Source organism: Tinamus guttatus, unplaced genomic scaffold (assembly GCF_059628265.1).
Source record: "Tinamus guttatus ecotype Peru unplaced genomic scaffold, ASM5962826v1 Tinamus_guttatus_pri_ptg000307l, whole genome shotgun sequence".
Taxonomy (NCBI): domain Eukaryota; kingdom Metazoa; phylum Chordata; class Aves; order Tinamiformes; family Tinamidae; genus Tinamus; species Tinamus guttatus.
Window position 1 is genome coordinate 3566351 of NW_028288841.1, and position 288358 is coordinate 3854708.

The following is a 288358-nucleotide window of genomic DNA, read 5'->3' on the forward strand; positions in this document are numbered from 1 at the left end:
TGGAAGGTGAGGGAAAAGCGAGGAACTAGAAGGGAATTTTTGCACTTTCTGCATTAGAAGCTTCACTGATTGTGAGGACATTTCCTTGCGTGCTTTTGTCTTTTTAATTTGTACCTTCATACAGGCCCAGGATACTGACTGAAAAGCTGTCCACTACTTCTGCTGCAGATAGGAGGAAAATGTGATGAGCAAACTGAGAAAACCAATCTAAAATGTATGCACGTTAAGAAGTTTTTGAAGTGATTTTGTACACTCCTATTATTTTCCCTTTGAAATGCTCCCGTTTTAAAATTCAAATACATAAAAGTATTCTATTTTTAAAAACTGACATATGGCACAAATTGATACCAGTAAATAGAAGCACATAAACCTAAGCTGAGCCACAGTAAATGTTAGTTAAAAATGACAAAATAAAATACTAGCTACATAAACTGCGCACAGGTGTGTAGCATATTACAAGCAAAAAACATATCTTGCAATTATAAGTCTACAGTATTTATTTCACTTGTCTGTAATTACATTTTATACATGTTTGTTTAGTAATATCAATCCAAAACATCATTTTGAGGATGTAATTAACTGCATGTTAGAACAGAATGTGTTTGACTGTTTTTGCATGTTGCAATATTTAAGTCCTCGTTAGCTGTGTTTAAGTGCCACCTAGTGTTGCAATTTACCAACTCCTCTTGTAACACCCCTTTATCCCAAGTTTTCAAAGATCGAATTGCGGGGACAAGAAAAATCTGGGGCCGGAGCATCCTCATTTCAGTGCGAACAGCAAATTCTTAATGCACATTTAGTTTTCTTTCTATGAAAACTTTAAAGCTTATATTGTCAACAAGTTGAGCAGGGAACTAGGTTAGATTGCACTTCTAATGAGAAAGAACATTAATACTGAAAAATTAAATACAGATGAAAAATACTGAATTCAAAAGCCAATGGTCATTAGCTATTGAGTGTTTCATCCACTGTCACATAAAGTATTCATTAGGAAATTATGGTTTCAATCCCATCCCTGCTGCTGCAGCACTGAGCAATCGATAGTATCTGTAGCTTGAGTCTGTCCTTGCATTCTCACTAAAAACAACTTATATCATGGCTTATGTAAACCAAACTTCAGTTTGTCTGTATGCCTTCTGAAATTACTAAAACCTACAAAAAAAAAGAGAGGATAACTACCACTAAAGACAATTGGCAGGGCTGAAAGTAGAGCATGCAAAGCGCTTACGTTTTCCATTCCAGCCTGTAACCATTAGCTTTCCACACCATTAGAAATGAGGACACTCTTATTCCCCCCCTATCACTTATTGAAAAGTCTTCAAATCACAGAGGTAACATTTTAAGTTAAGTAGTCTTTAGCCTGAATGTGGCAATAAGGAGCAGGTTGACAAGTACATTAAAGAATTCCTACTTATGTCACAGAGTGAATTCATGTAAGTTTATTGCAGAAATATAAAATCAGAGAATGATAAAAACAGAAGAGAGATAAAGACCTGAAGAATCACAAGAAAGAGGCTCTTCTGATCTACAGTAAGAAGAGCTTGTTATGGGATGCCTTAACCACTAGGATAAGAGAATGTTTTAAGAGGATGTTAAAAGGAAAATGTAGGGGATGAGCTTTTCAACTGCATTTGACTTACGGTCTTTTAAGGTTTTTGTGAAAGCAAAATATATACAGGGAAAGAAATAATAGGATGAAGCTATGCCTTTTAAAAAGCACCTTTTGATAAATATTTGCACACAAGCACTTTGAGTCAACCTCGGTAGTTCTTCCACTTTAAAAGCCTGGAGGAGACGCTGCTGTCACAGAGGACTAAATCGCACCACCCTAACTCGCAGTAACGCTTGCTGGGCCGAAGAACACGAATACGCCGCGATTCTCTCCAGATCCAGCTCGGCCTCCCCGAGGCCCGCGCGCCGCCGCCTCACGCCCCCGCCCCGCCCCCGCGGCCAACGGTCACCGCGAGCCCGCCCCCGCGGCCCGCCCTCCCGCGCTGATTGGGCCCCGCCGCCTCTCGCTCCTCCAATCCCGGCGGCTAAGGCGGATCCCGACGCGGCCTGGTTCCGCCTCCTGAGGCGAAACGGGACCAATCAGGGGCTACGACTGAGCGCTACCTTTACGGCCGTCTCCATGGCAGCGGGGGGGAGGAAGGGAGATTGACGTGGAGGTTATGGCGGGTGGTTGCCTCGCTTTTCTAAAGCAAAGAGAATGAAGGTAAAGTTTTATTATTTTTATTACTATTAATTCTTATGTTCTATTCTATACTTTCTCTGCGGCACGGAGTGGTTCCACGGAATGGCACATTCCTTGATCCCCCCCACCCTTGGCAATGGTAGGGCTAAGGGCGGCTCCGCGTGCGCCCCAGGCGGCAGGCACGTGCTCACGCCTCCCCCGACAATGGCCGCCCCTTTCCTGCCGTTTCGAGGGGGGCGTCTCGTGCCGCCGCCGCCTCCTGAGGGGAGAGGGGTGGCCCCGGCCGCCTCCCCGCGTTGGTTTGAGGCTTCCTGGACAACACACTTTCCTTTTGCCGCTGTTACCTCCTCGGAGGGCAGAGCCCAGAGGTGATGGCTCCGATTTGGGCAATGTTAGGTGGGGTCTGGCTGGGGAGAATTCTTCACAATTTGGTGAAAAACACACCCCTGGTTAAGCAAGTGTGCTTAGCCGTGCTGCATGTACAAGTAACCCGCTCCAAAGATGCCTGTGGAGCCCCTTTTGGATGGGTAAAGCACTTTATCTCTCCCATTCTTCAACATCATGAAAGTGTTGTAGCTTATTTAATTTAGCTTGATTCTGCCTATGTGGTAATAATGCAGTCACTTCTGAGACAGAGAAAGTTAACTGACTGAAAAAAATTCAAGCTTCTTGGAAGGCACTGTAGAATTTCAGTACACACGTAGAGTCTGCAGTTGATTTGTTAAAAATAGTTAAATATAAGTAAAACTGTATTAATTAAGTACTCAACAGTTGAGCTCAATAAATTTTCACTTAGTTTTTTCAAGTGCTCAGAAAATAGGAAACTGCCTTAATAACTTCAGCTATTTAGTATAATTGGATGTGTGTTTAAGCATGGATCCCTAAGAGTGGGGCCCTGCATCTGCAGAAAGTAACTACAGGTGGTTGGTGTTTTGAGTGCCATGATGTGAGGCAAAAGCACTGATGAAAATGGTACTGCACAAGTTCTGCAAGTGCATAATTTACTTGTGCAGCTCGTAAGTAACTGAGACATGAAGTTACATCAGATCTGAAACTTGTAAATCAAATTTTGGTTCCCTCAAATTATTAGCAAGGTTTTCCTAAAACTCGCTGTGTTAGTAGCACCTTTGTATTCAAAGTATAATGCAACAGTATCTATCAGAGAGTGTTAAAATTCACAAGCAGATTGTTAAGGAGGTAGCTAGCAAATTATATAAATATGATACATGTGAACTTTTAACATACGAATTTCTTTAAGATTGAAAACTAGATGTTTGTAAATGTGCTCAGAAGATTTTAATTTCACTTGATTTCCCTTTTGCAGAGTGGCAAAACTGGTGAACAGCTGAAAATGACATCGTATCTGGCCCGAGAGGTTTGCCTTGCTAGGCGACATGAAGAGATGTAAGTCCCTGTTTCAGTGCTGAGGAACCTCACAGCACTTTGTGTCGTGGTGTCATCTCCCAAGATGTGCCTGCCAGACCCGAAAAACAGTGAAACTGGGGATTTTGGAGAGCCCTGTGGTACTTGAGCTAGGGGCTGGTTCCAGGAGGTGGCACTCTTTCTTCGTGAACTGTTGGACTTATCACCCTCAACTGCCTTGTAGGGGCAGTTAGTTTGATGGGCTTTTTTAGACTTCGGGTAGTGGGATGTGCTTAATGTCTTTTATTGTTAACCTGCTATCACTCCTGAATTCCTATTTGGGGAAGATAATTGGATTCTGCCACTCTAAACTCAGTTACGGAATCGCTTCTGTGTTGCCCTGTAAACTCAGACTGTGGAGCATATACAATAATGACTCAGAAAAATCTGCTTTTCTGGTAACAAATAGTACTTGCCAGTGAGCAAGAGGAGCGCTGATCAAGTCACCCCTACCCACCCTATCTTTCCTGTTCTGGGGTATTACGTACTTCCAAGCACCTTAGCATATGAGGGCTGCTGGCTGCAACACTAGAACTCATAGGAGCTCAGCAGGTGGTGTCTGCCTGTACCTTTTCCCTCCCCCAGCACACCCACCCTGCAGCCGGCTTAATTAGCCCCCTAGTTTTGAAGAGAACGGGGTAAGGTAAAAAGGTTATTTTCTAGCTCCTGAGCAAAATGTTCTACCCACTTAGCGAAATGTTTTCTTTTGTAGACTCTCTCAGAGATCAGTGCTGCTACAGCAGATGGAGACTTATCTGGGAGACAAAAAGACTAAAAAGACATGGCAAACTCAAGCAGCTGATGCAGCTCATAAAAGGAATGCAGCACTTCTAAATGTAAGTTTCTGCAACTAGAGGAACCTCACTGAAATGTCATGGTTATGTAGCTTAGATTTTTTCCCCCCCCTAAGTGTTTGCTCTCTAGTTACTGTTTGAATTCCACTATATCCAATTCATGCTTCTGGAACTTGACACACAGTATTAAATGACAAGTCTTTATTATCTGATGGCATCACTACCTTTTTTACATGCCCTTCTTTCATGAGCCTCGTGGTGGCAGCTGCTACTATCTTTTTTTCTTTTCTCAAAGTACATGCAGAGCTGTAACACATGCCATTGCATGTCTGCTTGAGAGAACTTCAGAGTCTGACAAGGCTCAAAGAACCTTTACCCTTTGATTCAAGACAGGAGGATATGGCTGGGAATAGCGGCTGACCAATCTCTAATGCTTTTAATCCATGGTGGGAATTATTTTCCGTCTGTCGTCATGTGAAGTTTTGGAAGAACTTTTCAATTTGATATTTTTCCTTAAGGAGGTGTAGAGTGACTTTGAGACCCTTTCTTGCAAGTCTGCAAAAGCAGCGTTTGGCGTTCCTTGTTCTTCCTAAAATGTGAGACAGTTATGATAATCGCTGTACTAGATATCTGTTGTCATATTCAGGTATAATTTGTGTTTCCTGGGTAAATTCAACAGAAATTTGAGGGCTGGTAATGGAAAAAAAAATCTAGGTTTGTCTGCAGGGAACAATAAAACCTCTTTGAGGACACCTATCTTAGGCATCTGATTTTGAAGTGATTGCACTTGACCACTAAAGTCAATGCATGTCTTAAAAAAAGGTGGTCTGTTCAGGAAACAGCAGAAAACAGCACCTTTTGTAAGCACTGTCTTAAACTCTTACTTAAGGTTTTGTATAGCTTCTAATACGTTTCCTTGAAGCCATCATTTTTACTCTAGAAAATGTAAAGATTAATGTGTATTGTTAAGAAGTTTTGTCTCTAGGTTAAGCTTGGCCAAGATTAAAAGCATTCACGTTTTGGGTGTATATAAATCTGATGTGTGTCCTCACTGTATTTGTATAGAAGCCGTTTAGGGAACAGCGGAGAAGACAGAACAGTTGATTAGAGGTGCCTTCTTAATCGTTATGTGGCATAGAAGATTTCTCCAACTTGAACTCCTGGAAATTGTATACAAGTATAGTTGTTTACTGGGAGATTAGAGAGGAGTGGGGGCCTGTTTACTTATTTTTTTTTCCGTAGTTTGTGCTCTACTCATTTAGTAATTTCACGTATTATGACTCACACTTTTCCATATTCCTTTTTCAAAATTATACTAAAATTGTATTTCATAAATACGCATTTTATAAATAATATGTATTTTATAAAGTGTATTTTATAGATGCATTCTAAGTTAACACAGGCAAATTTAATAAATGCAGGATAGAGTCCTGCATGCTGAAAGCTTCTTGTATTGGGAATGTTAACAATAGCTCAGACATATACAGAGAGTGTAAATATTTTTGCAGTTACACAGATATTTGCCATCTACTGTCACATCCTCAAAATTGTTCTTTTCAAGTGTCAAAAATGTTGGTGTTTGTAGAAAAAAACCAAAAACATATGTATCAAAACAAATTCTGTTGCAGGATAAAGCAGCATAAATCAGTTTAAATCTATTAATTTTATACTAGTTTTAACAGGCAGGCACTCCTGCAGATGCTTTCTGATAGCAGAATAAAGCAGGGAAAAAAATCTTTGTGGAATAATATATGAGAAGCATGAAAACAAGACTGATTAATGTGCCAGCTTCAGAATATTGTTACTGATACCAGACACTGTACATTTCACAGTTACCATGTGGAGAGTTGTTGATTTGGCCTACTCAAAAATACATGGACATGATGAAGTGTTATTTTTTTATTTGCATTTCTGTTTTCCAGCATTTAAGCAAAATCAGTTGATTTCAGTATGTGCTTGTAGAAAAAGACATTTATTTTATCTGTTATAGTTGGTGTTTATGCAAAGCTTTTTTGGGGAGTATTTTCAAATCGATAGGAAGACAGGAAACACACTTTTAAAAATTGAAATTATAGCATTATAAGAAGCACTTACTCCACATTTTCATAAAATTATGAGAGTATTTTCCATGATATTTTTAGTGAAATATTGCAGATTAGAGAAAGCTGTTTTTAAAAGAATATATTATTTGGCAGTTATATAATGTTCTGACCATGAAACAAGAATTAGCTTGGTATGTGCAATCTAATTTGGTGAATTTGCTCATAATAATTCTTGTATCTTGTGCAACAGCTTATAACAGACATAGAATATAAAGAATATGGTATATAGTTCTTTAGTATTTGCTAGTTAATTCAGACCAGATCTGCTTCCCTTTATACGGATGTAATTCTAAAAGAAGGGCTTTGCCAAACTGATAGCAATGTAAGTGACAGTTGAATTTGGTCCCCAATAAGTGATGCATGTGTCCTGAATTCCGTTTTACCTCTGGTAAAGGATCTTGAATTGTTTCTCTTCTTGAACTTGTAGTTTTAGAGGAAGTGATACTTTTATTTTTCAATACTGTGACATATTAGCTTTATTGGTTTATTTACTTATTTATTTTTCTGAAGAAGTTTACACTGGTGACACTTATTTCTATATAGACGACAGGATTTTTTTTCCTAAAGTTAAGTAGTTGTATAGACATGCAAGAGGTGCCATCTAACCTTTCAGCAGCTTCAGTTATTTTCTAAAGCATACTGCACCTTCCAGCTAAAATTTCTTTCACTGTCTGTCATTAAATCAGTATTCTGAATGACAATAGACTGCACAACATAAAAACCAGAGTGAGCAACAAAAAGACACATCCAATATCTAGGCTATGCCAAAGTGACCTTCTCTGCTAAACATATATGCACAACTGCTGTCTCTTCTTGCCCAAAAGACATTCATTTCCTGTCATCGTAAACATCCCAGTGACTTGAGTGAGTATATACTGTGAAAATTCCTACAGGAATTAGGAAAAAGGAGTCAGGAAAGTGGAATATCCCATGAAAGAAAATGGGAGAAACATTAGTGATTGATCCCTCATTTTCTGTATGGTGATATCTTCTCCAAATTCGTTCTGAACCATACTGATGATGAGCTTCATGTGGTGCTATTTATGGCATATCTGTTCTAAAGACATATGCAGAAAACTTTGTTGCTTAGTCTGTTGTTGTCTGCATTATGTCCTCTGTTACTTTGACATTGTGTCTTCAAATGGCTTCAATTTTTGCTCTTATTCTCCCCAGAACTTATCCCTTGTGACTTTTTTTTCTTCTTTCTTCTTAAATAGGCAACCACTTGCTGCTTCCTGGGATCTGGATAAATCTGAGAATTAGTTGGCTCTTTCTCCTACAACACTATGCATTTTACTGCAGAAAAGGGAGAAATGTTTTTTCTTAGATAAAGTTTGTAATTATGTGCAAGAGAATAGTCATACTGTAAAAGAAATTAATGGATAGTTAAAATGAACGTGGTAGTCTGTGTGAACCAATGGTATCTCTATTGGAGTTGAATCTCCAGCTAATAGTTAGGCTGGGTTCTGCTTTTATTAATCATACTCTACTAATTTTGAGCTGTATTTTTTGAACTGAAGTTGAGCTGAGCGTTGCTTACTTATCGATGTGTGTTCAGATTGGCTATTATTCAATACGAGTAATCATGTTTGGTCTCTCTTGTGGATATGCTCCTACAGAATCTCACTCTTCAGCAGCAGTGGTGGTGAATATTTGGGAAGTCCCTTTGGGGAATTTCCTCTCTCATTTAGTTTTTCTGTTGTACTCTTCACACCCGCTCTCTGCTCCCAACTCTGCCATCTGCTATACTTTCTTTCCCCCTCCACTCTGTTCAGCTTTGGCTTCTTCACACCCCACTCCCACGTCCCTTTCTGTCTCTCTTCATCTGCCCACCACTCAATCTCTTCAATGTTTGGGTATGGAACTAAGCCCACAAGAATGGGTCAGAACTTTAAAGCGGGGGGGCAGCTGATTTGGGGAGATGTTTTGGTTTGGCTTTTTTTTGTTCATTTGTTTTGGGAAGGGGAAAAAAAAAAAAGAGTGTATTTAGGCCTCTGTGCCTCCAGCATATATCTACATATCTACTGGACAAGTAGAACCCAAATACTGATTTCTATAAGAAAGCTATGTGAGATGCATTGTCATCCAAGTTTGTCTGGTGAACAGCTTGCTGCAGCTCTACATTTTTGTGCACATGTTATGCATGCATATTAGCAAGTCATCTTTGTCTTGAGGAGTAAAGATCTTGCACATAATTTGCCTAGTTACTTTACAGTTACAGTATCTAGAATACATACTTCAGTTTGCATGCAGCACAGAGAAAACCATTCTATTCCCCCCACCTTATTTTCATAAATCATAGAGAGCAGAGTCTGAATGTAATTTACCCTAGTGCCCACAGAGGATAGTGTTGTGTTGCAGCAGCAGTATTACATGACAATGAAATTTATTCTTACATCAAAAATATACACAAAACATCTCTAGAAACAGTAGCATATTACTAAACAGAAAGATGCAAACTTCCAGTGTTACTATTCGAATGCTTTTTAGGCCTACTGAATTCATTTAAATACCTTGATGCGACTGTGTATTTTCCTTTTCTTATTGCTTATGTTTGTTTTTATATTGTGTGTTTTAGGATATAGAAGCAGCAGAAAAAAAGCTGCAGGAAAGAGTGTATTTACTTCCACATCCTGATACTGTTAAGTTAGAAGTAAGTCCTAGAACTCTATCTTTTCATTTACTGTTTACCAAATATTTTGCTTTTTTTTCCCTTGAAGCATGTTCTTAAAGTGAAAATAATTGATTTTAAAATCCAGTGACTGGTATAGCCAAAGGCTTATGTACTGCAAGCTGAACCTAAATTCTGGGGCAAGGTCCCTAGATTCTGGAGCACTCAGGTGGAAATATTTAGCAGCTTTCAAATCTATACCAACTTCTATTTAAAAATAGAATAAAATATAAAAATATTGTAAAAAAATCAAGATTACTGGGCTTGTTCTTCCATGGCCATTTGGTTTATTTTGTATGGCCATCCTCTTTGAAGTTTGCCATAGATTGTCATCTCTGCATTTCAGAGTCAACGGTTTATCAGTATGAATGGAGAAGTTCTCACTTCTCAGAGTTCTTTTATCAGGTTGTATGGGAACTTGGGAAAAGTACTGCTACAGCAGTAGCACTTGATTTACTTCTCAACCCGTGCTTTCTAAAGCATTATTTAAAGATACAATTTTTGTACAAGTTAGGTTGGGAATTAAGGATTGTCCTAGTACAACACACCCTACAGTCCCAATCTCAGCACTGTTGTCCAAAGATATTTGGAGATAAATGAATGATGAATACAGGAAAAAAAAAAAAAAAAAAAAAAAAACGAAAGAGAAAAGGAAAAAGAAAAAGGCAGTTGTAGGAGCAGGAATTGGGCTACAGTAGTCTTGTTTTCATGGGTAAAGCAGTGTCCCATGCTGGTCTGGGCGTTAGGGTGATGCCAAAGGAGGAGAAAGATATGGGATTCAGCCTTGCCAAGCTGTGAAGAGAGAGGTGCTGCACATTACTTCCATACCTACAGAGCAAATGTCCTAATCCTTAGGCTGTTACTTACATGAAAGGCATCACTTTTTTAGTTACTGTTAAAAGATTTTGGCCACGATTACATTTTTAAGTAGCCTATTCCTATCTGTGACAGAATGCTTGCTGAGAATGCCAATTCAGTGGGTTTATAGAGGTTTTTTTAGGCAAAAGGGTACATTTTTTTCTAGATACCCATACATCTTGGATGATACTGAGAAGTATGCCAAGCTACGAAGGTTGAATCTATTTTCACTGTGTTAAGAAGTAGAGTTTTAGGCTCCTGGAATGCTTTGAAGATACCTTGAGAGTTTTTTGGATCAGTTTTGGACTTAGGAATTTTGATTCTTTTCTCTGTCCTGTGTTACATGTCTAAACTGCTTAAGGGATGTAGACTGAAGTCCATACAAACTGGAGAATATGGAGCAAGTGCTTGTAGGTGGAGACCTGTTAGACCCTGCAGCAGTAGTGGAGTTTTAGAGAGAATGGAGTTACTATTTGAAGATCCTATTTCAGGCTTTTTTATATTTTTAAGAGAGTACTGTAAATAGTGGAAGAAGAAAAATGTTCCTTCATGGTACAAAATTCTTGTGCATACTTTGTTCCAAAACACTTCTGAGCATATTTCACTCAACCCTGTATGTATCTGTATTAATATAGTTTGAAAGTTAAGCCTATAATGGATCCCCAGCTTGCTAAGTCAGAGTAGTTTTGTATGACAGCACATATGCTTGTCAAAAAAGATTCTTTGAGTAAATCTGTTGAAGAAAATATTTTTGTAAAACTGTAAGAGCCATAGATATATCTGAGTTACAAGTGAGGATCAAAATGCTTAGCCAGGAATCTTATACTCTCGGATGAAATGTTCAGTTTGTGATATGCTTCTGTATTATGTACTTAAAACAAGTATACAAAAAAACCTTAATGCATATGTAATGCTACAACTGTACAACTGAAGTTTCCTGCTACAAAAATGTTTTGTTTTGTTATTTTCTGAATAAATGCTTTATTTTCCCCAATATCTAAAGATATTTAGGCTGCTGGATGGATTTAACTGTTGGTTTAATCCAGCTCTCTGTCACAGCATTTTGTGGAAGAAAAAAAAATACATGAGTATCTGTTTCTCAAAGTCCTATGAAAAATGTTATCCTCAAAATACTAGCACAAAAATGATGACTAGCTGTCCATTCTACAGATAAAACAGAAGTTAAATCTATTGCTCAAAGATATGGAGCAATCAAGAGAAAGGATTAGGTAGCCCAGAATGTATTTCTTAGACCATGAGGTAAGTTTATAGATAGGTTTGGGTCTTCTTTTTTTTTGACCCTTCCTGACACCAAAATTAAAATCAATTATTTTGTCAGCAATAAAAGGAAAAAAAAAAAAAAAAGGAAGGAAAAAAAAAAGACTTGTAAAATGTCACAAATGTTTTGAACCGTATTAATGCTTTTCTAGGAAAAAAAATACAAAACATTTTTAAACATTAAGCAAACTATTTTTTTTCATTGCAAAATTAAATTCCACTGAAGGAAGTGTGTTTTTTTTTTTGTTTGTTTGTTTGGTTGGTTGGTTTTTTTTAAGTATAAAGGCTGGTTTGGGAAAATTTTATCATTATAAACTATCCTGTTAAAGGCACTGTCTAACGAATCTGTTGCTTACCACAAGAGGGCACATTCAGTCACTTCACAGCATAGAATGAAATGCTTCCAGTCTGCTTTTCTGTAAGATATGAGAGATTTGAAATTTCTTATGCAAGTGCTTAGATCTTTTCTGAATTGCTTCACTCATAAAGCAAGATTAATAACACATTACATAACTGTATTGTTCTGATAACAAGCTGATGAGAATTTTGAAATTAAATTTAAAATGATTTTTTTTTTGTGCTTTCTCAGACTCTTTACTGGGCGTCAGTAGAAGAATCTCTTCCCAAGTGGGAACATTTTCTTTTAGGAAGAGCAGAGTCTCCTATTGGTTTTAAGAAAATGAAATCTACAAAACAGAACATAAGCTCCCCAGAAGAAGAGTCACAAAAATAAACATTCTGGGTTTGTTTCCTCTTTTCTGACTTAAGCAAGCCATATCATGCAAATCAGGCAACAGAATATCATGTTGTTAAATTGTAATGTAAATCATTAAATGAAAATTATCCATACTAGATAGTTTGCTTTCACTCTGGTTCAAACGGGCTTTTAGGATCAGAAGTGGAGTTCTGGTGCATGGCAACCCAACAAGGCAATTGCTTCTTCAGTATGAGAAGAGTTTCAGGGGTTTCTTTTTTGAATCTTCTGCTTTTACATGTTAGTAGATTCATGTGCTCTCTTTCCTCGTTGTCATGAATGCTGCAAATGTCTTTGTGGATGAGGGAGAAGGGAAGAATTTATCCTTAACAGGAAAGGCAAGCAGATTACATCAGACAGAGTAGCTTTGTCTTAGAACTGAGAACCTGTGCACGAACCTTAGTGATAGCAGCAATACAATAAGCACCTCGAATGTCCACCTCTTGCTTTCCCTGATTTGTCATTGCTACTTGCTTTGCTTCTACCCTTTGCTCCAGGAACTACTGCTGCCTTTCCCCGCCGTGCTGCCTGCTTTGTATTTCCTGTCTAATGGACTGGAAAAGACAAAAAAAAAGTAAACAAGTCTCTAGGGTTTTTCTTTTTTTTTCTTTTTTATTTCTTTTAGGCTGTCCTTAGTGCTGTATTCTTTATGTTGACAAAACTAAGTGAAATCTTTTGCTTAACACTTTGTGCAAGTCGTTTGTTCCTTCTACTACTCTAGTACTTACTGCTTTTGAAAATAACAGTTCAGTAGAATATCTTTCCCAGTGTGTGACTTGGCCTTAAATTTCACCCTTCTAAAGCAAGGAAAACATAGAAAGCAATCTTTTTATTTATTTATTTTTAATTAAGAACATGATATTAGGATTTGATTGATGAAAGATATTACAATTAAATGGCATGTATGACATCATTCTTCCACCCCTCTGACCTAGAAGAGAAAAAATGTGGCTCTGCTAACACCTGAGAATATGAAAACGTAATAAGTACTGATTTTGCTGAGCCATTAGAGAAATGGTGCGTGCACATCTGTGTTACAAAATAATTTGTATAACTATGTAGTAGGGATGTTTTAACTCTTTTTATTGAAACTGGTGCTTTTTAGCACATTTCTTGTAAATGCCCTGATTGCTTTGGCGCTAACTCCTGCAAAATGTTTTGTTTGAAAGGGCGGTTTGAGAATTGTGCATTGCGAAGTGTGTATTTAATTAATTATCCTAATTTAATTCTTTGTCGAGAACTGTTGAGAGAGTTCGTAGTCCAGGTAGAATTAGGCAAACAATTTACACCTGGAAGTTATAGGAGGACTAGATAATCTTGAAGAAGCAGCATCTGCAGAGACTATTCTCTCTAAAATCAAACACTGGGTTTGTCTGGATTAAAATTAGCTGAAAATTCTCTGGCATGAAAAACAAACGAACAAAATAAAACAAAGCACTTCAGCTGCAATTACAAATTGTTTTATGTTTTCAAGGGGAAAGTGAAGAGTTCATTTGAAACTTTTTTTTCTATTGAAGTGTCCATTAAACTGATAAGTTTTAACAGAAACTGCCATCTTAGAAATATCCTGTTGAGTGGGTGTTGGTGTTTGTAACAATAACGTTGTTTTCATAATATGTGATGGCAGATTAGCACGCTTCTCTGCAGTGTTGTTAACAGTTGTAATTAAGGAATAAACAGTAAAGGGTGTCAGTCCGATGACAATTTCATCTATAGTGTCACAATACAAAATGTCACAAAATATTAGAACTGTTACATAACTACAAAAAATATCAAATTAGGCTTTCATTTTACAGGCAGAGATCTTAAAAAAAAATGGCATAGAGAGACTATTGCGTTTTTATACCTACTCACTGTTCTGTCACAAAGACAAGTTGGTAATATTTTCTTCTGTAAGATCACAATGTGCTGTTCAGTCTGGTTTAGCAGGAATGTGTGTGTGTGTGTTTTAGAATTACAGCGCTCCAAATTAAAAAAAAAAGACAAATAATTGGAAACAGTTGAAAATGTAAGGGAAAAGCTATTACACAGGAAGACACTAAGGAAATTAAAGGACCAAAATGGAGGGATGGGTGAGCAGTTAGTTGCTTACAAAGATGGATTCATCCTGGTCTTTGCATCCTAAGGAAAATCTGGGCCCTTAAGTACTTTGTGTGTGTGAATAGTCTGGGTCTTTAGCTCCTTGGACTCCACCTAAACACCAGGACCCAGCGCTGGTGCTCCCATCTCCGTCCTTGGAATTTCCTCTGGAGGGAAAGCCGGGTGTGTGGACTGTAAAGGGGTGGCAGCTGGATGGATCGAGGGTTTTGTAGGATGCACCCGCAGTTCTAATGTTGGGTTTTTTTTTTTTTTTCACTGCGAAAAGATAAGAACACTTCCCTTGTTCATAAACATGCATTGAGCATAGCTATACTAAATATTATTAGGTGCTCTGTTATAGTGTTTGCAAGTTTTACGGTAAAATGGACAAAAATGCTGAGGACTAAGACCTCAGAGGTGAAAGAAGGAAATTCTTTCTCAAAGAAGGAAATTTTATGGAACCTGGGGCATAGCTTTAGAGTAAGAGGACAGCTAGTGCATGAATACATATATATATATACATGTGTGTATATATATATATATATATATATATATATATATATAGGAATATGCCGTCTGTTCTTTTCCCCCTCCCCCCCCCCAAAAAAAGGAGGTGCTGGGAGTGATCTAGGTGATCACTTGCAGAAAGACAAGGGCCTTTAGACTGACCTGTGGTCTGATATGAATAAATGCAATTGCATGTGAGGGTGACACAGCAGAGCAGCTGGGCAGGGAGGCGCAGAGCAGGCCAGTGCAGTGGGGAGCCGCGTGGCTTGTGGGGTGTCCCCAGACACCCCGGCGTCGAGCAGGGGCAGGAGTCATGCGTGGGGTGTCCCCTAGCACTCTAGCCCTGCCCTTGCAAGCGCTCAGGTTTTGTCAAGCTTGACTTAGCTCACATCTTGCTTGTTCTTAGATACAGGTACCATGTACTCAGGTTCTTTAAACTGAAGGATGTTTAAAAACAAAACAAAGACCAAAAAAGCACAAAAACATACACACAAAAAAAAATCAAAACTGATGATACCGATGTAATCGAATTGTGGGTTTAAATGAGACTCAGAATAGCAACACTTTATCGAATCAAGGCTGTTTTTTCAAGCATATTGATTCTACATAGTTTTCCCCCCAGACATTTTACTTTTTTTAAGCTTATGTAGATTCCTACCTTCTTTTTTTCTTCTTCACTCAGAACATAACCTGTTACGCTGCGCTCTCGACTAACTACTTGCCCTTTTGTGCTACTATGTATGTATAAATAAGCTGCAGTTGTGCTAAGAGCCTATTGCCTCCCTTCTCTGGTGGGTGGGGAAAAGCAATTGGGAAGACCAGTACGGTTAACAAATACTTTTTTTTTTTTTTTTTTTTTGCCTGTTTGTAAGTTAATATTTGAGTATTTTATAAGAAATGCTAAATCGCCCTCGTGTCAGTTCATGTGCATACGAGTAACCCATGTAGCAGCCTAGGAGCACAGCCTGCTCACCCATCCTGTCCCTTCCAGCATCTCGATGCTGAGATTTTTACTTTCTCAGTTATTCTGGCTGTGGGGGTAGGAGCAGAAGGCATGCTAGTTTTGCCTAGGATAAGGAATTCTTCCTCCAAAAAAAAATCTTTCTCAAGCCTACTAACTTCATTTGAGTTCTGAAATAACAAAAGGGTTTAGAGCGCTCCTTAAATTTAACATTTATTACAATATCGTCTTGATCGTATTTATTCAGGGTCATCTTTTCCTAAAAGTCGGGTGTTTGATTTTAATTTGAGTTTATAGTTCTTTATTTCTGCTTTTTTTAATCACACAATGCAGCTGGGGATGTAGATTTCGAAGTAAAGCTCAGTTTGAGCTGGTGAGTACTGAAAAATAAGAAAACAGAATTTGAAATAGGAAATAGTTTTAGAGGTTACTTCTGAAAGCACCGTTTACTCCACAATGGTAATTTTCGTTATATCTTAACAGTTTAGACCAGGTACAACTTTACCTTAAATATCACCCCAAGCTGTTTTACCGTATTTGTCAAAGTTTTACTTTATTACTGTCATATGGTTTACTCAATTGCTATAATCAATTGGTATAATATGTTGCAGTCAAATAAAGCTTTGAGCCTGTATTCGTTGACTCGTGGGTTTCAGTGCTATATTGCATGTACAAATTAAATGTAAACTGTGGCTGCTGCTGCCAAGTGAGTGTGTGGGCAACGAGTCCAGCGGCGATAAAAACCAGAACTTCGCTTAGGTACGTTTATTCTCGTTAGTTCTTATCTAGCACTGATCTAAAATACTAATATACTGAGTGAAGATCAGAAATCCTGCTTAACTGCTGAAAAATCCAACCTTCGCGAATCCCAGGTGGATTGTTTACCCGCTTCCCTTTGCTTGACAATAATTCCATGCTAAATTACTCGTGATGTGTGCCTGTTTATCTTATTAATAAGATATGGATAGTGATCCTTAGCCCTTGTAGAAGGGAGAAATGAAAAGGGTGGAAAAGGGTGATTTATTTCGATAATCTGCTATTCCCTTTAAATTTAGCTGAGACTGCTCTTGAAAATGCCGTAAATTCTACCTGCTTTCTATACAGCCTTCCATCTTTTTAAGTTGTTTTCCGTGTTTTGTCATTGATACATGCACGTAGGAAGTACGATCACTCCTTCCCGTAAGTCTTATCAGTCGTGATGATGATGATCTTAAAAATAAACGTGTGGTGTCCTGACTCCCAGTCGTATCACCTACCAGAAAGCCCTAATAGGCTGCAGAACAGTGTGAGACACTATTTACATCACACTTTTGAAACAGATTCAAGCAGAGACAGCTGCCTTAAGATCATTTTACAAATATATTGCAAATTAATCAAGAAAAAAAAAAAAGTAAAAATTGCTGTCGTTTAAGTAAGTTACTCTCCTTGGCCAGTGCGTAGTGGAAAGTCGCAATAAATTAGTACTTGTCGCCCAGGGCTGTTGGAAAACGAAATTTTCGTTTTCATACTTGCGTTTCCTTTACCTATTTAGTTTGGGCGTCTTTTTTTTTTCTCCTCTTTCCTGGATAGGTTATCTGAAAGGATAGAATTGCTCAAAGGGCAAAAATAAAAAAAGGAGCATTTTCCAGCCACTTTCCTCTTTGACAGTAAGATCGCGCTGAGCGCGGGGTAAACCTAAAGGGGAGGGCAGGAAAGGGGCCCTCGACCGTTTCAGAGGTGTCTGTGCGTCGTCAGGAGCGGTGGGATAACAAGTAAACTGCAACCGGTTATGTATTCTTCGTCATTTAAGGTGTTCTTCATCACTTTACGTGTTCTTCATCCCTTAGGAAGCGATAACTTCGCTGCTTGTTTCCTTATTTGAGAGCATTTGTAATAATAACCGTGACAATGGAAAATACGTCCATAAATCCATACGAGGGAAAAAAAAAAAAAAAAAAAAGGTTTTGCGCCTGAATGAAACCGTCACTTTTCCTGCACGCAGACGGTATTTAGAATAAGTTTAAACAATTTCATCCGCTTTCTAGGATTTCTCGGGCATTTCTTTTCGTTAACCTTCCGGGGGGCACTTGGCTCTTCCCTCCTATCCCCAGCTCCCTGTGACTGAATCCATCCAGCGTTCGGCTACCTCCCTTCGTGCACGTACTGAATCCGAAGGAAAAGGCTGATTATAAACCAGAAAGTTCCTATTTATGTGGGGCCGAGGGAGGCTCCGCTCGCCCCGGGGAGAGGTGTGAGGGAAGCGAGTTGCGAGCTGCGCCCGCCGACCTATAAGCGTGTGCGTGTGTGTGTATATATGTGTATATACATATATATATATATTCTTTAGACTAGGACGCTTCTAACGTTTCTTAGAAGGTCGCATTTCCTGCAAGCTCGGGAGGCAGCAAAGGACGCGGTTTTTGTTCGGTTTTGCCTCGTTCCGGGCTTATGAACTCTCTCCTGAGCTCTAGGATAGGCCCTTCCTTTCCCTGCCCTCCCCGTTCTCCTTTATTTTGCGCGGTGGGGAGGAAATGCCCCTCCGGGACAGCCGGGCTCTTCCCGTAGCAGGACACGCGATTGCCGGGGTGGTTTCCAAGCCGCAGAGCTGAGGAGGAGCCGTGCCCAGCAGCTCCCGGGCACCTCCCCGCCTCCAGAAAGGAGGACGCGAAAGCCTCCATTCTCTTTTAATTTAAGGCACCTGTGGGGCTCCCCTTCTTGCACCAGGGCGCGGGTGAGCTGCGAGCGAGGAGCTCCCAGCGCCTGGGCGGGACAGCGGGTGCGAGGGGCAGACGCGGGAGGTGGGGAAGGGACGAAGCCTTCGGGCGCCTCGCAGGAGCGGGGGGTCCCCGCGCCCCGACGGCTGCTCCGCGCGCAGGGCGGCCTCGTGCGCGGCACGCGGGGGGCGGCGCGGAGCGGGGCGGCCCCTGGGCCTCGTGTTGACTTAAGCGAAAGTGCTAAGCCCTTCCTAAACCTGAGTCAATACAGACTTAAGCCAAAATTGTTATTAACGAGCTCTAAGATGATTTAATAGCCTCCTCCGGGCGAGTCCCGTCCGCAGCGGGGCAGAGGCGGCTCCCGATCGCAACAACCTGCGCGAGGTGCCCGGGGAGGGGGCTGCAAATTCCCCCGGGCTGTGAGGCCCGGGGGGCTGCGAAGCCGCCGGGGTCCCTGAGCAGGGGGACGTGGCAGCGCGTTTCTCTTCCCCCCGTCCCAACGGGGCGGCCGGGCCCTGCGCTCCACCCCCCGGCGGGGCCTTTCTTCTCTTCCCCACCAGCTTTGAGCAGCCCTGTTTCAGATTGGCCTTTTTATGTTTGATATAAAGAATAGTTGTTGGCCAATTCCATCTTTTCATCGCTGCTCTCCAGGCCCGGGTCCAAGCGGCTTGTCAGATGCTCATTAACTCCCCCTTTGGCTCTTTCCAGTGTGTCTCCTAAGCTCATTGTGCCAAGAACTAGCGCTTCTTTCTCTTTACACGGCTCCCTTTCTCTGCTCCATCAGGGAGACAAATTACTTTCCAAAAGGGATCGCCAGGGATGGTTTAATGAGAATTTCTCTAGGGCTGGCCGTGGAAATCAATGTAGTTAACATTCGGTGCACTTAATTGGACTTTTCTCTTCTGCCTCCTTCAAAAAAACTCTGAAGCTATCCTGTTAATCTCTCATTTGTAATCAATTGTGTTGACTAAACAAAAGTCTAGGTCGTCCTTTCTTCCTGTCCCAGACAATCCTTTGTTGCCTCTAAATGCCTCATTCTTGAGTGCTCCTGGTCGTGTAGATGGGTCCGATTGTTGACAGTTCATTATTGCGCTTTTGTCCATTTAATCTCCCTCGCTGTGTTTTGCATGTGCATGCCTTAATGAGCTCCGCTGGCAATTAACATGTTTCTAGCAGCAAACCGGTTGCTCAGACGTTTGGAGAGCGGAGTGCAGGGAAAAGGGCAACGCGGCCGCTCCCCAGCGCGGGGCTCCGGGCCCGGCGCCCCTCACCGCGCCGCGGGCCTGGGCGGGGGGGGGGCGGCCCCGCGGTGCCCCCCCCCCCCCCCTTCCCGCATGGAAGCACCTTCAACTCCCCCTCTCCCGCCCGCCGCTCGCGCTGCCGTGCGCGGGTTTTGCGCGGGTTTGCGCTGGCGGCGGGAGCAGCCGCGGGCAGCAGAGACGGCTTGGGAGGGAGGAGGTAACAGGAGTGTGCGGGGCTGACGGGGCCCCCGCAGAGGCAGCGCCGGGACAAAGTCCCGCTTTAAAATCAACGCGCGCGTCGGGGAGCGAGGTCTGCGCCCCGCGCAGCGCGGAGCAACGCGGGGTGCGGAGGAAGCGCCGCTTCTCCCCCGCTCCCCGGCGCGGCCCCATCGCGGGTCCCGCCGCGGGGGTGGCAGGTCTGTCCCCGCGGTGCCGCTCCCGTCCCGTTCGCAAGGGCATGAGCAACAGCCCCTGTGCTGGAGGGACTTCGCTCCTCGTGAGTGACTTGTGTCAACAACAGCAGCATTAAAAAAAAAAAAGGAAAAAAAAAGAGAGGAAAAAAAAGGAAGAAAAAGAGAAATCCCTTCAAGACGCAACTCTCCACCTCGATCTTTCAGCGAACGCGGGCAGGATCTTTCCCCGCTGCCGGGATCAGTGAGCGCCGTTCGCTGCACCTCACCCGGCCCAGACCATCCAAACGACACTTTGGCACTTAAAATATATATGTATAATAATAGCAATAATAAAAAGCAACTCGAGCGAGTGTGCAGATGTAGGGGATGAGGCTCCCTTTCCGCTCCCGCTGCGGCCCCGGGCGCCTCCCGCTCCGCCCGGCCTCGCTTCCCCCATGCCGCTTAAGTCCCCGATGAACAGGGGACAGGCGAGTGTCCCCTTAGCGCGTCCCCAGCCCCTCGGTGTCGCGCTGCTTCCGCGCCTCGCTGGGAGCCTCCAGCCCGCGGGGGTAACATCGCTCCTAACGACGTGGCCGGAATAGACACTCGCGCATTAAAAACGGGAGCCGAGGGGACGAGAAGGGAATATTTAGTGTAATCCAAGTGCTTGATTATCCATATTCTGATCAAAAAGAGTTTCTGCGGCCTGCTGGGAGTGATTAGATTAATGTAATGCGGTTTGAAGGGCCTGTGTTTTCCCCTCTTAATTTGGGTCATTAGTCGGGAGGCGAGCGGAGATCATTTCATCTGCATGCAGGGCAGGACGGGCGCTCAGGGGAGGCTTCATCGCGTCTTAACGAGGGGACCCCGCGAAGCGGCACCAGGAAGCACCGAGCGCGGAGGCGCCGCCGCCTCCTTCCCTCCCCTGGATCCCTCCGGGCTCGGGCAGGAGCCCGGGACACGAGGGGACAGCGCCCATTTGAGCCCGGTCCCGACTCGGGCTGGAGCCCAGGTGGGAAATGAGACAGCTACGAAGGGGCCGCTTTATTGTCCCATGATATAGATATAGTTATATATATATATATATATTCCTCACTTATTCGAGCGTACATTTAAAATGGAGATTTACAGACACGCGTGAGGGGCGTTGGGGGCCGCCAGCCCCGCGCCCTCAAGGGCCGCTCGGCTCCGCAGCGCAGCGCGGCGCCTCTAAATACGATTCCTCTTATGTACAAGTGCGGCCGGGAGCGCTCGCGGCGGAGCCCGCTGGGGAGAAAGACAGCAAAAAAAAAAAAAAGCAAAGGCTGCTTTGGATAAATAGTGCTGGCCTGAAGGAGCAGGTCCGGGGCGGCCCTTAGCTCTGGCCGCTGCGCGCAGGGTCCCGCGGCGGCAGCGCTGCGCTGGAGACGCTGTCGTGCAACTTTCGGACGTGCTTCTTTAAGTCAAAGTTTCTGCAAAATCCTTTCCCGCACGTGACGCACGTGAAGGGCTTCTTGTCGTTGTGGGTGTGCATGTGGAAAGTCAAGTTATAGATCTGGTGGAAGGCCTTGTTGCAGATGGTGCACTTGTACTGCTTCTCACCGCTGTGCGTCAGCTTGTGGTTCTTGTAGTTGCCTGCGGGAGGGGACAAGCGGGGGGGACACGCAGTTACCCGGGGGTGCTCTGGCCGCAGCGCGCACAGGTAGGACAGGGGGGCGCTAGGAAGTGTCCTCGTCCCCCCTCCGCCCGCTCGAACTTGTCACACTCGGTGCGCGGAGCAGCGCGCAAGGGGCGCGGCGCAAACGCGGCGCAGGGCGAGCTTGGTGACCCGCGGCAAATGCGGGGCCCAGGATTAGGAGCGGGGCCCGGCACCGCTCACTTAAAAAGCATTTAAAGGAGAAGCGCGGGCTGGCCCCGCTGAAGGGGCCGGTAATTGGGGCCGCTCTGCCCGCGCCGCAATTAATCCCCGCTAATGACGGCCCCGGCCCCGCTCACCTTTCTGGTGGAAGCCCTTGCCGCAGAACTCGCACACGAAGGGCTTGTAGCCGGCGTGGATGCGGATGTGCGTGTTGAGCGTGGAGCTCCTGTTGAAGGCCTTCCCGCACTGCGTGCACTTGTGCGGCTTCTCCTGCGGGACGACGGGCCCGTGAACGGAGCGTTAAGGGAAGGGTTATTTTTTTTGAGGAGAGGTGGGAGGTGCAGGAAAAGCGGTCCGGCCGCCACCTACCTGCGTGTGGATGATTTTGTGGCGGCACAGGGTGCTGGCCTGGCGGAAGCCCTTCCCGCACACCTTGCACACGAAGGGCCGCGCGCCCGTGTGCACGGGCATGTGGCGCGTGAGGTTGTAGTGCGCGTTGAAGACCTGCGGGGCGAGCCGGGTTACACATGCCGGAGGGAAAGGGGGGGACACCCCGAGCACCCCCCCAGCCCTGCCCGCACGGCCCTTACCTTGCCGCACACCTCGCACGTGAAGTTTTTGGGCTTGCCCTCGGCCCCGCCGCCTCCGCCGCCCAGCTTGGGGTGGCCCTTGGGGCCGCCGCGCTCCGCCGCTTCCTTCATCACCTGGTCCAGGTGCCCCGGCAGCCGCTCCTTGTGCGCGAAGGGCGGCGGAGGCGGCGGCGGAGGCGGCGGCGGCAGCTTCTCGGCCGCCAGCCCGGCCAGCTTGGCGTTTTCCAGCAGGAAAAGCTTGTGGTGCGCTGCGAGGGCGCCCGGCGCCGGGGCGCCCAGCAGGCCCGAGGGGAAGAGCTGTCCGTGCAGCAGGTCGGCGGGGTGGTACGCGCCGTCCAGGTAGTTGAAGTAGTAGAGGGAGCGGGGGGCGGCGGGCATGGCCCCCGCCTGGTGAATGACCTGCGGCTTCACGAGCCGCCCGCCCGGCGGGCCCAGCGCGAGCTCTGCCTTGCAGCACACGCCGCAGTTGGCCTTGCACAGCCCCGCGCCGCCGCGCGCGCTGCTCTTCCAGAGCTCCGAGTAGTTGAGCAGAGTCTTGGGGGGCACCTCGTAGGCGAGCGGCGGGATGGGGATCACGCAGGGCAGGGGCGAGCACAGGCTCGGCGTCTTCTTGTCCGCCTCCGGCCCGCCCGGCCGCGGCTCCGGGGCCGCCTTGGGCTCCGACGTCTTGGCCATGATGCGCTCGATGGAGAAGGCGAGGCTCTTGGCGGGGTTAGCGGCGCCGCCGCGGCACGACGCGCCCATCACCGTCCCCAGCGGCGCCGAGCTCGCCATGGCGCTGCGCCCGGCGGGACCTCGCTCCCGCGCGCGGCTCTGCGCTCCGGAAAAGCCACGGGACAAATCAATTTAATAAGCACCTTGTTCTGCCCCCCCTCCATCCCCCCTACCCCCCCTTTCCATCGCCCCCCTCCCTATTTACATTCAAATGAACATAGCCAAGAACAATGGCACGGAGGGTACCAGATTACCGCTCATTAAGCGGAGCGCGCCCAAGGAACATGCAAGCCGGACCTTGTTAGTATTAAAAACCACACACAAAAAAAAAAGAAAAAAAAAAGAAAGAAAAGAAAAAAAAAAGGCAAAAAAGCACCCCCCCTCCCCAGCCCAGCGTCGCCGCTCGCCGCGGTCCGGGGGGGACAGGGGGGTCGGGAAGTGAAGTTGGGCTCCCGTTGGGACGCGTTACCTTTGCCCGGCGCCGAGGAGACGCATCCAAGCAGCGCGGCGTGGCCACAGTCACATTTTGATAGCCAACATCTTCCCGAGCGTCAGATCCCTGTCTCGTACATTTAAAGCTGACATCACATGAAGTCACTTGGAGCAGAATGACATGGGAATGCCACCATGGAGCTTCCCCGAGCCGAGGCGCCGGGCTGGAGCGCAGTGGGTTGGGGCAGAGAGAGGAAAAGCAGCCCCCCCCCTCTCCCCTCTCCACGCACAATTTCCTTCCAGTTTAAGACGCACAAAATCGCTCGTGTGCGAGCTGGGATTTTTCCCCCCCCCGCTCTCTCTCCCTTCTTAAAAAGCAACTTGCAAAGCAGAGGAATCGTTTTGCATGTGGCAAATTAGAAGGCAAGTGCGATTCACAAGTTGGGTGGAAAAGAGCGCTCCAGTTCTTGCCGGGGTTACAAGAGCCACTCGGAGTGAGCGTGAGGATTTTTTTTTTTTAAGAAGGGGGAGAATGATTTTTTTTTTCCTAAAGCAACTACCACGCAACCATGCTCGAGTTATTTTGGCAACCCATCTGCAATCAGCTCCGTTGCAACCGAGCTGGAAGATAATTAATAAATTGTCACTTATCTGCGAACCTCCCCAGCATGTATAAATTAATAGCCAACCCATTAATTAGGACAGTGTATTAATGTTAATTAAACTAAGTTTAATTCCACCCCCCTCCCCTATGAGGGTAGCTGGTGATTAGCCTTAAATAAACGCGGAGAGAGCCGAGTCCGAGGTTTTCGCTGCTAAGTAAAAATAAAATAAAATAAACCCCGCCGCCGTGCGCTGCGAACGCGAGGTTGGCGAATTGTCACCCCCCAAAGCGCCCGACTTTCTGGGCGTGCAAACGGGTGAATATCCATCCCCTTCCCACCTTTTTCGTGTTTTTGTCCCCCCTTTTTTAATATATATTTTTTTCCTGTTCCTCTCCAAATCGCGCCTGGCTGCGGGGGTCTCTCCCGTTGCTTCTCCTAAGGAAACGGGGGGCTGCAGGACTTGCGCGCAGCGCGGAGCGAAGGCGCCCGCGCGGAGGGCGCCCCGTTTCCAGCTGCCGCGGGGGGGGGGGGCCGCGGAGACCCCCCCTCGGCCCTCGTTATTCAGCACAAGCGGTTTCCCCGCCGCGACTCGGCGCGATCCCTTCCCTTTCACTCGCAGCCACTATAGCGCTGCGTGGAACCGGGTTTTGTGCGTTTCTAAAATAAAGAGGGGGATTATCCGGGGGAGGGATGGGGGAAAAAAAAAAGGAGGGAGGGGGCGCAAAGGGTTTAGCTTGAGCCTTGAGGTAAAGCAAGCGATGAAAAGGGCCGTATATATTTTTTTTCCCCCGCTTTTCTAGCCGGCCTAAGAAAGTTTGGAGGAATGCGGCGCGCGGGTGACAAAGCAGCGCCTCCTGTCCCCGGGTTTTCCACCTGCGGAGCGCAACGCGCCGCCGAAACCCACTCGGCAGGAGGCGGCGGGGGGCGCCCGGGGGTCTCCCGGGGAGGGGACCCACCTGCGGGAGCTTTTTTTTGGATGGGGGGGGTCTCTCCGCTTGGAGCATCAGGTGTCGCCGTCCCCAAAGAGCCAACCTCCTGGCTCCGCTGCGACAGCAAGGGGAGGCGGAGGGAAAATGCCCCATTTTGGGTTCTATTTTTTTTTCTGTTCTTTTTTTGGTCGTGGGGGGTGGGGGGACACAGAGGGAGGGCTGCGGGACAGCTCAGGGTGCGGAGAGCCCCGTGCCCGCGGTTTGGCCTCCGCGGGGCTCCGCTCGCTCCGGGGCTCGCTGCCTTTAGCCAAGTATTTAATTAGCCTCCACAAACTTCTTTTCCTCGCCTGCAGATTATACTGAGTGGAGGGTTGGGAACTATTTTACACCTTGCCACTCACATGTTAATTAATCTCTATCTAACCCTAATTGCAGTTTATTCAAGCACCGCTCAACAGCTCACCCACACAATAAACACTGGGGCTGCTTTTATCCATATTACTCCCCGCTCACACGTTGAGTAATTAACTCCAGTACCAACTAATAGTGCAAACAAATATTTTCTGTAAACGAGATGATTTCGGGCGGGATAAAAGAGGGCTGCGGAGCCGGGACCGGGAGCTCCCTGGCAGCTTCCCCGCGTTGCACTCGCCCTTCCCAGCGTGTTTTCTGCCTCGCGTGTTTCCCGGGCCGCATCCTGCTCCCTCCGGGCCCAGGGGGAAGGAGCCGCGGCGGGGGCGGCTGCGGCAGCCCCGGGCCCGCGGGGGAACGAAGGCCGGAGCCGCTCCGTATCCCGGGCCGTGTCCCGGGCCGCTCCATGCTCGACGTCGGGATCGCGGCTGAGAGGCGCTTCCCGGGACTCAGCATTTTCATTGAAATCGCAGGTTTAGGCACAGCTGGGGGCCGTCTCCATCGACTCCACTTGTGCCGACCCGGGAAGCGCGTTAAAAACGACGGAGTCGGATAGAGCTGCTCCAGCCGCTGACCGCAGCTTCTGCGGTGGCTCCCGCCTCTCCCGTTTTAACCCTTCACCCCGACACTGGGATGCAAGAAACGGTTTGAGGATTTTTCTTCCCCCCTTGGAAGGAGCTTGCGGAAAACCTCCTCGTCGCGCTCGCCCTTCTCCTATTTTTGCGCCACAGCCTCCCCACGCAAACGAGTGGGGGTCCCGTCCCGAGCGGGTGGCGGGGGCGCCGCCGCCCGCCCCGCTGCAGCGCCCGCTTCGCCCGCAGCCCCAGCGCGCCCGGCGGGGGGGACACAGCGACCCCCGGCTCGGCTGCCCCTGCCCGCAGCCCCCCGTGCACGCGTGGGGTCCCGGGGAGCGGCGGGACCGCGGGCCCGGGCGGCTCCGCTGCTCCCCGAGCCGCCCTCGGCGCGGGGCGTTTCTGCTCCGCTGGCAGATAACTTAGGATCCCCCTCGTTATTTAACGTGGCAGCTGCTTAAACTCCGCAGTGGAAGCTGCCGAAAGTTGTTAGCGTTACGCTCCGGGCTCCCTCTGAAATGGTGGCTTTGATTTCTACGCCGCTTTGCTTGTTTTATGGGGAATTTTTATTCCTTTCGGGGCCAGCAGTGCCGCGGAGCCCCGGCCGGTGCCGAGGCGCTGGGCCGGAGCTCGCTTTGCAACGGGCGCAGGCAGAGGGTGGTTTTTTTGTTGTTGTTTTTGTTTTTGTTTTTTGGGGGGGTGCATATTTTCAAGCAACGAAAGGAGCAATCGGAGGAACCAATTTGGGAGCTGAGGGAAGGAGGGGGACGGGTCCTGCTGCGCAGCTCCCTTAGCCCCTGTGCGAGTGCAAGGGCTGGTTAAGGAGAGGGTGGCACTGCCCTGCTTCCTCCTGGGGGATTTTGGGGCATTTGCGGGGGTTTTACGGGCCACGTGAGGGGTGTCTGTGTGGGCACCCTGCCCAGGGGTGTCCCATGGCTCTGGGTGGGCACTGCAGGAGCTGGGGGGGTCACCCCGCATCATGGTCCCCAGGGCCTGCACGGGGGCTGCTCTTGGCCGGGTCAGAGGCCCTGGGTCCCTCCAGACTAGAGCTCCAGCCTGTCCACTGACTCATGTGCCTATCGCTGCATCCATGGAGGCAGGTGTTTGTTTTTATTTTTTTTTTTAAACAATATTTGGTGTAATTAACATTTTGGCATGACGTGCCACGGAGCCAGGTTTTGGAGCACGAATGAATTGCAGAGCAAACATGGTTAGTGGGGAGCTCAGACATGCTGACACAGCATGGCCCTGCTGGGTGGCAACTGGTCCCTTGTCACCAATAGCTTCAACGTTTTTAACGTAAGGCTGATTTTTTAGGAGCCAACCTGCCTCTAAATCTGCTTGAGATCTGTCCCAGCTGCAGCAGCACTTGTAGAGGGTAGAGCTAGAGCTGCACGAGGAGCACCTTGATGTCGACGACCTGACTTACGTAACGCTAAAAATGGCAACTTCTTTCTTGCCACTTTTCCCTCCGCGTACGCTGCGAGTCCTGCAGAGCTGCCAAGCAGACGCGATTGAATGAACTCCTTTTCTCTGCTTATTCCTCCTTCCGCAGCGCGGGGAGCGCGAGCCAGAGCCTATTCTGGTTCGCCTGTCAACAGACGTCTTAACCAGCAGCTCCATCCCGACGGGGCCTCAATCCCGCTCAAACCCACTGGCCTGGCAGGAGCGGGAGCGGGAATGTCCTGTGCCGTGTGGCAGGGCTGGGACCTGGTGCAGGACACCCTCGTGCCACGAGCCACAAGGGCCGGGAAGGGCAGCGGCCAAGTGCGGAAGGAACGGGCTGCTCTTAACCTCCGTGTTAAAAACAGTCATTTTATCTCATTTTTATTTTATTTTTATTTTTTTAACATCAAAACAATAGAGCAATGCTGCATTTCATTTTTGAAAAATGAAGCCCAAAGATACCCACTGCTAATGTTTTGCAATATTGTAATTTTTCTTTTTGAAAGAGAGGGAGCATTTAAATGTTTTTTTATTTCTGTTTTTTTTTTTCCCTTATTTTCTATTTAGGAGAAAAGGTGGGAGGAAGTAGAGAGAGAGAATATAATGGGGGGATGGCCCTGTTCTCACTTTCCTACTGAAAACATTTCAGAAAAAGGAGCAAAAAGCAGTGAAAACGGGAAGAAGCCCACTTCGGTTTTGTGTTCATTTTCATCCCCTTTTTTCACTTGAAAACATAGCCAAAAAAAAAAAAAAAAAGTGGGCCAAACCCCACATGTTTTGAATTATCCTCTCCTTAATGAAATAGAAAAATGTTTCATTTTCAAAATTACTTGCTTCAAAAATGAATAGAAAAAAAGTCCCCAAAGCCAAAATCAGCTGCCGTTGCCTCAGTCGTTTTGCAACTCACTCCCCAGCCAACGCTGACCCTGTTTTTCTGGTTGGGATACGCCTTGGCCATGGTCCGTGCTGCTGGCCTGGAGGTCCCCGTCACAGACACCGTGTTCAGCAAGGGGCAGCGTTACCCGGTGTTGACTCGTGAGGCTGACCTGGACATGAGCCCCTCGCCATGGCTGGGACAGGCACTGCAGAGCCCTGCCAAGGTCGCGCTGCAACGAGCCAGGCCGCTCGTGTCAGGAATCTCCTCTCCTTTTGGTGCTTTCCAGGCCGGAAGATGCCATCCAAAAAAACACTGAAAAAGCGCCTGAACAACCAGAACCCAAACTGAAAATCCAGACCTTGTTATTGCAGGGGGGAAAAAAAAAAGCAAACTTCAATGCTTGACCCAAGTATTCCCTGAACATTCAAGAACACCCACAAATTCTGTAAAAATAGCGGATAATTTATTTATTTGATTCAATTACGAGCCTAGCTTGTGATTTGGGGTGGGGGTGGGGCTGGAGTTAGTGATGCTGAAGAACTAATTTAGTGGAAAAACCCGTGTGCGTCGTCAGCTCCGTGGAGCAGGGCAGCTGCGTCGGCTCTGCCTCCAGCGCCCTGCGCCCGCCGGCTGCTCTGGGACCTTCTGGGCTCAACTGGGGACCCTGAGGCCTCTTCCACTTCTTGCTAGGGGAGCCCTTGGCTCCTGGTCGAGGCGGGGATGTGACGTGGAGCCCTGTAGTCATCTCTGGGATAGGTGAGGAAGAGCATCTCCGGCCAAGCGACATGGAGCCCATGCGTATGGAGGCCTCATCCTGTGCCTGCTCCAAGGACGTGGGTGGACTTTGAAGAGTGGAGCCTGTCCTGAACAAAACGTCGCTTCTGAAAAACAAAGGTAGGGTTTTCCTTGCCTGCTTAGGGGCAGGAGCTCTGGGCCAGCTCCGGTGAGGACTTAATTCTCGGGTGACTCCCAGGCCGTTGCGCGGCCTGGAGCGGGATGGGAGAGACGCGCGTTGGAGAGGCCGGCTTGCTCGCAGGCCTGCATTGACCAAGGGCAGATGTGCTGCAGGGAGCCCTAGCTGCACATCAGCTGCTCGTCCCTCTCCTCCCCCTCGGTTTATATTCCCGGGTTGCCTCTGGTGCCGGGGAACGTGGCTCTGGGATGTGCTCTTGTCCCTCTGGGGTCTGCTGAGCTCTGCCTCTGACGTACGTTGCCAAACCAAACCCACAATCTTTGCTCTGTCAGCCGGATAGGAAAAAAAAAAACCCTTCCCCGTCATCCGAGTTCGCAGCCGAGTTCGTTTCAAGCCTTGGAGCTATTTCCTCCTTCCTCCTCAGTGACAGCCTGGGACAGGCCCCCGGGATCCGCTGCCTTTGGAGCTCTGTCTCTGCTGAGAACGGTCCTGGACGGCGCGGCCTTTGTTCCCCACAGCTGTCGTATCCTCCAGGATCCGCAACAAGTCTTCGCTGTGCAGACCCCGGCTTGTCAGTCCCCGAGCTGATCTGACCACCTGGTTTGTTTTGAATCGGACACTTGAGTCATAACATTTCTGTTGATTCCAACAACTGTATTCCTTGCATAGAAAATGAGCCAAGATGGTCTAAGGCGGGGAGAGCAAAGCTTGTCGCGGTTGTAATTGCTTTTGCTCTTCCAATATCAAATTTTACAGAATAATCAAAATCTTATTTTTGTACTACTTGACTCTGTTATTGACTTAATCTTCTTAAGTGCTCCTATTATTCCAGTGATTTCATCGTTGCATGTTGATTTTAATCTTTTGATCTCCATATTAGCTACTGCCTGCAACTAATTTGTTGCTCAGTGTTTTTCTTTGTTTTGACCTGTGAGGCATTTTCCTCATGGCACACAACTCTGCTGGCAGATTGCATATAATCTCTGCACTTTTTTTCTCCCATATTTTGCATAGTTACAAGAAATGCAGATTTACAACTTGAAATGGAATATGCATCTTTTAGAAAGGCTGGGGAAAATATCAATTCATGTTTAGCTCAAGAGCCTAAACAGGCTTGAATAAAGGAAATACCGTTGAATGCAGCTGCCCAGGTAGAGGTGTCACACAGGCTTTTTAGTCAGGCAAGTTCAGCATCGTTGGCGACTACCAAAGCTCCAACTTATTTTACATGCAGCCAGATATCAGCCAGTTTCTGAAAGCATTGCTAGACCCGAGACCAAGGCGGCCGACTTTTGTGAATGGTTTGAGGGAACTTGTCTAGCGCCTCGGGTGAGATGGGATGCCACCAAGCACTTGTTTTGGACAGGAACTGGGTACTGATGGCAGAAGAAGCACATGAGGTGAATTAGAAATACGGTTCCCATCCCAGCTGCCTCTTCTTTGGCTGTTACATGAGTGAGTGCTTCTCCCCTTCCTTGTTTAAATTGTGCTGGTTTATTTGGGCCCTAGTTTGCTTTATCTTTTTCTTTTAAAGCTTAGTGAAGTAATAGTTGCCTTAGGTTTGCTGTGATTTTTTTATTTTCGAAGAATGCAGCCTGAACATTGACAAAATCATCTTTGCTTTGCTGCGTGCCTCTTTATGCTTCTGAACACCAGTTGTCTTCTAATATTTTTGACGTTTTGGTCACTAGAGAGGCAGAAAAGCAATTTCTAAGATGCCTATGGGCCAGAAGACATGCATTACAGCAGAGGGGAAAGAATCTGTTAGTTGCTGAAATATAAAACAAATTGGATGAACAGCTGCTGACACTTGTCAGTCAAATAGTTGATAGCATTTTCAGTCTCCACGCCACATGCTTTAAGTAAGTCTGTCAAAAAAAGGATATTTTCACTGGACCTCCCTGTAAATATGAGAGAAGTTTTGGCCTGATCTATCATTTAAAATTTTGCTGGCAGAAGAATGAAATCTTCCTCTTTCGCCAAAGCTGATTGACATAACTGTTCCGTCAGACTTCTCCATCTAGGTGCTGTTGTGCTGGCACAAATGTCTTGGACTGACGGAGCTCGTTCCACTTGAGCAGTTGGTTTTCGCTAGACCAGCAGAAGACCTTTGCCTTTGCCTTTGCCTTCGTCCAGGTTTGCCGGCACGTTCCCACCTCATCCTGCCCGGGATACAGCGTCAGCCTGCGGGAGCGGGAGCCCTATCCAAAGCATCGTCTGTGGCCAGGAGGGTTTTAAGTCTGGACTTATGTTGTTCATATGAAACCAAACCGTTCTGGATGTGACCTTTCAGAGGGATTAACCCAAGCCAGCACTTTCCACTTCTTCCTCGTGGTACTGTAGTGCGATTCCTGTGTAGTTTGGGATTAACAGCAGTGGGGACCGGGCTGCTGCACGCTCCTTTGCTCGACCACAGGCTGCAAGCTCTGCACCGTGAGGTTAAATGCTGCTTTGCAGCATCGCCTGCGCACTAGCTCTTCTCCCCACTCACACTCAAGTGTGTAACACCGAGCTCATCCCTCACGTCCAAACTCCTTCAAGGAAATGTTACATCCTTGCTTTGGACATGTGGCCAAGCCTTTTATCTTTAGGATTGTTGCGGAGGCTCTGAGGGGGCTTCTCTGGGGTTGGAGGACATGTGCAGAGCGCTGCAGGATCCCTGCTGCTGACAGAGGCGCTCACACAAGGGCACCCGTCAGCCGCCGTCTCGGGGAGGCGCTTGGGTGCGTTAGCGACGCGCAGCCAGGGAGCAGCTCCCGAAGGCTGCGCCCACACTCTTTCATTCAAAAAACTGAGCAGGGCTCACTATTTTGAAAGGTGGCAGGTGGAAGTGGGCTGTGTTTTTACCCAATAAATGTTTCATGTTAAAAAAAAAAAAAAAGGCTGGAGCCTGTTGCAGAGCAGAATCAAGCTGTTTCTCTAGCTCCGCTCTGCCCGGCGGGGAGCAGAGCTGCAAACCTGGGTCTGCCCCAGGCGCTCTTCACCGCCAGCCTGGTGGCTGCTCCAGGGAAGGCTTTCCCAGGGCATCCTCTTGAGCTGTTGCCCTTCATATAAATACGTGGGGTGAGGGAGGGAGCAGGCATGAGCACACGCGTGCAGCAGTTCTGGAGCCCCACATGGTGGTTGGGAACAGGCAGTGGCACCGGCAGGGTCTCCAGTGGACGCACAACCACCAAGACGGGGGGACTGTGCAGTACTTGCTGTTCGTTCATTGCTTCACGTCTTCTGAGGCTCGTTTTGTCAGGCAAGTCCTGTGATGCCTTCAGATGGGCTTTGGAGAGTGATTAAAAGCTCCAGATGTATTGGACAGAAGGATACGGATGGTTTTCATGTCTGTCCTGGTGTCTGACTTGCAGAAGCTCCTGAGCTAGTTTTTGGAGGACTTAGTCTGACTTAAACACTCCTCTACCTTAGGTCCTTTGTATCTAATACCTGCATAGCTGGAGATTGGATTTATTTTTGACAGTGAGGTAAGTTTCTAGTGTTGACGACTACAAGGCTACATTCCTGCCAAAGTCCCCATAGGTGGCTTTTTTTCCTGACAATTCTTTCTTTCACCAGCATCATGGAGCAAGACAACAGCCAAGAAGTCCCACACACTGCATTGCTGCGTTACAGTAAGGGTTCATGGCTTGAAGGCCTTGTCTATGCTAGTGCATCAACAGGCTTAACCAAACTTAACGGATGCTGAACATGCTCACCCACATCCACACAAAGACCCAGCTGATGGTCCTAGCCCAAGCACATGGCATGCACGGGATGCCCGTGGGCTGCTATCGAATGTGTAGCAGCCTAAGGGTGGCTGCAGGGCGGTTCCACAGCCCAAGTCAACTGAATCCTCCTCCACAGAGGGAAGGGAGCCAAAATTCAGCGTTGTTGGTGGGGCTGCTCCATGCTCCAGAGCTATGCCGGGCTCCTGGACCGGTGGGACCTAATACACACCTCACACGCTCACCAGAGGGTCTTCCCTTCTACCAGATGCCCGGGAGCATCTTACGTCTCTTGTGCACTGGAAGATGGTTTAGTTTAATGGTCCATATATGACAGGGAGGTTAACAACTCAGGCAGGACACTTTAAAGCATTTGCCCAGCCTTTATTTGTAGGAGCTGATCGTACGTCCTCATTCCCTGCGCTCGCGGCAGATTGATGCGCTGGAAGGCAAGGGGCAGCAGATGATCTGTTTTTCTCTCTCCACGAGTCTAACGTTCCGGCTAGCAGGAGTCATGTTCAGTTTGTATTGGCGAGCGGGATGGAGTGATTGCAAACTGCCCTCAAAAACCTCTCCTAAGTGACCTCAGGAAACGTCCAGCTAAATGTGCCTTCCACTGGCCCATGCTGGTTTCTAACCCCAGTGCGGAGGCTGCTCATGTGCCACGTAGCTGCCGCCGGCCTCGCTGGGAGATGTTAAAATACAAACCGAGGCCCTGTGGTGGAAAGCAAGGGTAGGGGAAGGCTAATTGCACTGCAACAACGGGCCAGTCTGCACCAGCAGTTGCACAGCTGAAGGTAGATCATGAGATGTAGCGTGCAGATAGCAGCAGAAACCACTGCTGAGGTGACACCAGGAATGCTCTTATGGCTGGGGAATACATAGCAGGGCCCCCCCATCCCGACCTTTGGGAGCGAGTCCGAAAAACCGTCTTCTTAATTAATAAACTGTAAGAACACCCATGAGAAAAGAAAATGCCTTTATTCTGAGAGGTGGGGGGCTCTTACATCTCAGCTTTTAATTTCTTTTTCTAAGGCAGACATAAAAAGACTCCATAATTTATTCTTAGGACATCTGAATAGTTATTTATTGAGAAGCCACAGTTCTCACACTTTTACAACTGTCGGCTTGTATAAGGCAAAAAAAGCAAGATGGATCACTATTTTACACAGAAAGTAAAAGCTCTGGAGAGGGGACTGATGGACATGCAGATACTGGTCAAAATGCAATGTACATGACATATATAAAAACCATTGTGAAACGGAGGAATTGTAAATTATGGTTACAATCTACTGAAATAAATATTCAATATATTATTATAAACACATTTGTATAGTCTAAGATTGTAATTAAAGTTGTCTTTGTACATACACAGTTATTTGAAATTTAAACAAAAGTGTAACATTTAGAGGAGCAAACGTCAACATAAAACAACTGCTTTGGACTTGTAATATGGCGTGATATATCCATAATGATAGGATTAATCTGGTGTGGCAATTAGAATGACTAATCCTTTGGGATGTAGCCTCTATGGAGTTAACTGCATATTGAAGGGAAGAGCCTGGTTTATTAACAAGGGTGCGGAATGATTCAAACGGCTGTCTGGGTTTGTTTGTTTTCTGTTTTTAAATGAATAGAGAGAACAAAAAATCATTTGTAATTGCCTGGTTCTCCTTTTAAAAACAAAGCTGTGATTTTTTTTTTAATTATTATTAATTTTAAGCAGTTGGCATCCACAGAAGAGAAACAAAGAAATGAAAGGACTCGGTTCACTCATCTTCACAACAATTTACCATCAATGTATATACAGTACATTAATGAAGCATTGTTTAAACTTTAATTATAACAGGGACACACCTAGCATGTTTTCTATGTAGTTTTCCATTAACAGTATTAAACAATGGTGCTCCATATTGCTTATGAACATATAGATATGAAATCAGGAAACCAATGAATCAGAGAGGTGCTAATCTCATTACCACACAGCTAAAATGGCATTTGTATTGGTAAACTTCTCATGGGCATTTAGAGCGGACAGAAAAATTCCTAATGTGGCTAACTGAGTAACGGACGAGGTACATGCACGGACACCGGGCTGCCCCCAGCCCGGCCTCCCGGCCGGCGGCTCCTAGTCGTCTTCTTCATCCTCCTCATCGCTGTCCTTCATGGTGATGCCCTGGAGGCCGCCGCCTTCGCTCACCGACGCCGTGGCCTCCTCCACCGTCAGCCGGTTCCGGATGGTCTCGTAGGTTTTGCTGTTGAGCGTGGAGTCCAGCACTCCTTGCAATCGGAAATCCCGGTACGTTTTCTAAAGCGGGGAGAGGCACGGAGGGAGGGGACGGCACAACGTCAACGCGGACACCGGCTCCCTGCGGGTTCAACCTGGAGGGCTGGGGCCGCTCGAGGAGGACACTGACCGCTAGGAAAATCCATGTGTTTGGTGGCAGGGCTCCCTCTAAGGCAAATGCAGCCCTGGGGCTCTCTGCCTGGCATCAGGGGTGCTTTAAATAACTTAATACGGGGCTTAAAAACACATGGAAGCAACAGCGCGGAGCTGCGCTCGGCCTAGGCATGGTGGTGATGGTTGGACCTGATGACCTTGGAGGTCTTTTCCAACCATAATGACTCTAGGATTCTGACTGTCCTTGCCTCCCGCTGCCTTCGCTTGCCTGTGAATAAGGGCTGCTTTCCTTCATGCAGCACAACTCTGTCTCCTGCAACTGCAGCTGGGAGTGCATGTTCCTGGAATGCGACGTATTAGCTAATCCCAGCATCGAGATTAAAGAAGCTAAGTCCAGACAGCAGAGAAAATTGTTCGTGTATAAACATGGGCACATGGCATGTGTTTCTTAAATCTCTCTTTTTTTTTTTCGATCTTTTTCTCACATTGCAGTTGTATTTCTGTGGTTGGCTATATTTCCCTTATTATGACTGAACACTAAGGGTTTTTTTTTTGTATTTTAATTTACTTTTAAAACTTCTTGACTGTGTGAGATAAAACTCTGGCCTTCCTGCAGTTCATTTAATTATGGTTTGCGTTCTGTATGGAAACTATTTATGATTTCAGGAAGTCCTTGGATTTGTTGTAGCTGCTTCTGAAAGTGATATTTATATAAATAAAGTGCAAGGAAAAAGGCTTTCTTCATATAGCTCTTAAGTAGAAATAATTTGTCTGTGCCTGTTGTTTGTAATTATCAAAAGCATATTTGATACATTTCCGTTTTAATTTATTCATGCCTTCAATGTGTTCAGCACATGAGACCATAAACATTTTAAAATACTAGACCAAAAAAGCATTAGATAGGACCTAAAATGATCAAAAATGTATTTACCCCCTTCTGTGATCTTATTATTTCATGTAAACCACTGCTATTTCACACTGAAATAATTATCATTAGTCCAAGGCGCGCGCGCACACGCACATACACACACACACGTGCACTCAAGGCACAAAAATGTTACTTTCGGGGTATGTTATCTCACCTTTGTCATCTCTTAGAGTTGCTTATATACACCCATTGCGAAAGAAACAACTTCAATTAACTATGAGAACAATCCTCATTTGCATCTTGGTGATAATCACAAGCCAGAGCTGGGCTTAAATGTTTCTAGTAAAACAGTGTTAAAATCTTTTTATTTGATTTAACCCATTTTAATGCTGGAGTTTATTGGTGTGATCAACATGCTTCCCCTCCGCCCCCTCCAAATGAATAGGCTAATTTTGGCATGCTTATTATGGAGGTAGCTTTGAATAACAGTGGAGTTTTTTTTTTTTTCCTTTTGTCATGTAAATAAGTATTTATAGTTATATATAGTTATAACATTATACTTATTTGCACACATGTATTGTGTATCTTTGCACGTTTCAAGTTCCTGTCTATTCTTCTGTGCATACCATACACACAAATACCATCACTTTAAACCGGTTTAATGAGCGGTTTCATCATTTTAAACTGGTTTAATGAGTGGTTTCACTCACTTGCAGCCTACAGCTGGTTTATGAGAACATGCTGCACACACACGGACGCCTTTCGCAGCAAGATGTTAGCAGGAAGATCCCCCAGGAGACACTTACCTTTACTATCCTAATGAGCGTTTTCAGCTGGTAGATGTGCAGCTGCAGGTCCATGCGGTCGGTCAGCCAGGTGCAGACGACGTTCATGGAGCTCGTGTACCATTGCTGCAAGAGAGACAAGACGTCTCCAGCAAGCGCGCCGCGCGCCCGGGGCGAGCACGGCTGCACCAGCCTGCCCTGGCAGCCCCGCTCCGATGCACAATTCCCATGCACCAGCTTCCCAATGGTCACAGCAACGGGCTTGTTCGGAGGGGCAGAGCAGGGGAGCTGATTAAACACCAAGGACTCCAGAGCCCTTTAATGCCGCCCTGGCCTCTGCCTCTCCAGGAAGGGGGTTTGCTTCCCAAGCCAGCTTGCTTCCCAACTCGCAAGGGGTTTGTAATCCTGTTTTACCATTGACTTGCCAGCAGCGCTGTGAGTTCAGCCCAATACTGTTTATTTTTTTTTAATTATTATTTTTCCAGCCCATTTCCCCAGCAAGAGCACAGTCCTGCCAATAGGTGTGCGAGCCCCGCGCTGCAGCCACTACTCACCGTGGCAGAGTCCAAGCCCAGCAGCCTCCCCGCAGCCGAGCGGAGGGGAGTTAGTGCAGCGCAAGGCTTAGCTGCAGGAAAGGGTGTGCGGGCGCAAGCACCTACGGGCGTTTCATCCTCACAGTTATGGACGATGGAAAAGCATCACTTAAATGAGCTTGTTTCAAGATGCTGGACTTAGAGGGCCACTTTGGGGGCTAGTATTTTGCTGCTTGCCTGTGAACGAGGCTTGCAGCAGTGCGGTTGCAGACTGCCAGCCCTGCCGTGCAGGAAGTCACTGCTGGGCTGGGGTTCAGCTTGTGCATCTGATGCTATGGGGTGGGTAGTGATCCCTGAAATACAGAGATGCAGGGACTACAGCGAGGGGGATCACAGAGCGTCCCCACTGCATCGGCACGATTGCTCATTAGGAAGGGCTCTGTCTGCACGAAACCATCGTGCAGCCCTGTGCACAGTCACCCCTCGCACAGAGACGCACACACACACACACACACACACACACACAGAGCAAAGCCTGCACCCTGCACCTACACCAGGGACGGGCTGAAATGAAACTAGAGCCAGCCTTAAAAAAAAGGAAAAGAAAAAAAACAGAAAACATTGAACTTCCTCCAAGAAAAGCCTATCTCTGATCGAGCCCCATCCAAGTTAGTCTGAATTGCATCTCCTTCCCAACTAAACTAGAACCTTGCACCAATCTGGCTCCAGTGTTATTTTTTTTTTCCTCACCCGTTTTTCTCTCCTGGTTGTGGGCCCCTGACTCACAAACATCCCCTTTCCTCTAGTTGCTTCAGCTGCCAGTGCTGCTGGTGAAGAATCAAGATAACCAAATACTCTGTATTTCCCAAATGCAAGGCTGTGGCCTGTAATAACCCCGCACACACACACACACACACACACACGCACACACAGGGACACTGTGCAGCGCTGGCACAGCGCTCGCTGCTGCCTGTGAGCAGGTTGCAGATGTCCCTGCTGGCCGCGTGGCTCCAGCACCACTCGCTGTCACTGGGCAGCGTCTAAACTGAGCATCGGGCACTGCAGGCAACGGCGGCCTGGAGCAGCCACCAGCCGAGCACACGAGCTGGCAAAAGGCTGACCAAACAGATGAGCCCAACCTCTGGAACGAGCTAACGAAAACGCGCCCTCGACGTGGGCAATAAAACGGCAGCGCAAACCACCCCGCTGCCAGGACCAGGCACTGCTGCTGCGTGCGGCGCGCGCGGCTTCGCTTTGCTGGTTCCTATGGTTTAACATACGGTGCCCTGTATGGCATGCTAGGCCCAGAGATGTGCAGTGCACTTGTCCAGGAATTGCCGGGTTACGTCCCCGACGTGACACTCAACATATCCTGCCTTTGGAGGGTCTGCAGAGCTCTCCTTGGGACCGGACCCGGAATGCCTTTGCGTTTGCTCACTGATTTCAGTGCTGAGGCGCAGCCAAGCACAGCCGGGGAAGGGCAGCCCCTCTCCCAGCAGCTGCTGGAGGATGAGAGCCGGAGGCCACCGGCTCAGTCTCTGTTGGCTAATTCCAGTGTCAAGGAAAGACCTGCCCGGGACATTCCTGTACTTACATTTCTACTCCATCTCCTACGAAAATGGAGGAAGTAAAGGAATGGAAGAATAACAAAGAAAAGGCATGGGATAATCTCTTGCTTGCTGCTTGCATCTTACTCAGCTTGTCGCAGATTTTGGCTGCCCCTTCAGCACTCAAGGGCCATCAGCCTCTACACCCTGCCCAAATGCCCAGGCCATTGAAACACCCCTTCCTCCACCACATCCTTTAAATCCAAACCCATATAAATCACGCCATACACGTTACACAGGCAAACACTTCTCCTCCTCACCGCTGCATCTTGTCTTCCCAAACACGATCTGCCAGGTGCTTATGCCACCTCCAAGCGAGATGAGATGATAACTCCCTCCTGCCCCTTCTGCTTGGCCTGTGCCGCGCACACCTACGCTGCTCTCGAAACGCAAACCAGGAACGAGACCCTCCGGGAGACACCGGCACAAACTCCGCTAGCCGACGGCATCTGCTGCGTCCAGGAGCAGGGGCCAGAGAAGCAGCGACAGGAGTGAATCACGCACAACACACCGTCACGCTGGTGCCACCAGACCCACCGCTTGCAGCGGCCTTTTAGAAAGGGCACACAACTCTGCTGCAGTGAATCCTTCAAATTAAGCTAAATTAAGCATTCGTTTCTCATGAAGTCTGTTATGTTTCTGGTAGACACTCAAACACGCAGAGTTTGAGGGAGAACTTTTCTGAACGGGATCTTTCCTCTGGAGTATTGCCGAGCAAGGGCTCAGCCAGAAGGACATGGGCTGCATGAAGGGAGCTCTGCCTCAAAGCTAAGGAGCTCCAAAGACTGCCTGTTCATGAGAAAAAAGACAAAGTATAATTCATTGATCCCGATACACAAAACCGTCGCATCACTTCATAGAGCACACACCAACTGCTGAATTTAAGCCCTGCATATTCATAAAAGATGCGTTTAGCCCATAAATTAAATGTTCCCTGTAGCTATCACTAGTGTTGATGTGCTATAAGATGCACGAGCCCTCTGATTTCATGACTAACCATCACGGATGATAACATTTGCATATGATTATGTTATTAAAACAACAACAACAACAAAGCCAAATGCTCCTAAACAGCAACGTGAGCGTTTCAGACAAAGGAGCGCAACGCGGTCCTGCCGGACGGCAGCAGTTCTGTGTCTGTGGGCCAGGAAAAGCTCCTTCCCAGAGACCCGACTCCGGCTGGGGCTTGTCCCAAAGTCCCCAGTGCGGAAGGCAGAGCCCAAGCTCCAGCCTCCGTGTGCGCTCCCGGCCTTGCCGTGTGGTTGCAGCACATTGCAGGCAGCTGATGGGGCCTGAGCACCCCTGTGCACAGCAACTGTAACTAACACAAGCAGAGGGTTTTCTCAAAGCTCCCTCGTGAAGAACAATTAGGGCTCTGGGAGAGCCCGCGGGGCACAACTGGGCATGCAACTCGCTGCCGTGCACGTGCATTACTGATGATACCGCGGATGATCCTGGGGATGAGCTCAGGAAGAAACGCTGTAACAACAGGCAAACACCCAACCCGCGAGGCCAGGAACCCAACTCCTCTTTCAGGTTGGTTTTCCTGTTTGCGGCGGCCCTCATTGCCAGGTGCCAGCCTGGGCAAGCGAGCCTGGCCAGCTGGGAGCCGCGCGCGGGCTTGGAGGAGCTGCGGCGAGCCAAGGGGATGGCTGCCCGCCCAACACCCCGGCCAGCTTGAGCAATACGCTCGCTTGTTGGTTTTTTTTTTCCCCTCTTTTTTGAGTTTAAATGCATGATCAATAAGTTGCTTAAATAGCAAGTTTATCTCTGAATATATAAATTGCAAAAATTGATATGAATAAATCTGCAAGTAACACACGGAGTGCGGCACATTTTTATCAAAAAACTGTGCTGGGTTCCTGCGCTTTCCGGGAGGTGGTGTCATTACACATACACAGGAACATCTGCAAACCCCCGTCTTCTTTAGTGTGAGCTGAATGGAAGCATGACCTCCTGTTCCTTGCTATGAACCTTGAGTTCACACTCATATTTTACATGTTACAGGAAGCCACAGCTCACCCCAGGGGTGCTGCAAACAGAATCTCATAAGCCAGATGCAACACTGCTTCTTAAGGCACCTGAAGGAGCTGTATTCTTCATTCAAAAGCTTACATACTAGTAGCTTAAGGTCACTTCAGCTTTTGTAAAGAGTGGGACAAAACCAGGAATGCTTATAGGGCTGGGTTGTCAGCAGGGTAGCAGAGGGATTACAAGAAACCTGTGACTCTGCCTCTTTCTGCCTTTACTGGTAGTTTTTTTGTGTGTGAACAAGTGCCATACAACAGATTGAGGCTGGTATAAAGGCCTGGGACTGTGCAAGAGCACCCCGCTGAGCCTCAGCTGTGCTTGCAATTAGCAATAGGCATGAAATGATTATTGTTGTGGTGGCTGATGGCAATCTGAAGTGACAAGTTTTATGGGGGAAGTTGTAGTAGGGATGTTCAGCAAGTTTTTGCAAACCATTAATCGAAGGCTGCAACACAGTTTAGTCAAAGCTATTTTATGTCATTCCGAAGGTCTCACAAGGATGCTGAAAGAATATTTTTCTGCTCTCAGTGCCTTGGAATGGAGTTTTTCTAGGTCAGGGATTCTTTACTGCCCTATTTAGTGTCAAAAATACCCATTTGCCTCAAATTAGCAGAAAGCTTGTAGTTAAGGGCTAGAGATTAGGCATACAAAATTACTCAGCAGGTGACTGCTGGGTGGATTTGGGGGTTGAGAAGTCTTTAAAACTGACTACGAGACATTATATACTTCTGACAAAAGAACATAGTAATCCTACCTGCTTGCTTTAACCACTGTTGTTTGTCTATTATTACGTGCTTTAATGCTCATAAGAGCAAAACTATTGGTGATACTACTCAATTACCATAGTAACTCTCCCCTATGACCTCTCATTTCAGGACTGGCTTTCCAACCAGAACCAATCCAAGCAGTGCAAATCTATTTAAAACTGCGGCACACACGGCACAGGCCAACTCCGAACGCCGGCTGCCGCCTTCGCTTTGTCTGCGGCCCAGCCTTGTTGAGCGGCGCTCAAAGGCGCCTTTGAAATGCACCCTCGGCCTCGAGGTGCTGCGGAGGTGCAGCCACCACGCAGGGCGCCGCGAGCAAGCGACGAGAGAGGGGGACGCGCCAACGCCAAACCTTATATCCAAAGGGAAAATGGAATCGGATCTCGGGCAACGGCTCTCCCTCAGAGTGACTGGATGGGACAGGGAGGACGGAAATTACTGACTTGTTGGGGTTTGTGGCCCATCCAGTGGGCCCAAAGCTCATCTGGTGCAAAGCTGCAAGTGCTGGCGTGCTGACCCCATGCACTCATTTGCAACAATTAGACCTTGTAAAGATCAGGCAGTGGAGGGACTCATAGCAAAGACTGTTTTCTACCCTTTTCTTTAAACAAAGAGGAGGATCCTGGCCAGCCTAGCAGCAGGGTTGAGCTAACGCACACAGCAGTGCGCAGGATGGGAATGTGAGGGCGTCCTCCAAACGCTGGCTCTGCCCTGGACGCTCTAAGCGGCTGAGGGTGGCGGATGGAGGGAATTCACCCTCTGCTGCCCTGTTTCCAGTGCTAGCTCGGGTTTAGGTGGGCTCTGAGAGCTAAGCCGGGCGATGCTTTGGAAACATGGGGTTTGGTTTCTGCAGAAGGTGGAACGTTGCCCAGGCTCACCGAAGGCTGAACTGCAGCAATGGAGAGGGGAAAAAGGGGGACAAGGATATCAGAAACTGTTGAGCTAAAATACATGGCCCTGGCCTGATGAGGACGAGGTGGGTGAAGGTGGGTGAAGGTGCACAGGCAGCTTGAGGTGCCCGTTGTCAGTAACAGAATGGGAGTAGAGGACCTTCTGCCTCAAGACGAAGAGGAAAGAACATTTCTCCCCTGCAAACATATGTTTTCTGGATCAAAAACTGAGACCTGCCCACACAGCAATCCCCATCCCACTTGTTCATAAACTTTCCTTCCCACTTCTCCACAAACACCGTATTCCACCCTGCAGAGTACTCGATAGTGCCCTCCTTATGGGCCTCCTTTTCAGCTCTGCTCCCAGAGGGCTCCTGGAGCAGAGTCACCCAACGGCACATCAGCGTTTGGAGCTACGAGCCCCACTTGGAGGGCCAGGTCTGCAGCAGGTGCCCAGGGCTCAGCTCCATGGGGCAAGGAGCATCCCGCTCCGTGGCGCCCCATGCCCAACCATGAGGAACATAAATAATAACCCGGTGACTACCTTGGGTTACACCTGCCGAGGATTTGACCCACTCTCCTAAATCTTTCAGGGGCCAAGGCTCAGGGCACTATGGATTAAGCATCTGAGAGCGCCCGGGTTTTCCAGTGGCAAAGAAATTGGTGAGTCCTTGCCACGCTGCAGAAATGAAGTTTAACGGCTGCGGAGCTAAGAGCATGCAGCTAAACAGAAAATAAGCAATGAGTTAATATCACGGGCATTGATCAGCTAGTCTTACAATTAATGCTTCCAATAAAAAAAAAAAAAAGAAAAAAAAAGCTCCCCCTTTTTATTCAACAGAATAAGAAATTAAACACTTGTGGGCTCATTCTAAAGAATGAATGAAATTGAATAAGCTACCTAGCACTTGAGATTCCCAGCGAGTGCTTGAATAGAGCAAACCTCCTGAGTTGAATGGATTGCCTTTTGGGACCAATTTGTCTCTTTTCACTCTTTATTCCTCCTTTTTTGCTGACAGATGTACAAAGGCGGAACTGCGCTGTGCAGCTTAGCTACATGCACCCACAGCAGCTGTCACTTTTGTCGAGCAAGTTAATCAAGCAAATGCCACCATATCCCACTTTCTATAAGGAACAACATGTTATAGACAGTAGTCTTGGGAGACGGGGAGGGAGGGAGAGAGACTTTATTTTAACTTTGAGTAGCTGGTATTTTTTTTTTTCCCCTGTGTGTAAAAAAAAAAAATCAGCCAAACCCAGTAGCACAAGCTGACACTTTTGTTTTCCCTGAGAACAAATATTTAATATGATTTTAACTCTAATTCATACTATAGGGGAGCTGTCCGGTTTTAATTAAATTTAAGGGACTTAAGGGACGGGGTTAAAAAAGAAATGGAAGCTTTTTGTTTGCGTTAACGCTTGTTGATAATAATATATTGATTGTCAATTGCTAAGCCAAAAAGATTAGTGTAGTAAATACTATTATCTGAATGCCACAAGTGAAGTGCTAGCTTCCCTTCCCTGCTTTTCCCTTTGTGCAGCAGTTTGAATCACTGGTTGTTATTTATACATTTTCTTTGATAAAACCAACTTGTGTGGCTGATTTTTTTTAAACCCTGCCTCATTAAGTGCATAATAGCATTTACGTGTGGGGCTTTCTGCTTTTTAGCCTTTCAAGCTTAAGCTTATATTCCTCTCTCACAACCATGTTTCAAAACTTGGGACGGTCACAAACAATTGGATACACACCAATATTGTATAGATCGGATTCTCTCTTGCTATTGCCAAAGGCTATAAAATAACAGAACATTATCTGCAAAGAGTAAATAAACAGTTATCCTGCTACGCCGCTGTGCACCAGATAATAACCCAAACCGATCGGCAGGCAGCTTTTCTGTGCTGCTGAATTCTTAGGGATACAAAAGTCTGCATCTAAAAGTACATTTTTCACTATAGCTCTATTGAGCACACAATAACAAAGCACTACGAGGGCTACCGGCAGCTTTTCTTTTTGTTATTAGAAAGATATTTCCCCCTAAAATTTACAGACTTTTTAAAGTATCTTTTCTTTCAGAAAATAAACCTAACTTTTGGTAACAGATTGCATTGTGCTAATTTAACTTCTCCGCAGGATCTCCAGCCTGGTATGCTCAGAAGCAGAATGCGCAAATCAGAAGTATTTTGGATACATGAACTCTTTACCAAACTCTGGAGTCTTCCCTTGCACCTTGCTCACACAGTAAATGAGTAGCAGTTCGGCAGGGCTCTCGCTACGGCTCAGTATGAAAGGCTACGTGCCTCTCGTTTGCTAAATTAAAACTCTTCATGGAGCTCCACATTAAATTACAGAGATCTCATAAAGCACTAACAATTAATAAAAATGTCTCGAAACCTCGGGGTGTTTTTTTTTCTTTTCTTCCTTGCTCTACTCTATTAAAGCCTCCTGAATGTGCTTGGAGCCTCACAGGTCACGGTTGCAGTGAGATATTATTGAAATAAACGGCTGTACTGCTTTTTCCAAGTCATCAGACTTCCACTTTGGCCAAGGATATTTTTTATACTGGATTATGATTTCATGGCAGGTATATTCAGTGTATTCCTTCAAGTTCACCCCAGTTCTCTGGTGCCTGATGCCTATTTTTTTCTCTTTCCTATTTTATTCCTTAACAACGAAATTTCATGCACATTAGAAACGTGGCTATACGGGGAAGTTACCAAGGGGCTTGCTATTAAAATAATCCGTATTATTACTTAATAACGTCACAGTCCCAGCACTACATAATAGGGTTAAGCTGCTAGCCAGAGCGATTCATCATCTGTCTAGGATGCAAATGGCACCACTGAATTACATTATCTTATTTTTCGCCTCTCTCTTCCTAGAAATAAACCACAAAAACCCCTGACTTGGATCGCTGAAGAGCGCTGCCTCGGACGAAACCAGGGGAATCGCAGGGAAAGGCGAAACTCGGCGCGGCCCCGTGTGCGAGCGGCACGTGCCGCAGTACATATGGCAGCGCGACCGCCCGCTGCTCGGGGAGCTCCGCGAGAGGGGCAGCCCCGGCGGCGTTCCACCCTTAATTGGCTCCATCCCGGCTCCGGAGGGCTCCGGCACGGCACCGCCGCCAGCACCAACGGGATGGAGCCGCGGGGCTCCGCGTGCCCGGCGGCATCGCGCTCCTCCTGGTACACTCGCTGCTTGGGGTGGGGATGGCTCCCGCTGCCATTTCTGGCCGCTGTGGCCAAGGGCTATGGCAAATGAACGTGGCCAAGGGCAGCAGCTCTAGAAACTCACTGCTTTTTGTGCTGTGTAAAATCAGTCGACCCGTAGATGCCTCTGGGCATGCAAGAAGCCCCGGCGCTGTTGAGATGGACGTCCAGATCGACACCAAAACGCCGCCGAGCCCAGGGCCGCGCACGCAGGGCCCCGGCAGGGACGAGGCGAAGCCTGTCCTGGCTACGCAGCATCCCCAGGTGGACGACCCGGCTTTTAGGAGAGCTCCAGCTTCTGCCCGTGCCCAAGGTCTCAACGGGGCCCCGCGTTACACACGTGGGTTTGGGCTCCGGGGCCCTCTCTGCCTTCCCAGAAGCTCCAGCTCAGCAAAGCGCACGGCGCTCGCTTGGGGGCTGCCAAAGAAAAACAACAACAAAAAACCCTGCTACCCCCTCCCAAATGCTTTGCAGAATTTTGCAGCCCTCAATTTTCCCGAAGAATAGAGCTTTTGCATAAAAATTTATAAAGGTACACGCTCGCACACATAATTCTGCATGGACGCCTGTTCTCAAATACTTTTTTTTAAAAAAAAACCTATAAAATATTCTCTGCTTATCTCCATTTTTCAAAAAAGAAATGGAGTCAACATACTAAAATTTGGCTTGCTATATAAAGAACCCTTTAAAATATAATATCCACATGGTGTGCTTTCTCTTTTTGCATACAGGGCCCAGGGCCTTGATAGTCAGTGCAATGCAATGAGAGTATAATTGGATGTAAAGTTGATAAATAAGATGTCATACAGTAATACATGTTACGGAATACTTTAATTATACTTGTTTTTAGATTGAATTGAAAGATTCAAAGTGGGACTCGGTAACCTTGAATTGACTCCTCTTTTGCAGCCTGTAAATTCCAAAAAATTAGCTCCAAGCTGCCTGGGTATTGCTGTGTCCCGGACCTATTTAGTGAGTGTGGGAGGCAACAGCAATCCCGGTACCATTTTGGGGTTTCATACCACAGAAAACATGTTCCCTTCCCCAGTCTCGGTGAACATTTTTGAACGCTGATATCATAAATCCTGGGTGAGGTATAAAGGCGTTTGGGGAAAGGAAAGAAGTGCAGATCAAGGGAAACCAAGTGACCTACAACGGCTAATCCCGCACGCACCACTGCCTCGCGCTGGCACCGGCTGCAATCGAGTGGGGCTGCATTTTGGCAAGGGGAGGAAAAGAGGGATTGCAGGCGCCGCTGGAAGGCGGACGACTCCGCGTTGCTCTCCCCGGCGCGCACCACGGATTGCTTTGGGGCAGGGATGTCATGGGAATGGGGTGGGAGGGAGCCAGGGAGGGCTCCTTGCCCTGCTGTCCCCGTCCCACGCGCGGCTCCATCCCGCAGGGACACCAGGCTGCTCTCCTCGTGCGCCCGCGGGCTGCGCCAGCGTGGGTTGGGGTTTGTGGAAACGCCAACGCCGCCGGCTCCTCGCTCCTGACTACCCACAAGAGCGGAGCCCAAATTAGCCAAAAGGCCTCTGAAATAAAGCAGGGAGGCAGAGCGCACTGTGTAAATTGTGCACAGTTATAAATGGGCACAGGCAGCTCCACTTCAGCAGAGACTGCTCGGCAAAAGGATCCCTCTTCCCCGAGCCACCACGGCAGCACCTCTCCTGCAAAATGCACCTCGGTCACTCATTCCTACGGGGAAATCAAGGATCTTGCGCTCGGTGCCTGCCCTAAAATGTAAAATAAATAAATAAATAAATGAAAAATCTCCAACGCTCACTCAAAAGTACTGTGCAGATCATGTTAGCAAGCCTGTGCTGACCTTAAAGTAACAGAGCAATCAGTCTGCCTTCTTAGAATGATTAATGGAAAATCTCCTCTGGAAAAGAAAACAAATTAACTGTCTTCAACCAAATGTCTACTGGAACATGAAAAGCTGTTCTGATAAAGACATTTAGGAGGAAAAAACCCTTACGAGCATGTAAAATCCAGTGACAGATCTAGGACTTATTTTATTAAGGCTCTCCCTAAAATAAATTAAACGGGACCTACTTAAATGATGGCTCTATGGGAGAAACGTTGCGAGGGAGGCGGCCGCTCCTGCGCACGCTGGCAGCCGCGTGAAGCTCGTGAGGGCAACGGGGAGATGGCTGCAATGAGCCAGGTCTGGTCTCGGCTCCCTTCCCTTTTCCTAGCAACTTACTGCTCAGCTGAAGGGACCTTCATGGAGCCGGCGGGTCCCTCTGGGTTTGGGAGCACCAGCGGGAGCTGTGCTGCACCTGATTTGGGGGAGAAAAGCGGAAAACGCTGCCTTTCCCCAAGAGCAACCTGCCTAATTGTCTCACAATGCGCCTCAAGGAGGGGGAAAGGAAAAAAAAAAAGCAAAAAAAAAACCAACTAAGAAGAAATAGCTCAGTGGAGGCCGTATCAGGATGGGAGTGGGAGAGCTAGTGCCCTAATGAGCAGTCTAGCTGCGTGGGAGGGAAGCGGCTTGTTGTCTGGCTACGAGAAAGCACCGAGTGCGGCTGCAAGCAGTTATTAGATTAGAGCCCGGCGTACGCTGCGACATCCGCTCGTCCCCGATCCCGCAAGCCGTCCCCCCATGAGTAATTCCAACTCACAGCGAGTTGCTCCACTGACTCACGGCGAGGCTGCCTGGTGCAAGGATGGGGAGAAGAAGGGAGGGCGAGCGGGGCTCTGTTTTGGCACAGCGCGCGGGGAGGAAACGCCGCAATCCTGCAAGCGCGACCTGGAGGAGCTGCCAAGGTTGGAGGGGGTAACCCCGCCGAAGCCGAAGGACGCAGTCGTACGGCCGAGCTCCCGTCCACCCGCCTGTGGAGGACCTGCTGGATTAACTGCTGGAGCTGTTGCTCTGTGCTTTGCTATTTTTTTCAAGGACTCGGGTCTGATATCAGGCTCCAAATCAGTGGGTACGGAACATATGCTAAACTGCTTGCAAGTCCTCCAATAAATCAGCAAGAAGTTGTCCCGGAGGCTCCTGGTAATGTTAATGCTTTGCTGAAGTTTGGGACTCGCACGGTTCCCTGCGTCCTCATTACTCAACACACCCGACACTGAGAAGCCAATGGCCAAGAGGGGAGGCCGCATTGGCCACACGAGGACAGTCCTGAGCGCTGTCCCCGGGGCTGAGAGTGACCATCCTTGGTGCCCCGTGGCCAGCCCCAGGCAGGGGGACCCACCGCCGCCCCCGTCGCCCTCCCCGCGACGCTCGCCCGGAGCCCGCCGGCTGCAACGCGACGTCAAGAGAAAAACGCCTTCGTCTTGCAGGCACGAACGGGCTCGCTTCCTTATTTCACAAGAAATGCTCCGTCTGGTATCCCGGCTGTGACACAGACCTTCGAGGAAGCAGAACATACACAGTGACAGTGAAGTGGTAAAACTGCCTTCTGCAGAAAGCAGGGAGCGCTTAGCACCGCAGCTCCCGCCGCCTCATCGGGCTGTATCACTGCATGATTAAGTTCTTACCAGACTTTTCGGTAAAGGCAACCTCCCTGATCTGATAACTGCCAAGGACAAGCCAAATACGCAGGGTCAATCCATGCACATTTAATCCCCAGAAGGCAGATTAAGTGTATAATTGACCCATATAATCCATGTATCATCTCCAGTGAAATGTTTTCCATGTCCGGTTTAGGCAGACATGAGGCCCATAAGAAAGCTATCAGAGACACAGTATTACCCTCGTGGTGGATTTCATCAAAGTTAGAGATGGCTTTTTAATCACCGATCGCAGAGACCGCTAGATTTAAGCAGATGAACTAGCACTAAGCACATCTGTTTTAATCCTTATCTTCTACTCAGGCTGGTGTCTTCAAGAAGTACAAGGAGGAAAAAAATAAATTAATTTTTTTTTTAGGTCCTTGCAATCTTAGGAGCTTCTCTTGGTGTTTTGATCTCTCATATCAAAAGCATGTTTTTGTTTTTTTCCGTAAGATATTGAATTAATCATCAGAGAGAAAAATGCCATCTGCGCTATTTAGGGACTGCATCGGGATGCGGGAATTCGCAGGGACTCGGGGAGCTCTCTCTGCGCTCGGTAGCCTTCGGTGTCTGTGCTCCTTGCCTGTCACCGGGGAGGAAACGTTCCTGGTGTGTTTTACATTAGTGTTTACCGATTCACGAGCAAGAAAGGCTGACATTCACGCTATCTACCACTTAATCACACGCTTCCTTGATCACATATGTTCTGACGTGATGAAACCTATACCGTGCGCATCTCGGCGGGGTGGAACGATACACACACACACACCCACGTATAAATAAGAGCCACTGAAGGGCACAACCTTTGCAAGCAAAACTCCCGGCTGCCTTCAAAGAAAACCACGGATGCGTAAATGCTGATCCTACAAAACTCGGAGTGTCCCGCGCCAAAGGGGGACCAGATTTTGCAGGATTTTCTGAAGACTCTAGATCCCTCTGAAAGAATTTTCCCATATTTACAATACACCTGCCTGCATCTATCTACTTTAAACACTCTATTCTGCACGTCATCCCTCACTCCCAATCGACTGGGGGAAAAAATGACAAAATTTTACTTTCCAACAGGCACTGAAGTGACCTGCAGTCCTTCTGAGTTGCATGCAAAGCATCACAAGGGGATAAACCACACGGCACACAGACATGCACGGAGACACGGGCAACGAATACACACTGCAAAGCTATTCTTAAATTCTTCTGCTCCCCGCACTCCGCACCAATGGGCCTTATTACAGTGTTTTAGCTTTAAATGTTATCAAATTAGTGAGCCAGGCCAAGTAAATAAGTCATGTTACTCTGCAGTAAACAGCACTGCCAAAAAGCTAGTTAGGTTTTGATTACCAGCAGAACTCCACAATCAATCTGTTCATTCAATGATCCCAAGAATACAGATTTTTTAAAATTAAGATGATGACTCTGTTTTGGGAGTGGGGGGAAACCCACTGTCTAATTTGCAGAATTAAGAGGATTAACACACAGAGCACACAGAAATATTACAACGATCTGCTGCAAACACCAGGATCTCCCCGAGAGTGCAGGGCTGTTCCCCAAGTGCTGGAAGGGCAGGCAACGTGGGGGAAGAGACATGGTTTCGGCTAAGAAAACATGGCAAATGTCAAAAAACACACAGTATCCCAGCTACTTTGGGGAGATGGGCTAAGAACAGGCTGCAGCTTCGTCTGCTGGAAGGAAACGAAGAAGGGAAATGGATGGGAATGCCAGGCAGGACTAGGAGAAACGTGGGGAACCAGGAACCTCCTGGGAGCTGCAAATGCCACAGACATTCCTGCCTTCAGCACATGGGTTGATGAAACAGCCTAAAATGTGGCTACCGTTTTGCCTGGGCAGGTGGCCACGTCCCACTGCACAGAGCCAGGCAAGGAGCTGCCTCCAAAGGGTTAATAATCTAGTGACCTGGGGAAATTCTACGGATAAGAGGATTCTTCCTCAAATACTCTTGGAAGCTGTAAGAACAAAATCAGGACCATGTTGCTTTTTTTTTTTCAGCACCAAAAATGTATTTTTTGAGTATTCCCATTCTCTCTCTCTCTTTTTCTTTTTCTTTTTTTTTTTTTGGTATTAAAAAGATCACGAGAAGCCTAAAAGCTCCTTGGAAACCCTGGCCTTTGGCATGGAGACTCCCCAAGCTCAAAGCTGCGCTGCAGCCGAGCGGGAACTGGGTTTTGGGAGACAGCAGCCCTGCCTGTGCCGTGGGATCCAGGGCTGCCAGGTGTCCCTAGCCCGGCCCCGATCCCCTGGTGCAGAGCCAACCTTATGGGAAACCCTGCTCCTGGCTACTTTATTCTGCACAGGCAAGGAAAATTGGTGGAAAGCAGTGGGGAAAGAAGGATTCTGCACTTTTTTTTTTTTTCCTCCACGAGGTAGCTATGTTCTTTTATTTATTTATTTATTTTTTCTTTCCTGTAAGCTGTTAACTTGATTAAAATATGGCTTGGTAAAAACTAAGTACAGACGGATCAAACTGAAATCAATATTTGTGCTAATTACAAGCTTTTAAAAATTTGAAAGAATGGCCCAAAGGGTAGGAATTCACCAACTGTGAATCATAGGGAAATGATCGGAGAAAAGGCAGTGTGGGCATTGAAAAGAACAGTCCAGATGAGCTCTGGAAATTTAACTGCTCATGGAATGAATTTCAACATAAACGAGCAATGCACTTGCAGGCCTGCTGCAGATGGAACCGACAGTCTTTTGTTTTATATTTTGTATTTTTTCCTTTTTTTTTTTCTTTTTTTTTTTTTAACCAACGCCTGCTTGATGGGTGATTTGGTATCTGGCATTTTGTGCTTAAAACTCTCCCCAGAGTGAGCACGCGGAGAGCCTTAAGGAGCCATTGGTGTGCTCGATGCATGAATGAGGCATTCTCAGTGGATATGGGTCATGCTAGTAGATGTACACAGTAAGATTATTTGACTCTAATTCATGCCACTTGATATAATGTGATAAAACATTTGACATGAGAGATAAGTTCCATTTTAATCTGAGAGGATATTGGTGAAAGAAAGAGTGGGAATTATAAAGGAGGAAGAGGTTTCCAAGGGAAAGGCAATGCGGAGAAAGAGGGATATTGAGTAGAGGAGGTTGACTGGGGAAAAGAAAAAAAGCAGCTTTCCCTATACAGCAAGAAAGCAAATGAGCAAGTGAAGAAAGCAAGTAAGATTGTTAAAGGTCTAGAAATGGTGCTGCTGCGAGATGAGAGGAAGGCATATAGGAACAGAAGCTGCTTCAAACAGAAATTAATATATGGACAAATACCCTAAAAGAGACTGCAACGCTAATGTTACAGGCTGGCCGTCAACAGAAAACCTTTGCTATAGGACAGCTACGAGGACAGAAAGGCTCTGACACAACAAGAGCAACAGAAACGGAGAGGTCAGTCGACATGCACTCAGATTCACAAGAAACGGGCATCACAGGTCACTGTTCTCTCATAGTGCCAGGAATTTATCTCGTGCAATAGAAAATTAACTCTGAAAATCTGGGTCAGGTTGCTGCCATGCCATTTTCTTCAAGGAAACCACACATGAGCTTGACCTTTGGTGTCAGGCACTGCAACGTGGTCCTCCTGCAGTACAGAGGTCCATACTCGATCAGCTCTGTTTTGGTTGTTTTTCAGAATCAAATTTAGTACACTTACTTACTTCACTGCTTGTCAGTGAAAACCACTGCAAGGCAGGCACAGGGGATGGACCCAAGAAAACACATCTGCCAAAAAGATGGCTCAGATTTTAGCAGTGAGGACAATGACCAAGATGTTCATTTACAGACAGATGTTTCACAAGCTTAACATAGGAAGAGCTCTCTTAGAAGATGCAGTTCTCTTAAATCCACACACAGACAGACCAAGACAGTACACTAGAGTAGAGAGTTAAAGCAGGCAGAGAGCAGATACGAGCCTTAGTCAGAAAGAAAGGAAAGGTTTATTTATTTTTTAAAGCTATAACCAGTAAGTTTTCTCAAAATGTGACTTATCCTCCTGTCTTATTTTGTCACATTTTGGATCTCTCCTGCTTGGGTGTCCAAGGAGGAGAAGGCATTTACTTACATCAAATAACCTTTCTATATACATCTCCTCATTGACCTTATCACGCAGGACATCCTGAGAGTGGCGGACAAATGTCACATAGGCATCGGCGACATCCATGCCCGGCTTCTGTAGCGGGGAGAGAAGAAGAGAGAGAGACACACACGTGAATATCATGGAAAGGGGCAGCCTCTGCCTCTCCCGCTGTAGGTGATGCCCCCTCTCCCTTCTCCCCTTATTTTGGTTAACTTTGCTGTTGCTCTTAGAAATAAACGGGAATTGATGTCAAAATCAATGTCTAAATCACTGCTAAATCCTAGGAAGCCTCTTTGTGCTACTATAACTCTGTACCTTAACACAGAAATTAACTCATTTTAAACAGCATCTGGACAGGATGTGAGACTTTGGGCATCATGCTGTTGTCTTTCAAGCAAATGGGAACTCAAAATAAAAATAACCCCATTTGAGTTGAAGTTCATGTTGCTTCATATAATGAAATCAAACTTACCTCAAAGGAAACCCATTAAAATACTGTAACAGGAGTCATTACAAGAGCTGCCATAAAAATCTTAAATTTCCATGGCACATTGTAAGTTTGTTAATAACTAGTGTCATTAGTTTCCATTACTGTGATTTACCTCAGATCACAGAGTATCATTTCTCTGCACGATGCGATTGTCAGCCACTGCAAATTGAAGTTAGTTAACACATCTGTGTAATTTCCAGGGTGAAAATGAGGACAGTTTGGAAAGCAGTAGGAAGGGAGTTGTTTAATACAAAGCAAACAATTATCAAGCAAAGGGCCGGTGCTTGGCCCTTGGGAAGCTCGCAACATTTCTTAACACCTCCCGAAACAATGACAAGGTATTAATTTGAAAAACAATGAGGACAACACAAATGTGGCACTAGTCAAGTGTTACACTTTCAAGCAATTTTCAGCACGCTGACGGTGCCCATCGCAGGGTGGCATTCAGTGGGTTGCCTTGCAGCAGGCCCATCGCGGCTGTGTTTGCGGAATTGGTCCTAGATTGGTGATCTGGTCACTGCTGGGATTTGCCCTCTTCCCTATAAAATGGGATTCTGTAGCTAAATAAGGACCAGCCCCACCTGATCTATGCTCCGTGTTCCCCGGCTGAGAGATGCTGGTGTCCCCGGGTGGTGACTCAAGGACAGCAGGATGCTGCTGTCTGCACTGAGGTGTTTTAGAGCAGGGAAGAGCTCAACTGTGTTTCAGGCATTTGTCTTGCCCATGCTGGGCTGCAGAAAGGTGTAATTTTGTAAGAAAATGCCAATTTAAGCTAGTTTAAAGGAACACAAACAGTGAATGCGAGTGGTGATGCCCAACATGCACAATAAATTTGCCACATCCTCAAGCAAGAACCTGCAGCAAAGTTGCATCTGCAGGAAAATTGAACCTAGCTATGCACCTCATCCAAGGCCAAAAAACTCAACGGGGCTAGTCTTGACTAGCCTAGACTAAGTGAATGCAGAACTCGGTGCAGTTTATTAAGATCTCCTCCTTTCTACTTGGAATCAGTGAGGATCTGTTTGCCTGTAAATGCAACAGTAATCCCTCATTCCAGTCAACATTCATATTTAACATTTCAGCTCAATTTAAATGTAAATTTCTGGCAAGTTAAGTGCTCTGTCTAAGAACATTAAGGGCTCTTTTCCTTATGAATCAAGGTCTAATTAGAGGAGATGATATACAATTTTCCGATACCAATTACAGAAAAAAAGGAAAAAAATTATTTTCATTAACAATTTCCCAAACACATGTTGCTAGCTCCTCGACATTTCCCCAAAGTAATAAAAAAGTCATTTTCCGAAAGAGTAAAATAAACCAACAATTAGAAGAACAAAAATAAAATAGATTAGTTAATGTGTTAGATGTGTGTTGGCTCAGCTCTGACATGCCTGGACCTTTTTGTTTGGAAATTACACTGTGTTTGTACAAGTCCAAATGAAGAATTAACAGAATGCACTGCTCCTACTTTTTTTTTTCATGTGATTCAAGCCAATTGCATAAATATGGTACCTATTCGACACCATCTGCAAACGAGTGCCTAAACAGCCTTGCAGGTCTCCATAGGAGGGCAACTGCTCATTAGGAAGGGAGGGGAGAAATTCTTTCCAGTTCAAACGCTGGAAGTCGGAGGGCCCAGGGTTCAGTCCCGGCTGGCAATGCGAAACGTGGGCTGCTACACATGCCATAAAACCCAGCGCAAATCACTACGACAGAAGTTGTTTAAATCGTGCTTACGGGTACGTCCACGTATTTGGAAGCAGCCTTCACCTGTAAAAGGAACAAGAACGGAGTTGATACTAGCGACACATTTGCAGGTTTTGCTTTTTTGTTAAAAAAAAAAACACCTCCATCAGCATCTCCAGCCAGGAGATTGCCAGGGAGGCTGCACGTGGCTTTCCTACGCCGCAATGGCCTTCGCCACGCTCGCTCATTCCCCCTCGCCGCCAGCGCGACGCTGGGGCCGGCTTTCCAAGCGGAGCAGCTCCCAGCTGGCCAGAGGGCCCTTCCCAGCTCCGCAGCAGAAGGCAGCGCGCCGCGGAAGCGCCTCGCCGGGATTTTCCACCGCGCTGCTGCTTTTAATTAGGAGAAGCACTGCCGGCCATCTTTGTTTGGGTGTAAAAGCTCACCTGCTTTTAAATATTTCTAAAGCTACCATTAAAACAGCCTAAATATAACACGCACGCAGTTGCATCTTGGGAGGAATAAATTATGTGTCCCGATCGAGAGCATGAATGTATGTGTGAGACAGACTGTGCGAGTGGGTGGGAGCTCTCATATGGTGTGTGTGGGGGGTGCATAATTAAGCACAATGAGGCGATACAAAAGACCAGACTGGTGGTAATTGCCGGGGCGAACGCGGCGCGCGCTCGCCGGGCCGCCCTGTGCGCGCGCCCCGTGCAGCGGCGCGCGGGGCTCCGCTCTATCCCCGCTTCCCAAGGGCCTGCAGGACACAGGTCTGCAAGAAACCTGGGTGCTGAGCTTGGATTTAACCCTTTGCGGCTCCAGGCTCTTCCACCGTCTCCGGCTGCCCCTTCTCCCAACACGGAGGCAACGGGAGGAACTCAGCAGCTTTCTACAATCTCCCCCACTCCCCGCCACCGACAAGAATCAGAGCTTCTTCTCCTGCCCACCCCCCTCTTTAATCAGAATAATTACTTGTTTTTCTTTAAACTCAGATTTGGCTACATTAAGTGAAATTTCCAAACTGCCGGATGTTGTGTGATTTTTGCGAGGCTGCCGTTTCTCACAAATTATGTGACTTTGCCATGAAGCGTCTCAGTTTACCATACAAATTTCGTGCAGAACAAAAATAAGATCTCTTACTTCTGTTTCCCTTGGGTAATATACAGTCTTTACTTTTAATTACTGTAGGTGTAATCCTCTGCCTACGGAGGCCATCCAGACTACAGGCAATTTTAGCAGCTGTCATTCCTGTGACTCAGAGGAACTTCACATGCAGACACCCATCCAGAGCCCGGACCAGGGCTGCTGGGGTGCATTTAAATGTAACAACAAACAGAAGAAAAAAAAAAACTCTGGCCAAATTTAGAAGGGTATTTTCCTTTCAAAGCGCTCTGCAATGGGAAGTGGCTAGTGAGAATTTATTAGGACAACAGATGTATTAATTTTATCCTGAGTTTCGAGGCAAGAATTGGAAATGAGGATATCCTACTAGGTGATAAAACTGTCTGTCACAAGACCCCCGATTACATGTCACTTGCAGCGAGCCTGGAAAGCACGCGATGAAAGGAGTCGGTAGCAGGGGGTGGGAGACTAATGCTTTCTAGAAGTCACAGGCTTGGACCATAACACGTTGCTGTATTTGTTGAGCCGGGGAAGACGTGGGAGGTGGTGCAAGCACGCTGCAACGGCAGAGAGCTCCGCTGCTAGCGCTGCAAGCACTAGACACAGCAGAGCACGTTACTACTGCAGGAAAGGAAGCAGGGAACGGGCCTCAGCGGAGACCTCCCAAATCCAAAGCCAAAGAGGTTGGGGCCACCCTTCAGTCTCTGGTTATTCCTGATCCTGAGTGTGAGCCGCACACGGTGCAATCCCCAGAAACCAGGCAGGCCCAAGTGACACATCCCTCAGCCGGGAAGGCTGGCTCGGTGCTCCAAGGGAGCAGCGCGAGGCAGGGAAACACTTGGATATGGTGGGAGCAGCACAGCACCGACCGAGGAACAGTCTGGCTCCATAGAGAAGGAGGAGCTGCACATGACGCCATCTCCCTGGGCTGGTGCCGGCCCTTTTGAAGCCTGGGAAGCTGCTGCCTCCACATCCTCTGCTGCTGGCACGCGAACACCTTGGCATCTCCGAGATGAGGGGGTATCTGCCCCGAGCCCTCTCCAGAATGGTCCCGAGCACTGGTGAGCGTTTGGGGTGGTGCTGGAGCAGGGTCTGGAAGAGCAGCAGCACGCGGGGTGGTGGGAGAGGCCCGCAGAGCTCGTGGCATCTCCGTGGCCCTTTCCTCCAAGGTGCCCCTGTTTCCCTGCGGATCCTACACAACCACAAGGATCTGACACAAACTCAGCAAAAAGTCAGAGTGGCTAACAGCAGATAAATGCAATCAGCTAAGGGCAATCCTGAAAGAGCTTCTGGAAGCCTCTCCAATTTGCAGGGAGACACCGTCTCCCTCCAGCCCAGTCCCCGTGAGCGAGTGCAAGCCAGGCCGTGTACACGTGTGCAATTGCCCCGCTGGACCAGGATTTTTATGGCACTTCCCAAGCAGCCAGACACACGTGTGTCTGGCTTTGGGAGGCCAGGTCAGAGGAGCTGGGCTTGTGGAGCTTGCAGGCTTTGTGGCCTGCGTTTTCAGAAGACCTTTGAGAAGTCACATCTCTTTTGTGGAACACAGACATCTAAAACCTTGTTGATATGGAGACAAACCTCACATGGACATAGCTGCTGCCCAGGACCCCTCTAGGAATATGCGTGACAAACTATGGAATGGTTCTGCGATGTTAGGGAGAAACGGATCTGAGCTCCTGAGGCACCTTGTGCTCTACAACCCCATGGCATCACTCCCTATCTTGTTCTCTTTTAGAAAAAAGGTGGCAATACACCACCCCTCCCTTAATTAACTTTTTAACTTCCTAAAATGGTTGCCATTATGGCCAGAGGAATGACAAGAACACCCCTGTAATGCAAGGTGTCAAGAAGCAACTTCTTTAGTTACGAACAGTGGAGGTATGGTGCAACTTTTTATTCTGCTTCGTAACACCCCTCAACAAAGTAAACACCAGCAACCAGAACAGTGACCAGAGACAGCTTTACACTGAGCCACCATATGATGCCCAGCAACCCTTGGGTGTTTAATGCTGCACATCTCTGTACAGCTTGTTTGTCTATTGGTGTGGGGTTACAGTGTTCAAGTATCACAGAATGATGCAGCCAATCTAGTCCCGGGACAAGAGAGAACACAAATTAGGGGAAAAAAAAAAAAAGAGAACTCGGTCTGTACTTACAGTAAATGACAAGAAAGAAGAAAACAAAGTCCCTTCATCGTATCTAGATAGTTTGGCCAGGACTCCTTCCAAAATGGTGACAAACTAGAAACACAAAAAACACTGCAATTATTTTCAATAATTTAACAAGGGTGCAAAAATCAGGGTTAGCATTAAGAAAGCCAAAGCATTTTCAAAGGAGGAACCCAGTCCGTTTCTAACTGATGGGACGTCCCTGCAGACTGGGGCACAGGGGGGAGCAGCACTGCCTTTGGGATGCGACACAGTTCCCCTCTCGTGGGGTGGATGTCACCCTGAAGTGCTGTGGGTGACGGTGGCCATGGGAGGTGGGCGCTGCGTGGGGAGACCCCACATGGGTGCCAGTGTCCCCTCTCCCGTGGGGAAGCTCCTGTTCCCAGGAAGACGTGGCAAGCATGCAGCTAGAAGCTGAAGAATCAAACTGGCATATGCTGGCAGATTATGTTTAAAGGTCTCCACTGTATAATAGGGATGACTTGTTCTCAGAAAATTTGAAAACTAGAGGAAGAAACACCCCACTTTCTTTTTCTCTACCTACCAACTCCTCTCCGTGTTTGCACAGTGCACCAGACTAGACACAACCCTTGGAAAATGCTGGCAGATGAACTAGAGGAGCCCTCTCCGATAAAAAAAAAAAAAAAAAAAAAACAGTTTCCAAACAATGAAATTTGACATTTTGGAATGTATTTCCCAGTACTGTCAACTCTACATTAATTTGTCAGGAGAGGGGTGATGGTCTCGAGTGAGACAAGTTATTTTGCCAGATGTCCTTATGTATAAGAGTGATGGCCACCTCTGAGCCCCCACCAAGGTCTAGCATGGAAGCGTTTAGTGGTGCCACCTCCTGCTGCAGCCACCCTCAGTGCTGTGGGGTGATGCTGGCCATGGGGTGCAAAACCTACTGCTATAAGTGCAAAACTTATTGCCTAAAACCTCTTCTGGACCAGAATGTCAATCCTACTTAACAGCATATTACATCTCATGCAGTTCCTAATCATCAAAGAGTCATCATGAAAGGACTGGGAGATGTATGATCTTCCGTGTGAGAAACAAGAAGCCAATTCAACATCTTAATGTGTCACATTTTAATGGAAATGCACGTATTAGAAAGCGAATGTTAACAGCGAATCACTTCACCTGAAGCTGAAGGTTACCTTTGCCACCAGGAGTGTTATCATTTCTTTGACGGTTTCCTCAATTAGTTCATCTATTTTTGAATGGTACTGATGCTAAAGAAAAATAAGAGGAGAGGTGGAGGAAAATATTAGCATTGATCACAGTCATGAGCTCTATGACTCTCAGCCACTTCCCTTGATAAACTACAATATGCCGTAGCATTACACTGAAAAATGATGCAGCTTATTACGTTGTGCTCTACTCCCGTGGCTGGGGTTATACAAGACCTTAAATTCAGGAGGATCCTAGAGCAGTTGGTGAAGCATGGGCAGAGCCTGCCCTCTTGGGGGGCCTGCAGCTCCAGGGGCTCCGGGCCGTGCCGGAGGGGAGGCTTTGCCATGCGGAAGCACGCCAGCGATCCTCAGTGCTCACGGAGACCCCCAGGCCTTTTTGCTTCGGTTTGGCAAGCGCCGCCCAATTCACTTTGTGCCGGAATCACACCTGAGAACTGGATCCCCGCAGCAGGGGTGCGGCCAGCCCTTTCCCAGGGCCCCGGGAAGCACAGAGCTCTCCGGAGAGGAAGAGGAGAGCAGTTTCTGTGCCGGAGGAGCGTGCAGCGGGCCGAACCACTGGGGATAACGTTGTGCACTTCCAGCCTCCTCCAGCAAAGCGCCTGAGCACGGGTCACGCACCGGGTTCAGCAGGCACATGGGTAAAACTAAGCGCTCCTTTAAACGCTTTGCTTAGTGACTACCAGGTACTTAAAAAAAAACCCAACCCAACAAAAAAACTGCAATGAACCACGACAGGTCTCTTCGCCTCATGCGGAAGCCAGCAGGCAAGGCAGCTCCGAGCGCTGCGCGTCGCGGCCCCGCGGCAGCCGCTCGGGCCGGGCGATGCCGGCGGCACCAGCCGCTCCGCATCCTCAGCCCGCGCTCGGCGCACGCCAAACCTCGCCGCGCTTGGGAGCTCTGATGCAATCAGCTGCAATATGGCTAGAAAAGGTACTAAAATACAGTCTTCCACTAATTTAGAAAAGACCTGTTTCCAATACAAGATTTAATTAGTGAAAACATACAGTATATTCTTATTTTCAATGGACTGAGAAAATACTGATTATGACTGCTTTCCAACACAAAACATTTGATTTTTCAGTCAAACATTTCAAGCACTGGTGCTAGTCACTATATTCATTACCACTTGGCATTAATATTGTTTTAAAATGTTAACATCAAATCACATTGAAAGAGACAAATCTGCTTTAAATACTAATCAGACTTTGGGGAATGAAGACTGTGAGGGTTTACAAACGCTAGATGCTGGTCTCAGTGTCTGATGGGTAGTAAAAACTGTTTCTTTTTTTCTACGACAACAACATATTAACACAGGAATTCGGAAAAAAGAAATAAATGTAGGACAACACTTACCCACTCTTTAGCAAACTTTTCAGATGATTGGGGACAGAAATAAAGAGGAAAGTGCAAAAGACAGGAAAAAAGAACATATGAAGATAAACAATAAATAAAACAAAATCTTTAAAGAAAAGGGACCATTTAAATGAGGCTATGAGAAAAGCAGCATCATGCACAGAAACAATAAGCAATGGAAAATGAAACGCAATCAAAACCTTTTGCAAGAAATAGCCGATTGCTACCTGGATCATTTGCAGGAAGCAAAACAGCAGGAATGGACAGGATTTTACACTAAGTCTGTGCTGAGCATCTCTCTTAGCTTTATTTCACTCGGCAGAGGGGGGACAACCCTGTTGACAGGCAGCGCTCGGGATGCGGTGCAGGGCTGCACAGTGCTGCTGCCATCCCACCTGGACCAACTCAGTGACATGTCACTGAATCGGGGGATGCACCAGGTACAGCCACACGATGGGCTGCCTGTGTCAACTGCCAGGCCAGCTCAGAGCAAAAAGCCTCCAGGAAGAAATGAGCAGTATTTGCACCGGCAGTTCCCATCTCAGAGTCTTGCCTTGCAGGCCAAGACATTTGCATGTCTTACAGCAAGCAGGGCTTATCTGTTTAATGCAAACTTGTGTTTTTTTTCCCAGAATCGAGCTGCCAGGTCCCCTGTGCACCTGGAGACGTAGCCCCAGGGTGGAGGGACCTGTAACAGTTGGATACCGGTGGGAGCTGCTCAAGTCCTCAGGTACAAGGCCAGGACCTCTTGGGGAGGACAATGAAGGGGGTCTGCACATATGGGGAATATCCTCCCCATGGTGTTTCCCTTCTGCAAGAGCATTTTCTGTGTGCCCAGAAGACTGTGCAACCAAGTTGCTGGGTAATCCCCTTCCTGGAGCAGCAGGCAACAAGGAGCTGAGGGAAAGAGCAAGGGCTGCTCAGAGTCCACCAGGCTCTGGGGACCCTCGAGGGACGAGAGCAACATGGGGGGCTGGGAGATGGCTGCTACGAGAGGGCTCGGCTGGCAGGGAGGAAGGGGACAGCGAGGCAGGTTCAGCCTGCTGGAACAACGGGTGACCTGGGCCTCAGCATGTTGTCCCAGGTGGCTGACACCTGTGGGGAGGCCACTTGGAGAACAACCTGGTGGGTTGGTGAGTTTTGTCTGAGCAGGGTGACGAAGACCTTCACAGGTCTACCCTGAACCTGCCGCCTGCAGAGACCCTCCTTCTTCATGCTGCATAAAAAGGTGCTAATTCACCCGATCTCAGGTCTCCAGAGGAACATGAGCTGCTCAGCTGCGCCGCAGCGGGATGGGGCCATTCAGCTGTTCACCTCAGGGAGTCCTTTCCCCTGCGTCTCCACCTTTCCAGGGCACTCCCGGTGCAAAGCCCCCGCTCTGGATCCCTCCATCCCTCCGTCACGTTGCTGCAACCTGCTCGGGGCGGTGGGATGCAGGCGGTGCTGCTGGAAGATGCCATGCGGATGGCGGTGCCGCAGGGAGCGTTTCCTGCACCCGTCAGCGGGACTATCCCGGAGGATGGGAGGACACACGTGCGACCAAGGGAGCGCCGGAAAATGACGGTTGCAGCATAGGTCATGCACGCGTTCGGAGCGATGAAGCCAGGGCCTGGTTTTGAAAAGCACGTGCACTGAGCGTGGACGTGGACATGCCCACGCTGGCTCCGCGTGCTCAGCGCCTGCTGCTTGCCCAGGAAAACGCGAGCGGGGCCGGCTCGGGATGCGCACCGGAGATGGCGAGCGCGCGGCCAGGAGCGCTCAGAGGCGCACGTGCTTTTGGAAACGCTTGCCCGCTGTAAGTGATGCTGTATGGAATTCAAAGTTCTCCTAACTCAGTATTACGTATTGTGGATTAGTCCAAAAGACATGCTTAATTCACCTTGTCATCACACTATTTGAATCGAGGGATTTTGGCTGCTGGAGGTAAGGGATGAGATTTATTGCTAACTGTTTGTTTTCACTGGATGCATTATGGATATTATTGTTATTAACCCAAAGAATGGCTAGTGCACAAAAACAATACAGTGTGAAATGCATAGACCAATGTATTTTCAATTAAAGGCTTGTTTAAAAAGCAAATAAGAGTGCTGACGGCAATGAAAATGCAGCATTGAGAAAAAGGAACGAGAGCAGGAAAGGAGCCTCTGTGGCTGAGCATGCACCACGGTGGCATCACTAGGACTTGGATCGCTCGGTCCCATCGGGGCTGGAAAACCCGGGGAAAATTCAGGCCTGCAAATCCCCCCGGGCCAGGGCAAACAGCAGGGCAGGGTGCGACCTGGGCTCCTGCACTAGCTCTGCCTCCTTCCCTTGCAATCCCCAGCTCTGTGGGATGCACACGCTGCCCTGCGTGCACTGAAGCTGCACTCTCATCTCCACCTCCGGAAAAGCTCCCGGCTGGGACAGGGTAAGACAAGGCTGAGTTATGCAGAATGACTCTTTAGTGCTTCCTGCACAGAAGTCTGGCTCATAAACTAGAGTTTCTAATAGCTCATTTTACATTTCTGGTGAAAATGCCTGGGGTTAAAGATCACCTAACTGGTTTGCTTTGCTCAGTGTAATCACGACTTTTGATTGAGTTCATCATAGTTTTCTATTAGCTCAATTATTACAATCCCTAATCAGTGCACTACAATGATTCAACTTGACTTTATGTGATGAGTATCTTGCCTTGTCATGTAACAGATTGTGTGTATGTTGTATTTCTCTAAGGACCATCTGACCTTGGATATTAAATAGAAACATACTAGACCAACTGAGAAACATTTAATACATACATTTATCCCCTTAGATGTATTAAAAATTCAGAGGAAAAATAAATATTTAAGATGGTAAAGTATGTTTACCAAATGTTTTAACAGCTGCCTTTAGAGACAAGGAAATGGAAATGAAATGATGGGTGTTTGTTTCACAGGGTATAATCTGAAAATGCATTCCCATATCTGCTAAAGTGAAATCTAAGCGGAGGTAGTCTCCAAAGACAGGGCCAGTGGGTGCAAAGGAAACGATAGAAGTGAGGTCAAATATTGCACCGAGAAAGTCTGTCTCTCTGCCCACGTGCAGCTTCGACAGTGACAAAAATCAACATTTTGTTTCCAATGAAAATGCCTCCCTTGACTAGGTCTGAGCAAATGCGGATGTGCAAACAACCTCTTTGATAATTTTTGCCCTTTTTGCTCTTTTTGAGCTGCCTGCAAGGGGGATCCCAGTCTCTGGGCACGCTGCTGGGCAAGGAGAGGCTCCGGTTGGCAGCGCTGGAGTGGGTGCTGCCGATGCCGACTCTCTCACGTTTCCACTGGGGATTGCAAGAGCCGGGGTGGCATTTTGTCCCCTTCCCGTGGACTCTAATGACAGAATTACGCTCGAGCCTTCACCCTGTCGCCTCCCAGCACGACGTCTCAGGGCAGGGCCTTGCAAAGCTTTGAGGAGCGGAGCTGGAGGCAGCCGAAATATGGAGCAACATGAGCAAATGGAGGTGGCGGGGAAGGAAAACTCATTAAAAGGAAGAAAAGCAAAAGGGAGGGGGTATAAAACACTGCGGCCCTAAATGATAACTTATGCACTGATAATTTACATCTGCTTTACAGGTCTATTATTCCAGCTATTTGTTAAAATCCTCATAGCACAGTGACTGCGACTTGCCGCAGCAGTGCTGCTCTCTTGGAGCTGCCATCCCAAACACCTTCTCCAAGCGGCACACACAGATTTCCTGGGATGAGAGCAGATGCCAGGGGGCTAGTTGGCTTCTTGACCTCCAGGTTGGCTGGGCCAAACATGCAATGTAGCTGATGCTCAATATTCAGAGGAATCTCAGTTAACTACAGAGCATCATATGTCAGCATGAGAGGATACGGTGAGGGTCTGGTCACACTAGGTCCACAGGCAGCTAAGGTTATCCATTTGGTACTATATGAATAATAAACCTATTGATTTTATTAATAAAACAAGCCTGTCCTGTCACAGTATTGAAGCCTGGTTGATCTCCAAAACCTCTCCATCTCAGGGATGGGGGCAGTGAAATTGGAAGGGCTTCGTCCTGGTTTGATCCCTTGGCCAAAGTGGGGGCAGATATTGGAGGCAGCTGTTGGCTGAGGGACTGTGGGGGATATAAAGGGCACTAAAAAGGAAGAGAAAAATAGTGGAGAACTTAATGTCTGGGCTCAGACAACTGGGGAGGAACCTGATGATGAGCAGTCTGAAACCCCTCTTGCAAAGTGACTGTCACAAATAAAAGGTCACCACTGAAACATGTATAAAAAAATAAAAAGGAAAAAAAATGGGCCTGATCCAAACTCCACTGGTGTCAGGGCAGGGATCCCTGTGGCATCCAGTGGGCTTTGGAGCTGGCCCTCACGGAGGAGCAGAGATCAGAATGAGGTAAACAAGGAAAAAGAACCAACGACTTGCAATGATTTACTGTAAAATCTGACCATGCAAAGTTGTAGTGAAAGAGCTCATCTAGGAAATGCTGACAAGCAGTGAGACAGAAGAGCCAAACAGTATTTGTGAATTTATTCTGGACTGGTATATGAATAATTAATTTGGCTTCAAGCCACTGTAGCAAAATGATCATTGTGATGCATTGAATCTCGACCAATTTAGCATGTCTTTCTAATTCATAGATCAGTTCATGGAAATTTCAAGCTGCAACAATGACTTTAGAAGAAAAAATGTATCAGCAAGTAATTAAAACAGGATTGTTGTTTGAAAACTTGAGTCATTAAGAACCTGGAAATCTCGGCTCATCAAACTTTTTAATTATAGCCAATATTTGAGGAAGTCATCTCACCTGCAATTTTCAATCTACTTAGCATTTTTTTTTTCTTTATTGGAAATACAGCAACAATGTGGCATGTCTGTTTTCCTGAGGCTTGGCTATGGAAAATAGTCACAGACAAGAAGTCTGTTGCCTACAGCTGGCTCCAAGGTGGAATTAATGACTCAATAAATATGGGTATCATGCAGCAGCAGGCTTTAGAGACACCTTATGCATACCACAGTCCTTGCAAAAAATCACTTCTGTATGGCAGGGATTCTGACTGTTTATATTCATTAGATTTCTTTGAGAGCAGCCCCCTGCATATTCACCGGCACACTCTACATGGAAGGCTAAATCCACAACTGACACAACATCTCTGAAACTAGCAGAACAGGAGATAAGAACTTTCATGACATTGCCTTTAAATTATGTGAAAAGAAAAACGCAAATTTTTACCTCTTGGCCCATTTCCATACTGCAAAGCTTTGTGGACTGAGCTTTCGCATCCACCATGACATTAAACATGGTGCATATTGACTGAGGGACCCGGAAATCTGTTGATCGGCTGGTTTTTTGCAGCTTTACTTCAAATGCAATCCTGGTTCTATTAGAGAAATTGGAAAATATGTTTTAGTTGTTTTCCCAAATATGAAACTACTAACAAAGTGAAACACAGTGCTTAAAAAGGTTCAACAAAATGGAAAGCCGAGTGCTACTGGAAGTGTTATAGTACAGTTGTCGCAAATCTGTTTTTACTAAAAACGATTTTCCAGTTTAAAAAGAAACACAGTTTACTGAATATGTACTATTTATAAAGTGTGGAACGGCTGCAGAGAAACTATGACTTTCTCATGCTTGATAAACAGTGTGATGATGTTAGGAACAGCAGTGTCAATATGCACCTATAATTTGGTTGTATTAGCTAATTTATAACCACAGTGGAAATGCAGACAAACAGCAAGCCTGATGCATTGCAGGAAGTTCCTAATGCTGCATTAATACTAACTTACAAAGGACAAATTTGTTCATTCCTTGACTTGATGGGCACTGCTAGATCATTCCATTTTTACATCTATATGATTTACTTGGCTGCCAAAACTTCCTAATTCTCTCTTAAGTTTATAAAAGTGATTTATCTGAAAAACATATACTTACCAGCATACGTCTGTGAAATGGGCACTCACACAGTCATGCACACATGAAAACACAAACCAGCACAAGTCCACACACAAACTCACGGCTCTTGTGAGGCTGCACTACGTTAAAATTTGACATCATTGGCAGGCAGTAAGAAATCTTGCTATAGCAAGAGCTTTGGCTGAGTAAAGATTAGAGAATTTGCTCATCGCATTTTAGAATATCAAGACACTTGTGACTGCAAGATATCATGTCAGGAATCCAACCAGTCTAGCGGACACGACCTTGTCTTTTCTTTGAGCCCCTCTGCAGATTCCAGAGGTACTTCACTCCTCTAACTTAGTGCAGAACAATTATCACATCAGAGAGCATCTGCCAACAAATGGGCATAGAAGCATCAATGTAGAAATAACAAATAGTATCAGGTGCATCTTAGGAAGGACTTTAATCTTGAAAGATCCCCCAAGGGTTACGCAAATGAAAACTAATTTACAAAACGAGAAACTCTCCTTGCGATCGGATCTGAGTCGGTCCCAAGGTCCTCCTGCCTGGATTCGTTAGCAAAACGGACCTGTTTTGTACGGACTGCTTTCCTGACAGCACCAAAATACAACCAAGTGAGGAAGGTGGGGCGCCTGCTCCATGGTATTCAACGGTTTAGAGACAGACGCGAAGAAAATGTTGGGTCAAACCGAAATTGCTAAAGAAACCTTAGCCAGGCCCTGTTTGCAGGTGATATAAATAGGGAAGGCAGCATATTGGTTTACATCAGCAGTGGCATTTGAACTGATTTAATTACCAGTGCCAGATTTAGCCTGGACTCAGGGACTAAAATCTTGATAATTACTGAAGGGACCACAAGTGACTGGGATTTTCCATCTCCTTGCAGATACGAGCATGTTCTTTCTTACTTCTGTTCAGAATCATATATTTAGTCACAACATTTCAAGCTGGGCCAGGTTTTTAGAGGGGTAATATATTTTTAAAAGGTTGAAGCACTTGGGGAAAAAAAGCCCCAGCTTTCAGGCACACAAGCCCTTCTTCAGATGTTCCTAGAAACTTGCTTATTTTTTGGAGTTATCTCAGCTAGCCTTTCTTAGTTCTGCAGATCATCAGTTATAACTGTGCTACAAGCAAATGTATTTACCATACAGTTATTTAAAAATGCAAAGGTGTCCAGTACCAGGTGCCCTTTTTTTAAAAAAAAAAAAAAAAAAAAAAACTAAAAAGAGAAAAAATAAGTATTACGCTCATGGAATTGGGTGGCACAGCAGAGAGCAGAGCTCCAGGCTGTGCGCACAGACGGCCTTCAGGGAGCCAGGTGGAAGCAAAGCGCAGAGCTGAGCCCAAGTGCCGAAGAACTGCGCTTATCACTTCAGATTGCAGATCGGCATCCACGCTGCTGCGGGAATAAGCCCCACTTTGTCTCAAACGGAGCATTTGCTGCTAGCAGGACCCTGAGCAAACAGCACTCGGTTTGCCCTTAAAGAGTGGTCAGAACTGAAAGGCCACCAACACCGCTCTCATGCCAACGAGAGGACTGAAGACCAGCTGCAGCAATAAATGGCAACCTGCTCAATGACAAAGACGTCGCAACCGCCCTGTTTGCACTTAAAAATTGCTGGGGTTTATTCCAGGATGGCAAGAGCAAGCCTCAAACTGTCTGTGATCCAACGTGCGACTCCGCTGCCTCGATCACGGGGACCCAACGTGCCTTTGCCGACGCTGACGTTATATTCCCGGGATACGAGGAACTCGTGAACAATAAACCCCACTGCTGCATTGCAGAGTGACCAGAGAGCTGTGCTGCCCCACCACACAACCCGTGCTATTATTAGCACCCACTAGCTCTAATAGGCACGGGTTTTTCCTCTGCTGCTTCTCTTTGGCTCTTGGTCTTTTGTGCAACAGAGAATGCAAGGTTCGTTTCTCCCTAATCACCGCTGAAGCCAAATGAACATAAACTACCATGCAAAGTTTGACAATGGAAGTTTAACACTTTGTTTTCAAACAAAAACTGCCTGTACATTTGAAAGCTTTTTTTAAAAGAAACCTCTCTGTTTTGGAAGTTGTGCAGGTAACATCACATAATGTAGTAGTTGATGTAACAGTGTTTCTCAGTCAAAGAGAGAGGAGAGACCTGTGTGCCTTGCTACACAATACCCCCTTCTGGGGATTAAATTTTAGCTTGATTTTTATTTCTTTTTTTTTTCATGTATCTGTGGTTCTCATATGGGTGTTGGGATCCTAGGACTATGTCCTCAGCACTCAACCTCACTGACACCAAACTTCATTAAAAGGGCTTGTCCTCATGCGAGGACAATAAGGAAGACTTCATCAAAACTGGAATAACAGCTGATTTATCACTATATGGTGGCAATGATCTCCAGACCAAGACTTACTTGGAAGAGCTCAAGACTGCCAGCCATAGGGTGGCTTTCCACCCAGCTGTGCTTGGTGGCAGAGATGACCCATGGTCACTAACAAATGAAGTTTAAGGGAAACGAAGTGGAAGTGAAGCTGAACAACAAAGCCCAACAGGACAGAAAACAGGATGCTCCCGTGAGGAAGCTGCCCCGCGGCTCTGAGCGCACGTACCTCTTCACGCAGGACTCGATCATGTCACTCGCCATAAGCTTCAAGCGTTGCTCCAAGTGTTTCCCAAACTCCTCCTCGGGCCAGTGCAAATCCCGAATGAAGGTCTGCAAGGCATCCAGTTTCCAGAACAGATCTTCCGAGGTGCCCGAGCCGTTGCTGGCGGGGTAAAACGGAAATGAAAGTCATAAGTGGCATCAGGCTTTGCACACCCTGATGTGGAGACCATTCCTGTAACAGGCGTGGAGCAGACAGTAGTTTCATACACAGGACAACGCTGGCAATCTCCACCATCAGGATTTTGAGTTTTACCATACAGTTGCCTAGTCTACCTTGCTGTCATAACCCACAAAGCTTTCCAGACCAGATGAATAAGACAACATTATGAATTACACATATTAACAGGAAGAATGTGTGTATGGTAAAAATCAGCCTTAGTTAATAACCACATTAATGTCCGTGATTATTAAGAATTAAGGCTAGCAGTTGTGGCAGAAAATCCTTGATCAATAATAACTACCATACCAGAACGTATGCAGTTATTAAAATTTAGGGTTTCATGCAGTTCAACCCCCTCCAATTTGTATATCTAGCTGGCCTTGTCCCTCCCCAGGGGCTCCCCGTTTCCAGGTAAGGGACAGTGCTAACAAGTGGTGAGCGAGGACACGCTTTATCACTTTAGTTCTTGAACAGCTGGAAAAAAATCGGGGTAAGTCAATTGAACTAAGGACACTAGACATTCCACACCCAGGAGTTTTGGCTGGATTGACTGCTGCACCTTTTTGCAGATCTGCCTCTTGCAAAGGCAGCTAGAGGACAACAGATTTCTGGGCTTTTGGATTCATTTTTGCAACATCTTTGGTTTGTCCCCAAACTCTGAATTTCTCTCCAAAGCGTAGAGTCTCTCACCCACACCTCTGTCCAGATGGAGCTCTCTGACCCTGCAGTATGCAGCTACCGTGGTGCTTTTCTCAGCATAATCATATCTCAAACCTCCACTTCTTATAGAATAAAAAACACAGCTTTGATCATGCTCTGCTTGTGCAGAGAAATTTATGCATCCGTAACCCTTTTCTCTCCCTCTTCCCCTCTCCCTCACTTTTTTTGCAGAACAATTACCAAGGGAGCTTCAAGAGTTTCACCCCCCCCTCCTCGCATACCACTAATGCTAACACAGTAATTTATAAGATATTTAACACACCATGCATTACCACTTGTGCTGACATCATCTATAGAAACAGATGAGGGAGTGTGTTTCTATTGTGACAGATGCCAGCTGCATTGAGTTAATGCTACAGGAAATTAGAGCTAATACAGACAGGGCTACTGCAAGGTGGAAACCAGATTCCCAACATGCTAGAAGGGTCCTATGGGGCCCTGGGCTCAAAGAGGTAACAATATATAAAGAATGAATTGTATCGACCATAAGATAAATGTATCTGACACTAAGCAACAGGTAACACGTCCTTGATGGAAGGGAAGGGTGAGTAAAAGGAAACCAGGAAAATGAAAAGATAAAGAATCAGGCATTTTGGTTAATAGCGTCTTTTATCGAAGGACAGGTCTGTGAAACAGTCTCAGATGTTCACCTAGCCACTGTTTTTTAGTTTCTCCTGGTTCAAACCTGCTTTTGGGTATAAGTAATGCGTTGGAACTAGAGGAATTTATATCTTAAATAATTAAACATGCATGAAAACAATAATTAGCATTTACTATAGTAATATTTTGACACCCACTTGGTTTCAAAATTTTAAAAGCATTATTCATAGTGCTTTTTCTTCTTTTGAATCAGCTCATTATTAGGGTCCCATGCAAGCAAACACTATTATATTTCCAAGGTGCACTGGTAATATTTTGCTTGTGAGCACCACAGTCACTCACAGCAGCTCGTGATACCCCTTTTATGCTCAAGTTTTACATTTCAGAGGGCTGGCCTGGCTTTCTATCATGGCATGATTCTTATCTTTTCAAGAGCAATACCACAAAGCATGCACAGAGAATAAGATTCAAACTTCCAAGTAATTATTTACAGACAACTGCCTAGTCTAGCCTTTAACACAGCTATCTTAGCATGAATATGAGTTGTATCACTTTGACACACAAATGACTGTGTTGATATTTTAGAAGTGATTTTCAAGCTGTAGAAAGAGGAAGCATCAGTGTTTGCTTTACTTCTTGCCGCTGCTTTCCAAGCAAACCTGTGCGTGGCAGAGGCAGCGTGGTGGACGCCAGGTGTAGATGTAATCGAGGGGGGTTCCTAGCTGTCGGTCCCATGATCCTGCTGCCGCTCTCCATCCGCTGCTCTCGGCCCTGACGGAGGACGAGCTCGTGCCCAGGAGCATCTCTGCCCAGGGAAGGGGCAACGTGGGCTGCCCATCACTCTGCTGAGTGGGGATGCTACCATGAACGATGCCCTCCTGCTTTCTAGGAGAGCTCTGGAGGCTTCCTTCTGTCTTACGGCTTAAAACAGGAGCCAGAGCAGGGAAAAAGCACCAGAAAATGAGTTTTTTGTATTCTTCAAGCTGCTGCTTGGGCTCTGGACGCGCTGTGGGACAGCGCAGAGCCTGAGGAGTTGGAGCACTTGGGCATGGGGCAGCGCAGCAGAACATGGGGAGGCTCAGCATGGACAGCCCGTAGTGGGCACGATGTGGCTCTGCCCCACGGGTGCTGTCCCCTCTGGGGCTGTGACTGGCTCAGACCACCCGGTGCCAGCATGATCCCCAATAACCTGCTTGAACTCGCAAGTAGAACTGCTGAGGTGCCAGCTCTCGTGCTCGGATCTCTCGGGAGAACAGCTACCTCCAACGCCGAGAGGCTGGTTTAGTCCTCTGCGTGCTGCCCTGCACGCTGCTCGGTGGCCAGGACTCCTAGTGTGAATCTGCTATAAAAACAGAAGTTGCCCAACTTATGCTGAACCCAGGGGTTTGCAGCACTTCCCTCCCGAGTGCACATCCAGCAGCATCCCAAAAGGCAATGGGAAACTGCAATCTGGATTTCCTAAGCCACAATCTAAAGCTGAGATTAAAGTCTTGGATACTTCAGGCTATGAAATTTAGCTGCATTCTGGGGCCTCCCACAAACTGAACAAGAATAGTTGCAGTGTGTGGTCCTCTTTGGTAAACTGTTTCATCAAAATTCCAATAAAAGTTATCATCTAGGGAATGTGGAGCTCGCATCAAATAAAATTCACATTTAGATCTACATCTGGTCCACAGAAATTGGTTCATTTTATCTTTTGGACAAAACTCTTTGCTGAGACACTTTATCTCACATCAGATGCTTTGTGGTTCCGATGTCATTCAGACCAAGCCCCGTTGTCGACAGCTATTTTGTAAAGCAGGAGACTTGCTCAAACTCTCAGTGGGAGTCAGATAAATTTTCAATATTTAAGTAAAAACCCCTCGAAATACACATGCCAGAAATTCACGAGTGTCTCATTCAGGAAATGTCTAATTAACTGTATCACTCTTTAAAGTTTTATATAATGCACAGAAACAAACAATACATATCCATGCCAAGATGACTTTAAATTTAAATGAGATCTAATTTGAACTGAATACACACTCAGAATCATAAATAGCAGCCATCCATGACGGTGCAGAAAAGCTAGGCATTTGTGGGATGCCTAGCGGGATGTTAACTGGTAGATTTGGTACTTTAGGGAGATTCACATTTGGTAGGTTCACATTGGGCAGATTACTTGTTAAACTCCTGTGGAAGAAACAGACAGAAAGAAAAAATACCATAACAGTGACAATGCAGATGTAGCAGAAGCACGTGACACTCATAAACAAATCTGCAAAGTTCACAGCACAAGGACAGTTAAAAAACTAAAGCAAAACATTTCAGAAAGAAGCATGAGTATGGAAGCTTAAGTGCACTGTTTTTGCAGTCTGCAATAGAAAGCAAGTTACTAAAAAAAAAAAAAAAGAAAGAAACAGCCGAAGAAGAGGAATCACAAAGTAGCAAATCAACAGAGTACTCAAACACCCACACAAAAACTTTCAAGTCCTGATATCCTTTTAAAAGTGCAGAGAGCAGCCTTTACTTGAAAATATCGATCTCATAAGCAAGCAAATCTCAATTCTTACATACTCCGGTAGGTAAGATGGATACATGAAATAGTATCTAAGAGATCTACTAGATCTACTAGAATAAAACTGGAGTATTTTTCTTGATAAGGATTCAAAACAATCAACACAGAGCTGGGAATTCTGGCCCTGCTGAAGTCTATAGGAGTTTTTTCCTGTCATTGAGCTGAGTGGAGTCAGGATTTTACTCCAAGAACTTGCTGTTTTTCTTGCACTCTCCAGACAAAAATGAAGGCCTCATCTGGAGCAATAATGTGAGGTTCTTCCTAACCAAAGCCTAGCGCCCTTATCCTGCATGCAGAGAAAACGGGTCCTGTAGGATTATTCCAATCCATGCATTTGAACTGTGAATGAATTACATTTAATAAATCCAGGACTGGTGCATGAATCTTTCTCGCCTGGAAATGGGCTGTGAGGTGTTAACACATTCAGAGGTTAATTTACGGAGCACGTGTCCTTGGGCATCATGACTATAACAAGCATTTTCTGATGTGCAACTGTTATGCAAAAACAGATCTTTTAAGAATGGGTTCATGTATTAATTTAATGCAGCACACTCCTCTGAAGCAATGTGCTGTATAATAACACTGCATGCCTGGAACCTGCAAAACACCCTGATGCATTTCTGCATGTTAGGTCCTCAGATTTTGTAACTGGTCTGGCTCTATTTTCACGAGGACCCCACCACAGTTATATTTTATATGCAAAATAAAAATGTCATGTGGTTTGGGAGAGCAATGACAGAACTCGATTACCTAATTCTCATATTTCCTGGCCAGTTTGGGAAGTTTATCTTGTTTCTGCCTTAACACAGCAATACTGTGTGGCACACTGACACAGTCCATGGATGGTCTTTACTATCTCACTGCAGGGATAAATCCATATGCTCGTATAGCTTTTTTACTGGATCATTATTTGGGCTCAGTAAAAATGGAAACAGGACTTCAGGATTCCAGCTTCATCCTGTTCTGCTTAAGTCACCGGCAGCTTTTCTCCTGATGTGCCCAGGCACAGTTTCAGCATTTAAATTTCCCTTCTCTTAATGCTGTACCAGAACATGCCACCTTAGAAGGTCTCTCCCACTTCCCCGGATGAAATAGAAGTTCTTATACAGGCGGCATTACACGGAGTCTTGGAAAGCTATCAAATCCAACATTCTGTCTTCCAGGGAATATTACAATCCTAGCAGTTTTCTTGAGTCACAAATATATTTTGAACAGCATTTCTTATTATAATTTTTGTAAATCAAACCCCAAAGTAATGGGCTTGGCTCGCTATACCACATAAATATTTGTTACTGCAAGCAGAGGTCTGAACTATGTCACTACAAGAATTCAGTTTGACATTGCTGACAAATCCTAGGAAACTCGAAGTGACTTGGATTCCCATTCTCCCTCTGTGAATAAAATCCTATGTTTGGGGAAAAACACAATCCAAAGTCTTTCTCCAATGAAAAAAAAAAAGGCTGTTCTTGTTTACCTTTGTTTCTACACCTCTTAGTGGCTTAGATTTTGTGTGATCTGCTTTTTCTCTATATTAAGCGGCCGGCAGATAAGGGAATCTACTACCATACCACCACCATGCATTGTTTCCATTCATACTGTCTGTGCCTATAAAGATGACATGATTATTGAATGATACACAGATTCCATAGTGATTGAGAGAGTGCTAAATCTTCAGAAATGGCAGTGCATGTGGTAAAATACTGATACGCAATAAATAAAGAAATAGCAAGAGGTGGACAACATATAAATGTATAAGGAAAAGCAACTTAAATAACTTAGCCAGATGGTAAATACATAAATCAGAGGACCTTTGGCTTTAATATTAAAATTCAAGAAGTGACAGTGTTATATTAATAAAAACACTGTATTAATAAAATATGACTTCTAGAGTAAACAGTATACTATATTCACATGGAAACATATTTCTTTTATACAACACATTATTTTGCTGATGCAAGGATATGTTGCAAGAATAAGTTAATACTCTTAAAACAAAACAGCAAAATAATGCAGTGTATTATGTTAGCATACAGTAACTAATTTTAAAAAATATTCTCCTGAATTGACATGCACAGTTTTGCAGGTTCAACTGATCTAATTATCTGACTAACAGTTGCAGTGAGACCTGTAAAAAATGATTAATATTACCAACAAATGTTCAAGCCTGCAGTTGCTCAGACCATAAAACTACAGGTCCAAGATGAGAAACTGTTTCGAAACGCTTGCCATGCCTGTTTAAGATGGGTGGCTAAATATAACCTCAGCCAGCAGGCAGGGAATGCGGGCATTTGGATCACCAAAGATGAGGGCTGCCTGATTTAAGAAGACTCATTTCAGGACTGGATCTTGGCACATTTGATTGAAGAAGCACATTATGGAGAGGTACTGCTTGTTTTCTAGTGTCCTGATTCACTCCCTTTCTTGCCTGTTAGCTAGATGAATGGCTCACACCTGGGCTGCAAATTAAGCTCTCAGTGCAATCAGCATTCTCTCTAGCAACATCCCATGGCTCACCCTGCAACTGTGATACACAAAACAAGGACCATCACAAGGGGACCACTGCTCTAGAGCAGGCACTGAAACGGGGGTGGACAATCACAGCATTTTTACTCAGTTGTCCCCTGGTTTCAGGATATGGGCCAGGCCAGCCTTGCCCACACTTTGATGCTCAGTTCCCGAGTGACCCCGATATCCTTTATCGATGCAGGAAGCAGCCTGTCTCTTCCATCGCTCCCTAGACTGACCAAATACTCCAAGAGCAAGTCCCCTAAAGCCCTGGTATGAAGAAAAGAGCTTAACAGTGAAGTAGACAGTCAAATATGTGCTCTCCCTCTGCCTGATGCCCACAAGAGTAACAAACATATTCATTATCACTACAACAGTGCTTCCTTTCAGAGGAAACATTTTTCACTAGCATTCTGTAGAAGAATCTCATCAAATGATTAGCATAATCACACCTCTTGGCTTAATTACTTTTTATTTATTAATGATAGGTTTATAAATAGTTTTTAAAGGATTGGTAAGCAATTAATAGACATTAAAGACAGGACTACTGCGTGTTAGAGAGATCGATGAGTGATTTCCTAGACAAGTTATAGAAATTGGTTGTCACTGCACTGCCTTCAGCAATTGCTCAGAAAGCTCTTTAAATAAAGACACAGGCACAGAGAAACACACACACACACACACACGCACGTGTCTGGTGGCTGCAAGATAAACTGGCATTCTGCGAGAAGCTATTATGGAAAAAGTCACTGCACGACGCAACTTTTTGAGGACCTCTCGACTCACCAGAGAACAGAGCTACTCAATATCCTCCGTATTTGGATCACTGTGCGTAAGGACAAGCGCTCCACATTTCTCTGCGTGGATTCACACAAGCACACCAGCTGCTCTAGCTATAGGGCAAGGACCCCCTGCAAATTCAACAGCTCTGCAGAGGAAGACTATATAGCCCTCATGAGCACATTACATCGGTGCTCTTCCCCCCATGTTTCCAATACTTAAGAGTATCTTTCTCTCTGTTTGTGATCGCTATACCTAACTTTGGTAGCATAAGGTGCAGAGTATTCAGCAATGAAAATAGAAGAATTACATGCTTGCAAACTGCCATCTGGTCAGGTTATGGAGGGCTACGTATTTCAGCCTTGATTGCAAGCATGAGCACAGAGAAACCCTTTCAAAAGACTCGAGGTTATGGAATAATTTCCTGGCTGATATGAGATAATGAGATTTCGTTCTCACAGCTCACTGTAGAGATCCAAAGCAGGCTCAGTGGAACAGACATCTATGCTGATTTACCCTTCCGGGCCAAGCTGAAAGCATTTCTTCAACACGGAGGAAAGCTGTGGAACCATACACGTCGCATGGCGTTTCCAGGGCCAAAAAAACTGTGCTGCAAAGGCTGCAATGGAAGGCCATGACTTGGCTGGTCCAAAATATTTGAAAAGCAGTGGTTTAAAAATCAACTGTGCTGCAGTATGGCCAAGTGAATGAAGAAGGAGGTAGGTATAGCAGGACAAATCAAAGAAAACATGTCTATATGCCTCGAGTTTTTCTGCAAGTTCACTGCAGATCAGATAAAGAAGAGCAGGTGGCCTGCCCAGGAGGCAAAGGATGAAGATACCTTAACATTCAGTTTTGAACAGTGCATGAAAACTGTCATAAGACGTTAGGAATGACACCCCTCTTTTCCTTTCCGCAGTTATATGTCACCCTCTGCGCGCTCGCTGGTAAATCCCTTTGTCAGGTCGGATCCCGCTGAGCTGCATTTGCAACTCACACTTCTGTGCGTGAGACACAAGGACAAAATACCAACTAGTGAAGAGAAAGACGGTGGCTCTTTTCACCAGATGGACACAAGCTTCTTGCGACAAGCACCCACTTTCCTGCTGGAACAGATCTTTTAAATACCCCATGCTGTAAGATGGACAGATATTCCATCCTGGGCTTTCGCTTGTCACGGCAATGCACAAAGCGCTCAGTAAGTCCTGAAAGCGCAAAACCACGAGGACTAATAAAAGATCTTTAAAAAGCTGTTATAGTTAATGTGAAAATGATGGATTTCGGCATATCCAAGGACAAAGCATTTTGGTAAGCAGATACTATAGGCAAGTACTTATGTACACCTACAGTTTAGCCAGAAAGGCAAGTAAAAGCCCAGACAGTTCCACCTTGTGCTAAAAGCAAAAATATAGAATTAATTGCATATTGGATGCTTGGTGGACAGTTCCCCAAAGTTAAGTGCCATTATTTCATAACAGACAAGGAAATACAAACATATTTGTTCCTAAAGCAAGGCTCTAAAACTAAAGTTAATGCTAACTTTGAAGTGAAATTCTGCTTGAAGGAGTGGCTGTAAAAATGGCATTCTCCTACTCGAAAGATCTATTTCTTGTATGTTTTCTGGGTCACATCTGCTTATTTGAAACATGGTTTTTTAGGATTTTTAATCCTGTTAGCCTTCAGATCAAAGACAGCAAATGGAAAGTGAGAGAGACTCCTGAATGCCAGCCACTTAACCCCACTCAAAACAGAGGGGATGGTCAGGTGTCAAGAAAAGGCCTGAGATTTGGCAGGCAGAACCCTTACGGATGCCGAGGATGCGCAAGAGAGAAAGGAAAAAACTTGGGCGATCAGATTCCAGGTTGCATATGGGAGGCTGGCTGCGGAACAAAATCTCTTTTCCCTGTAAACTGAACATATTTGGTGTGAAAAGCCCTGAAAGACCACACGTTCTTTTATACAGCAACCTTTGAGAGCACAAAGCCACTTAACGTCTCCTAGAGAATCACAAAAAAGCAGGGGAAACAGACTCTCCAGAGGTCATCCAGTCCAAATCCCCAGTCTGGAGCACCATCAAACTCCTCGCTGTTTGCACAGGGTCAGTCTTTCTCTTTTAATATCTTTATTAGCAGGAAAAGTCAGCGCTTTTCCTTCATAGGATCCGACTTGGCTCTTAAGAGCAAGCATGACAGGGTTCAGCAATGCTTCAAAACCTGTGAAATAACAACAGTAATCTAAAGTGCATGCCACATTTTTATCATCCGCCAGTTCTCGAGTTCAGTTGGGGTTTCTCTCAGTCTGCTCATTCCTTGCTTGCAAACTCCTAGTTTTCAGAATTTAATAATTGATTCTGCTCGAACCATCTCCCCTATGTTTCCTCAGGGTTTCTGTGTGCCAGTGGCTTGTGAGTTCACCAGGTTCCCTGTGGGGCTGGTCCCTTGGTATCTCCTCAACAGTTTCCAAACACCCATCCCTGAACACGGAGGGTTTGGGAGCAGTGGCTCCGGTCGGGAAGCGACACTGCTGTCCTGAAACCCGTGTCACAGCCAGCACCAGCAGGGCTGATTTGAGAGCACAGCCCAGCGCTGCGCTATCCCTCCATGGGGTGGGTGGAAGAAATCAGTATTGAGAAGAATAAATACACCAGTGACTCACGCAGGTTATAGGGCTGGACTGAACACAGTAAAGCAAGGTTTTTGTTCTGAAAACGAGCTATTTGAGATCCAAAGCAGCAATGGAAAAGGCCTTTTGGAATGGGATCCAAAAAGCCATGCCAACTAAGAAGGATTTCACATTTTCATGCTTTCATGTCCAAAGGCACAAGGTTTGAACTGAGGTAGCAATGCATTTAAAAAAGCAAATACCATTTCCTTCATTAAATTGAAAACCCTGAAGAAATCAGGCCTTTTATTTTTAGGATTAAACTAGAAAATATAAAGCACTTTCTGCATGTCCAATGTACAGTTTGCTAATTCAGCTCTGTATGAATCTCCATCCATTTGCACCCAAATTCCGATTGTATCAAAGGAGGTTTCCTTACTTTACTGGCTCCCATGATTCCCGCTCAAAGCCCCTGTGAATTGATTGTGCAATTGAGGACTCCATCAGATCGACATATCTAACAACAAGTGGAGCAAACAGGTCTTGAAGGTGTTTGTGGAATTTTCCATTGCACAAATTATCTAGAATAGATAAATAAAAGTATAGTAAGAAACTACCATTACCAAACATCTCTGCAACAAACCACAGCGTGGCACTTCATTACACAATGAATTTGTCAGCTAATAGGAAGAAACTTCCAGAACGTAACAGGAGCAGGTATCATCAGCAACGTTAACGACAAAGACAGCAGGAGTGGCTTCGTAATTGCAACAAGCAAACAAACAGTGAATCTCTCTCTCTTTTTTTTTTTTTCCACATTAGCATCAAACTTATACGTTACAAATACATTACCACCTCCTGGGAATAAAATGGATGTAAGCAATACAGCAGGGCAAACACTATAGCTTTGGCAAGGAGGAGAATCATTTCTTCATCTGGTACTTGCTACCACGATGCTGAGGATGAAGCCTGGCTTCTCTGTGCAGCCTGCAAAGCTCCTGGGGACCCTGGGGACCCTGGTCTAGCACTTCATTGGGAGCCAAATCCCCAAGGGTTTTGCTGGTACATGCCCACATGCTTTGGAGAAGGCTCCAAAACCCCCAAATTTTGCAAAGCACTGTTCTTTTAGGATACTCTTTCTTTCATTTACTTTAAGGATTTTCCTCCCCTCCTTAAGTCTTTTAAAGCAAGGACTTGTGTTTTGCTCCACGTTAAGTAACTGCAGTACATACATATAAAACAATACACACACTTAACAACAGTGAGATCTAATTTACCTAATTCCCTGCTTATCACGCTGTTATTACCAAGAGACTTGAGAAGATGAAGCAAAAATAAAAAGTTCAGCTTCTCACCTTGGACAGAGGCACCTCACTTAAAGGATGTCTGTCTGTGCATCAGAGTACCATTTTTTTTCTAATATAAATCAAAGTCAAGTGGCTACCAAAAGGCTATTTTCTTTAAAGCTTTAGCCACCTCAGTACTCAAAGCATCACGGAGTAGGAAAAGTACTATCAATAACCTGAACTGTCCCATGAAAAGAAATGATGAAAATACAATACATACAGTCGCTACGGAGGAAATCGTTTAGAAGCTGAAAGAGCGGGAAGCTGTCCCATGTGTCTGGGGCTTGCACCTCTAATGCAGCATCCATATCCACTGCAAACAGTGACAGGAAGGTCTCCGCGTGCTCAACCATTAAGTCTGACCACCAAGCAAAGGCCTTTAGAGTTGGTAGAGAAAAATAGCAAAGAAATATGTTAGTCCTCATAAAGCACAGTAAATGAGGCTAGGCCACATATCTCCCCAAATGTGCATCCCACAGAAACTCCCTTTATTGTAAAGAGAACAGTGCTTTGAAGGGTTAGCCTGCACATGCAGCGCTGATCGCATGAATTAGGCACTGCTATTTTTACACAAAAAGGATCTTTTTGGAGCTCCACTCTAAAGCCACACAGTTGTAACATGATGAAAGAAGTTTTATCTGTTCAATTTACAATAAATCACTTTTCTCATCTTTTATCATGCTAAATAGCAGGAATATCAGAGAAATCAACTACTCATTATTCTAAAGTATAGAAATTTGGGAGTTTCTTCACTGTGTTTGTGGGTTTTCTGCTGTGTTTTCCAACAGTTTAAATTTTATTCAGATTCATTACTTCTATTTGTCTTGAAAAACTAGAAGCCTAACATTAAAATCTGTCCTAAGTCGCTCACACACTTAGAAGTATTTCAAGCACCACTGGGAAAATTTACTATAGCACTGTTCATTTTACAGGGTTAGCTGTACGCATTCATATAAATACACTAGCACCTTTGTAATGCTGTTTATTAGGAAACCAAATTACAAAGCTCTATTATCAACATGCCAAAGATTTAAAAAAAAAATCTAAATCAAGCCTGCATTTCTAAAGAGGCAGGAAAAAAAAATCTAAACTTGAAAACCAAAAAATATCAGTGAAGTAACTCATTCTCATGCACATGGGTCCTTCAGATTCAGTGTACGGGCTCTCTGACGTGACATTCACATCATACATGGCTCAGATGTGAATGCTGCGAACGCATGCATGCGTGTGTTCAGTAATCACTTCTGGCTGGGAACATGCAATATGAGAAGTGCTGTCGTTAGGACCATGTGCTGTAATTTTTTAAGTGAGAGGAAATTACTCGGGGACTTAAAGGATCAAAGAAACAGCTCTCCAGCACTTTGCGAGAAAAAGAAACCTGCAGCACAGCCACCAGACCTCATAGATGGGAACAGATAAACTGGGGAACTATCAGGCAGGAAGGGGTATTTTTTGCCTCCTGGAAGGAAGATTTTGGCAGACACAAATAGGCAGAATGGTCTTTAGCTTCCTCAGGGTTGCGTTTTGATTCACGGATGTTTTCTCACTGACACTGATGAGAAAAGCAGGATGCCAAGAATCCACTTGGTTGCTCCTGTCCTAGGGACCTGCAGGGAACAACTCCAAACCTATTTTGACTCCTTTACTCCCCCAGCTGCACAACAGACTGATATTACCTCGCTGTTAATCCACTGTGTTAAAATAAAGCCAGTGTAGGATGTGCCTGGGCGTTATGCACCCTGAGCACAGACGAGTGGGGAAGTAACTCACCCCCAAACTCATCTCACTACTGTGAAATGAGAGCATCAAGACTCAGGGCCGTGTCTGACACAAACTTTTGCCCAAAACACAGGTGAGAAATGAGCCAACACTAAGAAGTGCTGCAGATGACTGTCCTCTTAAAACAAGCAGTAGTCTCCAGAGGGGTTTCTGTTCCAGGAGAATGGCAGGGTTGTCCTTGCACTGATGGGTTATGTCTCGTTGTTGCTTTTTCCTATTTTTTGCCTACTACATCGTCTCCCTGCCCATCCATGCTGCACGGATCAGAGCTATGAAGGGTCAACTACAGTCAAATTTTAGGAGGAAGGAGAGAAGGGGGAGCCAAAGCAACTCTTCTGTAACAAACCCCAACATTTTCACTTCTGAGTCCTGCAATAAAAACCTGCTTCCATTAAAAAGGGAAAAAAAAAAAAGCTATTTTAAAAGAAATTAGGAAGAAAAGCATGTGATCATTTGCAGAAAAAAAAAAAAGCCCAAAACATCCTCTGTTCTCAGTGAGCAGGATTTTCCTGCAATGGGAGCCTGAGCACTGTAGTCCAAAAATCACTTTCAGGATGGTAACAGCTTATTCATTTACCATCTACTTACCTGCTTTAAAACACAACTTTAAGGAAAAAGGCAGGCTTTTTAGCCAAACACACCTACTATTGTATATTTTACACATGGGTACCCATGTATATATGTATGACTTCAAAGAGTTAAAATACATATATACATATACACATACATATACATAGAGAGAGAACGCAAGTTTAAAAATACATGAAGGCCAGGGTCTGTGGCATTTGTCATCATCCATCCACCAGAAGGAGAGCAGAGCTTGGAGACATTTGATGAGCGAGATGACAAAATGACAGAGACTTCTCGCTCTTATGTATTACATAGGTAGGCACACTACGTCTTCCACATTTTTATCTGGGCTGTTTTGCTTCTCTGTTATGCGAGAACAAGATATCTTACTAAATATGGCATTTTTTCTAAAGCTTTCCAAACGCTTTTCATGCTCTTGTGATTGGTTTTCTCCTTTGACTTCTGTTTTCTGGATTCTGCTTGGCATGTCTACTTGGATGTGAATATTAGGTAGAAAGGGGGGCAATTTTAATGGCAGCAGTACTGATTTTCAGCAAAGAGGTCATACCTGCAACAAGTGATGCAATTTAATTTTCTGCAGACCAACCACAACAGACCTAAGGGGGTAACTTGCAGCTTGAGATTTCTCAGCTCCAGGTGAAGGGATAAAGCATTAAAAAAACTCACCTGGAGTCATTAACTTCATAAAGTAGCTGTTGTTACACTGGCAGAAGCAGCACAGTGCTGGAGTTTGATTATGAAATAAGACATGCTGAAAAAATGCACAATGCTGCAACACGTCTCCTGGCACGGTACGAGAATAATGTGGCTGTTGTGTATAACAAAAATAGTGTGATAAAGTCTCTGGTTTCCCTTCGTTTGGGGAATATTCAAGTGTGCAGAGTGCTGGCCAACTGCCTGGACGCTACTGAAATGCCACGTAAACCCTCAGGCCAGGAATTCATTTACGTACCGACAGCGCAGGGACTTCTCGACAGAGATGGATTTCACCCTTTCGGGTCACCGTGCAGAAGGGACCAGTATTTCTCCTATTCGTGTTGGCATTAACCTTCTGTCTCTAATCAAAACCTTGTGACACAAAACACACCGAAGAAGAGTTTTGAATCTTCCTCCTTGCAAGGATCCTATCGGTGCAGCAGAGAGAGCATGACTGGTCCTCTAAGCACTTGCTCCAAAAGCCTACTATTTGGAAAACAACTGGTATTTTAAAAATAGCTCCTCCCACAGTGTTTTTTCATGTAGACTGCGCTGGAGATGGGTGGAATAAAATACGTGTTATCCTTGGGCAGTTTATCCCAGCTTGGGTGTAAGAGCAGGGCTCTTGCGCGTCCTCTTGCTTTTGCAAACCCCAAGTTCATCTCACTCTTCTCCACGGATATTCTCTCTCTACATATAAATACTGTATATCCAGTACGAGGCACATACAGACAAAACCAGAGGAAGAACACTGTCATTCTAGTCACTCGGGTGTTACTTACTCCATTTCCACCACAGTGTACTATAGAGATCAGGTGAATGCAAAACAACAGAGGTAACAACAGGCTGAGGAAAGTTTCCAGGCAGGTAGGGTTGTGTTGGGATGTAACTGCAGCGCTCGTCAAAAATACCCATTGCTGCATGCATGGACTGGGTAACTATGCCACATTTACCCTCCTGTGTGAGGCTACCAGCTCCACAAGCAGCCCGCTCCAAGTTGCCGTTACATTCCTAGGTCAAAGTTACGGAAGCAAGGGTAACCCGGGTAAAATCCCGTCAGGAAACATGGCACTGAGAGGGCATGCACGAAATATGACAGGAGGTGACTCCGTTCATTCACTTTAGTCACATACCTCTTTCCCCTGCCAGGATCATCCAAGATTGAATGAACAGTAGAAAAACAGGGAGGAAATTTAAATATGCAAGCAGGCATTAGTTGGGTGTTGTGGATTGTCGTGTATTATAAACCAGTTAGTTAAATTATACTGCAAATTTTAAATAGACATTGGCATGATTTTTCGGTGATTCTGAAATTATTTAGCAAAATATAGTGATTATATATATCAAAGGGAAGGAAAAGAGAAAATCGTGAATGAGCGCTACCAAATCTATAGTCATAACCCATAACTGTCCATTCTGAACTTCAAAATGATTAACTTTGCAATGCTTGTCAGAGAGCACCGGCTTTTTACAGAACACAGGGCTCAATCCTGCACGTACTTACACAGGGGCACAACTACTTACTTGGGCAGTCCCTACGAGGTGGGAATGTCGGGACGTGTCGGCAGTGGCACTGCTGGCTGCCTGTGGATTCAAGTGTTCCTGGGATCAAGCCCCACGCTACTGATTTTCTTGTACATATTTGACTTAGTGAGACATAGATTATCTTGGCTTTTTAAGGCATGAGTCTAGAGCACGTTGGAGAGTCAAAAGCAAATTCATTAGGCACTGGAGAACCCAAGGAGCGAGCGACAGGGAATGATTCATCCTACCCTCGGCCACTGGCAACTGAGGTATTCCCAGGAAGTCACGGGAGAAGAGGCCAGTAGAAAAACAGGGAGTTAAAACAGCAGTTTATCATGTACCACAGGGGCCAGGTCACAGCCCTGGAAACTATGTGAATGTTCAGAAAGGGACAAAAATGCCTCAGGTTTCAAGGTGGTCTCGCTCACTATGACTCCCGGCAGCAGAGTGGGCTGCTGCTGACAGCAACCGATGCTAATGTGCAAACACAGGACATTTTGGAGAAAATAAGACCTTTCCAAAAGCGCACAGCCTCTCTCTTGCATGCGCTTGGTGGCAAATCTATTTGATCAGACTTAGTTCTTGTTGGCGCGGCACGAAAGGCTGCAGACCGACACAGACAAAAGCAGAATTTAATTATTTTTCCCTCTAGTCCTCCCTCCCTTCTGAATAAAAAAAAAAGAGCCATCTTCCTAAAACTGCCCTTCACCTCCTTTGCACCTTCTCGCTGTTATTTCAGAATTACTGTTTCAAACCCGGCACCTGTTGGAAGAGGTCAGCCACACGTGCAAAGCCCTGGGGAGCCCTGCGGGCCGGCACCTCGCTGCTCACCTCGGCGTGGTGCTCCTCGTTCTGCTGCAGCACCTCGATCACCAGCTCTGCCAGGCGGATTGTGTCTTCTAACTTTTTAGCTGGGGTGACTAACCGGCCTACATTCTCTGTAGTACAAGAACTCGAGTTAAAAGGGAGGCGGGAGGAAAAGCTACATGCACAGTAAGTCACTTCGGGGGTTTCAGAAAAAAAAAATCCCATAATATTCTACAGCTTTAAAGATCTTTTCATGCATATGTTAAATGCTTATGTAATTAGTACGGAGCAAACCAGAAAGCCACATTCGTTATATTACTATGAAAATGCAGTGCTCCAGCTCTGAATTTCAAAATACTGGCAATTTTTTTTTTTTTTTTTTTTTTTTTTTTTTGCTTTTTCTGCTGATACGGGCATACTTTATTAGTTCAAATAAGAACATTGCATTCCCTAAAGACAGCATCTGGCTAGTAATATATGAACAATATGTATCCTTCAGTGTAGATGGTGCTGTTACAGAAATCATGTCTGTATTATTTTTAAATGCTTTTTTAAAAGATCAGTTTAAACAAATCCGTCTGTACATTTAATAGACTGTCAAGCTTGAGAAATTTGAATGTGACCCACTCCTGAAAACGAAAATTGCAGGTCTGACTTGCTCCAGGATTTAACTCCACAGAGGTCAAGGAGTTACACATGCTGGAAGGAGTGGAAAGTGGTAGATTCCCACTAGGTGTTCATAGGTAAGATTTTTATGGGAAAACAGATGCAACTTTATAGCAAAAACCCCGCAAACAAACCCAAGAGTTTAAATCCTGGAGCTTGGTGTTGAGTCACATTGAGCTATTTTGCAGCATCTCATTTTTGCAAAAATCAATCAGTTTCTTACAGGTAGCATATTACAGATAACGTATGCAACATCCGAGGTGCTAACGATCCAGCTCATTTGGAGCATTTCACGAGAAATCATGAAGAAAATACTACATAGAGTCCCACTGCCACTGAATGACGACTGCCACAGAGCTGATAAATGCAGCCCCACAAAATGTGCATGTATTTTAAGTTCCTCCACCAGCAGGACATTTAACCTGTGATTTCCAGCAGAGCCCAGGGGAGCCAGCAGCTTGGGTCCTGCTGCGACGCAGGGCGATTTGCATTGGCTTTTTGCTCGTGCTTAGGTCTGCCCTCCCGATGGGGCTGAAGCGTCTGGTGACCCACAGACGCATCCGCTCCGCGGCGCTCGTCCCCTGCCAAGTGGCCCGGGGGAAACCGGCCTCGCCGCGGGCTCGGGGACCTCGGAGAACTCCAGACTCCACTGCAAAATCCGCCATGGGTTTCCCATGGTAAAAAAAAAAGAAAAGCCAGATTTTTCAGAACTGCCCTCTGAGGGCATCTGGGTTGTTCTTTGGAGGAGCTGGGCAGCTCATCAGCTGAAACCAGGCCTTGGAGGTGCTCTGCTCCCCTGAGAAACCCAGCCAAGCACTGTACAAACAAGCTGTGTATTTTTGCTGATTTACACTATAAGCAGGAGCCTGGGAGGTTCTTTTCCTTTTTTTTTTTTCCTTCATTTTTTACACCACTGGAAATAAAAAAAAAACTCCGAGTTCTCCCTAACATAATCTTATTGGACAAACACTGAATTTGGAGAACTGCTGGCTAATTTCTCACTATTTCTCCCATTGAAGCCAGCACGTCCCTGACTACAAGAAGGAAAAATTTCCTTTTTTTTTTTTTTTCAAAAAGAGCCCTAATAAATGTCCCTTTGCCCACTCTGGCTGCACCTCCGGAGTCACGGGGAAGCTTTGCCACCGATCAGAGCAGCATCAGGCCCATTCTCATTTGCAACACTGATCTGCTCTCAAATACAACTAAAAGACAAAAGTGTTAATAAGAACAACTGCTCAGAGATGCTGTCTTTAAAGAAAATATTGATGCTTATACAACTTTGGCAGCCAGCAGATGTCAATCTTAATTTTTTTCTTCTTATTTTAAATATTTCCCTGGTTAAGTTACTATACATCAGAATATTCTGCTAAGATAGCTGGAGCACTGACAGTTACATGAAACGTATACGATATACTTATCAAACATTTCATCCAACATCATGTAAAGCTCATACATATTTATAGTTTTCATGCAAAATGTTATGCAACAACAATGTTATTTTGTGCTGACGTTGATATTTGAAAATGTTGCATATGTCAGACATTGCTAGACAAAAAATGGACATTTTGAAATAAATGCTACCTCTAAATCTCTAAAAACCTACCACATCATGCCGAGTGTTTGGTGTAAAGCTGCACATGAGAACTAGCTTTCTAATACTAAACTAAACAAGCAACTGCTAGACTAGAAAACCACTGCATTAAAGGAAGGAAGACTATTACAGTACTTGGCGTCTGTTTGGCCATGCCTTTGAGCATATGATTTATCATGTTAGTCTGCGTTTGAGGAGATGATGGTGGCCCAGCCGGGGGCTTAGGCTTGGACGGACGGGCTGCTTGGGCATGATGGAGAGAGACGCCAAAAGTAAAGAGACATATGACTTCATCAACAGTGACAAAAAGATGAAAACTTTGAAAGAAACATAAGCAGAAATGATCAAGTACAAATGGAATAAGCTGCTGGTTTTTGCTTCTCGGTACGTTACGTATTACACAATAATGACACAATCTGACAACGAATATTACAGAAGTCAGCAGATTCTAACATCCTACGTTGCTGTGCAATCAGAAAGCTAAAAATTCAACATAAGTGTGACACCGCATTTCATGTAGCCAAGAGAGACAATGAAATTAGGGTAATGTAGTTAAAGCTCTGGAATTCAGAAGAGGTGCACTAAGAAAGACCACCTAAAGCCAGCACCCCAGGGCCTAGGTACATTTAGCAATAGAATAATGAGCACAGGAATTAATTGCTTTGCAAATATCAATTACACATTTTAGAATTAAACGTCACTGTTGGTTAAAGGGAGCTATAAAATATTCTTGTGCAATTTAAACATGTAAAAAAATCTGTCACTTAAAAATGTGTGGTTCCTGATCGTTTCCAGCTCATTTAATTATTTTCAACTTGGAATTCTAGTGGCTTTTATATTCTGGGTTGAATCATATATAAAAACTTGCCAGCTCTATCAAATATGTTACTTGCTATTCCAAATGTTAGAATACTGCAATCAGGACTTGACCCATCTGTCATATAGTTTACAGTATCAGCATAAGAAAAATTCAAAGAAAATAGCCTTTCATTTTACATACACTCAGAGATAAATTATATACTGTGAATATATTAACACAATAGTTTCTATTACATTTAATGACAGTTTTTGGTAGCATTGTAACTATTTTTAATAATTCCATTTGCAAGGATTCTGGCATATTTATCTGGACATTCTATTGCCAAAAGTCTTTGCCATTTTGCTTGCATTTTCCAGCGGGAAAAAAAAAATTGGTTGGCTTGCACAAAGTAGATTTCTGATTGCTTTTAATCCTCACAGAATTATAACAATTATCAGAGTGTAATAAGGAATATTCGAGTAAACCATTAGTCAAAGATTATGAGTTAGGTCTGTTCCCTCTCTCCATACATATAGGTAGATATACATACATAAACACACATACACTGTGCATGTGCACGCATGCACACACATACACACAATTCTAGCCTTTTAGGCTGTGTAGTCATTAAATACAGATCTTTAGACCTTTTTTGTTTTGTTTTGTTTTCTGGTAACAGGAAAAGCAAAGCAATTTGTTCTCCTCTGAAGTCACCCTGGTCCTTTTTCCCTTTACATCAAGGGTGGCTCTTCCCCTCGAACCAAACCTCTCAGCCTCAGGGGATAAAAATAACTGCTTTTTTGGGCATAGGCCTAATGAATTTCAGTCTAATTTAAAACATAAGGAAGAATTCAATTTGGCTACTGACTGATGGCTCCTGAGCTCAAGGCAGGCATCTAAGAGCAGTATTTCCCCGCCTGGTGCCCCTGGTTCACCCTCAAATGCGCCTCCAGCCTCTGCTTCACCAACAGCTTTTCACTCTGTGCCTGATGCTCACAAGTGAAAGACTTGTAGAAAACTGGATCACCGAGCAAATAAAATTTCGGGGGGGTTCTGCCTGCAATACAGAGTGCAATTCTCTCACTGCAATTCTGCCTCACATCCATCACGCCAAATCCATGCTACTCTGGGTACATTTATTGCTTCAAATCCACTGTGTGCAACTCCTGACAGATCTGAAGCCTTTTCAAAGCAGGTATCTGTCAGTCTGCATCGTGATTCATGCTAAGTGGACTACCAACACATCAGCATCGGTGAGAATTAAACCTACAGCTTTTCATATTTTGTGAACTTGCGAACTTTTTATATGTTTTAAAAGCACTGTCCTCAACTCAGTGATTTCTTTGTAATAACTAAAGATTTCCAAGCCCTGCCAAAGGGTGCGCAAGTGCTTTCTGTGCGTTCATCTGGGAGCCAACCGTGTAAATGTTAAAAACGCTAGAGAATAATGGGGTTAGCCTGAGGATAAGGCATAGTGTTCATCTATGATATTCAAGAAATTTGAGAATATCTGAAAGGAATTTCAGGGATGACAACATTTTTTTTCTTTCAAAACGAGGTGCACTGTCTTCAAACTAAGAACAATTTGTAGAACTGCTTTTTCAGCTCACAGAGGCTCCAATGCAGCTCTCGAACCTCCAGAGCAGACTGTACTCCTGATTAATCAGCCTAGAGAAAAATTTTTACATATCTGAGCTGTATCTCAGGCTTCAGGCAGCAAGTTGCTCTGAAGTTGGTATGAGACCTGTAGGAAGATAACACTGCAACGCTGACCATCATGATTCCTGAAACTCTTGCAATAACTTCGACACTGTTTTAAATAGTGCCTTTTAAAGAACAAGAGGAATTCTCGAAAGCTGCACGATCATTGCTCTGTTAAACAGCTGAATACTACTTGGAGGAAGGAAAACAGCTAAAGCAGCAATTCAGCAAGTACACAAATACAGGTCGCATTTATGTCTGAGCTACAGTGTGTAATTTATTCATGACTTCAGTCTCCACTCCTGCCTACAAGGACTGAAGTTTTTGTACATTTTGCATCCATATTTATTTGGGAAACATCATTTAATTTTCTTCCAAGTTTTATCAGGAACACTGGAAGTGATATCAGCTGGGCTGATACATTGCACCGAACCTCTTCCCGTCTCTGACTAGATTAATAAACAGACAGTCACCATCGCTGCTACTTAAATGTGCTTGCTAAAAAACACAGCTATGTGCAGGCGGCTTCCCAGGCTGAGATCCAGGGAAAGCAAGTGAGGCCAAGTGAGCACAGCTCCCGAGCCGGGCACTGCCGAAGCCTGTATCCCTACCCCACTGGTGCTTCCTTGGATGGTGGAGCTGGATTTTGGGGAAAAGCATAAATGATGCTTTTGGATAGCTCAGGAAGAGCTGGTTTCCCTTGGTGACAGAGTAAAAGGACTTTTGTGGGTCCATGACCTCTCCAGCTATTCTCCCCTTACCGAGCGCCCTGCACGAGCTCTGCGCCATCCCGCGATGCTGCCGCGGCAGCTCCAAGCTGATCGCTGGCTCTCCTGGATTTCTGATCTCCGTGAATTAACTCCGAAGCACCACAGGAAGCCAAAAGCAAGCCACCATACAAGGAATATTCCGTCTAAGAGTTAAAAACTGCCTTATCCTAAGCACAACCAATTGCCAAAGTGACAGCTACAGGCTTGGCTCACATCTCGGCTAAAGCTGCCTCTGCCCAACGCCAGCAGTGTAAAGTGGCATTAGTGTAAATGAGAACAAGATCCTCTAATTCTGCAGCACTTGAACCCTGTGCACTGTGTTTCGCAAGTCCTTTACTTACAGGATGGAGAAGTTATTCTTTTCTAAAGAAATAATGCATCCCCAACTTACATAGATAAGCAGACAGACACTTAATAGAAGGTTGCATCTGCTAATCTGAGTGTTAGCAGCTTTGTCCGATTAATAAATAAAACAGGTGATTAATATTTAATTGTTTTAGCTACATGTTCTGTTTAACTTTTTATTTTTAAAAAATGTTTTAAAGCAAGGCAAGGGAATATATGCTCTGCAGGATAGGGTGATACTGTAGTTTAAGATGAAGTTGTTTCTGGTATCTGTTGTCTGTAGTTAAATAAATAAAAAGTCAGGGCAAAATTAACTCATTTTTGATTCCACTTGATTTCAAGATGAGGAACTGATTTCGAGTTCAGTCCTGCTGACCTTGCCTGAAAATTTTCCCATTAAAGAGGGCAGGAGATTTGTGGGCACAAAGCAGGTAAGCTGGGATTCACTACGTCTTTTCTCTGGCTTTGAGTACCAAGAAGAAGCACTTTTATTTTTAAATGAGTGGGGCCATCGAAATGTCCTTCTGAACTTCCGAAACATGCGACTAGCCTTTGCCAGAAGGTGGATGCTCAACGCACCCACCCTGCTACAGCCCAAGAGCCTTCGCTCACACCAAGCCCAGCGTCATTACGGGCACTAGCTGCACCTCTACTTGTTATCTTTGCAATGGGTTTATTTGCACCTCCCAGAGCTACAGGGAAAATTAATAATTGTTTTCTGAATACTGCTTGCTATTCTAACTTGGTTTTAGTATCAGACAGTATCACCAGGTCCTGGGCCAAATTTTGCCCCAGCATCTCAGGAGGATGATGCCAGCGGCTATAGAGACCAGCAGAAACCAGGGCAGATGTTGCCTCAACTTCCTGGCCTGCTCCTTGAACATGATTTCCCTTTGCAAATAGCAGAAATGAAACTGACCCTTTTTCCACAGAACATAACACTCTACTCACAAAAAGAAATGAACAGTTCAGGTTTCAAAGACTTTGGAACTACGGACTCTGGTACAAAACAGAAACGAGAACAGGGGCCTAGAGAACTACAGAATCACTTCTGAAGAGACGGGCACTTCAGGAGCCTAACGGTGTCCTTGCTCCATTACACATCACCACAGGTCATAAACAAGAGACAAACACGACTTCCGTCTGACCGTATATTTGTTACACATTAACAAAAATAATAGAAAATAATAAAAACTAAAAATCCATTCCCCCCATTAGGGCATCAAACAGAAGATATGAAAAACAAAAATGAACGTTAGTTTAGTTATAAATGTGCTTGTTGGGTGTGTTCAACTAATGGCCGAAACATCAACATTTCTGCACCAAAAGTGAGCTGCAGTTCTTTTGGAAAATGATAATCTTGCCCTTTTTAAAGACTAGATTCTCTATTCGAACCGTCTCCTAAGAAGGTCATGTGGTTACTACAAGGTATTTCTAATCTACACTCTACTCTAAGGAAGGAGGAAAAAGAAATTATGTATGTTGAGACAGCACAAATTAACTCCTTAAGTATTAATGCATCTCCATTTTCAGTCTGAAGGAGTACATATCTTAAGGAGCTATGAAAAAGAAACAAAATAAATATAACTCAACAGTCCTAGCAATTTATAATGCATATACAATTGTTCACCTGCATCCTTTTGATTCTCTATATGAAAGAGAGAAAGCAACAAGGAGAGAAAAGAGAGAAACAAGAACAGATAGGCAGGATTAATGAGCAAGTGGACCGCACAGCCCCCCAGTTATGTGTGATATATGACATTTGAAAAGAAGAAAAGTTGCCCAGTCTTGCCCCCCACCCAGAAGCATGGTATTACCAAAAGAAGCTCCTTTCACGGAGGTGAAAGCAAGTGCTGCACAAATAGGAAATTAGAGTCCGCAAGCTCTGAGAACATACAAGGATGCTCCGAAGGACAACGGCGCTCGTATGTCCACCCAGAGCTCGGTGCAAGAGAGTAAGTTAAAAAAAATCTAGGAAGAGAACAAGTAAAGCACTTCTGCTTGAGAGTAACAGACAGGAGACACGCGAAATCTGATGTACAGAGAAAGGACAGCCTTATAGGATCTTATACACAGGATTGGTTCAAGATCTTATATGCAGGAAAAGGGACGGCTTTTTCCCAATGTCCTTTATCTGACCTCTAGCTCATCTCTCCCCGATGTAGCTGCTGCCTTTGGATTGTGTACCAGTGACAAGCACTTTACAAATTGGGGTTACACAGAAGCAAAGTAAAAATGCATTCAGGTCACGGACATAAAGAGGAACGGAAAAAACTCACAGACAATCTGAGTTTATCACAAACAAATGGCTTAATCGTCTAACCTGGTTCAGGCTGATAAAAAGTGACTGGACTTCTCACACTGGGTTTCACAGACAGAAGCAACAGACAAGCCAATGCTAAAAGACTTGAAGCAAGGAGAGTGAGTTGGTTTGGATCTGGAGTTTCTCGAGGTAATGAGAACAGAAAGAGTGAGGACAGCATGGAGAGGAGGGTGGTAGGTACTCACGAATGGTTAAATCCATCACTTGAGAGGCCAAGCAGAAGACAGGATGCTCATACATTTCTCTCTTTTTCCCTATAAAAGAGGATTTGGGCATGCAAGAGGCTTAGGTCAGAGGTAAAGAGGTTATAGGTTATAGGTCAGAGGAAAACTTTGTATTAGGTTAAGAGGAAAATAGCTGCAGAGTATTTTGGGATACGCACAGGATAAAAGGAAGAAAAAAAAAAAAAGGAGGTTTAAAATTGGAGATCTGCTGGATTAACCATTCAGCATGCCCATGAGTCACAAGAGAGGTTGTGACCATGATTCTAAAGGTCTTATTCTGTTTGCAAGAATATAATGATCAAAACATCATGAATAGAGGGGAAATAGATTTCTGTTGGTTTAAGGCTCCAAGATACTAAGGATTTCAGCCTTCAGTATCTAAGGCTTTCACAGGTATTTCTTCATAAACATAGCCTCAAAAGCACTGCTGCCACTCATTATTTTCACAGCTCAGACAAGACTTGCTTTAAAACATGTGGATATTTAAGTGTCAGCTTTTAAAGTAAAATTTCAAAATCGTCTACTGTATACGGAAATGCACCTTGGCGAGGTAAATTTGTTACTCGCTCTTCTAAGAAACTATTTTAAGATGTAGTGGACTATGCTCATGAGAGAAAACCTGATGCATGCAGCTGGCGGATGTTGGGTTGTTGGAATTAACAATCCCAGCATGCTTTGACATTGGTGTTACAACCACTTTTAGAGAGACAGGATAAAAAAGTGGCTGTGGCCAATCACGGGTAAAGGAGGAGAAAAGCAGAAGAGAGCAGATAGTGTGGAATGAACTATTTCTCTGAAAAGGTAGCTGGGAAAAAAAAAAGTTTGTTGCTTCAAAGTATTCCCAGACCTAAAAGTCACAGTGCAAAAAAGAGGGCAGATAATTAACACAACCAAGAAGAATTGAGGCACAAAAGGAAAAGTACACACTAACTGTTCTACTTTGGAAATGAATGCATTTTTACTTACAGATCATAAAGTTTGTTTTTGCAAAGATTTATCTGAAAGAAGAGAGCAAATCTTACCAACGGGTTAGTGATATTTACACAGGGAACCTAAGGGAGCCAGCACTGGGTAGAAGCATCCATCAACAGAAAAGCTGCTTTTGATTCTCAGTCCTTCTCCATCCTTGTCAAGTATATTTAAACATTGCATTTTACAGAATACACCAATTAAAATATCCTGTGAAGTTGAGTGCTTCGATAAATTGCCTGATAATACAGTGCTTATGAAACCTTCGTTCCTTCTCTATTTTTGTCACTCATTACCAAGTCAAGAGTTGATAAACATCCTTTTAGTGCCCAATTCTTAAGTGTTTCTCACTGGATGCATAACAATGAATTCATTACCACTGGTACACAATTTGCATCGTTAGACAGAAAAAAAAAAGGAAAAAGAGAGGACATGTCATGTACATAACCCGGACAATTTGCCACATAACAACCCAATTTTTCATGTAAACAAGAACTAGGAGTAAATCAGAGGGGATTTTTTTTTTCTCCTTTCCACATTGTCCTAGAGACACACAACGATAATCTGAGCTGTGGGAAAGCTTCGTATCACACATGACAGAAACCCAAAGCCTAGAGCAGAACATACCATTCATTTGGAACATACAGTTTTAAGCAATTGCAAACATGGACAGAGTTGGGCCGGAGTCCCACCCAGGGTACAGCAGCCAACAAGGTAGCAATGTAAACTGATTACCATGGAAAGAACTACTGGATCATAGAGCTTCAGCTAACACATATCCTGCAGCAAGCTTTAAAATGTCTTTTTTGATGGCTACATGTGTCTCTGGTCACTGGTTATTATTCTCCCATAACTTAAAAGGTCAATAATATCAGCCCTGCTGGATTTAGAGTGACAAGAAAGAAATCCAAGGCAAGTACAGGACTGACTGATCAATGACTGCTATGCAAAGTGCAAAGGCAATGAAATACTTCCCTCCCCCGCAAAAAAAAGACATTTTAAACCGGCTACAAATGATTAAGCAGAGATTAAACATTTTTTTTTTCAGATTCTTATTATTTGTTTGCTTCCTGAACTCCACTGTCACAAGCAATTAGTTGCACTATACTTTCAGCTGCAAAGATGACATCCCAAGTATTTCTCAATTTGTTTTTTAAAACCACAACATGAGTCTAAATACTACACCACTGGCCAAATGCGCTAACAATCAAAAATAAAAAAAAAAGAAAAGTTACAGTTCCTTTTAACTGTTTCCTCTCTCCTTTTCCAAAAAGGAAACATTTTGCATAGCTGCCATTCTCCACTGCTGCAAAAGCTACCATCACAAAAATGATTCACAGTCACCTCAGTTTTATTGACAAGTGAATATATAGCAAATGAGCTTCTTTTAAATAGCTCCAAGCCACAGTTGCCACCTAGAAATATAACAAAAAAAAAGAGTAATTTCACAAAGAAATAGCCTTACCTTCAATTTTGGCATACTCTGATAGTCGAGTATAATTGACTAGAGCTGCTTGCTCCAAGCATTTACGGATGACTGTTTTTACTTCCTCTTGAGGGACTGGAGTAACTATGTCTTTCATCAGGACCTTGACATAAGAAAATCTGATTTGTTGTGGCATGAGGCACACACAACTCTTTTTTTTTTTCTCCATGCCCAGTGACTCCATGCATTGCAGCGCTAGTGCTGCCTGGCTCGTGGGATGTGTGCGCAATATGTAGGATCCACGGCAAGGTCACCTCAGCCAGCCTGAAACACGGGGAGACCCTTTCGGTAGCTATACTCTTCCCGAAGGCACGTCCACAAAGTGCCCCATCACTTCCAGTTTCTTTGGGAATGTCATGAAGTTCCACCCCAAATGGCCCTGTGCCAGGCAGAGTTGTGGCCTTTCCAGGCTCTGCTTATCCTTTGCATCTCATCTGGGATTGCATTTACTGCTGGCTAGTAGAGAGGAGAGAGCAGCTGGACACAGGGATAGGGAGATTCCTACACATCCTTGGGATGCCTTGGGCTTGGGAAACCCCACATGCTGCAGAACAGCTACCTGGTGTGCTGGAGACTGCAGCTACAACTGACTACACAGGCCTCCAAGTTGAAGCAGGAGAAATCAATGGGCATACCTAAAGCAAGACTTCAATAGTATCAATAATTTCAGGTGCCCTACACAACAATAACAGTCATTTCAGCTTTTCTGGATGGAAAGGCACAAAAATACAGTTTTTTTTAAAAGCTTTTGTTATCCTTAAGCTTACCCTTTCCAGTAGCGATAAAGTAGCTTTCAATGCACCTTCTGGACGGCCGAATGGAAAGCAGTACCTAGAAAAACCACATCAGGTTAAGATCACACCAGAAGCAAACAGATAAGCCTATCTATATCTTTTATAGTGGTATAAAGACGCTCTCCTAGATATGCCCAATCAATACTTTATTATAGCTGCTCTGAATTAGCATTCTTTCTAAAGGGTAATTTTCAGAAGGGGTTTTCATTAGATGAACAGAAAACCAGAACAACAGGTAGCTACTTGTAGCAGCTTATTAAACCTGGGTATCATCTGGAGTTTTTAGCGAAATATTCTGCCTTGGAAAGGACAGTAGCAGTCACTTCCAGCCAGCAGCTCACCAGGTTGTAAATAACTGGCTGGACCAGCCACTGTCACGGCAAGTGACAGCTACAGGGGGCTCGGGCACGGTGTGTGTGAACGCACGTCACCGCTGAATGTGCACGTGGATGCCACCAGTCTGCACGCAAATGCGCATCACCGGTCTGAGTACAAATGCACATTGCTGGTCTGCATGCAAATAAATGCACGTCACTGGTCTGCACGCAAAAACACACGGCCAGCATAGGGCTTCCATGGTGTGCTGGGGGCAATCCAGCACTTATTTGGGGGGCAGTATTCATCGTTCCTGTAATTATGACATCCCTGCTGAAAGCACTGCCTGTTTTTATACTAGGATGAAGTGAAAACGGGCAATAACTAAGAGGGGAAAAATAAGAGGACAAGGGTTTTTTTTCTGGTTAAATTGGATAAAAATCACAGCATTGCCTATGTCAGCAAGATGGTTTGAAATACCCTTTAAAGGTTATATATTTAGAATCACTCTCCAGCTACAAACATGTTACAGTGCAAGCTTCACTGCCCTGCTTGGGTCCGTCTGTGTCACTTTTGCAGAACTCCCATATGCATTCAAAATCTGCCGTTTGCCTTCGCTGCTTACGGGAGGGAGCTGGGAGGAAATCAGTCCCCTCTTGTTCAGGCTGCGATTGCTGCCTTTACCTAAAATGCGTGATCTGATTCTCCAGCAGCAAACGCAGCCGCTCCTTGATCTCTTCGAAGCGCTCTTTCTCGTCGACGGTCACAGTTCCTATTCCGTCGGGCCTGGAGGAGAAATGGCACGAATGATTCAGAGCTCATCCCCTGACCTGGCAAAGCATCTGCACAGCAAACAAGATACTGCAGCCTGGGAAATGCATAACCCAGTGTTAGACCCAGGAGACAGTATGTGGCACACCGAGTGGTCACGGTATCAAAAATCCCGAGCGGAAAAGCGAGCCTCCCTTGGAATGATCATCCCCCTTTAAACAGGGGGATGGCAGGGAATATAGTGTCAGCTTTCACTGCAGGATCAAGCCCAGTGCTAGCTAAATATGTACTTAATTTCTGCAGAAAAAAAAATAAGCTGCTAATTTGCCCCTTAATTCACAGTGTAAAAGGACATCAGCAATAAGTTCATAGAGAAACGGATACAAAATGCGGTGCTGAACTGAACTACCTCCTTAGAATAACCTCCAAACATGAGCCCTCTTCAAGGCTCTCTGCAGCGATGCGCTCAGAGATGCATCATGCAAAACGCAGCGTCTTGTGACTCCAGTTTGTAGGAATTAAGGGATGAACGTGTTTCCCAAAGAGCTCCAAGGAGCCCCCTCGCACCTCCTGCGTGCACAGGACTGCACTGCAGCACGCGCGGGCAGTGCTGCACACCCGGGGACAGCGCGCACCCGTCCCAGCCGCTGCCGGAGCCGTCCCCGTCCCGCCGCGGCTCTGCCGAGCTCATACACTCAGAATCCCTCCTTCATCCCCAAAACGACGCCGGGAGCAGCGGCGAGAGCGCCTCTAATCCAGCCGCCCGGACAACCAGCAGCGCCGCTTCCTACCGCGGAGCAGCAAAGGACGCGGATTTGGGCATTACCGGGTAACTCCGCCGGCACAGCCTCTCCTTAGGTAATGTAAGATGTCTTAAAATCGAACAAGTGTTCTGACTTAAAGGCCTCCTCCAGCGTGCAGCTTAAGCTGCATAAATCCTCCGAACTAAACTGGTTTGGCTATACAAAAGACTTGGCAAGGGATTACAAAGCTCCTAATGAACCTCCTGTCAGGGGTTAATTGGTTGGCTTTATTTTCCTCTTAAAGAATCAAAGGCCCTACACTTAAAAAAAAATACCTATAAAAATTAAAATCGATAAAATCTGTACCATCGCTTCTCCTTGACCCTGTGTTTAGTAAGCTCTTAGTATCATAAATATGATCTCTTCTGTGCCAGTGCAGGCGAATAAAGCAATAAACTTCTCAGCAAAACTTAGAGGATATTCACGGTATGTTTTTAAAGCTAAATATGCATTAAATAGAACTTATAGCATGGACAGAGAAAAACACTTGAATACCAGAGGATATTTTTAAATTTAATCAGTATTTCATCAGAAATTTCTGCTTGATTATTTGCCAAATTCAGTGCATTAAAGAGAAAAAAAAAAAGGAAAAGATTTAGGCTGAAACTTGAATAAAATGTCTCAGCTGGGGAACGTGTTTTATAAACACTTTTGGAAGTATGGATCTGGTCTCATTAGTACCTAATTAGGACTAGTTATTTTGAAGAAATGAGCAAGCCACAAGGAAAAAAATAAGATATTGAGCACACAACTAATGTCTGAACATACTTAATATATCTCCACTCCAAAATTCCATAAAATACTTAATACTTAGAGAGGTTTTCTTCATGCCTTTTGCTGTGCTGGTTTGTTCAGCAGAAGAGCTGGTAATTCGAGACAGACCACAATTCATGCTGCATATTCAGGGGCAGGGTTGAAGTCCTCATTTGACTTTTGGCATCGGGTCCCCCCTCCGTACCCAGCACAGCTCACAGAGTGTCATTAGGTTAATTGTATCCGCGCTGACAAATGATGGAGTAAAAGCTGCCTGCGCTGGCAGTGATTTGCTGGTGGACTGGAAATGGTCTGAAAGTTGTGTTGCCCTTTGCAGGGTCAGCAACCTCCAACGATGGTTAGATTTACCAACCGGCCGTGGAAAACTTGGAAGGATGAACATGGGGTCTAAATGACTCTTCTCAAGGACAGCAATTGTACAAAGAAGTGCTGCTTTAAAAAATAATTGACAGCTTTTAAAAAATATATGTTCAAGTGATTTAATTGAAAGCAGAGTGCAACCCATGCCCACTCCAGATTTGGGAGTCCGGACAACTCACCACAGATGTTGGTGAAAGCAATTTGGGCTGGTATCTCATAACTACAGTTGGGTCTTTTTGCTCCAACCTGAATCTTTCATGGTATTCGCTCCAGTTTTGTTGGAAGTTGGTATTTACACACCTAAGAACTGAAGCTGAAATGCCCTGGCACAAGAGCACCTTTCACTTTGGGGCCCAGCAAATCAAAAATGCAGAGCTCTGAAAGCAGAAATATTACAACACTGAACCAGACGATCACGAAGGAATCTGGGGCCTTTGGAGGTCCTCAGTGAACCTCTGTCGCAAACAACTCTCGTTTAAGCTCCAACACCCCAAAACGCCCTGCGCAGCGACACCAACCCAACCACTGAGGCTCGCGCGGGGCCACACGTTCACCCGGCGCGTTGCCTGGGGTCATCTCCCGGTCTTTGCATTTTCCTGGCTCTTTCGGGAGACGGGAGATGCCCGAGCCGGTTGCTCCGGCCCGCGGTGAAAAGCCCCGGCCGCGTTTGTGTATCATGTTCCTCCAAACTTGAGACAATCTCCAGGTCAGCTGTAGCCATTTTTGGAGCAGCGCGGATGTCTGGAAGGGCCTGCCAACCGAGAGCCATCACCACAGCAAGGACTTCCTTTCTCAAGCAGCTGTGGACTATATTACATCTGACATGACGAGCATCTCTTGAATCTACCTTTCAAATTTTCGGCAAACCATTTTCTCACTGTCCTTCACAAAGTTGACATTTTCGGCAGCATGATAGGAAAGATGTCATGTCGGCTGCTTTTCAAGTTGTTGTCACAGTGGTTAGCACCAGTTCTGTCATCTTTACTTTCCTCACAATCCCCCATCTTGAGCCATGTCACAAATAATAATACTTCCAATGTTTTTGTCAAATTTCAAATACTATAACCCAGCTGCACATCTTCAGATTTACTAGTTATGTTAATCTTTGTTGCTCATCTTCCCAGAAGCTGAAGCATTAGGAACTCATTAATTAGTGACAAATGCAGGATATACATAGAACTAGAAAAACACCACTGAAAGCCTTGCACTTAATTTATTAGCTTGATAATTTTGAAACCTAATTAAGCATTCAAGTCAAATAGACTTTGAAAATGTAATCTTTTTGAGGGAACATATTTATTTTCCCTTTTGCAAGAACACAAAGGGTATATAGCTTAGCACTGCTATAATTTAAGAATCACTTCTGTGCTCTAGACAATTCCAGTACATGGCTGACACTTCTGCAAAAATCTGCAAGAAAACTTCAAGTCTCACCAGCTCTTTCTGATACTTATAGGCATTTTTTTTTCACGAAAGATGTCCATCCAACTCAACTTTTATGCCTTATCTTACGGATAGAATCACAGGCTCCTCCTGAAGGAGCATTCCTGCAGCAAGAAAGCAAGCTAAAATGCAACTGTAGGAAATTAATTTCTTACATACGATGCAGAACCATAACCTTGTAACACTGGGTTAAGCAGCAATGACAAATGAAAAAAGAGCAAAATGGTGAAAAGGTCTATACGTGTATTGCACATACAGAAGCACAAAGCACAAAATGGGCTTGCATCTATGGATTTAGGTCACCAAAAACATCTGCATCTCCACCTGAGTGGAGACACATTCCCAACTGATGCTCTACAGCTCTTGCCATGGGTACTTGAGGTGTCGGGTATAAGCTATGGGCAGAGAGGGAAGCAAAAGGTGAAAAAGGCAAGAAAAGAAACAGGAAATTTTTGTCTATGGGAAAGCAAAAATCACTCCTTCTGCTGCACATTCACTATGCCTCCTCTCAACTTGCAGATTCCTAATGTAAATATCTCACACAAAAAGTTTTAAATGGTGCTTTCTAATGGTTTTTAGGTTTTAAGCCATGAAAGCAACAGGATCAACAAAGCAGGTGGTGATATTAAAAAAAGGTTGCAATTTAAAAGGCAAAAATGATAGTCCTTGTTTAGCTTAGATGGTTTGTACAAATTCCAGGCTTAATTATAAATTATAATTAGGACCTGTGATCCTAAGGCCACTGCTTTATTCTACAAGTCCCGCCTCCCCCCATGCCCTTTTCTAATTATACCCAGTGCCCCCAGGGCTAGTTATGCTGCTAAAACAAATATATCAAAATGATTTTTAACAAAGACTAATATATGAAGCAATAGCCTGCATTTGTATGCAATTATAAATATACAGTATAGCTCCAGTGGGTTAATCTCTTTGACATAAGCCTGTATGAAATACCCGAACGGCTTAGAAATGAAAAGACATATCATCTTTTACACCTTTTATGCCTAACCTATCTATGCTCTTTTACTTGGGGAAAAAATATTGCTTACACGTAGCAAACAGATCTTTGCATGCGCTGTGAGCCCTGGCATGCAGAGCCAAACAAAAACAACAATCACAAAACAATGTCAAAAAACGATGCAAATAATTTGATTTTTTAAGTAACAACTGCAATATAAAACACGTGCTGCCTTCAGCTCTCTTGCCGGCTGCCAGGTGCAGCACGTACGAGCCAGGCAGTGGGCACGGACGATGAGCGGCCACAGCGGTGATTTCCACAGGGCCCCCGGATAAACCTGCCCTCCAGGATCCCACCTGTTTGCACCGCTCGGAAAAGCGTTTTCCACAAACGCTCTGCGCCGCGTGGAGCCGCGTCACGGCTCACTGCTTTTCCAGCGGCATCTCCGGGCGGGATGCGCCCGCCGAGCTCTGCCATCCTGCACCCATCGCCGTGAATCCCGTCAGCCGGCAACGCGGAGCGGCTGCTCGGCTGGTCCCTGCCGCTGCCCGGCACGTCGGCACCGGGGCTGCGTCGCAGCCGGCACGCTCGACTGGGAACAGGCTCCCCAAAGCCTGTGGAGAGCACACCAAGTTAACTACTATGGTCACACGTTGGGTGAAAGTGTCAATACAGTAAGTATTTTTGTCAGACCAAAAAAGTCCCGTTTTTCTTTTGCTTTTTAGTAGCTCTATGGAAATCTTGTTTTTATGTGAAATAGCCAGATATGTAATTAGAATATAATTGAAAAATATAAATATAGTATACAGGCTTTTTAATTCTTCAAGGTCTACAAAACAATATTTCTAGTTGCTTGAATTTGCTAAAAAATTCCCAAACCTCATGCTAATGCTAGCTAATGACAGAGCTAGCATTATTTATGTGGTAAAATACACCTCACACAGAAAAGAGCAGGTCCCTGCCATACCAGGAAAGGAAAGAGGGGGCTTGTAGTTATTTGGGCTTGGGTCACCAGACTGAGCGCCTCAGCTCATCTCACTGTCACTGAACAACTCTCAGGAACGATGCTGCTCAGTCATCACCACACGCGAGGGGATTCAATCTGGCATCCTGATTCTGATAAGCTCAGTGTCTGTTAACACTTGGTATGCAGACGTTTAACACTTGGGTCTTATCTGTAAAAGTTCAAGACTGACCAAACACAGAGAGATTCTTTTTTGGCACCAACTTTAACAGTATATTGGAAAAAGTTAGTGCATGGCTTCATCTGAGAAAGCCTATGAGAAGCCAAGGCCCCTCCCTAAAGAGATTCCTTCGAAAGGGAGGAAAATCACTGTTTGAGGGTTAGCTGCTATGGGGTCCTCTCCACATCGCTTCTCCCTGCGCCAAGCAGAGAGCACAGGCATCGTCCCCACATGTGAAGACCAAGACAAAAATGGAAAGAGAAGCCTGGAGAAGTCACCACGCAAACCCTCTTGTAACTATAAAATTCATAGTTTAAAAATCATGCTCTCTTAAAACCACTTTTATTTCTTTTCTTTCCTATTTTTACTGGAAGACTGTAAATAAAGGAAAGTGCAGCCTCCAGCCTATGGTAAGGGTACAAAATCCCAAAATGTCTGAATGATTGGGCACCTTTCTATCGTTAATGTTGGAAACTATTGGGAACTATTGAGCCTTTTCTAATGACAGAATGTTTTAAAAGGCACCCAAGGGTCCCTGCAGGATAAACACCTGCCATGAAGTCACTAGTCGGACCACAATAACGAGCCTCAAGTCCTTTAAATAGAGTGAGCAACAACCGAGGTAACAGAGAATCATTCCAGCATTTAGCAGCCTTCACCTGCCTTTGCTGGAAGGCAGCAGGTAAAACTTAGCACAAGCACTTCACATTTAACAACATTTTTACTTCAGAAAGGATGAAATAAAACAAAAAATTGAAGGGACTGTTATGCAAACAGCAGTGATTTGCATTCTTCTCCTGCAGAGCTCACGCCAGGCCTGAAAACACTACCTGAGCCCAAAGGTGCGTTAGGAACAGCCTTCGCTCTGCTCCAGCGCGCGCGGCCGCCTGTCATCCCGTCACCCCGAGCTGCGGCTGTCGGCGTGGCGCGGCCGCCTGAACCTCCCTGTTGCCTGTGTCTGACCTTGCACGGACGCAACGCAAGGAGACAGCGGCCGCCTCGGCACCGCCGGCGCGGGGCACGGACGGCCACACCAAACTAACATACATCGGGTGGGATCCCGACCCACAGCCCACCTCATGCCTTTGCTTTTGTATAGTCTAGAAGTCAAACAACTTCATTTTTTTTTTTTAAGAAAATCAAATCCGTGCTGCCTCACTAGTGTGAAATCTTGCAACTTCACAGCTTTCCAGACCGCTGTGCTGGCAAATACCAAAGTCATCCAGCAAGAACTGCCCTGTGCTACGTATATATGTATATATACGGCAATGTTGCTCAAAGGTGCTCAGGTGGGATGCTGTGCTTGGCGCTGGACAGTCCCAGGGACCGCCAGATTAGGGAATTTGCAAGGGAAGTCTTCAACTCTACAGTGAGCTGCAGGTTTCCCGGGAAGAGCAAGGAGCCAGCCAACGAATAGCGCGTGACAGTGGCAAATGGGAGGAAGGGACACAGCTCAAGAGAACCCGGTTTTACACACATTGTAATTGCCAGTAAGCACGACATAGATAATATCGACTTTCCTTATCTCTCTGCCAGCCAGTTCTCAAATGCACCATGCCTTAAACAGACTTCTGAAAAGAAATTGTGACTCTTCCACTCAGATATTCAGATTTCCATTAGTAGAAACTGTAGAGTCGCATTTTTTTTCCTCAAGTCACCTATGCCCTTCCTGTGACTTGCTGCTAGCAGAGGCCACAAAGTCTCACCTGCTAGTTTCTGCAAGAAGCCAGCACAAAACTTTCACATAAACACCAAACTTAGTTGAAAACTGCAATGCTGCAACCCCGCAGTTCCAGCACGGAGCCTTGGAGGGAACATAAACCTTCAGCCTCTAGATCTGAAGTCAATCACCCACCGAGGATGGTGGAATTACAGCACAATATTTATTTTGTTTCTTGGAATATTTTAAGCACGCCTCCTCAGAAGTGCTGCCCATGGCAAGCAGAGCTGTCTCCCAGGACAGGGTGGCAGGCACCCTCAGCACAGGGCAACAGCGTGGCCATGGGATCAAGGTCCACAGAGTCCTGTGGAGCTGGGGACGCCAAGTGCCCAGTGTGCTCAGTGACCGAGGGGCCCTGGTGCCAGGTACAACACACTTCTATGCACTGTGCACTTTCTCTTACCTTTTCGGCTCGGGATTCGGCTGTGGTTTGGAATCTTTCCTTTTTTTGGACTCCTTTTTGGAATCCTTTTTTGTCTCCGCTTCGGTGGCAGCGGCCTGAGACACTTTGCCCCCTTCGCCGTCTGCACTTGGCTGTGACCCACCAAGTAACTCTGCCATGTGTTGGCTTTGGGAAATGATTGAAACGCATGCAGGAAGGCCAGCAGCAAAAGTGAAAGAAACAGAAGAAAACATAAAAAAACCCAAAAACAAACAAAAGGAAACTAAAGTGAAAGAAAACAACAACTGAAACCAAATAACAATTGGCAAAGAAGGAATGAACAAGCAAAAGAAAGTCAGAACTAAAAAGGAAAATAAGGAAGCAAAAACTCAGTTTCCATGACGAGATGTAGGAAACTAAATGCAAAGCGAGTGGCAGCCTCGCAACGTGAAACCTGGGCAATGTGTGTCATAACTGAGGATGTTGTTTTCCAGAGGGCTTACAAAAACACATATTTAATTTGTAACACTCCCTTCCTCAGCAGCATATGCAGGATAGCAAGCAACATCTCAAAGTTAATAATGCAGTTTAAAAGAAACAAAGCAGAGAAAGAAGCTGCAATAGATACCATAGCTGTCAACAAAATACATAGGAAAGGAAAAAGCACAGCTCCACTTCCTACAGTGAAAGATGTGCCACATTTCAGAGAAGGGAATGGGGCTACTTCTGAAACTGAAATTGTTTTGCAACAGCAGCAAGAACCATTTCAATTGTGTTTAGCAATTTCTGAACTTACGTCACACTGACTCTTAATGAGACTCAGGTGCCTAAGGGCTTAAATCACTTCTGAATATTAAGATTTGATGCTGCTGAAAATGTAACTGTTGCAAATTGTCAGATTCCCTAAGATAGCAATTAAACCAGTATTTTGTTTACTTCCATTTGTTCAACTTGTGACTGTGGCAAGTACTTCAACTCTGCGGTGTCTAGAACCGCAGCTAGCAGGTGCCTGGGCAAGAAAGTTAAACCTCCCCATTTCTGGATCCTGCACGTGCATTTTTATTGCTTACATTAAACAGCAACGAAACAAACAAACAGACCGACTAAGCCACTAGAAGCGTTGCTGCCAAACATCTGCTGCAAAAGCAAACTGAGGACTGCTGTGCATTATTCAAGGCAGCCTGAATTTGACAAAGTCATTCCTTGCTGGCAGGGCATTGCTAGTCAAGAGTAATTCCTTACCTGTTGCCATGAACATGTGATGCACAAAAGGCAAAGCTGTAGTGGAGTAAGGTGGGGTCAATCATAGCTCCATTTTCTGCGCGCTCTAGCAAATCTCTGAGGTAGCAGAGATGTCTGTGACAGCCTCTCACTCCGTTACGTGCACAATACTCATCTAGCACAAAGACCTGGCCAGGACTAAACCAGCCCTGTTTAGAAATAAAGAGACTTGATTTTAAATATAGGTTATTAAATACAATTGCTATCAGATCTGGAGGTGCAGTGGTCAACTGTTCTAATAAAATACAAACCTAATGCTACATAAATAAAAAAACAAAGAGAGAAGGAGAGAGAGAAAGGTCACTGTTAACTCAAACAACACAGTCTGCACAACATCCCTCAGGCACAGCATATATTCCGTGCAATTGTTAACACAAACGTTTTATGCTACCTTAAAGGGAAATGTCATTTAATATGCTGAAAAGTTAGGCCAATTCATATTGGTGCCCAGCAATAAAAAAAAAAAGACATCTTTAAGAGATGACAAAGGCTTCATCATTTAAATAGCATGAAATAGTGCTTTTACTTTTGGGACAGGATTGTACATTTGGTCCTGAGCAAGAAGATTGACCTGGGGGAGGACATGGAGGATTATACTGAATATAAGGACTTCTCTTGCATCTGGCAAGGACAGGAATGAGCTGAAGACAGAGGAACACAGCTCTGCAGTACCAGCAAGGGACATTTCACATCGTCCCTATCTGTTTACCACTGGTGACACACTCTGAGATCACCCACCACCGGCAGGTCAGCATTCCTTGGCATCGAAGGAAACGCAAGCTCTGCTAACGAGCAGGGTTTCTTTAAGCATCCAGAAATTTCAAATTATTTCCGTCTGTCGGTCCTATGGGCCTGGTGATACACAGCTCGTCATACGATGAGGAGGACGCCGTTCCAGTGCAGCGCTCGAATGCAGGTGAATGTCCTGGGACAGCCCATGTGGAAAGCGCCTCTGCCTTCACCGAAGGCACTAGCAAGGATGAGAGTGTTCCTGTAGAATGCTTTTCAGAATGCTGCAAAACCATCAATATTTACATGGAAATTTGGGTGCTAAACAATTGCTAAGACGCAGCTCTGGAATGCATCAAGCTGCAAAATCTTTCATCGTTTAATTGAAAAGTTCCTGCAGCGGGCGGGAGAGTAGTTGAGGCAGAGCACTGCCCCTATAGGCAACTTCTTTGCCACCCCATCTGTTACCCCAAATGCTACATCTTAGAAACAACACTGCTGTGAAAGATTAAAATATATTTTCTACCACTCAGATGACACCAAATCTTTTCTAGATGCCAAAATAGCTGCTTTGAAAAGAGTTGAAGAAATATCAATTAAGAGCTCAAAGACATAGAGAAGGATTTGCTCATCCTTATTGGGCCAACTCCAAAACAGATTGAGAAAAGAATTAAAATAATGAGGGGAAAATGATAGATATAGGGAGTAGCTACAGTTCTGGGATCACTAGAAGTGCACATTTCAAAACGAAGCCACAGAACAATGCAGATGGGACAGCACTCTGGAAGGTTATTTTTTGGGGAGGGGTATATTTGCCTTCATTGCTTTTTCTGATATTTTTTGTTTGTTGGTTGGCTGTACTGTGCTTGATTCTGGATTTCTTTATCTTCATCTTGCCTGTTCGTTACAGTCTTGGACAATCTCTTCACCTTGCTTGTTTTCATTACAAATCTTTGGAGAACAGGCATGCCCAAAATATGGAAAATAAGTATGCCCAAAACATGGAAACATCTTAACTGCTGTGAAATAGAAAGGGGTGTCAATTTGATTGCTGAGGTGTATATGTAGTTTAAGAGATTATATTCATTTAATGTATACAAAGAACTCAATCCTTATGGGGTGCAATATTGGCCCTACAGTCCATGGGAAGGCTGGCATTAAGTACATTGGAGAGAGATATCGAGGCCAGAGCCTGGTGTCAAGCAAGACAGGAAGATGGTTTTGTTGATATGGAGCTCACCACATTTGAGTCCCCCGGCCTGGGGTCTGCAGAAGTGCTGGTCCTCCATTGGAAAGAAGGAAAGGGGTTGAACACTCAAGATCTCTTCCATGGCTCATTGAAAGGCAGCTCGAGCAGACTAAACCTGCTATTGTGATACCTCATGACAGTATGCCAAAGTAGACCATGGGTAGAGTGATCCAGAGCCTTTTGCATGAAAGCAAGGAAGAGGAAGAACCCTTCCTCAGATTGCAGAAAGATTAATTAGAGAGGGTGCGGTTAGCAACAGGTTGGAAATGACAGAGGTAGGAAATTAAGAACCTGCTCCCATCCTCTGCACGTGCTCAACAGAGCTACAAAGGGGCCACTAATGCTGCTCCCTTCAACCCCTGAGCAGACTCAAGATTTGATGAAGGCCGGGAAGATCCTGGCTCTTGATTAAAATTCGCCTGGCACAGCCAACTGACAACAAGGGAGGCTGGTAAAACGCAACCAGCAGCGGCACACTGGGTATCTCACCTCAACACAAGTAGGTACAGCTCAGTTTGGTCTCCCAGCTGGTAGGCAACTGCGTGTGGAAACGTAGAGGGGACATCGCAGGGAGGCTGCAGAGCCCAGGAGCTTGACTGACCATTCTTAAGAAGCCAAATCGCACCGAAAAGTGGCCACATCTACCAAGCACCGGTGGGGAGTGCAATGGGAGCTTTCAAGACAGGTAAAGCTAGGCTTAGTTGGGAAGTCTGAAGCACTGGCAATTTATTTAAAGTTAAATGTGGTTTCTGCAAAAATCACGAGGGAAAAAAAATCATTTTTCCATAGATGAATTTTATCATTTACCACCGACAACACAAACCACTTCACTTTGGTGGCCTATTTTACCAGCCTCTTGTTCTGACCCCTTCACATGAGTTCTACTAGGCTGGGCACTCTGGAACATGACTTTTCTTCATTAAATGCCAGGAGGTACCATGTGAACCCCACAAATGCCAGCAAGTAGGCTGGAAGTCCCAGGAAGAGTCCAAGGGCAGTCTCAGAGAGAACGCAAGCATCCAAGCCGAAAGGTAGGAAGACCCAGTGTGGGGTCAATACGAAGCTAGGAGAGCCGCGTACTCCTCCTCTATCTGAAAGTCCACGGAAAGCTGCGGATGTGCTATCAGTTTGTGGAAGATTGGTGAGAACCCTCCGTAGGCAACGCAGACAATGCTCTTCCCCTTTCTCCAGCACGGTGCTCTCTGCCAGCAAACATCACTTCTGCCATAGCTGAGATTAGTCACAGCCTGTTTGTTTTCATAGAGATGCCTGGCTCTGCCAGAGAGTGGGCTTGCATTAACATTGTTTAACCTGGTTCCACGGAAAGGAGACAAAGCTGAGTTAATCTCCTGGTAGGAGGGTAAGCCGCTGAATCTGGGGAGGCCTTCCCTGGCAATTCCATGTCCACATTTGGAGACGCGTGGACAAAAGAGGCGTGACAAGGCAAAGCTCCAAGGGACCTTGCATGTGAATATCCTACAGGAATTGCCCAGCAGCACACAGAACGGACAGGGAAGGCTTACCACAGACTTACAATCTCCTACAGGCAAGCCAGCACAGCGGTATCGCCAACTTCCCCCAGACGTATCAGGAGCAATAGGGCTCTGCTGTTGAATGCAAGTCTTGAGGTCAGTCTGTTTTTTGCTTCATAATCAGGGAAAACATACTAAAACAGAGGAAAGACGCATGTGAAATCCAAGCGTGGGTGAACACAGCCCATTACTCTCTTCTTTACAATGCTCTGTAATGGGAGATTTGATAGAAGATGGTTAACTGGTGATACTCCTCTCCGAAGAGGCACAAGTCTTGGTGCAGAGGGAAGCTCTATCATCACTCCAGTACCTCCTAGCAAGAGAGCCTGAACATCTTGATAGTAAGCGGCAGTATGGCTGGTAGGTTGCTTGAAGAAAAACATTATTAAATATTTTCTGTGATGGTCTCATGCCTCTCCTTCAGCCATGAACTTTGTTCTGAGGTCACAGCTGTCACCAGGCCCGAGACCTCACAGACAAACCAGCTGCAAGCCAACCTGTCAGACATGCATGGGTGGGAATGGTCTTCCTAGTGTCAGCCATGCGTGGGGAGCAGAAGCTGCATGCCAAATTCACTGCCTGCTGGAGCAAAGACCTTGGATGGAACCAGTGAGGAAGCTGCCGTAGGCAAGATAACAGTCCCATGGAGCCTACTCATATCACCTGTACACATGTGGGTAAGGTGCATGCTGCAGTCTTCACCCACCCCATCCTTACCTCAAGGGATGTTCCTCCTAGTCCTATCCCTTGTGAGGAAGAAGATAATTTGCTGTTGCTAATGGCACTTACTGGACCTTACAGGACCTTAATCTTTTCTGAGGCTTGAATTAGGTGCAAGAAGTGCAGCGGATGAGAGGAGTACCACGGTGGAGGGGAGTTGGAGGAAAAGATTAAAGACCAAAAGTCATGTTGCAACTGCTGCTGTGTTCCCGCATTGCTGCTTGTAAGAAAAAGCTGCTCAATAGCCCCAGTTCCAGGCACTGTCCAGCTGACAGGTGTGAAGACAACCTCCTGGGGTGTTCCTTCTGCAGAACAAGCCAATGATGACAACCCCGTGTGGAGGTTTCTGTGCACCACAAGGAAATCGGGAGGGCCAGGGTCCGTCCCATGCCTCTCAGGACACAACTTGCACCTCAGGAAAAGCTTCATCTTGTTGCTTTGTTAGAAACTCAGAGTGCAGTTCTCCTCCTCACCTAAACCCTGAGAAATCCATTGCTCAAGTCATACTGTTAGAGGTCATTTGTCTTTTATATCCTCAGAGCTCCTAAGATCCACAAATCCACAAATGCATTAAGATCCACAGCCCCCTGGACAAAGGCTACCAGCTCCTGGAGAATCCCAGTGGCATGGCCATGCAGCAACGGGTTGAGAGTTGCAACTTGTGCTCATTAGAACAATCAGGATGGGCATGTGATTATGTGAGCGAGGAGAGACTGCAGGCCTATCTCTGCAGAATGTCTACCTGGTCCCTCCTGTTACCTGCTCATAAACAGGCACAAGGCTGGGCCACAGCTAATCCTCGAGTGACTCCATTGACATGGGAAGTGGTACCAGACCGGCATCTTTTCCCTGTTCTTTCATCCATAAACTTCTGGAGGGCAGTGCAGGCCGCTGCAAACACTGCCTCTGCCCTCTATTGTACATCCCAAAACAGGAGTTTGTCTTTATAGGAAGAAACATTATCAGCATAGTAAACAGAAACGATAAAGGCAGGATTTCTGGTGAAGAACAGCAGCCAGTTCACTGCAGCCTTCCTCTCAAAAGAAAATATCTCTGGGCCAAATTCAAACCTGGTGTAAACAGGAGTCAAATCTTCCAGCACCAAGGGGATTAGCCCCCACTTGCACTACCTTTGACTTTGCTGCTTGATGTTTATACCACTAGAGACCAAAGAATATACTTGCCAGACAAGAATAGGAATCATTAAGTCTGTGGTCCAAAGTGAGGCGCTGAACCATCTCAAAGAGTGAAGCGTGGTCAAAGTTACAGGGATTGGAAGAGATAAATTCATCCATGCCATGCTTTTGAGCTCTATCTGCATCTGTTCATTTATACATATAGAGAAAGACACCATTTAGAGAGATGTAACACATTTTAGTTGACATATACAACAGAAAAATATACTGTATGAAGCATGAAAGCTAAATATCGCCCCTTTCCTGCATTAACTTTTATCTTCCCAAGCTACAAATTATATTCTTTACCTCCCATTGTCAACTTGCATCAGTTATGGACTATCTTATTGCATTTAGGCAAAAGATTTTAGAATTAACATCTTGTCAACTGCTCATTATAGTGCATTTTTTTCTGTACTTAAAAACAGAACACAAACCAGTAACTTATTCTGTATCTTACAATACACTATGAGTTAACAGAATTTTGGCTCACATAAGTAAGTTAGCTCCTATTTAGTTAGTTGCAGTTAATTATAATAGATTCTGCCATTCTAATGAAGTTATAGCTGTAGCATTTTCTCTAAATTTACTAGGTTTTCTAGGTATCAAACCAGTCACATTTTCTTTACCCAAATGCCAATGTTTGTCTCCCCACAGCATTTTTTTTATGGCAACTTTAAGTGCTATCTCAAAGAAATAAAAAGATGCTCTTTTAAGCATTGCTAACAAGTTAAATTGATATGTAATTTGTTATCACTCAGAAAGTAACCTGATAGTGTGCTGGAGCTGCCAGTCATCCTGACAGAGGGACACAATTTCCTCTGCTTGGTTTATGAGCTGCCATTTTTTTTTGTGAATTAATAGCCTCAACGTATTCACACTTCTCTGCTTTGGATGACGTTTACAGGCACTAAGTCCTAGGGACTAATTAATTAATCTCAACATGGTTAACTAAAAATACACCAAATTCCCCGGTTGAAATGAAGCCGCCAATCTAGCCTGGGTGCGGCCAGCCGGGACCCTGCCGGGAGCCGGCTTTGTTCTACCAGCGACCACGGAATTAAAAGACACCTTTCACTCGGTTTTGTCTGCACTCAGCTTCCTACTATATGGGCTCTTGCCAAATCCTCGGCAGATAGAATAGGATTTAAATCCTTTCCCTGTTTATAACCTCCTAGGGGAACTGGGTGGCCTTGAAACAATGTGGCTGAAAGGACACAAAAAATGCAGTTTTCCGCACTAGCAGTATATGGCAACTCTATTTGTTTTAAAACAAAATTGCTCTTTAGCAGGAGAAACAAAAAATCCTTAATTAAAAAAAAAGGAAAGAAAAAAAGATGCTTTAAATGGTAGAAGAGTATTCTTTTATATATCTTTTGCTGAACTATTTAACATGAACCTGTGAAGGGCTGGTATGTCTTCCTAAATATCTCACTCATGCCTTTGCTCTCACATATTACTAATTATTGAAAGCAACCTCTACATTTTCTGTATAGTCTGTCATTAACTATATACAAATCATATAAATAACATCACCCACCGGAAAGAAAACAGACAAATTAAAACACGCAACATTTCAATTAGCTGCTAGCAATACTTATTAATTCAGCAGTTGTTGGCAATTTTCCTCATTAAAACGCTGCTGAATAACAAAAAAAAATGTTTTTGGGGGGTCTCTGTTTGTGGGGCTGTCCCCGGCGCACAGAGCCCTGGTGGTCCCGCTGTCCCCGTGCCGGCGACGCCGCGCGCGGCTCGGGGACGGCGATGCCGCGCGGCGGCCGCGCGCGTGAGGGTGGCCCGGGGCCCGTCCCCGGCGCGCGGCACCTCGGCGGCTCGCGCAGCCCGCGGCTCGCTCCGGCAGCGGGCTGGCTTCTCGCCGCCGTGACACATTCCTGCCCCGTCGCCTCTGTCCCTCTGGGCCAGGATCGATGCAGGCGAGCGCGCTAGCGAAGGTTGCGCTCACGCTGCTTCCCATTGCACTGCTAGCGCCCACAAAATGCTCCAGCAGATATTACCAGACTATTTTTAATAGGCGGTTGCTCTGCCTGGTTCCTCGGCGTAGACTGCAAGCTGACAAATTGGCTGGAGGCCTTAATTTGCCAGCTTCACTCAGAGATTTTATTACTTTTCAATTAGGAGCCCTGAGATGCTGTCAATCCTCTTGCTCAGCGAACGAGGCTCTGGGAAGTGAGTAAATCAGCGGGAAGTTCGCAGAGTCCCCTAGCCCTTTTGTTGGTGACCTTTTTTTTGAGCAGATGTGCTGGGAGACCTGTTAGAAATGCACATTTCTGACTCCAAGCTAGCAAGCTTCCCTCCACCACCACTTCCCATTCCCTTACCAAGGTGGACACAGAGCAGATAGATCCTCAGGGAAGCAGTGGAGGCTTCGCTGCCTTGGATGGAGCTGGGGATCTGTCCTGGGCTTTTAAGGTCACCCCTGAGGACTGCCCTGGGGCTTCGCTTGGCAGCTGCCCATGCGTTTCCAAGAGGGATGAAACACAGGAGCTCTGCTCAGGCGGGGAGCTAAAATGCAGCTTTCTGACATGAGATGAGCAGCTGCAGTTCTCGACGCTGCAGCTCGCGCCCGTTCAAAGCACCCTCCAAAGCAACGCGCCCAGCCCAGGCGCAAGCGAGGTGTGACTGGAACCGGAGATGTCTCTGGAGGATGGTGACACGCACATGGATTTTGCTTAGAGGTAACATTCGCCCTGCCTAAGCGCTGAGAATGTTTGGGAATAACAAGGAGCGCGTCAAAAGGGCTGAACCTGCGCTAAACTCACCTTCCCTTGATCAACCAGTATGTGGCAAATGCACCGTGCAACCTGCAGTTTGTTTCTGCATTTTGGTCTTTTCTAAAGGGATCATTTAAAGAAATTAAATTTAGAAATCAGTATTGTTTCGAAAGCAGTAATTTTCCTAGAAAACACAAAAAGACGAGGATAGATCTAAATATATTGTTCCTTCACTCCAGACAGCTGATCTGTGATTTAAAATAATGCTTGCATCTGCATACGAAATGACAGTTTTATATATAATCCATCCTCCTCCAAAATGGCTTGCACGGTTTGAATGAGGTTTTAACGAAACTGCAAAACGAAAACAGCTAGTACTCCCACCCAAAATCTACGACTAACTTGCAAATGCTTTAACTCTGCTGTTCCAGGCAGGTGCGGTTGCTTTTTTGACCCTGCGGTATTACTCTAGCTTAAAAAGAAAGGACAAACCAAAGAAAGAAAGTTATCTGATGCTCCAGTAATTTCCAATCCCTTTCCAAGCTGCTGTGCCAAGCTAGCGGGAGCGTCTTTGTTTGGGGCCCAGACAAAACGATGCTGCAGGCCCAGAGAAGTCACCTTGCATGTCTGGAGTAGCTGCACTCAGATGCAGCTGAGAGGTGTTCGCTGGTGGTCTCCAAAGGGAGCCTGCAAGCAAAGGCAACTTGGGCAGGGCAGGTACCCTGAATCTTTATACTGGAAAACTGAGCCTGAATCTTTATACTGCAATTTTAATCTTACAGGGCTGTGTTTTCCTGAATACTGCTTTCATTTGCTTTTTGCTCATTTTTCTCCAGTTTGCATTCTAGACTGACTGCGTTAGCGAGCCCTCTGTCAAACACCCATTTTGTGCAAGTGTTTGAAATCTGAGTCTCACAAATCTGTCAGCGTCAGGAATGCAAAGATTTAAATAACAACAATAATAATAATGAAAAACAAAGAATTGTCCCACCATTCTGTCCTAGGAGGGCTTCCTTGCCATTTATGCTGGTCATTTAACAAGGAAGAGACTAAATGGTCAAATAGTCCAGTCTTGGATTTTTAAAAATGTATTTCACTGCCCTCTGCATTTCTTTTGCTACAGCAAAAATTTTGGCAGATTTTGCTCTGCGAATGGTGAAGTTAAAACGGGGGACAAGCTCCATAAAAGAATTCTTGTTATAAAAGGCTATAGGTAGCCATTTTATCATAAGAATTTTTTACTCCGGATTCATTTCTTTTCATTAATGAGTGACTTTGTTTTAGTACCAAAGGCGACTGAACACTCAGGAAATTTTACAACACATTTGTTTGTTAAAAATAAATAAATAAAAAAAAACAAAAAAAACAAAAACTGTAAATTAAAAGGTGACTTTGTATCTTACTCATCTGGAAAATGTGTGCTTGTCATATCTGCTTGACATTACAAGAATGAAGATGTGGTTTGGACAGTAACAAACAATGACACTAGTCAACCTCATCAGGAGACATGAAATAAAGGAATGACAATGATTGATGGCAGCTATTCATTTACAGATATTTCTAGAAAAGTCTTCGCCGGCGTGGTCGGGCAAGTTCTGCAGCGGGAGCGAGGGGGAGCCCGGCCGGCGGCGCCCGGAGCCGCGCGGGGCTCTCCTTGCGCTCCCGCTGCCGCGTCCCGCCTCACCCTGCCACCAGCCTCCGCTCGCTCCCCAGGACCTCAGCCCTTTATCCTACGTTAGGAGACAGCTTTACATTTAACCTGCGTTTTAGTCCTTTGTTTTATTGCTTTTCCCCTGCTGCAAGCGTAAATCCTGCTCGACCTAAAGCTTTAGTAAACAATTAAGAGTTTTCCTGTAAATCACCAGACACACTATGCGCTGAATTGAGACCTAAGTTATCTAACGTTCGGCTGTTAAATAAATAAGGATTTGCAGTATGCACTTACATGTTTCCTCGTGTGACAAGTTAAACACACATTTTAGAAAGCAGCTATTTATAATACAAAACATTGTTTCACAGCATTTTTTATAACTATTTAAAAATATTTTGAATTGGACGACTGCAGAAACCTGTGAATTTATATTTCATAAGTTAGAGCCCCATGCTTCTTAAAGCACGTAGAAGTGATTTACAGCCTGTTTTTAAATTCATGCAAGTTATGTCAGAACTGAATAACATTTTAATTCTGCATTCCTGCAATGAAGCATCTGCAAGTTGACAATACAGAAGACACAGCAGCGTTCTCATGATACCTCTATCTATCTAAAAATAATAAAGCAATTAAAGCACAAAACTATGAAAATAATCTAATAGGAAAGCAAAGCATTGTAGTGCAAATATATGTAATGTTGCCAAACTCAAATTCATTCATTCATTCACTCTTTCTTTCTTTCTTTCAGTGAGGCAAAAATCTGTATTTCAATCAAATTAACTTTTTTTTTTGTGGTAAAGTCTGATAAAAATCCTCTTTGGAAATCCAAACATTTAGAAAGCAAAAAAGGAAAGAAAAAAGAAAGTGTCTGCTGAGAAGGAATTCTGCCTGCTACCCAGGGGTATATTTATACACACGCGCACATACTCACACACAGAAAACGGAAGAAAAAAGGAACAAAAGGAAAAAGAAGAAAAAGGAGTCTTGTTTGATGGCCAGGAGGGATGACACCGCCTGTTCCTTCTCATAGTTGCATTCAGATATTCCGGATACATATTTGCCAGCTCTCGTGACCCACTGATGCTATTCCCTCCTAAGGAAAGCAGGCGCTCGCCAGGTATTTGAGAAGCGAGCTTTTAACAGCAATACAGGATTTGGATATTTAAGACTGAGCAAAAACTTAGGGAAAAGTCTCTCTTAATGCATAAGCTCATTCTTCTGCCTTTTCAAAGGAGGTACTCTAATAGGAAAAGGTAACAATTAAGGGGCAAAAATAACTTTTCCCGTAGCTTTAGAAAGCAGTGCTTTGGCTGGTGTCCGAGCCCAGAATTATTGATTTTGGTGGTTTGCGATAATTTGGGGGAGGGTAGAAGCCCCTTGGTGAGTAATGGATTTAGCGGGGAGTGGGGTCAGCCTTCCTGCGTGGTGCAAACACGGAGCAGAGCAGAGAGCTGCTGCAATAGCCCCCTCCAGGGTGTCGGTGCGAGGGGGCTCTCAGGCCGCGGTGACCTGGGGTGCTCACGTGGGGACGGGGGCGTTGGGCTCCCTGGAGTCCCTCCCTGCCTGCCCTACCTTGCCAGGCTTTGAGGTGTCCACGTTAGCCCCGCTGGAGCGCTACACCCAGCTAAGCATCGCTTAACGGAGAGCAACGGTACTGCCGGAGCGCAAACCGATCTGCTTTGCAGGCAGGAAGCAGTCAACGGGATGTAAATTCCATGAAACAAAAGGAGGCATTATTTACAGTTTTATTGTGATGTTAATTAATATTTACATCTTGGAATGGAAAATTGGAAATGTTAATGATTGGCTTTGCTAAGAGGATCGGTTGATGCCAATGTGAAAGCCAGGGAGAGAAGGCAATTATGCAAACATCACATGCATCCTAATTTCAGTATGGAGACTTACATTTCAAACCTAAATTGAGGAAAATAACATGGAAAATTTATACTACAAAATCTAAACATGAGAAAGATTTAAGAGAGAGAGATAGAAAAAAAAAAGCACATTGCATATGTCAGATAATCTAGTCTGATTATCTGAGCTGTGCTAGCTACAGGGAAGCACTTACCCTTGAGTCCAGCTAGAAGTTAGCAGGGTAAGAAGGAACAAACCAGAATAACATAAAGACTAGCAACAAGGCTCAGGAAAGCAGACAGGAGCCCTAACCTAGCAGCTAAATATTTGGGTTCAAGCAAAGAATGAAAAAGAAACTTAAAAAGAACAAAACCAACCAAAAGAAAATGACACTTACAGCTGAAAATTTCTTATGAAGCTCGACAGACCTAGCTGCTTATTATGGGGAACAAATCATTATAAATTCTCAAAGCAACCAACTCTTTGTATATGGTGTGACCAACAGTCATTAAATATAAACAGACATTAAAAAAAGAAATATAACCACAAGTGATATGTAAAACAATTACTGACCAATCTTTCATGTTAAAAAGAAAAGTTTAAAAAAATGAATGTGGAGCATGTTTGGAAATTTTGTTTAATGTATCACTAACACAAAACGAACAAAGATTGGTACTGTCAGACAAGTGACCACTTTTATGAAGCTTAAATATTGCCAAAATGTGTAATATGTATTGGCAGCATTATTAACTATAATACTGTGCATGATTTCAACAGTAAACAAGAACAGTTTTGTTTTTTTCTTCTATAATGCAAATATTGGAGAAAAGCATAGCTTTGCGTTAATGGATTTTTTTCTTTTAAATTGTAGCAAAATAAAAAAAAGCAAAACTTGTCACACTAACAGGTATTGTTCACCCACATAAAAGGGATTGTAGACTCATACAAAAATTAATGAATAGCAGGATCTATTTTTTTCAGTACTTAAATTGCAAATAAAACATACACCACCCTTGCTTAGAGCTGTCTGTTTACTTCCAAGTCAAATACTAATATCGAACTAGAGATGAACATTTCAATATTGCATTAAGTTTCTATTTGCTAAGTCAAATTGGGTGGGAACCAAATGAATTTGCTAGTACTCCCAAGGTTTCCCAGCACCAAAATACATTTTTCTCAGGTTTCTGCTTAACCGACAGCTCCATAAACAGGAGTGGAGGGCTGGATTTTTTCTGCATGTGCATGCATGCGCATGTGCCGTCTCTGACTGCTACAACATGAAAACCATCACAACAATTACTAGTCAAATTCCTGAGCTTTTACTTTTTTGCGAATCCTTCATTTACCATAGGTTCTAATAAGCACGCAAAATATGCCAAGTATAAAGATAAATGTACAAGAATAAAATGTCTCAAAAAAGTCCTTACCTTTTTGCAGGAAAAAAGAAAGAAAAAAACACAAACCAAGAAAACGAAACAATCACACACCAAGACCCTTTTTTAAAATGCAATACTTGATATGTCTGAATTTAAATACTTCATGACTTGAGATATGTATTTTTATAATTAAGACTCCCGATAAGCCATCATATGTGGTGTGCATGACTCACTTGTGCTCTTCATTATTTAACTTCAGCACCCAATGATTTTTGCAATGAACATTGCCACATATAAACATTAAAACATGGAAACCAAATAGGCCTTGCTGCTGAGATGAATGGGTGCTAGAGCGTGCTTCCCTCCTCCTCCTCTTGGATGAAGGTCCTGTGCCCAAAGAGCTTTCAAGGGGCTCCAGATCCAAACGAGGAGATGGAAATAAGACTGAGGACAAAACATGCTCCACCTGCCAAGCACAGAAAATTCTCCAGGCCTGATGCGTGAGGGATGGGAGAAGGCTGGAGGGAAAGGTGCTTCCCCAGCGTGAAGGTTTTACGCTACGCTAATCTGCAGGGCCACACTGGGACGAGCAATAGTGCATCCTCTGTGCACCGAGGACGCAGCACGCAGCCCTCTGGGATGTGACCAGCTGAGGGTCCCTTCCGCATCGCTTATCGGGGAAGGAGCCATAACCTGCATCTCCCTTGTGACACGGGAGGTTTTTAGCACTTAAAAAGGCAACCATGGAACACGAAGGCTTCCCACCACAAATGGATGAAGGACCCATGCCTGCAAGTTTTTGATTAAACATTCTGGATTGAGATAAACACAATCCCTGCAAGTGCATCCAGGTCAGCACGAAGCCACCAGGTCTGAAGGCTAATCACACAGACTAAACCTCCCACTTCCAGGAGGCCAATTCCTACCTCCCATTCTGGCTTTCTGAGCGGTGAGGACCCGCTGCTTTACACCGTTCACCCCCTAAAGTCAATGACCTGAATAAGACAGACAGGATGAGGAGACCAATGGAATGAAAACACTGACTTTGTGCTTGCCAAGCTGCATCATGCTACTTCTCACTCACATCACAAGCATTGCAAGGCCAAAGGAAGCCCAAACTATGTAAACATGATGAGGATTAAAAAAAGGAAAGAAAAAAAAGAAAGTAGTGGTTTACTGCTCTAACACTGCTTGCACAGATGTGCCGCTTGCACTGTGATTTTGGATACTGACATGAAAATGCTAAACCAATATAAGAGAAGCTCAAATGGTATTGAAGAGCAAGCAGATGTTGCAAGGAGTACATTTTCCATGTTCCTTAAAATACTCCAAATGATAATGGTTTTACAGAGATTTTTAAATGTGTACAATGTGATCTAATTAGAACTTTTGCTTGTTTTGCTTATGTTCTATTCTACTACTTACATCTGATTGAAATTCACATGAAATATTGTGTCACACAGTGAAGGGATCCCAGTCATGCTATTGAGGCACTGTTAAGCAATGCTATTAAACAACGAGCATTTTATTCTTCCTTTCTGTATGTATACCGACTCCCTAGAATCACTTAAATGATGAGTGAGGAGGGATTTGTCTGGTTTACAATCAAATTACTTTTGCAAGACAAAGGAAATTGCTCTAAATTTCAAATTAAGCAAACTGGGTATAACTGCACAGGACATGCAGCATAGCTCTGACTTACTTAGAAGATGATTGCTTTAAATTCACATCTAACTGGCCTGCAAAGCAACCTGTTAAAAATACCATATGTTTTCCTACAGTTGAATATTCAACAGGAGACCTCTTTTTGTGTGTGTATTTCATACTTGCGAGATTTGCACCTGTAGTTCTGAGCACGCGATACATTTGATAGACAGCTAATGGCACTAATGAATTGCTCTGATTTGGGTCTGCAGTTTATTGTGTGGGGGTAAAATGTGCGTCTGCAGGAAGGCGGCTGGCTCTCAGGCTCTCAGATCCCAGGCTTTCCTCCATCAAGTATTGCACTTTAAAATACTCAATGACAATTTCCCCAAGGAATTTTGTTTCTCGGGTTTGGTCGTGTTAAACACACAAGTTAACTGATTCTGGAGCCACTGATGTAAAAAGCAGCTTAATGATAATGAAATAAATTCGTCTTGAAACATGTGTGTGAACACTGATTTACATCAGTGCAGAAAATCTTTCCATCAAAGACTTCTGCTCTCTAAGAGAACTTATTTACTTACAAAATTGAGAGATTGGGGCGTCTAGCTGGGGCACATTTCCTCCTTTAGCATTTAGCTTTTGCACTTGGGTAGGTGGCACAGGCTTGTGAGACTGCCCGGTGGCTCGGTACATGGCTTGGACCCACAGGATCCGGTCCTGTTCGTCGTCACTTGCAAAAATCACCGTGTCTCCTTCCTTCACCGCGTTGAAGAAGGCTCTGCCGCCCTCCAAACCTGGCAGGAGAGGAAAGCAAGCTGTAAAGTGGGCAGAAACCTTGAAGAAACCCTCGATGCTACAGGGGTTTTCCCTGGCACCAAACTCCCTGCCTGCTGAGGAACGAGTCCGTCAGAGCCAGGTGACATCCTGCCCTGTGATTACCAAAAAGCACCCAAAACTCTCAGGGTTAATGATTTCTCTGACCTGGGGTTAGGCTGCTTGGGTCTACTTAAAAAAGAAGCATAAGGGTTTTGAGGGGACGTGGTGGGAGGCATGTGTCAATGGTGGCGAGGGCACCAGTACTCCCAGAAGCTGTTTGGGCCAAACGGCCCAGCCTGTTTGCAGATAAAACTCCCCATCACTGCAGCATCGCCTTGACAAGGGCTCGATGGGACACTGCCTCCCCTGGGGGGCACGTGCTTCTGTCTTTGCCCTGACTCAGTGTCCATCTTCTCATCTCCCTGACATTGGTATAAGCCCGGAGTCAAGGTTCTGACAACAAAACCTCCTCTTCCTTCCTTCGTCTCCCCTGGGGGATGCTATTATGCAGGGCAAGGTGAGGAACACCGTCCTCAGCACGCTGCCCTGCTGGTAAAAAAGGAAACGTGGAGCCTCTCTGTTTGCAAAAGGGTCTCAGCACCCACGTACCCATACGCGGGTACCAGGATGCTTTCTGCCCCTTCTACTCACACACACTTATCCCAGAGAAGACACAACAGGGCAAAAGGGTGGTCCCTTATATACCTGCTACAATGAAGACAAACATACTTGCTAAGTTTTTGCTTAAGGAACGTAAACCTGGAGGCACAGGTTAGGATTTCAGCATTCTGCACAAATTTGTATTTCCACATTTGTATTTCATCAGGATTTAAGTGTCTTATTCACTTAGGTGCCCCAGAAAAGACTAGTCTCTCCTCCTTAGTGTGCAATTCTCAGCTCATTTCCGTAAATCTATTTATAGTAAAGTCATGCATAGCTAATGAGCAGTATAAACACAACCATATTTGTAATAACACTGATCCCAGAGCAGCTCCAGGCAGAGAGAAAGAGGATTCCAGCTGGGGAGCTGTGTTTAGCAGGGAGGACAGGAGCTGCAGCCGCCGGTGCCTACCTGGCTGCGGGTCAGTGTAGTCCACAGTGTATCCGTCGAGCTGCAGCAGCTCTTGAGGCTCAGCTTTTTTCTCCCGGTAGCTGCACATAGCAAATGTATATTGACTAACCTGAAGAAAACCACAAAGCTCAGATGGCACCGGGTGACCACGACAAGGCAACGCAAAGTGCTTACAAGCGGCGCGTTTACGGCGACCAGAGAAGGGGGATTTTTAATTTTGGTGGCTGCTACCCACTCGAGACAGCCTAAACTTTTAGCACACGTTAGCCACGCGCTGTTTTAACGCAGCCCGCTGTGGTTGGCATCTAATCTTCGGCATCAATTCGTACAGGGGCTTAATTTCCTCCGCGAGAGAAAGCTACACGCTTTAAAAAAAAACCCTCATTCACTCCCAGACAAGTGCAAGAGTGACACCCTGTCACAAACAATGTGAGCTAAATTGCTAGGTGCCAGTCATATTAAAGCAATCTTAAGATCCCACTGATCTCGGCAGTTGTTGTCAGCAGTGCTGTAAATGGCAGCTCTCACTCCTCTGAGGTACCATCTGCATGACACGCTGCATTCAATGTCAAGCTCTTGACGGAGGGTTTTGGAGCCGCGGGGGCCCCGCCGGGCTCCCCGCTCGCCCTCGGGAGCCCATCAGGCCGCATCAAGCCCCGGCGCAGACCTCGCGTGTTGCAATGCCCATCGTCCGGGAGAAGCCTGCGCGCGGAGCAAAGGATTCTCCGTGCTTTAGGCTAGGAACTTACAGGGAAATTTACTGTCAAATGATTTCAAATGACTTTGTTAAGGTTGTGTCACATCCTGGACTCCTTACATAATTTTATTAGTGTGGACGTTTTCTTGACCTCTGGAGGAAACTTTGGCTTCAGAGGGATCTTTGAAACTCACGGATGCCAACGGATCATGTTCGTCATTTGGAGGGGAGTCAGGAAAGATCCTGAGAGAAGGACTCCGGGCAGCCAAGGAGTTTGCCTCCAAAACAGGGACAAACCGCTCCGTTAGAAGCGCACACAGTGCACATTTTGGTGGCATCCATTGCTAATAAAATGTCATTTATTCCAAGCGGGAGACCCAGCTCCCCGGTTCAGCGTCTCCCCGGCGGTGCTTGGGATCTTGCTGCCCTCTACGGGTCTCCGCTAGCTGCCAGCTTGCACTCTGCCTGTGCGGAGCCTTCTCCAGGAACGACTCCAAAACCCACCTAAGAATAAACCCTATCATTAACACGTTTGTGGGAGGAAGACGAAAAGTGATGCTTTAGGCATCTTTCATCTTCCTTAAAACTCAAAGCACCGGCGAAAGATTGACAAGTAACAGACCAATAGCGGGAGCACGCTGGTGCGTGTTCCATGCTCTGAACTTTGACTGCCTACCACCTTCCCAGCAACACGAGAATTAAACGATTAACAAGAAGAAGCCTAAAAATAGCTGCGTGTCCCACAGCACAATACTCGAGACGACTCCTGCAGGTTTTATTCACTTGTTCTTTCAGGATATTGCTGCCATCTCCTGGACAAAGTCTTGAAAGAGCTTTATTTATGGGGAAGACACGATTTCATCACAACTGTAAGGATTTGGTTTGTCCCTGCTAGACATCTGTCCTTTAGAGACGCCACACTAAATTTAACTTCTGAAATGAGTCACACTAATCTAGCTTTGATTAGATGTAAAATGAATTCAGCAGTTTAGACTATCTTCTCAGATCCACAAAGTGAGGGGTACATTTTGGGATCTTCATGCACAAACATTTCATCATACCTTTGGACCCAGAAAAAATTCTTAATCCACATCAATAAGGCAGTAGCATCAACACAGCGGTAACACATGGAAACAGACACCAGCATTTCAGAGTTTACACCTTTCCTTTCAAAAGTTTAAAAAAAGAAACGAAGATGCAGACAGAAGACTTGGGTGGAGATACCCCAAGACAGATGCAGAACGAGCATCTTTCTCCCACTCGCATTCACATGGTCCCCCTGGAATAAGCTGCTCTTATTCCAGTGTCATTATGGGAAGAAACCTATAGGCTCATGGCACGCTGTTGCCTCACCTATCTGGCATCATGTCCTACTTATGCTCTGTTCATATAGCTGAGGTCCCAAGCCCAAGGTCAGATCCAGGGAAGCTCGGTATGGACAGCTGTGCTTCCCAGCTGAGCAGCACTCTCGGATCAGGGGGAGGTTGCAGCTTCCCTCCTGAGCCCTTCACAAAACCCCCTGCTTTATAAAGCTTGCGTTCCGTGGAAGCTTGGAAGCGGCCAGACAAGTGAAATAGTTAATAGCACAAATTCAGCTTACAGCCTGCTGAGTTCACACCAAGCCCATAGCTGATATGAGAGCAAGCGAGCAGATGGGATGGGCAAGATGAATGGTTCGAGTAATTGAAAAAAAACGTGGACACAGAGGGAACTGAAGGAAGAACGAGGGGAAATCTTTGCCTAGAGAGGAACGAACTCTCAGAGCAACTGGGATTTCATCCAGGGTCTAGAGGAGGGACAGGAAAGGAGCATCTAAGGAAGCTGAACTGACTGAAACCAAAAGAAGGGAAATAAGCCAAGGGCTGCCCTTCCTGGTCCATTACAAAAAAATGAACACTATTTTCAGATATAATTTGAGGTAGAAGAAGAACAGAAGAAAAAGATAATGAGAAAAGAGAGAGAGAAAAAAAGAAACAAAGAAAATCAGGAAAGGGAAAACAGAGACAAGAAAACAGAGACAGCAGGAGAGAAATGCCAAAGTTCACTATTCCTAGGCTGCTAAATTAGATCTGACTTTCTTGGCACTTGACCATATTCTGTCACCAGCTATATAATCCTCCTGATTAATACATACAGTGAATAAGTATTAACCAACACTGACTTCATCCTTGTTTTACCACCAAATACTTCTGTTCTGGCTAGCGCTGCTTTTCCGAGAATCCTGTTCAAACCTGTTAATTGTCATCCCTCACACTTCCAGCATTGCACAACTCAGTCACTTGCCCATTTCTCACTGTTGACATAACAACGCCCCTCTTGGGTTAAATTCTTAAATGGGCTTTTCCTAGATTAACAGCACGCATTTTGTCCCAAGGGAGAGAAACTGTGCTAAGATACTGCCAGCTGTAATACAGCTTTCCACTTTGATGGGAGACTCTTGTCCTCTGGTTCCAGTTGTACATCGCCTCCCCAGTCCTTTACTGACACAAATGAGCAGGAGATGATCTAGCTTAAAGAAACAAATGTGAAAACAACAGTTTTCACATCTCAGCACATTCATTCATCCTTAAACAAGTGGATGTAACAGCTGCTCTAGCTTCTTCCTTTAAACAGGAGCTGTGTTTTCCCAGGGCAGGTCTGCATGAAGGGAAGTCTCTGCAAGTAGGACTACGTATTCAGGATCCACCTTAAACAGGTCTAATGGACTCTGATGTCTGTTTAACCAGCGGCTCCCAAACATTTTGTATTAATCCTCAGTGCTCAGGGTTTCTCAAAAATCATCACCCATGCCCAGTTCTCAGTAAAGGTCTAACTGAAAACGTGATTTAATATGATTATGGGGACCAGCTACGGGTCATTTACCCTCATTTGAGGACAAACTGCTCGTGTAGGATACTGCGATTTTGATGAATTGTTCTCAAATCCTGTTGGTTATTTGGAGTTACTGAACACTTACTACATTCTGCTTTATTCAGAATCAGCTGAGTTTTGCTGAAAGCAGGAACTGTCACTGTTAGTCTAAATTATAATGAGTTCAGGGAGGCTGTCACTAGAACAATAGATCCAGGCGTAGACACTGCAACTGGTTTTAATCTGTGGAGAGTTGATCTGGTTCCAGCAACATGCTACAAACATCATCAGACACAATAAGCCAAAAATTGCTTCAAGCTACTCAACAGACATGTCATCCAGGTACCACAGAGTGTTACTTCCCATATGCTGCCAAAGCACAGAAATGGGGTTATGACAAGAGAAAAACAGATTCAGTCTGAAATCTCAGTGTAATTAATTCACTTGCCCTTAAGAATGATTGTAAGAAATTTCCTCTCGCAAAGCCAGTCAGCCCAACAAAACCAACAACGGTGTTATTTCCAGTACAGCACATTAGACCTTGCAAAGAATTAATACAAGCTCTGTCAGCTATGAAGAAAAAAATCCAGCTTCTGCACGATCAAGGGTCTAATTGGCACACGGGCTGAAATTTGTATGCTGTGCTCAGCCAGCTGATACAGCGACTGAGGAGCCGCTCCGAACATCTGTGATGAATGCACAGTTCTTCTCTCAGCCAGTCGCAGGGAACTTTGCCCTCAATTCTTCCCTTGCTTTTGCTTCCCACTGCCAGTGGCGTTACTGGTGCCTTTACGAAGCATTTTCCTCGCTTGTGATGCTGCGGACCGTTTCCATCCAAGCTCAGGGCCATATTCTGCCATCGCTTTCACACTGCATATCTCAGGATTTAAAATTAGGCAAGTAACGAGTCTCTGCCATGTAATTTACATCTAATCAGTATTCTGCTCTTCTGCTGCTCATCTCAAAGGGTGTCTACGGGAAGGGTGGGCAGCCAGGATTCATTCAAAAGAGAAAGCTAAAACTATCCCCCCTAGCACACGGGCGCACGGTGGAGAAGCAAGAAAACACAGCAGGCCTGCAGCTGTGCCACGCTGCAAACCTCCACCAAAGGGCTCAGTAAAGTCCACCTGGGAGCGCATGCACCGAAGAGATGAGGCCCAGCTACAGGAACGGCACAAAAGAGCCGCTCTCACCCACTACACCCAAACAAATCATCTCCTCTCTTGCAGAGCCTTCACAGCTACACAGACACAGAAGGTGCGAGGGATTATTCTGCCCAAATTACAAGCGAGTTATTGCTCCTTTCCCCTTCTCTCCAGGGCTTACAGAAGCCAACTAGCAATGGAAATGTGCCCTGTAGAGCTCCCTTTTTGTGTACTTACGCAAAGCCTCTTTTCATAGCAGCGAGGCACCACTGACACAAAGGAGCCAAGCTGCCATCAACACCTTCCTCCACGGTGCCGCCTATGCCATTTGGCACCTTTGTATGTTTAGATGGATAGGAGGGGTTGGAGTATTTATTACCATGAATTACTTAACCTCTGGTACCGCAGTGGTACCGCTGAAGAGCACTGAAAGAACTGAGCCCCCAGGGAACAGGGTGGGAGAGGCCAGGGGACCAGGAGGAGGGTACTGGAAGTGAAGGCAGAGTTATAACAGAAAATATTACAGATAAGAGGTTAGGGACATCATATTTAACTAACATATTTACTTATTCAGCCAAATGGACAGCACGCTTTAGATGCTCTCTCTCGCCTCTGAGGCGGACACAAGCCTGGCGTGGATGACCAAGCTCCTGAACGTGTGCTGCTCCTTGTGCCTTCTTTATGTAAGGGAGCCAGCTCGACTTTCTGCCTGCTATTCCCTGCCTGCAGTTCAGCAGGGTTCAGAGATTTTGGACATCAACACCTTCGCTTCCAATCCCTGTTCGTATCAGCACCCATCCTTTGCATTGCATGAAAAGCAAATGACAAACATACGGACAGGCAAAGTATTTTTATTCCATCTTTATTGCCTGCTGACATGTTCAATATGCTCAAACTACATCTGAGGGACTGCATAGAGAGTGTTTCTTGTTTATATTTGATGTACAGCAGAACACTTTACATTGCACCAAATGTTGAGCAAACGGTAATGTAAGAGAGGAGCTGCAGCGGCAGCTGGAATTTCTGAGGTGGTCTATGGAGACTCTCTGGGGGCAAAAGTCTGCTCATCTTATTAAAATGAACTGCTTTTCTGGCCAGATTTTGCTCTTATCTGCAAACTGAAGAATACAGATCTAGTAATACGAGAAAAGAGGATCTAACTCTGAGAGCTCTGGTTCCATGGCAAGAATATTTAGCAACTGAAAACTGAAGTTGTAACTGCAACTATGTAGAAAGGCCCAGAAGAAAACCCAGAGAGAGACATTAAAATTAATATCCTAGGGTTCAAAGGTGCAAACCCTAGCATGACACAATATTAATATGTTTATTTATGGGATAAGCTATTTTAGGAAAGAAAAATTGTTCTGACACAGCGGGTCTCTTTAAGAGGGCCCCTGCTTTGAAGAATCCCTATCCACAAGAGAAAAAAATGACCCAATAGGAATGAATCAGTCCTAAGGGAAAAGCATAAAGCACCCATAATTGCTTTATGAGTGATCATATACTGCCACAGCTCTTTTAATTTAGACACAAAGCATAATATACCAAATGTATAAAGAAAAGCAATCGCTCATTTTCTGTGTATAGTTCTGTATCTTCTGCCCCAGAACAGGATCATCATACAAGAGTACCAAGAGGCTTTTCTTTAATTGTGGCCTCTTTTGGCCTTTAAAATGTGAACTGGTGCGAGAACTATTTCTAGAGGTCTAGCCCTGCAAGATGCTGGTGCTCCCAGCAAGGTGCAGAGCGCTCCTACCTCACCCTGGGACCTGGCTGGTCCCTGCAGGGTGGGTGCATTTCCAAAGCAGATACTCTGGGAATGGATGGGACAAAACCTACACCCATCACTTCTATCTAAATCTAAATATACTGCTTGGGCAGGCCCAGGCATCTCCTCTTGCTGACTGTCCAGCCCTCTCGTCTGTGGCTATTTTGATTTCATTGGGAAAAATGCAAAATGATCCCTTAAACTGTCCCTGCTGATTGCACTTGGTTACTGGACAAGGTACCCAGTCTGGTTTCTCCAAATAGGCTCCAACTTACACAGGTCATGTCATGTAAATCATAAATCCTTTCTACCACTCCAGGATGGATTTTCTTGCCTGCCATGTGGATTAGTGCTACAGAGGCTGGCAGTTAGAAGCAGGGAATGCAATTCAAGCTTCCTCCCAAGACAGTGGAGCTTAAGACTAATAATTGACCCAAAACAAACAGATCAGTTCTCACAAGGTGATTTAGAACCAGTGAAACCAGCTGGGTCATGTGGCAGATGGACTGCACGGACTCCTCTCACCGGCACAGGAAAATCAACATGCAAGGGTGCCTTGTTGAAAACGTGGAGTCTGGGGCATCTGCTTTGCACCTTGCTCCCTTCTTACACAAGGGTGAAACCCTGGCCCTTCTGGAGCGGGCCTGCCATCTGCTTCAGATGCTCCAAGGAGGATTTCACCCTCTGACTTGATTACTCTCAATTTGTTTTGGCACAAGACAGCAGTCAGATCCCTGTTATTCTTTTTGCCAGAGCATCTACGGCCAGGCCAGTGCACTCTCATCTCACCACAGCACCCTGTGTGAGGGTTTTTTTGTTCATAGTTGTGACTTACTGTATCAAGGTGGTACAAAGAGCCACTCAATGTGGGACCTCTGCCTTCTGTGGCTTCTGCAGCACCCTCAGGTTGCCCTTGGGAAGGGGAAGGGAGGGAAGATCTAACATGCAAGTAATGACCAGGCCTGTTTTAGATCTTAGAGAACATTTTCTACCTGTTTCTTTCAAATTCTTAGCAATTATCGAATATCCAGGTCTACTGAAACTGGGAGAGCAGAAAGTGAAAAAAGAAGGGAAAGAAGACAGACACTGAAAAAATGACCAATGAGAGCTGCAAAGATGACAGTGAGTAACGAATGTGAAGGGATGATAAACATCAAGTAAAATACTGACTTTGACATAGCCAACAGTGAAAGCCCTGTAGATTTCAATGGACATAATATTTCATCCAGAGGCAAAAAGCAAGCATTTGCACTGAAGTACTTGCAGCCGAGATCAACTGAGCTTTTCCCTTGTCTCATGAATTCCTCACTAAAAATCCTTCTCTGTTTCACCAAGCATTCAGCTGCCTCAGGAATCTCATGGCTAGAGGTTTGTTAGCGTCACATCTTTCAGAAGATGCACAATATTTTAGAAAAAGCTGTGTCCTAACAAACACCCTAGACAGATCCACAGCTCAGCATCAATCATGCAGCACTGAAAACGGTTAGTACAAAGACTTAAATCAACCAACTTTATGATTCAAGATCAGCTTCTGGTTAAATTGGTTACCTGGACCAGGACAAAGAAGCGTTTCTTCCATCTCTTCCAAACATTTTTACCAATGGCCCACAAATATCTAGGAGAAAAGAAAAGGTGAATTCAGTATACAAGTGATGATGTATTATTCTGCTGCTTTTTTAATTTAACTTCTTTTTTAACTTATTTTTTTTTAACTTCACTAGAAAATGAAGCTAATGCACAAGCAGGAGTAACTACAGAAGTCTCTTAAGCTAGACAGCACTATTGAAAGTATTTATTTCTAGCCTGACAGAGAAACTTGTAAAGAAAGTGACACAAAAGGTTCCCACTCCTAATGTTACATGGCATTATTTCTCTCTCCTTTTTCTTGCCTTTTACTCTTTGCACAGAAATTAGAAGCCCTTCAGTACTAGTGAATAGTTACTAAATGGTCAGATGGGTGAAGAATATATTTACAACAGGAGAACTATGGAAAAGAACCCCCAAGTGTTGCTTTAAGCCTTCACAAAACCTTTTGGCTGAGAGGAGCTGACAAACAGAGGGCTACTTAACGCATAAAAAACAGTTCAGAGGATCCCAGTATACACTGGACTGACTAAACCAGGTCACTGTGCTGAGCAGTTTAAGATAAATTCCTAGAAATCTCTTGCCTACAGATATTTAGGCAAGCAAAATAATTTCTAAGGGTGAGTGAATCCTTTACTTCCTAGAAATGAAAAAGAAACTTGCAAAATTAATATCAAAATTAGCAACTAATCTCTGTGATGAAGCAGCTGCTGTGGTACTGTAAAACTGTAAAAATAGTACAACTATCATTTAATCCTGTAAAAATAGTAGGGAATTAATAATAAATCCAGTGTTCAGCATTAATGTGTTTAGGTATCACCACAGTTATTTTGAATCTAGAACAACACATAGAAAGAGATTTTTTTTATTATTATTCTGGTGGTGGTTCTCCATGCCAGAACAGAGTCAACACATGCAGCTACTCCTGCGGCATGCTTAAGGCACCCAACTCCATACAACATGCTCATGTGGGTAGGAAGGCCTTGTCTTAAGAGTTCAAGAACATGGAAAATATTTGTCCTAGACCCAGAGATTCTCAGAATTTTGCCAGTGAATCCAAAGGGGCAAAAATCTGATTTTATATTAGTCCTGCATAAAAAACAGTTTCAGAGTTTGACACATAAGCCAATTAACAATAACAATCTAAAAGTTATCATGATTTGCAGAGCCTAGAGTCAAAAAGTCCTCTTGAAATGTAATTAAAGATGCTGCATGTTATCTTTTAACTTCATCTTTAGGTTCAATTTTAGATAATTTTCTATTAGCTCTAACAGATATCATATTATGGTCTGGTATTACTCAGCATAGTCCATTAGAGACAAAGGCCAATATGTTTATATTCCTTCCTGAAGAAACTCTGAAGGTCTAGATAAGATGTTATGAATGAGCAAGATTCTGATCACAAAATAGCTCAGGGAACATTTTATACCCAGAAAACACAAAGTCAATTTTACCAATAATTTCACTGAAGCTAGAACTTCACAGCAGGTAGCTTAGGAAGGAAACAAAATGTGTAAAATGCTCAGAGAGTTGACAGACATGTATATATTGCACAATAATATGTGCGACTATATATGAATGTGTAAGATGGAAAAGATTTTGGCCAGATTCTGCTCTCGGTTCTGTAGAGGAAAAGGCAATTTAATTTCAGAAAGGTCAGTTACTCCAGTTCTCAGCTACATGCAGGAGCACAACTGAGCAGAGCAGAACTGGATTTTCACAAAGCACATCCCAGAGCAAGTGCCAAAATAATCTGTCATGCACATTAGTGGATCGGCCAAAGTCAATGAAATCGAAAGAGAGACAGCCGCACTTATTGTAACAAGTTAACTTGATAAACCACATGATTTTAAGCAGCCTCTTGCAAATCAAATATTAGTTAAAGAAAACATGACAAAAAGCAGGGCTGCTCAAGCCCAGTTGCTATCAGATGCTGCCAGGGAAACCAATGTGGCAGGTGAATGGTTCTCTTCTGCTTTTGGTGCTCGTGATCCCATGGTGGAAAAACTGCACTTTGCGTGTGACTAATGGCTTTGATTTCATTAGCAAGGAAGTCAGAAGAAGGAGTTAAAAGAAAGATAAGTGATTCAATCTATCTAATAATGATGAAGCAAGAGACTATGAAAATAAAAAGGAAAGGTATTTTTACAGCACCAAAGACACACTGAAGAAAGAGTTAATCAAAACAATGACTTTCCTAGAGAGCTGTTGCAGTAAGTTTTTATCTTATCCACAGCTCCAAAGAATACACAGAGGCAAAATCTCACCAAAGGCATCAGCCAGATCTTCCCAATGCAATTTGTAATTGCATTACCGGCAAAAAAGTGGTATATCAGTGTTTGCTTCCTGCAGCCACTAAAAGACAGGAATGATTCCCTCTTTGCCTACTCAGGACACATTAAAGAGCAAAGAAATTATGTAAGCTTGAATCTGAAAAATTCATTTCTGCCCTAAAATGTCACAGCTCGCTCTGTCCCTGCAAGGCAGGAGGACAGAATCCAGAGAGGAGGCTGGAGATCTCCCAAATCCTCTGACATGCATATTTTGAGGGAGAGATTTCCCTTTCGACTTTCCAGATCATTAGTCCTAGTTACACTTTATTTTTCTACTACAGGCAACTATATTTCTGTGCAAATAATGATGATCATATTTCTTCATACGTAGAGTTTATTTGAAGCAAAATCTGGCGAGTTTCTTTTGGTTCTAAGAAGTCAATACAGGAAAAATCAGAATAACTTAGGAAATCATATGAAAGTATCAATAAAGAGTTATGTGGTTCACTCATTATTTCCTTACAGAAAAAAATTTAACAATTTCCTGTGGGGTCCTTTTTAAAATTTAAACTGTTTGGCTGATACATATTAAAAAGACTAAGCTAAGAGCATGTAAAGTGCATTATACATGACTGAACTAATGTCATTTCTATATTTACTCTTCTTTGGATCTTCCATGAACTTGAGTCAATTTTTTTCTTCTAGAATCTTTTTTAAATCTTTTTTTTCTAATGTGCATTAAAAATAAATTGAATTCAGAAGAAGACAAGTATTTACCCAGAGTGCTTCATGTTTTGAGGCTTATCCATTCGCACTGCAAGCTTTATCTTCAGATCTTGATCGGGGCAGTTTTTGGAAACAGTCATTTTGTGCCACTCTGACTGCTTTGGGCTATTGGGAGTAGGATGGAGAACAACCTGTGAGCAGAAAAACCAACAATGTTAAAGAGAAGAATTATTCACTAAATGCATTTTAATGGAGAACAAAACCATCAGATAAACTACTTTCTTCCTCATAAGTCTGCCTGAAAAATCCTGTTTACATCAGCAAGGTTAGCTTTTTTTTTGGTGTTTTAATATACAGCCTGTTATTTTGAGATTAGTTTATATATTCTTTGGTTGCTCCACCTACTCTGTCATTGTTCACGGAGTCATGCAGAATTGAACTGTGTTATCATTTCCCATCTTGCAATCACTTAAGGAAAGACCACAGTAAAAGAATTTGCAGCAGGCCAGGTAAGCCAGTCCAGAAGTGATGGTGGACTGATGTGGCTGACATCAAACCAGCAACAAGATCCCACTGTGATTGCCTACAGTAAAACTCACATTTCCATGTGAGGTGCACTGTTGTTTCAAGTTTTCCCGAAGTTTTACCTAAAATGATTCAACCATTTTTATGTAACAGGTTGTCACGAAGCTGCCTGGATTTTTTGCTTACAGATAGGACTGGATGTAGCAGGCAACATTTCAGATAGGTCAGTGCTCTTGGTGACAGACCTCCTAAGAATTTGTCATCACCTTGTGAGTCTCTACAAACATCCTCCTCTGTGCAATGTTTCTTGGCTTACCTCCCATGACTGATTTCCATACAAGGTCTCCTCACTTCTTGACCTACTCATGCTTCTTGAAATGCACATAAAATACAAGCATTGCACTACCACAACTGATAAAAACTGTATCACATATTGTGATATGAGTCATTGCAGGACTCTCCACTTTTATTTTATGCAGAGGGAAAATGAGGGAGCAGTCTCCAGTTGGGGCATACCAGTGCAACATCAGGGATTTCAGTGGGGCAATGTAGATTAATACCAACAGAAGTGCTTGGCTAATCAAAGAAGCTTCCCTATTTCCTCCTGGGATATTCACATGGATCCTTTTGGGTGGCTTAGTCCTGTGATTGTAGGAGATTTATGCATATGCGTGGATAAAAGCACAGAGGAGCTACAGCGCTGTTTAAAATATCAGTCTCTCCCTCCTACCCCATTCCTCTTGCGACCATGTCACTCTTAGAGGTGACTTTTCTGAGTGAAGATTCAGTTAAGTCTCTGCTGTCTTGTAGTGAGGTGACTTTCCTTTAGATCCATTAACCCTTATAAAACAAAATTCTATTATAAATGGCTCTCTTCACCCTCATTATTTGCTCTGCTTTTGTCACTCACTCCTTAGCCATACTTAGTCTGTGCAGCTGTCAAAATCCAGCACAGCTTCTGAGCTTGTATTTCACCATCTACGACTTAACTGCTGAGTCAACAAGCTAGGGATTTTTCTACTAAAATATTCTTGACCCTTTGATGAATGATTTAAAAAACTGTTTTAGTGTCTCCTGCAAATCCTAAGGTTAACGCACCAGTAGAATTTCTGCATTACTTCATTCTGCATCGCTGTAATTCACAGCTCTTCCCCTCCTTGCTCTTGGTGGATGAAATCTTGGCACAGCTGAAATCCACGGGAGTTCTGCCATTGGCTTCAATAGGGTCAGGATGTATTCCCATGGCTTCAGCTGCCCATCCAGCAGTTTAGGGCTTGGGAGCTTTTTCCAGCTCTTCTTTCAATAAAAGTGGTGAAATGAGGAGTGCCGGCCAGTTGCCAACTTAACACTTGCAATAGAAAGTGTGCATTGTAAATGCCTGGCAGAGCACAAAGCTGCTTCTCAAAGGGCAGCTAAGCATGGGTGTTTTTGCGCTCAAAACTGCCCCTCGGAGACTTTGCTTCCCTCCTCTCTGTGTTCAGACAGGTCCGTGCCCATTCGAACAGCTAAATCGGGGGCTTAACACACTCCCAATTTCATTATTCCATTAAAAAAAGAAATCCTGATGCAGCCCGATCAGACACGCGTCATTGCGAGACCGCTCCAGGCGCAGCGAGTGTCCCTTTGAAGTTCGGCTGGCTCGGAGCACTGGTGGCCCTGGTCCAAAGGAAATCTCCGTCCTGCTCTCTGCACTTGCTGGTGCTGGCCCACATTCTTCGGATTTCAGAAGCTTAAAGCGGAGCGATGGCTTCCCGCTGGACTGGGAATTAAAGTGCATCGGCGGGGCTGGCTCATCAGCATTTCAGGGCAAGAGGGGTTGCTTTGGGGCCTGACATCTTTCTTAGAACAACATGCAAAGCTAATTGCTTTCCGAGACTAGCAAAGTCAGCACTGCTCAGCGCTGCCAGTGGAAACAAGACCTACAAAGCAAGTGGTTCTACATCAAGTGTAACCACTCAGGGAGAGAAAAAAGCCCTGAACAGCATTTGTGGATGACTTGGTGAAAAGCTCTGCTCAGCATGCTGCAGCGGATAAAAGGAGGAGACACAAGGTGTCGGGCTGTTTAAAGAATGTAGTTTTGAAAATAATCCCGAAAATATTATGATGCCGTGCAGCAAAGGAACTGTAGGCCTTCAGCTGGAGTACTGTGGTCTGTTTGGTTCTCTTGAATAGAGAGAAAGGATGTATAGAGAGGGAGGATGGAGTTCTGGATGTGGAAAGTCTGAGGAGGCCGTCACTCCCTTTGGAGAGAAGGGTGAAGAGAGGAAAGGAGGATAACTTTGCTTTTCTCTCTCCCAAGCGCCAGAACAAGGGATGTTTCATGAACATGAATATCCAGATATTTAAAGTGAACATTAACTACATAAGACCAAATCACCTGCAGAGCTTTCCACCATAAAGATATAAGCCAGATCAGCAACTTACTATGATCTGAAAGACGATTTGGCATTTGTATGAATAATAAGAATACAAAATTATGCTATTAAGGACAACCTGTTGTTTTATGGGAGACAGACTCCTGTGTGCAGCCTTTAACTACAAGGGGCTAGTAAGAAACATCCCAACAACAGATTAGATCATAATTTCTTGGATATACCACAAGATCAGAGGGTTTTTTGGCCTTGGCTGTAGACAAAACAGACAGCAAGTTGTGCTGTAGAGCTGGCCAGATAAAACACAGCTTGTGTCTGGAAATTATACAGCCCATGTGGAGCTGCTGCACAGGGATGTGCAAAGTCAGTATGTCAGGTGCAGCCTCACTTCCTGTGAACTGATTTTCACTTGGTCTCACTATGCTATGTAGAAGAATAGACCTGCTGTCGATTCCCTTGATAATTAAATATTTGCTCTTAATTTTGGGTGTTCCCCATCTTTCTTCTGTGCTTCCTAAAGCCTGCCATGACTTTCAGGTCAAACTGTGGGGTCCTTCAAAACTTTTGGCTCCCTGCTACACATCCAGTTTGAGGAGATGTCCCTTGGGCTTTTCTTCCTTGGATTTTAGCCTCTTGCAGTAAGTGCTGCAGCTAGTGCTTTCAAACACTGAAACCATGCACTGGCTCTTCAGTAGATATGAGAGTCTCTTGCCAAACTTAAACCTCCTTTTTTGCTTCCGTATAATCCCCTTTTCTCCCTCAGCAAAGTCCATTTCCGTAAGCGACTTCTAAAGCTTTCCGGACTGCCAGCATCACACACAGGATCCTCTGCCTTGCTTAGCGTGGGCACAGCCAGCTGAAATGCTGCCATTAGAAGCTAACAACAAAGCGTGTGAGATGCATTACTTCCCAGTAGAGTAGAGCTCACTTTCTTCCCTCCCAAAGCTTGGCAAAAGAAGCACAGTACGTTGTACTCTGAAAGTATTTCCATACGGGAGAGACTTCTCTAGAAAAGCAGAGCCAGGAAGAAATATTATTAAACTGAAAACCTCCTTACCCTCCCGAGCTCCTTGTCCTCCAGAGCCAGCACTCCGGTGCTCTCCGTGAACAGCTTCACCTTCACTGCTGGAAGCGCGTGCGTCGTCGTGAAGTCTCCTTGGGTGCCCCAGCTGTGGAAACAGGGACACAGACGTGTTCATCTCCGTGGGTAGGACAGCGGCCCTACTGCTTGGGCATGAGTGGTGAACGGAAACACCGTGCCTGGCACATGCTGAAGTGGCTGGGCTGAGCGGCGAGGGCATTATCTTCAGAAGGAAATGTGGGACAGATGTTTAGAAAAGCCAGGATGGTTCTTTGGGGAAACAAGAAGAGAGTATTTGGGACCAGCATGAAAACAAACTTATGAGAACTTATTTATTTAGCAAGTACAGTAAACCTCCTGCATTAACAGCCTTTATAGCTGTAACAGCATTTGAGATCTAGGACACCTGCATCTTGGACATCTGGAATCACTCAGGTAGCCCCTCCGAACCCCTGGCTCCTTATTTGGAGGCCTGGGGGGCAGATAAGCAACTTTTGTTGCTGTTTTTCTTCTGTTTTTTAATTCACCATGAGTTAGATTTCTGTGTTGATCCTAGAGACCCTGGAAGTTCATGACACTTCAAACTTCAAGCAAAGTGTTCAAACAAGCTTGAGGGATAATCATCACAAAGGTGCTTTTTACAAACGCAGAGAAACAAATAACATGCAGGGAGCAACACATCAGAGGGATGTGGCAGTATGTGATAAAACATACCTCAGAGTCAGGCGAGAGCTTAATCATGTCCTGCTAGTCCCTTATGAGTCACTCTTAGCAACTTTGTCATTTTACACAGTCCTCAACCTAGATGCTCTGCTAAAGAACAGCAGCTCCCATTGAAATGACTGAGAAAAACAAGTGGTCCAGAGCATGTATATTCCTCAGATATAAACACCAGTTCTTTTTTTTTTTGCATTTGGGAAGTTATTGGGAAAAATAATTTACTCTTTCTTGTGTACAGAGGACATGGGTTGGTACTCCGGTGTCTCCTGGACAAGTCTAGTCCAACAGAGCAGAGCTGATTAACCAGCTTGGTTTCGTTGCTGACTTTGCTCTCAAGTTTTCTCTCTCGGTGTCACTGTTCCACGCTTCATCTTTTATGTTGATGCATCAATCTGCCATCAGTGCCAGGGAGCAGAGGCTGGGCATAAATTATCTACAGCCTGACAAGGCCTGTCAGAAGCCCCCAAATTAAGTCTTTTTCATGTGACATCCCTCAGCTACCTAATAAATGTTTTACACAAGCGAACCTAGAAACAGCCTTATTTTCTAATTGCAGCTTCAGTGCAGACTATGTTTTCTCTCTTAAAAAAATTACATTATCACCAGGAGGGACAATGAGAATCTTGCTCCGGGGAAGGAGAAAAAAAGTAAGAAAATAACCAACCTTGCACTGTGTATTTTGACAGCATCTGCTTTATAAAACTCATATCTCTGTTTACTATTAAAAAGCTCTTATTTGCTGAAGCATTCCCAGACCATATGTTATCAACAAATGTTACTAACCAAATACAAACAGTAATTTTCATTAGGTTTCCTTCACGAGAACAACATTAACCACAAAGAGAATAAACGTTTCCAACGAAAGTAAACACACACAGCAAACTCCTGACAACACTGTGGTGTTTACATATTCATACCCCCAAAAGCCACGAAAAGATCCACCCCGGCAAAAAGAGACCCTCCGAAGTTGGGTTTTGTGCAGGCTGAAGCCTGTGATGATGTCACTAGTTGCCATAGCGATGCTCAACATAAGGCCATAACTCATGTCACCGCAACACCATTAGTATTCAATCTACATACGCAGCTTATCTGAGCTGTGTATTAAATTCTTGCTCATAAAACTAGCTCTGGACAGCAGTTAGGCATTAGCTTCTTTTGAGGGAATGACAACGCAATGGTTTCATTTGGGCAATTAATAATTAAACAAGTGTTCAGTGAAGGATTTATTTGCTGAAAATGTGCCTTGGGACCCATTTGGGACGGGTGAATTAGCCAGGCAGGCTCGGCCGCCCCCAGGTCGCAGAGCTCCCTCTTACACTTTCATGCAGTAACACATCTGCAAACCAGGACAAATAATGCCAGTGTGGCCAAAGGATACTCTCGTACGTCACTGAAAAGAAGGGAGCAAGCAGAAAATCCTGGCGATACATTCTCAGTTAGGACCACATTAATTGTCTGAACTGCACCCGAAACCCTCAGCCTAACATTTTTTATTGCCTCCTGTTTCTCAAAGCCTGGAGTTGGCCAAGAAAAAATGCCAAGCACAAGGACTTGGCTAAAATTATAGCCCCATTTACGGCATCTCTGCTGCCCCAGTAACATCACTAGAACCTACCAGTGTCTCTAAGGTTTTGACTTAGGCATCAAACTTAAGATGAGGAGCCAAGGGATAAAATACACAGTGTGACAAATGCTGGCTCTTATTTCACCTTTCACAAGCAAAATAAGTAGATCATCACTGCAGTCTTGGTACATAAGGTTTAAGAACAGGGATTCGCCCAGAGGTGTCAGACTAAAGCACTGATTTTTTTCTTAAATAAAATGTTAAATGACACAGATCCAGCAAATGAGACAGGATGATAAGGAAGGAAACTCAGCCAGGTCATCGACTCTCTTCCCATGCTCTGTTACAATGTGTGATTAAAATAATATTTGAGATAATAAAGTTTGAGCAAAATGGTGTAAGGATTCCTATCCTGATGGTACACATAAGTCACATAAAACCAGACAGCAGGATCCAGGAGTCCAGCTGTTTTTCTCTATGATAGCCCACTTATGTGGCCTAATCCGAGGCTTTCTCAGATGTCCTTGAGAGAAACTGAGTTAATCATTTCTATTCACCTCGAGTAAGTTCCTCTAACGGAAACATTAGCACCAATGACCTCACAAACAGCGAACATACATATTAATACCCGCATTCAGTCCTTTCATTCACGCTGTCGTCTCCAGCCAGTCTCCTTAGCCTTTGCCTAAATTAAAACAGCGAGCCTTCTCCCATCGTTGGGCTTGTAACTTCAGCTAGCTGCAACACTGAAGCCTGTGATTTCTATAAATAATGAACAAGAGCAACTGAATTACGTTGTCCTGCCATGAATCAGCCCCGCTAACCAGCTCGGCCTGTCAGGAGGGTAGCACGGGAGCAGCTGGAGAGTGATTTGCTTTACATGGGGTTGACATTTAAACATGATCTATGACGAGTTTTCATTGGCTTCAAAACTGCTAGAGGACACCTTCTCTGTCACTCTTGCTGATATATTTATTGAAAGACAGTTGAAGAAGAAACGTGAAAAAGGCAGAAAATCAAAGCAAAAATTTGTGTTAGAGGAGAGCTACACTGCCCCCTCAGTGGGTTAACTCCTCATTTATGCACAACCCTGGGACATGGCATCTCACTGTATAACACCACAAAACACTCACTGAAAGACAGACCTTGTCCTTGCAAGCTTTAAATATAAGTAAAAAGTCTTACAGAGTAAAGAGCCCTGTACATTGGCCAGACTTGCATTACATACTGTACTACCTGCTCCACATCACTCTCATAGATTGCGGCCGTCTCCTGCCTCCCTGCACAGCTCCAGCTGTGGAGATGACCTCCAAAGGACTCTCGCCTCTCCCGGTGAAGATGGTTTCCCCTTTCCTGGCAGAGGGCACTACATTAGCGTGCCTGCATATCCCATTTGTGGCTTGGGATATACAGAACGAGGAAAGTTCAGCAAGAGCGTGGTACAGGCAATGCTCATGGCATATAGTGTATGTTTTCTGAGGAAACGTGCAGGAAAAATCAATTTTTCCTGGGTCTTCTCCTTGCCTGGATGTGATGATTTTGGTTTCTCCACTCACTGCAGCCAACTAGACATGGTGCCTGCAGGACCCTGTCCTGAGGATGGTGGAGTCTGATTATGCTTCGTCATTGGCAGTCCAAAGTTTTGCACTCTGTTACAGAAGTTCTAAAATCCTGCCTAACAAATGATCATTTTTTGTCTTGAGCCTCACGTATCAAAAGCGATCTTTTCAGGGAGCAGCTTTATGTTGGGCCATAAATCATTCACAACTGAAGCCTGAGCACTGGGAAAAGCAAAGTTACAGAGCAAGCACTGCAGGAACTGAGTTACCCTTCCTTAATGCAGGTGATAGAGTAGGATGTTATTGTAAACATTTCTTAAAAGTATTTGTCATTTTTCCAGTAAGGAAGAAAATGAGTACTTCTGTTTAACAGTTCAACAGTATGGTAACAGGAGCATAGCAAAACCTTTTTGTTATCTTCTTTAATGCTTTGTATATTCCGGTTATTTGAAAGCATTAAATATAGGTTGATGACCTAGGCTATACTTACAGGTGATCTTTCTGAACTTCCTTGTCCACACCGTGAGGAAGCAGTTTGTTATAATACAGTGAGCATGGATTTACTCACTGGAGGAGGAAAACAAACATGAAATTAATCACATTAAGATGAAAATGCCAATTTCATTTTTGAAAGTGGGTTTTTGCAAATCTCTAGGACTGACATAAATCTTGCAACATCTCCCATGTCCTGACCCTTTCACCAGCAGTTGCTGGGTGAGCAGACAGCTTGCTCTGTGGGAGGAGTGTTAGTGAGGTGACAAACTGGCACTAGGGACAGTAGGTGACAGTAGGGACGTGCCTGGATACATGGTAGTGGAAGGCACTCAGACCTTCCACAGGTGGGTCAGAGGAGTGATAAAAATAAGCAGGACATTCCAAGGCCTTTAGAATAAGATGTCTTTTTGCAGCTCCCAAGGGTAATGGGCAACAGATAGTAGATTTTAGCTTTTGGGGGATTAAAAAAAACAACAACAAAGGTAATAGAAGAATTTAGGATATTTTTAGGCACTGCAAGAAAACACACAGGCCCTGGGTCTGCAGTGTCTCCACAGGTTTGTTCCAGATGTGCTGACAGTGCACCCCAGCGGAGCACAGCTCCACGCACAGCTCACGTGCTGTGGGAGAACCCCTAAAACCCTGGCTGGTTTACATGGGATACTGACAAAAAGGTAAGTATATAGCTAAGAGTGGTCTGCGTCATTTTGCAGCAGGACTACAGAGTTCACTTTAGGTTAGGTGAATTCTTCTAAGAATCCTACCCTAAAATTGCCCCATCCTTCCTCTGCTAAGGAGGGGTGCCAGAGGTAACTGCTGTAAATATGCAAAAAAAATCCTTTTTGCTGATCAAACAGGCTTTTAGTCCCCTTCCCGTAGAGCAGGCTGAGTTGAAGGGGGAGCCCTTCAAACGAATCTGAGTCCTTCTAGACTTCTCTGTAGTCTTCCGAGCGATGACAAACCCTGATTCTGCTGATGTAGCTGCTGTGCAAGTAACAGACGTATCAGCATCCTCCCAAACGCAGGAGCCCTGCTGTGGCAGAAGTGGCTTTCCCTGCTTTCCCTCTGGAGTATGTACAGCTCAATAGAGATCACATCTCTGTGTGGAGCATTGAAATCTACTGTGATGGGACAACCTGATGGTTCTCAGAGTGTATCCATAATTTTTCCATACATATTAATTCCTTCCAGATGAGCATACATAACACTCCTTCCGCTAAAAAAAAAGCATCATCAGTAATTCCTCTGCTTAGGAAAAGGGTGCTTATTTGCCCCAAATCCCCACTGCAGAAGGAGCTACGGCATTACACAAAAGACAGAGACAACAGGCCCCTAAAGACTGGGTCTCTCCTAACAGCAGCTAAGAATTTTGTCAAATTTCCATCATTTTACACACTGTCCAGTTTCTTCTTCCCCAGCTCCCAGACACGATGCACATGTCACGCACAGAGACACTGTCTTGTTTAACATCCTGCAGCCAGCAGCACCAGGCAGCTGATAAAAGGGATCATCTCTCCCTCCGGGCTTTGCAACTCCTACCTCCGCAGGCCGGCTACGGCATCGCTCCCGCTGTCCGACGAGACAGCAGGAGCCTAAGGAGGCACCGCATCCGTGTCCTCAGCGTGCAGAAGGAATCGGATAGAGCCGGCAGAGGCTGCAGCAAAGCAAAGCCAGTGACCCCCTGCTGCGGGTGGCTCCCATCACGTCCCCTGGGCCACGTCCCTGCGCTGGCACCGTGTCACACGACTGCCAAGGCTCCTCGGCCAAGGGGAGCTGCTGCGGATGTCGGCGCCGCCTGAGGGATGATCTTTGCCACGCGGAAAACACACAGGCTGACTGCAGCATAAAGGGCTTTCTCAGCATCGGTGCTGTGCAGCGTTATGTGGAAGTTGCAAAAATGGGCAGAAGGTGGATTTAAACACATAATAGCTATTTACGGCCACGAGATGGCATTCCTGCCCCAGAGATGTCCCTGTGCCATGCCTACACCTAGCAGCCTTCCCCTGCGTGCCCAGGACTGCGCAGTATCCCCAGGCTACCCCCATGCCAGCCTTGCTGCAAAAAACGTGTCTGGCTTGGGCGTGAATTTATGGCAATGCTATTCACCACATTCTGCAAGGTACTTAGGGGAAAAATAAGCAGAAAAACTACTTCTCAAATGCCCTGTGTTCTTGCTTAATACTATGGTATTACTATTAGAGGAAAAAGGCTGAGCAGGAGGAAACAGAAACATATGCCCAGCAACCTTTTACTAGGAGGTCTGAAGAGCAAAAATAATTGTTTTTGGAAGGGTTACCTACTGTATGTGTTTTACAAGACTTTAGCAGTGTATCTGCTCTGGATACAGCAAGTCAAATTTTCATTCATGAAATTGGTCTGTGCACATTTACTAGGTGCAGGTGTTACCCTTTCCTCTCTAAGGCCACTGCAACTCCACACACAGTAATCAATGTTTCCTTTTGCAAAATCAGTGCAAAGACACACCACTAAGCAACAGATCCAATCATTTTAAAGAACAATTACCTAATTCAGCAATGGGTAATCATACTCTCATACCACCCTGAAAGAAAGCAAAATGCGTAGGGGAATCTGTTATTCCCAGGTAGATGTGGCATGGTGACAATTTGGACTTCTAAGGCCACATGCTGCCAGCTTTACAGACACTTGGTGTCTCCCAAGCACAGTACATGAAGCAGGAGAGAAGAATCCTCTGCCTGAAAGCACAGGTTAGTGTTTCTATCCCAACACAGACCAGTCCCTCCCATACAACATTCACTAGAGAAGAGCTGGGAAATACGTCCTAAATGTAAACCTAGTAGAAAGCAGCGTAAGGCACCCTTCCAAATCAGAGTGAATTAATAGCTGGGACTGTTTTCTGTTTTTCTGTCACCACCTACATGATGCTTCCCATATTTTTCTGTGTCAGGACACAGGACAGGAAGTTCAGGAGCATCCATACATTAGGAATTGGATTTGGATTTTGCTTAACATTTGACAGCTAGGAGCTATGTCTGAGTCAGCCACCCAGCCACTTCTGGATCACTGGGCATAGGTGGGCACTTCCAGGAGATGCTGCTCATCCATGTGTCCTGGCTGTGTCACATGGGAATCGGGTGAATTGTCCTTGGGAGGTTGGCCCATTTCTCTGCACTGACTGTAGAGGAAGCTTGGATAATTGGCCTGTACTTAAAGAGCTAATTTCTAGCAAATGCTGCTGGAAACATCTTATTTAGCAGCATACAAGCATTTCCTCTGCTGTGAAATAGAAACACTGCACTATTTTAAGACAGAAAACCCAAAGGGAGAAATGAGCCTGAGCTAGGCAAGAATGCACAGACACTACCAACAGCTACAGCAAATATACTAACACCGTGTTCTTCCCTTCTGTGTGAGACCCAGCCCCAGGACAAGCAGTTTGCTTTTTTTTTGGCCTGACAAAGATTGCAAGTCTCAGCAACTTGCAGGACTTGTGGGAGTTTCTCCTCCCAAAGACTCCTCCAGTAACCACCGTTAAGTGCCTGGTGAGGCCTGTTCCCACAGTCCTGAGGGATCCCATGGCTGCCAGGCAGCCAAGACACTTCCATGCATTGCATCCTACCTCTCATTCAATCTTACCTTCTGAAACACCTTGGAGATGCTCTGGATTCAAAACAACACTGAAACACCTTTCTGGACTCCAGTCGAGTTTTGCAAGCATGGGCCCCTCTCTCCCAAAGGGTCTTGCACTGTTTGCCAATGCAGAAAAGGTCTAGCTCACTCAAAGAGCTTTCAGACATAGTGTCCATCATCAACATCAAAGGGAAATGGATTTCCCTGCCTTCATGTTACATAAAAAACTGAAATACCAAGAAATCAGTGTCAGGGTCATCTGCTCCATTTAACTGTCCCTGAAATCCAGAGCACTGTTCATGCAGGAGTATGCACTGTAGCAATTTTTAAAAACATTTACAACTGTCGTAAAGCCTCTTCAAATAATAATGTGCCCTACTTGTACAAAGCACTTAATTAATAAACCAACAACTGGGCACACGTTCACACACGCCTAAGCCCATGCCTTTCACTAGGCAAGTGATGTGCAGAGCGTGGACCCAGGAATGGTCTATAAGAAGACTAAGTGTAAACCAGTACTTTTTTTTCTGTATTTAGCAAGTATTTCAAATTACTGGATCCCAGTCAAACTTCAATGTCCTTTCGTCTTCAGTATCCTGTCTTAAGGTTGCACAGATAGGAGCGATGCAGCAGATGGGTATAGATGAAAATTGCCTTGGGCATCATCACACCTTCTGGAATACTTAAATTTGGATGTACATGTTATCACAGGAACAAATAATTCCGAAATGCAGGGGAACACTGAAGAAATTAGACAGCTGGCCAAAAGAGAGGCAGTACTTTCTGTGACGGAAAAGGTGCATGAGCTCAAACTTTACAAGACACCAGAGAACCCATGTAGGGCTATGTATATTCTAAAGGTCAAGGAAAACACAGCCAGAGGTTGCTCTTACTTGATTCAAGAGAACCCAATTACAAGATGTAAGTCTATAGAAACAAGACTTCATTATTATTCAATAGCCTCTTGTGTAACAGTCATTTATAGCACAGGAGGGCAGTGCCCACAGCAGTTTGCTTTGCAGATAAGAGTCCTGGAAGAGGTGTGTTTTATGGGCAGAGGGTTGGTGTATGAACAGCCTTCCTTGCTGCTCCCCCAAAACAAAGAAACAAAAAATCAACAAACTTAAAGCAAGACACCAGAATCAACTGTCCGCCTCCCACTGATTCAGCGGGCTCCTGGTCACACTGTAGAAAATCATGGAGACGTGGGGAAGAACAGGATCTTGGACACTGTTCATGTGATGACAAATATTTCCTCACTCTTCCCCCTCAAAAAAAAAGAAAATCTCTGTGGAGGAAGAAAGTATTTGGAAAGGAGAACTGATTACCGACACAGGATCACATCAGGGAGAAGAAAAACAGCCCAAACCTGAGCAGACCGCTCGGCAAGTCAGTATCAGGAAGGATGTGTGGGACACTGCCTGGAGGTGGAGCGTTTATCCTGAAGAAAAATTAAACTGCTTAATCTGAAACCATTTTTGTCCCCCTGAGGGACGCCCAGAGATAGCGTGCTGAGCTGCACACACACTGCTGGCTCGTCAGGGGCTGCGGACCTGCAACGGAAAAGGAACGTCGGAGCTAAGGGGAAAAAGCAGCTTCTCCTGGAGGAAACTCATGCAACAGAGCTGCTTTTGACAGAAATAATTCTACTTCCCAGGAATAACAGCTAGATAAAACCACGGGGGGAATTAGGTGTTTTGGCTGTGAACTCTGCTACCTTGGTGGTAACTGGATGCTGTATGCGACCCGCACAACTCTTCCCATTCAATATTAACTGTTTAATCATTTTTTTCAGACTGAAATCATGAACAATGGCAACAAATGCGAAGTTTTCAAGTGCAAAGAGCAGAAGTGTGCCCAGCCCTACGTAGGTCACAGGGAAGGAGAACCACTACTGTTTTGATATTAAAAACATGCAGATCAGCGATAAGGAAGTGCAAGAAGTTGTTCTGATTTGCTAATTAAAAGGCCACTGCACTACCTGAGTGAATCACACGCATGTATCTGCACAGTAATCTTCAGTTGCATTTTTTGCTGTGTTTAATGACTTGCCCGCAGCTTTCATTTTCAAAAATGAGAATGTCATAAATCTCAGAAGCTTTCTGGAAATGCTACTATGTGCTCAAAAGGGTATTAGAAGAGCAGGTCAAACAGAACTAAGAGGAAAACTCTTCAAGAGCAAAGCCATGGTGTCTCCTTGGAAAACTTGTTCCCAGAAGTCCTAAATAACTGCAAGTAAAGAAAGAAATCTTCATGGCACTTGCGTGGGGGCCTTAGACATCACTGTGTATCCTTCAGCCCAAGAGAGAGAACTGGAAGCAGCTCCCCTGAAGTTTCTGTTCCTGCCACTGCTGTTCGTCAGCCCAGCAGAATCATCACTCAGAGACGACAGCGTCCCATGTTAGCTGTAGCCAGGGCTGCACCACCTGGCTTTGCTTGTTCACAAGGTTCCTGGAGGTTTCCTAAAGAAACAGGGCTGCAAACACCTGCACAGCTGTGAAATGAAAGCCTGTAACTTGAAAGGCAAGTCAGTCAGTCTGTGTAACGAAGGCAGCTCGCATTTAAAGCTGAAATAAGCTTTAAGGGGGAGAGGAAATGAAAAAAATAAAGCCTCCTCCTCCTGAAATTTCCTGTTGCTTTGTTTTTATCCAGTATCATGAATTCTGCTTACACAGGGCTAAGAATGCAAATCTCAATGTGAATGACTGCTTAACGCAGGCTGGCCACATGCAGATTGTGTGCCCAGGCTTTGGTTCTGGAGAAAAGCTCCGTGACACAGGGAGAGCTTTGACCGCAGCGCGAATCGGAGGCTGCCGACTCCTGCGCCTGCAGGAGCCCTGGGGACCGTCCAGGTGGTTGGGACAGGAAAAGCGAGAGCTGCGGCCAGTGACTGACCGGGGGACTTTGCTTGGCCACGTGTCTGGCAGCTTCCTACCACACCGGGTACCAGGAAGTTGCCCTGAAGGATACTCGGTGTGAGTTGTGGGCCAAGCTCTAACGGTGCTAGCATTAGTATAAACCCTGTCAGTGCTGGGGAGTTCATTTTTTTTCTTACAGTATATGGAGTATTTATAATTTATACCTGTGATTTAATCCTGAAAGGATCTGTTCCTGTTTTACCACAGGGAAGTGTTCACAGCATCCCCTAACTAACTGTAGCAGCAAAACACTGACGGCAACGAAATGCTCTTATCACGCTCCCACTCTGCATAGAGCCACTGAGCATCGTTCCCAAAACCAATGCCTGAGGCAGGGGATTCCTCAATGAAAAGAACAGATTTTCCACCGCTGCAAAGAGGCCAGGCTGGAGGGGATGCCTGCTTTCCAAACTCCCTTCCTGGAGAGCAGGGCGCTTCATTGCCCACTTTGCTGCCCAAATTCCATCTCCTGCAAGGTGATCTGCAATGAATGGAATGAGGAAAGGATGCTGTGGAGTGTCTGCTCCCTTCACGGTCAGGCAGCGGGCACTGTCGGCTGCTGCACAGCAATTTGCAGCTAAGACCCTAGAAGAGTGATAAGCTTAGAGAGACGGTTTGCTGCAGGGATCCTAACAAGGGCAGACTGTCACAGCAGAGATAAGCAGCACAGGTAGCAGAGCGTCTTGAAAGCAAATCAGACAGCAGCATCAGGAACGAGCACAAAGACAACATGGGCACCCTCTTCTCCTACAGCAGTGGCTTAGGAGGGGGCAGAGGTTGGACAGTCTACCAAGAATACTGCTTGCTCAAGAGTGAATTTCTCAAAGGAACATGAGGTCCAAGTTCTCATCCGTGATTAACAACATAGGGCTCTCATGGAGTCAGACAAGAGACCCGTTGAGGATCCTCTCCCCAGCACTGACTCACAGTGGATGCTTAAGAAAAATGCATGAAAAAATAGACAGTAAAGACAAATCTGTTTTTTTTCTTCAAAATATAAAAAAGAAACTATGGAAAAGAAAAAAAAAATCTTGCTTATTTAGTGAAATAACCAACCAGTTCCCAGCTGACTTTGTGCAACAGTCAAGTGGGGACCGTGGTAGAAAAAAATCCTCTCCCCCAGTTAACTCCCTGCAGCTCCCCCACGTACACACTCCTTTATTAACCAGCTGGTTAATAAAGCGCCTGCAAAGCCATGCACCATGCACCATGTGCAGCAAACAAACACACGGGTTTGCAGCCAGGCCTCCTGGGCACACATGGGGCACAGATTATCCGTGCTGGAGCTCCACGCTCATCTCTCACACTCTGGATTCCTGCAAGACCTTGCACTAAGAAGGGTCCTGAAGAGGTCCGTCTGCAAGGGGAAGATTTAACCTCAATTGAACCATTCCACCTCAGTCCCTTGCTGGTGGTGCCAGAATGCACAGACAGGTTGACCAGCTTCTCCCCACAAACACTTAGTTATTACCTGTAACCTGAATGGTTCAAAAAACTTCAGTGCACAGACATCTGATTTACACCTCTGTAAGCAAGGGGCGAATGAGACTATCTCCATATCCTAGACCTCCAAGGTAAACAAGACATTGCAGTTGCTAAAATAGCTGAATGCCACCACAGTAGAGGGATTTAATTTACTCCTTGAGAGACATGGGAAGAATTTGGATGTACAAGCTCAGATCCCTGTCCCTTTGCTGCAGCACAGCAAGTCACAGCTATAACACCATTACTCAGTTACAAGTGGAGTCACACAAGAAATGAACCCGAGACTTAGGTCTGAAATGAAAAGATGCAACGAGGCGATGAGTCAAAGCACTGGGGGTAGTGAAGTACGTCCGGATGAATATACAACATTTATTTACAAGGCACCGCGGACCTTGTTGCTGTTTTGGTCTCTTTGTTTTCTTTTGTTCTGCTCACATCAGAGAAATGAGACACTCTAAACAGATGAATCACTGGCACAGCCTGGTACTGCTACAAGTATAGGTCAATGTTTAAATACACCCAGCAGCCTCTTTAGAGGCTGTAGGACAGGTTGTTGTGCCTGGACCTTATCTCCTGTTCCCAGGCCCCTTAGCAACCTTGTTCTCAACCTCAGTAACAGCAGCATTAGAGACACAAGTCCTTGGAAGAGAAACCTCAGGGACTTGCAGAAGCCTTTTCATCCTCTTTAATTTACAAACGAAGTGGACACCAGGACAACTTGCATGGAGAAGGAGAGATTTAAAAACCTCTGAGACCTGCAAGGGTGCAGTTTCCGTGCAGAGAGCAGTAAATCCTGGTTGGACTGGGATTGGGGATGTACTGCAGAGGCACTTGTGATTTAGGACATAACAGAAAGGCTTCCGCTTACACAACTTTTTTTAAAGCACAACTAGTAACACACTGCAAGCCTGATCTGATACGTGCCCTTGCTATTTCAGGTCTGGCCTTTGCTAAAACTGTGCCATCCTGTATCGAGACGGATAATCCTTACATGAAGAGATTGTGCTTAAAATATCAGGAATCCAATATAGGGTCTCAGAACGAATTTAAAAAAAAAAAAAAAAAAAAAAAAAAAAAAAGATGAACATTTACTGCCATCCCCAGAGCCAAATGCCTCACAACTAATCTCATTGTTTGGTAAACTTAAGCACTAACCCCAGCTGCTATTCTGCCTCTTTCAAGATCTGCAAACAGGATTTAAATTTCAAAGTCACTAAGATGCTTTCAACATCATCTTCTCAAAAGCTGCTGCTTTCCATACCAGGGGAGACAAAAAGCAAACCTCTCCCAGCAGGAAACAGCGGAAGAGCTAGCCGAGTGCTTCGGGAAGTCCTTCCCTACGAACTTTGTTGGGAGACTGTCTTTTCCCATTAGGTGTGCGCGTGTCACTCGGAGCAGCGGAGCCGCATCGGCCCCTCAGGCACGGCAGCGACCCAAGCAAACAGCAGCCTCATCCGTGGGTGGCCTGTGTGTGTTTAGCTGAGGGCTGGCATTTCAAGGACATGTGAGAACACAGCAAACAACTCCACGAGGCACTCAGGTAAAAACAAGACGCCTTAAATGGTTGTATGGGCTTGCAACACACTCCTATCCTTCTCCCAAGGGTACAGGGCTGTCACAAAAAGTGAAGTTTTCCACTGAAGTTTCTCACTGTTCAAATGTAGGTTTTTTTTTCTTGATGACAAGTTGCTAAGTGTTTGTCAAATTAAGTTCTCTCAGTCCATTTAGCTCCCAGAATGATGGCAAAAATGAATTTTGAGCAGTTTGAAGAGTCCTGGTTTAGTCTGGCTTCAAGCCATGTATTAAGCAACAGGGCAAACATCTGTCATATGTGGTTGGCTCTCTCTCTCACACTCTTCTTAAGGGGAGAATGTAAAAGCAGGGAATTTTAGCAAGGGTTCAGTTTTCCCTGTCTGGGCTGTGGTATCTGTGTGAGGAAGTTAGAAGAACTTCTAACATGGAAAAAAAAAAAAAGAGGGTAGGATTTCTGTTTGCTGTGGTTGGTTATTCTACATTTTTGGCTTGGCTTGGCTTCGGTTTTGAGAGTAAAAAGTGCCTGGACCCTCAAGGAGTGGAAATGTCAAACCTTCTCCTCTCCTAAGGCATTTACACAGGTATTAGCCTAAGTAGTGGAGCAAATGAGAACACTTTAAGCTTGGCTTGCCCCTCTATAGGAAACCAGTGCAAAGAGAGGATAAGCGTGATGGACTTGTACAGCTCATATCACGCCACAGCATTCAGTGTTGGCTGCATTCTCCTAAGGGCTGATGGCTGCATGCCCAGACACTGTACATCTCATTACGATAAAAAAGACCCATTCAACTAAAGAGCTCACTCCTCCATCCCTTATTTTCTCCAAATAACACTTGTATAAATGGTCATATCGCTGACAGCAAGTATGCTTGCATAAGAAAGGACAGTTCCTTTGAGCAAAAGTTGAAGGAACAGACTTGAAGCAAATCAAGCACATGTAACACAGTAGAAGGGCTCTTTTCAATACAGGTAATAGTAATTTCTCCTAAATAGAGCCCAACTTCCTTCACTGAAGCAGCAAAAAAATACCTAAAATAGGACAACCGCGGATTCTTATGGAAATTTTCTTCCAAGTACAGCTCTTCTATTTCCTTCTCTGAAGCAGATTTCAAAACGTTTTTGAAAAGTAAGCCAGGCTGCAGCACTTCCCCTGATTGGAAATATTGTTTTAAAATAGCTTACTGCAGATTCCTATTCTTCTGGTGCAGCGCAGGGTGCAAGGCATCAGCACTTTCTGCGCCTCCATAAGACGACGAACGCTGATGAAAGGCAGCCTGTGCCCAGCACTGTAATTCTGCAGACGCTTCCACACAAGCTCAGGAGCCTGGAAATGTGGCTGGATTAAGGGGAAGGGCAGCTGCTGGAGTGGCTGGGTTTGAAGGGGCACTCGCAGGAGCAAGACGGAGCCAAGGAAGGTATCAACAAGAGGACTCCAGTCTCTGCCATTCCACTGCAAGCTGTTCAGATGCTAATGCATTTCAGGGGCTTGCAGTAATGTATATATCTCTGGCTTTCGCATCAATATTAGAAACCTTCCATTTGAAAAGATGGCTAATTTATTCCAGTTGCAATGTAGACATTTCAGCAATGTCCTCTAGGCCACGGCACCAGCTATCTGCATGCTTTAATGGAAAATCTTTACAGCAAAGTACAGGAGATTCCAGTCCCTATAGCTTTCACTGATAGTGCCTCAGGTTTAACTATTATTTAAGACCTTATAAATAACATTTTGCTCTATGTAGTCTTGTTCTCCAAGCAGCATCAGCTGAAACCTTCTCAAGGACATTGGTCTTGAGCTGTCTGCCTGCAATGTTTTTGCACTCACACATTACAGAATCTGTAATTATAAATTCCTGCTTGGTTCCCAGATTCCTTTTCATGAGGCTGGGGAGCTTTTGGTGAAACACCCTCAAGTGATGGTTTTTCTGGGAAAAAGCGGGGCCAGGACATGGAGAGCTGTCTCAACAGCAGCCCTTCCAGCATAGCTTAGCATCTTTGAGAGGTTTCACTTGACCTTGGAAAAGTGATGCTGTAAACATGCTTACTGAGAATTTAAAGTGAAATCTCCACAAGGAACCATGGGAAAACAGTCTCAAACCCATACGAATAGTGCTTCAAGTTACTAATATCACCAGTGAGGGGTGAGAGCCCCTCTACCAAACTCAGCTATTAATCATTTTCTCTTTTCAAATTAACAAAGAATACATACTGCCAGGAGGCTAACAACCACCCTCAGGGGGAGAGGGAAAGCAAAGCATGGGGTTGATGCCAGGCATCTGAGGCCCAGGTCAAAGATGACAGAACAGGACACTGCCCTTGAACTGAATACAGGCAGTGTGACCTGAGCTATAGCTTCAACTGAGTGATCTGAAGCTTTCCTGCCGTCCTCTCTCCCACATCTGGCCACTGCTGCCTGAAGATTTCTCTGCCAGCTGTTTCCTTTCCTCACAGGAACACCAACACCCTGACGGTGAGGACAAGATTACGTACCTACACCTGACAGCACCAGTTCAGATGGACACTTACACAAGTACTTATTTAAGCAAGCTTAACTCCATCCCTATTTAGCAAAGCTCTTAGGTATAGGCACAAACTTAAGTCTCCACAGCTACAAGGAAGAGGCAAGCCTGTACGTAAAGCTTTTTGCTCCATGAGGGTTTTTGTGTCATTCTCAGTTGTGGGATGATGCTCTGTAGATGTTTCTCCTTTGCAGAATGAATCTTGCTTTGCTCAAGTTCTCACAGTCCCCTCCGGTCTTACCATGCAGGAATCAGTGTTGTTCCTAGTGATTCCTAGCAGCACTGTGACAGGGTGAAGAGTGTGACGGAGAGAGCAAAAGGAAAAGCAAGACTTACGTTGGCTTCGAGGCTTCTGCCTGGTCAGTCTGCAGCTTCTCCCCACCTTCCACCTCCATGGTGCAATAGACAATACGGTTGGGAGCCAGTGACTTTAAACCCTGCACCTCCATGATGACGACCTGGGGACAAAGAAAAGTAGCAGAGCTTAAGAGAAGCAGCCTCATTCAGACCTAGCTGTCTTACACAAAGTGTTTTGTGCACAGAGCAATGAGCAGATCTTCCACTCCTGAAGTCAGTGCTCTACCGAGTTATGCTTTCTGCTGGATAGGGCTCAGCAGGAGCGAAGAGTTTTAGACATCTCACGTCTTGGTTGTGAGAACGAGTCCTTTTATTTGCTGCTAGATAACCTGCACAAGCTTTTCCTACAGAGAGCTCTCTTGCTTTGTGATAGTTCCCTGATCCTCCGTACAGGCACGTTTAGAAGTCAGGCTTATTTGATGCTGCCATTTGAAGGCACTGTCTTGGTGTTCATAGTCATACTTTAAATAGGAATTTTTATGTCTGAACTGAATAGTATTAATATGAACTCTAACATCCAAAGAGCTAGACTGGACAATCAGTGTTGTATGTTATTCATTGGCACAATATATTTAACAAGAGACTGCTTAGGAAGAGAAATGAACAGGAAACTACACAAAAATAGAAATGTATGTTTTTTTTCTGTATCCTACTTTTTTGACCCCATTCAGGTAGCAGCTTTGACGATGTAGCATAAACCCACTCTCTTGACACACAATAGCAATCCTACATTGGTGTCTGAAACACTAATGACTCCTCGGAGTAAACACCTTGCCTAGACTGCAAATATTTTTGCACGGGATAATTAACCTTGCTGAAAACAGCTACCACAGCTACACAGCTTCCAGGACAGAGACAGCCCGTTTCAGATGTAACCGTGGGTCCTGGAGGCACCTTGCTTTCCCTGGGCTGTACGGATGAACTGCTCAACACAGCACTGAGCAGGAAATCAGTCAGCGTTCAATACCAAACAAACAGCAAGCCGGTCAAGTACAATATTTCTATGCCAACAGTCAGCCAATCTGCTGAGTGCATTCAAAACTTCAACAATTTTTAATGGTTCTCCAAAGAGAAAGCAAGCCTTGATAAGCAATAAAGTGACACCGCTAGTTGTCAATAATAAAACACATTGACATTTATAGCATGTTTCAGCATTTGGGGAAATGGAGCTAACAATGATGAATCTTTATAATGTTACACAGTTTTGCCATGCTAGAAATTCTGGTTCTCTTTCCACCGACTACTGCACAAACAAACTGTGAAGGTAGCCAGGCAATTATGAGTATCTCAAGGCACATCTAGAAATTAGAGGCCGGACTAACCCCTGCAATATTGCACTGGTTTCAGGGACATTTCACAGAGGCAGCTTTTGTTCAGGGGTACTAGCTCCACTTGGTAATAAGCCTTATGAACAAGCCAATTAATTTTGCATGTTTCTGAGCCATTTGACATGCCCACTGGAATTTTCATTTGGAATTTCAGCTGCTATAACTTACATAGTTTGTTCCAACAAGATGAAAAATCAAAAATGACACACTATTTGATCATAGGCAAAGCTTCTGGTACTGGAGAGAGGAGCAGTTCCTTACGGAGTTCAGAAAAATGGTTTCCACTGACTTCTCCCCACCTAACTCTTAAGCCTGAACTGAGCAGAAGTTGGCCGCTGAGAATTTTTATTCTCACCAACTCTGTGCACTGTCTGCTGGAAGAAAGACAGCGTGCAGCTTACCTCCAGGGAGAATGACAACACCACGTCTGACTTGGAAAGCTGGTTCTCATTTTCTTCTCCCATGTCGATGATCGAGGTGTTGTGGCTACGCTTCAGCTTCTGGAGCTTGAACTCAGAGCCTCCTTTAGACACAGGCATGCTCTCTAAGTTTGCCATCAGGAGATTGACAGATGACTTCAGCTCCTCAATGTACATGTTTTCCATTTCTTTGGACACAAACTTCGGAAACTTGCGCTCCTTGGATGTAAAAATAAACAACAGAATAAACTGTGGTGACAATCAACAACCACTTGTTACAGTGGGAGATTCCCTCAGGAGCATCTGCAGAGACGTTTTAACACAGGGAACTCCCACAAACCAGATGACAAATTATAGCTTTGCCTCTGTCATGCTGAAACATTATTGCTAGCTTCCCATAGAATTACTATTTGGTACTTATCCAACTTTACTATTTCTTGCATGCACTTGCTTTTCATTCATTTTCTATCTGTAAGTGGTTTCTTTCTTATACATGAACTCACCACTATAATCACTCCAGCTCAGATCTCAGCTGAACCACTGATGGGATCGTTTCCCTGATTTCTGTCCCCCGAGGCCCAAGAAGGGATTCCTCCAACAACACCCTCAGGTTGCTCCTCTGGTCAGCTGTCAGGTACCTGTCTTTCCTCAGCAAACATTATTTTTTTCCTATGATCTCCAGTCCACTGACTCTGAAATGACTGGAACATTTTTTTCTTCTGATAACCCCCCCCACACACAAACGAGATCATGATTAGAACTGGCACCTTCAGCCGTTAGCAGGTTGAGTCATGACACAATATGGACTGGCTTGCAGGAACAAAGGGAGCTGAAGACAGAAACTGGGAAGCAAACTTAGACCTCCTGGGTCTAGGTTACCTTTTCTCCCACAAGAGAATCCAGTTCCAAAGCCTTCCAGGAAGACTTGTCCCTTCTGTCCATGGTCCAGTTCCACCGACCCTGTTTTCTGGACATGTCCTTTCCCTGAATCTGCTCAGACTTTCACCAGCTCACAGTGGGCTAAAGAGACTGTTCAAGATGCACAACAGCTAAGCAGCACTTGGAGCCAGAGAGTTTTCTACTGACATGCAAGGTATCTTCTCTGCTGTGATAGAGCTGCACTGCCCTGGGCCCATGAAAAGGCAAAACAGGACAGAGAGCTGTGCCCTGGCACCCAAAGGTAGGGCTGACGTGTCCCACGTTGCACAACAGGCCAGGCGAAGCCTTGCAGAGCTGCGCATCCTGCAGCACCATGATTTGAGACCATGCTTGACTATAAAACCTTTGTTTTCTCTCAAATTCCAATGCTCTAACATGAATTTCTTAATTTATTAATGAAGAGTTAAGTTGCTTTTACAAGAGAAACTCAAAGATGGCAACCTCACTGTTGGTTTTATGTGCACAGTAAGTCATACTGTGCAGCAAATCTGCACTAAGAAGCTAGCAAAGAGGAGATAAAGCTGCAACAGGCAAAGCCTTCACAGAACCGACTGAGCCTTCCCTGTGCCACAGAGAAAGCAGCCTTGCCCAAAAAGGACGATGCAGAGAGATTCAAAAGGTCATCTGGATGCCTCCAAAAAGCGATATTCATGGGTCGTAAGAATAAAACTTCTTGCAGGCAGCTGCTGTTGGGATCTGACATTCTAAAGCTAAGGCCTGCAGCAGTAATGTGAATGAGATTAAATATCAATACCTGCCAAGTGGATAACAGATAAGTTGCTTTAATTTAAAACCTCCCTCTGAGCTCTGCACAGTTGTATTTTTAGGGTTGCATTCTGCACCAGGAAATGTCAGGTTATGTTTAGGACTGTCTCTCGCAGGGACAGTGGTGGCATGGGTTGTTTTTAACATCCTTTGGGAGAATGGAAATGGCAAATTCTTGTTTGCAAAAATAATTCATGAAGTTGCAGCCTTCTTTGGCTGCTCTTGAACCATGGATATTGCTGTCCTACATGCCAGAAAGAGAAAAAGAAATGAAGTAACCAGTCAGCCAAGGCCTGGCTACCAATTTCAGAACCAAAGAATAGCAGCACATCATTATACAGAGGTTTAAGTTTTGATGAAAATAAAAAACATTGTAGGTTTGTAGGTTTCCTGGCAAATAAAATGAAAAAGGTCAAAACACTGGAGAGGAAAAAGAAAAAAAAAAAGAAAAAAAAAAAGGAAAGAAGCAGCAGTTGACTTGCTTCTTTGCTGTGCATCATCTGGCCATATGGTTATCAGTCTTCATCCTATTTTTATTAGTGAGGCAAAGAATAACACAACCTGCCTTCCCAAAGACACAGCGACAGTAGCTGCCTAATGGAAGTGTCAGTAAGGTGTTACAGGGATCCTTACTAATACCTAACTGTAACTGCCCTGTGCTCTTGCACACCCACTCATTTCAATGCAGTCACAAACAGCTCCAAAATTGCATTTCTCATAAAAACTTCATCATTTGGACACAGCTCCTCGGGAGCACAGACAGGATTGCTGAGGGTAAGCAGGTCTCAGCCTAAGCTAAGTCTCAGATCAGACTTCTGTTGTTCTTTTCTTTCCACTTATAATTTCCTGATTATCGAGAACAGGCAGCTAGATCACTCCCAGTGACTTCAACCCCATTCCCTGAGACTCAGAAGGATCTGATTAGGAGCATGGATAACTTCTTGGCCATGCTGATGCCAACAGGATCCAGGATTTCTCTCCATCTATTGTGTCCTGCAGGCAATGTAAATTTGTACTGTGAAGCTATGATTTGCTCCTAGGGAGAATGTCTTCCACAAGGGTCCCTGGGGAGTTCAGCTGACTGCTTGCTTATAAAAACTGTCTGGAGCTCCCAGGCTGCTGCTCTAGGTGGGAATGATGTCCAAAGGGTTGCCACATCGGCCTGACTATTCCTATTGGTCACATGTGAAATCAGTTGGGACAACAAATCTTGTGCCCTTACTGAGTGTTTGCTTTGAAGCAGGGAACTGTGGCACCCAGCAGCCCACAGAACTCCTCAAATCCATTTAGGGCAATTCTTGGCTTCTTTTACATGTTATCATCCACCTTACTGTCCAACATGTGCTGCAAGTTTGACAAAGAAGGCTTAGAAATACACTTACAGATCTAGCTGGAGCAGTTCAGGAAGCTACTTTCCCTATAGCTGAGAGCCATAAGGAATTTTTGAAGCATCTTCTGTCCCAGCTCATCAGGGACAGAAATCTCTTGATTTTTAACAGATGATTTATTCACAGGGTTTTCCACCCAGTGAGAAAAGAACCTGGGGACTGCATCAAACTACTTATGTGCTCGTTAATACAGAATTGGGTTTTTTCCTTATTTTTTTTTACCTTGGCAATTTGCTCAGCCATTTGAAGACGTCCATCCAATTCACGTCTGATCTGTGCTGCTTGCTCATCTGGGTTGTCCAGCTGTGTAAAAACAAAAAGCAAATCAAGGTGAAAAAGAAAAACAGTGCAGCACCTTTAGAAGCAATTGATCCATTAATAACTGTAGACAGCTCGTGCCAAGGGGCTCTGCTTGGGCACAAGGCAGCACACAGAGTCCTTGCACGGCTATTGGAACCTGTGGAGAGACAGAGTGCCCTCTCGAAGAAAGCTTTTACTGTTTCTTTTATTTCACATGCTTTGAACAGATCTGGCAGCCCCATTTGGTGAAACTTCGGAGCACCCTGTCCCTTTGGCATCACCTCCTCCTGCAGTTCTTCAGCTTGGGCCTGGGTGGTGCAAGTCCAGGCCTGGAAAGTGCTGGGAAGAAATGCGGCGTTTGCCTGTGCTGGGTGTCTGCAGGAGAAGGACAGGCTGCTCTGGGAGTTTCGCTCCGTTAATTTTGCTGATGAGTAAGAGATCACTCGCTGTACAGAGAGCATATCCAAAACACTCAGATCAACAAGGAGAAGGAAAAGAAGTGTTATTTATGGTTTGCAGGCCCATAGCTATATCCTCGTGTTTCATCCATAAGCACTCCTGACACATTTTGAGCCCAGTGCCCACTCTTCCAGGATGCTGTTGCTCCTGCTCAGCACAGCTTGGGTAATTTATACCAGGTGGGTTTGCAGCTGACTATATTGAGCAGCTGTATGAAGCAGTCTGGGTGAGAATTTGCACACAACAATAGTTCTGCCGTGATGTGGCAGCAGTGCCATGACACGCAAACCCACCGGCACCACGGCAGGTCCCCTCAGCAGCTCCAGATGCCCAAGCCAACAGCCCTCCTGCCCCTACACTGCAGCTGGAATAAGACAGAAGAAACCAAGAAGGGTTCAAGAGAAATGCACGTCAATTCCCTATGGCTCCATCCTGCCAAGCCCCCTTGCTACCACGCAGCTCATGCAATCCGCTTTCCTACAGCGTTCAGCAGAGCCCTTTTTTGCCACACACTGTCCCCAACCCTGTGATTCAGTGTTTTGCACCTCCCTGGCTCTGAAATGTCTCCTGAGGGTAAAAAGCTGTTGTTAAGCAAGCAGAGCACACACATAAGGCCTAGCGACTGCTGATAAGCAGCTTCATTTCCATAAGACTCAGAGGTAGCTGGTGCTTTTTTTGTGGGAATACAAGGACATAAAACCCAAAACGACCAAAAAGCACAAGATCCAAACTTGGACCCCCAAAGCTGTTGTAACAAGGAGGGAATTTTATAGTAACTTTCCAGATTCTGCTATCTCTTTAGTCTCCATTGGAGTAATTTCAGCAACAACAGAAGGCTAGAAATCTGCAGTAAGCCCTGCTCCCTCTCCCGAGGAACCAAACCAAGCCTGGTGGATGAGTTTTGGTTCATCTCTTCTTGCGAACTCTACTTCATGCAAGAGGGGACTGGCTCCCCCATCCCAATCCCATTTCCTAGCACTTCTGGAGGAGATGGCTGACTCACAAATCAAAGGTCAGGGCATTACTTTTCTGAGAGCACCAGGTTCATCTTTGCCTTTTCTAAAAACATTGCCTCCAGAAAGCAACCTCTTGAGCCCTTCCTGAACCAGCCAGCCAGTCTGAGGGCAGCTGCCTTATTTTTCTAACGATTGACTCCTCCTGGCTACCAGGAAACAGAATTGCCACGAGCCGCTGTATGTTAGCTCGCGCGGTGACAGCTACCCATAAATGAGCTTTATAAGCCAGTTCGGGGTTGCTGTAACTACCTCTGTGTGTTTTATCCTCCTCTGGAGACGAACTGTTTCAGAGAACAAATGCTCGGCTGGTGCAGTGCAGTCTGGAAAGTTACAGCTGGAGAGACGATCAAACTTTTGATTCAAACCCTGCCGAGCGATGAGCTCCTCTGCTGGAGCTTCCCGAGCAGGCTGCAGTCCACAGCTCCCTCCTCACACCTGAGCTGCTCCATGGTATTTTCTCATCTGTCGGCTTGAATAACCTAAACGGCCTCTGTTCTTGCACTTGTGAGTAGCTGCATGGATTCTGGAGTGGATTTGTCTGTGTGCCGCCACAGAGCATGGTCTGGAGAGTGACACCCATCATGACTGAGACTGAGGGAAAACATATTCTCGCTTGATTTTTGAAAGCCTCCATCAACACGTTTAACTAAAACAGGAAAACTACGAAGTGTCCTGACCCTAATCCAAATTCCAGGCCTGGCCTCCTTGATTTCCCTCGCTCCTACTGCACCATAAACATTTCATACCTGGTTTCTTCACCTTTCTATTCCTGATCCCCAAACCAACGAAGAGCCATGAGCCACCAGTACTTTCCAAGATCAATTTTTCCATGGACTTCTACTGATCTAAACAAACTCCTGCTGCAAGTATCTTTCAGAGCTGCCTAATGAAGGGTAGAAAATGTACAACCACAGATTTCTATTTCTTTTCAACACAGAAAGTGAGGGCATTATTTTGAATTCCATTTGAGCTACAAGTAATTGAGGTTAATCGCACATTACCCAAAATAACTCATGTGCTAAATTTAGAAATCAAGGATGCTGCTTTGGAGGAGAGTTGTTTTTGCAGGATGATAATGAGCCAGCAAACTGGCTCACACTTTCTGCACTATCTTGATTTTGCAGATGTTCTCCAGTGATGGTAGAGGTGGCCAGGGCTCTGCCATGGAAGGATGTGGTCACAGAGGATGGGGCTTCTTGGGGGCAATGCCCTTGGCAGCCTCATTTGCGGCTGAGCGGGTCAGGTGTTCTTTTCCAGAGCTCTATGCTGCTATTCTTGTCAGGATTAATTAGTGATGTGGCCGAGCAAGGTAACCTGCTATTTAAATAAAAAGAAACAAAAAAGCAATATTGCCAGGAAGTATTTTCAATGACTTTGCATGATAGCTCCATGGTAAAAACTGATCTTTGGGAGACCAGTCACAAAGAGCTTTAGTGACAGCCTGTCATGGCACACAGAACATTTCCTTCTCATTATATAAGGAATGGTACTAATGAGACAGTCCCTGTCTGCAGTCCTTATGTGCCATCCCAGCAGTTTGAAAAAGACTTCTTGTGACTAAGAGTAGCAGGGCCTGCTGCTCATCAGGGCTCCTCCATCATCAAAGGAGGCTGAGTACGTTTTACACAGTCCTAATGCTACAGGAAGCCGTTAAGAGATTAACATTGGTGCCCATAAAACATACTTTGCTGTGAAATGAGGTAAGGAGCAAACATAGCACATGCAATCTAAGCAATACTGAACATCCAAGTAAAGCAAAACAGATCCTAATATCACTGAAACTCAATTTCTTAACTAGAGAATCAGCTATTTATTTTCTGCGGTTTGTATGCCCACTTTATATTCAAATACTTGACAGCCAAATACATAAATGATTTACAAAGTCAAGGAGAAATTGAATTAGTTTCGTTCTGCATTATGACTATGTTATGAGTGTGCTATGAATAAAGCAAAGATATAAATCATAAGGTTGCCCCAGTCAATTAAATGTGAAAAGTATTATAAATTTCACTATATATATGATTTGTCATATGCACTGGGCTTTTCTTCAGCAGCATGCCACAAATGTATGACGTACATAATTTGCAATTCTCGACTGATGATTACACAACTGCCTGCTGCTAAATTAGATGTTTTCATAGGTCTGCCCGCGCACAACATTAGTTCACTCTGCTTGCCCTGCAGAGATTATCTGTGTTGGTGTTACAGCTGCTGAAGTGAAAGAATAAAAATAAAATAGAATTATGCAGATCAGATTCTGACTGGAACCCAGAGTTCATCAGAATCACAGTCAGTCTGTCACTGAATGCATGGCAAGGCGTACGCGTACTTCTTAACCAAACGCTGACTATTCATTTGCTAGGAAAAGATCTGTCAAAAGACAGCTTTTTACATATAAACTGCTAAGAAGGAATTAATTTTAAGGTTCACTAGTAATATGAAACAGGTTGATAATTTTCATCTTGCGCTTTTGAATAGGTGACAGTTTTAATCCCTACTAAAGAACAGTTGTTTGTATTTAGAAGAATTTCCTACCGCAACCCTGAATCGAGTTCCAAGACTTTTTCTGACGTTATCCCAAGGGGATGGAAGATAATCTCTCCCCACCCTTTGAGGCAGAAGAAAAGGCAAACAAACCCAATTAAGTCATAAGATGTGCCTAAGTGCAAATCAAAGCAATGCCTAAACTATCTGGCTTGCCTGCAGGGCAGCTCCTGCAAACCAGCAAAGCTGGGCAATATAATAGCAACAAGCCCAGACTCACTTCCACTCACCCGGGAAAAAGCCTGTGGCATTTCAAGGACATGAACAGAGTCAACGGAGACTTTCAATTCCCCTGCATTGGGAGTCAAAGTGTTGATCCTGAAAGCTCCAGTTCATCACAGCTTAAAAGGAAGCCACTAGGAAGGCAGCCCTGGCTCCGGAAGCGGCTCCGGAGCTTCCTGCTGCACTTTTTCTTCTTCGTTTGCCCTGTATCAATACGTGTGGATATTAATACACATGGATATCAATGCACATGGACATCAATGCACATGGATATCAATATACACGGACGGCAGACACGGCTCTTGTGCCATTAGCCACCACGGCAGCGCTGGCTGCCATCGGTCAGCGCTAGCGGCGATGCTGCAGATCGAAGCCTCCTGCTTCCATGGGAGAAAACAGGGAAAGGAAGGATGAGCAAGCAGTAGCCACACTGCAGCAGGAGCACGTTAGAGCACTCAGTCGGCGAAGGAAAAGAACTGCTCCGGCTGCCCCATCCCCTGCACATCCATGAGGCGGCCTCCCCAGAACGCACGCAGCTCAAGCACCGCACGCAATTCATGTGAGCATTAAGGGACACCCACCACAGTGCTGCATGTTTAAGTCACCACAGCAAACAGCACTACTGGAAATAACTTTTTTTTTTTTTTCCTCCAAACTACAGGGATTTATAATGGCAGCAGACAAGTACAACTTGCAATTATCAGCCTGGCATTAACCACACGCTAGGTGGAAGCGACAGGTATCATTTGCATGACTGTCATCAGCCACAGGAGAGGAGCCAGGAACCACTGGGACCTTTTAACGGTTTAATCCCTTCCTGCCAGGCACTTTTCAAGCTGAACGCTGCTCCCCAGCAAGCGGAGTGAATGTCACCAGGTCTGGACGCTTGAAGCGTAACAGGGACCTGTCTAAAAGGATTTCCCTTTGCAGAGGGTGACAACGGGGTTGTGTCTGAGCCCTGTTTCCTTCACCACACACTCCTGCAGCAATCGAGCCACCAGCAATGCAGCCCTGGAACCCACGTTTTAAGGGTGCTGGCAATGCACGCACTTAGTTACCACACAGGACTCACTGCCTGGGAAACGGAAGTAAATCCAGCTCTTCACCAAGGGCACTGAAAGTCACAGCATTTAGTCTCGGTCTCCATGAAGCCAAGAACCACTTCATATGCTGATTTCAGCCCCACAGGATGAAAAATCGGGGTTGGAATTAGAGAGGATATAAGATACCAAGAAATGCAAGAGAGTCGTTGGGTACCGCGCTGCCTCCCCCTGCCCCACAGGCGGGGGCTGCCCCGGGGCCCACGCGGGATCAGGATCGGGATCAGGATCAGGCAGCGGGAGCGCGGCAGGGCTCTGCGCCGCAGCTCGCCAGGGAGCAGCTCTCCCTGCCGGCATTTTAAGCATGGAGCAGCCTGGCCGATCCGATCCCGCCGTGGAAATCAGGCTGGAGGGACAGCGCAGAGCGGCTGCTCCCAGACAGGGACCTTCCTGGGCAGGGATGTTTGTGCCAGCCTCCGTATTTAGTCAAGAAAATGACACTTTAATTTTCCAGCTCCCTGTGCATGGCACACCCCCATTCAAGCAAAGAGATTCCAAAAAATCCTGGTTTGTGAATGAATTTTCCCTGTGCAGAGGGCAAGGATGAAATGACCTGCTGTGAGCTGCTTAAACCCTCACTAAACTTGCTTACCCAGAGCACTGCACGATTGCCGAAGCACCAACCTGTCCACCAAAACGGAGCCAAGAGCTGTGACAACTTATGCACATTGGGTTACACGCGCTGGGAAGGGAGCGATTCCAGGCTCTCATCCTTGGAGGCTCCTCTCCTGAGCAAGTGCTTGATTAAACAGTTCAAAGTAAACACGTTGTATGCGAGGGCTGAACAAGATCACAACACGGGTGACAACTTTGCCGCTTTGATGCGGGCCTTTAGCAGAGATGGTTGTCTAAGAAAAGGCAGTTTCGCTTTGTCATGCACCGTGAGAGGAAATATTGAAAAATTCATAAGCTCCCTTCACTTAATAATTAATCTATCAGTCAAGACTTACTAGTGACTCGTGGCATCTGGCACCACGCAGGGCTCTGGCTGAAATTAAAACGTGGCCCCCCCAAAGTGCTGCACTAGGTGGAGGAAGCTCTGAGCTCCTTATCAGGGAGCTGCTGCTCTAAGAGACACCGCAGGCAGCTGTGACAGGAGACAGGACACGTCTGCACGGCGGACACCACATGGCACCCAAAACCAGCAACACAGATTCACTGCAACATCCTCTTCCCTTAGAAACACCCATGATTAAGCAAATACTCCTCTATGAGCAACAAAGGCAACAAGGAGAGTCCCGTTTTGTGTCCCAAGTCCTGACCTCTGCTGATTTTCCTGAGCCAGAAACGGGAGGATCTAAATATTCCCTCTTTTGTGCAGAGCTGGGATGCTGAACTTTCTTTTAAATTGGAAATGTGAATGATGTTAAGCTGTCCCGGTAGCTTAAGCCATTAATACACTGGGCAACATGCTAATCCTCAGTACAGCAAATTACAATTCTAGGACTGCCAGCTGTCTTGGGATTTGAATGACGGAGAGGAATAGGAAACGTGGATAATTTTCCCAGGGTCACGCACCTCCCTGTGCCAGCAAAACTAGCATTTCTCCTAAGGGGCTGGGCAGCAGCATCATGCAGCCCGAAAGGGGATGCAACAAGTGTCCCAGTGGCTGCTCAAGCAGAGCTTTCCCCAGGAGCACCAAGGGAAGCAGCAGGGCAAGTCCTGCCCCTGGAAACTCTCTCATCACCCCTAAAATGCTGCCCAGAAGTGGGGAGAGGGGAGTGACGCCTGGGGAAAGCAGGGGGGACAGAGGGGATTTTGGCAGAGCTAGAAACAGAGCTCGGACCTCTGCTGAAGCCATGGGAAGAGCCATGCGGACTCACGATGCCCATCTCACAACATTTTTGTTGAGAGTAGAAGGTGTTCCTCCTCCTTTTCTAATGAAAGTTTTCTTTTTGGTTCACAGTTGAGGATCACCTTTCTAATTCCTCTGACTCCTGCAATGGCTTGGAAAATCCCAAGGGGCTGCACCTCTACACCTTGCTCCGCACGTGAAGGGCAGCTCTCTAAAACCTCCAGCAGCGATATCCCTCCCTGGAAACCAGAGCAAGGTTGAGCACAAACAAGGCTGCCCAGAAATAAAGCACGGAGAGGGATTTAGCTTTGAATAGGTCCACGTAACCACAGCTGTTACAACGGGCAGGGCCGTGCCTGCTGCCTGGGGCAGAGGGGCTGCCAGGCCCCTGCTGAGCGGCTGCAGGGACGATGTGATTAAGCACCAAGACGCGTTCCCAGGAGGATGCTCTGCAACAGGCACCACGCAGCTAAGAGAAGCTCAAGGATACAGCTGCTTTGGCCAATCAGACTTCCCAAAACCAGCCTTTTAGGCTAAGTCATGCAGAATATTTCTAGAACAAGGCAAAATTTCCCTTAATTCAAGGGATTACAAACTGCGCCTATTTATCTCTTTTTTTTTTTAAATATATATAAGATGCACCGCATCATACAGCTTCGACCAGCAGCTGTAGCATAGAGAAAGATTTAAAGCAGAAAAGCTTCAGGGTTCCAGCTCTGCAACACTATAGCATTCAGGTGGTGCTTTTCAAGAAAAGGATGGCTGCCTAGTTAAGAATGAACACATTTGCGTCCGAGCTAGAAATATGGGATCTTACACAGCACGTTGGGAAAGGTGAACAAAAGATTCATCAATCCAGCAATAAAATTCCCATAAAGCTATTTGGCAATGTAATTCCTATGTGCCCAACCAGTTTTATGATGGGCAAAAGCCAGACAGCCATTTTTTTTTGTTTAGATTTACAAAATTCATTAGGTCATTCAGCAAGGGGTGTCTAAGCCACCTCAGTCTGTGTGTCTCTAGCTGCTCCCTCACCCCGACGCATCCCAGGGCCCTCAGCATCCCGCACGGCGACAGACAGGGCTGCAGAAGAGACCTGCTCCATTTTCCGCTTCCTTATGTAAAAACTGACCTTCTGCAGGAAGGCGGCCGCCCTCAGACGAGGCCGTGCATCGCCAGGCATTTGCTAAGCAGCTGCGGATCACTGCCCGCTCCTGCCACCCCAGCGAGCTTCACTATTACCTAATGAACCAAGGCTGCCCTAAGAGCGCTGGGGGCGAGCGATTGAAAACAGCGCGAAGGACAATTTGCGGAGGGCGGCCGTTTCCTCCTGTATGATGAGAAATCTCATTTCACCGTTCACAAGCGCTAGGGCTGCGCGCGGATCCCCGCGTGGAGATGTCACCCCTGGCTCCACGGTCGGCCCCTCATCTCGTACCAAAGCAACGGAGCGCTGTGTTTGTACATACATGGCCCGAGGGGAAGGAGGAGTCTCTGGGAACCAGCTCATCATCTAGGGAGGACCATGCTGGAGAGGATTCCTCCCTGCATGAACCCGGGGACGAAGTGGGGAGAAACACCCTTGCGCTGGGTCGGTCATCAATCTGCGCACGGGGAGCACAGCGGCTGCGCGGCTTTGCCAGGGATGCTGACACAAGCAAGCTCTGCACAACCTGCTGCAAAGCTGCTTGTGAAGATGCCTGCAGGTTTACAAGGAATGATAAATCCAACTAAATGGAGAACAGATTCAGCAAAACGGAGAGGAGAAGAAAAAGTGTTGTCTGCCTTCACAAATGATTTGCAAGCTATTTAAAAAAAAAAAAAAAAAAAAAAAAAAAAAAGGAAAACCACTTCCATTTGAGAGGAACATCTCTTCAATCTGTGTTTAAAAAGCTTCTGAACCCCAGAAATCTCCCTGGAAGATCATCCATGAGAGGTACACAGCACCAGAAGGGCTTAAAAACTAAGCTGGCCAGAGGCTTCTGACCTCAGAGCAAGCCTTAATACTCGCTTCTTATGGTATTGCATAACAACACGTTAGGCCCATGACAAGCAAATGCACCATGCAAGACAAATGGGAGGTCTCACCAGCTCATGCAGCTCAGGGCAGAACGCAACATTTCACCTGCTTATGCTGCCTTAAAGCTCAACTTCAGCAGGAAGGGAAAAACTTGATTTTTCAACACACAGGACACTAAACTACCATTCACAAACCATCATAGCTAGAATTAGCTACAATCAACTCATCCCGGAATACAAGAAGCAAAGACACCTGACATACCTTCAAATCCTGACCGTTTGACTAAAAGCTTAACAGTAAATACAAAGAACACATGATTTGCAAGAACTGAGGCTAAACAAGTGGTCACAGAACTCTTAAATGGTCCCCAGTTTCGGAGCTAAAGCAACTTGCAGAAGGACCTATTGCCACTCAACAGGCTTAAAGATGCAAACAAGACGTGGGAATGTTCCCAAAAGTGCACAAGTAACTCGCAAGGTGAAGGCAAAGGTCCTGCAAAGAGTATCTGCTTAAAATGTGCTAGAGGCCTGGTCTGAATACCTTTCGGTTTGAACAAAATGTAATTTTCCTGCTCTTCAGGGAGATTGAGAGATTTTTAGAGTGGCCTCTGAAACATCCGAAACTCCTGCACAAACAACAGGAAGTAGTTTCTGGGAACAGTGAATTTACATGTTTCAAGTCAAAACCTCTATTTGCTGATGCGCAGCAGAGGCACAGAGGCAGGTATGCAGGGAGGAAAAGGTGCTCTGCGATGAGTGCCATTCCCGTAGGGAAAGCCTTTCCGAACTGGAGGCTTTCAGCTTTCCGACCCTGCCACTCAGCCCTCCCCGAGGACACGGTGGCACAGCCAGTCCCCCCTTGCCTGAAAATGCTCCTCTCCCAGCTCTGACAGCTCTCAGCGTTTTGTCACAGGGGCTCGATGATCCGGCTCCATCTGTGAATTTAATATTCTCTAGCTAGCCTCCGTGCTGACACGAAATCAGGCATTCTTCAGAGAGCGAGGCCAGACCTCTCCCAGTAAAACAGTAACTCAGATTCTTCTGTTGTCATCTGTACAGCGTTTTCTGGGGATGGTGATACAGGATAATGCACGGATAACTGAAACAACAGATCAATAGTGACATGTCACCACATACCCGACTATCACTGTCATTCCCTACAAAGAATTGAAATAAAACTGAAAGACAAAACATGTTTGGAAGAGAAACTTGCCTGGCACAGAGGTGCAGCCTGAAATTGGACATCCATTCTGCAAAATAAATACTTGTAGTGTGCTTGTAGGTAACCTGGAATTGCAGGTTGAATTGGGATCTTGAACCTTGACAATAACTAAACGCCTACCTTCTTGGCAGAAGGTTGAGCAAAGACTTGGCAAAGCACCTTGTTCACTGAGAGCGTGGCCAGCTCCGGACATCCTCCCCGGCACCCAGGCAAGCGGCAAACTTTGGGGTTTTTTTCTGACAGGCAGCCCCAAATGAATTCTAATGACATTCCTGACAGTAAAATAGAGATAATTTCAACTGAAGAACACAGCTGCACAGAGACACTCTGCTGACCTTGGTTTTGAAGGCACTGACTGTAAAAGGCAAAAGCCTTTAGTAAGAGGCTGCTCAGGCTTCGGCTTCTCCTACCAGACCAAGAGCACCGGAGCAAGAACAATCATTTTCTTCCAGAATATGTACCTCAGCTAACAGAAAGCATTAACTCACGTCACAAATATTTATGAAAAAGATATAATCAAGCCATTTACAACGGAAAATTAACAATCTAAAAATTCAGCAGTGTAGACAGACAGTGCTAAATATGACTGCAGTAGTGCGAGCTAATTCAAACGGAGATACTACCGCAGAAAAATGCAGTCAATCAAGTTCCCTGGCATTAACATCCCTTTCCACGTCGAGTATCATTACATTAAGCTTGTCAGCTGCTCTGCCATCCCCTCACAGGTGTACGGCGATCACTGCACGCCCAGCACGTTGGTTTTGGGCCAAACGCCTGCGGGAAGAACCACCACTGCCGTCCCGGGAGCCAGCGCTGGACTAAGGACGCCCAGGCCCCGCTACACAAAGCGGAGGCCGGAGCTGCTCTGTGCAGGCCCAGGCCCCGAGCTGGGGATCACCACAAGATGGCGAATTGAGTCAGCTTGCGGGTGAACACTCCAAACGCTTCACCCACCTACAACCGCGCACGGGTCTCTCCGAGGCTCTTACAAAGCGCCTTGTGGCACAGACACCTTCCTCTCGCCGATGGGAGGACACCCAGGGAGCCACTGGATTCCACTTTAGTTCTGCAAAGCGTTGGAGAACTGCCGGTTGTCCCCCTGACGCCTCAGGGGAGGAGCCAGAGGGGATCCCTATCCTGATCCCTATCTTTCAGTTATCTTTCCCTAGGGCTTGGTACAGACTGAGACTGCTGGCAAAGCCTTTCCATGCACTCGGACCTGTTTTTCAAGCTGTTTTACTAGCTGTTTTACTCTGTAGTTTGAAACCAAACAAAACACTACCTGCCCAATATCTTCATCACCACTGAGGCTGGACAACTGCAGCTTGGCACAGACTAGAGAAGCTGGATCTAACACAGCTGCAGGAGGAGGGAGAAGCACCCCTCATCTCCAGCATACCCTGGAGAACACTGTACACCTGGAGGGCAGGTAAGGGAATAAGACTACAGCTTGCCTAGGAACCTCAGAGCAGACCCTGCAGCCCAGGCACCTCTACCTTGGAAACCCACCTGCAAGCCTGGTCCTTACCTCAGGTGCAACCTCCTGCAGCTCAGCCTGGCACCTTCTCACATCACCCTCTGTAGCAGCTGAGGACACACAGTCACAGGCTGAGCTTTCCCCTGCCTGCCATTCTCGTCACCTTTCAGCCCTCCTTCTTCACCAACTTGTGAAGAGTTGATGTGGATCAGAGCCCCGGCCTTGGCTGTGGCTGTCAACTAGCAAGTAATTTGCTAGTTGTGATTCGAGTTTTATACACAGTGTTACATCCTGAATGGTGCATCTCCATAGACTGAAGCTCAAGAGACATCTAGACTCACTCCTTAACACAGAGTTTTGTGAACAAAATCAAAAATAGTTTCTTTAGGGACAGGGTATCTGCTGAGCGGTGCATCAGCTTCGCTAAAGCTTTGCTATAACTCTTCCAGCTACCTTGTCTGCAAGGAGCATTCTCATTTCCTGCTTTTTGAGGAAATGCAGTTTATTTTGAACTTCATTCAGTAAGGCATGACCTCTTTCCTTTGAAAATGTTACCAGGGCAAATGGGCTTTTGCTTACCGAGTTAGGGAAGATATATTGGACATTCTGAGAGCATGGCATTATATCCTCTGCTATTGTTGCTCTTGATGCTTTCTGAACGACAATATGTTGCAAAAATAAGGTGATAGCCTGCTCTCTGATCCCACTTCATCTGTATTCTACTCTCGATCTTCCCTTTAAGCTTCCACTGAAGGCATGGCACTTCATAAGCAGGAACGATATGCAGCTGGAACCCAGATGTGAGCAAAGGAGAGAAACTGACTGCAGATCTGCAGTGTTCGTATTTCAAATGGCAATGGTAGTTCTTTTCAGGAAAAAAAAGTCACCAATAAAGACATTAAAAAGAAAAGAAATGCTTAAAACAGTCTCACAGGATTCAGCTTTTTGTATTTTGCTGTGAAACTATGTCAAAATTGTGCTGCTATGGCCAACTTGTTACTTCAAATGAAGGTACAAGCTTTAACATTTTGGAAACGTACCCATACGAAACGTAAGCTGAAAATGTTTCTTGTTATTAGTCAAATAGGTTGTCAAAGCAAAGCAAGTAAAATTAAGGGGAGGCAACCAGCACCCAGGACCCTGGGAAAAATAACATAGGTGAGTGCAAACATCCTTTGGGTCAGATTATTCCTGTTGCTGAATGCCCATGCAGGAGAACGGCTTCTTTTGCATCTTTCTCTCTGTCCAGCTGACACTATGGAGAACAACAATGGGAAAAGCAGCCTCTAAGAGGGTTGACAGCCAAATGCTGCAGAGTTTTGTGAAAGATGGAGGCAGAAGGTGGAAAGGCCCCCAGGGAGCTCTTCCTGGGACTGGGCACAGCTGGGAAACACTCTCATCACCTGCCAGTGCCGCTTCTCTGACACTGGGGAATAAACTGAGGATCACACTGTGACCTTATACAAAAGCTGAGAGAATAACTGAATCATTTCGTTTACAGCCTGAGCAAAACCCAAAAGAGATCCCACCCCCTCAAAGAGCATTCATTTTCAGACAGTTTTCCTTACTAAATTTTCTGTAGTCTGAGACTTCTATTTCCAAAATGTTTAGATCTGTCCCAGGATCATTTTCTCACTCTTTTTTTGGCTTTAGTGAGATGGTGAAATATTGCTGAGACAATCCTGCCATTCCTCGAGAATCCGCAAACTGCTTCCTTTGCCCCAAATCTGCATAAGCTGCTAGGAGCAATTGGCGTCAGTGGAGCCGCTGACCCAGCTCTGCCCTCTGCGCTTTAATCTGTTTCTGCATACGTGGCTGGGTCAAGCCTGGCCCCTCACTCTGTGCTTATAAAAAGGTTGATGCAGCTCCACTTAAATCTGCACCTGCTTCCCCAGGGCTCGGTACTACCCATCTCCTCCTGTTTTCCTTGCTCTGGTGTTGAAGGGTCCATTCAAGCCATCCCTGCTCCGGCAGGGACCTGTCCCCTTGCGCCCGGGAGTGATGAGGACGATGGCTGCAGCACCCACGTTACGGCGCCTGCCTCGCACTAGGGTTAATGTTGAGGAAGGTTGCAGACACCTGGGTAACAAACACAGGACACGCTCCCCAGGGGCACCTTGTGCAGAGCTCAACTGAACCCATGACTGGATCCCAAAGGGTTGCCAAGCCCTCCAGCTGCTGACACGTCCCTGGGGATCCCAGGGGGTTGCAACACCTCCCGGCTGCTCGAGACACCCCTGGTGATCCCAAAGGGCTGCAAAGCCTTCTGGCTGCTGAGACGTCCTTGGGCCTCGCAGGGGACAGAGGCTGCCTACATTACCAGCTGTGCCCACGCTTGCTCCATGTGGTGCATGGCTAAAGGTAGAGCGAGGAGACACGGCCTCTCCTGTACTCCCTGGGGAAAGGAAATGATCCTTTCTAGTCTTCTCTGGAGCCATTTTTCCACCCATGCACACGCTTCACAGCTGTGTGACATGTTTGCAGTTGCAGGTAGAATGAACGGTGCAGGCTGGGAAAGCAGCCTGGCTCCCCTGGACGCAGCCTCGTGCATGCAGAAAATCACCCAAAGAACAGAAGGCCGCCTAAGCATGGCAAAGGGAAAACGGGCAAGCAGAAAATCCTTTCCATTTAATTTATTCTGCCTCTCCAGCTAGGCTTTCTCACCTGACAAATAAAACACCGGGCGAGGCTGACGCTGGTGCTGCGGTGGCAGAGGCGATGCCGCTCGCAGCCGCGCTCACACAGCAGCTGGCTGCGCTCGCGCCCCTCGCCACGCTCATTTCCCAGCCAACACCATTAGGGGCGCGCAGGGACCCAGCACTAACCTGCTGCTGCTCCTCCTGACGGTATTTCCTCGCAGGTGCCTCCAAAAGCAGCGCAGGGGACGCACTTGGCGCTAGCGAGTTTGCAAGGCTGGCACTGCACCGAGGGTAGGCACGTCCTGTCCCCACCCCGATCATCACGCAGAATTATTCAGGTTTGTGCTGCTGGCAGCTTTCTTGACTGCACAGTACCACACGTTAAAAATATTTGCTGTTGGGACTTGATTTCGTGTTTTAGAATGTTGCAAAAATAATTATTTGCACAGCACAAACCTTATAGCTTCTGCTTGGGAGCAGATGGGAAATTGTAACAAACTTCATCTGGCAAACCAGGATCCCCTCAACTGCACCATGTTTCCATGAACTGCCAAGCACACTGTGGGGGGAAATACAGTGCATTTCGTGCATTGCAATCCTGGTTATTTCCAATCCAATTTCCAAACCAGAGGCTGTAGGTAACCAGGGAATAGCTCAGATGTGACAGGGCTTCGGGTCAGTTTTCAGAGCCCACTGCAACTTTGCTGCAGTCCAATAGGAGTCAGTCCACCTAGACAAAGTCCAATGAAGCCATTGTATTATTTTCATTCTAATCATGAGTAGCAAAAGGCAATATGGACACAGCTGCTACGTGGCAGGAAAGCCAGAGAGTTGCTAAGGGTCTAGCACTCCTCTTCTGAGGAACCTCTTCTAGTCTGCATGGACTCCTAGTTTTGTTAGGAATATTTCTTAGGAACTCTCAGTGTCTGAGTAGGAGTGATTTTACTTCTGATTGATGTCTGCCACCCGGTAATTCCATGCAATGGTGGAGAGAGATTCCCTTCCGCTGCGGCTCGCTGAGGTAGTACAAGGTCTTCCTGAGACCCACGTGCTGCCTCTCCTGTCCTTGCAGCCTGTTTTACCCTTCCCTGAGTCCCCTAGTGCATCTGTCTCTACCCTGACTCCAAACAAGGCAAAATCTAAAGCACTTGGACAGCAGAAATTAAGGCGAGTCGCTTGATGTGCGTTCAGCCCAGGCTAACGATGTTAAAATATACATACAGGGGACTTCCCATGACAAGTCACTAACCCCTCACCCTGTGCACATCTCTTCATGCAGTGCTAACTGCTCATCTGGCCCGAACACAATATATTTTGTTATCACCCAGAAGAATGCCTTCCTTTGAAGCAGCCCTGGGCTTCCCAAAATCCCTACCTAAAACGCTGCTGCCTCAGAGCAGACCCCTGCTCCGACACTGAGCTTCCTGTGCGTTGGCTGGTGCCATTGAGACAGAAATAGATGTTTCCATTCATTGATGCTGCTGATGTTTTTAGGCATACAATGGCTGAAGCCACGGCTGGCACTATGATAGGAAAGTTTAATGAGCCCAATTATCTCCTTGAATGTATCTTTGGCTATTTTCATCCACAAAAACAGAATTTCTGGCTGTCAGACATTCTCAGCTGGCCTGTAATCACCATCCATCAAGGCGGAACACACTGACCAAGCAACGACCCTGAGCAATCGCCCATGTCAAGTGCTGAAGGAGGAGATCAGGAGTTACCAGCTGCTAAGAGTGGAGCACGAGGGACCAGCTGGACTCCTGACCAGCTTCCCCCAGGAAAAGCACCACACACGGATTAACCAACACATCAGGTAGCTACTTTTCTCCTGGAAACCACGGACCATGCTGGAGTGAGGAACTTCCCACAGGAAACCCTTTGCACCAAGCGGAGCAAAAATTGCATGGCCCTCATCACGAATACCACAGTTGGTTAATGAGAAATACAGGGCTTTAAAGACTAACTTTCCCAAATACCGGTGCTGTCTACTTGCAGGCAATCACCATAATTTTTATTATGCATATTTGATAGCTCATAACCCAGTACATCTACTGTATTTCTCTCATTAACCTACCCCGTACTACTCTTTCCAACCCCCTTTCCTGCAGTCGGATCCAAAACATGCTGCTTTCGTCTGACCCGACAGTCACTCTCCTCCACAAAGTTATTTTGGAATCAGACAGCGGCAGTCACAGCTCTTTGAACTAATTTACACTCAATTGCTATTTAACCATCTGAGCGCAACTATTCCCAGCCAAAATCCAATGTAAGGGAGAACGCAGTCAATTCAGGAGAAAGCACACAGGGGAGAAAGAGTAAAAAGGTGACTGAAGGACTGAATTTAGAAGGTGACAGGCAAATGCAACTTGATTTTCTCCTTTTTTAAAGTTAACTTGGATTTATATGGAGAAGGATACTGACATTTATACTCATCTATGTCCCTTGCTATCCCAATAGAATGATGGGATCAACAGTTTCTGCACAGAAGAGCCCCTCTGCTTTGGGGATATTTCACCAGTTCTGGCCTCAGTTTGCACACATGCGAGGCTCCTGGTAGCAGCTGAAAACAAACCTGCAGTCCATTTCACCACTGTTACACAACATGAGCTCGACAGCAAATTGGCAGAAATAACAGCAAGATAAATGGCTGGTGATGAGGGAAAAAAAAAAAAAGAGAGAGACTATTTAATTACTCCAGTATTAGGATTTTAAAGTTTAAACCTCCCACACGGTTTTTTCACCGTCTTCTCTGAAGTTAGCTAGGTCATAAATGAAGCTAGTTATTTAAGGGAAAAACAAAACAAAACAAACAAATAATAAAAAAAAGGAAAAAGAAAAAAGCAGGAAAAAAAACCCACATACACAAAAGCCAAGCGCTCCCAGTCCTCAGTCCTTTAGAGCACAGAAACTTCACTGATGTCCCTCTCCTTAGGGATAGCCAAGGAGTACAAATTTACACGTCTCGCTGCAGCATCGTCCTGCCCTCCACATTATCTGCCGGGATCTTTTGGCTTTGCTCATGACCTGGTGCTCACCACCTGCCCACTACTCTTCGCTTCCTCTCCAGCACCTCTTGCCACTTCAAACCATGCTCGACTGGCAACACACTTGGGAAAAGACAGCAAAATTAAGCATCTGGGCTTTGTTATCTTTCCCTGTGGAAAATGCCCGTCCTTTGACCAGGCCCCTCCTCTGCACGCTCTAAGGAAGGCCTAAGGTTCGGGCTCGCTATCAAGCTATCACAGCTAGAGAGGTTTCTTAACAAGAAGCCATGCCAGCTCATGCCAGCTAAGTATCTGCACAAATGCTCTTTGCTCACAGCAAATGCCAAAGGAGGTTATTTAGCTTAGCTCTTTCACTATGGATTAATCCGAGAGCATTCACATGAGTGGGCACTGCGTCTCCGCTGCTGCACCGGAGCTTGCCAGTCACAGGAACTTAATCATGGTTTGGGGACGGGTGACATCAAAGCATCACGAGGCTCTGACTCAAGACTTGCGCCTTGTGCTGCACTCTCCTGGTCTACAAATGTATAGGGCCCACATATGGCCCCGCTGTAAAACTCAACTCACTTCCCAGCTGCTGCTTCATAAAGGTTTGTGCAACATCTACAGTCACCAAGTCTATGGCATCTATAGGGGGGCAAAACACAGCTCCCAAAGTCTGATTTCAGCTGGCTGCAACCCCACCAGAGATGCTTATTGCTCTCTCTTGCTCAGGTCAGTTCACTATTGCCTTTAACCTCAAAATAAATGCTCTCCGGAAGGAATGGCTGTTAAATGGTGGGATGCAATCATTTTCTCTCGTTTGTTACGAGGCCAACATTAACAGCAATGTATACAAAGACTTCACAAATGAATGATGAAAAAAATGGTGCCATCAATACAGGTCCCTGCAGCCTATTAATAATATTATTAAAATTAATTAATAATTAACATTACTTATTTCTGGGCCAAAAAGAAGTGCACTAAAGGCAAATTGGATCAAACACATGAAAACACATGTAATGATGTCACACTTCCCGGGAATGTCACTGTCCTGCATCATACGGCAAAGCCCAATGCAGTGAAGGTCAGCTTGACTTTTTAGGACATTAAGCTGTTACAGCTGCCTTTTAAATACATGAGAGGCTGTATTTGAGTCTGCCTCACATCCAGTTCCCCACTGAGCTCACATTCCCATTTCTCAGTAAACATGCTAGGTAGAATCAGATGTTCCAGAAAAAGCGTAGTATGTTGAATATGAAAACTCAGCACTAAAAAAGAGGTAAGAAATAGCTTACATAACTTGCATTCCCTATAGCAAGGGATACTGAGACAGAGCCTTTGAAATGCATGAAACCTAGTCTGCTGATCATCTACAGTCAGCTCACAGGGAACGAATATGAGCCTATTTAGATATTTGTTTGGAGAAGATTCTTAACATTGCTCATTTCTCCTAAGAAATATTCCTTTTCTCTCTTTTTATTTTGGTCCTTTTTTATATGTAAACTGGTAGATTAGCCTAAGTGTATTTTATATTCATACAGTGCTTTCTATGGCCTGATGCATATGACCCCAAACGTTGATTCTGAATTAAAACGACATGGTCTATCACATCCCAATCTGTGGCATGAAGTGTTTGTCAAGTAACCCAGAAACACGGGTAGTCTAAAGAATGAAATGCAGAGAGTAGAGGAAAAGACTTTGGTAAATAACACTATTTTTAGTAATTCTCGTCTGGAATTACGCAATACACAATATGGATTGCAAAAGGGGGGTGGGGAGAAGCCATCTCTCAGAAACCATTTCTTTCTGAAATAAAGATTAGAGGAAACTTGGTAAAATATTAATATGGAAGCTTCAAAATATTCACTTAATGGATGATATATGTCCCAAGAATGATCTCTCTATTTAAGACTATAAAAAGATAATTGAAAGAGCAGTTTGTGACTTTAGGCTAGTGCAGCTCAATGAAAAACAGTCTCGATTCTCTTCCTGGTTGAAATGAAGACCCTGGAGTTCTGGCACAAGCCTCCAGCATGACAACGTATAACCATTGCTGCACATAAATACTGTGGTGTCTTTAGATTTTACTTACAAGATTTGCATTAAAAGGATTTCAGGGATGAAATACATGGGTGAGGGCTGAAGTGCTGCAAAAGTGCAGTGCAATTCAAACTAGATTAAAAGACCTATGTGCAAAATTAAATTCTAGCTGCTGCATCGTATCTCCAGTTAAAAGGAGGCAGGCATCCACATAGCGCAGGGTCATGCACCAGTTATGTCTTATTAAGTATTCCAGCCTTCCTTAAGATAAGCATCACATATGGGTTCTTTTGCAGTTAGCAGTTAGTTGCTTAAAGAGGGAGAGGTCTGGATAACAGCCCTTCTGTCTGCAAGGGCCCTCCTGGGCTGATTGACAGGAACATGTACTGCAGGGAACAAAATGCTGCTAAAAGAAAAAGCAAGATTACTTTCTCAGAAAAGGGCCAACGAGGTCATTTCTTCGTGACGTCTCCTGCTCGCCATCTCTGGTTGAGGGAAAGAAAAGAGGAGGGCTGACATTTTCTTTTCTTAATAAAACACAGAACGTGCTGAGGATTTTTTTTTTTTTAATTTATGATGGCTTTCAGTGAATACAAAGTCAGGACAACAAGACAGATTGCTTGGAGTAAACATTGCGTTCTGGGGGCTGAAATTTACCCAAAGAACCAGGTCACTTCGAAGTCCAGCAGAATCTGGGCCCTATTAGCAACAACTGCTTTCAGTTAATAAAAGGTTTTATCCTGCTCTTTGGAAAATCAGCAATAAAATGTTAATTTTTATTGATCATCTTTTGCCACTGCACTCCAGTGACTGGCAACATCCAGCTTGGTTTCACCTTGGGCAGACCCATCAGGTGTTTTGACACCATCTATGTAGTTGTCAGTAAGACCCACGGGATTGCTGGTTGTTTTTTTCAACATAAAGATATTTTCCTGAATTTACCTTTTCTATTTGCTCCCCTGTTTTTAATTATCAGTCTCCTCTCTGCCAATACAAAGGGAACACCTCTGGGTTTTCTCTCTTGTGCCATGCCAAAGCTCCTCTCTATTAAAATGGTTTCAAGCTATGCTTTTCTAATGTTGTCACATTTAATGATGCTCAAGAACTTCTATTTCTGCAGCTCCTGCAAAACCTTCCCCACTGTTTCAGCATCCTCGCTCCGCAAAGCCGTGCCAGGAATGGCCCATCTCCCTGATTTTCCCCTATGTTGCAGCCTGTTCCTGTAACAAAGCTGTGAGACCTGTTTGGCTTGTGCTAAGCTAGAAGCAGCCAGGCACCAGCAGAGGCCACAGACACCAGAACATCTCTCTGAGTTAATAATCTCAGGTTGAGAGTGTTTTCCTTCCCAGGGACCTGTGCTAGCCTGCAAACGGCAGTGTCAGCAGGCAAGCACATCACCAGCGACTGGATGCTCGTGGCTCAGGTCTTGTTATTTTTCCCCTAACTGCCCTTACCTAGTGCCAGGATTTCACCTTCCAAAATGCAAGGTGATGGTGCGGAATCAGAGCTGTATTAATAAGCATCTACTTGACATGAAGCTCCTGTCCTGATTAAAAAAAAAGAAGAAATTGTTGAGAAAGCAGGAAAGTCATGCCAAGAACTAGCTTCTCAGTGAAGGAAAGGAATTAGCGGCCCTTAAATAGAGGGGTTAAGGTAGATTGAGAATGTCAAGTTATTGATACTTTATAAGGTAACTGTAGTTTTTTTTATGCATTTCTTTGCAGCATTAATGCAGATGATAAAAAGTATTCATAGGCCATTTGAAACAAAAATAAGACTCAAAAGACATCTTAAGGGTAATTTAAACCTTAAATGATGGAAATTAATCAGGAGTATTTAGCTGATACAGCACCACGAAAAAACAACCAAACAAAACTCACTAAATAGAAGTAAAAAGAAAAAATATTTCATAGCAGATGAGCATTTTGAAAGCCAGGAGCAGGTTTGCAGGAGCAAAACAGGTCTGGATTGATGCACAAAGGTCCCTACGTGGTGCTCAGAATAAAGGACACGTGTGTTTCATTTATGGTGAATGTGATGCTGTACCCCAACCCCCTGATGCTGACAGCCTGGAAGGGCTTCCTGTTGCTCTCGTATATATACTGTTCTTGAGAGAAATTTATATGCTTTCTCATTAGGTAAGAAAACCCTCTTGGTTTTACTCACCTTGTGGGCACACAACACATATGGTGCATCATATACGGTGTTACCGCTCACCGTGACAGGGCAGTGGGAGAAGCTCAGCAGAGCGGAGCCATGAGGGAAAGGTGAGGACACCCGTTTGTGATGGTTGCTACTAAGTGCTCTGTTAAACAAACCAAAACACAGAGCTTTGCCTCACAGGAGTCCCTATGGGTTTCTGCTGCAAACAGGGAATAAAATCCACCTCCAGAATGCCGTGGCAGAAGGGTTCCCAGCAGCCAAACCATTCTGTGTGACAGCAGAGAGCAGCTCAGAGAGCATCTCAGTGCAGGACCTGTCTGGATGCTGAAGATCCACCCCGCAATCCGCCATCCCCATAAATAATGCACTGTAACAAGTCACAACTGACTGCTGATGCTTTGGTGGAGCAAGTGACATTTAGGGGGACAGCGGAGGGGCACACACTCCCCCAAACCTGCAGAAAAGGCTGGCAGGAGCTAGCAGGGAAGGACTCAGCACAGAGGACTCCTTCAGTCTAACAAACATACTTGTTTAGTGCTAGAAGAGAGCAACTGGGTTTTTCTCTGCAGGCCTTCCTGCTCTTGCATGACATGATAATTTCTCTGCTCTTCGGGTGCACGCTCCAGTCTGGTTTCTGTAAAGGGCCTGTAAAACCAGGAGATGTCCACAGTAGGGCCAGAACTCTTAAGTTCCTAGTGCACAAAAGCATATATCCTCAACTGGCAGCTAACAGGGTTAAAACACTCTCTGATTAAAGGATAGCATCTTTAATTAGTTTAATTGACCATGCCTCAGCCAAGACCATCTGCTCAGCAGCATTTGCCTGCTCTTTGCAGGAACGATTGATCAGCCATAGCTAGAGAATATAGCATTAGGCTACATGAGATTTATTTTGTTTAATAGAAGACCTAATTTGCTTTAAATTTAATTACAGGGGCCATAGACTCTGTAAGTCCGTAACAGCAGAGAACATAAGTTGACCCTACACTAATGAACACACACGTATGTCCATACATGTTCTGCATGGATCAGACACCCAGTGCGGAAAGCTCGGTGGAGCGATTCCACTTCGAGGAACAAAAACTACTGCATTTTACTCCCCAAAATGCAGAGGCCACGTGGCACACTGGTGCCTCAGATGTCCCTCGCACAACCCCATCCCTCCAAGGTGATTTACAAAGACACTAAACAGCGCACGGCACAGGGGCACCATCTCCACAACGCGTGGGACCAACAGGAGCAAGCAGAGCTTTGCTCCGTGCTCCCCTAGGCAACCTCTGCAAACAACCGTGCGACCTGCTCTCCATCACGAGGAGACCTGGAGCTGCAGCTGAGCCATAAATCGTCCCCGAGATACTCGCCTCATCTCTGCCCTTGCCCGTCTGCTCGGCCTCTCCTGCCTCCTACGCTCGGTGCAAATGCAGTTCTTCAAAACATCCCTAGTCAAAGAGGGAAGCCAACTCCCCCTCTGCCCGGGTGCATCTACATGGCAATATTACGAAGGGGAAATTTCATTCACTTCACAAAGCTCTTCCCTTTTCAGCTTCACCTCCAGTGTTAAAGCACTAGCATCTTCAGAAGATCCTCGTGCGCTGACAGACATGCTGTGCCCGCCACTGAACGCTACGAGAGTAATTACAACCCTGCAAAAGGCTTCAGGCTGCCATTTCTGTTTCCATGGAAATAAATACGGAATTACTGGAAACAGAGTATGATGCTTTATGGATTTGGAGGGTTTGGATCATCTTAAAACCACCTTGCCCTGGTTTATATTGGTGGTGGCTTTGTTTTAAGTGGAGGATAATGTTCTGAGCGCAGAAACAGGAGGAGGAACCAGAAGGCATTTTGAAGGAATGAAAGCCGTGGGGAAAGGAAAGCAGTGGGGTCTGGCGAATGCTTTGGGAGATGCCAGGGGACAGAGGAGTGGCTGAAGCTGCCTGTGATCTCCTGGGATCCAGCTGAGGTTGCTGGGGTGAGAGGAGCCCTTAGAGGCCTCCGCGAGTGCCAGCGGCTGCCCCGGCTCCAGGACTGGAGCAAATGCCTTGCAGAGAGCGTCATTAAAGGCAGCACTAGTGTTTAACGGAACTGCAGATGGCCATTTCTAAGTTGAAACACTTCCTTGCTAAAAGCACATGTTCCCCAAGACTGAAGAAACAATTCTACCCTGCAGTGACAGCCCAGGAATCCAGGGCTTCCTCTGTTTCAGGTTAGAAACGTGCAGCTTATCTGGTTGGACATCAGCTACTGCAGCTGGATTAACTTAACAAGCACCGTACTATCATTTTCTCTTCTCAGTATGCCTAAAATTCACTTTCAAACACAGCATGAGAGGAAAGTAAATCCCTGCCCTACAAATGGAGAAAAACGAGACAGGGAGAACAGCGCAGTCTGATTTTCAGAGGGTGTTGTTGCAATTTAGCAGTCGTGAAGGTCTGTGGGAAAAGGAGGGCCAGCCCAAAGGGAAAGCCCAAAGGCTGAAGCTTGGCATTGCCAGCACCTAAAATATTGCCCCTGTGCGACTCTTCCACAGTCGCAGGTTAATTTTGAAGCAGAGGAGTTAAACCCAAGTCTCACCAATGGGTTCTAGACCAGAAATCAAACACGTGTCGTCCTCCCCAGCACAGTATGAGCACCCCTGGCACAAGAGAGGAGCTCACTATTGCATCTGGAGATAGCGAGTTCCTACGCTGACTCCACCAGAGCAGAAACACCAAGCCACATGATGTGTATTACGCAAAAAGCCCAAATCTCTCTGTATTATTTAAAATGTTCCAGTCAGAGGCTGTGCTTAACAGCTCTGCTCTCTTCACAGCCATTCTGCTACAACACCATTTCACATCTATGGTTCCTAAAAGCCTTTCCAATCATATCAATCCCTTTTGCTTTGTTGCTATCTCAGATGCTGCTACATCACTGCTATCACATTAAGAACACATTTATCTCACACAACCTGAGGATGTTGTATATATATTAAAAACACTTTAGAAATCATGCTTCCCCTAAACAAATAAAATATTGTTTCAGAAGTGAAAGAAAATAAAACCCAAGTGGTGTGATTATCATGTTACTGAGGACAAAGCTGCCCAGGGGAAAAGCAGCTTCTTCCAGAGGCGTTCAAGCAACTGTTTGGGAGTCTTGGCACTAATCTTGCTAATTGCTTTGGAGAGTAGTAACGAAGCAAAGTCTTCTTGATCTTTGCCTCCTAACACAGCGTCTGGGCACAGAGTTTCAAGGAGCACAGCAGAAAGGTGCAGGGACCACACAGCATTTAACCATTATGGGCACTACCAGGGGAAGGCAGGTGATCCGGAGGGCAGAGCAGAGCTTCGGGGACCCTCTCGAATCACGCAGAGTTATCTGTCGCCTTCCATGCTAAGAGGCAGCAGAACTGACACCAATCTCCATGCTCACCCGCAACAGGACACAGAGTTACTGGTTTCTGCATCTTGGCTCACACAATCTTTCAGCAAAGCCTCACCCTGCTGCTCAGAGACGACCTTGGGTTCAACGGATGGGCCTGGCTGGGGAAGAACCACACCTGTAGAACCAAGTCATTGACTTTCACACCCCGGGGCCGACTCTTTTCATAGGGAGGACCATAACCAAAGGCATCCCGTGGCTCCCGACAAGCCGAGCAGCTGGGGAGACGGATCTGCTTGCTGTGCCGAGCGCGGAAGGCTGATTGATGAACTGCAGCAGCAGCTCCGCGCTGCCAGGCCCAAAGAGCGATGGCACCTGGAGAGCCTGTCAGCAGAAACGCGGCGTTCCCACCCGCCGTACGCACCAGACAAGCGTAGGTCAAAAACAGCTCTCAGCCAGTGCTGCAGAAGACACCACCACCCCCGGATTTACCTGTAGAGCTTGCTCGGTTCAGAATGAAGACCCTGTGCGATGCCACCGCAGGCCCCAGGCCCTGCCCGCGACGGGCTGCGAGGGCGGCTGCCCCATGCACCACACGAGGGAATCGCCCGGGTGCAGAACGGGAGCCCGCGCGGCGTCTGGCAACGTTATCAACACACCCAGGGAAACAGCAGACAGGATATTTTCCCTTCACGTATTCCCAGAAATATACAAATTACTTTTTCTTAGGAAACAGGGCACAGAAGCTTCAACCAAGCTAAAGGATCTAAATTATACTTCCAATTAACTCTGTTCTGATGAGGCAAGAGTCAGACTACTGAAACTTAACTCATTAGCCTAATGCTTTTATTCAGCCAGAGTCAAAGCATCTTCTGACCGACTCCAACTGAAATGTAACCTGGACTGCAACAAAACAGCAGATGGAAATAAATGACCATGCTTAGGTGTTATGGGTAGTGCCACGAAGCGCTAAGGGAATTCTGTGCTGCACGGACTGCTGCAAACGCAGCCTGGGAGGTGTTTGGAAACCCCCAGGAAAGGGGATGCACACTGACTTGCAGGGCAGCTTGACAGACGGGCAGAGGTGGCTGCAAATATCGCTTGCCAAATGCAGAGAGTCACATGAGGCAGGTGAGAAATTATGAAGATTTCAAGGGAGGGGGAGAGAAGCAGGAAGGGACACAACACAAGTGTTTCCTAATTCTGTCTCATCCATAACACGCACACACACAAAACACAGACCCATTCCCCTCACACTCTGGCCTCCCCCAGGACCTCTTGTTCTGTATCCTCCTTTTTTCTCTTTGGATGCCCCTGTTTTTAGTGTTGTGAAGTTGGCAGGTGTCTCTGATTGTCTAAGCGGTGTCAGACTTCACAAAATGGGTGCAGAGGAGCTCAGCACAACCCAAGGGCTGTAACACACCCGGGAGAGTTCCCATCCACGAGCACAGTGCCCAGGATTCACATCTCCCCTTCGGAGCAAACCCAAACGCTGCTGCAGCTCTGAAATCTGCCTGGTGTTAACAAGAGCTTTTGGAGTTCTAGTAGGGAATAATTCACAACTAAATTCTGGGAAGGAAAGAGCAGATCTCCTGCTCCAGGGCTGATGCGCGGCCCTCGTGGTGAGGGCCTGGGGTGATGTCCCACTCTGGGAGCTCCCTGTACAAGCTGAGCAAACAAAAACATTTTAAGAAACAAGGAGGTTGCTCTAATAGGCCCAGTCAGCCCCAATAACGTGGCTGTGATAGCACAGCTAGCTCAGGACTGAGGTCCCCATGGCAAAGCCCGTAGTTTCTCCGAGCCCTCCCTGCTCCTGCGCGCATCTCTGCCAGGTCAGCAGCAAACGCCCCAGCTCTCCCCAGGCTGTACAGCTCCCGCTCGTCTAAGCTTTAATAGACTCAATATTTGCTTTTGAAGGACTTTTCCTCACTGCAGAGTACAGCCCGGGATGGAGGAGCGTGCAGAGGTGCAGCTCTGTGGACGGCTGGGTAAAGTGCGGGCAAGATCTCAATTGTGCGAGAAAATTTAGGACCTAGTGGGAGCCTTCTACCCTCTAAGGACCCCTCTTGCTCCAGCTCCGAGTTGTCTCTCCTACGGAGCATAACAGAGAGCAGAGAGGAGAAGGGGACATCAAGCAACCTGGCTCTGGCCACCAGTCCCATACAGAAATTCCCACCCCACATTTGGCCTTAGTCCAGGGGCAGCAGCATTTAACTGCTTTCTGCATTTCAGGAAAATACCAGACATGAGAACTATTCCTGGTGAAGGCCTTGCAGTTTTCTGAGTTGTGCCTTATGTAAAGTCCTTTCCCTTCTGCACATCTAATCCTCTCTATCCAAGTATTAAAAACAACAGAGTAACTCCCATGCTAATACTCGCATCCAACAGAGATCACGTCATTCTCTAAAAACTCAAATTACAGGTTTGTTGCCTCTGAGCCTTACAGAAGGCTCTGAACTAAATCCTTCATTTCCAGAGTAAAGCCAGGATCTACTACGGGAAATAGGTTGCTTGTTGCAACACGGCAATTTGCAGAGGGCAGACACTACAAATTGCCACTGGGTTCACAGTGTCAACCAGAAAGGCTCTCGCACACGGACATCATCTACAAAGCAGTGCAACGATGATAAGACATGACTTCCCACAGCACTGAGCATCAAAAAAGCAAGAGGGCAGGAGCACAGGCACTCACGCCAAACTGCTCCAGCTCATTAGCTGAGCACAGGTCAAGGCAGGATGAGAGACAGAGAGCTCAGGTCGGTTGAAGTTAGAAAAACAAATAATAAAAATATCACACACCCAACTGCAAGACTGACTCAGCTCTCAACTCACCACTGAAAATATTGTGGCTTTGTTTTTAAAGAAGACGGGGGAAGAATTCTGTGTTGAAAACAGAATTTATGGGGACTGACGCAGACCTTGCTGCTGCCTTTGCCACAAGACCTCTGACTTAAGGACATTTATTATCCTCTCCTGCCTCTCACATAAAAGGCTGAGAGGAAAAAAAGCAAGATAATTAAGCTATTTGCAGAGGGAAAAAAAAAGAAACTCAAAATGATTTTCTGTCATTTCTTGAAATGCATTAGGAATGTCTGGGCAGAAGAATTACAGAATTGCTCTTGAATGTATTAACTGCAGTGAGAAGTTGCACCCCTAAGTGAAGAGACCAAGGTCTGCCCTCCTCAGCAAGCTTCCCACAAGGAGCTTTTCCCCCTCTCTTGACTATAATATCCTTTATTCTGCCCTCAAAATTTATATCCAGTAGCAAGGAGCTGTAATGTGGCTCACTGGCAGCCTGGACAGCTGGTGACAGCCCTCAGCAAGAGCTGCTGGAAACGCGAGAACCCAGAACACTTTTCCTCACGGAAGTTTGCTCAAAAACAGTCCGATCAGACCAAAGTTTCTATTTTGTAAGTGACATTTCCATTGACGACCACTTCCCTGAATAAAACCTTTCCCATTTCCACTCAGGCTAGGAGAAGACTCTTACCTGACAAGCGTTGTACAGAAGCTGATGCTCAAATTTCTTGATCCCCAAGATGTTCTGGAACATCTCGTAGAGCTGCTCCTTGCTGAGGATGAGCTCTGAGGCTGCGCTCGCTGTCATCCTGGCCTGCTGCTTGCGGGGATCCTCTTCGCCACGGTAAATAGCATCAAACTTTGCCATCCAGGAGCTCAGGACCGTCTCCTTGCTGAGGCCATCGATCTCCGGCAGGCTGCGCACCCTCTTCTCAATGTGCTTCTTGAAGACCTCCCGCGAGTCGTTTGCGGAGCACCCTCCGCTCTGCACCATCCTGGCAACGCGGTCGCTTTTTAGAAACACCTGGAAGGAAAGAGGGGCTTCAAATTACGTCAGTTTAAAAACATCCTCCTTGCTGCTGAAATATCACCAAAACCTGTATTCCCTAAAGGGAAAACCGGCAGCTCTTTGCCTGGGTGCTTTCTGCTCTTCCACGGGACAACCACATATTGCAGGACTAACAACACTTTCCTCTGTACTTTGTGAAGTGTAACGAAATCAGGTAAAGCTTCTGCTTTTTGTCCACTAAAAGGGAAACATTTTGATGCAATTAGGGTTTTGTGGGACGCTATGATCACACTTCAGCCCGTTGCATAAACACCCTTTAAGACAGCAGGATTACGTTTTGTTTTAGCAAATGTTTTAAGAAGAAAGCTATTGCACAGCTACATTCCCTAAATTGAATTCTGCCCTGTTATAAAGAGCCCAGTCATCCTACTCAAGTCAATAGCATTGCACTGCATTTACCCTCATACCCAGGACCTCGGAAACCACTGATCAGTGCAAGGACACAGGCCCTGCTGTGACAAAATGGCAGGATTTGCACATCAAACCTGAATTTGTTTGACATTATTTTCAGTAGGACACGTGTCATTGTCATCCTCATAATTCTCTGGTTTTTCTAACCTGTACATCAGCATTGAGAGAGTGTAGTTAAAATGCCCCCTGGAGAACAGCATCCCATGGGAGCAACGGAGGATTGAAGGGTGAGAGGGAGACAGGGAGATAACTGTGTTGGCTCTCCTCTCCCATGCCCTCAACACGGGAGAAGAGCCATCGATTTCTAGCAAGAACTGCTGTTTTATAAAAGACACTGCGAATCAATGAATGCAGCAGGCTGGGAGGAAGCTGTGCCAACACAGGCGCTTATCTGTCAACTCTCAATAATTAAAAAGCTTGAGGATAACCTGAGGACACGGTGAGATTTTTACACCACTTAGCAGCTCAGCACCCCATGTTCCCAGCTGCTCTGCAGCACGTGCGTCTGCCAGGAACGTTAGTGGGTTTTGCTCCACGAAGCGCCAATGAAGGTGCCAATGAAGGGCTGGGGCACTTTCCTGCTGACACCGGTGCGCTGGGGAGGGCTCCGAGCAGACAAGGTGGCCAGGAGCAGGATGCTACCAGCAGCCTTGACATGGAGGATGGTGTCCATGCTCAAACATCACCAGCGTGTACTTACCTTCCCTGCAAAGCGTAAATAAGAGCAATAACGTCTTATGTTTGAGGGTCGTTTGTTCAGTAGTAGGTGAGACCTACCAAAAACTGAAGATCTGGATGCAGCCCCTGCCAAGCAAGTCCTGCAGGCATGGACTGCTGCAAACAGCAAGAGATCACAGCAAGGGGCTCCTCTGCACCGCGGCGCCCGGTGCGTCCCCGCAGGCAGCGCTGCCGGCGCAGAGGAGGGGAAGGCAGCGGCTGGCAGGGAGGAGGCAGGCGCGGGGGAGCGCCAGCCAGACACAAACAGGAAAAGGGGAGAGCAACGGCAAGATGAGAAGATGTGTTTTGTCAAGGAAATTGCTCTGTCCTGCAGAGTGAGCTGCTTTCTCTGGAAGGCAACAGGCGAGCTGCCCAGCTAGGAGACTGCCTAATAAGACTGCCAGGAGTCAATAATTACTGCAGCAAAATCCTAATGTGTGCACACACGCCAGCACTTGAGAAATAAACCAGCCTTGAGCTGGACCAGACATCTCCTTCTGCCACATCTGTAGATAGGTCCCCACGGATCGCGTGTGTCCTGGTCCTATTTGCCAGCAGCAGGGTGGGAATGGGTCTAAGAGCATCTCCCAGATACCAACTGCAGGGATTATGGGTCAGATGAAGCTTTTATTCCGTGGAAGTGAAAGACGGGGCAGGTTTTCCCGAAGCACCTGCTGGAGTGCGCTAGGCCTGTCATCCTTCACCCGCTGGATCTGCAGCATTCCTACAGCACAAGGGTGCTCTGCAGACCAGGAGCTGAGGCTGCTCAGACCACTCAGCCTTTTAATTTCATTGCAGTGCTGTCAACAAACCCTAAACTGACGACCACGTTTACCCCCCTGACAGCACGCTCAGCAGAGCATTACCATGCAAACATGCTCAGGATAAGGACATTAAACGCATCCCTGACTCACCATGAAACTTTTATTTCTTTCTCCAACAACAAAAAATCCATTCCCCAGGTCACACGGGAAGAGAACAAATCTATTCTGTCCTGACAGTAGGTGAACCCCTTACTAAAACCACCAGATGGGCAATTTCAGTTTTAGCATGTTCCAAGTCCACAGCATATTCTGCAGCTTAACATGTCAGTACCTAAATGCGAATTTCTAGATACTGCGAGTTCAAGAGCCATTTGCACAGAACTCTGGCACTTGCAGGAGTTAGAAAGAAGCAGGATCTGCTCTGGTTGAACCCTGCTTTGATTAAGGGTGAACAGCTCTTCACATACAAGGGGAGGAAGGAGAACAGCATCATCAGGAAAAGCTGCTCACGTTCAAAGAGGGCAGAGATGTCCTGCTGAAAGACAACCCCGCGTTTCTTTGTGCCACTCGAGATGGGACTGAGGAAGATGCACGGTCTTGCTACAACTGCACAGACGTTAAAAGGTTCATTTTCTACAAGCCCTCTCTCTACTGCCCCATGAGCTGGACAGCTAGGGAGAAGGGAAGAAAAAGCACTGCTGTAAGTTGAGGAAAACCAAGTTAAAAAGCAGTAAAAAAGTATACTGAAGGATCCAGAGCAAAGCATTGTGCAATAGATGAGCCTTTTGTAGCCCCTTTTGAGTAAGATAAAGCCAGTGGTGCATCTGGTGAGCTAAAAGTATATGGTTTGCAAACATCTTTCATCAACTGTTCTTGGTAAGCTTGATGATTTGATGCTAATTATAAAGCACAAGACTCCTGGAACTGCTCAGGACAAATTTTTGCCTGGACCCACCAGGGGAACAGGCAGGTCTTTCTGTTTTTAGCAGTTTCATTCTCCTGCCCCAATAACCTTATCTAAACAGATAATACTGCTCTTACATCCTAAAATGTTGCTCATGCCATCTTGAAAACTTTCTCTAAGAGCATCTGTTCAGTGAAGCTGTGATAAACTGATGATCCCTTGGCAATTTCTTTTCTGATAAGAGATGTAAATTACTTTCGGCTTCCTTCCTGTACAGAGAAGAATGATGGAGCAGTATCTATTAGGCCCATTTAATAGAGTTAATCCAGGGATAATTTGTGTTTTCCTTGCACAGAGCCAGCTGCTGCCTTTTTTTTTTTTTTTTTTTTTACAGACTTAAAATTCTCTATAGTTTTAATATCTGATTTTTGTTCCCTGTTAGATGCTACTTTCACAGAAATAGTCTATGTTGGCAAATCAAAATCTTCACCTTTTATGACAGAATAGCTCTAGGGAGAAAGAGAAATGGTTTGCAGAAAGGCTAAGCAAAAAAAAGGTGACACTCCTCATACAAATCACAAGCGCAGACTTGCTTCAAAAACAGAAGCTCTTTCATTCTGAGAAAAAAATGAAAGGCTGCATACAGAGAAGTGCAAGAAGACAGATATGAATAATTATTCTTTTGCACAATTATGAATGATACTTCCTGTTCTTCAGTGCAATCTAGTTGTATTTCCCCCTTGCTTTCCCTTATCAGTGCATGCAAAGGGCAAAATGAGAATATCTTGGCTAAAAATCCTAAAGCCAATTAGACATAAGGCAGAAGCTTCATCTAGAACTGTAAATGCTGGCCAGCCATTTCTTGCTCTTTTTCACAGGAAACATGGGACATTTCATTTACATTGTGGCAGCTTCCCTGTTTTAAAGCAAACTGCTTAAAAGCTATCAGGGATAAATTCTTCACCTTAAAGATGTAAGGAAGAAATTCTTAACCTACATTTATGTATAAAAGGTGTAAAGATATAGCCCTCTTTCTTTGCAGGTTATTATTTTTACCAGCAATGAGTGGGTGCTTGTTAATAATTGCTAGGGCAACACAAAATCTGGAATTGATATTGAATCACTGGCATCAGCAGGATAGCTTTTACCACACAAATAGGGAGAAGGGTTGAATTACTGTGATTTTCCACAGAATTTTATTCCTTAACATTTCCATGTAATTTAAATTCTTGTTCAAGGTGAGACTCTTTAATGAGTTGTTTGGCTCTGTTATTTTCACAGTGGGCTGCCTTGCTCAACAGACTGTCTTTCAAGAGGGTTTATGGAAAAAGTACTTAACTACTGGGCAGTGTGTCATCTCCATAACCAACTTATGGGATGCACCACAATGTGGGGCACCACAGTCATCTTATAGGAGATGCATCTTTGAATCCTGAGCCTTAGGAACCTTGTATCAGACACTCAAGCCCTGGAGAGGCCTTCTGCTTGCCTTTGTTTTGTGCTTTTTCCAGAAAGCTCAAAGAACCCGTATGTTCAAAATCTGACCTGTGACTTGGGAAAAGAGCAATGATTTATACGGATATTGAAGCCATCTCTCCTTACCTCATAGTAGCTCTGGACAGCGTTTATAAATGCTTCATCTGCCACAATCTGTGTTTCTCCGTTGAGAAAGGCCTGGAATCGATCTTTGATTGTCTGTAGCTGCTGCTTACTTATCTGCAACACAAGGCCAAAAGAAGAAGGTTAGTTAAGAGAAGCTTATGTAAGAGCAAAAAAAAACCAAACACGTTCTTCTGCAGAGTCTTCTTTGGAGTGCTTGTGATACACGTTTCTGCTCTCCTTTGGGGACAGCAAAAGTGGATGAGAAATAAGCTACGTGCAAGCACATGCCCAGGTGTGCTCCTACACCAGCACACTCTTCTGGGTGCCTTGAGTACCCAAAACTTCCCCGAACATAATTTTGAAACAACTCTACAACCACAGAACACACACAGGACTTACTGCTTCAGGTAAACCTAACTGAGAAGGTTTTTTTTAATATATATATATATATGAGAGAAATAATTTTTTTTCAGTGCATTGTTTTCCTCCTTTAGCCCTTGACCCCTTTGCATGTTGTCAGATAAACATTTAATCACAGAACGAGAAGCTTTGCATGCTGGCTGCTGAAGATGGGACTCATTAGCAGTCCAGAGCCTTGGCATTTCCTCTTGTTTTCCATCTTGCTATGAAATCCCAGAGCTGACCTCCCGTGCTAGCGAGCGGGGCACACAGCCAGCCCTGCCACAGCTCCTTCCCTGCTCCTTCCCTGTCTAGGAGTAGTTAAGCACAACGGGACTCTAATATCAGCTACAAAAAAGCAAAGGAAAGGCAATTTATCTTTTGCATGAGAAAGGCAGTTTCCCTTAGGCCTTGTCTAGGTTGCTTATTGCTTGTCATATATGGAACACCAGTCACGACTGAGAGTGAAAGAATTTAATGCCAAGCAAAAACATTTGAAAACTGTTCTCCTTATTCCATGCAAGGATCTTCTCTTTGCTGCCTAAATTCTTTTCTGTCCAGCCTACAGCCAATCAAACTTACAAGACAGTTAAGTTTTGGCATGCCAACATCAGTAGAAAGTCTACAGGGGGTTATTTTCACCTTGCAAGATAACACCGTTATTCTGCCAATTTATATGTCAGTTTAAAGCGAGATAAGAGAACGCCTCTTCAGCTCCTAATGTAAACACAGCCACAGCAAGTACCCAAGTAACACGCAATGCCAATGAAATAGCTTAGGATTCAGATAGTACTCGTGCTGAAAAGGCTGCAGGGCTACAACTGTAATTGTGCCCGTTTTGGTATGTGACTACGTCAGGTTTGAGAATAAGAATCAGTTTACACGGGAAGAAGGGAATCAAGATGTATATACAACAATTTTCTTTGAAAGGGAAAGGAATAAAATTAGGATAATTATTTACTAATAGCTAAAAGAACTGGAGGAGAGTAAGAGGAGTATGTTTACCTCGGCACTATCTCCGCAGAAGAAACCTGCCCATTAGAATGGGAGAGCAAAATAAAATTGTTGGCTCTAAGTGTCCAAATGGCTTTGAATAAAATATCAAAAACTACAGAGCTGTGAACAACTGGAGCGTAATGAAGCCTGGCAAACACAGCTAGAGATAAAAAGCAGGAGAGGGACTCCTTGGAAAACACAACGCGAGTACCGCTGCATCTCACTGCGGCGTCGCATGCGGTGTCTAGGGGCTGCGGTAACGAACGTCGCGAAGACGAAAATTAATCCTGAACCACCCTGCTGAGGAGGGCTAGAGAGCGGTGGCAATTCGACACGATAATCCAGAGGTAGTTTATCCAGGTGCTCACGGAGAGGTGTTCATCAAACTGATGTAAAACAAAATTCAAAGTGTTCTGCTTACGAAAAACATGGAGCAATCTTTGTAACCCCTGCAGCTGCTGGAGAAAAAGGCCATTCCTCCCCCAAAAGGGCAGCCCAGAAAGCACTCGGGCTTTGACATATGCATCCACGCTCAGCCTCACACAGGGCACCAGGGCCAAAGCAAACACAGTCCCTCCAAACTGACCCTCAGCATTGGCCAGAGTCTGCAACGAGCCCGGGGAAAAGGCAGGGCTGAAAACTCCTGGTTCAAGGCTGGGTGGATTTTTTTGGATATAAGAGTCAAGCACCTAAAACCCTGTGGGGAGTTCTCCAATAGCAACCCTCAACATCATGAGTCCTTCAGCAAGACACACAATACCAGACATTAAAAAAAAAAAAAAAAAAAAACAGGCTCCAAACCTATTTGATTTGATGGAAATACTGGAAAAAGTAGAAAAGAAAACAAGATCAGATAAGACAAGCCGGTGAGGATATAGTGATCAAATGGGAAATAGCTGTGTGAAGGTGCTAGGACTGTTTTTATTAAGCATTTAATTATCTGAGTGAAGAGAAGAATCAGGACATTTAATTAAAAGTATTGATGATTTCATAACAGCAGCCATTGCGGATGCCAGGCAGGAACGATGGAACAAGGGACACCACGAGAAAACAAGAGAAAAAAAAAAAAAGAAAGCGAAACTACACCTAAGATTGAGATCTGCATATTGAGACCCAGGGAAAGATACACGAAAAGCACAAGATATTCTGAGCTTAAAAAAAAATAAATGAAAATTCACCTTGACTTTTCATTCAGGATTTTGACAGTGTGAATGGCATTTTATTTATTTTTTCCAGGTTATTTATGGACAGCTTCCTGAAATCCTGGCTTGTTCAACGCCTATACTCCTACCTAGTTGCAATATTTTCTCCTCCTTCCTCAGTACTGAACGGGCTTCCTTCAAAATGCGCAAAAATCCCTCTTGAAATTCCTAGAAAATCCCAGGGCTCATCCTGCCCGTGCCCTCCCGGGGGCTGTGGAAATGAATCATCGGGTTTTTCTCTCCCAGAGCGTCACCTGCCTCCTCCTCCGATCTCCATGTGAATGTTTTCCACATCCAGGGAAGAGGAGGCCTCTTGGATCGCATCAGATGAGCAGCACAGCCCATCCGCAGCTAACACGACCCTCCCTTTTCCATGGCCATGATGCTGCAAGAACGCTGTTTGACCAGGACATTAATTACTGGGAGCAGGGGGAAGATGCGACCTCCTGCCCCCGCTCCCATCTAGCGGCTTTTTCCAGTAAGAGCCAATTAGAGCAAATTAGAGCGCGCCTGACCTCCGTCTGCAGCCCTTTAATGCAATGAGCTGGACAGGGCTGTGCTTTTAGTTCCTGCTGAGAGCTCCACGTTCAGGAGGGCCAGGGCCTCCTCTCTGCTTCTGCCATCAGCTGCTAGAGGCCTTGCAACCACTGCAACCCAGGCTCCGAAATGCACCTCCTGGCAGCGGGAAGGAAGAGCCTCCCCAGAGCCCAGTGTCCTGGGGCCGGATCCGATTGGAAGAGCCGGAGCTGGACGGAGCTCCCTTGCCAGCAGCCCCGCTCCCGGCAGGACACGTCTTCCACCCAGCATCCTGCTGCAAAGCACTTAAGCAGGGCCTTGAAACGCAAGCAGTGCAACCAGCCCCTCCATAGGCTGTAAAGAGCCTTCACCACTCGCCTTGGAGCTTAAGTGCTTTGAAGCCAGGGGTGCTGTTTTAACTCTCCTTACTAGACTCGCTAGCGATCCACTAAAGAACCAGGAGTTTATACAAAAAGCCCAAAGCTTCCGCCTTGTTGCTTTGCACACTAAGACCTCTGAATGGGCTCAGACAGAGCCCTCCTCACTTGGTTACCTTCCACAGTCTGCTTACAATTAGCATGAAACAGAATTACTTCCCCCTGAAACACATCGGTGTGATACACGATCCTTCTGCACCGCCTGTGGCATTAGGCAGAACTCCTCTTGGGTGCAACCTCATCTTTGGGGACTTTGGTAGGGTGCGGAGGGCAGAGTCTCACTGCAGCTGCATACAAATAAAAATTCACATGTAAATTCACAATAGTGAAGAGTTAGCCCCAAACGGGAGTACTGTGGTGGCTAGTAAAAGTTGGAGGAAATTCTTAACTTTGCCTGAGGTAGACTGCAGCAAGTGTAGCCTCCTTGGGACAAATGATCAGGAAAAGTTTTCTTGCTTCATGTTGTTTTACGTGTATTTCATCAGACTCAGAACTGAATGCAAACCCTAATGCATGAAGCCATGGCACTGTCTCCTGAGCCATTCAAGCCAGCAAGTCTATATCACATAACTATGTTATCTGTGAGGGGGATAAATATATGTATTTATATTTCCTCTCCCAATTCTATCATGAATGAGTCAAATCACTGTCTCAGATCATCTCAGGGAGCTCAAGTCTCTCAAAGGCATGTATGCCTTTGAACTTTGAAAGGCTACTGCACTAGCTTAAGCTCTGCATTTTTTTGTTTGTTTGTTTTTTCACTTATAAAGCAATTGCAAAATTGTATGTGCAAAGGAAACAAGGTGACTTGCATTCACGGGACAGCAGTCTTTCCAAGCTTTGTACGACGCACATCAAAAGTATTAAAGAGCCACAAAACACGTGCCTTGAAAGCTAACGGAGTTCTCATTTACTGGTGCAGGGAGCATGGGTGAGCGCTGGACAGGCCCCTGGAGCATCCCCAGCACTGCAGAAAACTTGGCGGGACAAGGCCCAGCACAACCTTCTCCCCTGGGAGCTGCCCTGCGTTGAGAAGGGGACTGGACTGGAGACCTCCAGACACCCCTTCCAGCCTACACCGTGCTACGATGGTGGGAGCCAAGAGCCGCTTCGCAGGGAGAGGCCAGCCCAGGTTGTGCTGCCGAACGAGGCCCGTCTTGTTCAGCTGCTCCTTTGCCCGTGCCAGGCCTGTAGAGCACCCTGTGCACAACTGCACCTGCACGCAACGGGCCACCAAAGCCACGCGCCACCCTCGCCCACGCCAGGCCTCGCTAATTCACACAACACGAGCAGGCCCTGAATTAGCTTCTAATGCAATTAGCAGTCCATTCACTTCCACGACAGACTTGACACACCAGGGAGAGCCCTTTGCCCTGCAGACTCCGCGCAAGGAACCAGGAATCCCTCAGCAGCTCAGCAGCCCCTTGACTCGCCAGCAGCAGCTTGGCAGAAGATCACAGGTTACTTCCCAGAGGAAGCACCTCTGCCTTTGGTCTCGGAGATCGGTTTGCAGCACACGAACAACGAGCAGACTAAGAGGCTTTTCCCAACTAAGAGCTGGGAACTTCACTCAACTTTGATTTTATTTTATCCAAGTAAGTCATTAGCAGAGTATGTTTGCAATAGACCTACCAGGCTGCTAGCCCTGCTGGGCATTTTTCTGTCTATGATCAAACAGCTACATGCTCTTATTTTTACTGATTAATAAAAGTATGACTTTGATCTCAAAAGAAAAAAAAGAGAAACCTGCAAAAAGTACAATCAAGAAATAGCAGTGATAAATACTAGGCCAGTGACTGAGCAAATGCAAAGAGTTGATTGCTGCTCCATGAAACCTCCCCAGTGGTTTCTGCTGTGACTGGAGCCTTTCCTAAGAGGCTCTGCTGAGTAAAACGCATCATCACAACCAGTCAATTTTCAGCAGAAAGTCCAGTTTCATCCTGCCTGTGGTAAAACACAGCCATTCTGTTAATAAAACAGAAAAAACAAATCCATAAAAATACCCAGAGAAATACAGCTAGTGAATAAAAGCAGGAGGCAAACAGAATAAAGGCTGTCTAGGAGTGGGCAGAGATATATGCAAGTCCCCACACACCAGATCCCCCTGGAAGCCTCAAAGGCAGAAGACAAATCCCTTTTATTCCTGGGACTTCTCTTCCAGGCTGGGTGCTGCGGCTGCCTCCTCCTTTTCTTTCTGTTTTCACTTTCTTCCTCTCTCCCCACCCTTTTCTGCCCAAATACCCTCTTTTCTCCCTCCCAAATCAAGCCATCCCAGTCGACCCTCAGGAAACCCCTGGTTAACCACAAGCCTTGGAGCTGCTGATGGCTCTTGCCTGACCTCCTTTGGAAAATCCTGCTAGAAAGGACCCTAGCCCGAGATGCAGCTCAAGTCATGTTTGCTTTGACTCGCTTAGAAGCCCTTTCCTAAGGCAGCGGAGATGGCTCGGCCTGCACATTTACTCCAGTAGCACAGTAGCTACAGCCTCCAACTGCTCCGAGACATCCCAAAAAACTCAGCCCAAGAAATAGGATCAAGTGAAGGTTTTCCAGCTCCTCTGGAGCCTTATGGGCAGCTTGGTAAGGTAATGTTTTCAACCTTTCTCTTTTCCCTTTGGATGGAAAACAAGAGTCTCATGAAGCTGATAAGAGTTGACATGACAGAGCTCCCGAGACACCAGTCTGCAGCCTTTTGTGCCTCCAGACCATGGCAAGCTGCACACTAAAAGGGTATGGTTTGAAGCTGGAGAATGTCACGGGTCACCTCCCTCGAGTCAGTCATGCTGGATCTCTTGGGAAAAGTCCACGGCAGGCTTGGCTATGAAGCTACCAGAATTCCTATTTCTTGCAGAATATTCCAAATGCAATTTCAAGAATTCTGGTATTTTACAGCCCTGCTGAAAAAGAAAGTAATAATGCGTGCACGGTGGATGGATGCTGCACTTTCGTGGCCAAGCAGCCACAAAAAGCCAAGGCTGTTGCTCCACCATTGACTGAGAAATGCACACTTGATCCGTCAGTTAAAGCATTTGCAGTAGACAGTTGATGTTATAGAATAAAAAGCTCTGTGAGAAATACCCTAAGAGCTCCACAAAGCCTTTGCATCTACGTTCACAAATGGTGCCATGCAGCCAGAGTCCCTGTGTCCAGGAACATCCTTCCCGCCTCTTCGGATAAGTGATTTACCCTGATTTGCCTTTTTCCCAACATCCCAGGTGCTCTGGAGATCAGTAACCAGGTCTTGGGCTCCCTCAGAGGCTAAGCAAGGCTTGGGCTATCCAGTGTTTGGATTGAAACCCATCCAGAGATGCCAGGCGCCAAGTCCAGCTACTTATCCACAAACTGAGCCCAAAAAGTGGGCGAGGAGCAGAAATGGGTCTGTGCCAGCAGGTGCCATTCAGAGGAGGGCAGCATGTTGAGACCCACGCAAGTCCTTGCTTTTCTACAGCCCCCTCTGCTCCTGTTGGGCCTCGTTTCCCATTTGGATAGGGAGGATAACAGCACTTCACTTCTCTCCAGAAGTGGCTATATGCATGAAAAGACCAAAAGCCTCTCAAGGGCTAGGATGGTGGGCTATGCAAGAAGAAAAGCGAGCTATTTTTAGAGACATCTTTCAAAACACCATTTGAACTATTTTCCATCTCATATTCCCACTCCAAGCAGACCTTGCACAGAGCAGATGCTAATCTTCCTGCCTGGTTAACATGCACAGCAGTACATAAAGGCTCGGAAATGTTAAACAAATGGAGCTAAAGATTTCCTACCACCACTTCAGATCTGCAAACAGAAAACACAATGTCTTGTCTTTTATAAAAATACATGTCCATCACTAGACAGTTATTTTTGTACCATTTTGATCATTAAACTCTGACTCGCTCCTCTGTGTCACAAGCTATTTTAAAACGGTTCTTGCTGAGCGGGAGCGACGCACAAATGAATGGAGACTAAAGGACCCCTGGAGTGCCCTAGTCGCTGTGCAAGTGCTGCTTTCAGCCAGGGAAGGCAGTACGTTTGATCGGACTGCAAAATAGAGCAAGAAGCACAGAGAAGCTTCCAGACACGTGGGGCTGAGCAATATTTTTTTTTCCCAAATTAAGCCTATTTTGAAATTAGCTCGTCAAGAGACCTACCACGCTCTGGTGCTCTGGCTAAGCACAACTTATCTGCTTTGAAACTTTCCCTCGCGCTGGGAATGTTTCACAATTTCCAGGAAGCAAACAGGAAGAGAGAATGAAAAAAACAGATTTTCTTAAAATTTGGGATGAAGAGCCAAACACGTCCCTGATCCAGCAAAAGATAAGCTGTCTCCTTCAGACAGCACTTGAAAAAGGTTCAATCACTCAGTCAAGACAGAACAGAACTCGATTCTAAATAAAAAAAGAGAGAAGAGAAAGAAGAGGTGTGAAATTGTAGTGCACCTCCTCCTCCTCTCAACATTTCCTGCTAAAATGAGTAATCTATTTTGCAAGGGCATGTTGTTTGGAGTTAGAAGAAAGTTTGGTAAAAAAGGTAGTTTTCTGTGAGGCATCAAGCTGTAGCTAGCAAACAGCATTTCAACTTTCCATCCTCATACTTGGTCAGAAATTCAGAGGAATGTACCTGTGCAAGCTGGCTAATGCCTATCTGAAATAACTGAGAAAGAACGTCTCATGCAGGAACATTATTTGCAATAACATTGTTTGTTTTAAACGGAAAGGCACTGCTAAAAGTAGCCAGTTTTCTCAAAACCCTGGTCTTTGGATACAGTTCTATACCTTGGTACAGATACCAGAAGATGAAAGGGGCAGATCATCTGATTAAGTTTCCGAGAGAAAGAGATGGGGTGGGAGCGCCCCATAAGGACACGGGCCCCCGGTCCGGTCTGTCGTCACGCACGTTTCCATGCTCGGAGCACCCTGGCCCGACAGGGGAGGCTGGAGCAAACGCTGCCATCCCTGAGTTCTGTGGAGTATTCATAAATAAGAACAAAATGTAGTTACTGCAGATCACATCTACCAGAGCACACCCGTGCAGCGAGTGCACAGGTCCTGCAGAGGGGACAAGCCGCTGCTGGCATGGAATTAGGTGCAGAGCCCTGGCCAGGGAAAGCCAGAAATCACTGGGAGAAAGGAAGAAGCAGAGAAAAGGGCTATTTTTAAGGAACTCACTGCTAGGAGGGTTACTGTCCCCTGCTCTCCCTGTCCCACCGGAGGGTGACACACAACCACTTGGTAAAACAGGGGCTTTCTCTCCTCTTCACTCCCTGTGTTCAACAGCTGCCACATCTTCCTAATTAAAAAGGGTTCATTTTAGCACAAGATAGAACAGCAAGCTGATGCTATGAAGGCAGTGCAAAGTAACAGAGCAAATAGCTTTCTAAATACCCCAGCATACACTGCCCAAGGCCAAAAAAAACAGAGCTCTTATCCTTCCCAATGCTGGCCAAAAGAAGAGCAGAAGGAGGAATGAGAGTGGGCAGAGCAAACCGGGCACAGTCCTAAAGGGCAGGAGGGAAGATCTGCCTGCTATTCCATCTGGTAATGAGTTTGCACACTGAGAGTACGAGCCCAAACCCCCACAAAAAGCAAGATAGCTATTGTGGATCTGAAGCATATAATTTCAGAGGAGTGTTTGTAGCAGCAAAAAACACGTGGGCCCACAGGAGGAGGGAAAAACAGAACCAAATCCTTCTTTGTAAAAGGCAGCTAGGCTGGAATTTGCCTACAGGGCTCTCCATCCTGAAGCGGCACTTCAGGTCCCAAATTCCCTCCAAGGAGTCGGTGAAACTATAAAAGACAAAAACCATGAAAAAAGGAGAAAATAAACCCTAAAAATAAATGCAACGTGTGGAATCACTACACTGCCTCCTCTCAGCAAGCACAAGGATCAGGGAGGTGGGTCGGTGCTGAGGGGAAGCTCTGCCGGACCGCGGCACCGCGCGCGCTCCGGTCACGCTGCTGGCAAAACAGATGCCCACACTGCACTGCTCACCCGTACACACAGTCCCAGCAGCTCTGCTTCACCTCAGCCCACAGCATGTTCTTTACTTAAATGCTCCTATTAGGAGCCGCAGCCTACACAGCAGAATTAGAGATAACTGTGACTTGTGTAAATTGGAAGGAAAAAATACCAATCTCAAAAACTGCTGGAAGAAGAGCTGCAGAACTGAGGCTCTGGCAATCCAGTTGTTTACCTGAGAGTGCCCCAGAACATCTGACCGAGATGAATCCAAGGCTTTGGTCCTTGCGCTAAATGGCTACGCGTGCGTTGGCACAGCCAGATTCCAGCTCTCCATTAGCAGGTGGCAGGAGGACATATTGCAGAAGTGGCCCACACAGGCTCCGTGAAGAGGCGTCGCTGATTGACGGTTGTCTTGAAGACAAGTCCTTCTCACCCTTCTTGGAGAACAGCAACAAGCTTTTCTGGCAGCTGCTAGCAGGAGGAAAAGGGAAGAGAGGCCTCCAGAACCAAGCACGGCTGCTGCTCACCAGGTGTTAGCAGGCAGCCTTTGGGAAGCAGATAAAAGCCCAGATAGGATTTGCATGAGCTAGCAAAGCAGATGCTGTGTTTTCTGTCTTTGGGCCCCAAAATTTCACAAAAGCATGAGCTTCTTTCAAGGACAGCAGCATTATTTTGCTGCTCAGCCCCTCATGTGCACTTTCCAAACTTCAGAAAACTGTGCAAGATGGTTACTTGAGTGGGCAGGTATCCCACCCACGCTGACAAGAGAAGGACAAATCCGTGTGAAACTTTGTTCCACCTCTGATTCAGTTCCTATCACTCTTTGGCGCTTTGTTTGACATATGCAGGAGAGAGAAAGCTGTCAGCTTCCAAACAAAACCCTGGCTGCATGCGCAAAAAGCCAGAGCTCCTTTGCCAGAGCATGCATAGAAATCAGCAACAAATTTTCCCACAAAGGAAATCTTGGAAGGAACAAGCCAGGGAAGCTGGAAAGAAGAGACACCTGAGAACATAACTTTCACTGCCAATTAGGAAGTAAACGGCCAACTCCAGACTTTGCCAAGATATTTCTTCCTTGCTGGCACCGAAGTCAGAGTGTTTATCACAGAGGAAGCACCAGCCGGTTGCTTCCTCTGCCCGCGCACGACTCCCCAAGTCCAAATGCAGAATTAACAGGCACAAATCACTTCTAGTTGAAATCTCTGTCTTCTAAGCTTTGCAAATTCACTCTCCCACATTTTCTGCCCTTAAATGTAGGAGGTAAATAGAATTTCTCATTTCCTACAATCTTTCACCTTCTGACCATTTCGTTTCAGACCGTACGCTATTTCGCTGAGCTTTGTGATTAATTCTCATAGAAAGGCGATTTAAGCAAGCCAAACAAATCGCAGGTAATTTGCCTACACCGGGGAGGCAAAGAAACTGAAGATGGCACCGGGGAAAACAACGGGAAGAGAGGTGACACTGCCACATGGCAGGCTGGGAGCAAAGTGAAGCATCTACAGAAAATACACAATAGAGTAAAACTATTGCTAGAGCGTGGATGGGGGGCTGTCCGAGGTCAGGTCCTTTGCATGGGGCAGGGGGGCCGCGTTTCTGTCCTGCACAGAAACATCATGAGTTGGGCAGTGAGAAAGCCATCAGAAGCGGGGGTTTGGCTCTATCTAGTTTTCCTTCTCGTCACCATAACAAGCAACCCAGAACTGTTATTGCTTCCCAGCTAAACGAATACAAACAATTTCTCAAGAGTAGCATGCAGATTCCTTTTTGTGCTACTTACGGGCTCAGATATTCGGCTTCTGCATCCAGTCCTATGATTTTCAGGCTTCTGGAGGCCTAGAAGCTCCTGAATAGTGATTTCAAATGAAAACTAATAACCCTTTGCTCACGGTACCAGATGTAGGGCATGGGCTTCAACTTGGGGCTACTTCTGTTTCAGAGTGATAAATTCACTGTTATCTTTACCTTTTAAATTCATTACATCAAAGGAAATATAGCTGGTCTTCATTGGATTTCAATAGTCAGCAATTACACAATCATTGCACGTTCACGGCATCAAATCCCATTTTAAACATAGTGATTTACATCTCCCCATTACGGTCTAAGAGCCCAGGCAGAGCAGAGTCTGTTACAGCAACCGTAGCCAAAAGCCACGTAGGCCTCGTCCTCCCTCAAGCCCTTGCTTGACAACAGGGCTCACGGTTCATGGTCATCCAACAAGTTACAGCCCGTCCTTTTTGTCCACAGAGAGAAATGGGCTTAGACCCCAGCACATTTGAAACTATTCTCTGCTGTTGTCAGTGTAGGAAGAGAGCAGAGTGGTGGTGAAAACACTCTAATGGCCATTGGGATGTATCAGGAGCTGGATTCGAGCACGGGCTAAAGGCCGGGCTCTGCCAGCATCTGGTTTGCAGGGCACATGAGGAGGGAATCTTGGCTTTGCTCCCCACACCGTAGGTTAAGGCTGTAGCTCGAAGCACTCGTAGGTCTTGTTGACCCTTGGCATTTGCTGGGTTTATTTTCTTTCAACATTCATTCCTGCTGCCCTTTCAAAATTAAAAGATGAAACAGTGCTCAAGGGAAGGCTGGTCTCTTTTAGCTCGATGACACCCTGCGAGCCCCCACTGGAGAATGGGCACTGGAAACTCAAAACTAACGCCCTACACAGGCTAAAATAACCCCCCATTCCATGTCTCAGCGTATCAGCTGACCCCAGCTGGGATCAGGGATAACTGTCCATCCTTCTGGCAAGAGCACACCACAGTTCTCAGCAACACAGCGAGAACATTTCCTTCTCCAAGGCTAGGCCCCTCAAACACAGACTTCTGCTCTTCAAAGAGGAGCATCTTCTTTTGAGCATCTTTATAGCACAGACTGCTCTTCCTGCAACGCTGGATTCTGCCGCGAGATCCGCCAGCTCCTCCATCCTTTCAGACCTCATGGAGTTAGTCCCATATGGAAGCTCGTTTGTCATTTTTCTACAGTTTGGGCTTGCCCATATCAAAGGTATAATTTTGGATATACGAAAGTCTAGATAAAATTCAGCTCAGAGACACAAATATGAATTTCTATATATTAGAGAAAGAGCTAGATACAAAACAACAGTTCTGTGAGAGTGTATAAAACTTGATGTCAAGGTTATTTTCTTAAAAAAAAAAAGTGTAATAAACAGGTGTTTAGCCTGTAGTTGTTTATCAAGCATATCATACTAGCCAAGTAAATCATTGGCATATCCTTAGTCACTGCAACTTGCAGCAGAGACCCCAGGTCCTAGAACAGCCTCCCTGCCAGTTCTAAGTGTCTCCTCACCATCTCCAACCACTCATTTCCAATCAGCTCTCCATAGACAGCAACAAATCCATAGTGCGACTTAAGCCATAAAATAGAGAAAATAGGCATAACATTGTATCATTGAAGTAACTGACTTAGCTGGCTACATCAAATTCTGATTAAACTGCTGCCACTTCAACCGAGAGTAACAGACCCTTAATTAAAACTAGCCCTGCACCACAGAAAAACTTTCCTTCCTGCTGATTCATTTGGTATTAGTTGACAGTGTTAAAACTGTTTCCACCATCCAAAGCTCTACTGAATGCTTCCCTAAACTGCACTCAAATCTCTTTGGTTTTAAATGACTCCAGAGCAAGCAGCGCTTTCCAGAGGACCCGCTTTCCCCCACTTGCAGCCCAGTAAGCTCCAGGCTTTTCCAGATGCAAACTGATTTTGCTGTCCATAACTGGAATATCGTGGCCTCTCCTTGGGCTAGTGCAAAAAGGCAGTAAGAAGGAAACAAACAATTCATGCCCTGGGGTGCTCATAACTCACAGCTTCACAGCATCCTCCACGGTGTCCAGGTGGATGGATCTAGGGTCTGAGGCAGCGGTCACCAGCAGCACAACAGGCAGCTGGGACATCAAGAGCCATCCCAGTACCTGCACTTGCCCTCATTGGGTTTTCCACTAGCTTTAGAAAAACCAGACCCTTAATGGGAGAAAAATACAGAAAAGACACTGGTTTGTGCCACTCAGTATGATACTCCCTCAGGTGAACACAGCATATTAGTTTTTACGACACTTTCTTTACTACATTTTACTACACTTTCACCTGAGTAGGCTTTCTTACTCTCCCTTTTTGGGGAGAAATGAGCTAATTAGAGTGGAAAAGGTTCTCAGTGACTCTCAAGCGCCTGACTGAAGCACCTCAGAGATTTGTAATGTGTGTAATGTGCCTACCATGCACATGCTGTACTTGGAATTATATAGCACATAAGGCAATCGACAGCACTAATAATGCCAGGTAGTTAAAACATGCTGTGATAAGCAAGAAAAATGATTTTGTGTAGGCATGGCAAAGTCCCACCTTGGTTAAAATGGCATCCGCTACCAGTTATCCAGTTAGAACAAAATACCTGTTCCTCTGGGCAGGGGCCTTAACTAACACTTGAGGTACATTGCTGGGGTTGTTTTAAGTCACTTGAGAGCATCATTGAGCCGTCAGCAGGGCAGACTGCAGGCCAAGCACCAGCAGAGCCCCACTGTGTTTTCAAAAACAAAATCCTGCAGAGAGCCCCCCAGGAAAGGAAGGCTGAGAACATCCTCAGCTTCAAAGTATACGGCAGTCTGTTGCACAAGACAAAGTAATTCATTTTCCATGCCCAGAACAAGAAATTAAAGGTGTGTGTTGTGGCATGGAAAAAGCCTTTAACATTAAGGAAGGCCAGGCAGAGATGGGCCAGGAGTCTGTGCCACCACATCGCTGGAGACCTGGTAGATGGGCTGCAGAAGCATCCACCAAGCACAACCGACGTGCAGATGATCCTGCTTTGAGGCAGGTGGACAATCTGATGGCCTGAAGTCTTTCTAGCACTATTTTTATATGATTTCTATTCTTGCTTCCAGTTCCGTCAGCAATCCAAGTCCAGCCCATGCTGTATCCTTAGCTTCAGAACACCTTCATTTTCCAAGTGACGCTGAGGACAGTTTCTGTTCTAGGTGAACTGAGAAGATAACTACTTTGCAATCAGCTTCCCTGTAAACATATCCCTTGGGCAGACAAGAAGCAGTGCTGTGATGAACTCTGTTGTGAGGAGTGGTAAAACTAGTTTTAAAGGGTCTGTGCCAGTGAAAACTGTTATCCAAATTTATATTGTTTGGCATATACCATAGAGGGGTGCCAAAATGGGGCAAAATACTTTAGCTCCTGACATATATCATGATGATTCCCTCTTCCCTCCACCTCTGGGCACCACAAGCAAACATCTCGCATGAGGTCAACTTGTACAGCTTCTTTCCTCCAAGGTCCACTGCTGCAGTGACGTGAGGGTACGTCACAACCAGGACAACTGCTAACGTGGCACCATCTCCCAGCAGCACGGCCGGGGCAGCAGGCCCGAGAGCCAAGACTACATTTACTCTGGGACACTGCAGTGGGAAGCTTTAATCTGTGTAATCGCCTCGGAGAAGATTTCATTCAGTGAGGAGAAAGCAATTACCATTTCATTTGCAACTGGTTGCCTTTGCAGAATCTTCATCTATCAAAGATAGAGGGTCCTGTCAGTCCATGCACCTGCCTGGACTTTTTTGTGAGATACAGTCTTGCCTCAGACAAAGGCATTTGCAGATAGTCAAGGTTTCCAGCCCCTGTTCAAAGCCATTTTTCTTTCTCCCAGCTGCTTTTGCTGTTATCTAACAATATATATCCTGCATGAAGAAAACAACTGGATATAATCCTAGATTAAAGGGACTGCAGCACAGAGAATTAAATACAACCCATACCCCAACAGAGCTGCTGTCATCATTCATGGAGAGCAACCTTGGGTGCCTGGCAGGTGTGCAGATGCTGGCACTGCTGAAACCGCAGCTGCTGATTTTCCTTTACAGGCTCCTCACACAGACGGAAGGAAAAAAAAAAAAATCAATTCTCGATATTTCCATACCTATGATACACTATAACCCCATTGGGATTTTAGCCTGAAAAATAGAAACCCAAATCACTGCAGCTCCGGATTCACAGCAGGATCCTGTCCTGGTAGAGCTGCTGCACCGGGGGCCCACGCGCAACTGCAGGCAAATGAACATGGGCGTATGAAAGAAAGCAAGAAGTCCCAAAGAAAGGCTATTCAGAGCAAGGACCAGAACAGCTGAGCCATGGCAGAAGCCCACCAGGAAATCTTTATGACTTTATCTTGCCCCGGGAAAGCCACAACACTCTCATATGCACAGCTGCCTTTTTTTTAAAGGCACTTTAATCTGCTCTTCCCAGCCTCACAGTCAAAGCAGCTTGACTCAATAAAGAGACTTAAGAGCTGTGAAAACTACATATTAAAGAAGAAAATTCTCAACTGTCTTTCTCTCGTAAACCCAGCCAAAAAAATCCAGCCCTAAAATAAAGACGTGCCTGGAGGTAGCAATTTTACAATCAGCTGCATAATGATTTATATCACTGCTGTCATCTTTGTTGGGGAAAAGGAAGCCAGGTATTGTGATCATTAGCTTTTTGATACCAATGATCTCTTATAAAATGAGGGAAAACATATGCATTTCAATAAGGAACTGTAGAAAATAGCCCCAAAATACTAACAGAAGCATTTATAATTCATGCCAAGATTTATGAAAACAAGAGCTGAATATCAAGCTAAGTGTGTTCTCAGCAGCACCCTGATCTCCTCCCAGGATGTTTCACCAGAGCAGCACGAATGGCTGTAACAGGAGGCACCGGCGTCGCTGCCTGTTCCGCAGGGCTCGAACGCGGCCTCGCGCTGCAGGCCCTGAGCACCTACAGCCTGGAAGCTGAGCACATTCCCACTCACGTCCGTGGCTGCTTTGCCATAGGTTTCCAGGGGCTGGTCACAAATGGGAAGCACTTACTGCCACCAAGGTGCCATCGCTCCTGTCCAGGTTAGAGCTGGGCTCAGTTCAGTGACTGCGGATACGGGCAGCACTGGGGGCCTCTGAGCAACAGCTCCTGCAGGTCTGGGATACCTAGACCGTCATCTTAAAGTATATTCTCTTCATAGGACTGCTGAGGCTTTCTGCCCTCTTCTCCCCAGAAAAATCCCAGAAGCAGCTCTGGGTTTGCCGACGTCTGATTTCTAATCTCCTGCCTCCTCCTCGGTAGCTCCATGCAAAGTTATAGAGCACAAAAATGTGCAGCGTAGGAGACTGCTGCTCCTTAATGGCTTTTAATTTTAAAAAATTAAAAATCAGCTGAACCGGACCTTTAACGCTAAAATTTGAAGCAATGACCTGGCTTCTCACCCTCTGATTCCCTATTGTCATCATAATCAAATTTACGGCTGAGACCAGAAAACTGTTTTCAGACACCAATTTACATGCAGTCTTCAACAAGCCTGTGCGGTACAACACAAGGGACACTGGAACAGGCTATTTCAAGTCCTCACCTGAGTAGGCTTGAACCTGGGTTGCATTTTGAGGTCACACACAAAAAATAACTGGACTTTCCACAGGTGATAGCAGCAGCACTTCCAGCTTTGCGGAAAGCTCACAGAGAAGCCACTGCGAGCGGTCAGCTTTCAAAGTCCTTCTACAACAACTCAACAGATTTCTGGTCACTTCAAACCTGCCCAAAATATCCAGTTCTCAAAGGATTAAGAGGATAGACATTAGCTAAAGAAAGGCACTTACTTTTTTCTCCCTGGTATTTAAATGAGCTAGAGGAAAAGTTTAATCCACAGCGGAGCAAGTTTTGTTTGTAAATCCCACATGCTATAGAAAAAATCCTCCTACAGAGGAAAGCTGGGCCATTTCCCAGTCCATGACTTGTTTGATCGTCATGTAGTTTCACGCTGCATACAATTCAAACAATCCCAGGCTTTTCAGAAACACTCCATAGCCCAAAAGGGCTGCACCAGATTTGCAGAGATGCAGACACTGGAATAACCGAGTACCGCTAGTACCATTAATTCGCAGGTCAGCACTACTACATGCCAGCTTGCAGCCTCCAAATTAATTTCTGGCCTTCTGGGTCTGCAATAGCTCCTGCACCACTTGCCCTCCCTGCTCTCTAGCAGGCCTAGCCCAGACTCACCCGTGGGAAGCTGAGAGTTTCACTCTGAAAGGCAAGCACGGCGCGGGCTGCCGCACGGCTCTAACTGCTCCCAAAGCCCCCACAACGTATCGGAGCTGAGAAAAAGAAAATAGTAGCAACATAAATGGGATATTTTCTGAAATCAGTTGAATTCAATATGGTTGTACTACCCTGTGACCGCTGGGAAGGGAGAGGGATGCTATGAAGTTTGGCCCTCCTCACGCCTCTGCCCAGCTCATCTCTGTTCAGCTGCTCCTGCAGCAGCTCCAGGACCTTTCCCCAACCACCCACTGCTCCATGTCCTGTTGCAGCAGCTTTTCTCTGCATCACAACAGTGCTCACAGGTAGTCGTTGAGACTTTATTTTGCTCTGTGCAATACTGGTGATGACCAAAGTTAACCTCCAGCAAGGCAGACTCACTCGCAACACGACCACAAAACACCAGGCATCACAAATGTGTCATGTTACTTGTAGTTGAGCACACTTGTGGCACATAGAAACTTGCCTTTCTCTAGCTATAAATGAATGTTTTACATGGTCCTTATGTTAGAACAATCAAAATACATCCAAAATGATGACTCCAAAGAAATATTATCTGCAGATGCCTACTGTGACAGCAACCACAAGAACCAGCTGAGTCGAGCAGGGAGACCTTTAAAAGCCAAGGTCTGACTTTATTTTAATGCATGAGAAGGGGAGTTCGCCCCTCTAGCCTTATGTGATACTTTGTGAGCTCTCAGGAGATGCTCATATACCACCTTTTCTTCATTTCTTTAGTGAAATTTATTTATGAAATCAAAAGGTAAAAAGGAAGAAAAGGAATCCTGCCCATACTGGCATAAAGTAGGACTTCTGATTGATTCTCCAGTACATGCAATAACAGTCACTATGATCTTGGATTACAATTGATTACCTATAAATACCCTCTCTTCCCCATGGACAAGGTGTCAGGAAAGGGAAACAGCTTTACTGGAAAGGTCCAGGAACAGCCCCAAAAGCAGAACAGAGCACTTGCAGCTCTCCAAAAGATAACCCTGAGTGTCCACACTAAGTGGGAGATAACATTTTCCAGCTCACACTGGACAGAAGGGCAAATGGTATCATTAAAGCCCACATTGCATCTCAAAGTCCTCGGAGGGAAGGCAAAAGGGTGCTTCATGTTTCTATAAAACAATTAGTATTGACAGAACAGAGTATAATACAGCACTCAGCCCAGAAGAGTAATTAACTCTCCTGCAGCTTGCTTGCTGCAAGTACATAGGAAGCGAGGAGGTGGCAATTAGGGAGCGACAAGGAAGGCCAGGCACATGGAGCTGCTCTAACGAGGCTCTGACTCGTGAGCGCTCAGCGCAGGTGCCCGACAAACTGCCCCATTTCCAGCGTCGAGCACCAGAGCCCACTCAAGCACACACTGAAGCTCAAGCAACCGCCTCAGCAGCCTCCTCGCGTGCCAGTCTCCCCCCTGTCCTGGAGAACAGCGCCTCAGGGACAGCCGCAGCTCCCTGCATGTGGTTTCAGCTCACAATGCTTGGCTTTAAAGAGCTATGGAGACAAGAGATCTCCACCTCGGTTTGGGGCCCAGAAAATGGGCACAGTGCGTGTCCGTATTTTCAGATGGACACGCTGGCTCACCTGAGGCTTGCTCCGCCCTGCGAGCTCCTCACAGCGCAGGCAGCTCACAGGCCTGCTCCAACCCAACCAGAGGGGCTCCCTCATCGCCCTGTCCCGAGTGATGGGCTGACTGCCAAGGCAAGGCCAAAACAGCCTCCCCTTCCACCAGCACCATTGCACCAAGGGCACCAGGTACAAGACACTACCCAGCAACACAAGCGTCTGGACCAGTCACCGCAGGTATCCAGCACATCTGATCCCCATCTGAGGGATGTGGAACTACTGGAGAGAGTCCAGCACACGGCTATGAGGATGAGCAGGGGCCTGGAGCACCTGCCTTATGAGGAGAGGCTGAGGGAGCTGGGCCTGTTCAGCCTGGAGAAGGCTGAGGGGGGACCTGATCAGTGTATGTAAATACCTCAAGGGAGGCAGTGAGGAGGATGGGGCCAGCCTCTTTTCGGAGGTGGCCACCGACGGGACAAGAGGAAACAGCCACAGACTGAAGCACCAAAAGTTCTACATGAACTTAAGGAAAAATTTCTTGACAGTGAGGGTGACAGAATACTGGAACAAGTTGCCAAAAGAGATTGTGGAATATCTGGAGATCTTCAAAACCCGCTTGGATGCAGTCCTGTGCCACGTGCTCTAGGTGTCCCTGTGTGTGCAGGGGGGTTGGACTAGATGACCTCTAAAGGTTTCTTCCAACCTTAACAATTCTATGATCCCTGCCTGCCCTCAGGACACGCTGATCCCTTACTTTATCTTATCCACAGCTGCTGTGGGAAGTGCCCCAGCAGATACCAGGCGTCATCCACACTTGTTTGCAGATCAGTTAAGCGAAAGCAAACAGCCTTTGACCTTCAGCACGAGCGTTTTCCTCCCACCCCTCAGCTACCTCGTTGGCTTTCTCTCCTGCTTTATTCTGACAGCGAGCAGCCTGCGGGATGCATCCAGTGTGGATCAGCGATACTGCTCCTCTGCAAGGTAGCCATGAACTCATGGGAGAGCCTCCATCCACGCAAAGTTACCGCACTTATCCCATATGCATATTTCTGGGAAGCAGCTCAGGAGTTGTGCTGGCAAACACGATAGAATATGAAAAACATAGCTCTTTCCTGCTGGGAAGATGCAAAACAATTCAGTAAGCTTTTTTTGTACCATAGATGAGACTAAGAGTCAGGGCTATGCACAGAGCTAGAAATGAATGAGCATCAACTCTGTGCGCAGCTCCAGCTTCAGAAAACCACGTCCTGTAACGATGCAAATGACTCTTCTGCAATGTCCCTGCCATGAAGGTGAAGGCAGGAACTCATCTAGCAAAGATTTCACAAGGACACAGTGCTCTCCTGGATGCAACTGCCAATGCACTGTAAGGAGCAAAGTAAGTAAAGGAAGCCAAAAGAACATGAGGCATCGCTAGACCAAAACATGTACCGGACTGTAATGGCTTAAGTCCTCCTATCTGGTCAGCCTAAACTGCAACAGCAGGGCAATGGGAAACAGATCTGAGCTTGGAAACAGTGCTGCTTTTCCCAAACTGACTCTCCAGACAAGCTGTATAGGGAAAGCTCACAAATGTTGCTGTGAATGGGAATTGCAGGGAAAGGAAAGAAGGAAGAGCTCCAAGACATACTGCAAGCAGGAATGCAAATGTTGAATTAACATTTTAGATCCATGGGTTTTAAGGTAGGAATTATTATGAGCCTTCATGAGGCTCACCATATCACAAGGGATGCAGAGCTCCCTGTGGGCTCCTGCATGGAGCCTCCTCCTTGCCATAGGGGCCATTCCAGTGCCAGGCACACAGCGAGGTGAACGCCAGGGCCCCTTCTGCAGGGCTCAGTCACGCCTGTTACACACAAACCTGCATGTCCACAGCGGGAGCTCCAAGAGGATTTCTGCCTACAGGAGGCTTTCATCTCCGCGGATTTCTTACCAGCGCGCGGCAGGGAGGGTGCCTGTGTTACACCATCCCTGCAGGCCAGCTCTGTGATATGGGAACGGGGCGGAAGCTTCTCCACAGCCATTTTTTCCTCTGTGCACAACCGCCATCCAGAATATCTGCAGAGCTGGAGGTCAGCTCCGTGTGGTTTGTTCTTCTGCGCAGAAGATTCTTCCCAATGGTGAAAATCTTAGTCTGAAGACTTGGACTATGTGGGACTTGCACCCAACCGAGCCCAGAAAGGCGCAGCAGCCTCCCAGGAGCGGTGAACCTGCCTCTGGCTGCCCTATACAGACCAAGGGACAGGAGCTGCAGAGTGCTCTCCCACACGGCGGGGCAGCTGCCTTCAATCCCAATACAGTATCATGAGCAAGCCATTCCCCTCCAGTCCCTCCTTGGAATACTTCATGCCTCCAGTCCCTCTTATTTTTCTAAAGAAAACTTAAGCAGGAAACTTAAGCAGAAATCTCCATGAACTGTACAACATTTATAGTTTACTGCATGCAATCACCTTGCCAGTTATCCCTCACTTTTTCATATGCAGGGATGTTTCCAAGAGCCATTTACCCCCAAGCAGAGAGGCACCTTAAGGCACCAAGATCTGCTTATTTGGAGCTGGTTATACCCTGGCAGCAGTGACAGAATTCCAGCTCTTATTTTCTACCTGATGATGCAGCCTGGTTCCAAGGCCCCTACCTGGTTTAAGTGCAATGGTGACAGGGAGAGTGCAGCAGGATTTGCTTGCTGAGCTCCATGGTGCTATTCCAGCAACCACCTCTGGCCTCCTGCTCCATGCAGCACTAAGAGTAAACCAAATCTTGACGTACTGAAATCAATGCCTTCGTTTGCCATTAAATTATTTTTCCACCAGCTAGTCACCACTTTAGCTCACCTTTAATTTTCCAGCTCATATACAAAAGCCACTACTATTTTTATAGCACAATTAATTGCAGCAATAGGCAACAGTCAACACACAACTGCTGCCAAAACAAACGTGCTGGCCTCATCTAGGGGCCAGGTCCTCTGGTGATGCAGTTTGATATTGTTCCACCTGCATCAAGGAGCAACAAGAGGCACAAAGGAAATCACAAGCAAACAAAAATTACCAGCACAAACCAAAACTAACACACAAAACGACACTGCCAGCAGGGGGGAGAATAAAATTTGGCAACTGCGGTTGTGGTGCCACAGAGGCAGCGGGGCAGGTCGGCCGGATGGTGCCAATTTGAGGAGCAGCCCCACGAAGGGGGTCTCTCAAAGAAACCCCTTTGATGGTGGCAGCAACAACAGGGCAGGCTGCTTCCCTGGCAAACTGCTCCTCCCGACTGTTTGTGTGGGCCACACAAATGAAGAAATCGGCAGTCATTACTTTACCAAAAACTGTGCTCTGATATACCTTCCTCCTGCAGGCAGGTCCCCTCTCCATCACACAAAGTCTAATTTCAGTGTGAATGTGCATGAATGCACAAGGTAAGAACTAAAAATAGCCGTATCCTATTTTCATGCATCTAGTCAGCAGGTACAGAGAGAGCGTAAACGGTGATTCAGCAGCGGCCGCATGATGCAGGAGAAGGTTGTTCCCTCACCTCTGCCTCCCTTTTCAGCCCTTTCCAGCTCGGGGAAGAGAAGAAGCTTCTCACTTCCAACAGCTCCAAAGCCTACGGTGCCCAGGTCTCCTCTGGAATAACAGCCCTGTCCCCCTAGGGCAGGGGGAGGCCCGCCACGACAGTTATGTAACCATCATTAAGAGGTTTTCTATGAAAGAGAGTCACATAAATGTATAGAAGAAAACCCTTTTTTTTTCATCGAGTCCATCAGCCTCATGTCTACAAAAGTTAGCCATCCAAGCTGAGAAATGAAGAGGCACAAAGCACCAGTGTAATGTGTAGTTGCTGTCTCTGGTGCAAAGTAGCACGGTGAGCCCATAAACCACACTGACAAATTGCACCAGACGACACCAAGGACATTTTTCAACTCCCGTGAGACTGGCTACACAAACACCTGTGACCTTGTACATGCGGTTTCGACAGGAAAAACTTGATTTCTGGTTAGAGGGGGCTCCCCAGCAAACACCTGGGGCTCCCCAGGGCAGTGCAAGGACACAGCAAAGGGCAGGGCTGTGTGTGGGTGCGCATCTCTCCCGCACATCCCGTCTGCAGCCCGGCCTACGCGCTATCTACCTGCTAATACCCTGTGTGAAAATGAATAGGCAGTCATCATAGAGGCCATTAAAACCAGAGGAATTGCATTACAGCTGCAATTTCTTTTTTTTTTTTTTTTTTCCCCCCCCAAGAGTCACTATTCCATCACTCAGGGATGCCAGTCCTTTGCATGAACAAATCCTGCATGTAGGCAGCGAGCCTTATGGCACATATTGCTGAAGGATTCTCCTATACAACTTCAGCTTACTGCTATACAATTCTTAGCAAGCATAACTGAGCATAATTAAAGCACACAAGGATTTTAGCTTAATCTCAAAATGGATTAAAGTCCCTTTTACTTTCACCTTGAAATACTCTAAAGTCTGAATGATTTGCATTTTGTCATCTAATTGAAACGGGCACTGCTGTCTGACAGGCCTTAATCTTCTCAAAAACGGTGCTTCCTGCCCTGAAGCAACATTTATAAGAAATTTCACCTTGAATATAGGTCACAGCATTGCAACACAACCATCAGAGCTATAAATAAAAAAAAAAAGAAAGAAAAAATGAAGGTTCTGTCTAGGTAAAAAGTATCCAAAAAGCACATCTGTTCTCCTGAGCCACAGCATGGAAAGACCATTACCATTAGTGCAAGGGTCATACAGCAAACAAAACAATTGGTTAAGAAAAAAAAATCACTTATAGTGTCATCTCTCATCATTAAATTTTCATGGAAAAAACACTGTGATTTGCTTAGTCTGAATATATATGAAATGTAAAGAGACCATCTGACATCACTGAGGCAGAACAGCATAAGACAAATGAAGATGATTTGCCACACGACTGGAGCAGCTGCAAGTCCCTCCCAGACCTGCAGTAATAAAACTAAAGGACACAGAAATAGCAAACCATCTGCTTCCTGCTGCCCACCAAAGCTTGTCCTCTTGGCCGAAGGAAAAGAACAGAGGGAAAGGAATCCTTCTCCTGCCCATACAACTTCAAACCCACCATAGCTGAGCTGTTAGGGTAGCTGAGAATGAGCTGGAGAGCCCTCCTATTGCTGCTCCCATTTCGTTTGTCCCAAAGCCAGGGGATCTCAACCAGCACCACGGGACAAACACCTGGAGGTCTCTGACTTGGCTGCAGTTTGCACTGAGGCTGCCCTAAGCGGGCGCAGACTGAGCACATGCATATGCATCCAGCGAGCGCCTTGCTGCAGCCTCCTGCGAGGCTCCCAGCAATGCAAAACCAGATCTGGGGCTCTGGGCTGAATTCCTTTCACGAAGGACTTGGGTTTGGAGAATATTAAGGGAAAGAGCAAAGCTGAGCAATAAGGCTGGAGATTTTCCCCTCTCATTTCTGTATTAGAGCAGAATTCTCTTTGCTGCATAGCCGAAAGGCGCCCTACACTTAGGAAATGCTTGGGACAAACTTCTCGTGGCCGAGTTGGTGACTCCCAGCACTTGCCCTGGAAACAGCGCAGGGATCACGGGGCTTCCACTGCTCCTACAGCTCCAACAGCACCTTCCTGCTCCCTAGGGAGCAGCTTCAGGGCTGGGAAGCGCCTGCGAGCAGCAAGCAGGCCACCCGGGCCCCCGGCTTGCCCACCTGCTGCTGCTTCCCATTCATCTCGGCTATTGGTTATATTGTTGTAAGATCTATAGGAAGCCCCGTATGTGTAAATTAAACATTGGCTCCTTTTATCATCAAGCGCGTGCCACTTGTAACCATGAATTATGCAAGGCTGGTAACCGTCTCGGAAGAGGGAGCAGCTGCAGAGGCTGCTTGGAGGACACCGCGAGTCACAGGAGGGGTGACCCACGGGTGTCCAGTGTCCCCGCGCCCCCGAACCACAGCCCTGCTCTCCTCGCAGGGCTGGTGCTCTCGGGGGCCAGCGCATGCCGTGCAAAGCGATTAGCTCAGTGTCCTGTAAGCCCTTGCTGCCTTCCATTTTAATCACTTTTTTATTGACGGCAGATTGAGAAATACCCAGAGTTGTGCGAGGTTGTGAAAGCTGTCGGGGAGCTGAAACCCCAGTGCCCGGCCACCCTGCAAACTGCTGAGCGCTGCCTCCGCTTTCACCCAGCCGTAACTCATCGGTGCAGCGGAGCTCCCGACGGCTGCGGCACAGCATCCTGCATCCTGCACCTCAGAAACACCAAGGCCCCCCTCCAAACCCAGCAGACACGGAGCAGTAGCTATTGGAAAGTCCACTTAAAGCCAGCCGGGTGCGTTCCTAGCCGTGCAGGCCCCTGGACTAGTGCTCAGCTGGTGCAAACACTCCCAGCCGGGTACCAGCCAACACACGTTGCGTTTGCCTTCTGCTAGTGCTGCGCTGGGCAGCAAGAGAGGCAGGAGAGAGCTGAGGGGGCAAAAACCCTGCAAGAAGGGAGCTGCAGTCTCTGTTCCAACTCAGTAATGACAAGTTTTGACTAACTACACCCAGCACTGGGCTGCAGCATCCTCAGGAGGCTCCTGGCCGGAGGAAGCGGGTACAGCCCAGGCCGTGAGCGTGGCCAGGCTGCAGGAAGGCTGCAACCACCCTGCACCCACCGCCACCGACCCGGGGATCCCAAGAAACCCAATGCCAGTTAACCAAGCCCAAGTTTTCTAAGTTTGCTTCACAGAAAACTTGGCATCATGCTTAACAGGTGTGGTGAGGCTGCCCAAGGCAAGCTCTGGACGTAGATTACCTACAGGCTAAGCAAGCTTTTGGTACAATTTCACATAAAATATTAATCCCTCTCATCAGTATGAACGCTACTAGGGAGTGTCTCCCAATATGACAACTTATTTAAAGGGAAGCATGTAAACTGGCATTAAGAACATCTTCATTTATTGTGTATATCATGGATCCGGAAGAACAAACTCATTCCATGATTACATTTACTGATGATTCAGACTTGTGTGGGCTCCTCAATGCACAGAATGAGGGCAAAGGAGTCCTGGACAACTGTGAGCAAGCAGGCACCTCAGGGGATAATTAAATTAATTCTAGCTATGGAAATGCCACACTACAAGGCTAAGACATAAAGCAAACAACATTGAAAAGGACTTTGCACTCCATGGCTATAAGAGACAAATCCAGGCTACTTGGGGCTAGTTAGGAGCAATCCTAATTAGGTCCATGCAGGGTGCCAGGTGCAGCACCAACACAAAAGCCACTTTGCCGCAGCCTTCAGAGGGAACAGCTAGGTGAAAAAAACAGATCCATGCAAAGTGACAAAAATGTATTGCACACACATCAGTTGTACGTGTCCCCGCACCAGCAGAGCCCACCCTGTGGCCTTGGAGCAGGGGGTGCTGCACAGGGGTGGCAGTCCTGGAGCAGCACAGGGGACATGCAGCTACCACCCCTGGGCTCCGGGGCTGCACAGCTGCTTTTGCAGGGCCTGTGACACGAGCCAACAAGCCCCACCGTGTCCTGCACCCTGCAGCAAGCTGCACGGCGCGACACCACCTCAGCACTGCTATGCCTCTGTCTTTCCATAAAGCCACGACCTCTGTCCAGCCTCTGCAGAGCCTAAATCCCAACGAGACAGTGCAAAGGAGCCCGAAATAACAAGGTCTCCCACCAGGGCAGGGGCAGCCTCACTGCGTGGCTCTGAGGGATTTGTGTCTGGATTAGCCCCTGTGGCTCCTGCCTGTTCCTGTGTCACGTACCTGCTCTTAATTGCTAGGGCAGCCTTGCCACGCTAACGAGCCCTGCGTGCTCCAAGGCAGCTCCCTGAGGAACCACGGTGGCACCTTGCCCAGGACGGGCCACCCAGCAAGGGGACTGCAGATCACACCGGACACAGGGCCCCTAGCCAGACACGGGCCCTCACGGATGGCTGGAATGAGATCCGGGAACATGCAGCATCCGGAGCAGCAACACGAGGAAGGACACGGGAGAATAGGAAAGAAGCAGCAGAGTTGTGAAAGGGCCTGCAGGCAAGGAGAAGATACTAAATTTGATGAGGTTGAGGAAGGGAGCCAAAGGAGGAATAAATAGAGCTAATGAGAAAACAAGTATTCACGAGTATTCAAAAACCTTTAACACACTGCTAAACAGCAATAAAAAGGCAATTAGAGTTCCGAGATGCATGGGAGATAATTGCAGGCACTATAAATAGGTGGTGGGAAGACTGTCCCGCTCGGTAGGATCTGATTCACTTTTGGGGTTACTTTTACACAGACAGGAATAGGCTGGTGTGATACAGCTGAGAGAAGAGAGATTACAGGAAGAATTTCTAACACACGTCTTTCTGCATGGAAAATACAGTAAGGAAGGGCTTGGTCACGGAGGTTTTGGAGGTCTTAGTTTGAGGAATGCAAAACTAAAGTTCAGCAGCAGACATGTAAAATAGCCTTAGGAAAAAAAAATCTTTTTTATGCCAACAGCATGTACCTCACCAGCATCTGGACAGTTTAATGGTTCTGCTTCATGGAGAGATCCTCCAACCACACTGCAACCCAGAGCAGGACCCAGGAATCCTGCCCTACCTGGCTCACACGAGCACGTGCACACCGGTACCTGCAACAGCAGCGACCTGCAAGCCAGGAGAGGGCTTTAGAAGTAAATTCAAACGCCAACCCGAGCACAGGCAGGCAGGGCTCACACCACTCCGTCCCCCATGTGGCTGCTGCAGCCCTGGGAGGTGCCTGCATTTCAGCACAGCCCATACAGGATCATGGTAGCTCATGCAAGCAGACTGCTCACTATTTAAAGAACCACCTCTTGGATGCTTTGGGGGATGGGAGAAGCATTTAACCTTCTCCCTTTCTCTCCTGAGGCAGCTAGAAGCTGCAAGAGGAAAATAGCATCCTGGAGTCCAAGGCAGAACCAAGCACTGGCTTCACTGACAACTGAGACACCAGATTATTTCATGGGCCCTGCTACCTTCATGGCTCAGACCTTGCAGAAGAGTTGTGCAGACTCACATCTTGGGGCAGAGAAGGCATCAACAACTTCTCTAATTGACTTTTGCAGGAGCCACAAACACACAGATAGGTCTTGCCCCTCCAGCACTGTCCTGGGATGCATGTAGCCAAGTAGGCTACAAAGCACAAAAAAGGGGAAAAGCAGCTTCTCCTAAGAACTGGCAACAACGTCAGAGCCACCTTCCTGAGCAAAAAAGCCATTCACAGACCTGAGCACCAAAGGGCAGTACCTGCAAAGCGGCAGGGAAAGGCAGGGGGACAAACAGCAGCATCTCAGCTCCGAACGCCCCCTCGGGTGGGTCCCCTCCTCAGCTGCCCTCTCCGTCCTCAGACTCGCGCCTGGGAGCTGCTTTGCCCTCCCGAAGAAGGGAGCGCACACAAAGTCTCTGCAGCCCAAACTCTGGCTATTTCTTGGCTACACATCAGAAAAAAAACCCCAACAAACAAACAAAAAACCCTCCATGCAGCCCAGGCAGCTGCACATCCCCAGATAGCAGCAGCAGATGGTTTCTGCCTGCAGGTCTTGCTTGCAAAGGGTGCTCTGTGGTGCTGGGGGGGCACCAGGGCTGTTTTTTGCACTGCTTGTGGTTGAGGCAGCCCGGCCAGGGGCTGAGGAGGAGCTCGCTGTGTCCTTCCTTCCTCCTTGCACTGTCACCATGCAGGTAAGGGAGCAGCTGGCTCCTGCTGCGTCACCCCATTAACTTCCTGCTAAGGCAGTGATGAGTCTTTAATCTCTGATTACAAGGGTGGGAGCCGTCTGCTGGGATGGGAAGTAAATCTATATGTCTAGGTAATAAAAGCAAACCCTACGGTGGCTCTGTGCAAAGCATGTGTGCCCTTTTGCTGGAAGAGGAAGCGATATTAGCCTCGTAGAGCACATCTGCCTTTGCTTCATATTCTGCTTGTGTGATGCCCTTATCGCTTCCGAGCTGCCTACAGAGGTGCAAGAGACTCTATCCCTCACTGTCACTCAGTCTTCATAGCACACCAGGCGACCCACGTAGAGTCTGTCTTGTAAAAGCTTGCTCCCCTTTCATATTAACAGAAGACCCAATAACAATCCCAAACAGCTTAATTTAATTGCTCACAAATAATCCGATTTTAGGGTGTTTTTTTTCCTGCATGGCTGTGCTGCACTTGGCTGGACAGCCCGTCTGCGAGTGTCTCCTTGGGATTCGAAGCACCGGTCTGGCTGGCTAGGAGATGGGTGCTGGAGGGAGCACTGAGAACACTCACGGAAAAATCCAATCACTTTATTGGAAGAAAAAAAGAGTTTGACACCAAATCTGCCTCCCTTTTGAACTAACATGTTGAACATCATCTACCACTTTAGTCAGCAAGGTGCCAAATTTATGAGCCGAGTTAATACCCTCCCATCCCTTCCCGCTCCCACACGGAGCCCCGCTGTCCACCCACTCCTGCGGCCTCCGATTCCTTCACTCTTTGCCTTCATCCATCCCTGTGAGTCACAGGGCCGGGACGGTCAGCGCGCTCCGTGCACCTAATTGATTGCAAACCACCACCACAACTAATAAACACCTGCAATTACCACAAACTTGGAGTCTCTGCAAACTCACCGCGCTCTCCTCTCCAGCGCAGAGCCCAGCTCGGCAGCTATCGCTTGCACAACTGATGCAATTCCCAAGGCAGCAGTCCAGGAAGGGCAGGAATGGGCAGATCCCAGTAAACCATTTCCTACTAAGTAGCTTCTATGGGTGGCTTGCTGGAATGTGAGCTACACCTGTGCAGCCTCTCACAAAGTGGCAGGAGACAACATATAAAGCCCATTTAATTTCAGCTTTCTCATACACACCTGGAAACCAGCCTTGCCTTCCTATTGCCTTCCTCTCCTATGCCAGCCAGGTGACTAGGAGCCAAAAATATCCCAGTTTAGCCAACACGACCATGAAAATCTATGGCTGGTAATAACAAACACTATACAGCTTACCCTGAAGTTGCATAACATGTAAATGACATGTTGATTCTGGTGTTTAAATTCTACAAAAAACTCTATATCAGCACGAACCTCAGGCAAACGATACAAAAATATTATCACTGGAGGAGTATATTCAAAGAATAATTGTTCATGCTCATACCAAACATTTAGTGATTGCACATACCCTCAATTTTAAGAATTAGGCCCATTCGATCTAGAAGAAAACCCAATCAAAGCACTCTAAGCATCCAAAACCCACAAGGAATTTCTTCCTAAATAAGCATGAGATTAGGCTGCTCCATATATTTTTCTTCAGCAGCTACCGAGCAGTGACACAAGGAAATTCTCCAGAAATCAATTTCCAAGCCACCTTGTACTGCTCTATTTCCAAGGATGCATTAGGAGAAAGAGCTGGAAACAAACCCCACCTTTGAGAGGTGCCCATTTTTCTGAGGGCCAAACAGAAAAAACTTGCTCACCACCAAGGCAGGGCCCTTCTGCTGTTTTTTAAAGGATTCTCTATTACCTTAGTAAGTAAAAATTTTCAATACTAACACATAGATGGTTCCAAGAGACAGTTTTACGGGCAAAACCCTAGTTTTGCTGAAGCCACTAGCAGAATTCACATTGACATCACCTGAGACAAATTCAGCTCTTCAGCTTTATTGACTATACTGTTCTCTAGTATATACTGATTATACAGTTGGACTTTGCATATTCCTTGGGCTTACATAATTAAGTAGTAGTATGACGTTTAGCAGGTACCCCTCCGGACAAAAAATTCACAGTAGCTATAAAGAGTTTGTACATGTACACATTGCTAATACCACTAATGTGATGCCTGGGATCCTGCTGCTAAATGACCCTATAAAAAATAAAAGACTGCTTCAGCCTACAGAAATTACATAGGGAAATGACTTGCTGACCGCTGCTCACTTAGGTGAACGAAGAACAAGTGACTCATAATTCAGCAAAAGGAATTACAAGTTATGCAAAAGGCAAAGTGCTTCTGGAAGAGCGTCTAGACTATGCAAAGCAGGGCCATAAATAATGTTTTTGGTAAATGATGGGCTTTAGCAGGGGTTGGAGCCGCATTATCTGATGAGTCTTCCCAATGGTAGTCCATAACATCTCTGGCTGGAGAGGTACCAGCCACAATAATTGAATCATTGGGCTACAGAACGGCAACTGCAAAGTTTTACAACAGCCAAAAACCAAGCTTACAGCCTATTTAATTACCTGCCTCCCAATTCAATAAGCTTCAAGTATATAAATAGCCAAAGTATGACAAAAATTTAATATCTGCTGGAATTAAATTAAGATAAGGCACTGACAAAATGAATGATAAGTGTTTAACTGAAAATAACCATTTTCTGCAGATTCCAGGCAATTAGTCGGGCACAGCGATCAGGCTTTTTTCCGCACCGCAAGAGAACGTCAGCACCGCAACGTGCCCGACCTTCTTGTCCACGCAAACCCTTCCCGAGCAGCAGTGAAACAGCACGGGCGTTTCAGGGATAGCACCGATCCGACCCGGGAACGTCCCCGAGATCCCAACCACACACAGGAGCCCTCCGGACACCACGGTGGTGGCCGCACTGAGCAAGCCAAGCACTGAAGACACAGCCCCAACTTTTCATCCTGTGTTTCTGCGGGCACAGCACTAAACTGCCTTGCCAAGCTCACCAGGTCAGGCCGAGCTCCCCTGCACGTGCAGAACTTTGCATCGGGCCCAACTCACGCTTTAGATCTGCCTGGACCTTGTGGATGTTGCACAGCACTGGAGGAAACCATTGCAGAAAAAAGAAAACCAAAACAAACCAAGCAGTATGTGGCCTGTTGCACCTCACCTCTCGTGGCCTGAAGAAACTCTTCCAAGGGTTTCTTGAGTTCAGCAGGGCAGAATCTAACCATAAATCTCATCTGCTTTAGGAGAAAGCTGCTATGACGAGTCCCAACACCACCTGAGCCACAGCCTGTCCCAGGGGCTCCATGTGCCAGCAGTTTTGAGACACAGCTCATCTAAGCATGGCAGGAGAGGAACAGTTTATCCAGCCAGCGATCGTGAAGGAATATGTGATTATCTGAAGGGATGTAGCAGCTTCACTACGCTCCTAACTGGTGCAGCACTGCATGCAGGACAAAATGGCAGCAATTTGGTATTTTAAGATGCATTGTAACTGATTTAACAGCATTTCTGATCCCTCACACCTGTTCAGCATTAAGCGTGGTGCTTAGATCAATTGCAGCACAGCACAAACTCCAGCGAAAATGTTGGTAGCACACCCTATAGCATCCCACAGGCTCAGGGATCCAAGTCACAACCATTTCCATGAGGAGCAGCTCTGGGAAACCACAACTGCCCGAGCTGAACTTCTTCATTCCTCCATTACCCTGCTGGGAGCCAGTATTAATCTCATGTGCACCGACCGTCTGCCTTAATACCTGGCCTAAATTGCTCACCACAATATTTTCTAAGGAGTTCTTCGTGTTGCCCCTTTCCAAACATGTGTTCTCAAGGGGGTGTTGATGATCTGCAGATCTTCCCGTTTATGCTGCTTGGAAGGCACACACTCCAGTTCCTGTGCTGCGCTGCACATTGTCTGCTGTGTTTCGAAGGAGCTGCGAGCGCATTTGGGAGGAGATGCAACCCACATCCTCCCAGCAGCATCCGAGCAGGAGCCTGCGTCTGCTCTGCAGCAGATCAAGAGTCAGGGCTTTCGCAGGGAGAAAAAGAAGTCCAAGAGGAAGAGGGGCATGAGAATTGCTTCAGTAAAAGAAGACATATGCATTGCCCGAGTTCCCCAGGCTGCCAGCAAAGCCCTCCTCTCAAAAGCAATTGGGCTCAAGCGGGGAGATACACAGGCTGCTGGTGGCTGCTTCAACTGCACTTCCAGCAAGTCAGCGTGAGCAACAGAAAAGGCTAAATCCATCCCGGGCAAGCAATTAGCAAGCCAAGTACCATCTGTGGAACAAAAACACATTGCTCTGCAAGCAAGAAAGGTTGCAAAGCCCCGTTTCCTGATGATCTGCACCTGGAGGCTTTGGTGTCTCCTAAGGTGCAAGCTCTGGCTGGAGCTTTTCCTCCTGGGCCCCATATTCCTAAGGGCTTTTTCCTCAGATTCTCTGGTGTCTAGTAAGGGCTGCCCTCACACTGCCACCTTCCTCTTGGCTAGGGTACTTCTTGACTGATTCCCTATTTTCACTGAAATTTTAAGGCACCTGATATCTTGCAGGCCACTGTCTCCCTGCCAAAGGTACCTGGAATTCCTAAGGGGCTTTAAAAAAGTAATCTAAGAACGAAAGAAGGCAGCAGAAAGAGGTATCTAATGTGCCTTTTCTTCCTTGGGAAATCAAGCTGGTAAAATGTAAATATATTTACAGATATAAAATGACAAGTGTGTATTTATTCAAGTGAAGCTTTAGCACAGAAACATCAAGATATACATGAAGCAGAGGTGTTAGTTTGAACATGCTGATCTGCAAACACTTTTTACCATGTTTCTGAGATTTCTGGGGTGTTAAGATCAAGAAAAACACCAACTCTGGGCAGCAGGTGCTTGAATTCAGCTCGAATTTGATACGGGTATAAATAAGCAACGATACTGCGCCCACATGCAGTAGATACTCAGCTAAGCTGTCCGTTCACACGCTGCTACCTTTCTCTTCATCTTATGTATGTTATAATTTAATGGAATCGCATGTAATTATCTTTCTATTGTAACGGCACCTTAAATATACACTTGCCTGCATTGAGGGGGAAGCCCAAGCGATCCGTGAGCGATGCGGAGCGCCAGGCTGTGTTTTCCAGCCCCAAAAGGCTTCTCCCAGGCAGGTTGCTGCACAAGCAGTGCCAGCGGGGCCAGCGCGTTACCTCGGGGCATTGCCACCCTGGGGCTGGGGACAGCAACCGCCTGTGAGACCGCAACACAGGGAAGCTGTGAGGGCCTCGCATGCAGAGAAGGAAGCAACATCCCGACCCCTGGGTGATAGGGAAACTGAGGCAACAGGTCCCACCAGCGTGGGACCGAATCCCCTTTCTCTCCTCCTCTTCCACGCTCAAAATGAACTGGCTCCTTCCAACATCTGCTGTTTTAGCCATTAGGGAAGGCCTACAAAGAAACAGTCCCCACAGAGATCATTAAGCTCAGCAGAACTGTGAAAAAAAGCCTATGCTCAAGAGGAAAGCAGTCCAACACACTTCACTTCTAAGTCTCCCACTGAAAATATGCCATGGCTAGGCAAACTAGGAAAGGAAGAGTAGGTTTTTCCCCGGAGTAATCGCTGGGAGAGCAGTAGATCTCATGGAGCCCAATAACAACCACCCTTGCTCTGGCAGGGCTTTAACTGACCTTAATAGGAGCCTGAGCTAAGGAAAAAGGACGAAGATTCACACCCAGGAACCACCAGACAAATGAATATAGGAATATACAGAAGAAGAAAACACAAAATGAATTCAACTTTTAAAGGGGGAATTCAACCCGACATGCATTGTCAAGTTAAATTTAGGTTCCCAAATTCCATTTCATTGCTAAGTTTGAGGGGAGATGGTAAGCCCCTGAAAAGAACCTATTTTAGTTCTTTGTATGAATAAGCAAAACTTATTTTCCTACTGTGATCATTTCCCAGAAAACGGACTATTTTCTCCCAGGATCCCATTTAACCTCCTCATTCCCTCATACATTCCTGCTAGTTTACCATTTTTCTCATTCTTCCTTGTTTTTGTTTCACCTGCACTTCATTGCCCCCTCGTCTCCTTCTCTACCCTCCCCATCTCTTTGCAGGGCTGTATTTTGATTTCACCAGCCACGATTTGCCCTTTCCAGTGACTTAACTCCAGACAACTAAGACTCTGCTCATTTTTACATGAGAACATCTGCTGGGTTTGTTCTGCTTGTTATAACTACTGCAAAACTAGCAATGACTTAAATTTCGTTTTCTTTTTTTCGATCTGAAGACATTATGCAAGAAGCAAAAGCCAAGAAGTCTTTGAAAGTCCACAATCTGCAGAAAAGGGTCCCAGGAAAAAAGGCAACATATGAAAAAAAAAAAAAAAATCCCCAAACCTTCAGCTGTGCATTTCACCCAGCAAACAAAAGCAGATCACTCAACCTCCAAGCAACAACAGCTTGTCCTATATTGCCTTTAGACTATGTGCAGCACTGATACACTTCCCTACCTCCTTAGGTTGCAATGACTAATAATAGTTCTGTAGTGTAACAGAACTGAATGAATGTCATTTGCATCAATCCATCCAGGAGCCTTCCCGATTTATAAAGGTCATTTGTCACACAGAATGGTATCGGGATTAAAACTGCAGGCTAAGAAACTTAACCGAAAATGGGAATGAGCAGCCAGCCATGCCTGAAAGTGGTGTCCCGTTATGGACCTACTCAGCCAGTCACGGGAAGTCGGATGTTTCTGGCTCGAGTGTAGCCGCATCCACATCCCGCAGGAACTTAATTCCTGCCCTGGCCTAGGAAGACCTAGTACCTAGGAGGAAACCGACTGACTAATGGTGCAGCCAGCATCACCTGTCCCCGCTCGCAGGTGCATCCTGCTCCGGAGGGCAGGAGAGGTTCTCCCTGGCCGACACCTGGGCCGCTCCTGCCCTTGCTGCGGTGACGCATTTGGGGAGGAATCGGCAGGACGGCGCAGGCGACCTCGTGGCGCTGCACTGTTGCCCCAGCTGCCTTGCGCATCGCGCACAGACACGGGCGAGAAGTTGAAACCAGACTTTGCAACTCCCCAAGCTGGCGCCTGCGCTCCCCACGAAGCCGACTTTGCAGCAAGCGCGAGGGAGGCACGAGCGCAGAGCTAGCTGTTTCCAGCAATGTGACCTATTTTCCTCCTTTGGACAACCTTTAGACAGCCCAAACCGCCACGTTTCCTGAATTCCCGCGTTACGACGCCGGGTAACTAAGCGCACGCCCCGTGCCAGCGCCCTGGCTCTGCCTGGGAAGTGCCCGGAGCGCATGGGAATGGGGAGCGCATGGAGGGGCGGGAAGGCACCGACGGGCCAAGGTGCCCTGCGCCGGCGTCGCCCTTGGGGTGCCCGGATGGAAGGGCACGATGGGGACGGGCAGGTACGGGGTAGATGGAGGAGCGAGGGGATGGAGGGCAGCGGGGACAGGCAGGGGAGTGGAGAGGGGACCGGAGGGGCAATAGGGGAGCGACTCGATGGAGAAGCAAAAGGATGGGGGGGCAGCAAGTGATGGGGCGGGCAGGAGAGGGGCCAGGCAGGGGCCGGCCCGGGCGGTACCTTCTGCTGCCGGCGGGCCATGTCGGTGGGCTGCTTGGCGTTGAAGGGGTAGGCGATGCAGCGCATGACGAAGACGTAGAGCTGCAGCTTCCTCTTCCTCTCCTCCTCCTCGCGCTGCAGCCGCTCCAGCTCGTCCTTCTCCTTCTCGCTCGCCACCGAGGGGCTGGGGCTGGCGGGCCGCGCCGCGCTGCCGCCGCGCCCGCCGGGCTGCAGCCCCCCGCCACTGCCGCCGCCGCCGCCACCGCCGCCGCCACCGGGGCCCGGCCCGGGGCCCTCGCCGGGGCGGCTGGGCGAGAGGCGCGCGGCCGCGGGCGCCTCCTTGCCGCTCTCCTCCTCCACCAGCTCCTCCGACTCCTCCTCGCTGGACGACGGGTCCAACATCGCGGCGGCAGCTCCGCTCCGCTCGGCTCGGCTCGGCTCGGCTCCCCCGGCTCTGCGCGGCCCCGCGCGCCGCCGCCCCGCGCGCGCCGCCGCCGCGCCCCGCCCCGCGCCGCCCCCTGGCGAGAGCGCGCGGCGCTGGCCGCGGTGCTGCTCGGCGGCGGGGAGGGAGGGAGGGAGGCGCGCGCCGCGCATGCGCCGAGCGGCCCCGTCCCGCTGTGGGGACGTGGTGGCGACGCGGGGTCGCCGCGGCCCGGAGCTGCTGCCGCGCGCTGGGGTGTCCCCAAGCCCTGCCGTGGTGTCCCCAAGCACTGCTGTGGTGTCCCCATGCCCTGCCATGGCGTCCCTATGCCCTGACATGGTATCCCCATGCCCTGCCATGGTGTCCCCAAGCCCTGCCGTGGTGTCCCCAAGCACTGCTGTGGTGTCCCCATGCCCTGCCATGGCGTCCCTATGCCCTGACATGGTATCCCCATGCCCTGCCATAGTGTCCCCATGCCCTGACGTGGTGTCCCCCTGCCCTGCCGTGGTATCCCCATGCCCTGACGTGGTGTCCCCAAGCACTGCCGTGGTGCCCCCATGCCCTGCTGTGCTGCCCCCATGCCCTGCCATGCTATCCCCAAGCACTGCTGTGGTACCCCCATGTGCTGCTGTGATGTCCTCACACCTCCCTGTGGTTGTCCCCCATGCGCGCTGTGGTGTCCCCACATCTCCCTGTGGTGTCGCACACATGTCATGGTGTCCCACATGCTGCTGTGGTGTCCCCGCACCTTCCTGCAGTGTCCCCATGCCCTGCTGCAGTGCCCCACACATTCTGCCCGACAGCAGCAGGCTCTGGGCCAGCCACAGGAGCAACCCTGGCCCCACATGGGGTGGCCACGGGCCCAACATGGGGCCAACTGTCATGCCCGCAGGAGAGGACACCTTGGGAGCCCCTCTCCCAGGAGCTGGGCCCCGAAATGGGCTGTCTGCAAGGGGGCTCTCCGCTGCCAGGAGGTTGGGAGGAGCAGGGGGACCGGGAGGAGCAGGGGGACCTGGACACTTGTCCTCCACTGCAGGTGACCCTGCTGGCTCTGTGCACCCGCCCGTGCCACCCTGCCCCATCACAAGGGTGTTGTTATGCAGGAGCCTGCACATGGAGCGCACCAAGAGACACGCTCGTCCCCTTCCCAGGGAGCAGCCAGGACTCCTAACGGAACAGCTATACCAATAATAAGTGTCTCACCTTAGTCACTAATTATTGCATGCCTAATGATATCACGATGTTTTGCTTTGAGCATTACCTGGAGCAAGACAAGGGTTTCAGGAGCAGCTCTTAGAGATGAATCAGTGGAGACATTGTTTATGCTAAATATTTTAATTTTCAGTAATTTTCGAGGTCTAAGTGAGGTTTCGTTTGCAAGCGGATGTGTGTATTTGTGGTGGGTGGGTGTTTTTCAAGGTTTGCTTTTCTCTGCCTAATGAGCAGCGCTTCTTTGGTAAATGTCAAAATACCTGTCACCCGTGATACACGGTAATAATTGTTTGTTTCACTTTTAACAGCCTGGGTAAACATCGGCTCCTGGTGATGGGGATATTAGATCAGGTCACGGGAGGGGGAGCGGGTGCCACGTGCCTGCAGGACGCAGTGGGATTTCCACATCAGCTGCGCTTCCTAAGCTCCTTGCCGGCTTCTAATTAAAAGCTCGACGTAACAGATGAGTCTGGAAGAAACTTCTGCAAGCCGCCCGTCCGAGGGCTCTGCGTTTCGGAAAGCCGGGAGATGAGGTTGAAAAATTGGTGGAGACGGAGAGCGGATTTCCATTTTTCTCATGAGCCTTATCCGCCGGAGCTCGGCGGTGCAGCCCTGCTTGCCGGGTGTCCCCCTTCTCCTGCAGCTCTGGGAGCCCTTTTCCCTGCTGAACGGTGCCAAACAGCACAGGGGCTTTTGCTGTGACCGGCTACAGCCCTGTGGTGGTGCAGGACACCGTGCAAGTGTCTCCCAAGTCTCGTGTGTGGCCTGGGATCACCTCTGGAGATGGCCCTTTACTGCCCGCTTCCTCGGGAGCTGCTGCTGGGGTCAATCCAGGCCAGGAAAGGAGTTTTTAGCCCTCTCAGCTGTCCTTGGCATCAGCTCTCTGTGCATTGCATCCCCATGTGCAAACTGTGAAGGCAGAGACAAAGTGGAATTAATTACAGTGCCTATAATGGAGCAATATATATATATATATATATATAATCACACAACAAAGCACAAAGCTCTATCTTTGGGGTTTTCTGGGCTAGAAAGAAATGCTGTTTATCTTACTAGAGGACAGAGAAATTTCTTCCTATGACATGTGGCAGCATATGTCCTCCCTCATGGTTTAGGAGGCAGAAGTTGAAAAGCCACAGCTCTGTCTTTCGCATCCCACACATGACAGCAGTGAAACTGAGACAATAAGAGAAAAAATGGAAAAAAAATGGGCGGTTGTGGTTTTTTTTTTTTTTTTTTTTTTTTTTTGTAAAGGACTTTGTTTCCGTAGCGATCACTGGTTCTGTGGATGGAAATGCTAAAGACAACCCTACGTGGACAGCAGCTGGGGATGGTAGGAATAACTTTTGCTGGTAGGAACATCACAGACATCACGTATCTCTCTTCAGAGGCAGATTGACTTCTTGTCAGAGAGGAGTTTTTTAATTAATTGATGCAAAATAGACACGGACAATCAGTAGAAAAGCATGTTCTTCTTTAGAACCGTTCCGAATTATATTTATCCTTTAGTGGGTGAGATTTTGCTCACTGAGGAGTTGCAAAATTGGATATGCTTGAAAGGACCTGACCAGGCATCCAGGCACGGATCAGCCAAGGCTCATGCGGAAGATCTGCCGGTGCAGAAAAGCAGGAACCCGTCACCCTTGGGGGGCTGCACGACTTTCCCTTCCCCTGTCTCGCACAGGGGCGCTCTCCTGCTATGTCCCAAAGCACAGCTGCAACATTAATTCATAAATATGTAAAAATAAACTAAAATGAAATAAAATGAAATAAATAAAATAAAATAAAATGTAAGACTCCCAGCTCTCTCGCTTCCAATTTCCACCAAGAAACGTGGTCTGAAGCAGGGGTGTGTGAGGCAGCAGAGCCAAAGGCCCCGTCCTGCACTGGGCAGGAAGGGAGGCAGCGCGAGTGGAGCGATCACGGCAATTACGCGTGTGCAACTTCCAGTGGTAATATATCCTGGTGGGTAATTGTGTAATTACCCATTATGACTGGGTAAATGTAGACAAATGAGAGCATTAGCTGAGCCATTTTTTGATATTATATCAGTATATATTCCTGTTTGCTCAGGATGCTGAAATGGAGGCTGTTTAGGTTAAAACGATGTGTAATGTCGGGCAGTCCATTTTCGAGATAAAACATAAGTGCAAGGTACTCGGCCCTTCCTAGCATATCATTCGGGAACAGGCTCCGGGAGTTTCCCAAAAATCTGGCCCTAACTATTTGTTCCTAGCATCGAAAATTAATTGCCTATTCCAAGATATTTTCCAGAATGACTTTGCCTAACGAGATCCAAAGGATCTGTATTCCCAGCTCCGTGGCTTGTTACAGTACAGCCACACGCGGTGTGGGAACACCCGACCTCGGAGTTCGGGTGTATTCACAGGGCAAACAAGCGGCAGGGAGTGCACACTGTACCCGGGGAAGGCAACGCTCCTCCTCGCTCATGGCAGGAGCCGAGAGGCGTCTTGTGAGTAGAGGACGTTGAAGGGTAGGAAAAACATTTCCAGAAACGTTTCAGACTTGTTTCTGCCTTGCAAGCTCCGAAACGGAAGAACTTGCTGATATTAGGAAGGAGGGGAAAAAAAAAGCAAAAAACAACAATGTTGCCCTAAGGTTTGTGGCCCTGCCCATATGTTGCCATTAGATGTAGGAAATCAGTGTGGATAATAATTTATGGAAATAAGAAAAGCGGAACTAGGGCTGGAGCCCTTATTTGGGAAGGGAAGCGCCAAGATCTGAGGCAGCAGGAGCTGCTGGGATGAGGAGCGGGTCCCTTGCAAGCAGGAAAACCCAGGAAAAAGGCAACTTCACTTAAAGTAGCCATTTGGGAGAGCTTAACTGAATAGTTCCAATTTGCATGAAAACAAACAAACCTGGGTTCTTTTTTTTAACTCTGGTTAAAGGCCCAAAACAGAGTGTTTATGAAAGCCGGCAGCGATTAACACATTTAATCCCAGACGGTTTGGGAGGGAAAGAGCCATGCAGGGGTGTCTCTTGTGCCACCCCACTTCACCTGAGGTCCCATTTGGCCACGTGAAGCCACAAGCACTAAACCTAAGCCAGGTCTGAAGAGCAAATGGGGCCTTCAGGTTGCCCATGTTGGATGCACTCACTGCTCATCCCAGCTGCATCCTGATAAGCACCAGCGAGCTCGTGTCCTTAGCCCAGCTCAGTGCTTTCTAGGTAGAAACTGCTGGGTAGGACTTGCCTTGTGCCTGGATGTACCCTGGGGACTGTGCAGGGCTGGGTGCTGTTGCCGTCACCCTTTGGGACACAACCTGGAGGAGCAGCTCCTGATTCGGGCAGGCAGAGGAGCAGCCGCGCAGCCCCTGGCCCTGCAGCCGGGAGCGTTTGCTCGGCTCGCTGGGATGCCCCGCAACCCCGGCCCTTTGCAAGCTGCTAAATGAAGTGTTTGCTCAGCTGTGCTTCCCGCTCTCCGAATGGAGCTGTGCAGTGAAAGTGTGGCATTCACGCAGCAACAGGCGACACGGGAAGGAAAGAAAAAAAGGAAAAAAAAAAGGAGCTGAAATCTGAAATAAGTGGCAAACAGTTCACTTAAAAAGCTCTTCTGGTTCATAAAAATGAGGGGCAGAAGGAAGTTTCAGCAGCAAGCTGAAAGAAGCCGCAGGGATTGCTGCCAAGGGGCAGCCCCCCTCGGGCTGGGCATTAGGGAGTCACAGCAAATGGTACCTGCTCCCCAGCACAGGCTGCTCTTGCAGCTGCGTGGATGAAAACCCAGCAGTTACTGAGCGAATTGCAGGAGCCCGGGCTGGGAAGGCTCAAGCAACATCATTTCTTCCAGGTCCAGGAGAGCACGGCCACCTGGGGACATTGCCCCTCTGTAAGGACACCAATTTACAGGGGGGAAAGGAAATCCTGGTGAAATCCTTCCACACCAGCCATGGGTCCCAGGTGTTTAGCCCTTCATCTGCCTCTGACCTTCACACCCTCTTCATCAGGCTTATTACACTGGGTGTCAAGCTAAATAAGCACCAATTTAGCCTCACCTTGCCAGGCCCCAAAGAGGGCAGACCCGATGTTTGCGGCTCTGAGCAAAATCCGCAAATGAGCAGCTCATTCCCACTTCCCGGCTGGACAGGGAGCAGTGCATCCATGTCAGACTCGGCACCGAAATCCTCTTCCAAAGACAAGTGAGAGGATTGCAGCAATATTTCCCTGCCTGATCGGCGCTGCCTCTCGGAGTTCAAGGCGTCTGTAATTAAAAATGACCCAGGTTTATTGCAGATAGCAGGAACACGGAGTTGAATTAAGTGCACCCAGCTCTGCCAGCCCAAAGCCTGGAAATAATTGCAGCCGATCTAGCCCAGTCTCACATAAAAGCTGGGCTGGATTGCTGCTGCAATGCAAACCCTGGGGTTGTGCCTGTCAAGGTGTCCCGATTTACTTATTTTTAAGTCTCTTGTAGTAGTTTTTCTGCCGCTCCTCGCATTTCAGGGAAGCACCCGGAGAAGGTAGTAATCAGTCTGCAGCAATTATGCTCTGGCTATGTGATTGCTTCTAGGAAAGTAGAGTACTCCCACTGCTAAGGAAATAACCACCAATTTTTACTAGGCTTGAATTGCCTCTATCCTGGCTCATCTAAGTCTACTGAACTTCAACAGATCACGAGAAAAACTTCCATCCAGTGCTTTTTTTCCCCAGTGATTATCAGCCCTCAAGCTGCTCTTAAACCATCTGCTTACTCAGGTTTAGAGGACAGACTAGATGGGATTTCTCCGGGGATGTGAATCTCACCCTCTTATTGAACACCTCCATTGCAATGAAAACTTCGGCACACTTTTTCAAACAAACGCATTATCAGTACTGCAAAATCTACGTGAATTAATATGCAATAACAGTAAGTAGGACACTCAAGCGGTATTTTAGGCACAGAATAAATATTTAATGCTTCCTGTTCCAAATTTAGTGCGAAAGTGATTTAAATGCGCCGCATGCTCCCCTCTGACACACCAAGAAACCGCCACAAACCCAGGCGGCTGCCGGGCGCTTCCCGGAGACGCGGCGCTGGTGCCGGGGAGGACGCGTCTTGGGGACACGTCAGGAGCTCGCGGCTCTTGGAGGTTTCTCCACTCGTAATTCAGCAATGGACTTGGCCCGCCGTGGTGAACAGCCTGGACTCGCCTTGCAAGGACCTCGCTGCTGCTGCTGGGCAGGACTCAAGTAAGATCCAGCTCATTGCATGCCCCATCGAGGAGCCTGCGCTTTTGCAAGCTGAGGGATGGTGGATTTGCTCCTACTAAAGCTCCTACTGGACAGGGGCTGTTTCTCCTAAGGATATTTTGGAAATGCTGAAGATACCTTGATACCCCAAGGCTCTTTTGGAGGAGAGTACTTTGCTCCCATCCGGAGTGGTTTGGGAATTGCCTGATGGGGTAACTGAGGATTTGTTTGAGTTTTCTTAAAGATGTTCCTCTCTGGCAGCTCCAGATGATCGTTTTTTGGTTATTACCACATGAACATGGGAAGGGAAGCAAAGTGCCTGCCTCACTTCTCCGTTTAAATGCTTCTTTTCAAGACAGGATTTGCTTGGAATGAGAACAGGTTCCCTGAGTGTTATCCTTGTCACCGGGACTGTGGCAGCACAGCCCAGGGCTGCTGGTTGCTCCTGCAATGCCCATCAATGTGTCTCCAAAGGCCCAGGGAACCTTTCTGGGGACATCCCCCCAAAACTGTTTAGGCTCCTACAGATTCAGAGAGGCGGAAAGCTGCTTTTAACCAATCCTCTTCCAGCGGCACCAAAAAAGGGAGGCTCCAGCCTGACGAAAACACGATTCAGCTCCGTGCCCTTCACTGTGAACTGCTGAGACGTTCCAGCTGCACTTGTGCAGCATCTGCTTGGATGCAATGGGGGAACCAGCTTGTCCCCACAAACACAACCCTTCGGTTGGACCTTTCCTACACCCTGATTCTCTTCTGGGGTTTCACCCCTCCTGGTGCAGCCGTCGGCTCAGCAAGGGCTATGAGGAGGCTCAGCGTTATCCAACACCCCGGGGCAGCCTCCCGTGTCGAGCTGGGGATGTGCCAGGAGGAGATGCATGGAGAAAAGCTCCCGCGTACAGCACACAGCCCTGTAAAACCAGGCACTCCCAAAGCTGCTGAGGGTTGCACAGAGATAGGGATTTTGCTGTGCAGAGAGAAGCACGGGGCTGCGTTTTGTGCGCGCTCACTGTGCTCACTCTGCATGTTTAGGAGCTGGTAAAGATGAGGGAATCTGTCCCTGTAAAGCACATTAATGCAAGAAAACACTCCTCTTTCCTCTACCCCCTGGAAACCTCCTTTGACAGTTTGATTCAACTTTGATTCTCTAATTTACTGTCAGGAAAGGTGCTGAGCTGCACAGATTTCAGCCTTCTAAATAATCTGACATATCTGCACACGGTATCACTGAGCAGCAGCAACAGAACGGGGAGTTTTGATGCAGGTTTTAAAAGCATCGGTTTGGAGCCATTCCAAGCCTTTGTGCAGTGTTAGTGCTTCCCAAATATTTTTGTTGCAAGCAATATATTTCAGGTTAGACGCAACATTTTCTCCTTCAGTAAAACCCTTGATGCAGTGATACCAAGCACTGTAATTGTCTAACACCGGAAATTCTGAAATTTGCATCAATAAAAACTATATATGTACATTATTTACATGCACTTGAATGAGCATTTCTACATGTGGTTAGTTGTTAAGAGGATAATAACAGCAATAAAACTGCAACGGAGCTGTCTCAACCTATTACTTAAAAAGCTTATGTTCTTTGCAATGATTCCAGGACGCTGATAGTTTTAAATAGCTTACATCCTGCTTTCAAATAATTTCAGAGGTCAGATGGCTTGACAAGAGCCACTCTCCTGCAGTGCAGCGCCCGTGCTTTGCTCCAGCACCTCCCTGCCTTGGTCCTGGGGGCCCTCTGCATCAAACGTCGCTTGCAAAGATATTAGACAGGAGGGGAAAAGCAGTTTAACACCTGCAACAGGTAGGCAGCATCACAGCGGGCAATTGCTCAGGGTCCAGACTTGCTGCGTCGTCACTGTCACTGCCCTCGGCTGGGGCATGGCTTGTCCTGCAGAAAACCCCATTTCGGTGGGTGGTTTGCAGTGTATTGCATGGACTGAGCCTCCTGCCAGGGCCAGCAGTCTAACGGGGATATTAATTAGCTTGGCTGGATGTGACGAGCCCGCACGACCGGCTGCCTGCTCTGCCCGCTGGGGCAGCACCCGGGATCCCTGCTTGGTGCCCGGCAGGAGGGCAGCACAAAACGTGCATGCTCAGCAATGCTGGGAAGCAACTCCCGGAGCTCCAGAGGAGCTAGAGGTTGACCAGGAAAAGGCTGCGCTCCCCAAAGCCTGGGAAGTGTGGAGATGGAGCTGGAGAGCTGGAAGAGATGCCCCAAACGCTGACGTCCTCGGCCTGCAGAAGTACTTGCCTGTGTGTTCATCCTCGCCGCACCTCCAGCCTCCCTGAATGAAGATTCCCAGATGAGGCTCTATGCCCGCATGCCTGGAGCCTCTGGGTATGGGATTTTGCTGGAAAAGCAGCCCATAAGCACACACCTGGAGCTGGGGAAGCAGCAGCCCTGCTGGAACCCTCTGCCAGGGCAAGGGGATGTCCTCGCTGGCTGGGGCAATGCTCATCCCTCAGTTTGGCATCTACTCACACCAAAATGCATCCTCTTGTCCCAGACTGCCTGTGTGCTGTACTTGCTGGGTAATGGCAGAGAGCTTTTTAATGTGATTTCTTCCCCCCTTTTTTTTTCTGCCTCTGAACACACCCCAGCTGCCTCTGCCTCTGTAATCAGAGATAAACGGTCTGAATTTTGGACCATGCTGAGATTTATGCAAAGGCCACATCAGGGAGAAGCACTAAAGTTCTCCTCCTTGCAAGCTGATCCCAAACAGACTTTGCAGCCTAGTGTCTAATCCCAGACCTGGGGAGCTGGCACAGAGTACGTGTGTCCTTGCAGCATCCATCCCCAATCAGTGTTTTTTTTTTTTTTTTTTCTTGCTGTCTGTCTGCCTTTCTAAAACAATGTAGACAGAAAATATGTTCTGAATCAAGGACAAAAAGCAAGTGCGATCAATAGCTCTTTGCCAGTCCCACAGCAATGGTACCAACTGTCTCCTGCAGACACAGCTCAGCTGCTTTGGCTGAGTTTCCTAGGAATAAGGAACAGCTGTCAATTAAAAGCTATGCAGAAGAGAATAGATTTGTGTAGAAAGATACTTTCTGTGCAGTTTTCAATTTGTAATTATTTTTTCTGTGCTGCCAAGGTCTACAAAGAAGTGCTGCTGAGGAAACCAGAGTTGGAGAAAAAACATTTAAATATTCACTTTGGCATGACATGATTTCTAGGTTGCTGGAAGGAATGATATCGAATGCGGCAGACAGTAATGGCTCAACTCCCTTGCAGCAGCCACTGTCCAAACATATTCAGGACAAATAAGAAGGAAATGTGCAGCACACACAAGGCAGAAATTATTCATGCAAGTCCCTCTGAGATGTTTGTACTTACGACACTAGCTGGGGTTTTCTTGGTACTCACTTGATAGCTGTTCTACATTGCATCACTTCAGTTTTATGCTAGCGTAGCTGCAGCGGCTCCTGGATTTTAAGAGATTTGAGGGAAGATATTTGTGGCATGGGGATCATAGTGGCAAAGAGCTGGCAGCACGGCACCTGGGGCAGGAGGGGACACCTTGCAAGTCCCCAGCACAGTCAGCAGCCTCTGCTGTGAATTCTGACCTTCCCCTCATTAGTAAAACTGGAAAAACACCTGCCTTAAATAATTACATGTGCAAAGTGCTTTGTGTTCCCTGGAAAGACAGTGATCTTTAAGGGCAAAACTTCCCTTCTTCTCTTTCCTACCCTGGTGACTCTCTGACCCTGGAGAAACCAGACAAGAAATCTTTAATCTGCAGAGTGTAGACAAATCTCTGTTGCAAAACATCTTTTGAATGTCATTTATCAATAGCAGGGAAGAGCTGGGCATGAGGGAGCTGCCTTCATCAAAACTGAGTTCAGGAGGGAGGCTCACGGGTGAAACCACAGACAGCAGCTCATCCAAATGAGAGATGGTTACAGCAGGTGGTGAGGGCAGAGTTGTGTTTTACCACTGATACGTGGTGACTGCAACAACCATGCCAAGCCTGATGACTTTTGTGGTGTTTATCATGAGGATGAACGAGAGAATTTGCTCCCTGATCTTCTCCGAATGTCCAAAATCATCTCCAGATGGACCAACAGGCAACCTGTGCCTACTGAATAGCCCGGCAATGGCAGAAGAAACGTGGTATTGCCTGCTGGAGTTTAGAAGGCTGGAAAAAGGTTAATATCAACCAAAGTCCTGTGGCTGGAAGCACAGAGGGAGGTAAACGGCACTTCGTTGGGAATTACTGTAACTATGGAAATATGCCAAGGAGCCACGTCGGCACGGAGGGAGTCAGCACTCTGCTCTACCCCAGCGAGCTGTTTGCAAGCAGTCTTTGTGCTGTACATCTTCCCACCAACCTTCAGCTGCCTCACAAGCACATTAACGTGTCAGTCATCCCAGACAACAGCAAGGAACCACACGGAGCTGCTCCACGCTTCCTCACAGCACTTGGAAAGTCCGGGGCAGACGGGGTGATCACCTCCCTGGGTAGGGTCAGCAGGACAGCCGATCCTCCCCACTCCGTGATAATACTGCCAGGATGAAACCAACGGATGTGATCGAGTATTTTTTGCCCCTGGAAATGGATATGGATTATCTAGGACACATCATCCTGAATTTCACCCAGCATTTCCTGATTCAACCCACTGGCTGGGTGGCACATCAGCATTTCCTCCATCCAGGATCCCCAGTCCTGCCCTAAAGCCCAGCAGGGAAAAGCTGGTGGGCCTGCACAGATAATTAGGTATTTTCTTTACTAAACATTTTATGCCATGTTATTCAACCTTTTGTCTGTGTTCCACTCTTATTTCATCGCATTTTGCTTCCTTACAGTTACCTGTCCTTTCCCTCTCTGCAGCAGAAGTTGGGTGACCAGTTGGGTGGCTGCTCCAGCTGTGCAAGCTCTCTTAGTGCCCAGGTCATGGCATCCACAAGCAGATTGTCTCCAGCAGTCTGAACTGCATAAGCCCTAGAGTCCCTAAAGCTGCTAATTCATCGCATTTGGTCATTTTTGGCTTGTGGGTTATTTTTTTTTTCATTTATTTGTTTTCAGCCCACAAATCATAGGGAAGGCAGCTTGCCGTGCATTGCCTTGCCTTGCTGTGACCAAGACAGCTGCCTCAGCTGCTCAGGACTGGGCACAGGACATCGAAATGGCAACAGGCACTTAACAAATCATGGAAACAGCTGAGCCCACAAGCATTTTTGTGAGCCATGAGGGGAAGAAGCAATTGTTGCTGACCTTGATTTACAGGTGTCGAGGGGGCCTTCATGAGCCACTCTCTTCCTATGGGCACATTCATCCCATCTGCAAAAGTAATCAAGGGACACAGTAATCAAAGCAAGGGCCAACCTCTGCAAATGTAAACACAATGCATATTCTTCAAAGCCTGGCATGATTCGTCATTTTTTCCTGCAAACATATAAATCCAAGCACTTCTCTGCATTAAGAAAAGTCTTCCCTTGTGCATGATTGCAGCCTATTAGAGGTTTCATTAATGTTCTTGCTACAGAAAAGCTTGTACTAATTAACTTCTGAAACACCAATGCTAGGAAATGTGTAAGATTTAAGTTTAATAATGCTACACACATAATAAATCTGTCCTTAATAACATAATGGATTTGTCCAACCTTTTAAAAGAATTTTTAAGCCATACATAATTTAATCTGGTAGGGATGAATATGAGTTAAAAAGGAAATTTTGCAAGCATTTGTCTGGTCACATGAATGCCCCTGTGCTAGTAGCCTCATGTCTCAGTAATGTCACTGGTTTCAGCTATTTTGGGTGTATTGCAAAGACACTGCTGTCTGTGATACGGGCAGGTGTCTGCGACAGGAGAAAAGGAGCCTGTGGATCTTAACCCATCCTGTTAGCACTGCAGTGAGCACCCTTGGGGCCATCTATCATCTCAGAGGTTGATTCCTTAAGGACGAGGACCATCTTTTACAGAGAACTCAGCACAACAGGCACATTCAGGTTATGGTCCATCATATTTTATGGTAAGTGTCTAAAATGTGCCTGCTAGCTCATGCCTTAGAGCGCTGACTTCTCTCCTTGGCCATAAAAGCAGCCCGTGCCCCTGTCACAGATGGAGATGTTCGTAATGTGTCTAACATTAAGGGAAATGGATTGCATCCCAAAAGCTGCTGCATCTCACTTGCTTCTCTTGTGCTAAAGCATTTTATGTGACAAAACATTCCTCCTGGTCATAGAGAATGTGCTACATTATGCTCTGGGTGTCTAGTGAGAGACATCAATGCAAACTGCTTTGTCAAACAGCAAGGTATGATCCATTTCTGTGCAACTTCTCCACTGAACCTTTCCATTTCTGGACTGCAGCCATACTGACATTCATTTCTGGAAGAAATATCCAATAAAACAGAGTATTTGATATTAATGTGATTGACCCACTGGCCTTGCTGAAGCTGCAGGGAAGTAAATGTGCACTTAATCAATCCCATTGCTGGTTTAGAGGTCATCACTGAGCGGACTCCAGCAGATGCTGCTCGCAGTTACTTCTCTATGTAAAAGAGCAGACTTCAGATCCCAAAATCATGTGAAGAAGTCAAATTGTCCTCTGTGACATAGGAGAGAAGACAGCAGGAGTCTGCCCTGAACAGGGAAGAACAGGGCAGTCAAAGACAGTGGGAAAAAAAATATTCCCAGATGGATTAGGTTGACAACAATCTCATTTGCTGCAATGATTACAGCCTTGAAGTAAGTGCCAGGAAGGCTCAGTCAAGGGGTGTGATGTACTGGAAGCTGGAAGAGGCTTGATGCTGCACACAGCGCCTGGAGCTTTGGGAACGTGGCTGCTTCCCTTCGTTCTGGATACGATGAGCATCCCTTCATGCAGCAGATGCTGAACAGAAAGAGCCTATATATTTAGCAATGACATAAAGTCAGTATGGACACTGAGTTTCTCCTGAAGTAAATATGTGCCATTCTATACTAGTTTCAGCGTGAGCCCTCAGAGTTGAAAATTGTGAAGGCACCAAGTAATGAATGATTGAACTTTATCTAGTATCAGTCCGATGTGAGGGCTAACTACGGATAGCTACGCCCATCCTTGTCCTATATCCATTCATACTGCACTGCTTGCTTTGTCACTTGAGCTGTAAGTTCCTAACACAGGGGCTATTTTTGTCTTCTGTATTTATATAGAGCCTTGTACAAGAGAGCTGCTAGAAACTAATTACAACCTAGCGCTGTAAATTAGCAGAGAACTACTTATTTGGCTCCTTTGTGGAACATGCAGTTATCAAAGTGGGTAGCCAGATCCTAGAAGGCTAAAGCTTCTCAGGAACATAACATTGGATTCTCCTTTTATTCATACCATGAGGTGCTATTCTTTAAGATTTTAGATTGCCCAGTGTGAAGGAAATTGATGCAATTTGTTTTAAACAATCTGAGCAAAGTACAAAGAGAAGTGTCTCCATCAGAGCGCAGTACAGTCTCCACAGCTTGCCAGCCTTCATTTGCTGATGAATTCACCTGCAGGGTGTGTGACACTACCCAGGCATGCTCAGTTTTACATTGGGATCTCTCCTTACTCGAGAAATGCACAGACAACTTCGAGTACCAATTTTTTAGAAAGTATTAAGGAGTCTTTTTCCATGAGGCTGATAGTGCATGTTAAGTGCATGGTCCTGGGGTCTGGCTGAGATGCAGCAAGAGACCTGATGTCCCACTGGGGAGATATGCCAAGAAGCACATGTGCAAATTATCCCCTGCATCAAAAGCTTCCTCTCAACATTCCTTCTTTTTTTTTCCCCAAAATACTACAGTTAAATTGAGAACTGAGCAGTATGGCCTTGACAGCAGCTGGGCAAGTGTCACATCTTGACAAATATCCATAAGATGACCTCTGATTGCCAGGTTGTTACTGGAGCGCAGAGACAGAAATGAGGAAACGCGCTCCCTGGCCAGTGCAGAAAGTTCATCAGGCGACAAATTAACTCCATGCAGAAGAAGCCAAAGTTAAAAAGTTCAGACCTGACTACTCCAGCAGTGACAAACAGTCACTGTATTTGGGGGGATTCCTCTTTTTGGAAATAAACTGCTTTTCCCATGTGTACCTTATCATCCCAGCCCAGAAGATCTGTGCAGCTCTGGGTTCTTCTCTGAAGGAGGCAAAAGCTGGAGATGGAAACATGAGAAAGCAGCAGCTCTGGGGAGTGCCCTGAAGCAGGCAGTGACAGGCAATGACTGTCTGGGAGAGGGCAGAAAAGCAGTCACACACAAAGAAAACTTGGATTATTGGACAATTGGATTATTGCCAGTTGCTAATTGCCACAAGTGGTTAATCTAATTTGCTTTGGTAGGAATTTTGTAGGAAGTTAATGAGAAATGCTGACAAAAACTGCTCCTGACACATCTTGAGAAGAGGCTAAGGCCACATAAGGATGAACCAAACGGAGGGATTTGGGGCATCCTTGTGGCTTGTGGATGACTGCAACTTGTCCCACTGCTGGAGTGGGAGGACACACTCATGCTGGGGGATGAAGTGGCAGGATGTGCTGGTCGGCCTCTGCCCTTAGGGCCATCTGCTCTCACCATCCTGGGACAGGGCTGCTTCCAACCTTGCCACCTTTCTAACGCATTTCCAGCAAGCTCAAGGTGCTGCCTTTCATCACATAGCTCTTCCAGCTGCTGTGACAACATGCAGACAGGCCCAACCAGTGAGTGAAAACACCTGCTTTTCTGTGAAATAGCTTGATAGGAAATGTTCTGTCTTAAAGTGTTTGTGTTTTCAGCACAAGGTAGGCAAAAATGGTCTGAGCACAGTCAGAAACATTTTAGGTGAAATACATTATACTGATGCAGCATCCTGATTAAATTCACCTGATATTATTGTAAAATGTTTTCAGCAAGGCAGCAGCAACAAGACTTGATGACCTGGGAGGTTCTCTGGAGCAAACCTGTGAGCTTTGCACATGGTTGGCAGAGATGACCATGGGCCCTAGGGCTGCCATGTAAAGCGTAGCTGTTTGTGCTGCTGTCATCAGGGCTAGAGCATTTCATATCTCCATGTGCACACCAGCACACCACAGAAGGTCCAGAGGCCTTTTGGTTTCAGTCACTTCATACAAAAACCAGTGGCATCCAGCAAGGTGGTATTTGCTCTTGGAACCCACCTTGACAAGAGTGGAACTAATTCCGGGACAAAGATGTAGCTGTTCCTTCAGCAACAGGACATCAAATCATGATAACCCAGGGAAAATAGAAAATAAATTAAAAAAAAAATCAACTCAGCTAGTCATACATCCATTTGGTGCCTTGAAAAAGCCAGTTTCACAAGGCAAAACAATTGTGTCCCAGAGCAAACTGTGAAGCAGAACTCAGAAAATATGGACAATACGTTTACAGAACATTGCACTGATGTCTTTGAAAGCCCCAGTCCCTCCGTTGGCAGAGGATGGTTAAAACGGTTACAAAAACCTGACGTGTCTCAGAGGAACAGTGAAAGGAGCAATGTTTGCATCCAAATAGACAACAAACACAAAAGGAGAAAGCTGCAATTAATGTAACTTGGAAAGTAGAGATTGGATAAATTAGATAAGGGAAGCAAAAGAATACAAGAGACAGGCTATGGCTTCAGAGAAAAAGAGCAATAAGAAAAAGTCTTTAAACATATTAGGAAAGAAGAGAAGCTGAACAATTTCTTTGGACTACTACCAAATTGAAATTATAGAAATGACAATAATTATGCAGAAAGGCAAATGTTTTTAATGAACTAATATTCCTGTTCTGAACCTGGGGAGAAAAACAACTGCAAATGATGCATTCACATCAGAGGATGATGATACAACAATTTGCATAACAGCAGAAGTTTGGGAGGCTAGTGAGCAATAGTTATAACAGCAACAGTTCTAAATCAGCATCCCAAATAATTTGCATACAATCATTTTTAAGAGAACTTTCAGCCTTTCATGGACTGCTAATGGTTTTGAATAAATTGTGGAGCACAGGCAAAATTAGAGCAGAAAGGCCTCTAAGGGTAAGTTGAATGATTTGAATATTGATAGGCCTGCTGAGTTCTGGTCCTGGGGAGATAATGGATCCTGAGCAGACAGAAACAACTTCAGAAATTAAAAAATAGTAGGGCAAAATATCATTAATGCCTATGAACAAGGGCTGATGAGAAATAGGTCTTCTAAAGCTAACTGGATTTTTTTATAATGAGATTACAATTTTGCTTAATAAAGGAAATAGTGTTGACTTAAGCTTCTGTAAAATATTTGACTTGGTATCCCACACTGTAATGTTCAAGGAGCCAGATCAGTACAAGATCAACACAGCACACAGTGGATTACATACTGGCTAAAAGAATTAGCCTTCAAAGACCAGATGACATAGGCATGTTTCAAGTGGTTCTCTACAGAAATGACTCCTTAGACTCAAACCAGTAAATATTTTATTGGTCATCTAGGAAGAGAGAGATACAAAAATCTAAGGGGATCCAGCTTGTAGCTGAATCATGACAGGGGTGAGCATTGAAGAGGGAAGAGGAGAGGTTTCCAATGCAGAGTAAGGGGTGGTTGCCTCGCTTAGCTGAACACATGTGGTGATGAAACAGCACATGTCCTCCCAGCTATAGGTCACACGCTGAAGCAGACTGTGGCCCTTTCGCTTGCAAGAAGGGGGATGTGGTAGAGTATGCCCAGAGGTGCAGCCTCTCTGAAAGAGATGACAAGTATATCGACAGAAAAAAAACTGAAGGTCTCCTGCAGGAAGGCTCCAGCTCGATGGTTTTCAATCTTTTCATATTTGCCAAGTCCAGAATGTTTTCTTGTGGTCATGTGGAACTTGGTAGAGCACATGCAAGGTGGGACTCCAGCTGCACTGCTAATGCTCTCTATTTCTCTTGCTGTGCCGGAAACTTATCAACCAGGCTCCTTGATTGCATCTTGCATACAGCAAAAACATCCAAGCTCAGCCGTGACTGCATTCCTGGTGCACACACTCTGCCTTGACACCAAGGAATAAGTTTTTTGGGGGTGGTGGCCTGGTAAAGAATAAATCAACCTGCACTGACCCTGACAAACAAACTGAATCAACCTGAAAGAAAACAGGGTGCTCACATGCCTTCCCCATGGCATACGAGGTGCAAATGCAGCAAGGGGACATGACCATGAAGAGGTGACACATGCACCAACTGGGAGTGAAGATTTCAGCAAAGGCAGCTCTGCACAGATCTGTCTGCCAGCTGGAGGGCGGAGAAGATGAAAGGCAATTAGAACCTCTATTAATCACTTGCGGGATGGCTGATTACATGGCATTAATGAAGAGGGAGTGGTGATGAAAAGTCAGGGCTGCTGCATTCTTGTCCTGCCACTGAGGTCCTGCTCCTGGAGGCAAAACCCTCAGCATGTCCCAGGTGGGCTGTCCCACAAGGACAGGGAGAGGAACCCTTGGAGGGGACATCCCACCCCACAGCAGTGCATTGCAATTCAGATAAAGCCGGGGACACCAAGTACGGATGCTCCAGAAGTCCAGCTTCCCCACACATTTGTAGGATTAGTGCCATACAAAAAAAGGAAGACGTCAGCTCCCAAAGTGATAATCTCCCCAGAGAGAGGAAAAAAAAAAAAAAAAAAAAAAAATCACTTTTCATTTTAATTTTTATTCCATGGCCAAGCATAGCAGAGAGATCAGAGCCTAAAGGTATAGAGCTCCTTTAAATAGCAGATTTCCTGATGACAGAGAGGGTTGCAGGAGTGTTTGATGGTTGTTTTGACTGAAGATTAAAGCATTGCATTGCCAAACCACAGAGGAGGCCACAATCCTGTGATAGAAGCAGTTACTTGAGAAGAGAGGAAAACCTAAATATTTGATATTGTTGCTTGAAAGGCAAGATCAGAGATTTTGTTTATGTTTTTTAAAGATGCTGAATAATTTTGCAAAAAATATTGCTTTAAAAATACTGGGAAAACAAACGACTTAACAGACCAAGCTCCCCAAAAGCCTCTCACATAGTTGTTTTTTTCATCCTCTTTACAGAGGAAGGTCCATTTTAAGGTTTCTATTTCTGATAGCATTCAGGCAGTTTTTTTCCTGAACACAGGAAACATTTCTTAGTTCCTCCTGTCCATGGTTGCCACTGATATCAAAGTCTTTACCAGGGTCAACTCCTGCCACAATATTATGTACGAGTCGCTCCTAATTCTCCTCCTGATGCTCACAATCACAGCATGCAGCACAACTTGCCCTCAGCATGGTTCAGCAGTCTACTGCTTCTCCCAGAACTTTCCAAAGAGTATTTCCCTTTTCTTCAGACACTGATGAACACTGACCAAAAGCAACTCACCTGTGTGATCTCCTCAGATGTTGTCCTCACAGGGCAATGAAGCCGGAATACACAGCATCTAACAGCTCCTCCAGCAACATGGTTGTTCTCTGGTGAGGAGTTCTTATTCTTCCTTCTCCTGTTGGGATCCCAAACTGTCACTTAAAATGCTGGTCACCTTCTCTTGATGTTGCTCTTCTGCTTAAAGGTTTCTGATGTTGCGCATTTCTGTGTGAAGAGCTCTCGCTTCAGCGCTGGATGGAAACAGCAGTGACTCAGTGTGGAGGAGCTCACCTGCGCAGAGGCACCTGTAGTTGATGCAGCACAAGGTAAAGGTGACCTGTGTCCAAAGCTCCAAGCCTTTCCTCTAGAGCTGCTCAATGGAAAAAACAACACTCAGGTGAACTTGGGATCAAACTTCGGGTCCCAACAAGCAACAAGAATTTCCATCCCTTGTTCTAGCAGGGAAAGCTTGTGCCACAGACATCTCCACACTCACCTGCCGCCTTGCTCTGCTCTCCTGCATGCAGCAGTTCCACACACTAACAAAAGTCAATCTGGTTTGTTGGCAGCTACCCAGAGGTCTGAAATTAAACCATCCCTTCTTTAAAGGAAAAAGGTCTGGCAAGCAGAAAATCTCACCCAAGTCAGAGATACAATTTTTACACCAAGGCTTTTATCTTGGTTTAATTTTCACTGCTCTCAGTGAGTCGCTCTGCTGACTTCATAGGACAGTGGGGCTCAGAGCCTCTGCCAGCACCACGTGCCCTGGCACAGGGCTGCCCTGTTCCCTGGGCAAGGTAAGGATGGAGCAAATTGGAAACCAGTGAGCACAAGACATCATTTCCACCTTCTAGCTTGACTTCACTGTTGTTTCACTTAATGCAAAATCACTTTTAAACTCTTTTTTAAAGCACAGAAGCCAGGCAGGACCCACTAAGTTCTGTTACCTGCTCCAAGCAAGAGCTGAGCTGAAAATGTCTACAAGAGAGCATAATTTACATATTTGGCAGAAAAGTATAAAGGGCTTGTAGCATGTAGAAATACATATACTCAGCTGAATTTGAATGCCTCATGGGGATCAGCCCAAGTGCTTGGGCTCTCTGTCTCCAGCACAGCCTGAGAGCTAGGATTTAATTAGGGCTATGGCAATATTAACCCTGAGCAATTCAGGGCAGGTAGTAGCTGACAGTGGATTTTGTGTGTAATGGGGCCCACAACTCCAGCACACAAACTCCTAGGCAGGCACATCAGCATGGGAATAATGCCATGCAGTCAGTGAGGCAATTTAAGTATTTGCATTTCAGTAGTTTAAGCGCTGATTAAACCTGCTTCTGTGTCACCACAGCCCTGTAACTTAAGGAATAGAAGCAGTTCAGGAAAATATTCATGAAAAGTTATTTCAGAGTGTCCCCTGCTTTATAAATTGATTTCAGGAATTGTTTTAAGTAATCAAACATCTCCAGTGGCTAGGCTATGAGCACAAGCCATGTTATTGCCAGGATGGCAGAAAGACAAGGCAGTGACTTTTCCAGGGTCAAAAGTCCATGAAATTTGAAAGCCAATAGTGGGAAACGCACAGTTTTGCTTCCCTTACCATTGTGCTCCATGGACACAGCCTGACAGTATCTTCAGGTCCTTATGAACCCTGCCTATCTTCTCATGCAGAGTTTATTAAAATACTTACCAGAACCTCTGTGCTGTTTCTTAAGGATGAAACACATTGTGAGTCCAGGTTGAAGTCGGAAATACTTCCATGCTCTCAGGCAGCAACAGCCTGTGTCCAAGATTTGAGGTGTACAGAGTAGAGGTGCAAACCTTTTCCAGTGGTCTTGGAGAACTATCAATCATTTTCAAAGTCGCTCCTTTCTTTTAGGAATTGGGGTAGAAAACGTGCTCCTCTTTTCCTGTGGGCCAAAAATGTTACATCTCCTCTTTGTTTATTGTGTTGCAAGGGAAAATATGAAAATAAACACAGACAAAATGGATTTCTGAACCCACATTTTCAGAGTGATTCAAAGTAACTGTAATGCTTCAGATTTTCAAGAGTACTTTGGATTTCTGGGCTTGTGCAGTTTAGAGCAATTTAAAATTAATGGAGTACTTAAAGTTTTTAAGAGCACTTCAATTTGTAAGTGATCAGAGTTCAGGGATGCGGAGAATAAAGCAATTTAAAATAACTGGAAGTGCTTTTCAGGGTGTTTATCGTAACTCTGGCATAATCAGCACCACGTTCAAGGGCAGACAGCACTTCCACTGTATGTCCTGTGTGCACAGTGGCATTTGGCATCCCTCTGACAATCCACTGAGCACAACCTCTTAAGAGTAAACCATATTTTTAAGTAGATATATATATGTGTGTGTGTATGTGGCCAAAAAGTCACATAAATTTTGGCTTTCAATTCTTTGTCAAAGGCTAGTTTCCACTTAGTGGAAAGGATGCAGGCCCAGCTATAAAATGAGGGAAACCCTCAATGTTTGAGTTGTTAGCTGGAAGAAATCGGCCTGTTTTCTGACAGCCACCTTCCCTTCCCCCATGCCACATTTGGGCTTTATTTCCACTTTTCTATCCTCCCCAAATGCCCTGCTATAGAAACACAGCAAAAATTGCAATTTCTGCTTTACGCAAGTGTCTAGTCATACACATATACTGTATATAGAGGCTGAAAAAAAATATCTAGTTCTAAACATAGTAGTTTAACCTAGAAGAAAAAAATTGAAATGATAAAATTCTACAAGCTGAAGCAATCAAAAATCCTTTGAAGTTTCCCAGGGAAATATGCTTACAAAGGCATCTCTTCACACTAGGAGGAAGGTAGGCACACTGCTAGGAAAGCACTTCCACAAATTACATCTAATGCAGCTCCTCCATAGAGTGCCAGGGCTTTTCCTCACATATCTGTTGAAACTTGTGACTAAGAAATTATTTCTAAGCTGTTCCACTCATCTGCAATAAATCTCATGACTATGAAAGAAAAGATGTCATCCTGAAATTACAGTTTTCTTGCCGATGCGCTTGAATAGGTTACTCGGGAATTGTCATTTTTCATCTGAAAACAGACAAGCAAGTTCCCTTTTCAAAGGGTTGCTTAAAGTGAATGATGTGGAGAGGCAAGCTGACAGCAAAAAATAAAACAACATTTTCACATCTTGCACAGCAATCTGAGACAACACTAGGGCTAGGGAAAGTGCCAGTCTACATAGAGGGTCCCCCCCCCCCCAAAAAAACACCAAGGAACAATTACCAGGGCTTGAATGCCCAGTCTGAGGAGAAAAGAGATTGTGAACAAGAAGTTTTCTAAAGTTTCTCATCACTAGACAACACAAACTAGCTCTTAAGAGAAAGAAAAATCATAGGAAGGCTAACAATCATTAAGCTACACTCCTCACCTTCTCTCCAGAAGAATGCTATGGGTCTAACATCACACCCTACCTTTGAGGTGGGACATAATTTATGGGAAGGCAATCACAGATGCACAGCACCACCTGGGTCAGTCCAGCACAGGTGGGAGATTCCCTCTCCAGGAGATATCTAAGGACCTGCCAAAGACTTCCAAACACCTGGGTTAGAACAAGTCCTTCTTGCATGAGACCCTAACATGAACATTTATGCAGTTGTATTTCCTAATACCTCAATATTGTACATAGCAACTAATAATACAAGGAGGAACTTTCCAAGGACAGCTTGCATACTCACAAAGAGGCTTGAAGAGGGAGCTAAATTGCTACAAGCTCACATAACACCAAAAGGTTCAATTTCAGATGCACTTTAAAACTTATCAACAGCTGCTCTGCTTTAAATATTTTATTGTTTAGCCTAAGGAGTCCAGCATGCAAGACATGTTTTCCCTTGGAGTGATTCCTATAATTTGGAGTCATCACCTGCTCTGGAGTTTATATCTGATATGATGCCATGAAGATCTGCAAGTCTGCTTACTGTGATCAGTGCTCAAGTTAACTTTGCTGCCAAGTGCTTGGATGGGCACGAGGGAGAATTTTAGCCCCTTTCCTTAAAGCTTTTAGTGGTTAAGAGCAGAAGTGGCAGGGCCATCTTGCAATCTCGCACACTGAAGTGGCTTATCAGTTGTGTATTGACTTCTGTGCAAAGCTTCAAGATTTGATTTTTGTTGGTTGCTCAAAAAGAGGAGAAAAGATGTTTCGTGAGTTCAGTGAACTTCCTATCTACTGAATAACTGTCCTGCTGGGGAGCTCTGATAGCACATGGAAGAAATATTTTGGTAACATCACTGCTATAGGAAGCTTACTTTTGAACAAGAATATGGAGCAGATGCCACATTCTTAAACAAAAGGGTATCAATTAAGTGATAAAGTTAGAAAAACAAGGTCAAAACCCTGAAAAGCCTTAACAACATTGAAGCGATTTCTCTTTGTACAGGTCACCCCACCTCCTGCTCTCAGAGGTGCACAGGTCCCTCCTTTATAGCTATCCATGAAAAACAAGTGTAGGGGAAAGCCAAACTATCACCTGTGTTTAGCCATAGTTGCAAGAAGCCAGCAATAGCTCTTGCTCATGAACCCATGAGCAGCCACTTCCTACAACCCCTTCCAGATCAGCCCCACAGTGACACTGCATAAAGAGACCCCTCAGAAGAACCAAGTCCACTCAGACACAGCTAGTGGCCACCCGTCACCTTCCGCTGACACACAGCTGGATAACTGGTGGACAGGCAGTACTAGCTATATTTCTTTCCTGGCAGCTATCAGCAAAAGCCTGTGACCTTCTGAGCTTTGTCCCCAGATTAGCTGATTGCTAATGAGGCCCTTACCAGAGTCAGCAGAGGTTTGGCATCCTCACCTGCAGGAGACCAACTTCTTCTGCAAGGAAAGGAAACACCAATGTACAGCCAAAACACAGAGCCAAAAGGGACAATCTCAGCTCCTCTGTGTCTTCAGAACTGCAACCACCCTACCTAGGCCTTTCTTCCATCTTCCTGCAAAAAAAAGAGGGAAAAAAAAAGTTGCCTTATCTTTTATTGGTTCCAACCTCCTTCCAACCTAATTTGCACATTTTCCAAGCCATTTAAAATCAACCACTACTTGCAAACTTCTGTGTAGCATCAGGTGTCAATGGTGAATGGGTGGCTTGAATCTGTGGGGGTGTAATTGGGCCTCTCTATTTCCCATGCCCTTGGTAGAGATCTTGAAATCCAGAGGTGCTGCTTTTACTGGCAGATGTGTTGTAGCTTTCTATCCTTGAGCCCTGATTTATGAAAACTCAAAAACTGGGCTCAAAAATGTTAGATGCAAAGGGTATTAATTACAGTTTGGGGCACTTAATTTCTACATACCGAAACTTAAGATTAGAGAAAAAAAAATGCCTGAGATGCAGATGGGCACTTTGTGGGGTTTTGCAAATCATGCAGATTTCCAGTTTTGTGCAGGAAAGGACAGTGTAAATGACTGCTTTGTACTGGGATTGTTGTTACAATTAAGTAGCTTCCAGCTTTAAAGAACTTTATGGAAAGCCTCTATAGGATAAACAACGCAATTATGTCTGGGAAAGGCAATCACATTTACTGCAGAATAATTTACAAGAACATTAACTCAATAGGCAAATCATAATTAATTAAGAAGCTTAATGTGTTGACTTTTTAATGTGTAATTAAACCTCTATTTGTATCATATAGGTAAGAGTCAAGGAAGGTAGGATTCTTTTTAAAGAGGTTTTCCTATTTAAGAAAAAAAAAAAAAACACTTAAAACACTTTCCAGAGGGATGTGAGAGGAAAACTTGAAATACAGAATGGAGGAAAGGGAATGATGCTTCTACATCAGCACTGGGTGCTGCATGGTGCTGTGTGTCCCTGGGCAAGTGGATTCACATGCTAATGCCTCCCCCCAAAAAATACACACTATGAGGAACAGCCTTCTGAAAGCAAAGATATTTTCACCAGGTGTAATTTACTAATCTCAGCATATTTTTACTTCATTTTTACTCAGATTCATGAAGCCAGGCTACCATTCCAAAGCAATGCCCAGTACAGAGCAAGAGTTTTTCATCTTTGAGATAAAAGCATACCACGGGTAGTAAGCAGAGATGATGAGGCCTTTTTTTTTTCAAAGAGCAGGATTTTACATCTATTAATGAAACAGCATTAAAGCAGGAAAAAGGAAGGAAGAAAGAGAAAAGATCAAGAAGGAAAAAGAGAGAGAGAGAGATGGTTTGGGGAAGGACATAAAGGAGCTACTTTCCAGCATGCTTGCTTTCCTTGGCAAGGCCTGGTGTCACATCTTTATTTTAGGCTAACCCAATATTCTTCAAGAGGGATCAGGAATGCAGATCCCAGTAATCTCGAGGGATATTCCCACAGGAAGTCTCAAGGCAGCTCTGGTTCAGCAGCCCTGCTGGATTTAGCCGTGGCTGCTAGCAGGGTGCCTTCCGCAGCCGTCTGAGCTGCTTTTCTGCTCTGTCTACCAATAAACACCACCAGTGGTGATATATGTATCAGTGTAGCAGGATTTCTTTGGGAATTATTTCTTCACTTTCCCAAGGACAGAATTGCTCGGGACTTTTAACTATAAATCAGGGGTCTTCTCTATAAGTATATATTTTTTGTCATCTGTGAGAGGCGCTGATCGAAATTCCCCTTTTTGCAAATCTGAGGTGCTTCCCTCATCTCTCAAGTTGCCCATGTGCTCAGCATCGGTAAAAATGACAGCAACACAAATGCTTCTCAGAAAGCCATAAAACACGGAGAACCTTCTCCAAATTCAGCTCAAGTCTTTCCCTTCAGGAGCCTTGCTGGATTTCCTCTGGTGCTCATTGGTGCCGGTGATTCACGGGCATACAAATAAAACCAAGCATAAAATGAAAGAATGTGAATAGCTTTATCATCACTCCCACCAAGATATTTTTCAGAGAATGAGTAAGTCTTCATCTATTAAACTACGTGTGTTTTATGAGTTCTAGCGGGAATGTATTAGACTGACAAGGATCTCAGAGGTATTTGTCTTTTTTTAATACCCAGGCTGCTATTGTAATGAGAGCTGTGGAGCCAGGCGGGCCAGAAAGCATCGTGCTTCATCTGCTTAGGAAATTAGCTGCTCTACGTGGGGCACATTCAGATGAGCAGTGCTGGAGCTGGACTGGGGACCACAGCGCACACGGGGCGAGAAGAAGGTCCATGGACATGCAGGGACAGAGACTGGGGAGCCCCAAAGAGGGAAAGGCCAAACCGACCATAGGGATAAAAAATCCACCTGAAAAAATAAGAGAAAATTCAGCATGTTCCAAGAAAGGCAGTTTTGCTGTCTGGAAAATAGTGAACGTTTAATCCTGTTAGCTATTTCTACCAAAATGACCTAAACAAAAGACCTGAGAGAGTCAAAACGAAAGACTGAGGGAGATTTTGTTCCCTGTTTTCTGTGGAATTTCACCTAATCAGTGACTCCTGAAGGGTATCTGCAAGCCGATCTAAAATGGTATTTTTCACTGCTGGCCGAAGTGCTAAGCAGCTTGTTTCCTTCGCTGCTGAGAGATATCCTTCATGCATATGAATTCTCGGTGTTTAAATAAAGCTGGTTAGAATAAATGAAGTTAATTATCAGGCAGAATGAACTGGAACAAAGATGATTAATTAAATGAACCCAGAAACCTTGAGGAGAGAAAGAAACCTAGAAAACATACATAGATGGCCAAATTCGTGAGTAGTGGCACAAAGGTTTGGAAGTCCCTCACAACAGCGATCTTGAAAAGAGAAGAAGGAAGCGATGTTTTTGCTCAGCCAAGCCCACAGGGAATAAAAATTATTGGACTGGAAAGACAACCTGTGCTGATCCAACAGGGTCATCCATTTTGAAAGAAAACATTCAACAACCTCTGCCAATATTTTGTGATGAGCAGACAGCTAATGAAGATCTTCAGTCAAAGAAGACACCAATTCCAGACACAGGCTGTCTCACTTGCCACTTTATTCACTCTTGCAACACACGCTAGGACGCTAGGACCATTAATGATTTCTTTTTTTTTTTTTTTCTTGAGATGCTAAACTATAGAAATTTGTAAAATCATAGAATCATAGAACGCTTAAGGTTGGAAGGGGCCTCTAGAGGTCATCTAGTCCAACCCCCCTGCACACGCAGGGTCACCTAGAGCACGTGGCACAGGACTGCATCCAAGCAGGTTTGGAAGATCTCCAGAGAAGGAGACTCCACAACCTCTCTGGGCAGCCTGTTCCAGCGCTCTGTCACCCTCACTGTTAAGAAATTTTTCCTTAAGTTCCTGTGGAACTTTTGATGCTTTAGTTTGTGGCCATTTCCCCTAGTTCTGTCAGTGGCCATCATTGAAAAGCGGCCAGCACCATCCTCTGCACTCCCTCCCCTGAGGTACTTATAGACACTGCTCAGGTCCCCTCTCAGCCTTCTCTTCTCCAGGCTGAACAGGCCCAGCTCCCTCAGCCTCTCCTCACAGGGCAGGTGTTCCAGGCCCCTGACCATCCTTGTAGCCCTGCCCTGGGCTCTCTCCAGCACCTCCACATCCCTCTTGTCCTGTGGAGCCCAGAACTGGACACAATACTCCAGATGCGGCCTCACCAGGGCTGAGTAGAGGGGCAGGATCCCCTCCCTCGGCCTGCTGGAGACGCTCTTCTTAATGCACCCCAGGATCCCATTGGCCTTCTTGGCCACGAGGGCACACTGCTGCCTCATGGTGACCGTGTTGTCCACCATGACACCCAGGTCTTTCTCTGCAGAGCTGCTCTCCAGAACGTCAATCTTAAATGGCTGCTGGTTCTTTATAACTATAAATTTACCTTAACTGTTAAGTCTCCTGGGAAACGCTGTTTGCCACAGCATTCACAGCAAAGTGTAGAAGAGAGGAGCCCCTTCTGCTGGGTAATCCCACCATCATCCCCCAGAGCCTCTGCCTGGTAGTGACCTCTTGCAAAGATAAGAAGATTGCTGCTGCGTGCAGAAAAGCACAAAGTCTGGTGGTCTGCCCTACAGCTAGGAGCAGCCTATGTTGCTGTCACAAATTGTGTTTTTCCCTGTTGACTGCAGATGCATCACAAAATTTACCGTTATTTTCCAAAAGTAATTCCGCTAATTACTCATGTGGAGTGAGAACTGGAGACCTTTGCAATTTTTACTGCCTCTTTCTAGCTGGCGAATTGGTTACTGGTTCAGCTCCATTGAAATCCCCAGCCAAAGACAGGCAAATTACTTTCACAGCACTAAAAACAGAAAACAAAAAGTCCCTGTTAATTTAACTGGGTCCTTTCTTGTGCTTCAGAGATTTTGTTAGCAGAGGCGCTAATATTATCTTCTTGTGCTGCTTAAAATCCAACACATTTCTCACTGTGTTTTCAAACACGACACTTGGTTTTATTTTTAAATATTGATGAGGCCCGCAAGCAGCTCTTACAAATCTTTTATGCAGAGGGCATTTCTGGTTATAACTTTAAGGGACATTTCAAACACTGTCTGTGTTTTTCTCTCCTAGGGAAATATAGGCAAGCACTTTTCTTAATTAGCAAATGCTTACATAACTTGCCTAAATATAAAATTAGACTTTATTTTCAGACTGCTGACCCACTAGGACTCTTTGTGTCACGTCGAGCTCTGGCACAGTTGCAGCTGTGAAAATCCTGCTAAAATTACTGTGGCAGAAATTAACTGCTTTATTTTTTGAGTATTTATGTACACAACAAAAACAGAGGGTCGCACCATGGCCATGGCGCAGGGGAAATGCAAGCTGGGGTGTATCGGATGAGGAGCAGCACGGAGCTGGCCTGCCCTGTGGGACACCCTCTCCTCAGCTCTGCTGCAGGTCCCCATCCCTGCAACAAGCCCAAGTCCAGCCCTGGGCACTCAACTTCTCGCACCTCCCATCCAGACGGATCCCAAGCTGCAGATCTCCTGAACTGAATCAACCATAGTTCAAGCTTCCTTTTGGATAATTCGCTGCCCTGTGAGATATGTGAACAGTCAATTCAATGTCATGTCCCAGTCTAGGAAACCAAATGAAAGAAAGCTAATCTAGTATAATACGAGGCGTCCAGTGACTGCTCCATTAGGTGACACCCTGTGACTACCCCAGCCAAGCACAAAAACCCAACTCCCGATGTTGGATAACAAAGACGGAAAAAGGAGGATAAATGGCAGAGCTTAACTCTGTCAGTCTTTTCATAAGAAAATTCAATTTGCAGGTTTAATATGTTTTGCTTGACCTAGTCTTCAGTAAGTTTGAGTGACACTGTCAAGTTCATTTATAGCAGTGAAGACCGGAAAATCATTATGATTGGAAGTTATCAAACACCTTCTTTGTAATTTAAAAATAGGGAGCTATTTCATCCTTTCCTCTTCCAAGCAGAACTTTCCTTGGCGTTGATGGATTGCAATAAGAACTCAGTATTTATCAGAATATCTCCCTGTCAACTTTTCCTTTAGGACCATTATGAATGCACATATTTCTGAATTTTTAGCAAACACAGGCAGATAATAAGGAATTATCTTTATGGTGTTGCCTTGATATTTTACAGCAGGATAGATCAAACAAAACAAGCTTTCCACATTAGTGAACACTTAAACCAGAAAGATGCTTTTTTGGAGTTATTAACACCCACCTCGGAAAATTGGCTTCCTATTTCTCTTTTCTCATGTTTTCTTATTTCTTGTTTATATATTGCAAATAAGAAAAAATAACTCAAGCTCCAAGGAAGATTGACAGTTGAGAGAGATATTGGCCTGATGGGCTTATGGCTTATTTTGTTGTTCCAGTTAGCTCAAACCAAAAGCCAGAGCAAATAATCTGTACTCTGTAATGATGAATTACATGCTGGTGTTGCTCTTCATAGGGAGAACTAATGAATCCTTGCGACAAAAAGTTAGATGGAAGTGTCAGAATCAGAAATGGATGAATACTTTTAGAAGACTTTAAATATAGAAAAGCCATGTGTAAGTTTGGGGCTTTGCAGCCAAAGAGATAAAATAATGCATTGAATATTTCCATGTTTTCCAACATGTTCTCCACCATGCTGACTCTTCCCAGTGCCCTGGCTAGTACTGTGACCAGTGGCAAGACCTGGAGTGTGCACATGCTACTTGAGGTGAACCTGAGATGCTCAGAAACCGCTCTGAAAAACGGGGCCCAGATCTGACTGCAGTATGGATTAAGACTGAGCTTCAAAAAGTAATTGCAAAATAAAATTCCCATTCAGCTGGCTCCGTTCCCGGCTGCAGCGGGGCCACCGCGCCGGCATCCCGAGCTCGTTCAGCTCAGCCGCCGGGGCTCTGCGGCAGGTTTGGCTGAAACAGCAACAAGCAGAAGAGCCAGCGATCAATTACGGACCTGCTAATTGAGCAGCAATCCAGATGCGACGTGTTGCAACTCAGACACCCATGGGTGGGAATGCAGCCTGTGCTGCATAATAAAAGCCCGAATGGGCACGTTGCCTTGCTGCAGTTCCATCACCAAAATGGTGACACTCTGCAGCCTGCAGTCCATTTCACACTGCCCCTTGCCCGGTCCTGCCAGGGACGCTGATAAACTGGAGCTCAGAGCCCACAGAGCAAACACGACAGCATCAATAGCCATTACCACGCTAATAAGAACAGCAGTAACAATAAATATCAATCCACAGCAGTACCTACCAAATGATAGAATTGCAAAGACATGGAGTAACCTAATGCACAACTAACAGCTTCTGATGGTCATAAAATTATAACCTTCTAAAGACCAACCTGTGCTGGCCTCTCAGAGACTGGAGGGCTGCTGAAGCCACAAGCTGAACTACCCCAGTCTCAGTCATGTCCCAGTCACGCACACTGTGGTAAGATCCCTGAATTTATTAACCATACTCCACTCTCAGCATCCTTCAAAGCTTTGATGTCTGTCAAGACTCTTCATGCTGAGGAACACCAGAATTACAGAAAAAAAATGTATCTCAGACTAAAGAAGACAAGAATCTACTCTTGGATCTGCCTTATTTTGTTGTTTGTTTGTTTTTTTTTAGAGTGGGATATTGACTGAACCCAACTTCAAACCTAATTCCTGGGGGTTAGTGGCTGCTTTTCATCAAAGCTGCAGTGGGGGAGGCAGGGGGACCTGCCCACTGTGATAGTGAGTGCAGCCTGAAGGACACTCGCAGCAATGGTGTCACCTATGATTTAAATTCTGAAATGTTTCATGACTGAACAAACCCGTCATTAACCTGTTAGCACAAATGAGAGAGATGTGGCCCCGAATGACACAAGCAGTATGTGGAAGTGAGCCCAGGGCCCTTCACGTAAATATTCACATATTTACCCATATCCCCAGCCACCACATTTCCAGAGCCAGGTGGGAACAGGTAGCTCCTCTCTGCTTCAGAGAGCTTCTGTCTTCAGTAATGTAGGAAACTTTGTCACAGCTCTCCAAAAAAACGAATGTTAAAGATGGAGCAATAACATCAGCCCAGTTCACAAGCTTCCAGTTCATAAATTGTTACACTGCTATGAAAGAGCTGAAATATGCTGGTTATCCCAAACACAAGCAAGGCCCTCAAAAATTCAAAACAAGTAGGAATTATAGATTACAATAACTATATTCATTTTCATCAGTGATTTTCATTTCCAGTTTCAGTGTGTTGAGGATATTCAGGCATCTTGGTGCAAAAATGCTTTGTTGCTGATGATGGCTCTTTTGACGTAATATTGAAATGGAACAAGACCTTCTTGCTAGGGCTACTCACGCAGTGATGTATTAGGGTGCAGTTTGGCAGACTTTCCATAAAGGCCAGGCCAAACAAATGAACAGTTTTAAACCTACATAATGAACTCTGTTCTTTAAGAGCTCTACATTATTTAAGATCCTTCAGCCACCTTGGGTTTGCAATTTCTTTCAAAGCATTTTCTTGATACGATGGCTTCTGAAGATGGATGAAAAGGTTAAAATGCAAAATATTAATCTGCTGAACAGTTGGAAATTGCAGGGATGGAAGGTGTCAAATTTTAAGTAATTCCTTCTTGGATTTATCAGTCACTCTGCCTCTTCCATAGAAGCAATTTAAAGTACATTGTGGTGGTGTCAAGACAACGCATTAGAGTAGTGGCACGAATAAGGTATTTACTGGCTTTGCATGTGGCTGCAGAGCCATCAAGGATGCAGCACTTTCATATTATAAGGAAAAGTGTAAAATTTCACCATAGTCCTCATCTGTTCCCACAGCATTTCTGACTCACCAGTCCTTAAGGCCAATTTGGAAAAGATTATGCCCAGCAGGAACTCAGGGAAAATGTGGAAGAAGTTTAAAAATAAACAAAAAAAAACCCCAAATCCCAAACCAAAAAAAAAAAAAAATATTTTTTTCAAGAAATCAATATGGAAATGACTCCCCATGGGGTGGAAGTTGCAGGCGTGGAGATTAAGTCTGTGCTTCAGGCAGTATCTCACACTAAAGCTTGAGCTCTTCACATGTTCTTTGTTAGAGCAAGGTTTTTGTTTAACGCTAATCTAGCTCAAAAAATGTAGATTCTGTGAGACTGCAGCACGTCATGAATTTTCTCACTTGAGGAGTCAAACAACAGTATCTTCTCACCTCACTCGCATAGCTCTGGTTGTAAAACTACAATTAAAGCTGATATTTCATCCCAGCCATTCCTTAGTCGGCCTAATCACACTGCCTTGTTTTCTTGTCAGGGCTTGTCAGTCACTTGCAGGGTGCATTGTAAAATGATAAATAATGGCAATAATTTCGGTAATTGAATGCAAGATTATTCTCCTGCTAATGAGGGATACTCGAATGGCTATCTTCTGATGGGAAAACAAGGGGAAAAAAGATTAATTGCTGTATTTCCATCCCAAGCCTGGAGCAATGATTGATTAAACTGCAAGGAAGTCTAATTAATACACCAGGTTTCCTTGAACTCCCCAGTGACACGATGAAACAGAGTTTTCTAGCTTTTGATGAGGAAAAAAAAAAAGCAAAGCAAAGAGGCCTTCAGAACTGATGGTGCAGAGCAGGAAGGATGCAACCGACTCATTTCCAGGGACAACATTTTGCAAAACCCTCTGGCTAATTTTCAGGTTCCTCGAGCTCCTGGGCTGCTCCTCAGCTTGGTGCAGAGGTTGGGCAGCTGCTGGCAGTGCTCACGGTCATTCTGCCACCACATGCAGTACCTTTGCGTGCCCGAGGTCTAACCCAACCTGTGTTGTTGGAGGTGATCCCAACCAAGCTGCTCACAATTTTCTCTGCAAATTCCCTTCTAGGAATATAAATGTTATTGAGAGATACTTTTCAAACACTCGTTATTTTTCCTTTCTCTTGCCAAGTAGCCAAGCAACCAGCCGGAGGCTGAAAAGCTCAAAGAAGGCTCATCTCAGCTGTCCAAACTATTTTTTAAGCCCGCAGGTGTGCAGGGCTGCCGGGGAAGCACTGATACCCCATAGAAAGCAGGCACCCGTTTATATCTGCCACGTGCGCCCTGTCCCTGCCCTGAGAGAAGACAAAACTGGAGGGATTTCATACTGCACAGAAAGACAGATGCTTGCAAAATGCCAGGCTAAAGGCACAAGCCATGTGTCACCTTGGTGTGGGTATGGCAGAGCTTTCTTCTCCACAGGCACCTGGGAGCCCCCTTGTTGGGATCCTTGGGAAACAGCCTTAGTGCTGTGACTTATTTTATGTCATGTATAAACTAGGAGGCCATGCCTAAACTTTTCCCATTTACAGAAAGCTTGAGAAGCACAAGAGTTTGGGTTTTTTTTTTCTTTTTTGTTCAAGCAATCGAACAGTTAAAAGTGTTTCTGTGCATGCAAATTTACAGTGATATCATTTATTGTGATATCAGAAAGCAAGAATAACATATTCAATGGTAATCCATACATGCAAAAGCAATAATTGCTCTCTTCCGCACTGAGAGCACCACCGTTCCAGTCCGGAACAGGATCCAGATTCTGGTACAATGTCCAGCCAGGAAGTTTTTGTTATGCATGCATGGATTTCCCTTCCGTGTCGCAGACCTGGACTTTATTTATGTGTTTATTTATTCTTAAAGGCAATCTATCCAAAGGGTATGGGCTGTTTGTTTGACTTGTAGGCTAACAGTATCGTAAGTCATTTTTTCAGATGAGAAATAGCTTACAATGAGAGCGAGGAACTGGTGATAGCATAATTTTCTTAAAGGTCATCTTGTATCTTTAGCTATACCAGAGACTTACCAACAGCAAAAGGACTTGTTTGCTGTGTGGCAAACAAGTGGCACGGGTGAGTTAATCATGGGGTGATATTTTCAAGCTGGCTTTATTTTTCTTCTAATATTCTCATTAGCAGATTTATTTCTGATATCCATCAGGATGGCTACGGAGGCTTGTTCATGGTCTGATTCAAAGGCTGTTCAGTGAATCAGTAAGAAGAGTAATCAATTTCAAATAAGTTTGGGTCTGACTTCTAATTTTATTAACTGGAGTGGTGGTGTTCCAATATTTCTTTTGCTTTTGCATCATACTACAAGGATTATATCTGCCCCAGACCATTCACTGTAGCATCTAATGCCTTGAGATATACGTGTCAGAACGGCAATATCTTTGTGCAGGATTTTCTTAGTAGCATTTTTGTTTTGCTTTGGACATGGGAATGGGTTGAGTTCTCAATGGTATAAGCAGAGTCTTCCCTTGTATGGGAAAAGATGAAGCGAGCCCCAGGAGTATTTTGATAAGGAGAGGCCAAAACCAGCTTAGATCAATGACTTTGTCCAATTTAACAGCCAAAGCTCTGCTGATCGCCACTAGGCGGTGATGACTTTACCTTTTGAAGCCTCCCGTTTTCCATCTACTTCTTTAATTACCCAAATACATTTGAAAAAGGACATGAAACGGCCGGGAGAGTTCGCTCCATCTCCCAGCGCGGAGCACGGGGCCGGCAGAGCCCATTCGCGGAGCTCTGCTACATCGATGCGGCTGGGAAACGTTTTTAGGAGGTTGGCAAGAGCATTTCCAGCTGTCACGGGGGCAGCTTCTCCGTTCGTGTGACACATCTGGGTTACGGCGAGGCGTCCCCAGGCAGGCGGCTGGCTCTGCTCTATCAAACCAGCGCCAGGCACAAAGGAGCAAAGGAAAACCAATACATAGGAAAAGGAACCGAACCATTTATCAGCTAAAGAAAGCCAGGGCCCAAATCTCCCACCTGAGGTTTCCTGGCTGATGCTGAGCACATGGGAGGGAAATGACCCCCGTTGCCACCGCCAGCCCCTTGCAGCAGTGGTTTCACTGCAATCCTCCGTTCTGCCCTCAAAACCAGCTCTTCTCTCCCCGTGCCACATGGCCATGGAATTTCGGATTACGGCAACTACACTGGCAAACAAAGCTCTCCTCCTGTTGGACCCAGTGACCGCAATAAGCCACCGACGCAATGATTATTGCTCGCTGCCCAGAAACGTCATCTCCTAATGCCGCATTCCCTTTCCGTGCTTGGGTTCCTTTAATGCTTTAATCTTGGCGAGGAGAGAACAGGAGTTACTTTTCACTTTAAATAGCCTCCACCGCTAAGAGTATTAAAATGCAGAGTGAGGAATGGCGAGGTGGACAAATGCGAATAAAAATGGGAGTGCTGCTTCTCTTGGAAGCATTGAAAGCTGTCAAGAAAGAGAAAACTAAATAAAAAACAAAATTGGAAATGCTTATAAGATTGGTCACAGAAAGCAATACGTAGAAAATACACAGTCATTTCCAAAGACTTCATTGTAAAGTTAAACATCATGCTTTTTGCTGTGGCAGAGCTTATAAAGGCATGAAAAGTGAACGACCCTTCAGCAGCCAAGGCCCAGGAAATAAAACTGTTTGCAGCCACGGGTTAGCGATTCTCTGTGCAGTTCCTGCAGCCTTCCCTCACAGCCAGGCAGAGCTGCTGCTGTTTTTAATGGATTCTTGAAGAATTGCCACAGAAACGTCCTCTTTCTGCAACTGTTAGGAGCACTGTCATTAGATGACCTTGCACACAGGTTCTGCAGGTGACAAATGACGTCACTGGGATGAGGGACACGGTGGCTGGCTGCAAAGCGAGGGGAGAACAGGAGGCTCGGCCTCATCTCCGCTGCCATCGTCATCAAGGGCAATTGTCTCTCCTGTAAAAAAATAGGGGAATTCTCCCTGTCACCCCATGCTCTTCCCAGCGTATCGGCATTAACCATGCAGCACTCTAAAAGCAACACTCACTTGGCCAGGATCACTCAGGGAACACAAAATGTTCACAAGTCAGAGCCAAAGAAGCAGTTTCCATGCCGCAGGACATCATCTGTATGAATTTATTCATACTACTGCTTTCCAGGGAGAGAAATGTCCCTGGGCCTTGCCTGCTCCTGAAAAACACTGTAGCTCAGTTAGGAGCACATAGAAAGTTGAGAGTAAACTATTTCCCTTTATTTTCAGAGACTTTACAAAACAAGGGAGTTATTGATGATTCAAACATTATGGTGATCTTTTCTGGGAGTGTGAATGATTATTTAATGCAGAATGATTACTTTAAATCACAAAAGCTGCCCTTCAGGAAAAGGTAATTGGAAATTGGTTAGAGGCAATGGGAAGGAGGCAATTGGAAGAGGACTTGGAGAGCTGGCTGGAGCAAAAATAAGGATTATCATTTTGAAAAAGGGATAATAAAAGAATTAAAGCATAAGAAAAATGCCAGCAGGCTCTTATGACAGCAGGGGATAGGGAGAACCAGACACGAGGAGCACCTCGCAATGCTCTTCTGCTGCAGTGAATTGCCCACATTGCTCAGAGGCTGCAGGTGCCGTATTTGGGCTTGCTTGTTTTAATGCAAAGTGATCATCCAAGTGCTTTTTGCCGTATAAAATTACAGCCAAGATTAAAGTGCCTTTTAATGATGACTGCTCTGGTTTACAGCTTGGAGACAGCCAGGAGCCAGAGCCAGAGTGTGTGGCCGGGCTCCACAGAAAAATTTCAGGGGCTCAAGTAGAGATTCAAGATAGAAAAATGCTTCAGGAATAAGACCTAAGCCGCTTATGAATCCTGGTGGGCTCATGAGTCTGTGGCATCTCAAAACCAGGAAAATTCGTGTTGTTGGGAGATATTCCTTTCGATCACTTTTTTTTTTTTTCTTTTCCCTAATCCCGCCAATACCAATTCAAATTAATGAAGGATCCAATAACAGAATGGAAAAAAACAGTGTTTCACACATCTACAAGCAGAAATGTGCACTCAACCAAATCTGTTCTATTCTGGCCCATGTGTGGAAGAGTGCTGGTGTTCAGCGCTCTGCCATGCATCCACCACAGTCCTTGGGGCTGAAATTTGGCATTTACATCCCTCCTCTTCTATAAATTCAAACAGAACGTACTTGATTAATTCCAGTATGAGCAAGGTTTTAAATTTCCAGCTTTTTATCCTATCATGCTGCTTTGATTTTCAGACTGTGAAACCCCACAAGTTCCTTGAGAAGAAGGCTGCTAAATATTATCATTCATGTCTGTTAAAGCACACCATTATGTTGACAGAAGCAGGCAGGTTTGTGGCCTCTAGAAAGTTGCCTTCTAAATAGGACATGAAAATTTAATAAAAGTTATTCACGGTGATTCATAGCAACGAATGGAGAGGAAATAGTCAAGAAATCAGGGAAAAGGGTAACACACAAGTTTTGCCTGTCTGGGCACTGCCCAGCACAGAGGAGACCCCCATGCCAACCTAGGCTGTTGTGTCCCCAACTCCAGAGTATTAACGTTGTAGTTTTACAGACTTCTTTGATTTCTTTCACCTTTGATCATTCCCATAAGCATTAGCCAGTGTGGATAGCAGGGATGGGAATAAGCACAACTCTGCCTACCTTTCTTTCTAACTCTTCTCATTTTCTTCTGGCTCTCCTTAACCAGGGCTAATTCTGATCCTCCCCTCCTACCGGGAAATGACAGGGCTATATGTTGGTTATCTCCTTTCATTTTTTAATGAAGGGCATGAAAGATAATGGCTGAATTCATATAGCAACAGAAGAAAGGGCTTCGTAGATGATGTTATTGTCTACACACATGCTGGGTCGCTATAAATACAGAAAGTCTGTAATTATCATTAGAAGGTTTGTTAAAACTGAAAAGTAGAGGAATGCCAGTTATCTATTAATGAGAATCTCTCTCTTCCCTTACTACCGCTATGAGGAAGCTGGCAAGCTGCTCCCTACTCTAAATAGTGTGCCCTTACCTCCATCGTTTTTCCTTTCCTCCTTCCTTCCTTCCTCTCTCTCATTTCCATTCCTGTCAAAGCCTGTAATGTCTTCAGCATGATAAGCATGCTGCTCTGGTTCCTCCACTCCTAGCTTGCAGAATAAGATCAGGCTCATTAAGTGCTAGCACTTTTATTTAACAGAAATGTGTTGTTTCAATACCATTTTATTTTCTGCGCATACTCTAGTGACACAGCCTTGGTAGACCATAAACTCTCAGTTAAAAGTCCCAGAAATGGGTATGCTAGTCCAGACCTGGAAGCAAAGTCCCAGCTAGGGGCAGCAGCGGCCTGGGTCTATGGGGTCAGCACCCAGATTTATACCCTGGCTTTCTGCAGGAGATCACATTCTGGAGCACATATCTGTGTATAATATATTTGTACAAAATCTACTTGCAAACTTTGAGAATAATGTCAAAAGCTGGAAATGGTTATGGGCAAAGGCAGTCAGACTGTTTTGGTTATTAATTCAGATAACTGAAAGCACTAAATCTCAATATCAATCATTTTAAAATTTCTGCTTCTATAAGCAGCATCTCTATTAGCATTGCTAGAAAAAATGAAGATTTTCACTTTATAAACATGACTGCCAAAACATTTGGACAATTTCAAGATTTTTCCCTCTATTTTTGAGCTAAGGAATCCAGTAAAACCAGTCTTTTCCCATGAAGAAGACACACTATTTCCAGGGAATATATGCTTAACCAAAACACAAACTTAATGCTCAGTTCTAACACTAATCGGATGCTTGACCAAACCCTACTGCTCAGCTCTAATACTGATCTGAATTCAACTTCAACCAAGATTTCTCCTCCACTTGCCAGCTGGGATTCTACTAAGAAAAAGGTTTTCTCACTGGATGTCCTGACCCAGGAGTGATAATGTGAATAAATAAATGTAATTTTCTGAACATCATTGGTGCATAAAAAAATGCATATTCTGATATTGAAACAACAGCTGACTCATGCCCTGCAGAGTTGAGTAATGGGATCAGGAATGGAAAGCTTGGAGCAGGAGAAGTTATTCTGATGCAGGAAATTCTCTCTTCATCATCCAGAACAAGGACGGTGAGAAAACATCCTCAAATCCAAGCCATTATTCAAAAATGTTGTTTATCCTGCTCTGCACCAGCCCCTGTTCTGCTTCGTGGCGCTGAGATGAAGCACTACAAGACTTTAAAACATGCGCAGTCTAAAGTACCATCCTCTTCAAGGCAGTATTAGACCTCTTTCATGGAGGTTGAGGAAATGCCTTTATCTCACTTTTTCTCTGAGCTAAGAGTATATGGACAGTTATTGTGGCTCTGAAGCTGTGGCTTAACATCTAGCCGGTTGAGGTCCTGAGCACAGCAGGAGTAGCACACAGTGATTCACCCTTTAATTTACATCAAATACGCATTTGAAGCACCTCAAGTTTAAGGACCTTGACTTATGAGCCTGCATTCAGTCTGCTGGGGAAAATCTGCTCTGTTTAGCGGGACTTGCATCCCCTATTATTATTTACCATTTGGGCTTTGAGATGCGGGATGTCCCTGAGGCCGTTCTGCAGGAGCCGTGCAGGATCCTGGTGGATAAAACGGCTCGTGGGAATCAGCACAGCCCAGGACCTCTGCAGGGAGAGCAGCTGCACCCACTGCACTCGGGCTGCAAGCGCCCTGCTTTAAGAACAGCAGAATTGGCTGCAAAATGAGCCCGAGATGGAAAAGGCTGCACTGCAGTGCACACATTCATACCCGCTGAAAGCCCTAGCCTGATGCCTGGACTTCGGTTGAGAAGCCAAAATTTAGCTGTCAGTTTTTGGAATTATTCTTCTAACTCTCTGCATGGAGCAGCCGTCGCACTGCTTGCTGATTTACTCATGCTGAGGGTGCTGCAGCAGCCGGGAGAGGCAAAAGTCCTACTTGCAGATTTTCAGATCAATAGCATCTTGTATTGGTGGGTCTGACTGCACGCTCTCTTTGAATTTATCTTTTTCCTTTGGTGTGAAATCAACCATTTATCTTTAGGTTTACTCAGGAAATACAATATAACCCCAAGCTGCTGTGTCTCAGGTCAGAAAAGATAAAGTTCAAAGAAACATCAGTAATGCAAAGATTCTTACGTCTATGCATATGTGGATTCTTCTCCTAACATATTGTGCTACTGATTTGTATAATGAAAGTGCCGAGCTTTTTTTAATAAACCATACCCTTAAGATTATGTGATTATATCAGAGTTAAAGTAGATATGATGCTGTTTCTGGAGCATATTGATCATTGCAGAGGTGAATTTCACTTGGATATTGTTACACATTTAATTTAATCTGAATCTTTGCCGCCAGGGCCAGAAACATTTAAATAGGTTGGGGATAAGTGCCCTTATCATACTGTATTTAGACATTCCCTTTACACAAGAGCACTTGTTTCACTTTGATCACTGACTTGTCTTGATGTGCACTTCAATAATTTTTGAACTATCCCTTCACATTATCCTATAATCCACTCCCCTTTAAAAAATACTGTTTGCAAGAGGCAGCAGGATGACTTGGCAAGGCTTGCAGTTCCCAAACTCCATTTCTCTGTCCATCTTTTTCCTGAGCAGGACGAGATTGCAAGGGAACGAGACAAGCAATGGTCCCCTCTGCCACAATTGCAAGCAAGAAGCGTTTCTTAATAACTTGGGGCATGAAGGAGTCACCTAAAACTGAACTGGAAGTTGCCCGGAGTTGCTCCTCTCTGGGACAGGCAGCCCCAGGGTGTACTCACCCACATCCCATTTAACTCAGCCAAGAAACTTTCACCGACAGCAGCGGGAATTAGGTTGGCCACAAATGGCTGTAATGTGCTTCCAACATACGGTTCTAAAACTTAATTTTAGGAGAAACCTGTCTTTATTTACTTAAACAGCTGCTCATTTCCCTAAGCGTTCCAAACTTCTTGTATTATGCTGCCAAGACAAGGCTCCTTTGAACTTATACTATTAACCAGTGATGAAGGAAACTCAAAATCATTCTGAGTTAGGCAGGAAAATGGGGAAAAATGATTTCCGAGAAAGTCTGGATGCTCTGGGCCTTCAGCCAAGCTGCAACACACTTGTTCCAGTAGAGAAGAAATTTTGGCCTGGGCCAGCTCTTCAGTTGTGACCTGCTACCCATCAGAATACGAAGTGAGGAGCAAGGTCATATTTAAAACCTTGCTTACATTGCAAGATTTATATATTTAATATATTTAAAATGACATGTATATTTAAATATTTAAAATGAAGAAGACGAACTTATCTCCTATTTATCCTCATTCTTTAAGCATCATCTTTTTGGACTGTAAGCAAATAGTGGGTAGGGAGGCTGTTACCAACATTTTTACGAGTGCAGAAATGGTTTATGGAGGGTGACACCCCCCAGCACTGTCTGACAGTGAGAAGACTCCTGCCAGGAACCTGTCAAATCTGCATTACTTGTCTCATTGAGCATCTGCGGACACATGAATTTTTAACCTATTTTAAATTGAGTTGCAAGACCAGGGCCATTTTACAGCAAATAACCCCAAAGTGACTGGCTGCTCGCTACGGTGTGCAGTAGATACCGCTTGATCAATAGTCCCCGAGACGCTGTTGGGGCAGAGCCGGAGCACAGCTGACCTTTCCTTCAATAACTTGGGAAATGACTCAGCTGACATCATATTCCCAGGGATGTAGTGCCCAGTGCAGCTTCAGCTAGCAGAATGCAGAAAGACCAGGCAGCAGAATGACTGATTGCCATAACGAGCTATTTTGTTAACGGGTGATACAGCGATGGATCAGGCAGCGGCAAACCGACCACAGTGTCGGTGTCCTGGGCTTGAGCAATTGCTGCCCTGGGTTAATGCTGGTGCCATGAAGAAAAAGACTGAATTCGAGTGGGCTTTAGTGGCAACTTTGCCTGCAAGGCCTGAGTTCTTCTCTGCCTCCTTGCAAACACTGCCCTTCCTAAGATTTTCCTTGGCAAAAAGCACGTGCCTGCCTTCTCAATGATCTTTTCAGCCCTGGTAATTTATTGCAAATTTAAACTAACATTTTTTGAAACAATTTTGTTTAATAATGCTCTGGCTATGTTGGAAGCAAAGGCATTAACTACAGCAAGCATTCTCTTGCATGGTCTGATTTAAAGAAACACAGAGTGTGAGATGCAAATGCTACCTGTCTGCCTTTACAAATAAAACTAAGCATTTAGAGCATCTCTGTAAATGGAATTGCCCAGAAATTGTCTGCAAGGTTCCTTCTCTCATGAATGAAAGCAACCCCTGCTTGTCCCAAGACACAAAACCGGCTTGCAAAGAGCAGGGGTTTCTGCCAGCTGCCTACAGTACTTACAGAGCTCCCTACTCCTCCCTCTCTTATTCATCATAAATTAGAAGTAATTTCTGCTTGCTCTCTGCCACTCTTTTCCTGCCATACCATGCTGCAAAGAACTTCACAGTTGCAAAGTTGGAATGAAATAGCATTTTTCATAAAATCATAAGGATTTTATTGACTGTCTAGCTAATAGCCTTCTAAAATCTTGGGCTTCTCTGAACCCAACTAACATGTTTAGGTAACAGGGTGTACATCTCAGTGGTTTGATTTCCCTGTGAAAGTATACACAGTTCATAGTAGCCTACCATCCTTTTGTTCAAATGTCCAAAATAGAACTGTCAATAGTGCTTTTCTGGGAAGAATGTGGTGCTGCTAAGCCATTATTTAATATAAAAAGAAAAGAGATGCCAAAGAACACATTTTGTTTATCACAACTACCCTACACAAAATCTACCGAATCAAGAATTGAACACGTCTCTGTTTTTTGTCGGTGTTCCTGTTGTGCATCTTCCTGAGGGAATCAACGCCCTTCCAAAATAATAAAAAATAAATAAAAATAATTAAAAAAAGAATGTCCACCTACACCAGATGCTGCGTCAAGCCCTGCAGAAACGTCATCAACATCACCACCAACCTGTGGGCGCAGGTGTGTGTGTCAACCCTCAAATCCCTCTGAAATCAGAGCCATTTAAGCATCCAAATATTTGCCATTATATATCTTGCCATCAAGCCATAGTCAGTTTTGGATCAGGCTCCTAGTCTATTTCTGTACCACAGGCTTGAAAAGAAGTAGGCAAAACTCCTGGAGCAATTCCTCTCTTCCTCCCTGTCTTCCCTGCATCCTGTTTGATGTGGCACATTTGCAAGCTAATTGACTCACTTCACAGACTGTTAGGGATGTGTTTTCCTTCCCCTATTGAAATTTTATATAATACGTTCGGAAAAAGGAAACATAATCCTTCACAACACTTATTCAGTACCACTGTTATGGGGTGCACGTGTAATTCTGACTGTGTCACTGGGACTTTGCCAAAAGATCAGTGATTAGCAAATGATTAGTCGTATCTCTAGTAAAATTACATCGGTGTTGGTCCTTTGGTTGGTTATTAAACTTGGTGTGCACTCTATTCAGCACAAAACTAGAGTGTGTCACCAGTACTCAATAGTATTTCACACGGAGTAAGTCACTCTTTCGTGTCCTTGTCCTTGCTCGTGCAAACGCAATCCCATACCAGCATGCCAGGGCACAATCTTAGGTGGCATTTTAGGCACCTAAACTCCCTTGCTATTCTAATCCCTATACTGGAGCACTACTTTCGATTTTACTGAAGTCAAGACCCAAGGGACAGGCCTTGCCTCAGGAAATCTCTCCTGATGGTGTTCTGTCTTCCCCTCCATGTACCAGGAAGGCGCTTCCGAGTGAAAGACTAACATTTGCTTGGAGCTTTCTGTACTGATGGCAGCAGTTAAAGCAAAAATTGTTTAAAGTTTAATATTTTGTAGCTGTCTAGAGAGTTTTTGATGAATCATTGAAAAGTGAATATCTTCTGATCAGTGCAAATAAAACCAGGCTGCAGTTTGTTCTGATCTGACACAAACGTGGCAACATTATACGCATCTTGGTGCAATGACTTAGCTGCCCTTGCCAAGGTCTCTGTGATTTCTGCAGAAGACATAAGGTTGTTACAGTAATATGTAGCCTCACAAACGCATTTAAACCACCTACCCCCAAACCCAGAGCTAGCAAATTGAGGATTCTTCAAACAGGTTGGCTTTAAATGGGCTAATTCCTCATGTAAGGAGCTTTCTGGTGTGCACTGCAGTTCTGTCAAACTCTTTGGCAGTCATTTTACATTGTTTTCTTCTGATAGAGTCAATTATTTTGTTCTCTTCTTTGCTTTCCTTTGAAATAGAGCCATTTCTGCTGTTTTCCTTCTATTTGGGTGTAGAACTGTATTGCCTTTACTCTGTCACTTTTAATACAATATTCTTAGGCCACTTTAGGAAAAGACAGTCTACATTTCATGTTCTGAATTTATTTTAATTGCTTGCAAGTTCCTGCATAGATTTTCTCTGTAAATAATCAGCTCTGAAATTAACTTCGTACCTGAACTTTAGCTTTATTGAAGAAAGAGCCTTGTTTAGCTTAGTTTTTCTCCCACAGCAATATCTGCAGTGTCTTCTTTACTGGCGCATTGATACTGGGCCACCAGGGAATGATCAGCTGGAATTTTCCTTAGAGGAGAGGAGGAGTTTTGCATTTGATTTGAGGTCACTAAAATAGGTGAGGAGTGAGGTAATTAGGATGTCACCAGGATGGGACCCCAAGCCTTCATCCCAAGGAGGGTGTATATCACTTTGCAATGCCAGAAGTGGCTGACTTAAAATTAAAAGATGCTTTGTATTCATTAACAAGTTTCTGGAAGTGAATATCTGCTGTTAAGAAGGAGGTAAATAACTTTCTACATAGAAAATTCAGTTTCCAGTTTTAAAATCTTACACCCAAGTGACTTTGGGTGCATTTGTAGGTGCATTTGAACATACCATCTCAATATGGCACTGGAGGCAGGTAATAAAACAGGGAACACCCGAGACAGATACCAGAAGAAAGGACACCAACGCAGCACAGAAAGATGAGACAAAACCTTTCCACTGCATCTAGGGAGAAGTCTGAGGCAGCTTGGTCTTGTTAGCTAGTCCTGCCAAGAAGCGAGTTTTGTTGCTAGCAGAGAAACTTCCCATGAACACAATAATATCAGTAATGACAGACGCAACACAGGGAGCTCGTTCAAATATTCTCTCCCATGCATCCTTCACTGACATCCATCATCGTTTAGAGAGAGAAGATGAACATTCCCCTTAGACCTCTTTGTTTAATTGCTTTTCATTGTTTCTGTCACTTGAAGAGCGCTTCAGTGATAGCTACAAGATAACCTGCCCGTCAGAGAAGCATGAGCCCACCCGGCCCTGCCACGAGCCGCAGCTCACGCGGCCGCCTGCCCGTGGCACGTGTCCCTGGCCAACACGGGATGCTGAGTATTCCTGGCGGAACCTGCAGGATAATGATGGAGGCGAAAGACCCATCTACAGCAAAGGGCTGCTGGTGCCCCTCTTTGACACGGCACGATGAAGCCATGGGGATGCCAAAAACGCATTGCATGGGGAGGAGGGATAATATGCAGAATTGCACCTTGGTGATTCAATCATTTACTGTAAAGGATCACTCCATAGTTATTTATAGGGTCGAAAGTCTGCTTGTGAAACTACTGAGACAGAGACAAAAAGCGCACCATTTGTTTCCCATTAAAATTCAATTTGTAATCTGTCATTAAAACACGCTTTTGTTCCCAAACCAGCTGCTCCCATAAACTACGTGAAACTACCAGTCCAATAAATTAATTTGTGTGCCACCTTGGATATCTAGGAACTGCATGGCAGCAGCGGCATGGCCACCCCATGCAGCTCTAAGTGATGGGCAGCTCAAGCTATTGCTACCAAGACCGAACTCAGGTTTGGTCTGAACGTCCCTTTAGTTTTCACGTAGCCAATCCCTTCGACGTGTTATATTATTCTTTAACTTTTGGTTGACAAATTTCCAGGGAAAGCATGCATAAAAAATAATATGGAGATTACAGTTTGGGTATGTGCCACATGTACCTGGTCTGTGCGCCTGCAGTTCTTCAAGGCATGCTGAGCTGCATGCTAAGAGCTGCTTTTGGAAGTGCCATGGCTGCGGGGAGATACCTGCTACAGGAGGATGCACAGCCCTGCCACACATCTATTTGTTGCAAATAAAAATAATCCTGGGCTCGACAGGCGGTCGGTGTGGTTTGTGCTACCATATGTCACTTCTGCCTTGTGCTCGCAGCAGGCAGCAGAACTGGATCAGATGGGCGAAGCACCAAACTCTCAATGTTTTATCAGCCATAAATATCTAGAAAGTCAAACTGTCTGCAGGCACTGCTCTCCCCAGAAGGTGCTGAGGAAGCCATGTGCCCCTAGAAGCAGCCCCAGAGGAGACGTGTCAGACTTGTGATGTCTCTGCTGCATCCTCCTTCCAAAGGGAACCATGGATGAGGTCTGGAGACATTCACTTGGTTCGTGAATTTTCTGCTCAAGCCATGTGGGTGTGCAGCTTATCTCCAGATAGGATGACTAATGTCCACTCACGGTGCTGTTTGGGCCAACACTTCAGTGTGGCGAACTTCACAGCTCCCAAAGCCTTCCCTGCTCCCTTTGTCCTTAATTCTTCTTTTTAAAGAGTTCTGGCCCTCCAGGGACCTCTCCCCATTTGTTTTCTCACTTTCTGCAAGATGGAACCCCATGAAACTGTACTCAGTAGACACCAAGAGTGAAGCAAACCTGGAACCCGACCGTCGCTTAGAGCAGCCCAGAGCAGATGCCGGCAGGGCTTGCTGAGTGACTGCTGCGCTCATGCGGGCAGGCTCGTGCCTGACAAATGTGTTTGAATTCCAAGTACATCAGGGCATTGCTAGATAAGTATGTAATAGAAGACATCATCTATCATGATTTCAGGGAAGCGTTTGACACTATGCCACAAAGGGAAAATGATTTACCAAGTAAGACAAAAATGGTGTGAGGAAACTATTGATATCACTTGCAAATCGAATTGGCAGTTGGAGAGAGAGGATAGGGCTGGGACACATCGTGGAAAGGGAAGGCTGGACAAATGCTGGATTTCTCTGGGTGATACTCAAAGCAACCCTAATCCAATCACACTGAGTGCTTGGGACAAGGGAAAAAAAAAAAAGACAGCAAATGTGCAGCAGCAGAGCGAGCTTGCCTGAAATAAAATTGCATTCCAATATCCAACGTGGCAAAGCAATACATCTAGGAGGCAAAAGCAATCAGGAACCATCTTCTATAAGGCTGCATCAAAACGTAATTTGGAAGGCAACTCATCATCACAGACTCCCACGGGAATTGCTAGCCATTTTGCATTAAGGAAAGGACTGCTCCAACCCTGCTGGGAGCAGGCTGACCCGTAAATACAAACAGAGTGCATTGCTGCTGTAAAATAATCTAGCATTGGCTTAGCGAGAGGTGGGAATGGAAACGTGGTTGTAGGCATGCTTTGCCAAAGCATCTAACGCTCTCTGGTGCTACCACGCTGGCTGATGCGTGTCTGGACATCCGAGCTCCAGGAGGACGTTCCCTGACATATGGGCAGGATGCTGCATTTTGCAAAAACAAAAGAACATCTGACATGGTCTTGTCCACTCATGAGCATCTGGCTGGGTGGGAGAGATGCTCCTTGGCTTGCTGCAGGTTCCACAATCCAAAATGGCAGAGGTGCAAAAAAAAACCCAAAACCATTTTTGCTCTTGCACGGCTGGGGTGCAAAGCCTACAATTTGTGCTTGTTTTCTGTTTTTTTCCACTGACTGATAATTGCCAAGTATTTCATATAGACACAGCAATTTAGCTAGATTGATGGCCCTTGTCTCCCTAGTGACAAATGCAAAGCCTGCCAGACGTTTGGCTCTATACTGCCTTTACAATCATGCTGCTTTTTAAAAAGTTTAAATGCCCACTAGAGAAAAACTTAGTTTGTCATTTAGATTGGCCTTGGCTAAATTAGTTCATTCCTGAGCAACCATAAGACACAAAACAAGTACAGTAATCAGCAGTGGAAGGGGGCTCCACATAAGGGGATGGATTTAAATTTATGTTGGGGAAAAGCATTGAAGGACAACGAGCAGCAGAAGAGGAAAGAAGGTGTCAGTGCACAACGGAGGGATGAAATGTTGGGTCTGCAGAGTGTGATGGGACCGTTCCTGGCTGTCAGTTCACCCAAGGTGTTGCACAGCACTGGGCTCTGGTGAAGCTGCCTAAAGAAGTAATGAATTTGTGTCTGAGCCTCGCACAAAAACAGCCTTGGGCCAAAGGCTGAACCTGAAATGTGAGGAAGCCCTTGTGCATCTCACTGCAGACACCTGCATCTCCATTAGCTCCCAACAGCTCCTTCTGAAGTCCACGGAGGAGCCTCCACCTGGATTTAGCAGTGCTGGAGTCTATCCAACATGCAGGAGCAGGACTGGGATCCGTCAATCTGAGGCTTAATTAAGGAGGTATGGGAATAGGGAATATTTCTGTTGCACCCCTAGGACCGGTCAGGTGTTTAAAGGACCTTCCTTTATGCTCTGGAAATGTTAGTTGATGGGACTCCATGAGCAGCTGTATTTGAGCTCCTCAAAAGCTTAACGCTTTCATATTGGCTCTGCTTTGGTGATTGCCAAAGTGCAGACAGGGAGTCATGGCAGGAAGCTTTCCCACGTGTGCTAAGCAGGTTAGGTCTCATGCTGGAGCTGAGGATGCCTACGCAGAAGGTGCAAAGGGACTCTCTGTTCCTCGGCCCCTGTAAGGGCACAAACCCCTGGCAGAAAATGCCCTGAAGGAGCGGGTCTGGGTTTAGTCCCATGGGAGGGAGAACAAGCTCTCTGCCTTAAATAAAGCAAAGTAGAAAGTTCCCTGCTGGGGTCTAGAAATATTAAATACTCGGAAAAGCATCCCAACCTGTCAATTCATTTTATTTCCATGCAACAGTAAAGCCACCCCCCAGCCATACACATTTAAAAATAAACTTCAAAAATTAATCTCTTCTTAGCTGACACTTTAAATGTCAGCTCTGAGCCTGGAGTAAATTTTCACAGGCAAGTTATAAAACTCTGAAAACAGGATTTAATAACGGTAATGCTGACAAAGCCTCAGCCACAGCCAAGCTAGCAGGTGCCCCTGCATATACCTAGCAGACAGCTATGCTGAAAAACAGATATGGTGAGAGCTAATTTATTGCTGTTAGCTGGGTGCATTTCTTAACGTATTGCAACTTAGAGAGCTTCCTTCTCAGAGGGGTAAATCTGGATCTACAGGCAGATTAATGCTTTTAATTTCTCTGCCTGTGCTATTTTATTAGGCTCCCTGTGGCAAACCGGTTTCAGTGTTGCTAACGGGTCCTACAGATCTATCTCTCTATATGCTGCACGCAGGTTATGTTCCACTGGGTCCATCCAAGGAATTTGGGATAAAATACGGCAACTGAGCCTGTTGTGCCTATTTGTGCAGCAAAACTGAGAAATATCTGGTGGGTATTGGGTTTGGAGCAAACAAGAACTCTCTTAGACAGACGGAGCCGGCACCATAGCCTGATTTAGCGTTCAGCTCCGCTGCATGTTTTATGCATGTGCAGATACAAAGGGAAAATTCATTGATTTGCTTCAGAGCTGGTTTATGTCTTGACAGACAAGCGCCTGCGAAAGTCTATTCCTGTTCAATAAAGTGTTTAAGCAGCTGCCTATGTCCCACTGAAACGAGTGGAAGATTTAAGCGCCTGCTTGAAGGGAAAAGCATCGCAGGTGGAAGTTGTGTCACGGCAAAGGACGTACGTGGGGTTATCAGCACAGCACCGGGGTTTGTTTCTACATTATCTGCATGGTCCCCGTTGTGGGAGCAGCTCCCGCTTAGGGGATATTTGCAGGATTGGGACCAGCATGGGAAGCAGGTCTGCCAGCCTCTCCGAGGCCATCTGAGGAGCTCACTGCTCTTCCCGGCTTTGCAACAGCCTTGGGAAGGGATTTTTATTTTCATTTGGTTCCCTGCAATCAGGGCCGAGATTAAAATTTACTGTCAGCACTATTTGCAGAGAGGGGCCAGGCAATGAGATGAGGCTTCCTGCTTCTAAATGTCTCGTTTTTAGCATTGATAGTGCAGGAGAGTCATCTGTGACCATTTTTTTTTCTGTCAGTTCAGCTTCCTACACTGGATTTATTTTTACGGCCACGATCCTTCATAATATTTCTTTTTTTCCGATTCCATTTTCTTTTAGCTGAGTAGCTTCTGTGGGCTGTCCTCGCTCAGACAGTTTTATATACTCCAGAAAGCTGAGCTGCTTTGCTGAGTCTGGAAAGGAATTGCCATCTTCTGTGCATTTCAATGGGATTACTTTAAATCCATATTAGCACTGGTGATTTCAATAAGGTGTCTGCCTCGCTGGCAATGCCAGGCTTTGGCCTCCACAGAGATCTGAGCCATGCACAACAACGAGGGTTTATCTGAAGCATCAGGTTCATGGATTACTTGGCCAAAAACTTCCTTCAGCAAATAAAATATCATCCACTCTTATCTTCTTTCTGGCCCTTTTTTTTCTTTTTTTTTTTTCTGTTCCTTTTCAATATCTTGGGTTAACGCTATAGATGACCTGGGGCAAGGATTGTCTTGGACTCTTAGCTACATCACAAACCAATTTTGATTGAAAAACATGTTAAAACATAAAGCTTTGCATGTGGAAAAAGGAATAGCCGTGCAACAGCACCTTAGTGCACCCAGCTCCACGTGGGTTCCTTAAACTTCCTCAGGGCTTCCCTGGAGCTAAATTAACCGTCAAGCACCAACGAGTCCTTATTTCCCACGAGAAAGTCTTCTGTGAGCTTGGGATTACGCAGGCACCGTTTATAGCACCCAGCCTCGGGGGGGATTTTGAAGTGCCTGCCCTCCTACTTCATATACCAAGCAAACAAACCCAACTATTTCCATAGAAACTGCAGCGTGTTGCCAAATATTGCCTTCCAGGAGGCAAATGGCTCAAGAGAGGCTGCGTTACTACATCCTAAAGAAAAACCTGGTGATGTATATGGGTGATGTATATGGCCTGGCAATGTATAAGCCAATGTGTGCACAGGAATGTCCTGCATGGGACGGGATGGGACTCAGCAACTTCCAAGTAACATAGTAGGGTTAAAGGGCTACCAGGGAGGAGACTTGGATTCAGCGCAGTGGTGGCCCCATGGGCACCCCAAAGACCCTGGGCAGCTTAAAACCAAGTAAAAAGGGATATCAGTGCACAACCACTGATCATTACAGCAAATACGTTTCAAAAGTGCAGGAACTAGTGATGCTGCACGTTGCAATGCGCGCTGCTCTCTCTGCTACTCTGAGGCAGAACTCTAATTTTAAATCATCATCTTTTTTTTTCTTTTCTATTACAGAGCAAGTAAAATTGCCATGGGCCCTGTCTAAAGCACTGCAGATGGAAGCGGGTGATTTAATGCATTCTTCGTTCCCGGGACAAACAAAATAACCTCAGCTGAATCAAAATGAGAATGGAAACCATGAGAGGAAATAATTCAAGAAAAAAAAAGACTGTTTGAGCACAACCTGAAACTTTTGGTTCAGCATGAAATTAAATCTTATATTTGTTGTAAGCAATTTAACTTTTTTTCTGTTAAAAATTCTGGTCAGATTTTAAAAGAAAAAAAGCTTCTCTTTCAAATGAAGAATCCAATGCCAATTTGGAAATATTGAATCAAAATGCTTAACGTTTCTCAAAACTTTACATTTAAATTACTGTAATATATTGTCCTTTTTTGTTTGCCCCGGGTCTTTTCAGCTGCAAGTTTCACACATGGGAAGAGCCTCATCCCTCTGAAATGCCCCTGGTGCAGAGGCTCAGTTACTGCAGGGAGTAAATCCCTGAGTGAAAGGTCTCTGCCCCGGGCATGATGTTAAAATGCCACTATGAGCCAGGAGGAAGGCAGGCTGTGCCCCAGTCCGATAAATTCCAATGGTCATATCTCTGCACTTTGCCTTCCCTGAGATTTATTATGGAAAAAAAGAGAAGAAAAAATTGAAAAAAAAAAGAGAAACAAAAAGAAGAAAGGAAAAAAAAAAAAAAAAAAAAGAAAATATCCATGCAGATAGAGGCACCTTGCAAAGCATTTTCGCGCTGCAGCAGTGCGGTCCCGCGCGGCGTCTCGCGTCTCCCTCTAGAGTCGGCTCCGCGGCAGGGCCGGCGGTGCCTGGCATCGCAGCAGCAACGTCACCGTGTCCCAGCGCACCCCTGTTCACACGTCACCCTTTGGAAATCAGGTCTGATCCTCCCCCCACATACATATATTTATATGTTTTTAAAAGTTAATAAACTCCTTACAAGAATACTCGGAAAAAGCAAGGTTATATTGCAGACTGGTAGGTGGCTGCTGTCTCTTTGCTTGCCGCTTTTTAATGTTAGTTTGGTTTTTATTAACTACCGTGAAATTGGCTCTCTGTGGTGACCAGATGCTTCCATCCTTTAGGTCCTGGCCATAAGTGTCCTCACAAAAAAAAACTTCTCCAAAAAACAACTACCCTCTTAAATTAAATACTCATGCAAAAGGCTAAATCCAAAGAATTTCCCCTCAGTACTGCTTTGCAGCATGCTAAAGCTGAAAAAAAAAAAATCGATATGTATTCCAATAGACAGGAACAAATTGGGTCTTGAAGTGTAAATAGGGCTATGTGAAATACAATAAAGTAAATTTAACTAGTGAACTGTATTAACAGAGGTGATTATTCTTTATTCAGGGAGGATAATTTATGTAATGAACGTCAGCGCTGTTAAAATTTCCGCAATAGATCTTGAAGGTCATCAGCTGAGCTGGGACCTGAACCTTTCCAAAGGCAAAGAAAGTCTTTTCAATTAGCTTAAACCTCATTATTATTTTCCAAGTCACCTCACCTCCTTCACCCGCAGCTCTCCTGGAAATGGTGTGTGCCAGAGTCTGCCCATAGCCAGGTTTTCCGTGCAGGTTTTGCCATTGCAGATGCAGGAGAGCAGGGAGTTTGGAAAATGCGACTCTCTTCCTTGAGACTGAGCTTGCACAAGCAGGCTGGGATTTTAGGCTAATAAATAACAAGTGAATGTGTTTCCAAAGTAGACATTTCGGACTTCAGATGTGCTCTTGAAGTGTGGATGTGGGTGACATTTTATGGTCTGAAGTGAATCATGTTGACTTATTCATTTCTCAACAATGTCTAAGTACTTTGCTTTATAACAGCTTCAAACTGTTTCACCTGGGCTTTCATATATTAAAATAATGGCTGTAATAACAAGTAAGTACTGAGGACTATAAGTATCTCAGAAGTACACGAACCAGTATTAGCAGAATGAAATACTCCTGCTTTCCCAAACCAAATAAAACCAAAATCTATGTTTCCAGAGGAATCCTGAGTTTTGGGGGGCTACCGAGTAGAACAGCTTGCCCAGCTCTGACAGTTCTGTCTCAAGCTGCCCTTTGGAGGCCTTTACCCAGGGAACAAACTGAAAGTGGCTGGTGTCTTTCACGAATTTATGATATTGTGTGTCTCATCTCCCCAGCCGCATGATGTGCATACCGCACACAGCATGTAACATAACATCTAAGAATATCTTCATATAAGCAAAAAAGTTTGATAGAGAAAAAAAAGGTAGAGAAAATCAGTGTCAAATTAAAAAACCAAAAACATACTGATTATACAGTTAAGGCTTGTTGCATTAAGGAGGAAAAGTTTTGGATAGTATGAATATCCCATTTGCTTGAAAATAGTGAGGAAAAGGGGAGTTAGGGGGAGGTACGGTGACTTTTAGAATAAGTGAATAAAGAAAACTACCCAGACTCAATGACAGAAAAAGGTAAAAGCAGGGATATCCGCTGCAAATTGCTGGAAACGGTCCCTGGGGGCTTTCAGGAGGTGCCCTTGCTGCTGGAAGGGCACTATGAGCCTTAGTGCTTCCTGCCTAAACAGGTTGTTAAATAACAACAAAAAAAACTTTAATAAAAATAAATTAGTCAGGTAATACTTCTGAAATTAGCTCCCTAATTTCTTTGTACCTGAGGAGCTGAAGTAATTTCTATTTAAATCATATATACTATAATTACTATTTAAATCATATACTGCAAGAATAATGTCTCTCTGTTTCAGAATGGTCTTCTAGCATTAATTCTTCACAAACTATGGACAGATTAGGGGATATTTAATTGATAAACCTGATTGCATCTTAGTCATGGCCATTAGGCTTATTAAAATCCTGTGTGAACCATGCCTTTTGGTTGAGTTTTCATCCTAAGCATACTCAGGGAAGTAGTTTCCATTGCCAGCTCTGTCATACTGGTCTGGCAACCAGTTTAAATAATTTCCCTCTTTTCGTACCCAGCTGTTCAGCATTTATTGTGATAGGGCACTAAATGAATGCGGAAGCTGATGAGAGCATAAGGAGCATCAGGGGAGAATTACCCAAGTATTAGTTACCTCACACCTGCTAGTCTGAAGGAGTATGATTTTCTATTAACAGAATATTCCCAAATTCTCCCGGTGTTTAACAAGTTGGTTACCTCTGTCTTAAAGTGCTGATCTTCAGGTGAAAATCATGTTAATATGTCTGTTTGGAATATTCTTTTCATGCGGGAGGAACTTGGCTTGACACCCAAAAGTGAAGTAGGAGACCAGAATTATTTCCAGCTAGGAATAAAAATAATATGAATTTTCCCACCAAAAGTGTCCTTCCTTCACCTGACAAATTCCATGCCTAGACTTGTCAGCTAAGGTGAAATCTGAACCAATTTGTTACCAAGGAAATCATTTGATATCTGAATTTACAAACCAGGATGGGATGTAAACTATCCCCTGGGAATCCTCTTATTCCATTTAAAGTTGTTTAAAATGGAATAGCAAATATTTATTTTCCAGGTAGGATTTGAGTTAGCCCCAATCCATTTTTAAATCATTTTTTTGCAAGCCCTCAATCACTGTGTGCTCTTCCCTGTGCCACCAGATGCGACCTGTCTCCAGCATCCTTGAGCAGCAGGACCGTGTCCCCAGCTTGGTCCATTGCACACATGTCTGAACACTTTTTAGGAAGGACCCAGACAGCCTTGAAGCCCTGCAGGACCCTTGGGACCCTCACTGGGAGAAGAACGATGTTGTGGGGAGGCTTCTGCAGATGAGTGAAGGCTCTTGGCAGGACTGAGACGCTTTAATAACAGATGGTGGAGGAAAGGCTCAGCCAGTTTTCTTTCCATCATTTGCCAGTGCAGAAGATCCCTCCACATGACATCCTGCACAGTGCTGTCAAATCTATGACTAAGCGCCCCTCACAGCGTGTCCTTGAGAGCATGCACGTGGTCTCCTGGCAGAGACATCCAGGTCCAGACCTCCGGTTTACACACTGGGTGTCCAGCTAAGCAAACCCACCTTGGCCAGGCTGCAAAAGTGGGAACCCTTCACTGCTCCCCAGTGCAGCCCAAGGTCCAACCCAAAACCGCACAGAAACACAGCCATGGAGTATCCAGCTCCCCAGCCTGCCACCCTCCAAGCCCTCCTGTAGCGCCGGCTCCTCTGTAGCACTGTCCTTCTTCTCTCTACCATGGCACGTAGGGAAAACTAACACCAGGGAAAAGGAAGACAGCAGAGGAACGTGCAGCATGACCCATGTAACTCCAAATTCTGCAAACTGAGAGAAATCCCTGAGCTTGGAAAGAAAGCTCTTGTAAGAGCGCAGCACCAGGTCTGCCACGCTCGCGAGGGAGGGCACAGACACGGCCCTGCTGCCGGGGCAGGACCAGCATCTGTGCCGGGGCACATCAAGGGCTTTCATTTCTGCTCTGTGCAACCAGAAATCCAGGCCTTTATTGAGGTATTTGAGCTTTAAAATGGCTAAAGGCAAATTTTGAAAGGGAGCAGCAACCTGACTGTGGTAAATTATAGATGCCCCGGGATGTAAACAGTCTCTTTTCTTCATGATACACTATCTCAGCTCTTACAGCCTTGAGACAGACTTACAAGACAGTCTAAACTCTACTGTGATGAATTAGTCGCATTAAAACGCTTCCCATTGCAATACACATTAAAATACAGGCAATAGTACCACAAAGCACCATGGCAACTAATAACATGCAGAAATTCCAACTGTTCTCATGGTCCCACCTCACAGGCCAGAGAAACAGAGGATAGCCTAAAGTCCTTAGTCTGTGTTCAGACTGAATGGCCTTAACAGTAGACATGTCCTTTTATGCCAGAGCTAAATTTGGCTTCGAATGCTCGAACAAATATAAGAGTTTTGTCCCAAGATGACTGAAAGGGAATTTTTCCTAGTACTTTGTCTGCAGATACTGAACCTTGATAGGAAATGTACCAGCCTTGAGCTGGAAAGGACTTAATAACCCCCTGGCACTGATGAAACACAGACCGTATATTGCAGTGAAAGGTAATGCAGCCCTTTCTGAGTGCCTGGGCAGAGAAAGGTGATTGAGATGCTGCTCCACCACTCCCTTAGGCAGGTGACTGCAGGCAGTGGAGATTGACTAGGCCGAGAGCTGTGAAATTCCACTTCC

At 45.7% G+C, this 288358-nt stretch overlaps 3 protein-coding genes across 12 annotated transcripts; 1 reads left to right on the plus strand and 2 right to left on the minus strand.

Annotated features, from left to right (window-relative positions):
• Positions 1 to 2113: 2113 nt before the first annotated feature.
• Positions 2114 to 12083, plus strand: CEP15 (centrosomal protein 15). Its single transcript, XM_088528283.1, has 5 exons — positions 2114 to 2215; positions 3519 to 3598; positions 4329 to 4452; positions 9091 to 9165; positions 11909 to 12083. Exons 1-5 carry the CDS (start codon positions 2210 to 2212, stop codon positions 12050 to 12052), a joined length of 429 nt encoding a protein of 142 aa, XP_088384409.1. The 5' UTR covers positions 2114 to 2209; the 3' UTR covers positions 12053 to 12083.
• Positions 12084 to 20579: 8496 nt separating this feature from the next.
• Positions 20580 to 23763, minus strand: FEZF2 (FEZ family zinc finger 2). The gene is made up of 5 exons (XM_088528256.1): positions 23557 to 23763; positions 22374 to 23186; positions 22153 to 22287; positions 21921 to 22053; positions 20580 to 21560 (listed from the first exon to the last, which is right to left on the minus strand). The coding sequence occupies exons 2-5, from the start codon at positions 23145 to 23147 to the stop codon at positions 21301 to 21303; spliced, it is 1302 nt and encodes a 433-aa protein (XP_088384382.1). The 5' UTR covers positions 23148 to 23186; positions 23557 to 23763; the 3' UTR covers positions 20580 to 21300.
• A 10181-nt stretch (positions 23764 to 33944) lies between these two features.
• CADPS (calcium dependent secretion activator) lies at positions 33945 to 232065 on the minus strand. Of its 10 annotated transcripts, XM_088528271.1 has the most exons (31): positions 231682 to 232065; positions 195334 to 195447; positions 190558 to 190890; positions 161944 to 162024; positions 158612 to 158848; positions 156862 to 156983; positions 140100 to 140211; positions 136197 to 136336; positions 133111 to 133177; positions 125103 to 125211; positions 123796 to 124008; positions 113964 to 114100; positions 108511 to 108698; positions 107290 to 107454; positions 99558 to 99659; positions 98532 to 98595; positions 97744 to 97867; positions 95271 to 95339; positions 94393 to 94410; positions 86915 to 87021; positions 81714 to 81870; positions 80587 to 80728; positions 73730 to 73876; positions 70169 to 70324; positions 66890 to 67037; positions 60286 to 60360; positions 59114 to 59197; positions 55884 to 55916; positions 53642 to 53749; positions 37058 to 37162; positions 33945 to 35290 (listed from the first exon to the last, which is right to left on the minus strand). In XM_088528271.1, exons 1-31 carry the CDS (start codon positions 232060 to 232062, stop codon positions 35111 to 35113), a joined length of 4218 nt encoding a protein of 1405 aa, XP_088384397.1. In that variant the 5' UTR covers positions 232063 to 232065; the 3' UTR covers positions 33945 to 35110. The 10 variants fall into 10 exon arrangements, with proteins under 10 accessions (XP_088384397.1, XP_088384388.1, XP_088384390.1 ...); XM_088528262.1 differs by lacking the exon at positions 107290 to 107454; XM_088528264.1 differs by lacking the exons at positions 95271 to 95339; positions 107290 to 107454.
• Between the last annotated feature and the right edge of the window lie 56293 nt (positions 232066 to 288358).

What these genes read in the sequence shown, in the direction of transcription:
- CADPS (XM_088528271.1), bottom strand. Translation starts at nt 232,062, where the DNA reads ATGTTGGACCCGTCGTCCAGCGAGGAGGAGTCGGAGGAGCTGGTGGAG. An exon ending in CGCCCCAATCTCTCAATTTT is followed by an intron (nt 114,101 to 123,795) that starts GTAAGTAAATAA and finishes ATAAATGAACAG; the next exon opens with ATGCAGATAGAGCTCAAAAG. An exon ending in GAATCATGGGAGCCAGTAAA is followed by an intron (nt 73,877 to 80,586) that starts GTAAGGAAACCT and finishes TTTCTTCCACAG; the next exon opens with GAGTTTAACAAGTAATCTGC.
- FEZF2 (XM_088528256.1), bottom strand. Translation starts at nt 23,147, where the DNA reads ATGGCGAGCTCGGCGCCGCTGGGGACGGTGATGGGCGCGTCGTGCCGC. An exon ending in ACAAAATCATCCACACGCAG is followed by an intron (nt 22,054 to 22,152) that starts GTAGGTGGCGGC and finishes GTCGTCCCGCAG; the next exon opens with GAGAAGCCGCACAAGTGCAC. An exon ending in CAAGGGCTTCCACCAGAAAG is followed by an intron (nt 21,561 to 21,920) that starts GTGAGCGGGGCC and finishes CCCCTCCCGCAG; the next exon opens with GCAACTACAAGAACCACAAG.
- CEP15 (XM_088528283.1), top strand. An exon ending in GGAATGCAGCACTTCTAAAT is followed by an intron (nt 4,453 to 9,090) that starts GTAAGTTTCTGC and finishes TGTGTGTTTTAG; the next exon opens with GATATAGAAGCAGCAGAAAA. An exon ending in CTGATACTGTTAAGTTAGAA is followed by an intron (nt 9,166 to 11,908) that starts GTAAGTCCTAGA and finishes GTGCTTTCTCAG; the next exon opens with ACTCTTTACTGGGCGTCAGT.